We start from the raw sequence: 243,793 nt of genomic DNA on the forward strand, positions 1-243,793 counted from the left end.
GGGTATTGGACAGATTCAGACAGCACAGCCTCAAACTAAAAAAAGAAAAATGCACCATAGCCACTAAGCAGGTGGACTTTCTCGGGTACCGAATAGATGCCTCTGGCATCCACCCGGTAGAATCAAAGGTTAAAGCCATTCACGAGGCACCCACGCCGTCGTCCAAACCAGAACTACAAGCCTTCCTAGGCCTGCTGAATTTCTATGCGTCATTTCTGCCGCACAAGGCATCAGTGGCAGAACCACTGCATAGACTCTTAGATAAAAATGTTCCATGGCACTGGGGACCCAAAGAGGAATACGCCTTCAGGGCGGTCAAGTCACTCCTCACTTCAGACGCTGTACTGATCCAATTCAACCAGAACCTACCGCTAGTTTTGGCAGCAGATGCCTCACCTTTCGGGATTGGGGTCGTATTAAGTCATAGACTACCCAACGGGTCCGAAGCTCCCATTGCGTTCTTCTCTAGAACATTTTCAACGACAGAACGCAACTATAGCCAAATCGACAAAGAGGCCCTAGCTGCCGTAGTCGCTGTTAAAAATTTCATGAATTTCTGTTTGGGCACAACTTCGAACTGGTTACAGATCACAAACCGCTGTTGGGACTTCTCTCCAGAGAGAAGCAAACACCACAAGTCTTGTCTCCCCGAATGACAAGATGGACCTTATTCCCGGCAGCGTATTCATACAAGTTAGTTCACTGTCCAGGAAAAAATCTCAGCCATGCAGACGCCCTCAGCCGGTGCCCGCTACCAACGCCCGTGGAGGATCCGGCCCCAGTCCACACCATCTTTGACACCAGTGAGTTCAGAATTCCAGTCACTGCGAGAGACATTGCCTTCCAATCCAGGAAGGACAGACTGATCGCCCAGGTCCTGGACTGGGTACGGAGGGGGTGGCCGGGTAGTAACCCTTCTAACGAATTTTCACCCTTTAAAGTCCGCCAACAGGAACTTTCCAGTTTACAAGGTTGTCTGCTATGGGGGACCAGAGTTGTCATTCCGGAATCACTACGCAGACCCGTCCTGAAGGCATTACACGAGGGCACCCCGGCATTGTACGAATGAAGGCATTGGCACGGAGCTATGTATGGTGGCCGGGCATGGACGACGAAATTGCGAAATGGGTAAGCTCCTGCCGTCCCTGTCAAGAATCCCGGCCAGCGCCCCAGTCACCCCTCCCACCAAATGGGAGAGCGCCAACGCACCATGGTCTCGTCTACATGTTGACCTGGCTGGCCCATTCCATGGCAAGACATTCCTAATAGTAGTAGATTCATTTTCTAAATGGATCGATGTGGCACTCCTACTCTCAACCACCACACGAGCAATCGCCCAAGCACTGACAAGTTTGTTCGTCACACACGGTCTCCCGGACACTATCGTGTCGGATAACGGTCCTCAATTTACGTCCACAGACTTCAGCCGGTATGTCGCCAACCTAGGCATCCGGCACATCCTAACGGCTCCCTTTCACCCCTCGAGCAATGGGTTGGCTGAAAGAGCAGTCAGAACAACCAAAGAGACCCTCACCAGGTTCACCCAAGATGACTGGCATTCCAGACTCTCTAGATTCCTTATAAGCCAACACTCGACCCCGTGCACGGTCACAAACAAGTCGCCGGCAGAGCTACTGATGGGCAGACGCTTAAGGACAATACTAGACAGGCTGCACCCTCACTATTGCCCAGACACACCCATTGGGTCTAACAGTAGGGTCAGGAGTTTTGTCTTACAGGATCAAGTCTTCACCAGAAATTACGCGGGAGACCCGTTGTGGGTACCTGGCAGGATCGTGGCTATCACGGGGCCCAGGTTGTACCACGTCCAGTTAGAAGACGGGTGCATTTGGCGGAGACACCTGGATCAATTGAGGAGCCGGCAGAACGAGCACGCCACCGACCCAGAGACCACAGCAACATTCCAGGCACCGCATCCGGCACCTAGCTGGGACACTCAGAGTAACCTGCCTCCACCAACCAAACCGAGGGAGCAGACGGCTGACCGTGACCATCCTACAGAACCAGCAACCATCCCCAGCAGTTCCTCTACCGCACCGGGAGACCGAAGCGACTCGACAACCCGGCCGGCAACTGGCAAGCAAGGTCGGGTGGCTGGACAACTACCAAGGGACCAAATCCCCGCTGTCCCGAACTCTGTGCCACCTGCTTCTACACCCGAACTAAGACGATCAGAGCGGCAACACAAACCGCCTTCATACCTTAAAGACTACTCATGTTCGTATCTGGGGGGAAGGGGTGTTATATCCTTGGGGCTGACACCAGTTCCCCATCAGGTCCGCAATTCCTGCGGGGGCGTTCTTAGTCCCCATTGGCTGGCTCCCTTCGACAGTCAGCTATAAAAGCCGGCTGCTAGGTTGAGCCAGCTGCTGTTCGCTGGTAGGTCTGCTGTTAGCTGCAGACGCGACAGCCCCCTTTATTCCCACGAATAAAGTGTGTTATGACTGAAGCTCTGGTGTGGCCTCCCTCCTTTCCGAACTTAACAACATACATAATTCCTAAGCAGAGGTGGGCAACTTTTCTTGATCCATGACTGCATTCTAAAAAGTAGACATAAACTGAAGGCAAGAGTGAGGCCAAAATAAAAGCTATCTTTTGTTTGAATTATATTTCATCACAATGAAGTAGATAGACCTAAAATGAGTATTCCCAATATATTTAATGTATTTCTGCTGTGGGACAGTTTGTGGTGATTCAGCAGTTAAGAAGCTGGGTGTATCAGCTGGAAAGCCACAGCTCAGGTTTGAGACCTGAGTGCCATGCAACAGTTGAGCTCCCATCCTCCCCCCAGCTCCTGCCAACACAACACTCCGAAAGCATGCAAATGCAAGTTGATAAATAGGTACCACTTCAGTGGGAAGATAAGAGTGATCCATGATATCATGCTGGCCATATGACCATGAAAACCTCTTCATACAGAACTGGCTCAATGGTCTGAGCCAGTTCTTATCTCAGCCACTATCCTCTGACAGGGATTGTGGGGAAGAGCTCAGAGCAGAAGAAGCTTCTTGGATGAGAAGCAAAATGTCTTCAAAAGGAAAAAAACACGAAAAACCAGTTGCCTTCTGAAAAAGCATCTTTGGAACAACTACGACCTCTGGGTGATTGAGAATCTCTACAGACTTTTAACTACTTGCATCATTAAAGACAGACTCTGAGAATTGCTTGGGAGGTACCACCTTAACACACTTTCTCCCAACCAACCTATCTAAATTTCCCTGCCCCTTGGCCCTCTGGAATGTAGCCCCTCCTTCCTGGGAATTCAGGCTTCATTCCACCACAGTTTGGCATCTACCAAGGAGATTTGAAACCACCTACGGGAATTAATAAAGGAAGACAGAAGGAATGAAGGCATTGCAGCCCTGTTCTCTCCCCCCGCCCCGCCCCTGCATCCACAAGGCCAGTAATTTAAGCCAAGCAGCCCATATGCAGACTCAGGCATTTGCCGTTTGTCAAAAAAGCTGTGAGCCAACCAAGGTTTTGCAGAACTGGTGTGATTGATGAGCCTGTTGTAATTGAATTAGTTGAGAGGCATTGACCTTTCTGATGTATGAGGCCCTGGAAAGCAAACAACAAACCCAAAATAATGCTTTTATGAATGTGTTGGGTAAAATGGTCATCAATTGGCTCCTGATAAATAAGACAGAAGACATTTGCAAAAAACAAAGCAGAGCATTCAGGGGCATAGACTCTCCACATTGGGGACAAAAAGAAAACCAGCCACAGCTCGTTTGATTTGGAAAAGTGGATGTTTTCAGTCTTTTTTTTTTTTTTAACAATGCAGTGGTACTGGTCTGGACCAAAAATCTAGCTGAACCCCTGATGTTCTACTTCCTCCTCGCCATCGCAATATTTTTTAAAAAATACTACTTAAATTCCATTCACGTAATGACACTATATTTCTGACCTGTAGTTTAGGAGGATCTTGAGAAAAAACTAAGTGATAGATATTTGAAATGTGTGCTTTCACATTATGGATGGAAAAGAGTCTTTGGTGATCTCTGAGCTTGGTTGTTTTCTTGCAGACACTTCATTACCCAATTAGGTAACATCATCCTTGCTAGAAGGGCGCATGGTTTACTCTTTGTTTATATACAGTGGCTGGTTCTATCAGTGTTGGTAGGAATGTTGTTTTCTGCTTTAGAAGAGATTAATACCAGGATTAATACCAGACCAACAATCAAACAGTGAAGGAACTACCAAGGAGTAAACAACACTCCCGCCAAGACTGACTTGGCAAGCCACTGTTTTTAAACATTCCACTCCCTTCTAGCACTGAGGATATTACCTAGTTCAGTAATGAAATGTCTGCAGAAAACAACCAAGCTCAGAGAGCATGAGGAACTCCACAGTTAAACTAAAGTTACAAAGATTCTCTTCTATTGGCCAGAAATGATGCATCTATCTAGCAAGATTGGAATGAATGGGGTTGAATCTGCAGTATAACAGATCTCAGCTAAATATTGGAAGAGTTATCTTAACTCTGCAAGCTGTTTGATAGTAAACAGCTATCAAAACAGAAAATAATTGCCAGGGCTGTTATAATTATCAGATTTGTATACTGAGTCCAGGGTTGGAGTCAATGTCTCCCATGATTTTCCAACTTTCAAAATTCTAGACCTGTTTCTTTTTCCAATATCTGAAAAAGAATATGCTTTTTCTCTGCATGCAAGGCTGCTATGCAGTCAAAAGGCAGAGTCAGTTAAAAAAAACTTGTTCTCTCACACAGCTTTTTTGGTTTCTTGGCCTGAACTCAGTGATCAATGCAGCTTGCTAAAGAAACTTGACAGTTCATGAGAAAGTAAATGTCCAGAAATCAGCGTTAATCATTTTCCCATGATGGCCTGGCCATATGCTATATTACTTGGGGAATCAGTGAGCCCCTTCATTGGCTCAAGTAGCTTTCTTTGTGTGAAAGAAAGCATACATCAATAGGTGTTACCTCTGCAGGCAACATACAAATTATAATTAGAGGAAGATGTAATTAAAGCAAATGACAATGGTCTAGCTGTTATTGTTGTCAAAGTCTCCAATTTGGTTGCTTGGCAGCCAGGGGAAATCATCTCTGCTTTGTGATGAGCTTAGAAAAGGATTGCTCCGACATGCTGTAAGATTTGTATTCTCCTCTTCCTCTTAAGCTCAATAGCAAGCCTTGCTGAATGAGATTCATTATCTGATAATCTCTAGATCCCAAAGGTGCTTTTTTCCCTCCCCAAAAGGCAACTGGACTTTGTTTTTCCTTGAAGACATTTCGCTTCTCATCCAAGAAGCTTCTTCCATCTGTTCCATTCTTCAGAACTGAAGAAGCTCTTTGGATGAGAAATAAAATGCCTTCAAGGAAAAACAAAGTCCAGTTGCCTTTTAACAACCATGGTCTGGATGATTGAGAATCTCCATAGATGGATTATTTCTAGGTTTGCAGTCTCAGGAATACAAGGCATTGAATTCAAGTTGCCATATTCACATTGAATTCAAATTCAGTTAGCTCTCCCCATTTCAGCTATGTACATGCATGCTAACTCGTGCCATCTCTAAATTATAACCACACACATTTTTTGCTAGGTTCCATCACTGGAGGTTCTCAAAAATAGATTGGACAACCATTTGACTGGAATAGTATAAGGCTTCTGTCTTGATCAGAAGGTTGAACTAAAAGACTTTCAAGGTTCCTTCTAGCTCTATGATTCAATGTTTTGTGAGTTCTTGAAACCAGGAAGAATAGAATTGAATAGAATAACAGAGTTGGAAGGGACCTTGGAGGTCTTCTAGTCCAACCTCTGCCTAGGCAGGAAACCCTACACCACTTCAGACAAATGGTTATCCAACATTTTCTTAAAAACTTCCAGTGTTGGAGCATTTACAACTTCTGGAGGCAACTTGTTCCACTGATTAATTGTTGTAACTGTCAGGAAATTTCTCCTTAGTTCTAAATTGCTTCTCTCCTTGATTAGTTTTCATCCATTGCTTCTTTTCCTGCCTCCTGGTGCTTTGGAGAGCAGCTTGACTTCCTCTTCTTTGTGGCAGCCCCTGAGATATTGGAACACTGCTATCATATCATCCTTAGTCCTTCTTTTCATCAAACTAGACATACCCAATTCCAGCAATGGTTCTTTACATGTTTCAGCCTCCAATCCCCTAATCATCTTTGTTGCTCTTCTCTGCACTCTTTCTAGAGTCTCAACCTCTTTTTTTACATCATGGTGACCAAAACTGGATGCAGTACTCCAAGTGTGGCCATGATAAAGTGGTATTAACACTTCATGTGATCTTGACTCTGTCCCTCTGTTTATGCAGCCTAGAACTGTGTTGGCTTTTTTGGAAGCCGATGCACAAGAGATGCACAAAAGATGGCCATATGTTTAGAAACTTCTACTCAGATTTTTTTTTTTTTGGAAGAGAATCAACACTTGAGAATTAATATGAGTAGGGAGGGTTTTTTTTACAGAAGGGACACGTGGGCTCCTATAATACTTGGAATGGGTTTACAAGTAAGAAGTACAGTAGACAGGGATTCTAAGGTGATTCCAGGAAGTGGCTATTTTCATAAATAATTTAGAAGGACTTTATGCCTTTAATAGGTTTCAGATTTTTCTTGCTGACTACCAAGCTTTTTAAAACTACTTAACTCCACTATGGGGTAGGTTATTATTTAAAAAAAGAGAGAGAGAGAGATCACAAAGAGGAAAGTTGAATTACAGTTGGATTACTCATGTATTTGTGCAGGTATTTAAATCAAATACAATGTTTGTACATAGTATTAGCCCCACCCTCACAAATGGACAGGAAAATGGCATGACATTTTATCACAGGCAGCCTGTAGACTGTATTTCTTGCTGTGCTACATGTGCTTTTTAGATGATATGGGCCTGATCTGACTTCCCAAAATGCTGTGTAGCAAGTAACTGTGTTATATGGATGAATTTCTGTCAGCTTCAGATTATTATTTTTTTAGTGCCTCGTTTTTAATTCCAATTCAGTTCCTCAAACTTGAGAGAATATTTTTATTTAAAAATGCACTAAAATGCGTGCACGTCTGGTGCATATGTCTCCAAACCTGTGAATGTTTGATTTGCAATTTGGCCTCATCTATATGCTCTTCACAATCTTTTTCTTTAGGAGTGTACATTTGCATGCCTACTGAATAACTTAAGTCTTCATTCTTGCATTGGTTAAAGAGGAGAAAAAGAGAAGAGAGGGGGAGAGGGAGAGGGAGAGGAAAGGAAGAGGGAAAGGGAAGATTCCTTTTAAATATAAGCTGCACAACATGTTTCTTTCACATTTACTTGGTGCAAGGATCAGAGATAACCTGTCTGGACAAAACATTCTATCTGTACCAGGGGCATAGTTATAAACTAATTCATATTCATACCAAGTTCATTCATATGTGTGTGTGTGTGTGTATACATATAAAAATAATATAATGTACATTGTATATTAAATATAACGTAGTATAATAGGGAACTGGAGGCTGAAACATATGAAGAATGGGTGCCAGAACTGGGTTTGTCTAGTGAGGTGAAAAGAGATGTGGTGGATCAGTGGCTAAGATGCTGAGTTTGTCAATCAGAAAGGTCAGCAGTTTGGCGGTTCAAATCCCTAGCATAATGGAGTGAGCTCCCATTACTTATCCCAGCTTCTGCCAACCTAGCAGTTCAAAAGCATGTAAAAATGCAAGTAGAAAAACAGGCACCACTTTGGTGGGAAGGTAATAGCATTCCGTGCGCCTTCAGCGTTTAGTCATGCCGGCCACATGACCACAGAGACGTCTTTGGACGGCGCTGGCTCTTCAGCTTAGACCCTGAGATGAGCAATGCCCCCTAAAGCCAGAAATGATTAGCACATATGTGTGAGGGGAATCTTTACCTTTACTTTTAGTGAGGTGAAAAGGACTAAAAGTGACATGATAGCAGTGTTCCAATATTTGAGGGGTGCCACAAAGAAGAGGGGGTGTCAACCTATTCTCCAAAGCACCAGAAGGCAGGACAAGAAGCAATGTATGGAAACTAATCAAGAAGAGAAGCAACCTAGAACTAAGGATAAATTTTTCTAACAAATTAATCAGTGGAATGAATTGCCTACAGAAGTTGTGGGGGTTCCATCACTGGGGGCTTTAGAGAAGAGACAGGATCATCTTGGGGGGTGGGACTAGAAGATCTCCAAGATCCCTTCCAATGTTGTTATTCTGTTATTCCTCTCCTGGGCCACACTAGGAAGTGAGCACAAAACCCGGGCCATGAAAAGCACATGCAACCCACAAAGCACAAGCCAACCTTCTCAGGCGAATGAGTTGTTTTCCCTCTTCTCCATGTTACCTGCTCCAGCAGACACCCAGCTCCCCCATTATTCATCAATCAAGCTCAGAAGGCTCATTTGTTTCAGCCCAGCTCTGGCAACCTGTCTGATACCTTTCATTAATTTGGTGTATTTTTTCATCAGCGCATCTGGTAAGGATGGATTGATTTCTCCCAGGCAGCCTCGGTGCCAAAAAGCCTTTAGCTGAACAAGAATTGGTGCCTGTCATCAGTCATTTGCTGCTTGCTACCACCAGCTCGCAGACACAACTTTGTAGGCACAAAACTTGTGTACCCTGGCTGCGAGCAAGCAAGGAAAGAAGCAAATAAATTACTTAATTATATTGATATGCAAGAGGGGAAGTTGTTTTTAAAAATGGGCAGAGAACAAGAAGAGGAGCTGACTAAAGGAGATTGGATGCAGTTATCTTATCCTTTAGTCAGCTAAAGGAAAAGATAACTGCATCTTATCTCCTTTATCCAGTCTTTTTACTGCTCAGTGAGTTTGCTCTGCTCATTCTACCCTATCTTGATCACTGCTTGGCAAAGAGGTGGCATAGAACAGTGGTCGCCAACCAGTGGGCCGGAGACCACTGGTGGTCTGTGAGAAAATGTTGGTGGTCCGCAGAGAAATGTCACCCCAAAGCATTCCCCCAAAGCAATTAATCCAGGCTTTGTGGGAAGATAAAGCTGAGCCACCCACATGGCCCGTGGGATCACAAGGCTTGCGTTGCTTGCATTGCGAACAACATGAGGTAGTGAGGGGAGGGGGGGAAAGGGTGGAGGGAGGGAACTTGCCCCACTCACCCCACACACCTCACCTGGTCATCGGGATGCTTCTTTCTTCTTCTGCTTTTGGCTGCACACAAGGAAAGCAGCAAAAGTCTTTCTTTCTCTCCCCCAAACTCCACCAGAAATGAGTCTTTGGGACCCTGCAAGGCATCTTGCTCCAAGAGGCTGTGCTGGCATGACAAGTCTCACAAAGACTCATTTCTGGTGGAGTTTGGGGGAGAGAAAGAAAGATTTCTGCTGCTTCTGCTGTTTTCCTTGCATGAAGCCAAAAGTCTCTCTCTCCCTGAGAATGTAGCTAGAGATGGTATCCTGCGATCCCAAATAAAAAATGATCGATCTGTAGGAAAATGGGGTGGGGAATTTTCCTGCAGACTTTTGGGGGGATTTTCCCAGGGTCTCTGGTCCACAGGATTTAAAATTATGAGTTTGGTGGTCCCTGAGGTCCAAAAGATTGAAGACCCCTGGCATTGCACCCCAGTCACTCACCGTGGCCAGCTCACCACAGCCAACTTGCCATGGCCAACTCACTGTGGGACAAAGGTTACATAATATCGAAGCAATGGTGGAACAGAATCATTAAAGAAAATGCAAAAGGAGGGACAAAACAAAATGTGAATGTCAAAAATTAAGAATATTTAAAATAAATAAAACTCTTGAATTGCCCAGCAGCAACCTGTCCTGTAACAAATTGGCCATGGCAAGTTATCCCATGGCGAGTTGGCTGGCTGCAGCGAGTTGGCTGTGGTGAATTGGCAATGGTGAATTGGCCACGGCAAAATTGACTGCAATGGGTTGTCCCGTTCTGGCATAGAAATTCACAAGAAATGTCAAGAACATGACCTGAAATCCCAAAATGGAAATCCTTTGTCAATAGTTTCTCACTCCTGCTCCATACTATACCTCACGTTTGTGAATTATGGTGCTATGTTGGTCTAAATATTGAGCTAAAGCCTGGTTTGTTTGAATAAGGGTTGATTACACCTATTATCAGGCATATAAAGAAAAGTTGCAGAACACCATGGAAAAACATGCTAAGTTCAAACCTACCATGAGTTTGTAGGATATGCCAGACAAATTAGTATGAACTATATAATCTCTGCCAGCTACAGGCAATGGTGTGGGGATCAACCCTAAACCAAGAATGGCACACAGTGATTCTCTCAATCTTATATCTCTATTTTTTCACACCTATAGACAAAATTTTGCCAGATTGAGGGCTCTACTAGGTGCATCTACAATATACTCTATAAACTGTTGAGGAGGGGCTGTCCTTACCCTCATCCTCCCACACATAATATCCAAACTGAGTTGCTTCTTAGTCCCCTGAAATACACCCCGTGTCCCTCCAGGGAAGTGACCTTCTCACTACATTCTATCACAGTACCTTCTATCACAGTGAAGCAGGGATGGTAAATACATGTTGAAATTAGAATATTCTGAAATTGCCATTACAGAGAAGAAATGGCCATTTTTATTGGACTAGGTTCAACTTCTTACTTAGCCATGGAAATCCACTGGCCAATTTGAAGCTCGTCCCTTGGACACATATATTCTGAAATAGTTTTCTGCAAAGTAGTTCACTCCAACTGCCATAATTTCCAGGTTACCTTCTCCTACAAATCCTCAAATCCTCTAGATAGTAGAGATAACAAGACGGGGTTCACAAGTCACACTAAATCAATACAAGCCAACGTGGCTGGATTTGCTCAGCCCATTAAACCAGAAACAAACACACAAGGTGGCTTAATGTGTTCCATGAAAGAAGTCCAGCTTTTTGCATCAGCTCCCACTTTGTTGCCCCGCTGGCTGGGGATTATAGGCATGGGAATCCAGGACATAAAGTGGATGATGAGCTACTGTGGCAGGTTGTTCTTATCTGAAATGTCACTTTTGCCATCTGATTAGGACATGGTATCTCTTTGGTGTACCAAGAGAAGATCTGTCCATCATAGAAGGGATAGATCTATGAGGAAGACACATTCAAGCAATGTTTGTTTTGTATTGTGTGCTATATTTTCTGCCAGTGGGGAAGTGGAAGCAGAGAGCTATCAGTTACTCCAAAACCCACTGAAAAATGTAAATAAATAAATAGGGAGAATCACAGTGATGTACTGTACAGATAGGGCTTGTTCATCTGTCCACAATACGAAGCTCAAAGCCTGAGGGAAAGTTGATTCACCTTTGATCTCAAGATGGTGCTTCTAAAATCTTGATTAATTAATTTCTCAGCAAATTTCTGTTACAAGTGCATTGTGACATTGTGAATTCTGAATACTGCACTGAACACTGCTGCCCCATGTTATAAATAGAAAGACGCTTACATTAGCATTCATTTACTGCACAGGATGATATTAAAAACTAGAGGGTCAATGCTGAAAACAGAAGCCTTTTAATCAATTGTCACATATAATTACAGTGTAGATAACAACACAAAAGTTAGGATTTACAGAGAAAGAACACCATATCTAATCCTCTCCTTAAAACCAATTATTAATGTAATATTATTACCTGCGTGTTGTTCGTTATTGTGAAAATATCTATCATGTACTTCGATAGCGTGTATTTTGCAAACATCTCAAGAATAGAATTTTGCACATCTAAAGCTAGGAATTCCATGTTTTCTGGGTTTTGTGGAGTGAGGCCCACTGGATTTTGTGAAACAAAAGCTGATTTTGCTCATATAGCCAGTAGGCCAAATACAATATACCTGGATCCAAGACTTGTGGAAGATTGCAAAATAAAATTAGCTGTTTAATGTGCTCTAAACCCTCGCATTATATGTGTTCCATATGAGCCGGCTTGAAGACCTGCATTCCTGTTGGTCCAGAAAAGCCGGACCGTGATTGGACGTCTTAAACACCCCTGATTGGCTTGTATAGGGTTTGCTGCGATTGGCTAAAACCAAGCACGGCAAACTCAAAGAACTGTCATCGGCTGCATAGCCACGGCCAGCTCTATAAGAAGAGCTGCCGCGTGCTAGGGTAACAAGACTAACCAGCACGTGGCAAACAGTGCAGAGACGACCAGCGACATGGCCAGCAGCGCCGCGTCACCCGCTCCATTCAACCCAGCCAGTGAGGACTGAGAGTCCTATATTGATCGATTCCAAATGTTTTTGGAATCCAACAACTTAAAAGACGCCAAAGGCAGCAAGAAGCGAGTGGTATTTTTAACGCACTGCGGACCCACCGTCTTCAAAATGGCCAAGGCACTAGCGAAGCCCGCAGATGTCAAGACGATGGATTGGGACAACCTAGCTCCCATCCTCCGAAACCACCATGCTCCGGCTGTACCAACTCTTATCCGAAGGCATGATTTCTATCAACGAGACCAGCACGAGGACGAGAGCATCGGTGAGTTTGTAGCCAACCTGAGGGACCTGGGAGGTTTGTGCAGATTCGCCAACCTAGACGAGGCCATGCGAGACCAGGTTGTTCTCGGCCTAAAAGACCCAGCGCTCCAAAACAGGCTAATGGCCAAGGGTGATATTTCCCTCACCATAGCCAAAGCCACCGCGGCCGAAGCTACCTGCAAATCAGCGGCCCGAATGTGGCGTTCAAATGGAACTGATCGCCAATCAACCAGCGAGGCAACTACCACACCAGAAAAACTCGCAGCCACCACCCACCATGGCGACATCAAATCCCTTTCTGACAGCGAAGAAGAAATTCACAGACTTCAGTCAGAACGCGATCGGTGAGACCGGTGAGGTCGTAAGTCGGGGTACCGGTGTGCTGGCTGCGGAGGAAACCACCCGTGCTCTGAATGCAAATTCCTGGTCACTGTTTGCCGTTACTGCAAGAAGTGAGGGCATATCGCCAAAGTGTGCCGCAATAAAAGAAATCTCAGTCCCCAGCGTCGAGGAAACAGCCCGAGAAGGCAAAATGGCACCCCGACCAAAAACCGGGACTGCCAGACAGCCGATGGAGCCGTGACAGCTGCAACAAAAGATTCAATGAAGCACCACGAAGAGAAGAAACACATCAAACCGTTATCATCGCTCACTCTTCACCGATTGATGCACGGAAGATACACATCAAAGTCGGTATCGAAAACCAACCGTGCATCATGGAGGTAGATTCTGGCTCCTACCTCTCCATGGTCTCCTGGCGGACCATAAAGCATTTAATACCCAGCATACACCCTCCAAGAACTAAGTGACCAGAAATTGATTCTGAGGGACTATCAGGGGAACCGTATCCCAGTGGCTGGCATCGGACACTTCAAAATCTCCTTCAAAAACCGCACCAATATTTTACCACTTACAATTGTTGATAAGGACCGCCCCAGCCTACTCGGGTTGCAATGGTTCACGCCGCTAGGAATCGAGATGGCAGGCATCAATCACACAGATGATGAAGATTGGGAAGTGACGCTCGTACGGGACTTCCAAGAGGTCTTCGACGACACTTTAGGCAAGTACAAGGGGTCCCCAATCTCCTTCAATCTTAGCCCTGACATCGCTCCCATCCGCCTCAAGCCGCGCCGAGTGCCATTTGCACTCAAGCCTAAGATAGATGAGCAATTAAATAAGCTCATAGCACAAGGCGTATTAGAACCTATCGACCATGCCCAATGGGAAACACCCATTGTCACTCCCATCAAACCAGATGGCTCCCTGAGGATTTGTGGAGACTACAAGGCCACCCTCAAACATGCCCTGCAGCAGAGTGCCTACCCCGTGCCAGTAGTCCAGCATCTCCTACACTCACTGGGGGGTGGCAGAATCTTTGCAAAGCTCAACCTGGCACAAGCCTATCAACAACTGCCGGTCGATGCTGAAACCGCTGAGGCTCAAACAATCGTGACACATCGAGGGGCATTTAAATGCAACCGACTCCAATTTGGAGTCAGCGTCGCACCTAGGGTTTTCCAAAGCCTAATGGAAAGACTGCTGCAAGGAATTAAAGGAGTCATACTCTATTTCGATGACGTGTTAGTAGCAGCCCCCAATAAAAAACAATTGGAGAAAAGATTGAGAGCAGTCCAAAAAAAATTTAAAGACTCCGGCCTCTAAGTAAAAAAAGAGAAGTGCCAATAATGTACTGAAAGGGTTGAATTCCTGGGATACCTTCTAGACAAACATGGAATTCACCCTACTGACAAAAAATTAAAAGCCATCAAAGAAGCCCCCAGGCCGAAAAATAAAACGGAACTCCAAGCATTCTTTGGACTCATTAATTTCTATAATATTTTCCTACCCCAGAAGGTGACTGTTGTGGAACCTTTTCATAGGCTCCTGGATAAAAAGGCATCCTGGATCTGGGGACGGCGAGAGGAACACGCTTTTCAACAAATAAAAAACCTTTTGACTTCCGAAGCAGTCCTCATTCAGTATAACGAAACCCTGCCGCTGACTGTTACATGCGATGCATCACCCTTTGGGGTTGGGGCAATCCTTAGCCACACCTTGCCGAATGGAACAGAAGCTCCCATTGCATTCTTCTCCAGAACCCTGTCCAAGCTGGAGAGGAACTACAGCCAGCTGGACGAAGAAGCCCTAGCCATCGTCTCTGCAGTAAAAAGATTCCACAAATACATTTATGGTAGGACATTTTCAATTATTACGGACCATAAACCCCTACTTGGCATTTTGGCTGGAAACAAGCCCACTCCACACATCCTGTCACCTAGGATGACAAGATGGTTTGAATTTCTTTTTTTAAAAAAAAAAGTTTTTTATTTTAACAACAAAACAACATAGACATACAACATAAAACATAAAAACATCATCCTTCTTCATAAATTTACAAACAGTGCATCGGTTGGTTTACCACTTTTTTTTTGTGCATCCATTTCCTAAACGCTAATATAATTATATTACATAATAGCTCATATTATCAATCAATAATTGTATAACCTAATGTCATCACTAAAAAATAATTTATCTATAATTTTATTAATTCATACTTTAATGAGATAACTATAATTTACTTAATTTATTTTGCAATGAATCGTAAGATCATACCAAATCTATCTTAATAAAGTTTTATAAAAGTAATATATAAAAAAAATTATATCCTAAGTCTAAATGTTCTATTATTATGTTTTATTATCTAACCATTGATAAAAAAGACCCCAAACTTCATAAAATTGTTTATCTTCTTGTTCTCTAATTTCAAATGTCAATTTACTCATTTCAGCACAATCCAATATTTTCTTAATAATTTCTTCCTCTTGTGGAGTTTTCTCACTCTTCCAGTTTTTAGCAAATACAATCCTAGCCGCTGTTAATACATTTACAATCAAATACTTCAAATTTTTATTATATATATCAGGTAAGATTCCCAATAAAAAAATCTCTGGTTTCAAGTCTATATGTGTCTTTATCATTTTTTCCATCCATATGCAAATTTTAGTCCAATGTTTTCTAGCATCCTCACAAGTCCACCACATATGGTAGTATGAGCCAGGTATCTGATGACATTTCCAGCACTTTTCGGATTTGTTCTTGAACATTCTTGCAATTCTTGTCAGGGGAAAATGCCACCTGTAAAACATCTTATACAAGTTTTCTTTATAAGCTGTTGACATTGTCATTTTATAATTTTGAGACCACAGTTTTTCCCATTTCTCCAAATCAATCCCATATCCAAAATTCTTTCCCCAATCATCGTTTCTTTAACTTGTTCCTCCTCTAATATAATTTTCAACAAATAACTGTATAGTTTTTTAATCACTTTTTCATCAGTACCTGTCAAGATCCTGTCTAAATCAGTCAATTTATCATAAAATCCCTCTGTTTTAGAATCTATAAGATACCTTGAATGTATTTGCACATATGAAAACCAATTCATCTTTATGCCTTGTTCTTCTAGTTTTTGCATTGTTTTAAATTCACTCTTTTCATCCAATATTTCACCATATCTAACTGTTTGTTCCTTCTCATATATTATAGGATAAGAAAAGGCTTCACTAGTTGATAACCAGACTGGGATTTTCAAATAACATTTTCTCTTAATTTTCTCCCAATTCAACCATAAAGAATCCCTTATATAGTGCCTTCTAAAATAGTCCTGCGATTTAGTTCCCTTATACCACAGAAAAGCATGCCATCCCAGTAGTAAATCATGTCCTTCTAATGTCAACAATCTAGTCTTTCTTAATGTTATCCATTCTTTAACCCACATTAAATTTGCAGCTTGGTAATATAACTCCCAATTCAGAAGGCCAAATCCTCCTCTAATTCTAGCATCTTGTAGAAGTTTTAATTTTATTCTGGCTTTCTTACCTTGCCATATAAACTTCAACACAATTTTATTTAATTCTTCAAAGTAATCTTTACCAAGCCTAATTGGTATGGTTTGAAACAAATATAAAATTCTGGGTAAAATATTCATCTTGATTGTTGAAATTCTACCTATCAATGACAATTGTAGGTTTTCCCATTTCTTCAAATCAGATGCTATCTGTTGTTTAAGTTTAATATAGTTATTCCCTTTCAATGTAGTACATCTTGACGTCAAATGTATCCCCAAATATTTAACCTTATTCGTAACTTTAATTTTCAGTAAGTCTGCCAGTTCATCTCTTTGTTTTAGTAACATATTCTTTGTCAAGATCTTTGTTTTATCTTTGTTTATTTTCAGACCCGCCATCTCACCATACATCTCTATCTTTTCCAATAGTTTTAAAGCTGTTTCTAGAGGATCTTCCAGAATAAAAACCAAATCATCTGCAAAGGCTTGCAATTTAAATTCCTCCTTCTTAATTTTCATTCCTTTTATATTTGGATCCTCTCTAATATTTCTATTCAACACTTCCAAAGTCAATACAAATAACAAAGATGATAATGGGCATCCTTGTCTTGTGCCTTTTCTCATATTAATAGAGTCTGTAAAATCTCCCTCTATCATTACTTTTGCCATTTGATTATCATATATGGCTTCTATTGCTTGAGTAAATTTTCTAGCAAAGCCCATCTGTTCCAATAACAAAAACATGAATCTCCAGTTCACATTATCAAATGCCTTTTGGGCAACTAAAAATATCAAAGCCATTTGTTTTTCAGGATGCACCTCATAGTACTCCAAAGTGTCCAGAATTACCCTCATATTATCCCTAATTTGTCTCTTTGGCAAGAATCCATTCTGATCAGGATGAATAAAGTTATTTAGGTATCTTTTGAGCCTTTCTGCCAAGATGGAGGCAAAAATTTTATAGTCTGCATTCAGTAAAGAAATAGGTCTATAGTTCTTAATTTGTAATGGATCGGCCCCTTCTTTTGGAATAAGTGTAATATAAGCTTCTGACCATGTTTTGGGTATTTTCTTATTTAACATGACTTCATTCATAACTTCTAACAGTGGAGCGCTCAACAATTCTTGTAATGTTTTATAAAATTCTGCTGGGAGCCCATCTGAGCCTGGTGCTTTTCTGTTATTCTGCCTATTGAATGCTTCAGTTAGTTCCATCATTGTTATAGTACTTTCTAACATCTTTTCAGTCTCTTCAGATATCTTAGGTAGGTTAGCATTTTGTAGATAAAGTTTAATTCTTTCCTCATCAAAATCCTCCTGTTTATATAATTGTCCATAAAACTCTCAGATAATTATCTTTTTCTCCTTATTACCATAACACATTTGGCCTTGATCATCTATTAGCTGTAATATTTTCCTAGGTTCTTTCTCCTTTCTCAATTTGTATACTAGCCATCTACCTGGTTTGTTTGCATCTTCAAAATAGTTCTGTTTAGCACTTCTAATTTTTTGTGCCAGTTCTTCTTTCTCTGCCTGGCCCATCTTATGTTTAATTATATCCATTTTGAATTTAATATCTTTTTTCTGTGGCATATTCTGCAGTCCTTTTTCCAGTTTTTAATAATCATCTTCTAAAGCTTTAATAGTTTGCGTCTTCCTAATATTCTTTTTCTTTGTATAGTCCATTATTAATCCTCTCGCATATGCCTTCATTGTATCCCAAACATTCTGCATTGAAGTATCTTCTTTTTTATTTTCACTGAAAAAGAAAGCCAATTCTTTGCCCATCCATTGTGTGAAATCTTTTTCCTTTAAAATAGTATTGTTTAATGTCCATCTAGATCTTCTTCTTTGTCCTTTCCATTTAATTGTCATTGGGTTATGGTCTGCCCATATACCCCTTTCAATATTTATTTCTTGAATATTAGATATTAATTCTGATGAAGTCCAAATCATATCTATTCTGGACCATGATAAATGTCTATTTGAATAAAAAGTATATTGTTGGGTTTTACCATTTCTTTCTCTCCATATATCTTTTAAATTTAATTCATCTATCATTTTAAAAAAGGATTTAGGGAAAGTCTTTCTATTTTGTTTTGATGCTGTTGCTGTATAGTCCAGTTTATTATCTACAAGTCCATTGAAATCTCCCATCATAACTATATTGATATAGTCCAGTCCAATTATTTTCATATGTAACTTTTTATAAAATTCTTCTTGTTTATCGTTCGGAGCATAAATTGCAACCAGGAGTGTTTTTATATTGTTATCCACTATTTCAACCATTAATACTCTTCCGTGTTCATCAGTATAAATCAATTTTGCTGCAATAGTTTCTTTAATGTACAGGACCACTCCTCTTTTCTTACAGTTAGTCAAGGAGGTAAAAATTTTCCCCAGTTTTGGTTGTACCAATAATCGTTGATGTTGTTTTTTAATATGTACTTCTTGTAGGCAAATTATATCAAATTTTAACTTCTCTAATTTATGAAAGATTTTTCTTCTTTTAATAGCTGAGTTCAATCCATTTATATTCATAGAAATCAATTTTTTTTCCTCCATGGTTATGTTTTGTATTTAGGTCTAACAGTTCTCGTAGATCTTACTTCACTTTGTTCTTTGGTCTCCATTTGTCCACCTACCATACCTTCTTCTTTTCCCATTCCCATCTGGTCTTCTTGAGGTTCAGTTGAGATGGTCTCTTTTTCTGTCTCTATTTCTCTTCCAAAAAATTCATTGTAGAATGTTTCTGCTTTCTCAATTGAGTCGATTCTGTGTCCCTGTTCTTGCCATATAAACATTAATCCTTCTGGAATCAACCATCTATAATTCACCTCTTTTTCCAATAACTTTTTGGTCAAAAATCGATATTCTCTTCTCATCTCTCTCATTCTTCTTGGCACTTGTTTTAGAACCACAATCTCTTTGTCTTTGTATTTCAACACCTTATCTCTTGCCACTTGTAGTATTTGTGTTTTAATAGTCTTTTTAGTAAATCTGACATGAACCTCTCTTGGTAGCTTATTCCTCATAGCATATCTTGTGAAGACATGGTATATCTCATCTACTCCATCCATCATCTTTTCCTCTGTTATCTCCAAAGCTCCAGCCAAAATTTCTATCATTACAGACGCCAAATCTTGTCCTTTTTCTTCCTCTATATTTTGAAATCTGAGATAAAATTCTGACCTATCCATCTCCCACTTCAACATCCCAGTTATATCTTGTTCAACCACTGTTAATTTGCTAACGATATTTCCAATTGTCTCAACTCTTTGTTTGTCTTTCTCTTCAATTTTTTGGAGTCTCTCCTCATGTTTCGCCATCATTTGTTGAAAATTTTCAATTTTTTTGTCAGTCTTCGCAATACTCGTTTTGAGTTCTTGTATTCCTTGTATAATTGTTGTTAGGTCCATTTGTACTTTATCTTGCTTCACCATTATTGATAGTCATCCTCCAGTTGATGGAGAAGCAGGAGCAGAAGTTGAACTGCCAGAAGGTAAAGTTTTCTTACTCATTTGAGTAATTAAAAAGAGAAGGAGAAAAAGAAGATTAAAAAGAAAAAGGAGGAGATTCTTCAGGTTCTTCTAAACCTTAATCCTATTGTGGGATAGTCAATTATAATTGAAAAATAAAAATTAAGAATAATAAATAAAAAAAAGAAAAAGAGAGTAAAACCCAATAATATTAAAAAGCAATGATAAAAAAGAAGAAGAAAAAAGGGATTCTTCAGGTTCTTCACACCTTAATCCAAGTATAAGGTCTCAAAAAATAAAAATAAAAAAAATAACCATAGAAGTAGATAAAAGATGGCAATAGAAAAGGCAAAAATCCCAATGAGCAAAAAGAAAAAAGAAAAGTATTCTGAGGCTTTCCCTTTAAGGGGAAAAAAATAAATAAAAATAAAGTCAAACAAGAATATATATATATATATATATATATATATATATATATATATATATATATATATATATATATATATATATGAGTTCAATCATATATACACACACACACACACACACACACAAATATTACAAGATACTGTGGGGTTGAAGAGGAGGGATGGAACAGCTAAGAAAAGATAAAAAAGAAAGCACACTGCATCTTATTTAGTTATCCAAGGCACTTATTATGGCTTCTCCACAAATTCCAAAGCCAAGCTTCAAGTACTCAATTAATAATAGAAGTTCCAAAGAACACCTGTTAAAACATTCTCCAGTGTTCTTCCCTCTATCTTATCAGGTTCCAGTGTCCTTGAAAAGGATTTCTTCACAGTCCTCTCAACTTCCAATAAAGTATTTTCAAGCCTCTAGTTGGCAATGTTACAAAGTTTCTTTAATCCACTCCCCTTCTCTCCCATAAAAAGTCTAATAAAGAAAGGAAATATACGTGTGTGTGTGTGTGTGTGTGTGTGTGTGTGTGTGTGTGTTTATATATATATATATATATATATATATATATATATATATATATATATATAAAGATATATATATATATATATATATATATATATATATAAAAGATTTACTAAAGGGAGCCTCTGTTCTAAAAAAAACTATTAACAGTCAAAAGGGAGAAAAAAAGAAAGAAAAATTAGATAAATATAAGAGAAAAAACCAGTCTAGTTACAGTTACTAGATCACAATAAAAGTTCAATGAAAACAAAAGTAAAAGTAAAAAGCCAAGCCTCAGTTTGACATTCTCTTTAAAAAATCGCCGCTAAATCAATTTCATCAGTTTTGGTCCAAAGTCTTACAGAGTTCTTCTCATTTTAAAGTGTCCTTAAGTCCCCCCACCCCCCAAAAAAATTCTCACCAGCTGATACACTTTCTCTTTCTGCCTCTTCCTTCCAGAGCTGTCACAGCTTCAGCAGCTTAATGGCTGCCTCTCCGCCGATGGTAAAGGGGCTTCTTCTGGATCAACCAGGGACTTTGCGGTGTCCCTGGGATCAGCAGAACGCACCCCTTGCTATCACCGTCTCTACGGGACGGTTTAAGTCCGTTAGGACCGACCAGGGGCGAAGATATCAGCTGCAATCTCGGAGCCCCGAGATTGCAGCTGTATCGCAGCGACGTGGCTCCGCCTTCTCCGATGGTCTGAATTTCTTGCCGCTTATAATTATCAGTGAATACATTGACCTGGCAAGACCATCTCACACGCCGATGCTTTAAGCAGATCCCCACTCCCTGACGTGCAAGACGACCCAGCACCCACATTATCAATTTTACAAATAGAAACCGTATCCACGTCACCATTGACCACGCAAGACATTGCCCGCGAAACAAGAAGGGACAAACACTTGGTGCGAGTCCTCAGCTGGGTGGAGAGGGGTTGGCCAGAAACCGAGAAAAATGAACTTTTTAAACAGTTTAAAAACCGGCAAACTGAACTTTTTTCACAAAGGGGGTGTATACTTTGGGGAGACTGGGTGGTTATACCAGAAACGTTACAAAAAAAAGTTTTAAACATGCTGCACAATGGTCACCTGGGTATTGTACGAATGAAAGCCCTGGCCAGAAGCTACGCTTGGTAGCCGGACATGGACAAACAAATTGAAACTTGGGTCACTGCTTGCAGCAGATGCCAAGGGACTCGCTTGGCTCCCCCAACAGCTCCTCCGCTAGAATGGGAAACCCCCAGAGGCCCCTGGTCACGCATCCATATTGACTTCGCAGGGCCAACCAAAGGGCAATCCTTTTTGATCACTGTTGATGCTTACTCAAATTGGCTCGAAGTAAGCAAAATGAAAACAACCACCACGGAAGCTGTCATCAAGAAATTAAACAAACTTTTCGCCATGCATGGTCTGCCAGATGTGATAGTATCTGACAATGGACCCCAATTTACCACAGTGGCCTTCAAGCAGTATTTGGCAGACCATGGCATCCAACACGCATTGACATCGCCCGCTCACCCGGTGGCGAATGGGTGAGCTGAACGCATGTTCAATTCACCAAAAAAACTCTCCAAAAGATTGAACATGGCGACATCCACGAGAAAATCAACAAAATGCTTCTAATACAACACATCACGCCCAACACCACTACCAACAAAAGCCCAGCTGAATTACTCATGGGCAGAAGGCTCCGGTCACCCCTAGATCATCTGCACCCTAATTACACTCCAGAGAAACCCCTGGGATCTAGTAGCCGATACCGCTCCTTCAACGTAGGAGACACTGTCTTCGTCAAAAACTTTACCGGGGACCCACTATGGCTTCCTGCAAAAATCACCCAAATCACCGGCCCTTGTTCCTACCAACTCGAGACCACCAACAGGAGGAGTTGGAAATGGCATATTGACCAGCTAAGATCCAGGCTGGCCACCCTTCCCCTCACAGATTCTAACCAAGGAATCAGAGGGGGGACCTCAAACTTAGAAAAAGAACTGGTACCTGCGCAAGCAGAACACCCCCCCACATTAAATAAAAATCAAACATTAAACCAACAATACTTACCTGCAAACAGGGAACCGTGGCAGACGGGTGCTTCGCCTGGAAGCAGCAGCCGGACAAGCTCAACCAGCCCAGAGAATCCAGGCAGGACCAACAGAGCAAACGACTCGACCGACCTGGATACACCAGGCGGGAGTCGCAGCTTTAGGCCCAGCTCACCCTTCCAGGCGGTTCCATCGAGAAGCTTGAGAGTGACATGGAGCCTGTCCGAACCTGACGACGACCAGAGACATTATGAACCGCGCAAGAGTCAAGTAGGCAGGTCTGTAGACCCGCCTACGTAAGTGACTACGTCACCCCGCCTCTTGGACGGAACCAAGAGGGGGGGGTGTTCCATATTAGCCAGCTTGAAGACCTGCATTCCTATTGGTCCAGAAAAGCCGGACCGTGATGGACGTCTTAAACACCCCTGATTGGCTCATATAGGGTTTGCCGCGATTGGCTAAAACCAAGCGCAGCAAACTCAAAGAACTGTCATTGGCTGCCTAGCTGCGGCCAGCTCTATAAGAAGAGCTGCCGCGCGCTAGGGTTTTTGTCTCAGAATTCTTCCTGTTAAATAAAGAGCTGTTTGTTCACTACTCAAGCCTCGTTCTTATGGGACCCACTGACCATACTTAACAATATGCAGTTCATTTGATTTGGGCTTAGTGCAATCTATGAGTCCAACCATGGTGATTCGGAAATCATGATTCATAGCTTGGCCTATTGCACCTACCTGGCCAAAAGCAGTTTATTTATGTCAGTCTTCCCAGGTAAATAAGAAACATGCCTAGATGAACTAATCTACTTTATTGTATGCCTACATTAATAGAATCTTGCACATCTGAAGGTAAAACTTCCTGCCATCCCCTTTGACTGCTTTGTCCATGGAATAGCTTGCTTCCATACATTTTGGGTGTTCCATCACTGGAAGGTTTTAAGAAGAAGTTGCACATTCATTTGTCTGAAATGGTACAGGATCTCCTCAAACACAAGGTTGGACTAGAAGACCTCCAAAGTCCCCTTCAACTCTGTTATTCTTCATAAATTTCTTCTTTTGGCCATTAAGGCCACGGGGACTCCTGCCTCTCTTATCTGGTATATTCAAACCCACTCTGTGAATGTGATGACCTCTGGCTTGGTTCAAGACCTTCTATTTTTTAATTCTCATTCAGGAAAGTTTAGTTCATGAATAAATGAAATGATATGGGGGCATTCCAAGGATTTTCAGATTAGTTTATTTCCCATTCAAGGTCTTGGTCTTTTCCTGGGGTGAGCTGACTCGTATTGAATTAATTCATTTGCTTGGGTTCACAGAACATGCTTGGTTGTTCAGCCACTAAGTCATGCCTGGCTCTTTGCAATCCCATGCACCATAACATGCAAACTCAGTCTCCCCCCGCCCCTCAGTGCCTTCACTGTCTCCCAGAGTTTGCCCAAATTCATTGCATCAATGACACCATCTAACCATCTCCTCCTCTGCCGTCCCCTTCTCCTTTTGCCTTCCATCTTTCCCAACATCAAGGGCTTTTCCAAGGAGTCTTCTCTGCTCATTTGATGGCCAAAGTATTTGAGCTTCAGCTTCAGGATATACCCTTTCAAAGAACACTCAGGGTTGGTTTTCTTTAGTTCCTTTCGTTTCCTGACTGATTTCATCTCCGTGTAGTCCAAAGGACTCTTTAGAATAGAGTAGAGTAGAGTAGAGTAGAGTAGATAAGAGAAGAGAAGAGAAGAGAAGAGAAGAGAAGAGAAGAGAAGAGAAGAGAAGAGAAGAGAAGAGAAGAGAAGAGAATGCAACAAGGTCACATAATGTAATAAGATTGGGACTGGGTTGGGGACTTCTGTCCTCACTGTGAGTTGTGTTGGGGTTGGTGCACAAAGGAGGCTCAGCCAATCTCATTGTACACATGTTGTACTCTGACAATAAAGGTAATAATAAGAATAGAATAGAATAGAATAGAATAGAATAGAATAGAATAGAGCTGGAAGGGACCCTGGAGGTCTTCTAGTCCAGCCCCCTGCTCAAGCAGGAAAACCTATACCATGTCAGATGAGTGACTGTGCAGTCTCTTCTTAAAAACCTCCAATGATGAAGCAACCACAATTTCTGAAGGCAAGAATCTTCTCCAACACCACAATTCGAAAGCAACATAAACATGCTGGCCTAGGTTAAACTGGACTTTGATAACCCTCTGGTTAACTCAAGTCATTTTCCTGTGAGAACGAGGTCATCATATTAAGCCACATGACATATTTCTTTGGGTAGGTTGTGTTTTGTGAAGATAAAACATTGTGTTTTGTCCACTCAGGTAGGGGTTTAGTAAGTTCTATGAACTCAGCCACTGAATGCTAAACTAACCACCCTGAGAAAAACTATTGGCTGGGTTTATATAGCTTAGAAGCCAAAGCTAAACCACTACATTTTAGGCTAGCGTGCTGTGTATATATATATATAAGTTTGTTATTTTTTTTTACTTGAACATACCATCTTCCATTAAACAGTGTGCTGACTGGGTACAAATGTCTCTGTGCTATTACAGTCAAAATTTACAATATTCATTACATTGATAATAATTTTCTAATCTTACAATATTAATAATCTGCATTATAACTCTATTCATTTCTCTCTCAGCGTATCTTCTAATGAAAATATATTATATTAGGTATGGTCATCTTAACAATTGTTTACATTTCTATCTTAACATATATTCTTTATTTCACTAATCTCCATTTTTCTCATTTCTATTTTTATTCTCCAACCATCCATAAAATAGTTTCCTGGGTCATATAACATTTAGTTTGTTTTTTCTCCTTTATAGCAAGTGTTAATCTGTTCATTTCTGCACATTGTAATACTTTCCTAACCACATTCTCATCTGTAGGGATCTCATCACTTTTCCAATTTTGTGCAAATACAATTCCAGCTGCAGTTAATACATGTATAATTAAATATACATTTCCTTTACTGTAAGTTTCAGGCAAAATCCCCAACAAAAATATGTCTGGTTTTAAATCAAACTAAATGTTCTCTACTGAAAGTCTATATACAATTGGTGTGGAATAAATGGGTGTCAGAATACAGTTTTTTGCATATCCTCAGAGAAAGTCTTGCAGAGGAAGTTGAAGATAATTGGAAATGTTTAACCCAGAGTAAAAAAATACTGTTCATCCTTCAAATCCTTGAAGAGTTGTCCCAGGAGACAAGACAAAATAGGAAGACTAAGGAGAAGAATTTTGTTTTTCCCTTCCTGTTAAAAAAAAGCATAGCTAGGAAAGAATTTTGTAAAGCTGCGTAAAATTGACTGAGAATTTTCAAAGCAACATTACATTAGTACTGCATGCAAAAAATGATCTTACATCAATGCTGACTTTAAATCAATCATTTTGAAAATCAATATTCAGTAATTAACAAAGGCAGCCAGTATGATTAAAAACATCAGGCAGAATAAATTAGAAGTTTCTATGTGATCTGGGAAAGTCTATCCTTATGATAAAAAATCAAACAAACATTTGCCAGAACATAATATTTTAAAGTCTAGGTCAAAACCTGAGTTTGGATGTGGTTCAAATCAATGTGCAGGATTATAATCCACGAAACTTGTTTCCAAGTTAAATTACAGTGTCAGACTAATACGAGTTTATTGCTGATATGGATCGAAACTCTCACAGCACATTCTTTCATTCTTCTCAAGAAAGAATTAGGCGTAATTTCAGTAAGCTTAACATGTTCTAGCAGTTGTTATCGTATACAGGCCTGATTCTGCATATTTCTGTAGGAATGTAAGGTTTAGTTAAGGCTTAATAAACAAGCCAAAAGAACTGGCAAGAAAGGAAAGCATATATTTACATTTTATTTTATCCATCCTTTTTAACGACCCTATAATCCCTTGCGGGGTGGAGTCTGGGCAATTGAATGGAGGTGAGTGCTTACTGGCCGGATGCCCTTCCTCTTGCCAGTGTGGAGTTTTGTTCAGCAGATACGTTCTCATCATGCCCAAAGAGAGAAATATCTGCCTCTACCTAGGATCGAACTCACAGCCTCCTGATTGTGAGGCAAGAGCTCTACCTCTAGGTCACCGCACCACTTATTTACATTTTATTTTATACTGTGATGAATAATCTTCCAGAATTGTTGAGCTTTGTAACACTGCCATCCAGTGAGGATAATCTAACCTGATTATTGAATTTCAAACAATTTCCTAAATATGAATGATCTAGTTTGGCAATCAACACTGGAATAGTACACTAATGATGGCTTGTGAGATCCTTTATGAACTGAACTGCCTGGGTTCATGAGTGCGCTAATTTAGCATGGGCTTTGTCTAAGTTTGACTATATATGATGCCTGAACCCAGACGCTGAATTGCAAACCACGAGGATGTTATATGAGCCCACACAATTGTGGCCTCATCCAGGAAGCATGGCTTGACAAGGTGTATGCACCCAGTCTGTGAACCCAGAGCCCTGGTGGCACAGTTGTTAGAATGCAATATTGCAAGCTAATTCTGCCCACAGTCTGGAGTTCGATTCCGATAGGGTCAAGGTTGACTTAGCCTTCCATCCTTCCGAGGTTGGTAAAATGAGAATCCAGATTTTTGGGGGCAATATGCTGACTCTGTAAACTGCTTTAGAGAGGGCTGTAAGCACTGTGAAGCAGTATATAAGTCTAAGTGCTCTTCCTTCCTTCCTTCCTTCCCAGTGGTTACAATGCAGTATTGCAGGCTAACTCTGCTCACATTGCCAGGAGTTTGATCCCCGACTAGTTCAAGATTGACTCAGCCTTCCATCCTTCCGAGGTGGGTAAAACGAGGGCCCAGATTGTTGGGGGCAGGAGGCTGACTTAGAGAGGACGGTAAAAGCACTGTGAAGCGACATATAAGTCTAATCCCAGTAATTCCAGAGCACTGCAACTGTTGGAAATACATACAAGTTGCCAAGTGCCTGAATTTTGATCACAGGACCATGAGGCCTACAGCAATGGTCATTAGTATGAGGACCAGTCATAAATCACATATTTTCAGTGCTGTTGCAACTTTGAACAGTCACAATGAATGGTTGTGATTGAGGACTACCTGTATTTAAAAAAATGGTCTGTTCTTTCTGCTTGCTTTTCTTCCTTGTCTTGGAATCAGAATCTTTGAATCATGCTAGAGTTGAAAGGGACCTTGGAGGTCTTCTAGTCCAACCCACTGCTCAAGCAGGAGACCCTATACCGTTCATCTTCTGTCCCTTCCCATCTTCATGTATGGATTATGGTTTTGATGCGGGCTGAGTACCACTTTATAATCTTCCTGCTTCCCAGCCCCTCTCTCTCTAGAGAGAGCAAGAAGCATTTTCTTTTTTTCCAACTTCATAATATGCTCAGTTCAATCCTTACCGAAAGCCTACAAGAGAAGCTGCTTGTTAAATGCAAATTCCCCCACCTTGAAGATTGAGAAGTGTGTGTGAGAGAGAGAGGGAAGGGAGGGAGAGAGAAAGAGAGAGAGAGAGAGAGAGATGAGCCAAGATTAAAGGAAAGGCTGAAATCAATCAAAACGAATTCTTCCTATGTATCTGCGCTGGTTTAGGATTTAACAAGAATCCCTATCTTGCAGTTGGGAGGGGAGGAGAAAAGAGGCATTAATTCGCAGCAGCGCTTTCCACTTGCGCGGTTTTAGGATCAGATCCGTACCAAGGCTGTTTCATCCAAACTGGAGATAGGAAGAAAAGGAGGCGCCGAGAAAGGAAGAATCCTTCACAGCCACAGAAGGAACCGGCCATTCTGCAGTTCCCACTTCGCTGGGTTTTAGGATCGAAATACATAAACCAGGCTCCCCATCCTGGGAGCTCGAGCGGCCGGCTGGCCGGCTTTGGCTCTCCCTCCCTGAAGCCAAGCTGGGCCGATTGATGGACGAGCAGGCGCTTCGGAGGGGAGAGCGAGAGGGGAAGGGGCCTTGGCTGCGAGAACGCGCGCCGCCACCGTGGTGTGCGCGTTCCCCGGAGCTTGGCTCTGTTTGCTTCCGAGCCTGAGCAGAGGAGCGTCCCCGGCTCACCCATCGCCTGGCCCGAGGAGGGTCCGGAGCTGAGCCGTTGACGTCTTCGTGGCCCCCGAGGGATGCTCCTGAAGGAAGGCGAGGGGCTGAGCGGTTGGATCGGCGCAAACCATTCCCAGCGACCTCCGCAGTGTGCTGGGTTGGCGGATTTGGGCATCCCGTTTGCATCTGGTTTTCTTCCCGGTGGCTTCTTATTCCCGCCGCCCTTTTTCTTCTTCTTCTTCTTCTTCCTCCTCCTCTTCCCTCCTCTCTTTTTCTTGCAACTCAAATCTTGGCGCCATGGGGAGACGGTACTGGGAGCTCTTTTCCTTCTGCTTTCTCTTCTTCCTCCTGGCAAAGTCCCGGCTGCAGGATAAGCAGTGGCGGGAGAAGAGCCTGACGTGAGGGGTCAAGAGGAAGCCGAAAGAAGCCCGCAAAACGGGTGGGGTGGGGTGGGGGGAAACAACGCCCCCAATAATAATCCACCAACCCCAGATCTGCAGGCTCTCTTCGTTTCCTCCCTTGCTCCTTCAAAGGAAAGTTGGAGGTAAGAGGGACTGGGCGGGATGGGCTTTGGATCGGGGCGATCCGCGTTGGCTTTTCCATCAAAGGCGCCTTGGGACTGACGGTCCCTCCCGGGAAATCTTGGCAAAGGGAGAGGAAAAAAAGCCGGGGGGGGGTTGGAGGGGGGAAAGGGTCATTTTCCTTCTAATCTAGGAAAACGCCGTTAAGGAGTTGGGAGAATTTGGCCAGGTTGGCGGGGGTGCTGCGTGTTGAAGGAAGCTGGCCAGGTTCGTCCTAGCAAAGTACGGATTCTGGTTTTTTGTTTTTGTTTCAATCCTTCAGCCTTGCCACTCTTCGGGTTTCCGAAGCTGGTCAGATCCTTGGGCAACAGCATGGTGCAGCTGGACGCTGGTCTCTGAGGAACCAACCTGGTTTTATATGAATGAAACTGCGAGTGGGGGATCATAAGGCATAGCTGTAAATCATGGGGCATGTGTGTGTGAGAGTGGGGGGAGGATGGGAGGAAGGGAGAGGGAGTCAGTCCTATCTTGCTTCTAGCCCATTTCCCTGGATTTCTTACCAGCCAGTAGCACTGAATTTGGCTTTCACCTTTTTTCCCCTTGTTTCCTTAAAGGAGAGAGAGGGGAGGGGGGAGGAGGAGAGAGAGGCACACTGGATAGAGCAAATTGAATGCAATGAAGAGAGGTTTGGGTCTGCTTGTACTCTCTTTAGCCCCCATGGGGACAAGTGATAAATTGATGGGGGGGACACTGCTTATAGCCTGCTGTTTCTTTGCTTTTTGTTTTTAGGACAATAGATAGAGGTGTGTGTCTGTGTGTGTCTGTGTGTGTAGAGCTCCTCAGAATTTGGAAAAGGCAGAAGTGGAGGCAATCTCACAAATTTATTACCAAGAAAACTGTGCTGAATATAATTCACAATTCCAACAAAGTCCAGGGTTTTGTTTAGCCCTGCGAAAACAGAGCATCCTTTGTCCAAAAGGGCTCTTGAGTTCTTTTGCAATTGTTCCCTTGCTAAAGGTCCTCCATTTTTATTAACCATAAGGTGGGCTTGTTTGAATATCTGAACCTGCAGACCATTCTGTTGTGAAGCTGTGTTTGGGGGGGGGGGTCCCCCCCGCCCGCCAGTGATCTTGGATGGATAGTTGCAAGCATCTGTGCTACAGTCATAAATTTGGATGCTTCTTCCTCTTCCTCTCTCCCTTTTTGTTGGGTTAATTTGGGGTTCCTTCTTCCCACCCAATATTTTTCTCTTCTTCACCTCTACTTACCTGATGCTGTGATTGCATAATAACCATTACCCAAGGTGTTCTGGGAAAGTGATGATTTGCTAGGGGAAGTGTTATGGTGGCTAACCATGACTGCCTTTGAAACTTGGCTGAAACTCAGCAGTGAGCCAATATGGTCTCAGTGGAAAGCAGTTCGTTCTCCTTGGAAGTTGGACACCCCTTCAAGCTGGTGTGTGGCCAGGCCTGTCAACCTGGCCTAATTTTCTCCTTCTGGAAAGTTAGGTCTAGATTAAGTTTATTAGCCACACTTTCTAAGCTAAAGAAGCAACTTCTGCCACCATCCTTTCCCCACGCCCCGTGAATTGGATTTGTGCTGTTGCTTGGAGAAGACAAGATGCCTGTGCCAAGATCGCTTCCTAAGGTTTCTCTCCCCCCACCCAAATGCAGGGAATGGCATGGTTGCAGTAAATGCTTGACTTGACCTGACGAGTAAGCCCCTAGCAAATTATGTTGTGCCCCCTTCCTTCTGTTCCCCAATGGCTTGAGAAGAGTGAATAAAAATCGCATTAAGACAGCTGCCAGCAGAAGATCTCATACCTGCCCTGGGATTTACAGAAATGCAGAGATATTTTTTTTAAAAAAACCGCAACAACCAAGTATTTACATTCCTGTGAAGCACACTGGTAGGAACAAAAACTCCAGTTTCTCTCCACTCCTACCCTGTAAGATCAGAGGAGGAAGAAGAGGAGTCCTTAGAAAAATCAGTTTGGATACTGTACAACATTCCCCTCCCACCCTTCCAAGAAAATGTCTGTTTTCTGCTTGATCTAAATTTTAAACTGAATGTATATATGTATGTATATGTGTGTGTGTATGTGTATATAAATATTTATATGTGTGTGTGTATACACACATAAATATTTATACACACACACACACACACACACACACATTCTTTCTCCTCCCTCCATATCCAGGCAAGCAAAGCATGTTTATCTGAGAATTACCTTTCAGCCTCATTCTAGGAACGAGCTTCGTGGAACAATTTTGAGCCAGGACATATAAGCTGTTTTTATTGCCTTAGGGAGAATGGCAGAAGGACAGAGGGGTACTTCTTGTTATTACCTAAAAGGTAATATGACTCCTGTACAGGTGTGGTGACAGCCATGGAGCATTCAGTATAGTTAGCTAAAAGATCTATGTTGAATGCAGTGGTAAGGAGGGGAATGTAAACAGTGAGGCAGAATGGTACAGTGAGAATGGCTGAGTCTTCCTCAATGCTTATATTTTTTTTTTCCTGCGTACCTGTATATCTGTGTGTTTCTAGCAGGAAACCATGTATGGATTGGACATAGCATGGGATGGCTCACAAAAGAATTCACATTTAGCTTGCTCAGTTGAATTCTTGTGTACCTTTGGGTGTGTGTGTGTGTGCTGTGAGCATTGCTTCTTAGTAAAAGTGTTGAAAACTACACCACCAATCTTTGCCCTGTTGTAACCCCAAGCATGACAACAAATACAGTTTCAATCATGTTGAATAAGGACAGAGAGTAAGCTATTCTTCCCTCTCCTGCAGCCCTGCCTGGAAAATAAAAAACCTTAGTCAAAAATATAGGATCGAATTTATAAAATTGAGCATGGGGATAAAGTGTTTGAAAGCATAAGATGCTGAATTGTAGCATTGGTAGTAGTAATAATACTGACAGTAAATTACCTGCATTATGAATCTAGGAAAACCAGGACTTCTCCTCTGACAAATTCAGTAGCAAAACCTGGTGGTTTTGTATACATATGGTAAAATTTCTTTTTCACATATATGTCACCAGGCAATTTTATAAAGTCTGCAAAGAAGTAAAGCTTGCTTGGTCAGTTTTGGAAGGGAAGTTAGATATTTGTTTTTATTTCTTTTCTTTTTCAAAGGGTAACTGCAAGCAAATTAATTTCACTGTGGATATAACCTTGCAAAGTAAAATGTGATTAAAGCTTAACCCTAAAGTAGGGTTACCATATCCGGGCTGCCTAAATTGAGAAGACTCCTAGGTGGCAGCAAAGAGCTTCCTTTCTCTTATCTCTTGTCTGCCATCTAATGGTCTGGATTTTTGCAGCCCTCTTACAATCGTAAAGTTGTTTTATTTATTATTTCCTGATGGGGAATCTGGACATAATCAACAGGACATATTTGGAGGGTTGAAATGATGAATTTACACAAATTTGTAGCTTGACCCAATAGGAGCAATTTGAGAGGGGGAAAAATCACTCTCACAAAATGGTACCATAATAGATTGTGTCTATTAACAAAAGACCGATTTGTCAGAAGGCAGATCCTTAAGTTGAGCTCTACTCCGTGGAAGGGTTGCCATTAAGATGATCTTGAGTGAAGAAGACCTCTAGCTCTGGTCTTGCTAGCAGCCATACTCAAAGAGTTGTTTACTTTTTTTAAAAAAAAAATGACATGGTAGCCTTGTGAAAAGCTAGCCTTGTGATCTGTGTGTACAAGGATCCATTCTGGGAGATGTTGGATGGATGGATAAGTGGATGGATGAGTTAATGGATGGATGGGTGGGTGGATGGAGAGATAGAGATGGATGGATGGAGAGATGGAGGGTGGGAGGGAGAAAGAAAGAGAGAAAGCTATAGATGTTGCTCTAAACTCTTCAGAAGAGACATAGAACATGTTAAATTCTATTTTGATTTGTTGCCTTACCATCCTTCAGAGCCCCTTCATGCTAAAAGACAAATTTTGAATAGTTTGGAAGAGGCAGTTTTCCTGCCTGCAACAATCTCTCTTCATCTGCCAACTAGTAGATCATTGAGATGCAATGGCTTATGATAACTACATTTTTGTTTTGTTTTTGTTTTATAAATTGGTATAGAACTGGAGCAAAACATTCCAGGTGAACTGCAGCACTTTCTACCTACCATGGAGGCCCATCAGGAGTCTTCTGTGTTCCTGGTGAACATCTTGGAGGAACTGGATACTCAACAGAACTCCGTTTCCTATCAGGATCTTTGCAAATCACTATGTGCTCGATTTGACTTGTCCCAGCTGGCCAAATTAAGGAGTGTGCTTTTCTATACAGCCTGCCTGGATCCCAATTTCCCAGCCACTTTGTTCAAAGACAAAATGAGATGCAATGTCAACAATCAGCAGTCAAAGAAGATCATGGTCGCAGCTGATATTGTGACGATCTTCAACCTCATACAGATGAATGGGGGCATGGCTAAGGAGAAGCTGCCCACCACCCGAGAGAAAGTGAGAAAAAAAGAGTCGCTGGACTCCTGCCGATCAGACAATGAGGTGTGTAATATGGTGGACTGTGTGGTTCACTGTGAATTGCAAGATGGAGAATTCAGCAGGGGTTATTCCAGCAAGAGGGCATCCAAATGTAGAAAGGGGGATTGCAAAGACTGTCCTCCATTTGTACCCACTTCAGAGATGAATATTCTGCTGGGGGTAAATAAAGATGTCAAAGGCCAAACAGCTTCTCTTGATCGGTTGCAAGCATTGGCAACTTACACCATTGCCAATTCCCCCCCCTGTGAAATGCAGAGTACTTATTTCCCCATGAACATTGAAACTGACTCCATTTCAGACCAGGAATCACTGCCTCCCAGTTCAAGCATTAAGGAATCATTCATTCCAAGCGACGAGACCTTTTTGATGCAGTCATGCATACAGAAGCGCAACATCTTCAAGGAAGATTTCCATAACCTCATCACCATTTCGCCCAGCTTGATGTCACCGCCAGGCAAAGTGGATGATAAGCTTGGGGAACCCACAAGCCAAAAGGAGACCTCCAAGCAGACATTCTTCAACCACAGTTTTGAAATACCTTACAGTAACCAGTATTTGAACCCAATTTATTCTCCTGTTCCGGAGAAGAGACGAGCCAAGCATGAAAGCTTAGATGATCTCCAAGCTTCTACATATTTTGGCCCAACAACTATTCTTGGGCCTCAAGAAACAAAACGATGGTTGGGAAAGCCAAGCAAATCAACTCCATGGCCAGTCAAGAGTTGGAGTTTGAACACAGAGGAAGTACCTGATTTTGAAAGATCCTTTTTTAACAGGAAACAGCCAGAAGAAAAGATGCAATATCAAAGCTCAAAGAGCCAGCCAGGCAATTTTTCTGCTTCTGAGAGGCATCAACAATATCTCAGCTCTCAAGAACAGCAATCCATGATGCAGCCCAATTACGGGATCAAATCAAATGGGCATAAATCCAAAGACATCCCCTCCATCTTAGAAGTGGACAAGCGTGACCCCATCAAAAAATTTAAAGACAAAAGTATTAATTGCACTGCTGTTCAGCTTCAGAGCATCGATAAAACCAGTAGTGTTGGGACACAGACAGATCGCCAAGGACTGGAACACAAAAAATTCAAGGAGATGGCCCACCCAAACCAAAGTAAGTATGGCGAGAGACACTCCTTGAAGCAATCAGATGATGACTCTGAAATTGTCAGTGATGACATTAGTGATATTTTCAGATTTCTGGATGATATGAGTGTCTCTGGGTCTACAGGAGTGATCCAATCTTCTTGTTATAACAGCACTGGCTCACTTTCTCAGATCCACAAATCTGACTGTGAAAGCTCCCCTGAACACCATTTAGCTAAAATTTCCAATGGAAATGCTGGCAGCAACCTAGACAAAGCATCTCGGTTGGAGATCAGCAGCACCGATGACGAGCTGAAAACCAGCGTTTGCAAGCTAGTCCTCAGGATTGGGGAAATTGAAAAGAAGCTGGAATCCCTCTCTGGTGTCAGGGATGAAATTTCTCAGGTCCTGGGGAAGCTGAACAAATTGGACCAAAAGATCCAGCAGCCAGAGAGTGTGAGTGTCCAGCTTGATCTTAATTCCTTGACCAGTGAGATTCCATCAGAAGACAGCACCTCCCCCAGGATTTTTTCATGCCACAATTCGTCACATGGGGGGAAACTGGAGAATAACCCAGACTGGTGCTGCTCTGATGCCAGCGGCAGTAATAGCGAAAGCCTTCGCATCAAAGCCTTGAAAAAGAGCTTATTCACTAGGAGATCCTCAAGATCTTTAACCGAGGAAAACAGTGCCACCGAATCTAAGATTGCAAGTATTTCCAACTCTCCTAGAGACTGGCGTGCAATCACCTATACCAACCAAGCTGGCATCACAGAGGAAGAAATGAAAGACCGAAGTGGGAATGAAAACAAGGACTGGCACCGGAAATCCAAAGAGGTAATTCCCCCACTCCCCAGTTTCAATCGGTAATATATTCATGTCTTTGCATAGAGGTAGAGTTGAGATGTTCTCATAAGCTCCTAGTAGTAATACTCCTGTGTCTGAAGCACTGAAGAGGTGAAAGGATTTGTCAGTGACATCACCAATGCCCAACTGGGGACTCCTTTCACATCTCCATGAAGGTGGCCAGCAAAGTAGTGCCCATTTATCTACTTCTGGTCACCTACTTTCAAACCGCTGGGTTGGAAGGAGCTGGAGTGTGTGATGGGAGCTCACTCTCTCTCCCACAGCAATGGGTCTCAAATACTTTTCTAGATAATGAGGTTACTCCTTTTTTTAAATTATTATGTCTGTTTAATGAAGCAGACATTTAAAACAATGAAAGGTTGGCTATTCTTTTTATGCATGTTTGCAAGTCGTGACTCCTAGCAGCTAAACATTGTCGTTTTCATGGCAAGATTTTGGAAGTGGTTTGCCATTGTCTCCTTGCTAGGGCTGAGAAAGGCTGGCCAAAAATCACCCAGCTGGTTTGTGCATAAAGGAAAGTTAGAACTCACCATCTCCTGTTTGTAGCCTGATGCCTTATCCTCTACTCCAAACTCTTTGGGCATAAATGGGCATGTTTAAAATTGTGAAAAAGTGTGAAGGTGTATGCAAGATCTCTTTTGCATGGCAAACCCTTAATGTGACACCCTTCAGAACCAGCATGCCTGCATGTTTTCCATTGTTGTCTGATCAGAATCCACTTTGGGCCTTCTAAGGAGATACCCACCCAACTTTCGCACCTTGTTGCAGGCCAATCGGCAGTACGAAATCCCTCAGCCATACCACCATTCCAAACCACCCAAAGACGGTTTCCTGATAGAGCAAGTCTTTAGCCCTCACCCTTATCCAGCGTCACTCAAATCCCATATGAAGACCAACCCTCTTTACACAGACATGCGCTTGACAGAGCTGGCTGAAGTGAAACGAGTCCAGCCTTCGTGGACTGTTGAGGAATACACAAGGAATTCGGGAGAGAAAGGGAAGCTGGCTTCTTTAGACCTACAGGTGAGACATTTCTTTCCTCTTTCTGGGGATGCACTTCGCCTACAGGCCAGCGGCCCTCAACCTTTTGGGCACTAGGGACCGATTCTATGGAGGAAAGTTTTTCCATGGACCGGAGAGGGTATGATTTCATGTGCTGCCCACATCCTGTGGATGGGGGTGACAGTGTTCCGAGTAATGCACCCATTGAAAGCAGAACTCAGAGGCAGGTAGATTCCTCAATCAGCATGTTTATTGGGTACATTATATCAGCACAGGTGGTAAAAATCAACTCTGACAGTTCCCCGCGGTTTCCCCCTAATTAAAAGAATAAAACTCCCCCCCTCCTAAGTGTCACCGGTCACATTGTCCAATGAAGATGGAAGGCAGGCTCCTCTCCTCTTTCAATAGCCACCTGTTCCAATGACTTTGGTTCCCACAGGCAAACTTTTTGTTTTGACTGGAGCCGGACTGTCTATTTCCCCTCTCCTGTCCGCCTCTCAGGCTTTGTGGCAACTATGAGGCAGCACAAGATGCCTTCAGCCAGGTTTGCTTCAGAGTCGACAGGGGACTCTGCGTGGACCAGTTTCTGGCATGCCGCGCACCAGAGCTAGTGTCAGCATTCCAGCAACTTTCCATTCTGCCCAATAACTCCGAGACAGACATCCCCTCAAAAGATTCCTTTGTATTTGGATAGTAACTGGCACAACTGGGGAATCCTGAATCTGAAAGTTCCAGGCTTCCTTGCAATAAGTAAAAACTACAAATCCATCTCCTGCACTCATCATCACATCACATGGCCCAATCACCATCTGTCCCAAGTTAAGACTTCCTTTCACTATGCACAACACCACTTGACCTTGAATCAGAAAAAGAATGTTATTATGTCTAACTAGATATATTCCAATATATTCCCCCCTCCCGCTTTCCCAGGCTCAATTGTGGCAATGTGGGAGCATCGGATCTCAATATGGCTTCCAAAGCTGACAGCCAGTCCACAGACCAGGGAATGGGTTTAGAGTTAAGGTTGGGGACCCCTGGCCTAGGCAGATCCTATTGAAAATGATGTGTAACTATACATGAGCAGTAAACAATTGTGGGCTGGGTATTAAATTTATTTAATTGATTGTCACCCATTGCTATGCTACTAAGAGGGTCATCCAGTGTGATGGGGCTACCCAAACCCAGCAATAGGTCTATTCTATGCTACATTAATCAGAAGCCACTTCAGAGCTTCGCCTTCTTGGAAAAGGAGTTGGCAAACAGAAACAGGTTCAGAGGAGGACAAATAGTATAATTGCTGGAGTGGAAGCTAAGCCTGGTGAAGAGAATCAGAAAGAATGGAAAATGTTTAGCCTTCAGAAGAGGTGATAGAGTAGCACTCTTCAAGCATCAAAATAGGGTCACCCAGAAGAAGTCTCTTCTATCATCCTAGAAGAATGGTCTTGTTATGGTTGCTCTAAAAAGGCAATGCCCAACCAGAAAGAATAAGAGCAGATACAACCATAGAACCAGGGTTGGGCTGCTGAGGGTTTGCAGGGGTTCGGGAAAGTTTCTAGCTAAGATTCTGTGCAGTTTGAGGAACCCCAAATACCACTCCTGGCTGGCTCCACCCATCCTGCTCCTCCCAGGAGTCCCCACGCAGCCCGTTTTGGATGCAGGTAAGTGCAAGGCACATACAGAGGTTTAGGGAGAGCAAAAAAGGAGCCTCCTGGCAGTTCGGAAAAGCCAGAAATGGGCCTGTTTCTGGCTTCCAGAGAGCCTCCAGAGCCTGGGGAGGGCAAAAATGCACCGCCTGCTCTGGTACAGGAGGCTGACTAGGCCAGGACCTCCATGACCACGCCCACCAAGCAACTGGGCAGAGAACTAGGGGAGGTGTTTTTGCCCTCCCCAGGTTGCGGAAACTGTCTTTGACCCTCCGGAAGGACGAAAACAGCCAGGAATAGGATTTGGGGGATTCTCCAAATGGCACAGAATCTTAGCTAGGGGCTCTCCCGAACCCCCAAAAGCCCACCCCTGCCTTTCTCGCAATGTTGCTTTTCTCTTGGATTTTATGGGGATTTAAAATGGCTACTCCTAGCCACCTGGCTTCTGGAGGCTACCTAAGCTTCCTTGGACTGATGGTAAGCCTTGCTACCACCTACAGCTGATGAGCTGGATTGCATATTTGGTGGCTTGCCCGTTCTACCTGTTTGCTGTCATCCCAAATTCTAAGAGGGGATTTTGTCTGTGTGTGTGAAACTGCAGTTATCTTCCTTCTGATCTCCCTATAGACAAGATACTTCTTGCAGCTTCTGTTGCTCAGATGTCAAGATTCAGAATTAATCAGCCACTTGGAGCCCCAACAGACTTGAGTGGTGGAAAGGTTTAGTCACAAGGTGTTGCTCTGATTTGACTCGAGGGCATCTTGTCAGCTGTTTTTAGCAAGGCTGCCAAATTAAAAGCAAAGAAGCATTGCAACAAGGGAGTGTGTGAGATTGCAGCTTCAGAAGGAGACTTACCTGCCCTCCTTGGTAAATTTGCGGGCAGGAGAGTCAAGGGAACTGTCATGGTAGAGCTACCTACCTCTGCGCTGCCAGGTCCAGCCTGAGTTTTTCTTTTTCCTTTGAATAAATCAGAAAGTCTTCAAATATAATCATTCTCCTTTCCATCCTGTTACCTGTCATCTTTCCCTTGGGACCGGCCCACGATGCTGCTATCAATATCACAACAGTATAATAGCCTTCAGATCTGTGGTGACCCATCTGCCCCTTTTGATTTTCCCAGGGCTCTGTCTACTTGGGGTGGAAATTAAACAACGCAGGCGTGTTTTGCCTCTTATAGGTGTATCTCAAAAGGAAAAGCAAACCCAACATTTAATCTTTAAAGTTGAAATTGCACCAAATGTTTAAAATTGGGGACAAATACAATAAGTTCATGCTGCCTATGATTGTAAATCAGGTTAATTATAACTGAATTTTAATTTATTGGAATTATTTGCTGGGAATCTCTGGAAATAGAGGGCAAAAAGATAGACAGATCTTCATTCCCTCTGATGTTTTTTTTAAAATCAGTCCTTTGATTACCAAAACACAACAACATCATGCAGAATAAATTATTTTCACTTTTGTAGGGGGGCTTTGAAGTCCTATTTTCTCTCAGGCACTGAGCCAGGATGCTACCTGAACTACATCTGCACTTTTGGAGTTAATTGTCTCTGGTGCTATGTGTTTTTATTGATATCTTATTTTGCAATTTGATATTTTTAACCCTAGTTGGTTAGAATTACTTGGAAAATTGGGGGGGGGGGGTTAAAAACTGAATAAATAAATAAATAGTTCGATTTTTCTCTCCTGCCCCCTCCCCTCTCATTGTACTGATTGAAAATGAATATGTTTTTATACTTCTTTCAGTAAAGAGGAATTTTGGAGACTGTGATATCTCTCCACTTATTTAGTGGCAAGGAGACCAAAGAGCAATGGGAAAATCAGGTCTTTTACAATTTTATTTAATTCATATATAAGCCACCTCAACAGCCAAACAATTCTAGATGACATTCAATAAATTAATACATTTTAATAACAAAAGAAAAGAAAACTAACAAACCAGTAAAAAAAAAAAACCAAGAGAATATTTGTTGCTTAGGGTTGGAGGGTGGTGTCCTTGGTGCTCTTTGAGTGTGGTCACCTTTATGGAGATATTTCATTACCCAACTAGGTAATATCATCAGCAAATGTCCCTGTCAACTGCCACCTGATGCTTGCTTGTGTGCTTCATTACCATGTGGTGACAGTCTGCCATGAACTCTGGGGAGGGGAGGGGAGAATGCTTGGGGGAAAGCAAAAGTAATAACTGCTGTATCTCCCTGAGATGCTGTTTCAAGGTCACCCAACTGGGAGAAGAATGCAGCTACATATTAAGTACATTTGAAGTGTCGGTTCTGAAAATATCTTGCTTGAACCTGATTGGTCATGGGGGGGTAGGGGGAAGAGTCAGTAATGGGTGGCAGTTAAGGGAGGGGATAGTTGAATTTAGGGATTTTGCCACGTGATTCTCAGTTCTGGCTATGCATTACTGCAATACACTTGTATTCTAATAAAATTATACTTTCTCAATAAATGGAGCCAAGGATTGTTTCTATTTAGTGACAGCCACTCCCTTCCAGCATTGATAGAATAACAGAGTTGGAGGGGACCTTGGAGATCATCTAGTCTAACTCCTTTCTCAGGCAAGAAACCCTATACTGTACCATTTCAGACAAATGGTTGTCCTTAAAACTTTCAGTGTTGGAACATTTACAACTTCTGGAGGCAAGTTGTTCCACTGATTAATTGTTCTAACTGTCAGAAAATGATGGTGTTACTTAGTTGGGTAATGAAAAAAGAAAGAAAAAGAAACAACCAAGCTCAGAGAGACCAAGGACCACGCAAACTATATTTTAGTCTAGCAAGCAGGATCAAATCTACCCAGATTGTGAAGTTAGCATATTTTGCTCAGCCAGCTAATGAAGAATGCAATGAATGACTTATGGAGAGACAGGAGGAAATCTAACAGATGGAGAAACTATTTTTTTTAATGCCCTCTCCCCTTTTTGTTTGTTTTTAATTTCAGACTCAAGAATCTTTGAATCCCAACAACTTAGAATACTGGATGGAGGATATCTATACACCAGGATATGATTCGTTAATAAAGCGTAAGGAGGCTGAATTCCGAAGAGTGAAAGTTTGCAAAATATCTGCTCTAATTGCAGCAGCTGCCTGTACAGTTATTTTGGTCATTGTGGTTCCAATATGTACTATGAAATCGTGAATCCTATAATGGTCGAATTGACACCTGCCTTGTATAGAACTTTGCTTTGGATATCCCATTGATATTTAACATACCACTGTATGGCAAAAAATAATTTTAAAAAAATGTCTCCACTAGTTGGGAAGGATACGTTGGACGATCCCAACAAGCAGGCATGCAAAGAATTTTGTGTGTTTTTTTAATGTATTTATTTTAAAGAAAAAAAAGTACAACATCCTTTTCAACCAGCAACATGCCTAGCAGACTTAAAGGCACCTCATTTTAAATTTTTACAAGTGGATTTTCCCTGCGCCCTCTGAAGACAAGAGAAAATATCTTCCTGTAACTGGAAATGGATGAAGAGCAAAAGTGTTTTCCCCCTCTTCCTGTACTTTTATACTGAATTATATATAGATGACTATTAATTCTTGTACAATATGCATTTACCAGACAGAGAGCAACACTTAAGCGTTTCCCGAAATGTAAACTATCTGAATGTATTGTGCATCCCATTTTGTTACACATCCCTTATGGGTTAAGTTTCGAAAACAGATTGTGTGACCTTGGAGAGAGTGTGTGTTCCTACCCTTGGAATTAATAAGGGCTGTTTGTATTCTGGTCTTGCCCTACAAGTTCCTTTGAGATCATCCCAGGGTATGGAGGTCAAGTGCCATCTGCTATAGACCAAAAAAGGTTGTGTTGGACAAGCCCTTTCTGAAAGGGGACATTTGCATAAATGTCGCATTTCCAAAAGAACCTGGCATGTGCTTCACAGTCCTTTTGACTTTTTTTTTCACCTTTGCAAATGGTACCTAAATGTCTTCCTTTCATCCTGCTTTGGCTACCTGAAATAAGATGACTTCCAAGAAGTGCTTCTTGGCTTTGATACATTCTTGGAACTATAAGCAAAACAGTGAAAATGTTACAAAAATCCACCCTGGTTCCTTTTATGTGTTGAAGGAGGCTATTTAAAGTAGCACCCTTGTGAAGGCAAATATACATGAACCAGGATAATGTCCAGGATCCAATCTGAGAGGTTTTCTCTTCCAAGTCAGACTTGTGCTGGAGTCTGACTCGGGGAATTTCTCTCTAGCAGAGAGACCAGCACATACCCTGCTAGAGTGAAGTTCCCTGAAAATGGGCTCCAGCATGAGTTCAAAAGTTCAGGAGACAAAATCTCTGGTCCCAGTGACTGACCCAGATTGAATCCTGTAGCACCACTGTGGATGTACACAATGGAAACAAACAGTCATCATTCACACACATTAATGCAGAGGAGCAAGTCATCTGTCATAAGATTCCTCTTTTGGGACCATTTTTGGCAAAATGTATATTAAGCCCTGATTCAGATATTTATCGAGGATGCAGTGGCTCAATGGCTAAGATGCTGAGCTTGTCGATCAGAAAGGTTGGCAGTTTGGCAATTTGAATCCCTAGTGCTGCGTAATGGAGTGAGCTCCCGTTACTTGTCCCAGCTTTTGCCAACCTGGCAGTTCAAAAGTACGTAAAAAAATGCAAATAGAAAAACAGGGACCACTTTTGGTGGGAAGGTAATAGCATTCCGTGTGCCTTTGGCATTTAGTCATGCCGGCCACATGACCATAGAGGCATCTTCTGGTAGTGCTGGCTCTTCGGCTTTGTAATGGAGATGAGCACTGCCCCCTAGAGCCAGAAATGAATAGCATGTATGTGCGAGGGGAACCTTTACCTTTACTTTACAGATATGTATCACACCTGGCTATGCATGGATTGGCAAGGTATTCTGCAGCTGGGCATAAAGTGGTTCTTCTCCAATGCATTTTTTGACAATGTTCATTTGAATCCCTCTTCTGTAAGAAACATCTTGTGCCTTTTGAAATGAGTACTAATAGGATTGTAATGGTATCTGCCTGCATTTGGCTACCAGATTTTCATTTTTTTTTAAATAACCAAACTTGGGTATTTACACAATGCAGCTAACCAAGTTCACCATAACCAAACTGGCTAAGGTACTGTGTCAGTCTCAAAAATGGGTGAAGCCACTCACCTGGTTAATCATGTTAGGCAAATGCAGGCCAGGATCAGATCAGGAATATGATACCCTTGGGAACCAACTAGCGTATTTTGTATTCTTTATATATGTCTTGAATTTTTTTTTAAATGTCCACCTTAGTAGACTATTTTGGAAAGATGAATCTGGAGAGAGAGCTTGTTAGATTCTTTGCATTTTTCTTTCTTTCTTTATTGTAAACTTGATGGCTAACCAGGATTAATTCCAAACAATTTGTGAAGTGGTTGCCAGTTCAGCTCACTTAGTTATGGATCAATGGAAATTTGGGCAATGCAACTGCTGTCTTCAGTGTGTAAACAGAAGGTGTTCATACTCACTTACTCTCTAGTTCTCAACTTTTCCTTGCTCCATTCCAGCTAAATTAGGAATGAGATGTTCTATTGTTTCAATTAGGATTTGAGGCAAGGCTAGTTTTTTAGCTCACTTTGAAACCCTGAACCAGGTTCAGAGTAGAGCAACACCAAGCATTGTAGCCTGCTGGTTGTGCAAATTGTTCAGATTGGACGGAGGTATGATAGAAACCATAAAGACATTGTGTGCATTATGGAGTCATCAACCAACCACACAAATTATGTCATTTGTGTTAGCCAAATCATTATGCAAAAGACCTACTACTCACCATGATGTCATAATACATATAGTGTCATCTACTACTACTTCTTATAGATGCCCGTGGAAATGGTAATCAAAGGGAATAAAGTGAATTAGAATGCATGTCAGCATCCAATTCATCGTTCATGTATTCCAGCCTCTAGCTCAGTTCCAATATTCCAGTGCAGCCACCACCTAAGTTCTTTCATACCTGTGTGAACCATTAATGATCAAAGTACTATATGTGAGGGCAGACTAAATTCCAGAGGCCAAGACTGTCCTTCTTAGTGGCAATGTTCACACCATACATTTGACCAAGTAGAAACACCTGATGGATAGCTCTTGCAACAATCAACAACTGGATCCAAACCCATCATCTGTGAATAGAGTCCCCAACATTTTCTTCAGGAACTGCCCAGTATTCCATGAGCCCTGGCTATTGGTCATGCCAAGACACCAGATCTAGCTGCAAAACTCCAGATAAACTCTAAATCACAGCAAAGAGAAACAGAAATGGCTATTGTCACCTAGAAGTTTTCTTGATTTTTGTGGCCCAGTTCTTTTAGCACTAGGAAAGGCTTAAGAATATGGCCTCCCACAGTGGAAGCAGCTTCAATCTATAGCTGTTATGATGGAATTTATGTCGTCTGCTAGATGGCTATGAAATTTGTAGTGGACAGCTTGGCAGTTGTGCAGAAGAAGGCTTGGAACAGTGGTATGTTTTTCCAGGATCTCCAAAAGAAAATTTTTGTCTGAAATAATAGGACATTTCTGCCAAGTGATATATTTTTGTTGTTCATATGGTTCCTTGCCAAAATATTGAAAGCCTGATTCCAGAGGCCACTGTATATTAATTCAAGAATTATGTATAATAAACCAAGAATAAACCAACCCAACGCTCAGTGGATCTCAACAGTATCCAAATACGATGTTCTCCAAGGCTGTTCCTGAATGAACTCAAATCAGTGGACCACACTTTCTGCCCTCTTGGTTATTCATTGTTTATTTCTTTTGATTGCACCAGTGTGCAGTACCAATATTTTTATTTGGTGGCAGATTCCAAACATGCTTGAGGGCACCAATGAAAACAGCTGTGATGACATCAAAGGGACAACAGGTGCATGTGTTGTCATCCCCACCTCCCGGGTGGATGCCCATGAGTCAGAACCAGAATTGGAGATCATGCACCACATTTCTTAACTGAAAATTTTCCTTAATTTTTATGACCCTGATTCTTCAAAGTCCAGCTGAAGTATTTAAAACATGCTGTAGTTGGCATCAAGCTCTTCTTATGTGCAAGGTATGCCTTCCCATTTATGGCTGAGTTTCTATGTTGTGGGAAATACTTTTGTTTACTTTGGCCTTAGAGCCTTATGCAGACTGGAAGTAGCTCCAAAAATATGGTTCATGGCTTAGTGTTTGGGGAAGACATCAAGGCTTCTGTTCCACTGGTTCATTGTTCTCATGGTTAGGAAACTTCTCCTTAATTCCAGGTTGCTTCTCTCCTTGTTTAGTTTCCATCCATTGTTTCTTGTCCTGCCTTCAGGGGTTTTGGAAAGTCATTGGTAGCAAACTGGGATTAAGTTGTGGAAATACAGCTAACAATCGACCTCCTTTTCATCCCAGGCATAGTGATGGTAGCATGGAAAAGTTTGCACAGGTGGATTTAACAGATTACATTTCCTGCGTACTAGAAAACAACATAACCTGCAGTCTAGCCACCATTTTTTGGTTTCATTCCAGCTTTAGCTCGAGTCTTTTCCATTGAATCAAAATAGGGATTGGGATGTCTTACAGCTGTAACTATACACAGCAGAGAAAGAGTTACAAGACTCTAAAATGCTGAAGAGGGAACAGGGAAGAAGAGATTTGCTTTTATTCTACCATTGTTGCATATGCCGCTCAGTGTTTCTATTTCTGCTATGTGTTCCCACCAAAATGCATAAGTTGCTGGGTGCTTATATTAATGACCCAAGTTTCAAGCACAAATGGGAAATGTTGATATTCATGCAGTACACACTTCATTAGGAATTAATGCTGTGCAGGAAAGATCTGCATATTATTAGTTTTTGCTGAGTGTTATTTTTTTTAAAAGAGTTATTTTCCTTTGCCTCTTCTAAAGAGAAGAAAATGTTGTCATCTGCGAATTCTTAATGCTTTTATCAAAATGACCAAAGCAGCAGGGCACCATCACATCATAAGCTCTGCCTGTTTGGGAGGTGTGCGATGCCCTGACATCTAAACAAAAAAGGGGGGTCCCACAATTCTGTGGGGATATTTTCAGATTGACCTGATTTCTTTTCAGGTTTTCCACAATTCCCAGCAAAATGCAATCCATATTCTTGTCGTCTCAACAACTTTTTAAAAATGTTCTTAGTTCAGAGAAGCTGTCCCACTCAGTCCCTGCTACTCGGTTGATGACAATTTTAATTTTAATTTAATTTTGGTTTTTGCATAGTAAAAGAATCAGGCAGCAGTAGCTCGCCTTTCATACATTGTATTTAGTATTGTGTACCATTTGTGATATATATATATATATATATATATATATATATATATATATATATATATATATGTGTGTGTGTGTGTGTGTGTGTGTGTGTGTGTGTGTGTGTATACACACATATACATATACATTATAATTAATATATATATATATATATATATATATATATATATATATATATGTGATCTTTGGTTGTTCGGGTTTCTCCCGCGTAAGATTCGAAGTATCTAGGCAACGTTTCGATGAAGTCTCATTCATCATCTTCAGGCTTCTGTCTCCGGCTCTGTGCTTTTCAGAGTAATGTGAGATTGCAGCTGCTTCCTCCTTTTAACTGCCAGTGGGGTGGGACTTGATTGGGTGGGGGCTTGGCTGTGTTCTGATTGGGTGGGGTGTGTTCTCATTGGTAGGGGTTTGGTTGTGTTCTGATTGGTTGGGGGTTAGCCGTGTTCTGATTGGTTGGAGGCGTGTTCTGTTCAGGTGGGGGCTTGGCTGTGCTCCGGTTAGTCTTAGTTGCTGGGGGATTTGAGCTGGTGAGTTGTGATCTTGCTGTTTGGCTTCGAGTTCGTGGTCCTGTTGCATCTTCATAGTGGGTGTCGGTTTGCTTCATGTATGGCTCGGAGGGGTTTGAAGTGGGTAGTGATGCAGCTGTAGTGCAGCTTCTGGTCCATGGTCGTGTCTCATCTTCTGAGTGGGTGAGAGTCTGTTTTCTGCATGGAAGTGTGGTGGTGGCATCTTGTGTGGCTCTCATGGGTGTGGGTCTGGTGTCCTTCTTCATGTTAGGTACTCGCCTCTGTTCATGAGGGCGGGTTTCCAAATGGCTGGAAGGCGGGAAGTGTCATCTCGCTTTGTTCATGCTGTGTGGGCGTTTTTCTATCTCTATGGCTTCTCTGATTATTCTGCTGTTGAAGTGTTCGGTTTTGGCGATAGTTCTGGTGTTTTTAAAATCAATTTCATGTCCTGTGGCTTTGAGGTGTTGGACCAGGGAAGAGGTCGTTTCTTCTTTTTGATTGAGTTCTTATGTTCTTCAATGCGTGCATTTATTCTTCTGTTAGTTTGTCCAATGTATGTGGTAGGGCAGGCAGTGCAGGGGATTTCGTATACTCCTTGGTTTTCTAATTCGATTTTGTCTTTGGGGTTTCTTAGGATGGTGGATATTTTCTGTTTGTGCAGAATGCTGTTTTGATGTTGTGTTTTTGGAGGATCTTGCTGATTTTGTCTGTAGTGCCTTTTATATATGGGAGGAGGGCTTTGCCGTTTTCTTGTTCTCTGTCTTGGATTTTGGTTGGGGTTTCTTTTTGGATTAGGTGGGTAATCTTCTTTCTTTGGAATCCATTGGCTGTAAGTACGTTGGTGAGAGTGTGTAGTTCGGTTTTTTGGTGTTGTTCATCGCTAAGCATTTTGTTCTGGAGATGAGTGTCTTGGCTACGGAATTGATCTGTGCTGGGTGGTGGTGTGAGAGTGCATGTAGATAGCGGTTAGTGTGTGTTTTCTTCTGGTAGATGGTGTGTCCTAGGGAGCCATTGGATCTTTTGTATACCAAGACATCTAGGAAGGGAAGTTGGTTGTTGGCTTCTGTTTCCATGGTGAATTGTATTTTGGGGTGTAGGCTGTTGAGGTGTGTGAGGAAGTTGTTCAGTTTTTCTTTCCCATGTGGCCAGATTATGAAGGTGTCATCTACGTATCTGAGCCAGAGTTTGGGTTGTGGTCGTATTTTTCTAGAGCTTGTGTTTCAAAGTGTTCCATGTAGAGGTTAGCGATGACAGGTGAGAGGGTGATCCCATGGGTGCTCCTTCTATTTGTTTGTATTTTTGTCCATTGTAGGTGAAGTATGTATTGGATAGGCAGTGGTTGGTTAGATCTAGGATGTGCTTGGGGGTTGTATTTGTTTTGGATGGCTGTCAAGGCTTCTTTTATTGGCACTTGGGTGAAGAGGGATATGACATCGAAGCTTACTAGTAGGTCGCTAGGTTGTAAGTTTTGTTTCTTTATGATCTCGATGAACTGGAATGAGTTTCTTACGTGTGAGTTGATGGATTCTGCATAAGGTTGTAGTTGTTTGGCGAGAAATTTGGCTAGGTTTTGTAGAGGTGAGCCTATGGAGCTGACTATTGGTCTGAGTGGGGTTCCTTCTTTGTGTATTTTGGGGAGACCATAAAGCTTGGGGCATCTGGATGATTTTTCTCTGGGTATGATTCGTTGCTGGATTTCTTCACTGATGGGGAGGCTTTTATTTTGGATTTGGTAGTTTTTTCTAGGTAGGTGGTGGGGTCTGTCTTTAGGGGTTTGTATGTGGGGTCTTGGAGTAGGTTGGTTAGCTTGGTTTGGTAGTCAGATGTGTTCATAACCACTGTCGCATTGCCCTTGTCTGCTGGTAGGATTATTATGCTGGTGTCTTCTTTCAGGTTAAGTAGTGCAGTTTGTTCTTCTTTGGATAAGTTGCTTTTGGGTGGTTTGCTAGTGCAGAGGATGTTGGTGATATCGAGTCTGATTTTGTTAGCATCATCAGGGTTGGTTTTGGTCAGGCTGGTTTCAACTCCACATATGATGGTTTCTGTGGGGATGTGTTTGGGAGCGACAGCAAAGTTGAATCCTTTTGAAAGGACCTTGGTTTCAGCTTCAGTGAGGATCTTGTCTGAGATGTTGTGCAATGTTTGTTTCATGTGTGGCTGTGGGGGAGGGGAGTTGGTTTCTGGCATTGTTGTAGTTTCCTGAGTTTGTTGGTGTGAGTATCTGTCTTGAGGGTGGTCTGTGTTTCGGCTCTCCAGACAGCAAGTTGTTTGGATTTGTCCCAAAGTAGAGGGTGAATCTTGTTGCTGAGTCTGAGGTGGAGTGTGAGGAGATCTTTGTTGATTTGGTCTAGGAGAAACCTTTTCGTGTGAAGTTCATTTCTAATTAGGGCCAGTTCTGTTCTTTTAAGGATGCGTTTGGTGGCTGCTGTGTTGGTGTGGAATTTCAATTGGAAATTGAAACGAAAAGGTTTCTCCTAGACCAAATCAACAAAGATCTCCTCACACTCCACCTCAGACTCAGCAACAAGATTCACCCTCTACTTTGGGACAAATCCAAACAACTTGCTGTCTGGAGAGCCGAAACACAGACCACCCTCAAGACAGATACTCACACCAACAAACTCAGGAAACTACAACAATGCCAGAAACCAACTCCCCCTCCCCCACAGCCACACATGAAACAAACATTGCACAACATCTCAGACAAGATCCTCACTGAAGCTGAAACCAAGGTCCTTTCAAAAGGATTCAACTTTGCTGTCGCTCCCAAACACATCCCCACAGAAACCATCATATGTGGAGTTGAAACCAGCCTGACCAAAACCAACCCTGATGATGCTAACAAAATCAGACTCGATATCACCAACATCCTCTGCACTAGCAAACCACCCAAAAGCAACTTATCCAAAGAAGAACAAACTGCACTACTTAACCTGAAAGAAGACACCAGCATAATAATCCTACCAGCAGACAAGGGCAATGCGACAGTGGTTATGAACACATCTGACTACCAAACCAAGCTAACCAACCTACTCCAAGACCCCACATACAAACCCCTAAAGACAGACCCCACCACCTACCTAGAAAAAACTACCAAATCCAAAATAAAAGCCTCCCCATCAGTGAAGAAATCCAGCAACGAATCATACCCAGAGAAAAATCATCCAGATGCCCCAAGCTTTATGGTCTCCCAAAATACACAAAGAAGGAACCCCACTCAGACCAATAGTCAGCTCCATAGGCTCACCTCTACAAAACCTAGCCAAATTTCTCGCCAAACAACTACAACCTTATGCAGAATCCATCAACTCACACGTAAGAAACTCATTCCAGTTCATCGAGATCATAAAGAAACAAAACTTACAACCTAGCGACCTACTAGTAAGCTTCGATGTCATATCCCTCTTCACCCAAGTGCCAATAAAAGAAGCCTTGACAGCCATCCAAAACAAATACAACCCCCAAGCACATCCTAGATCTAACCAACCACTGCCTATCCAATACATACTTCACCTACAATGGACAAAAATACAAACAAATAGAAGGAGCACCCATGGGATCACCCTCTCACCTGTCATCGCTAACCTCTACATGGAACACTTTGAAACACAAGCTCTAGAAAAATACGACCACAAACCCAAACTCTGGCTCAGATACGTAGATGACACCTTCATAATCTGGCCACATGGGAAAGAAAAACTGAACAACTTCCTCACACACCTCAACAGCCTACACCCCAAAATACAATTCACCATGGAAACAGAAGCCAACAACCAACTTCCCTTCCTAGATGTCTTGGTATACAAAAGATCCAATGGCTCCTAGGACACACCATCTACCAGAAGAAAACACACACTAACCGCTATCTACATGCACTCTCACACCACCACCCAGCACAGATCAATTCCGTAGCCAAGACACTCATCTCCAGAACAAAATGCTTAGCGATGAACAACACCAAAAACCGAACTACACACTCTCACCAACGTACTTACAGCCAATGGATTCCAAAGAAAGAAGATTACCCACCTAATCCAAAAAGAAACCCCAACCAAAATCCAAGACAGAGAACAAGAAAACGGCAAAGCCCTCCTCCCATATATAAAAGGCACTACAGACAAAATCAGCAAGATCCTCCAAAAACACAACATCAAAACAGCATTCTGCACAAACAGAAAAATATCCACCATCCTAAGAAACCCCAAAGACAAAATCGAATTAGAAAACCAAGGAGTATACGAAATCCCCTGCACTGCCTGCCCTACCACATACATTGGACAAACTAACAGAAGAATAAATGCACGCATTGAAGAACATAAGAACTCAATCAAAAAGAAGAAACGACCTCTTCCCTGGTCCAACACCTCAAAGCCACAGGACATGAAATTGATTTTAAAAACACCAGAACTATCGCCAAAACCGAACACTTCAACAGCAGAATAATCAGAGAAGCCATAGAGATAGAAAAACGCCCACACAGCATGAACAAACGAGATGACACTTCCCGCCTTCCAGCCATTTGGAAACCCGCCCTCATGAACAGACGAGTACCTAACATGAAGAAGGACACCAGACCCACACCCATGAGAGCCACACAAGATGCCACCACCACACTTCCATGCAGAAAACAGACTCTCACCCACTCAGAAGATGAGACACGACCATGGACCAGAAGCTGCACTACAGCTGCATCACTACCCACTTCAAACCCTCCGAGCCATACATGAAGCAAACCGACACCCACTATGAAGATGCAACAGGACCACGAACTCAAGCCAAACAGCAAGATCACAACTCACCAGCTCAAATCCCCAGCAACTAAGACTAACCGGAGCACAGCCAAGCCCCCACCTGAACAGAACACGCCTCCAACCAATCAGAACACGGCTAACCCCCAACCAATCAGAACACAACCAAACCCCCTACCAATGAGAACACACCCCCACCCAATCAGAACACAGCCAAGCCCCCACCCAATCAAGTCCCACCCCACTGGCAGTTAAAAGGAGGAAGCAGCTGCAATCTCACATTACTCTGAAAAGCACAGAGCCGGAGACAGAAGCCTGAAGATGATGAATGAGACTTCATCGAAACGTTGCCTAGATACTTCGAATCTTACGCGGAGAAAACCCGAACAACCAAAGATCCACACATAAATACCCTGAGAACCTCAGAAAACAAATATATATATATATATATATATATATTCTATAAAAAGACTTTTGTGTGGCGTGAATAACAATAATATCTGCAACAACAGTAATAATACAGCTATAGATACTTTATAGTCCATAGTGTAATTGGAGAAAAAAAATGTAGTAGACAATATTACTCAAGACAATAATGCAAAGCATATTAATATTTTCTTTCCTTTTTTGTATATATGCCTTATGAATAAAACACAGAATAAAAGGGTAACATGAAAATGTTAATCAAGTCATATCAAAAAATTTGGGACTCTTGCCACTTCTGGAACTATGTGCTATTGACCTGAAGAGGACTTACTTCCAAGTAAATCGATATAGCAGCCTTTTCTAACCCAATGACCTCCAAATATAGTGGGTGCCCATTATCCCAGCTGGCATAACTTTGGTGACTGGGCATTATGGAATTTTTAGTCCAAGCTGTGAAAGACTGACATACTGTATAAGATCCTCCTTTTTGGTCAAAGTCACAATTAATGCATGTCAACCCAGTGAAGTTCAGTAGAAAACCCATTGCAATCACCTCTGTTCATTTCGTTCAATGGGACTATGGCATCAAAGTCTCGCTGGGTTCATTTGTTCACTTTACTTGTGAGAGCCAGGAAACAGGAATATGTTGAGTCCGCCCCTCCCCCAAGTTTGATATTATTTTATTTGTTTGTTTGTTTGTTGGACTGGGGCATTTGGTTACTTGTCAGATGCAATGATGCCTTTGTTTTATAAAGCTACTGTACTACGTGGCCTTTCAGTTTATGAAAAATACAGTATCAAATAAACTTGAAGAATTGTATGCGTCCTTTGAAGTCCACCTGATGAAACAGAATACATCATTTATCACCCTGTCACCTGATAATGTTTCCAGAGGCATTGAGACACAAAGCTGCAGGTGTGAATGGTAGGGAGGTTGGATAAAGGCTGTTGTGGCTTGGCAGGATTTTTTTTTAATGGGACTTGCATCAAGGAGATAATAAGAAAGCTGAAGCTGATGAAAGATGAATTAATATAATAGGGGCTTGTAAGGGATTCACGTAGCCTCCTGGAGAGGCTGCTGAACAGCATGAGAATATTTCAGTAGACTGATTATTTTAAGGCTGTTGGTTTCAAGAGTTATCCAGGAATCTCTTGGTCTAAATATAAATGGATAAGCCAAAAGAAATCATTCTCAAATTCATGACATTAAAAACTAGCACAATGGCCCTCTTTCTTTAATGTTTTAAGCTACCTCAACTCCTCATTTGAACTGCGTTCAGATGCTTCTGTGGTTCAGTTCATGAGATCCAGAATCAGTAATTCTTCTGGTAGATGTTTGAACTAGGTTTCCTTCAGATATCCTAGACTGCAGCTCCTCAGTTAATCAGCTAGGGATTGTCCAGAAGAAAGAAGATCATTCATGTACATTACAGCATAAATGGTTTGTTGAAGTCTATGCACAACTAATCAACTAGTCAACTAATATCCAGCACTAAATTGGCACTATGTAAAAGACAATGGAATTCAAAGGAGTCTGGACTTTGATTAATTGTGGCAATGCAAAGATTCTAAACTGATGACATGTTTAACTCCACCCCTCCAGCTTTGCCTGCTTGTCTCCTACGGGGATTGTTGGAATTGGAATAGGCATAGTGGAAGGTAACACACTGGAGAAAGTTGGTCCATAGGGACATCAAAGACTGGATGCAATTTGAAGGCTATGAGATTTGCCCATGTGATTATCTCAGTTATAGTAAATAAATCAGTTGAATATTAGAGTAATGCTTCATGAATTAACCATGAGGGTGATCTACACTCGCTATTGAGGAATCACTCAATATTAATACTCTCTAAGTGCAGTCTCCCTACATCTAAAAGATCTTATGGGAGCTCCATTCACCATAGATGATTACCTGTCTTCAGCCATTACCTCTAAATGGATAAAATCAACTCAGCCATATATCATCACCATCCACTTATTAGGCTAAGTAAAATCCTGGACACCTGCACCTAACTCCCATTCTCAAGTTCTGAAAATGGGCATATTATCTGTTAGTTTTGTAATCACATTTTGGTAACCACAAAGGCATTTGGAATTATTTCTATTTATTTCAGAAATGATTTACTCATTGTAAAAGAACTGGTGCACCCCTCCTAGTATATTTTGAGTCTTTGTCTCATATACAATATAGAAAAAGGTAAGAGTTTCCTCAATCCAATCATGTCTGACTCAGGGACCACTGCTCACCTCTGTCTCTTAGCCAAGGGAGTTAGCATTCTCCAAAAACATTTCTGTGGTCATGTGGCCAGCATAATATCACACCATGACACAAAGTGTTCAGCAAAACACAGAGCACTGTTACTTTCCCACTGAAGTACCTTTTTATCTACTCACATGCACATGTTTCAAACTAGAGAATCTCACCCCATCATATAGTGCTTGGGTCTCAAACCCAGCTTCTTAATTTGTTGAGCCATTGTGTCCCCACTCATATATAAACACAAAAAACTACCTTCCTCACTCACCCAGATTCCAGGGTTTGAATACTTTCCACAGCTCAGAGCTGTGGATACAAACCGTTAGATCTGGGAGGAGGGTTCAAGAACGGAGGCAAGACTCAGATAGCAACAACAGCTCTTTATTAGTGACTTCAGATCTGAGCGAACTATCCCAGCCGCAGCAGCTCCTTATATAGGGCTGGCTGCAGCTAGGCAGCCAATGAAAGCGATTTGAGTTTGCCGCTCTTGGCAGGGCCAATCGCAGCAGCCTGTTTACTAGCCAATCACATCAGTCTGTGGCGACCAATCACGATCTGCTATTCGCGGGCCAATCAGATTTGCAGGCTTTCGAGCCTGCTAGTCTGGAACACAAACCACAGCTCAGCTATTGCCATAATATTTTGGGGGACACATCTGATTTCTGATGGAATGGTCCCCAGTGAGCTAACCAAGGACTAGGCTTCAATCATACACCTGTATGGAGGTGTTTCCAATTGATATCCAGGTTCTTGACATTATAGGAACTACTTTTTCTTTTTCTGTGCTCAGCTTTTTATTGCATGGAGGCAACATTTTCAATGGTTCTTTTCAGTTCTCTTCTTTCTTTCTTTCTTTCTCTCTCTCTCTCTCTCTCTTTCTTTCTTTCTTTCTTTCTTTCTTTCTTTCTTTCTTTCTTTCTTTCCTTCCTTCCTTCCTTCCTTCCTTCCTTCCTTCCTTCTTTCTTTCTTTCTTTCTTTTATTTCCTTCCTCCCTTCCTTCCTTCCTTCCTTCCTTCCTTCCTTCCTTCCTTCCTTCTTGCATGCTCTTTTTTTACTTCAGAAATTAAGTCTGTGAACATATTATCATAGTAACATGGTTTGATTCACTGGAAATAAAAATAGAAATAGATAGACATAGATATTAAACATTTTCTTAGAAGAAGGATTGCACCGTGCTTAAGATTCAGTGTCTGTTTTTTTGTCTCTGTCTCTTTCAAAAAATTGTCTCAATAGATTTTGTGGCCAGGGAATTATCTCTATTTCTGAAAAGTAGTTAAATAGTTATTCCTTCTTTCTAAAGAATGGAAAATGTGATATACAAGAAGTAATGATTGAACAAGCTAGGATTTTTCAATGTCTCCCACAAACTAATTTCCAGAATGATTTAGCTGCAATATATCAGTTAGATGAATGCAAGAGAGAGAAAGAGAGAGAGATTCTCCATTGATTTGGAAATTTGGAAATAGTGATTGGATTAGATTTGGATCGATTTGAAAACAGTCTTAGAATTTCCTCCAAAATTATTCTATATTACAGTGAAGGCTAACAAAAGCAGTGCACAATTACATTAATATAATAAAGAATATATGTAGCCCAGGATTAAGAATTTTGGGGTTCTTGTTTCTCTGAGTTTTGTTGTTTTTTTGCAGATGTTTTATCATCAGATTAGATAACATCATCAATGGCTTAACTATGCCCTTCTAGAAAGGATCTCTGTAAGGTTTATCCTGACAACCTTTGCCAAGGAAAGGTTTTCTTTTGACTGGGTTTGGCCTTAGGCCAAAGATACTTACACACTCATACTAACACAACCCCATCAATTAACAAATGAGCTATTATCTTCTAGCTGTTTCAAAGAGTCTGCCAAGTCCATCTCAAAATGACAGACAGGTATCTTTGCTGTTAGTGTGTCTGGGTGTAATTAAAAAATAGGAGACAGTTGGCTTTGGAAATTATCCCACAGATCTTTTGTTCATGATAATGGAATAATTCATGGCCAGCATTTCCAGTTGCTATGAGACTGGAATTGTCCTGCTTTCTTTCTTTCTTTTTCTTTTTTCTTTATTACAAAAATAGCAAATAGCCCTGTGCAGGAAAGGTCAAATGAGTGCAAACTAGGGGGTATTACTATTAGATGGATTGCAAAAATCTGCAATACAATGAGGCCAACAAAATAATTCAATTCTCGTTCAATTATTTTCATATGTAATTTTTTGTAGAATTCTTCTTGTTTGTCATTCGGGGCATAGATTGCAATCAGGAGTGTTTTCGTATTATTGTCCATTATTTCCACCATTAGTATTCTTCTGTCATCATCGGTATAAATCAATTTTGCTGGAATGGTCTCCTTAATATATAAAACCACTCCTCTTTTCTTACATTGTGTCAAGGAAGTAAATATTTTCCCTAGTTTTGGCTGTATCAACAATTGTTCATATTGTTTTTAATATGTACTTCTTGTAGACAAATTATATCAAATTTTAATTTCTCTAATTTATGAAAGGTTTTCCTTCTTTTAACGGCTGAGTTAAGTCCATTTATATTAATTGTAATCAGTTTTTTCTCTTCCATGGTTATATTTTGTAGTTAGGTTTAGCAGCTCTCATTGTTGTTCTTTGGCTTCCACCTTTCCACCTACTGCAGCTTCTTCTTTTTCAATCGCCATTTGGCAGTCCTCTTGGAATTCAATTCGTGAGATTTCTTTTTCTGCCTCTTCCTCTTTCCCTCCAAAAAATTCTGTATAAAATAATTCTGCTTTCTCAATTGAGTCAATTCTAGGTCTCTGTTCTTGCCATGTGAACATTAAACCTTCTGGAATCAGCCATCTATAATTCACCTCTTTTTTAAGTAGCATTTTAGTCATGAATTGGTATTCTCTTCTCATCTCTCTCACTCTTCTGGGTATTTGTTTCAAGACCACAATCTCCTTGTCTTTATATTTCAATGTTTTCTCTTTTTCCACTTGCAATATTTGTGTTTTAATGGCTTTCTTTGTAAATCTAATGTGAACTTCTCTTGGTAAGCTATTTCTCATTGCATACCTTGTGAAAACTCGATAAACCTAATCTATTCCATCCATCATCTTCTCTTCAGTTATTTCCAAAGCTTCAGCCAGTATTTCTATCATTATCTCAGCTAAGTTTTGTCCTTTTTCTTCCTCTACATTTTGGAATCTAAGATAGAATTCTGATCTATCCATCTCCCATCTCAACATACCACTTTTATCTTGTTCAACCACCGTTAATCTATTATCACTATCTCCAATCTTCTTCTCTTTGTTTATCTTCTTCAATTTTTTGGAATCTCTCATCATACTTCAACATCATTTGTTGGATGTTCTCCACTTTTTCATCGGTCTTCCCTGTTCTTTGTTCAATGTTCTCTGTTCTTTGTTCAATGTTCTTTATTCTCTTTTCAATATTCTCTGATCTTGCTTGAATATTTTGAATTCCTTGCATAATCATCTGCAGAGTCACTTTTTCTTGTTCTTTTTCTTGCTTTAACATTGTCTGTATTGAACGTTGTCCTCCAGATGGCGGAGAGGAAGAAGTAGAAGTTGAAGAACCAGGAGCTGTAAGTTTCCTACTCATTTTAAGCAATTCAAAATCTTCAGGTTCTTCTAAACTTTAATCCAATTGTGAAATAACCAATTGTAGTTCAAAATAAAAATAGTAGAAAAAAGAAGCCAAATAGTAATGATAAAAAAAGAAGAAAAAAAGGGAGGACAAAATTTCTTCAGGTACTTGTATACCTTAATCCAATCAGTAGTTAGATGAAGAAAAAGGCTTGGAAAAAAAAAGAAAGAAAAGAAAAGAAAAAATTCTTCAGGTTCTTCAACACCTTAATCCAATTGAGAGGTCTCAAATAGAAAAGAGTGCATAAAAATAAACCAGAAAGGTAGATGAAAAAACAAAAAATACCAGGAAAGGAGAAAAAAGGCTATTCCCTTAAAAAAAGGGAAACATTAATATTAAAGCTTTCCCTTTAAAATAAAAAGCAAGCATAGAGATTGGACTTCCAAAGAAAAAAAAAGAAAAACAAAGACAAGCTCCAACAAAGCCAAAGATCCAAATATTGAAGCAAAGATTTTATAATCTGCATTAAGTAGAGAAATAGGAGTCATTCAAGTGATGGCGCAGTGGTTAGAATGAAGTATTGCAGGCTAATTCTGCCAACTACCAGCAATTCAATCCTGACCGGCTCATGGTTAACTCAGCCTTCCATCCTTCCGAGGTCAGTAAAATGAGGACCCAGATTATTGAAGGCAATAGGCTGACTCTAGTCTAAACCACTTAGGGCTGTAAAAGCAGTGTGAAGAGGTATATAAGTCTAAGTGCTATTGCTATTATATTCAAGAAGTCCCACCGTTAAAACTAGGGGCTGCCAACCTTTTGGATCTCAGGGACCACCAAACTCTTAATTTTAAATCCCATGGACCACTAATATGAATTTTGACTGATGGTGGCTTGCTGACAACGGTGGGAAAGTTGGTCCCATATTCCAGAGCTGCAGTAGGTACAGGACTGACCCTTTGGTCATCCTGGAGCAGCTGCTCCTTCACTTGGGTGCACCAGCCTGCCGTGGATGTGAGAAGCTGCTCCAGGATGACCAAAAGGCCAGTCTTGTGACTACTGCAGCTCTGGAATATGGGACTGATTTTCCCACCAACATCAGCAAGCCATGCCAGAGTGGATTTATCTCCCCCGCCGTTGGTCTTACCTTCCAGTTCTAGCTTGTGTGTCTCTACTCAAGGTAAGATTTCTGCTTGGCTGAAGGGTGGGAGCCAGCGGGTGGGTGGCCCATGTGGGAGGTGCAGCCTTGTGTTTCCACACAGCCTGGATTAATTGCTTTGGGAGGAGTGCTTTGGGGGGGACATTTCTCTGCGGACCACCAAAATTTTCTCGCAGATCACCAATGGTCCCAGGCCCACTAGTTGGCGACCACTGATTAAAACAATTTAGATTGGATAGTCATGTATTCTCAGGATAGTAGCAATAATCTATATGTTTCGTGGATGTTTTCAAAAGTTCAAAAGTTACTTGTCTAAAGTTCTTCAGGGATGACTTTTGAAGATCCAGAGACACTCTGAATAAATGGGGCTATCCGGTTGTTTCTGCTCTTTGCAACTATGGTGACATGCAGACAACAACACATATGTATACCTGCCCCAGTGTACATTTGAGTACCTCACAGCAGCACAAAAGAACACAGTTAATGTTGTTAGTTTCTGGGCAAGGTCTGTTTATTCTATATATATTTTAATCTTGTATTTTATATTTTAAATTCTATGTCACATAGCATGCCTTATTTTAATGGTGATGTTTCTGACATGAATAAATCAACATCACCCCATCATCATTATTTTAATGTTTATATTGCTCTGTCTCCTGGGGAAGCCAGAAGTTTTTATGAAGATTTATATCTTGCATTTCCTCCAGGGGGTGGGAAGCAGTATATAGACCATTCCATTTATTTTTACTATAATTATTAAATTGATACTCTGCTTTTCTATTTGTGTAAACACTCCATTTATGTTAGAATCATGTCAAAGAAATCCTTCTACCTTTTGAAGGAGAAACTCACTAGCAAGAGATGTCAAGAATATTCTGAAGTGAACCTAACAATCTTCTGGAAGATGTGAAGATCAGTAGACCATACGGCCCTTCCCTTCTACTTGCTTCTTCTTTTGAAGGCTCTGCAGCTTACTTTTGGACATTTTCTCCTTGGTTGGCTGTTCCCAAGGCTTTTTTCAGGTAAATGTAACTCCAAGTTTCTGCAGCTGTGATGAAGATAGGGTTTTGAGCTTTAAAAACTTGGGGTTCTCCTCTGAAAACTTTCTGACGGAGAGTGGAATGAGTTCATTCACCTCTACTAAAACTCAAAAATAGAACAGACAAAGTCACTGGCCAGAATTATCAACAGAAACTTGTTACAAATAAAAATAAAGTCAAAACAAAACACAATAAAAAATTACAATTGGTGGAAGATTCACCGATTGACAATTGTTTGTCTGCCTAATTTTACAAACAGTAAAAAAATATATATTTTTTTGCTGTGTTCAGAGACTAAATCACATAGATCTGATACCAATAACTGTACATTAAAAAAATCAGGTAAGGGGTTATCAGGCAGATCCTTGACTCTTATAGAGTTTGAAATGCAGGATTACAGCAGACAGAATGGCTTTTCCAATGGGATTGGGCTTTGGAGGGCTGATGTTACCCAGTTGTGTAATGAGACATCTGCAAGAAGACAGCCAAGCTCAGAGAGCACTAAGGACTCTGTGTCAAACTTTCTTCAAGCTCACCCCACATTGGTTTTATTTTTTCTGTCTCTTGCATCCAAGTCATTGATGATTTCCCAGCCAGGAAAAATGGTAGTTGTACAACTGTAAGCTGAGAGAGAAAAGGAAAGGAGAAGGGGAAGGAGAAGAAGGAGTAGGAGGAAGAGGAGGAGGAGATATAGAAAAAGATTATTCTTCCATTTTCATTCTCATTTCAGAGATAACTCTAACAAACCTAACCTAATGTCATATTGCATCATTCTTTCACCTCCAACTCCCAGTCCTCCACCCTATCTATTAACTTATTTTACATGTTTTATAGCTCACCAGTTCAAAAAAAAAACTGGGCAGGTCACAACAAGTTATAACTACAAAATGAAGGACAGTGCAAGCATTTAATGACAAAAATAGCAAAATAATGTCCGTTATTTTAGCTACTGTCTGGGTCACCTCTTATTATATAAATTTCTAGTTTGTCCTTCTCATGAGGACATTGAATCCTTGTGTTTATTCACACAAAGAACTTAACCTGTCTGCTGATTTTTCCATTTTCTGAAGTACCACAATCCATTGAGTCATCAACTAGCTGAATGTACTAAAATATAGGAGAAAAAAGAGTTTTAATGCAAACCATCCTGATCATTGTATGTGAATGCTCTTTTTTTAACCTGATCTGATTAGTAGTATTGTACAAATATTGCTATTTTTGTAAAATGAGTCATTTCAATCAATTTAATCCAATTACTAGCTCAGTTTAAGCGTTTAGGTTGTATCATTTGAGATGAGAATTGTAGGAATTAGATCCCATTCAGCTCAATGTAGGAGTGAGATTAAAACATTATATAGGTTTCCAACTCATTCTTGGATCCATTCCAACCTCCTCTGTTGAGTAGCAATAGCACTTGGACTTATATACCGCTTCACAGAGTTTTACAGCCCTAAGTGGTTTACAGAGTCAGCATCTTGCCCCCAACAATCTGGGTCCTCATTTTACTGACTTTGGAAGGATGGAAGGCTGAGCCAACTTGAGCTGGTCAGGATCGAACTCCTGGCAAGGAGCAGAGTCAGCCTGCAATGGTTAAAATACAAATTCTAACCACTGCACCACTATGGCTCCAGTGGCGCAGCAAGCTGACCACCTCCAAGAGAGGAATCCCTAGATGCATAGTTGCCTGAGTACAACGTTGCCTAGCCTTGTTTCAGACCTTATTTAAGGACTTGCTTGCAATTAGACTATTGTTGAAGACATAGCTATCTCTCCTGGGAAATTATACTGGGAACTGTCCAAGTTACTGCTTAAGCCAATGTTCGCTGATCTGACGTGACACACTTGCTAATTGCTTGTAGCCTCTTCCCACCAGTCTCTCACCTTCTGGCTTGTTCAGCAGGAGCTCACAGTTTTGCATATCCACACATATCCACCCACATGCAAACCAAAAAAGAGAGTAAAATAAGCTGACTTGCATAGGAAACATAACAGTTCTCATTTGCAGTCCATTAATGAAGATTTCCCTCTCAGGGTCTTAGTATTAATATCAATATTGTATATTGTAACATTTTGATCACTAATTTAATCTGTCTGGTTATTATTTTCATGTGTCTCCTCTGGATTTCATTTTGCATTTTTATTGTGCTGTATGAAGAAGTCATAACATAAATTCCTATTAATTGCTTGAACCTATTATTTTTTAATTACAACTAGACAACCTGTGCCACATGACTCATCATTTCAGAGATATTTTCTTGCCAGATTCCTCAGTACCTTTAACAATGACAAAGGCTTCAAATGTATTGCTTTCACTGGAAAAGCTGGGATATATATATATATATATATATATATATATATATATATATATATATATGTGGATCTTTGGTTGTTCGGGTTTTCGGGATCCACATACAAATACCATGAGAACCTCAGAAAACAAATATATATATATATATATATATATATATATATATATATATATATATATATATATATATATTCATATATATATATATCATATATATATATATATAGCCCAATCATATATATATATATATATATATATATATATATATATATATATATATATATATATATATTTTCAGAGATTATCTGCCTTGAAATATAGCCCATGTTGAACTGTATAACACAGTCAAATATCAGCAGATGAAATAGTTTATGACATTTCTCTCTAGACAGGAGGAGTGGTGCGGTGGTCTAAAGGTGGAATTCTCATTTCACAATCAGGAGGCTGTGAGTTCAATCCTAGGTAGATGCAGATATTTCTCTCTCTGGGCACAATGAGAATATATCTGCTAAACAAAACTCTGCATTGGTGACAGGAAGGGCATCCGGCCAGTAAACACTCTGCTAGCTCCATTCAGTTGCTCAGACTCCATCCTGCAAGGGATTATGGGTCATTAAAAGTAGATTATGATTTCTATCTAGACGGAATGCAGGTGGAACTTGGGTTGTACCTGTTATGCACATCTCCAGGTCCCAAGAGCCATTCATATTCAATCCAATGTCTGAGCTCACATGGGTTGAGATCTCGGCCTTCGAGCATCTGACCTTGCTTGCCCCTGATGCATTCCATTGTAGACCTTGTGAATGACCTTAGATTGTTACTCCTCAATTCTAAGGTGTCTTTTTTTAATGCATTCCCTGGGCATCCCTACAGTAGGGCCCTCTTTTCTGGTTCTTGCTTTGTTTTGCGATGAAAGGGAGAAATCAAGAGGATTTATTGTGGACTCTTCAAAACTCTTGGCCTTGGATGAGAAGATATGAACTTGCCTCTTTCTCAAATGGGCATGAGAGGCCTTTACATGAATCTGCACCTGTTAGATTTTCAAAAAGGGTGATCCTTGCTTGGTTGAAAACTACAGACCAATCTCATTGTGTTGTGTCACGTGCAAAGTTATGGGATCAATTATTAATCAATGCATTACCTTCCACCTAGAGTCTAACAACTTACTATCCAATAAATAATTTGGTTTCAGGAAAAAATTGTCCTGCAATTTGCAACTTCCACACTGCAAAAACATATGGAGTACACTTCTCGACCAGGGTAATTACTGCCTTCCTGACGAACAGGCAACAAATAGTAAAAATAGGAAATGCCTTATCAAACCCTGCACCAGTTATCAGTGGTATCCCACAAGGGAGCTTTCAAGGACCCACACTCTTTATACTCTATATAAATGACCTTTATGATCACATTATTAGCAACTGCGCCCTCTTCACTGATGATGTAAAACTATTCAACATCACCATTAGTGCTGCCGTCCTTCAGAAAGACCTTGATTATGTGTCTGAATGGTCTAACAATTGGCAACTCCAAATTTCTACCAACAAATACTCTGTCCTATACATTGGTAAAAAAAAATCTATATACCAAATATAACCTAGGAGGATATGACCTTATTGATGACCCTCATTTTGTCAAGGGCCTTGGAGTTCTCATATCGAATGATCTAAACGCCAAAGCTCACTGCAACAGTATTGCCAAAAAGGCTTTAAGAGTTGTAAATGTAATTTTACAAAGCTTCTCCTCTGGTAATACTGTTTTGCTAACTAGGGCATTCAAAACCTTTGCTAGACCAATACTTGAATTCAGCTCTGCTGCCTGGAATCCGCACTATATATCAGGCATAAATACAATTGAGCGAGTCCAGAAGTATTTTACCAGAAGAGCACTACATTCCTCTGTTCGCAACCGATACCCTACAGTACCAGACTTGAGATTCTTGGCTTAGACAACCTTGAACTATGCTGGCTGAGATTGGACTTAAGCATAGTACATAAAATCATATGTTACAACATCTTACCAGTTAATGAATATTTCAGCTTTAACAACAACAACACTAGAGCGCACAACAGATATAAACTAAATGTAAACCTCTCCAAACTTGATTGCAGAAAGTATGATTTCAGCAACAGAGTGGTCAATGTTTGGAACTCACTACCTGATTCTGTTGCCACCTGCTCAAACTAGCCTCTATTGACCTCACCCCATTCCCAAGAGGTCCATAAGGGGCATGCATAAGCACACAATCGTGCCTACCATCCCTGTCCTATTGTTCTCAATTATTAGTTCCTATTTCTTTTATTTAAACTTATGTTTATTCTTGTTTCTGTTATATTGTAAACTTTTGTCAAATAAATACATAAAATAAAATAAATAAAATAGATGATTGAAGACTGAAGACCTAAGCATGCCAACTAAGGAATATTTGGTGCATCTGACATCTTAGTTGTGATAGACATAGTGCTCTGAATGATGGGATAGCTGATGTTAGGAACATTGACAAACACATCCAAATTCATTTACTGATCCTTCAACTTGTTTCCATAAAGCCTTCATTCACCATTGGCCATGCTGCACATGCTTTATTAAGTAACACCTCTTGCTAATACACTTTCTTGGCAGCCCAGCAAAATGTCAGCAGGCAAAATGATTCTTGCTTCTGCCTTTTGCTGCAATCAACACCTACTCCAGTATAAAATAATCCCATTTTCCCAATAGTACAGAGCTCTTCTACTGCCAAAAGTTGATCTTTCAATTCCACTTTTTAGGATTATTCATGCCCACATTTTGATGCCCTTAGATTTTCACCTTTCATTAGGCATTTGCTCTGCTGAAAGCCAAACGGAAGTGTTATTAAGCTCATAAATAATCACAGGAGTGATGCAGTAGCAGTTAAGTTTTAGAGACCTGTCTTTTTAAGCAAGGAAACTGAACTGTTTTTCTATAGGCATTGTCTCTCCTGCTGAATTGAAGCTTTTTTTTTTTAAAAAAACTAACTAACTAATAAGTAATAAGATATTCTCACAAATGTTCCAAATCCAACCCCTCCTAAATTCCATTGACCTTTATCTGGTGCCAATTTAGTGCTGAGCTTTAGTTGACCAGATTCTTATGTATAGACTTGAATAAATCTTCAATGCTGCAATCTTATGAATGGTCCTGATTCTTTGGGCCTGACATAGGCACTATCATTGAGATCATTTGTCATCTCCCCATCATTGATAGCAATAGCACTAGCACTTATATATTGTTCCATAGTGCTTTACAGCAGTTTACAATGTCAGCATTATTTGCATATTGCCCCCAACAATCTGGGACTCATTTTACCAACCTCGGAAGGAGGAGTCAACCATGACCCCATTAAGATCAAACTCCAGACTGTGGACAGAGTTAGCCTGCAATACTGCCTTCTAACCATTCTGTGCCACCAAGGCTCTTTAAACTATTAAAGACCTTCCATTCATTCCATTCATTAATCACATGCATTAATTGCTATTATAGTTCTAATTTTAATTTTACATCTCCTGTGAACTTTTGTTCATCCAAGCTTAGTGTGTTGGGTGAACCTGGTATAAGACTAGGCCAGTAGCCTCTCCTTGTCTGATATTGCTGGACTCCAAGGTTTGCTTTTGGAAAGGTAGAAGTACAGTTTTATGTTCTCCACATCCCCGAACTGATGAGTGATCAGTCTCATAGAGAAAAGAGAAAAATTAAAGAGAAAGATATTGGAGATGTACCTGTAACTTGCTAATAATATTAAATATGTCTTTGTTTCAATGGATAGGTTTGCACATTGCTCCAAACCACATATTTAAAAACATGCTGAGGATTGGATGTATATGGAAAGGGACTATTTCTCCTGGTTCTTCCTATTTAAGACGAATTCCTCTTAAGCAGCCTTTCAAAAATAGTGAGAGTAGCAAAATGTTTGGTTCAGTGAACCCATTAGAAACGTGGAGCGCGTGGAGCGAAAGCTCTCACTGAACAGCTGTCATGGTAGGGAGCTCATCTATATATCAGTATCTGACACAATGGCCACAGCCGGTCACAGAACACTCAACAAAAGCCAAAGGCAGTGCGGGAAATTGGTTTGCCACAATCCCTTGTAGCTCCCTATGTGGTTTTTCTACCTCATCTGTGCAGGACCTATGCTCCAAGGGAAAGCTCTGGGCTCTGATCATCTGGTCTTTTATGATCGAAGAATACCGATGTGAGTTACAGAAGCATTCTTGGAATTTAAAAAAAAAACAAAAAACAGTGCAAGAAGCCAGGGCTCAGCTTTTCATGTCAACTTCCTGTTTACCCTCTTTAATTAAGATCACTTTAAATGTGGTTAAATAATTTAATGTCTTAAAAGCAACTTTGGCAGGGGCAGGAACTTAAAATGGAAGTAGGGTGGCAGTTCTTGAAACAGAATGCTTTTTACAGATCTGATTTCTGCAAAGCAGGTAGAAAAAGAAGGACCTCAAGTTCTGCTCTCCAAGGGATTTAGCCCTTTTAACCACTCCTCCTCCTTCTCCTCCTCCCCCTCCCCCTCCCCCTCCCTCTCCCTAAAGGTAAAGGTTCCCCTCGCACATACATGCTAGTTGTTTCCGGCTCTAGGGGGTGGTGCTCATCTCCATTACAAAGCTGAAGAGCCAGCCCTGTCCGAAGCTGTTTCCTTGGCCTTGTGGCCAGCAGAACTAAACGCAGAAAGCGCACGAAACACTGTTACCTTCCCACCAAAGGTGGTCCCTATTTTTCTACTTGCATTTTTTACATGCTTTCAAACTGCTAGGTTGGCAGAAGCTGGGACAAGTAACCGGAGCTCACTCACTCACATTACACGGTGCTAGGGATTCGAACCCCCGAACTGCCGACCTTTCTGATTGACAAGCTCAGCATCTTAGCCACTGGGCCACCATGTTCTTATCCTTATCCTTATCCTTCTTCTCCGCTGTTGAGGGAAGTACAAAGTTCTGGTTCTTCTGCTCTTCCAGCAGCCTGAACCAGTGTTATTTGATGCTGTTGTAGTATGTCTTTTGTGCTATCTAGTGGACAAAGTATGGCATGGCCTTGTGCTGCAGGACTGTTGCAACAGATGTGAAAGCCATCCTGGATTTAACTCTTTCAACATTTCCTTACATGCCGCAGAAAGTTCCCTTTATGGAGGGAACGGAATCTTGAAGGAAAACAATTTACATACTATTCTAATCCACATAAGACTTGGACTAGAATAGATATGGCTTGGATGGATTTGGATTTGGCTAATGAAATAAAAGAAATTAAAATACTACCGAATGAATGGGCTGACCATAACCCAATACAGCTAATTTGGAGAGATAGGAGACGAATAAAAAAAAGACGGACACTAAACAACCAAATTGTAAATGAAGGAGAGTATATTAATAAGCTGAAAGAGGAGCTAAACTATTTTCTAAAAGATAATAATAATGAAACAACTTCAAAACAGAACATTTGGGATACTATGAAAGCAATTATAAGAGGCACAACAATTTCCTATAATGCTATGAGAAACAAGAGAATTTATGCCCGACAAAACGTATTACAACAACAAATCCAAGACTTAGAAATACAATTACAAAAAACCCCTAAGATCCAAGGACTACAAAACCAGTTAATATTAGCCAAACATAAGCTGAATTTAATTGAACAAGATAAAATAGAAGTTAGCTTGAGAAGGTCCAAACAAAATTATTTTGAACACGCCAATAAACCAGGAAGATGGCTATCTTATAAACTTAAAAAAGAAAAAGAAAAGAGACTGATACACCAACTAATAGACGAGAAAGGCATCCCACAACATGAGATTGAGAAGAAAAAAGATATTATTTTAAACTATTTTCAAAGATTATATAAAAAAGAAGAAATCAATGAAGACAAAATAAGAACTTATCTGGAGAATACGAATGATAAAACAATAGGGGAAGGAGACAAAGAATTACTAAATAAGGATATTACATGGTCTGAGTTAAAATCCGCAATGGAAAATCAAAGTAATAATAAATCCCCTGGTCCAGATGGGATTCCAGTAGAATTGTATAAAGCCACAATAGATTTAGTAGGGCCACTGATGCTGGAAGTGTTTAACGAAGTACTTTTGGCTGCCAAAATGCCAGACTCATGGAGGGGGGCGTTGATTGCGTTAATTCCGAAGGAGGATGTAGATGTCAGATATATCAACAATTATAGACCAATCTCACTTTTAAACGCTGATTATAAATTATTTACCTCAATTATAGCGAATAGAGTAAAACAAGTTTTAAATTTATACATTCATGAAGACCAAAATGGTTTCTTCCATTCCGCCAAATTAAAAACAATTTAAGAACCGTTATTGACGTCTTAGAATATTATGAAGCTCATCCAGAGAAACAATTTGCACTCATGTTTTTAGATGCGGAGAAAGCATTCGATAACTTACATTGGCACTTTTTAATACAAAAAATCTATAACATGAGTCTGGGCACTAAATTCGAGAACATTATCACAACAATTTACAATACCCAACAAGCCAATATACTAATTAATGGCGAACAAACAGGCCCATTAAGCATTGAAAAGGGCGTTAGACAGGGTTGCCCTCTCTCACCCCTCTTATTTATATTTGCTTTAGAATCACTGTTAACACGGATAAGACAAAACTTTGAAATCCAAGGAGTTAGGGTCAAAGCAGAGGAATATAAACTACAGGCGTTTGCAGACGATATGGTTTTTTTTCCTAGAGGAACCCATGGAAAAAGGACATAACCTAATAAAAGAACTAGAACAATTTGGTTCAGTAGCAGGATTAAAGATTAACAGAAATAAGACGAAATTACTGACTAAAAATCTAACAGAGAACCAGAGGAAAGAATTAGAAAAAACCATGGGGATACAGGCAACAAAAAAGGTCAAATATTTAGGCATATGGTTAACACCACATAGTAAATCGCTCAAAGAGAATAATTATGATAAACTGTTACAGCAAATTAAGAAAGATCTAGAATCTTGGAATAAGTTGCAGCTTTCTCTACTGGGCAGGATTGCCATGATCAAAATGAACATCTTACCAAAACTCCTTTACTTATTCCAGACAATCCCAATAAAATTACCAAAAAATTTTTTTGAAGATATAAATAAGGTAACTCTTAAATTTTTTTGGCAAGGGAAAAAAGCTAGAATCAGTATTAAGGCTTTACAAGATGCAAAAAGTAGAGGTGGGCTAGCGCTCCCAAACTGGGAATTATATTATTGGGCAGCCAACTTATTATGGTTAAAAGACTGGGTCAATTTACTGAATAAAAGAACTTTAGTCTTGGAAGGGCACGACCTTCAGAGAGGATGGCACGCATTTCTATGGGATGTGGGGAAAACTAAACAGTCGTATTTTCATAGACATCTTATTAGAGATTCACTATTAACTAATTGGAAAAAAATATGCAAAAAACATTATTTAAAAATTCCGATTTGGCTTTCAACAATGGAGGCAATGGTTCATCCCAACAATTTGGATATAACAAAAACGACTAAATATAAAGATTTATTAGACCCTTTAGGAAAATTAAGAACTCGACAGGACTTACAGGAACAGGGATTTAAAATTGACCAGTGGTTTTATATATACAAATCCATAGCAGATACAAACAAGATATCAAAGAGTTTGGAATCTATAGCAAATTACAATATTTAGATAAAATCTTATTAGGATCAAATAAAAAGAATATCTCCAAATTTTATAAATATTTATTGGAGGTAGAATTAGAGCAAGAGATAGTGAAAGGGAACATGATAATGTGGAGTAGGAATATTGGAAGAAGCATTACATTAACAGAATGGGAAAAGATCTGGAATAGAAACATTAAGATTACAAAATCTGCGGCATACAAAGAAAATATGTATAAAATGTTATATAGATGGCACTTACCCCCTTCGAGGTTAGCGAAAATGAACCCAAACTCTAGTCCAAAATGTTGGAAATGTAAAAACATAGAAGGAACCTACTTTCATATGTAGTGGTCCTGTAAGGAAGCCCAGAAATACTGGCAAAAAATTAGAAAATGGTTGGAGGAGATAACCAAAGAACAAATTGAATACAAACCAGAGTTCTTCCTACTAGGGATCTCTGATAAACATTTACCTAAAAAGATGAAATATATAACAATTCATATTCTAACTGCGGCCAGATTAGCATTTGCCCAATGCTGGAAATCATCCTATATACCTACAGAACAAATGGTCATCCAGAAAATATGTGACTGTACAGAAATGGACAATTTAACCATAGCACTTAAAAATAAAGAGTCTTCAGCATTTTATGATAATTGGAATGCGTGGTATAATTGGTTATCTCAGAGATAAACTGTTCAATGAACAATGGGTAATTTAAGCATAGATAGTGATAAGATGTGTATATTTAAAGTAAGGTAGGAGAATTGGATCTTGCAGACTGTCAAAAAGGATATCTGTCTGTTTTTAAATGTATTTTCTTTTTTCTTCCGTTTCTTTGTTTTCTTCTTTCTTTTATACCTCTTTTTCTCCTTTTTCGGTTCGCAAGACCGAGCGTTTTTTTTTCCTTTTTTTCTTTTTTCTTTTTCTCCCCCTGTTGTATATGTAATGTTGATATGTTTTTAATTGTAAATTCAATAAAATTTATTCAAAAAAAAAAAAGAAAGCCATCCTGGGTCACCCTGAAATGGTCTGGCTAAAGGTGAAGTTGCAACAGGCCCAGCAAGCTGGCAATGGAGAATATATTCCTACTGGGGGGTGGGGGGAGGAACACAAAATGTAAAGAGTTCAACCATCCCTACTTTCTAAAAAAAATAATAATCTGCAGCTATTTAGTAGATCAGTCTGATCACAGGTTCTTCTTGTACCTTTAAGAACAGCCACGTCTAAGTGTTTCTTCATAATAGCCTTTTTCCCACTCCATTTATTTTTTTTACCTTCCTCTGGGCTTGTGCACACCTTTCTCCCTTTTCTTCTGCACATCCATTCACCTGCCCTTTGCATTCGGCCTTGCCCTGCAAAATATGGTTTCTGCAAGGGCACAGAAGGAGGTCAAGGTGACAGGCTGTTTTTAGGAAAGGAATAGCTGAGTTTTGGCAACAGGCTGTCACTTAGCTCCCACTGCTGAAGCATATTTTGCGTAAGCCTTGGGAAAGGAAGGATTTATTTGGCCACTGAGCCAGTGAACTCTGGAGCAAACATAGCCAATAAAAAGACCCCCTCCCAGAGGTGGTATTCAGCAGGTTCTGACCATTTCTGGAGAACTGGTATTAGAAATTTTGAGTAGTTCGGAGAACCAGCAAATAGCACCTCTGACTGGCCCCACCCCCATCTATTCTTTGCCTCCCATTGAATCCCAGCTGATCTGCTGGCTCTTCTTTGGTTGCCCTGCACAGGAAAACGGAGCTGGAAAGCAAGTTAGTGGGGTGGGGAGGGAATGGGATTTTGCAGTAACCATCCCCTGCCATCACCACCAAGCCAAGCCATACCCACCAAACCACACCCTCACAACCGGTAGCAAAAAAAATGAATCCCACCACTGCCCCTCCCCATTTGTCTGCCAATAATGGAGAATTCTAAGACACCATTTCAGAATAAAGCTCTCAATCAGTGGTGGGATTCAAAAAAATGTTTACTACAAGTTCTGTGAGTGTGGCTTGGTGGGCGTGGCATGGCATGGCTTGGTGGGTGTGGCTTAGTAGGCATGACAGGGGAGGATACTGTAAAATCCCCATTCCCTCCCCATCCCACTAACCTGCTTTCCAGCTCTGTTCTCCTGGGCAGGGCAACCAAAGAAGACCCAGCCTGTTGTGGAACGGTGGAAGGAAGAGGCAAGAGCCAGAGTGAACAACGAACAGGCTTTATTACAGGGAATAAAGGGTTGCCGCGTCTGCCTTCTAACTAGCAGGTTAGCTGGCGGCAACAGGCTGGCTCTGCTCGACAGCTGGCTTTTATAGCCGGCTGTCAAACGGAGCCAGCCAATGGGAGCGGCTGGTGCTCCCGCTCAAACAGCGGACCTGGTTGGGAACTCCAACCAGTTCTAAAGACATAACACTCCTTTCCCCCAGCTGGGCACATGCGTAGTCCTTTAGGTAAGTCGGTTGTCTGCGCTGGCGACAAGAACGTCGCAACCCGGGTAAACTGCTGGCTGGTGTCAAGTCCTTGCCCCCGGGAATTGCCTCGGAGGTTGTTGGGGAATGGGCTAGGTCAGGTGTGGTGTTCTGCGAGTTCAGTAAGTCCCCCTGTTCGGGCTGACCATGGCGAGTCGTTAGGTCCGGCTGGTAAACAGGTTCGCTTGGCTGTTGGTTCGGTGTCTCTAGTTGGAAGCTCGGGTCCTCCAGCAAACTTTCCTGGTCGACGGGGTAGACCGGGTCCTGCAGGGAGCTTCCGTCTGAGCAGACTGGTACCGGCAGGGAGTCCTTGGTGCTGGAAGGTTGGGCTGGGTCGGCATCAGTCGCACTTCTCCATCGCCTTCTGAGTTGGTCTACGTGTCTCCGCCACAAGCGTCCATCTTCCAGGAGGACCCTGTAGGATCTAGGACCTGTGACTGACACAACTTGACCTGGTACCCACAAAGGATCCCCTGCATAATTCCTGGCGTACACCAGGTCATGCAGGACAAAGTCCCTGACCAGACTGTCAGACCCTAAAGGGGCGTCTGGGCAGTAGTGGGGATGCAACCTGTCCAGGGTGGTCCTAAGGCATCTCCCCATCAAGAGTTCGGCAGGGGATTTATTAGTAGTGGTGCAAGGTGTCGTATGTTGGCTCAGAAGGTAACGTGACAGTTTAGTGTGCCAGTTTTCCTGGCCAAATCTGGCGAGTGCCTCCTTGGCTGACCTGACTGCCCTCTCAGCCATCCCGTTGCTAGCGGGGTGAAAGGGGGCTGTAAGTATGTGTCTGATGCCCAAGTTAGCAACGTACATACTGAACTCACATGATGTGAACTGCGGGCCATTGTCAGACACCAGCGTGTCAGGGAGTCCATGGGTAGCGAATAAGCAGGTCAGAGCCTTAACTATTGCTTGAGTGGTAGTCGAGGGTAGCAGGGCCACATCTATCCATTTGGAGTAGGCGTCCACTACCACCAAGAAGGTCCTGCCATGCACCGGTCCAGCCAGGTCGATGTGCAGGCGAGACCAGGGGGCACTAGCACTCTCCCACTTGGTGGGCGTGGCAGCTGGTGGGGCAGCCCTGGTTTCTTGGCAAGGTTGGCATGAGCTTACCCAGCTGGCGATTTGGGCATCCATGCCGGGCCACCAAACGTAGCTGCGGGCCAGAGCCTTCATCCTTACGATGCCCGGGTGGCCCTTGTGAAGCACCTTCAGGATGGGTACACGAAGAGTGGCTGGAATGACTACCCTTGTACCCCACAACAGACATCCTTGTAGCTTCGATAGTTCCTGCTTACGGGTTTTAAAAGGAGCAAAGTCAACAGTACATTGAGTTTCCGGCCACCCCCTTCCCACCCAGTCCAGTACCTGGGCAATTATCTTGTCTTTTTTTGAGTGCGCAGCAATGTCCTCAGCTGTAACCGGTAATTTAAGTTCATTAACTTCAAAAATGGCGTGAACCGGTGCTGGGTCTTCGACTGGGACTGGTAGGGGGCAGTGACTAAGGCCATCGGCGTGACTCAAGTTTTTGCCAGGTCGATGCACCAACTTGAATGAGTAAGCGGCCAGGAACAAAGTCCATCTGGTCATTCTAGGTGATAGTACCTGCGGGGTTTGCTTATCCCCTGATAAGAGTCCCAGGAGAGGTTTATGGTCAGTTACAAGTTCAAAATGGTGCCCAAACAAAAATTCGTGAAACTTTTTAACTGCAGCCACCGCAGCCAGGGCCTCTTTATCAATTTGACTGTAGTTCCTTTCTGCCGTAGAGAAGGTCCTAGAGAAGAAGGCAATTGGTGCCTCGGAACCGTTGGGAAGTCTGTGGCTTAGGACAGCCCCAATCCCAAAAGGGGATGCATCAGCCGCTAGGACCAGGGGAAGTCGTTGATCAAATTGAATTAAAACTGCATCCGATGTGAGTAAGGATTTGACTGACTTGAAAGCATGGGCTTCTTTGGGTCCCCAATGCCAGGGGGATTCTTTGTCTAACAGCCTGTGTAAGGGTTCAGCGATAGATGCTTTGTGCAGGAGAAATGAAGCGTAAAAGTTTAGTAGCCCCAGAAAAGCTTGGAGCTCCGTCTTGTTAGTTGGTGTGGGTGCCTCATGGATGGCTTTTACCTTGGATTCGATTGGGTGGATGCCAGAGGTGTCTATCCTATATCCCAGAAAGTCCACTTGCCTAGTGGCGATGGCGCACTTCTCCCTTTTAAGTTTGAGGCCATGCTGCCTAAACTTCTCTAGAACCGCTCTGACCCTCTGTATGAGCTGAGGTCTGTCAATTGCTGAGACTAAGATGTCATCGAAATAAGGGACAACCCCTGGGAGACCTTGGAGAATCCTTTCCATGAGTGATTGGAATATACCCGGGGCTACACTTACACCGAATTGGAGGTGTTTACACTTGAATGCCCCTCTATGTGTGACTATGGTTTGTAATTCAGCTGTCTGATCATCAACAGGGAACTGTTGGTATGCCTGGGACATATCTAACTTGGCGAAAATGGTGCCGGGTTCGAAGGTGTGTAACAGGTGCTGAATAACAGGGACAGGGTATGCGCTGACCTGCAGGTAACGGTTGAGGGTGGTTTTATAGTCTGCGCAGATTCTTAAACTGCCATCTTTCTTGAGTGGGGTGACTATGGGGGTCTCCCATTTGGCAAAATCAGTTGGTTCTAACACCCCTGCTTTAGTAATTTATCTAATTCTGCGTCTAACTTGGGACGGATGGCGAAAGGCACCCTGCGCGGCTTAAGGCGCAGAGGAATTGCCTGGGGGTCCACAGAGAAGGAGATGGGGGTGCCAGAATAGCAACCCAGCTCGCTGCTAAACACGTCAGAGTAATCTGAAAATAGTGTATCTACGTCAGAAGTTGAGACAGCATGGATCCCAGTTACACTAAGGCCGAGGGAGGGGAACCAATCTAGCCCCAACAGACTGGGGAGGGCACCATTAACAACCACTAAAGGCAAATGGCCTTTAAAGGCTTGGAATTGAACTAAAAACTTGCCTTTCCCGAGGACAGGGATGTTCTTGCCCTGGTAGTCCCGCAGTGTCAGGTGGCATCTCTGTAGCTGCTTCTTTGACAGTCTGGGCTGGATCTTCTTTAAGGTTTCCCAGGAGATGATTGAAAGTGCAGATCCCGTGTCTACCTCCATCCTGCAGGGTTTACCTTCTAGGGAAACAGAAAGTTTGATTTTATTTGGAGTCTGGGAAGTATGGTTAGCGTGGTAGCAGGTATAGCAGTCCTCCACTTGCCTTTGGGAATTAGAAGGTGGTGGAGGTCTTTGAGGCAAAGTACGCCCTGCTTGGCAGACTCTAGCAAGGTGACCCTTCTTTTGGCAGTTCAGACAGATGGCATTCCTAAACCTGCAGGATGCCCTAGAGTGGGAGCCTCCGCAGGTTAGGCAAATGGGGGGGTTGTTTGGGGGCGAAGTTGTTTCTCTGCCCCGCTCCTACCTGTGAAGGCTTCTGTTGCTTTAGGCGGTTAATGTCTGATGAGTCTGTGGGGTCTTCTTCATTGAGCACTTCCTCTGAATGGATGGTGGAACTGCTGGGTTTTAACGGAGTACCTTGAATTTCAGCTGCTGATTGGGCAGAGAGCTCAGCAGCTTGGGCTTCCTCCATGGCTAAGGCTAGGTTCAAGTCCTTTTTTGCTAAAAAACGTCTTTGGAGCCTCAGGTCTCTAACCCCACAGACGATCTGGTCCAATAACATGTCTTCTAAGTAGTCTTTGAACCCACACTGCAAGGCAGCTGTCCTCAGAGCTGCCATATACTCGTTGATTGACTCTCCCTCCGCCTGTTTTCTAATTCTGAAGGCGTATCTCCTGGCTATCTGAGATGGTTTTGGCGAGTAGTGGTTGGAGAGGATTTCTTGGAGTTCATCCCACGGTACGCTTCTGATAGCGCGAGGGGCGACTAGTGCTGTAGCGGTGTCAAAAACTGCAGCTCCACAATAGCTGAGGAAGTAGGATTTCTTCCTGTGTTCAGCAGCGTCTGCTAAACCGATGGCATCAAGGAAATAGCTGAAACGATTTTTGTATGAGTCCCACGTTTCCTCGGTTGGTTTGAACAGTGGGAATGCTGGATTAGCATTCATTTTGAAGATGCAGGGTTCGTCCTCTTCAGTCGCATTTCGAAATTCGCACTCTTAGAAGAACGCTGACGGTTTGCGCTGACAGGCGGTGACTGTCTCTCTAGGCTACGGAGGCTTTTTGAATTTCGCGCTCTTTGTGAGCGCTGGCGGCTGCGGCTACAGCGCCCGTGGCTTCGCTTTCAGTGACTACAGCTCAAAAAGCTACGGAGGCTTTTTAAATTTCGCGCTCTTTGTGAGCGTCGGCGGCTGCGGCTTCAGCGCCCGTGGCTTCGCTCTTCAGTGACCACAGCTCTTTTTGAAAAACACGTCTGGCTAGCCTTCAACCACATCCCACCTTCGTCGCCAGTGTTGTGGAACGGTGGAAGGAAGAGGCAAGAGCCAGAGTGAACAACGAACAGGCTTTATTACAGGGAACTAGCAGGTTAGCTGGCGGCAACAGGCTGGCTCTGCTCGACAGCCGGCTTTTATAGCCGGCTGTCAAACGGAGCCAGCCAATGGGAGCGGCTGGTGCTCCCGCTCAAACAGCGGACCTGGTTGGGAACTCCAACCAGTTCTAAAGACATAACACAGCCGATCAGCTGGGACTCAATGGGAGGCAGAGAAGAGATGGGGGCGGGGCCAGTCAGAAGTGGGCTTTGCCGGTTCTCTGAACTACTCAAAATTTCCACTACTGGATCTCCAGAACTGGTCAGAACCTGCTGAATACCACCTCTGTTCTCAATGTTACAAAATCTAAATATGGAGACTTGATTTGGAAGCAGTTCAATCAAGTCTTTGAATGTTGCCTACTCTCTGACTTGGACCGATGATTTGGTTCAAATTATTGAATCACATACTCCTGCCTCAATGTGATGATTCAGAGCAGTACGTGTGTGTGCATGTGTGTGTGCTCACGTAAATCGACTTCCCAAGTTGAGTCACTTCTATCATTTCACTTGAAGTTTCTGATTTATGCTCCAAACCAACAATTCAGATGAGAGATTATTCATGCACCCTTATTAAATATACACTAGGACAGGATGATTCCTACAAATTTCTCAGTGGGGCTTTTTATGTAGTGATAGAGCAAACCAGCTGTTTTCCCTGAAAATAATTCAGTTGCTTCATTGAGGATTCCAGTTTGGGTTTTTCCTCTTCCTCTGCTTTCTTTCTTCAGTAGACTAATATGCTTGTCTGTTTACTTTAGTCTTGGTTTGCTACTGTTAAGCAATTGTTGGGGAATCTGAAAGTATATTGTTGATTTATGCATTAAAAGTGCCTCTATTCCACTTCTCATTACTGAAAGCCCCAAAGCAGTTTTCAATAACCATCATCTTTCTCCAGGTGAAAATAGAGTAAAAAACAACCCATTAAAATAGGGTGTTTTTTAAAAAGAGCATTAATAACTATAGAAGAGCAACATAAAACAAAACAAATGAAAAAAGCAGATGTAAAAGAGTGGTTTGAAATACTGCTCTCTAACCTTGGAGCATCTGCAGATTTATCAGAAAACTTGATTCCCTGTCCATTTTCAGTCAGTAAACAAACTTCAGGTTTTTTTTTAATCTTGCTCATCTGCACTTTCTGTCTTTCATTCCAATATCCTTTAAGGCCTTTGACTTTCTCAAAGCTTTTATCACCTCCCAAATTTCCTGTCCCAGAAATATAGAGAACATGATTTTTTTAAAAAGAAGCCTGTCTTTTATAAGGGATAGGCTCTGTCTTTGGATAGTGCCAAGAGGTATCCATTTGTTTTTCTCTGTTTAGTAAAAGATCATCCTCAAATTTCTCTTTCTCATATGAATGCCAGCTTGGGAGCTAAGAGTTGGAGTTAAGCATCGTATTAAGATTTTATGGGATTTATGGGATTTAGTCAGTGGTGGGGTTCAAACATTTTTACTACTGGTTCTGTGGGTGTGGCTTGGTGGGTTTGGCTTGGCTTGATGGGTGTGGCAGGGGAAAAGATACTGTAAAATCTCCATTCCCTCCCCACCCCACTAACTTGCTTTCCAGTTCTGTTCTCCTGTGCAGGACAGCCAAAGAAGACCCAGCCGATCAGCTGGGACTCAATGGGAGGCAGAGAATAGATGGGGTTAGTGGGGCCAGTCAGAGGTGGGATTTGCTGGTTCTTCGAACCACTCAAAGTTTCCACTACTGGTTCTCCAGAACTGGTCAGAACCTGCTGAATACCACCTCTGATTCTGGACCTACTTATGTCAAGGACTAACTGTACAAGGAGCATCTAAGGAGACATGGCAGACCTCCAATGGATTTCTCAAAGTCTGCTTGTATTTCCCTCTTCCCTGAATTCTCCTTTCCTGCCTTAAGGAATGGCATAATTTAAGATGTGTGAGTGTGTTCCTCTTTTCTTTTTTTAGTGACAACCTTATTCCGTTTTTGCCTCTTCTTATCTTGGATCATTAACCAGCTTCCTAAAATAAAATGGGATTGGCAAAGCCTGTTGGAATATGACGCAGTGTAAGATTGTATCTCAACTGCTATATTTAGGGATATATTATTTTCTTTTTGTTGCAACTTTATTTTTTTCCCCCTCCCTAGTATTTTCTATAACACAAAGTCACATATGTATAACTGGCAAGAAATTAAAACACAAAAAGGCTGTTTCATGCACAGAGAACAGATGCCTCGACAGCTATAAATCTGTCTGTCTGTCTGTCTGTCTATATCTACAGTATCTATCTATACCTATCTATCTCTATCTATCTATCTATATCTATCTCCATCTATCTCTGTCTCTGTCTCTATCTCTTTCTCTGTCTCTGTCTCTGTCTCTGTCTCTGTCTCTGACTCTGTCTCTCTCTCGGTGAAATACCACTCACGCAGCACCACAAAATCTCCAGAACCATAAAATCTACAAACTTGAAATTTGGCACATGTGTTCCCCTTGGCTTCTAGATGCTCACTAAGAAAGGATTTTTCAAAATGATCATCAAAGCATTAGTATTTTGTATATTATTATTAACACGCTCTGATGCTAAGGAGTTCTACTCCCCCTCCCCACCTGAAAAGAAATCTCTTCCAAATGCAAAACACAAGCAGAGAAGAGTTTCAGTTTCAGTTTTAGCCAAGGTTTATAAACCCCTAGTTCACTGTAACATGACCTGCTGCTTCTGTTCAGACTCAGAGGCATTGCCTGGCAGGCACCTTCTCCCCAATTAGTGGCAGCCCTCTCATGCTTTATGTAGAAAAATAGTCACGGATGCACCAAGTATTTATCAAGGCTTGAGTGTAACAAAGGGTGGGCAGGCCCATGATTATCCCAGCATTCTAGCATTTTGCCTGTTGTTGGGTGATGTGTGAGAAACTACCCAGAAAGACTATGTGAAATTCACAGAAAAGGTTGGGGAATTAAAACAGACAAAAAGCAATACAGGTAGTCTTTGACTTACGTAATTGAGCCCAAAATTTAAGCAAGACCGTTGTTAAGTGAGTTTTGCACCATTTTATGACCTAGATTTTTTTATTTATCGATTGATTTGATTTGATTTTTCAATCGCTTACAAGATAATAGGAATAAGTATAAACTGTTCTGACCAAGGCTTCCGAGACCATAATTACGCACATGCTTATTTTAAAAACAAGTCTTGTTTTATTGCAATGCTGGGAATTATTTTCATTCCCAGCCAGTAATGAAACTCAAACAATCCCTCAAGATAAGCACCCACCTTTCTTTCCTGTGGAGTGCTGCCAATAACAGAAGTGTCAAATAAACTAGAACAAAAACCAACCGAAGTACAAAGAACTTCAAGAATGACTCTGAACCGAATGAATGACTTTGCTTCCTGCAAAGGTTTCATCATCTTGGCCTGTCCTTTATACCTTATGGGAGGGCCAATCATCTCCCAGTCTTACTCCTGAGTTGCCCCTTTTGTTTCAGCTGCTCTCACCTTCTAGCAACTCTGTGCTCACACACACACTGGGAACAGGCTCCCCTGGGTCCTCTGCCTTGCTGCTGCCAGACTCCAAAGGCTCCAGAGTCAGCACCCCACTCCCAGATGGTCCTGGTCTCATCTCTGCATCAGACGCAGGACCCTTGTCAGAGTCCACTTCAGACTCCTGAACTGATCCCCTTTCTCCCCCACTGTCCGATTCCACTGCCATCTGCACAGGCTGCTAGCGAATCATGAAACATGAGTAAGAATACAGGAAATAGGTACGAATAAATGGGGACAATAGGACAGGGACAGTAGGCATGATTGTACACTTACGCACGCCCCTTACAAACCTCTTAGGAAGGAGGTGAGGTCAATAGCAGATTGTTTAAGGTTAAAGGAGTGAGGGTTAGAGGATGTAACAACAGAGTCAGGTAGTGCATTCCAGGCATTGACCACTCTGTTGCTGAAGTCATACTTTCTGCAATCAAGTTTAAAGTGGTTTGCATTGAGTTTGTATCTGTTGTGTGCTCTTGTATTGTTGCGGTTGAAGCTGAAGTAGTCATTGACCAGGACATTGTAGGAGATAATTTTGTGTACTACTGTTAAGTCCAACCATAGGCGGCGTAGTTCAAGGTTGTCCAAGCCCAAAATTTCAAGCCTGGTGATGTAGGGTATTCTGTTGTGAGCAGCGGAGTGTAGTACTCTTCTTGTGAAATACTTCTGGACTTGATCGATTATATTAATGTCTGATATGCAGTGCGAATTCCAGGCAGATGAGCTGCATTTGAGTATTGGTTATATAGATTACCACCTTTGTTAAGTGAATCGTGGCAGTTGTTAGATTAGTAACATGGAATCTGGCTTTCCCATTGACTTTGATCATCAGGAGATTGCAAAAGGGGATCACAGGATATCGGGATTTTGCAACTGTCATAAATATGAGTCAGTTGCCAAGTGTCTGAATTTTGATCACGTGTGAAAAACGTTCATAAACTGCTTTTTCCCATGCCTTTGTGACTTTGAATGCTCCCTAAAGAAACTGTTGCAAGGCTATGTGTAGATGCTGTGCTCTTGAAGGAACAATACTTTAGTGATAGCGTACAATCTTTATTGCAGAAGCCAAAGTACTTTACTGGGGTGTGGGTTCAATGTGCACATTGCATGCAGACACCACGCCCTTCCAAATGCTAATGTTCTCATTTTACTAAATTCATGTGAGCCAGATATTCAAGGATTAACAGCAGCTTCTGACTCTCCCATCAAAAAATAGAATTGGGGACGGGGGAGAGCGTGGCCCATCATGGCGTCTCATGGGCCCTCAGGATGTTAATTTGTTGCAGAAAGGCAATTTACTATTCACTGCAGATCCTTGCTATCTCCACTTTGTGTCACAAAACACCCAGGGCTGTCAACTATGTTGTGCCCTTGACAGCTGGCATCTATGGAGCGAAGGTTTGCGAGCCAACAGCTGACCCTGAAATCCCAATGGAGAATTAAAGTTCTTTCCATCTTTGAATTTTGAGACGATGAGGAAATGAAAAGTTAGGGGGTACGTTTGGGGAATAGCTGGTGAAAAAGCAAGAGAGAAATTAAAATGGGGGGGAGAACACTGTTCTTGATGTGTGTCACTACACCACAAGTGGGTCCATTGCTGTAGAAGGAGGAGAAGAGCAGAGGGAAGGGGGCAGAATTTAATCTTGGAGACTTGGTGGGAAGGAATTTATTATTTTTAGAGGTCTACTAGCCAGAACTAGGGGGACGAATGAGAGACTAGAAGTCTGCCAAGAATTGAACATAATTGCAGGTGTCAGTAAGAGCAAGAGCCTTCTGATCTTATATACTGTAGGAATGAATGAATGAATGAATGAATGAATGAATGAATGAATGAATGAATGAATTGGCCAAGTGTGATTAGACACAAGGAATTTGTCTTGGTGCAAATGCTCTCAGTGTACATAAAAAGAAAAGATACATTTGTCAAGAATCAAAATCATACTAGGAAACAGTCAATATAAATTGTAAGGATACAAGCAACAAAGTTACAGTCATAAGTAAGAGGGTATGAGTAATAGGAATGATGAGAGGATTGATAGTAATAGTAATTACAGGTAAGAAATTACAGGTAGTTTTCAATTTACAACCCTTTGTTCAGTGACCATTCAAAGTTACAACAGCACTGGAAAAAAGTGACTTATGACCATTTGTCACACTTATGACTGGGGCGGCATCTTCATGGTCACGTGATCAAAATGCAGATGCTTGGCAATGGAGATGTATTTATGACATTTGCCTAGTTAATTCATCCAGCCAAAGTTTGAGTGCTATTAACCCAATTCAAAAGGTTCTAGTTAGTGTTACTAATAGTAAATTATACATTAAAAATGTAGGGGGGGGGAGCAGGCAAGCATTTGGGCTCCTTATGATCTGATCTATCAAACATAATTCATTGAGGAAAGCTTGCATGTAACTATTGGCTACATAAATGATGTATCAAAAGGGAGCTTAGAGAGTTGAATCAAAAACTATAGAATTAATTAAAGACCCTAAAGAAAATTGCATGGGGTAAAACTCCTTAGCTGCGCTTGAATGGCCTACCTTTGTTTATTTTTAATAATCAAGACATAGCAAGCAATAAACCAACTTTCTAGCAAAGGGCACCTGCCATAAAAAACAGAATACCAAAAGGATCCAATCTTATCAAGCTGTATTTATGATTGTTTTGATAGGAAAAGTAGGACAACGGTCATAGAGCAAAGTCAGAAGCATGGCAATTCAGATTTAAACCCTCATGATGATGTTGTTGCAGTTTATTCTTCCTCCTTTTTTTAGTGGTGTTTAATAAAAGTTTCAATTTCCTTTATAATTCTGTCTCAGTTGCTTTAGGAAGTCATGTCGGTCTAAATCATAAGCTTTCTGTACCATGAAATGGATGTGAAGTTCCTGCAGTAGAATTGGTGGGGTGTGTGGTTGGGTGGGTGACTTGCTTGACTGTTTTCCCCTGGAGAAAATCAGACCTCATGCTTCCTCCTAGAAATGTAGAAAAAGACCAGATCAGATATTCTTTCTTATTATTTGCAATGATGTAGGTAGTTATGACATATAACTTCCATGTAACATAGGACCCTCCCTGAACCACTACTGGCTGACAATAAGCTTCTGGATGTGATTCAGTGTGCCATGGCACATGAGTAGACTATTTATAGAACTGCCAGCATTGAACAAACCTATCCCACCTAATGTTCCAGTCAATAGAGTAGAGTAGGAATAGGAATAGGAATAGGAATAGGAATAGAACAGATCAGAACAGAACAGAACAGAACAGAACAGAACAGAACAGAATAGAATAGAATAACAGAGTTGGAAGGGACCTTGGAGGTCTTCTAGTCCATCCTTCTGCTCAGGCAAAAACCCTATACCAGTTCAGATAAATGGTTGCCTGGGCATTCTCCATCTCCTTTTCTTGCATCCTACTTAGTGCTAAGCTAATGTGTCCATTGTGAAATCCTTCCTGGAGGATTAATTATTCCTACTCATGACAGATCAAAGTCATAGAGTTGCCTTATGAAATTTTCACAAACTCATAACTACCTGGAAGTGGAGGTGAAAATGGTCCAAAAGTTTACTGCCTCCGAAGTTCCTCTCCCTTTCAAAAAAAACCCCAAACCCTATGTGTAAGAATTGTGCTATTGATGCAAACGCAATCAGCTCTCAAAATTTTTGCAGGCACATCCTTGGAAAATTAGGTGCTTTCTTAGGTGAGAAGGGGACCACTTGGCACAGCCAACTGGCTGCAGCCAACTTGCCATAACCAGCTGACTATGGTCAAGTCACCACAGGACAACTCATCATGGCCAACTCGCCACGGAACAACTGGCTGCAGAACAATTTAACAATTCTATTTAATTATTTAAAATAAATAAAAAAGTATTTCAATTTTTGCCATTCACATTTCATTCTCTCCCTTCTTTTGCATCCTTTCTTTCATGATTCTATTCTGCCATTTCTTTGATATTAGTGTAACTCCCATCCTGCAGCAAGTTGTCCTGTGATGAGATGGCCATGGTGAGTTGGCCGTGGCAAATTGTCATTGACCCTTCTTGTGCACATCCCATTCCCTGGACATCAGCACTTTCTCTCTTGGACAGCTCCCAACCATCATTTCTTTAACCAAGGGTCTTCAAACTTGGCAAGTTTAAGACTTGTGGACTTCAACTCCCAGAATTCTTGAGCTAACATGACTGAAGGAGGAATTCTGGGAGTTGAAGTCGACAAGTCTTCAAGCTGTCAAGTTTGAAGACCCCTGCCTTAAACTACCCATATAAAACTACATTCCTGTGTTTATTCTGCAAAGGAAAGGATTAAGAAAGTGATGGCTATTTCTTTTTCTTTTAGAATAGAATAGAATAGAATAGAATAGAATAGAATAGAATAGAATAGAATAGAATAGAATAGAATAGAATAGAATAGAATGGAATGGAATGGAATGGAATGGAATGGAGTGGAGTGGAGTGGAGTGGAGTGGAGTGGAGTGGAGTGGAATGGAATGGAATGGAATGGAATGGAATGGAGTGGAGTGGAGTGGAGTGGAGTGGAGTGGAGTGGAGTGGAGTGGAGTGGAGTGGAGTGGAGTGGAATGGAATGGAATAGAATAGAATAGAATAGAATAGAATAGAATAGAATAGAATAGAATAGAATAGAATAGAATAGGAATTCTTTTAATTTCGCATATCAGGACTGAAGGGTTGTTTGGCCATGGATGTTCAGTTCAATGGTAATTCTAAGCAAGCCCCCAGGCCAAATGGACAAATCCCTTTTTAGCCAGCTCCAATAGAGACGTCATTGCAAAATTCCAAATCATTCAACTATAAAAGAGGAAATATTTGCTTAATTTCCCAATGTCTCCCTTCCCACCAACATAGGTCATACATTGCAATTATCACAATAGTAGGAATAAGGCAACTTTGATTCTAGCCAGAGCAATTATTTCAGCAAGTTTAACACACACAAAAATCGGATCCTTCTGGGTCTGCAAATAAAATCACAGCTATAAGTTGCTGAGTTTGTCAGTGTCTGAAGCTCAGAACTTGAGTGTATGCTACTAAAATAAGTCCTACCAAGTCACAAAATTGTGGGCTTTACATCCCATCTTTGGAAGGTTGCAAAATTCAAGCTGACACAATCTATTTCACAGGAAAACTTAAAATCCAAAAAATCAGATTAAAATATTGAAGATTCTTCCCATCCATTGGTAGGGTTATACCATTCTGCATAGTACATAATCTTCCTCTTTCTTTCTTTCTTTCTTTCTTTCTTTCTTTCTTTCTTTCTTTCTTTCTTTCTTTCTTTCTTTCTTTCTTTCTTTCTCTCTCTTGCTCTTTCTCTCTCCCCCTCTCCTTCTCTCTCATCTATCTGTGGCAGGGGTCTTCAAACTTGACAACTTTAAGACTTGTGGATTTCAATTCCCAGAATTCCTCCTCCAGTCATGTTAGCTCAGGAATTCTGGGAGTTGAAGTCCACAAGTCTTAACTTGCCAAGTTTGAAGACTGTTGATCTGTGGTTATCTATCTATCTATCTATCTATCTATCTATCTATCTATCTATCTATCTATCTATCTATCATCTATCTATAGATATCTATCTATATCTATCTGTCTATATCTATCTATCTATCTATCTATCTATCTATCTATCTATCTATCTATCTATCTATCATCTATCTATAGATAGATATCTATATCTATCTGTCTATCTATATCTATCTATCTATCTATCTATCTATCTATCTATCATCTATCTATAGATATCTATCTATATCTATCTGTCTATCTATATCTATCTATCTATCTATCTATCTATCTATCTATCTATCTATCTATCTATCTATCTGTATCAGAATTTTGTTGTGGTCTGAACAATCTAGAGAGAGACAACCAGCTGTTAAGATTATTATAGTCTTCTGCATCCTTTTAACAGTTCAGAGCAAATCAAGCTGCTGTTACAGAGTATTCCAATCAAAGTAATTTTCTTTCCTCTTTTGCCACAATTTGCATAATTTGGAATGTTGAGGGAGAGAGGAGAAAGGAGCAAGGTGGCACATGTTTTAACTCTCTTTTTTGAGATTCCGTGTCATCTGGAGATGGAAAGCACTGCCAAAACCTTCTGTAAGGAGGAAAAAAGAGAAAACCACAGCCTTGTCCACTATGATTGGTCTGCCAACGATGCTTATTGGCTTTTCAAGAAATCTTGAGTAGGTATCTCAGCAACCTAGGGTTGCCCATCTTTGAGTTAGAGGAAACCTACTGTCTCTTTTGAGAGAACAAAAGAGACAGTCCACAAGCCAAAACACCACCACCTCACCAGCAATCAACACCCATACGAGCAGAGATTAATACCAAGATTAACACTACATCAACAATCAAGTAAACCATATGTCAGGTTTCCAGCTATCACCCTAATTAAATCATCAGCTTTGAGCCAAGCTTCAAAAATCTTCAAAAGTTTTATTAGGAGCAACATGCTGGCATAACTTGTATGAAGCCAACTCTGAGACACGTAATTTACAATCACCTATGACCCTGTCTCTCCCCCCCCCACCCCCCAGTGTATCATAATTCAGCTGCTCCAACAAAACACATTCATGGGCTGGGTGTCATCACTCACTTTCTCCAATAAAGGCAGAATACTCGGATGCCTAAGTTACAATCTTTGTGAGATAAAATTGGAATATGCGTCTGCTTTTATTTGCCGTATGCTCCTTCAGGTCTTTCTCCCCTCCCTCTTTCTCATGGCAACTTGGAAATAGGCATAGGAATGTTTTACAAATTGGCACCATACCTTAATCAAGTAACTATCAACACAGACAAGCTAATAATAAATAATAGCATAATTAAGGAACCAGCAAGAACATTCCCACCAACATTGGCAGGGCAAGCCACGAATATATAAAAATAAGAGCAAACCCCATTCCCTTCTAGCACTGATGATATTACTTAGTTGGCTAATGAAACATCTGCAAGAAAACAACCAAGCTCAGAGATCACCAAGGAGTTCTTTTCCCCTCTCCCTCCCTTTCTCCTTTCGTGTTTTCCTTAGGCTATATCTTATGGTCTGAGGCATGGTTTATTCTGTAACCTGTTCTGGAAAACTTTTCAGCCGAAAAGCAGCATTAACAATACTTCATCAAATAACATTTGTTTGTTTGTACCCAAGGCAGGGAACATTTGATTTTTTTATGTTCTTTCCAGTTGTTCAGCTTTTGAATCCCTTCATTTAACTGCGTTTGTAACCCGTTTCATGATTTTGATGTGCAATTTGCATGCCTGATCTACTTACTCCTCTCATTTAAGATGATACATTTGCATGCCAGGAGCTGTACATCTGTATTTAAAATTGCCATGTGAAGTGCAGATTTCAACGGTAGCGCAAATGGTTAAATAAATAGCCTAGGACAGCCCTCCACTCTTGATAATTATGCATCAACTTCGCTAAAAATCTGCCAATACTGGTGTGGACACACAACTTTTCTTACAAGCATGAAGGGAAAGGCTCTTGTAAACCTGATGCAGCAATTCTTCAAGGAGGCTTCCTTTTGTAACTCTGAATGAGTCACTGCTTTGGCCAGACATTCTCTTAATCCACCTCCATTACCAAGAGATCATTTTCAAAACTTTATACTGATAGTTCCGTTATTGGCTTTTTTTAGAAAGAACAGCAAAAATAAAACATATTTCACCTAGGGATATTGTCATGTTAGGAAAATGAAACAATGCTTAATGGAATATTATGGACATTCAAGTCTATGATGTGCCTTCCCTTCCTTCCATATAATTGTTACCTATTTGTTTTGATCATCTTTCTCTGATTCACAAAAGGCTTGATTAATGAGAGTAATTATATAGCAATCCCAGTCTCCCAAGGAGACAGATTTTCTGGAGAAATATATCTTTTTCCAGGAAAATGTACTGCTAATTTTGTCATGATCAATAATAACTTGGTAAGTCTGCCCTAAACTAAAGCTAAAACCATCCAAAATTTCCATTACATTGCAGGATTTAAAATGCAATTTTTGAAAATGCAAAGATCATTTCAATTACACACTTGTGATAAAATGTGATATTCTTGCACTTTTAGTGATAAGATGGTCCAGGTGCCTTTATGCAATTATGCATCCATTCTCTATTCAATCCTTTTTCCAAGGGCTTTGCACATTTCCATTCAATCAGGAAGGAAGATCATGTAATAACATTTTCCCCCATGCCACATTTTCGGTACTGGCAATTCCCTTTGCACTTTCCCTGTCCCATTGTGTCTGACTGTAGAATGTGGTGCTGATCTCCGTTTCTTGGCCAAAGGAGCCAGCATTCTCCAAAGACATTTTCTGCGGTCATGTGGCCAGCATGGTTATAACTAAAGATGCACAGAATACTGTTACCTTCCCACAGAAGTGGTACCTATTTATCTACTCGCATTTGCATGCTTCCAAACTGCGAGGTGGGCAGGAGCTGGAGCAAAGAACAGGAGCTCACTCCATTGCGCAGTGCTGGGGTCTCGAACCTGAGCTCTCAGTTTTCCAGCTGACAAGCTCAGTGTCCTTATCAAATCCTTGATAAATAAATGGATCATTTCTCCTTCCCCTGGAGAATTTGGAAAGAATGATCCACTACCCCATTCTTAACATTCAGAAGAGAAAGTCATTTTTTTCCTGCCTCTAATGCACACACACACATACACACAAGGGTGCAGGGTGTATTTGGGAGTGGGTTATTCCTCCCCAAGGGAAACGTGCACATTTCCTGTGGCAACAGGATGGGATGAATTGGAGAATAAACATTTGTGAAGTGTGTGAATCAGAAGAAGGCTGATCCTATCATCCGTTCAGCTCCACTCTCAAAGCAATTTAGAGATTATGGCCCTCTCACTGGGAGCTTTCAATGTGCCGGCTGCTATACAGAAATCTATTGGTCTCTCCAAAAAATCCTGACTGTTATGTTCCAGCAGTGGCAGTTCAAGAAAATATTGACCTTGCTGTCAAGTTCTGTTCACACCGGCATGCCAATTTTTCTGAACCCAGCCAACACACGAAGCTGCAAGGCTTTGAGCTTTGATAATGAAGTGTGTGTTTATTCAGCACAGATCTGAAGGTTCCCTGCCACATTGTGTATTAGAGTACAGTACACACATTCATATTCAACAACCCACAAAGCAAACAATCGGGTCAAGGCTCCCTGTGCTAGCTGTGAGGCAGGGAAAATGGGCTTGCGAGGCTATGTATATTGCACATTGGCGCAATGCCAAATGAGAGTAAAATTGGGCTGGAAGGAAAGAGCTGGCTGGATTTTTCAGCCTGCAGATGGGATTAGCGGTGCAAAGGGAGGGGGGGGGGCGAAAAACATTCCATTCTCCCCTGTGTGCATTCGCACTCAGTTTGATTCAGTGTGTTTGCTTTCAAAAGTATTCCTGAAGGAAGAAAAGAATTTTGGTGCTGAAGTAGTCATGGCTAAAGTGCAAGTGGCACTTGCATGCCTGCAGGCATGTAATTAAATCCATGCTCTTAAAAAAAACAACTAAATTTGTTTTCTGTTTAGATGGACAATTTAAGTCTAAACAACATTCGGTTGTATCATCCCCACAATACTCTCTAGAATAAAATGAAACTAAGAAAGAAAAGGTGATTAGTTTTAAGACTTTCCAGCCTTTGGTATGGCTTTGAGCCATGTATTCCAAATTAGAAAATAGCTGCACCACTGCTGTTTTGTAGCTAAATCTCCCAATTGCTAGTGGAAAAGGCTGGCCTGCAAGATGGGGAATGTATAATGAACATCAGGAGAAAAATCTCTGGAGCACTACTCTTTCATTACCTCAAATGCTGAGCAGCTGGGAATGCTGTATTTATCAGACTTTATGATGTACAGCACCTTAGAAATTGAATTGGGACCTCTCGGTGGTTTACAACGGCTATTTCAGAATGATTTACCTCCGTAGAGTTCTTGGTGCTCCCTGAGCTTGGTTGCTTGCTTGCAGACATTTTATTACCTGGCTAGGTGACATCATCAGTGCTAATCAGTGGTGGGATTCTAACAGTTTCCCTACCGGTTCGGTGATCGCGCACTTCACATGTGTGTGTATGCACACACCTAATACATACATGTACACAGTTTTCCAAACACCAGCTGAGGCTCTGCTGTGCCAATCAACCGAGGGGATAAAGAACAGAAAAGCTCTTTTTTCTCCTCTCAGCTGATCATCAGAGCTTTGTTTACTACTGGTTCAGGTGAACCGGGCCGAACTGGTAGCATTTCACCACTGGTGCTAGTGAGTGTGGGGTTTATTCACTAGCTCTGATGATGTTACCTATTGTCAGATAATAGAACATCAGCAAGCAAATAATCAACATCAGAGAGCACAACAGACTCCACAGTTCAATCCTAAACTGTGTATATTCTCCTCTTTGTCTATGGAGATTCTCGGTCATCGAGGTCATAGTTGTCCCAATGGTGCTCTTTCAAAAGGCAACTGGACTTAGTTTATCCTTGAAAGGAAAAGAAAAAAAAGTCCAGTTTGCCTTTTGAAAAAGCATCTTTGGGATATATTCTCCTCTACAGATTTCCATCGATTGCCATCCTCCTCCTTTGAAAGTCTGTGGAAATGTATGATTTCTAGGTTTGAATCCCTTTTCATTTGAAGTTTATAATGAAAACAATGGGCTTTTAAAATTTTTGCTTTTCAAGGGGACTAAATAGGAAACTTAATGATTTCTTTTTCCTTCAAAATAAGGGAGATATGGGGCTCATTTCATGGGGTTGGCACTCAGGGTTAGGAATACCATTGACATATTTCCTTCACCTTCCTTTGATTTCCACAGCCATAAAAATATTCCCATAACTACGTTTTCAGGAAAGTTCACATTTTGCACTAAGCTATGGAAACATTTCTTCAGGTGAATGGGCCCATATATCACATAGTGTCTTAGTATGTTGTGTGTCTCCACTCCATTTCTCACACAGATTCACCCTGTTGAGAAATTAACGGTAGAGTCAAAATTCTTTTTAAACTTTATGGGTGGATTGATATTGATATATGGCCTTTATCCATCCCATAAAAAAAGGATTTGACTGGAATTTGTTGTTGGTCCCATAATTGCCAGGGATAGATAGATAGATAGATAGATAGATAGATAGATAGATAGATAGATAGATAGATAGATGATAGATAGATAGATAGATAGATAGATAGATAGATAGATAGATAGATAGATAGATAGATATGGATTTTGGTTGTATTTGGCAAGCCAAAAGATCCACTAAGACTGGCCTTCCGGCCAATCTCATCATCACCATCATCTTCAAGTCTTGGCATCTATACCAGAGTCCTGGCTTTTTCTAAAATGAGATTTTAAAAAAGGCATTATGATACAGAACTTAGGAACATGGACCTAGTTTCTCCCAACTGGACTGTAACACACAGCCACTTGTTCCATGTCAGTCCTGGGACAACTTGAATTTGGGATTTTGCCCTCAAGGTCTTCAACCTTATGCAGATATCTCTCTTCTAGATGCTGAATCTGGGTTCTCGTGTTTCCATTATTCTGCTAGGTCATATATGTGGCCCGAGCATCATCTATGTGAAAATATGATTTGGGTGAAGTCAAGGAGAATGTAAGGAATCTGTTGACTTCAGTTTGACATCCATTTGTCTGAAATGAATTAGGATCTTTTACTTGAGGAGCAGGTTGGATAAGAAGACCTCCGCGGTCCCATCCAGTTCTGTTATTCTCTTATTTTTGCTATACATCAAGGACTGCAGAAAAAACAATTACTACCAACCTGCCTTCCATCGAAGACCTGTATACCACACCAGTAAAAAAGAGTGCTGTGAAAATATTTACAGACCCCTCACATCCCAGACATAAATTGTTCCAACTCCTTCCCTCAAAATGACACTCTAGAGCACTGCACAGCAGAACAACTAGACACAAGGAGAGTTTTTCTCCCAAACACCATCACTCTGCTAAACAAATAATTCCCTCAACACTGTCCAACTATTTACAAAGTCTGCACTACTATTACTATTAACCTTCTCATCACTCCTTATCGCTCATCCCCTCCCACTTATAACTATATGACTGTAACTTTGTGGCTTGTATCCTTACAATTTATATTGACTGTTTCCTAATATGATTTGGTTGTTTATTGTCCCCTATGACTATTATTAACCTTATGATTCTTGACTCTTGATGAATGTATCTTTTCTTTTATATACACTGAGGGCATTTGCACCAAGACAAATTCCTTGTGTGTCCAATCACACTTGGCCAATAAAGAATTCTATTCTATTCTATCTACATCATCTAGGGAATGGAAATTTGCTCCTCTCTAACTGTGACATCCAACTGTGACTTCCATTTTGGACTTCCAAAATGTAGTTCATTTTGAAGGACAAAACAAATCATCCCTATTAATTATATGGCCTAGGTACAGAAGACAGCTGCCTTCACTTAAAAAGATGCTGTAAATTATATAATGCAAATATCCCTGAAAGAAGAAGAAAAAATGCCCTGGGATATTATGACTTTTTTTAAAAAAAAACATGTAGCTACCTTATCTTTGTTCACTGGGTTTTTCAGTTCTCTTCACTTCTTTGACAGTTTGATCTTAAAATGCAAAAGAAGTTCTCATCATGGCCATCTGGAGACCAGCCGAAGAGTTCAGCTTTTCTCATTTTGGTGCTAAATAGAGCAGCGAGAAACAGAATGGCCTCAAGAAAATGTGGATTTTGGGCCATTCTGAAAATAATGCAAGTTTCATCTCTAAGGCATCTCTGTGCAGTTGTGGACAATGAAGACCCTGAAGAGAAGCTAACAAAGCCCCCTCCCATTTGTTCATTTGAAGCAGGCTAGGGGTGGGTTTTGGAATTCTCCATCATGAAGGTACTCTGATGTCCCAGGATTTGATAGCAGACTTCAGTGTAGAAGGGAGCGTTTTGATGTGCTAGGACAGGAGTGTCAAACTCCTGCGGGCCAGATCCAACCTGAGGGGTGCTGAGATCTGGCCTGCAAGGCCACCCTGGAAATAGCAAAGGACTGGCCCGTGGTGCCTCTGCCAGCAAAAATGGAGCTCATGACGGCCACGTGCAATCTGCCAGAGCTCTGTTTCTGCTGGCAGAGGGCTGCAGGAGGCCGTCACAGCTGGAAACAGAGCTTGGGAGGGCTCCGTTTTAGCAGGCAGAGCCAGAAATGGAGCTTGGGACCACTCCGTTTTAGCTGGCAGAGGGCTGCAGGAGGATGTCCCAGCTGAAAACGGAGCTCACGAGCCGGTTTTCGCTGGCAAAGCTCTCGGGCCACCACGAGTGATGGCAAGCTGGCCACACTCACCCTGCCACACCCACCACAGAATTGTCAAGCACAATTCTGATGTGGCTCTCAATGGAATTGAGTTTGATACCCCTGTGTTAGAAGATATAAATTTGCCCTTTTATTTTGCCGTAGTTAGCTTCTATGGCTGAATGGAGACTTGAGCCCAATATCTTCTGCATCCAGCTTTAATACCTAACCACTATCCCATGCTAGCATTAAAACTAGGACTTCATCAGGTGTCACTTCCTCCTCTCCTTGACAGACATGTGCATTGGAAATCAAACCCAAAACATCTAAGGGAGTCATCCAAGGAACTGCAGCTTTTAAAAATATTTTTCTAACTCCGCTCTTATTTATTTTTTATATGTTTAGGTTTAAAGTTGACATGTGTGGTGTTTTTTTTCTCCTCCCCAGCAGAGCGCCAAGTTGATAATGTCTGCCTCATATCAATAACAACTGCTGATTTTTCTCTTTTGGGGGAGCACAGTAATCAATCCTTCCAAGCAAGCTGTTTCAGAGAAGTGCAAGCTTGCAAGCTGAGATCACCATCTGTGTTTTCCTCTAGCCAGATTTGTGGCAAAAATTCCCCAGAAGAAGAAGAAAAGAATTGAATGAGTTCCATCCACTCCAGTTCTATTATTATTATTATTATTATTATTATTATTATTATTATTATTATTATTATTGTTGTTGTTGTTGTTGTTGTTATTATTATTATTATTATTATTATTATTATTATTATTATTATTATTATACATGCAAGAACTGGAAACAAGAGGTTTGGGCACTTGATTCACATCTTAGAACCAGAAATCTTCAGAAACACAGTGCTAAAATTATCATAAACCTCCAACCAATATGCATCCATTTGAAGAACTCCACATTAGAAATGATCTTGATGTGGAGGCCCAATCAGTCCATTGCACTGATGATATTATATAGTTTGTCAATGAAATGTCTTCAAGAAAACTGCCAAGCCCAAAGAGCACCAAGGATTCCAGAATTCAGCTGTTCTGTCCTCATTACACATTAGTCTGTGTGCAGCTCAACATTTATTTATTTCCTCCAATAAAACAGACCGTGTGTGTAGATTTGTGTGCTTTATTGAAAGAACAGGGTATGGTGAAACTAGGGAAAATAGGGATACATACAATGAGAGCCAAATATGAGATAGACAGTACTGAGTTACTGCTGAACATAACAATGAATAACAAGCAATTTAAATCTCACCAGTGATGTTCTGTGTGTGGGGTGTAGGTTTGTCCTTGGATGACCATGTGCCACAGATTAAGATTTTTCTTTGTGTTTCTGCCTTTTCTAAATGCTAAAGGAAATGGAGTCTGGCTTCCCAGCATGCACTTGTTTTGAGAGTAGGGGCTGATGGGTAATGAGGTGGGGTCAACTTCAAACAATATATTTGGTATTTGTCTCTCCGACCACTAGATGGGGCTAGAGAGCAACAACAGTATATAAAGGTTATATGCTGGGGCATGACATCACCCCTGATACATTGCATAAAGTAATCAGGTTCTTTGCCTAGTTTTGGATTAAAGCAACATATGAATCCAGCTAATTGTAGGTAACTCAGTGAACCATAGATAAGCCAACCAAAGTTTTATGTAACATATGAACCCAGTCTTCATTTTGATCCACAAAGCAGAGTGAAAAGCATTCTAATTGTATATGAAGGCAGCTATGTTATCTTTTCATTGATTTGATGCTTAGCAAAATAAGCCGGACAGATCTGGGCATATGAAATCAACTTAGTTTTTCATCAGAACTTCAAATATAAAAATGAGATCCTGGTGCAGATCAGATTCTTATTGGGGAGACAAGAGAAAAACAAGCTGTGAGGGTCTATTCAACTCAAGAATCCACTTCTAGTTGGCACATTTTTTCATACATACAGTAGGCATGTTTCCCAGTCTTCCTTGAGTTTAGCAGCCTGCTTTAGGAGGCAAAATTAAGAGGTTTTTCGATTATAAGGGACTGAAAATGTTCACTGGCTGATCTGAAAGCATGACAGGTTCTCTCAAAAGGTTTAAAAAAAAATATGGAACTCCTTGTGGCATTCCATTCCTTTAAAATCAGTTTCAGTCGACAGGAACTGACGGTGAAGATGATCAGTGATGCTATACACTCCATTAAAATTATACCATGTTGATTTTGACTTCTCTATTTTGGGTTGGTGGTCCTGTGAGCAAATTGGTGCATATTACTCCAATTTTAGTGGTAGAAAGTAACTAATCCTTTGGGTCAGAGGTTTGGTGGAACTAACCTCACTTTTTTTCCCCACAGTGATGCCTGCTATGGCTTAGAGTTCCCGGGTATAGGTTTAACATGTCTGGTTTTTTCCTCAAACATAGGCATTTGGTAAGTGTGAATGTGGAACCTGTTTCTCCTTAAGGCAAAGGTTGCATTTGGCAAGGCATCTTCCCTTTGGGAGTGGTCTACTGAGAATGGATGGGCGGTAAGGATCAACGTTCAAAGATGTTAAGATGGCAGCCACGATTTCATGAGGTCCCACATATTACTTGGATCCTCCTCCTCCTCCTCCTCCTTCCTACTACTACTACACTTCTTCTTCTTCCTATTCCTACTCCTGCTTCAGATGTCAAGGGAGATACAAAGTTCTGGTTCTTGCTCTTCTGTCAGGCTTAACCATTGTTATTTGATGCTGTGTTTGTTGGTCTTTGATGTCATCTTTTCATCTTCTTCTGGGTCTGCCTTGTGTTCTTAGGCCTTCTCCTCTTTTTGTATATAACTTGTATGGTACGGTATCCCAAGACGTCCTCTCCAGGTGGGCAAACCACTCCATTTGTTGTTGTTATTTTTATATGTAGTTTAAGATTGGTTCTATGACAATTCATGATCTCAGTGGCATGTGCAATGCACACACCCACAAAAAAACAGTACAACTTCGATTGCACAATTGATTATACCTGTCTTGAATTGTTTTTCTCCCCTACAGAGGGAAAAACATCAAGACAGCTATCATTGTGCTATCAAACTCTTGCTCCTTTGTGCGTGTGTGTGTGTGTGTGTGTGTGTGTGTATCACAAATACCTTAAGGTCCCTTTTTCTATGTTTCCAACTCAAAACTTTCTGATGTTGTTTACCTTGGGTGAACCTTTTCTCCCCTCTATCTCCTTCCGGCTCTCAGTATTCCCCATCTTGGGGTGCTTGGTCAAGACCCAGAATTTGTCAGCTTGCTTGAAAGATTCCAAGGGAGAAGCAGATGCCCAAGACTTCAGCTTGTGCTTTCCCAAATATGCTGGTGGTACAAATGAGTTCAAATGATAGGCTTGCTCTTAGGGGTGTTGCTTGGAGGGGTAACCTTCACTGACATTTTAAAATGACATTGAGAAAATTGATTTTTCTTTTCCTTTTGCAAGTCAAGCAAAAAAAAAAAAAAAGCAATTGCCACTCTCTCCATGAACACCCTTCCTGTTACGAACTGCATCTAAAAAAAAAAATAAAACAAAAAAAATCATCCTGTACCTAAATTTTCATTCCCTGATTCAAAGCAAAGGGTTCCTTAATTTTGTCACATGTCATAGGGGTGTGGAGATTATATACACAGATAGTCCTCGACTTGCAACAATTCATTTAGTGACCATTCAAAATTACACTGAAAAAAGCGACTTATGACCTTTTTTCACACTTTTTTTCAGCTTTGGAAACCATATTAGAGTCTCCCGCTTCCTCACTGCCACATTCTTGAGCCTGGGAAAATGGGATGGAGGAAGTTCTTGGAGTGTATGTGGTTAGACATAATAGCATTCTTCTTCTAAGTCAAGGTCATGTTATTTCTGCACCTGTGTGAGGGGATGTCTCAAGTTGGGACGGATGGTGATTGGGGCATGTGATGCAGGGGGTGGATTTGTAGTTTTTACTACAAGGGCCCAGCAGAGATTACACTACCTTAGACTTCTCAGGAAACAACAACTAGATGGAAAACTGCTGGTGACCTTCTACCGCTGCACCATAGAGAGAATCCTAACTTATCGCACCTCTGTGCAAGATGCCAGATTTCATTTAACAACCGTGTTACTAATTTAACAACTGTAGTGTTTCACTTAACAACTGTGGCAAGAAAGGTCATAAAAGGGGGCAAAACTCACTTAACAATCATCTGGCTTAGCAGTGGAAATTTGGGGCTCACTTGTGGCCGTAAGTGAAGGACTATCTGCGCTTCATGGAATCAAAGAGTTCGAAGCCACCTCCAAAGTAATTGAGGCCAACTTTCACATATTTTACAACTGGCAGGAAGCCAGACCTACACTCAACAACGAAATATTTAATTCATGCAGAATTGCATTTATAGTATAAAATATTTATTTTTTAATATTTTTGGCTTTATTAAACAGAACAGAAAAAATAAGAATAAGAATTTTAAAAAAAGAGAGAGAAAAGGGGAAAGAAAGAGGAAACACAACAAATTAGACCCCTGAGGTCTTCTTATATAAGTTTATACATGTATGTTATTGTACATGTATATTTCTCTGTGTGTATACTGTACATAGAGGAAAAAATATATAGTTGGACCTACATACCCCCTACAAACACAGACTCTCTCACACATACAGGGCATATCAAAGACAGGCCCTACAGATTAAACACAATATGTTTCATTAATTTTTCAGAAAAAAACATTACTGATCCTTGATGTCATTGCAGAGTTTGTCCTGTCTTTTAACCAACTCTCTCTCTCCCCTTCTCCCTCTTCTTCTCCCTCCCTCTCCCTTTCCTCCCTCTCTCCCTCTCTCCCCCTCTCCTTCTCCCTCCCTCTCTTTTTCTCCCATTCCTCCCTGTCTCCCTGTCCTTCTCCCTCCCTTTCTCTCTCCCTCTATCTCTTTACATCTCCCTCTCTCCCCTCTCCCTGTCCTTCTGCCTCCCACTTTCTATTTTTCTCTCTCTCCCTCTCTCTTTCCTTCTTCCTCTCTTCCCCCCTCCTTCTCCCTCCCTTGCCCTCCCCTTTCTTCTTCCCCTTGTTCTCTCCCTCCTTCCCCCTCTCTTTCTTTTGCAAAAGCGCTCCCTAAATGGCTCTTTGTGGGGTAGATAACATGGGACAGTTTCCCCCCAAGTTCAAGACCAAAAACAGAGAGAAATGGACTCCTGTGACAGCCTCTTCAAATGGCAGTTAAAAACCATGGTGGGTTCTTTGTCGCTCAGGAAATATCAGCCTCAATCTGAATGGAAGGAGGGAGGGCTGGGTTGCTGACAGTTCAAAATTGCCTATTTTTCATTTCAGTTAGTCTGGCAGGATTTGAGTGGCTTGATTCAAGGTTCCCCTCTAATACTGTGTCGAAAGCTCTCCTCCAATTCTCCCTGTCTTCGCCTACTGTTTTCCTCCACCATTCTCAGAGCCTGGCAATTTATTTAGCTGATTTAAAACAACAACAATCATTGTTGGGAAGTGGTGGGAGGTGCTATTGTGGTCTCTATCTCCCCACTGCCCTCCTTAATTCATTTCTCCATTGCCCTGCAGCCCCACGGCTGGCGTAGGTTTCTGCTCTGAAAAGCCCCATAGGAGGAGTTCTCTCTTGGTCTGGTGGGAACCTAATTAAGACAACCTTCAGAACGATCATTCTACAACAAACGACAAAACACATCCCATCTCCCTTGTCAACTTGACTGTCAAGATCATGACAAGAGTATCCTCCTCCATTCTTGAGAACTTTTTCTAAACCATCTTTTCCTCCTTTAAAGCAAAAACAAAGCATTGTTTATTTTCCATCAGCTTGGGGGTGGGGGTGGTGATGGAAAGTAAACATTTTTAGCATGACACTAATTTATTCTGGCTTTGTTTAAGGAGCCCAAGATGGCATATACAGCATTCCTACCTTCAATTATTCCTCCCAGACCAATAACTTGGTTCTAACCCAGCTCTTGGGTGACAACTTAGACAAAGTTCAAGAGATCTTTTTAAAATAAAGCTTTTTCTCTTCTAGGGTCTTCACAAGCAGCTGGATGCCTTCTGTTGAATCCAACATATAGCATTCCTCTGAGTCGGTCCGTTGCATCCCCTTGTGATGTTAGGAAATGCAGCCGCCCCCGAAAAATATGGCTGAGAGCCCACAATATGATTTAGGTGCTCCAGAACAAACGGTAACACGTGTAGTGCAAAAATATCTCCTCAGGAAATTTCAAGGCATCTGGGATGATCTCACTGCATAGTATATTATCTCCTATATTGTATTATATGCAAATTTTACACACACACATCCACATATCCATATCCATAGATGCTTTATTAAACTAAATTTGTATATCAGTGATAGCATGGTTGCCATATGATAGATAGATAGATAGATAGATGGATGGATGGATGGATGGATGGATGGATGGATAGATGGATGGATGGATGGATGGATGGATGGATGGATGGATGGATGGATGGATGGATGGATGGATGGATGGATGGATGGATGGATGGATGGATGGATGGATGGATGGATGGATGGATGGATAGCAATATCAATATCAATAGCACTTAGACTTCTATACTGCTTCACGGTGCTTTCCAACCCTCTCTAAGCGGTTTACAGAGTCAGCCTCTTGTCCCCAACAATTTGGGTCCTCATTTTACCCACCTTGGAAGGCTGGAAAGCTGAGTCAACCTTGACCCTGGTGAAATTTGAACTGTCAAATTACAGGCAGCTGGCAGGCAGCAGAAGTAGTCTCTAACCATTGCACCACTGTGGCTCAAAAGATAGATAGATAGATAGATAGATAGATAGATAGATAGATAGATAGATAGATATAGATAGATGATAGATAGATAGATACCCTCAAGTCAGACAGCGTTGGTGCACATTATGAGTGTTATGGACTGAAATCTTATTACATTTTCCACCAACATGTATGAAATCAATGGCCCCAAATCAATTCCTCTGATGCAACTGCAATTCGTTTGACGCCACCCCATGGCCACGGAATGCGGAAATCTGAAGTCCACCTTCATCTTGGAGCACAAATGGCTGCTAAATTCTAGTTCCCATCTCTGGCTCGAATCTTAGTATGTATTCCTTGCTTCCTGTACAATCTTTAGCTGTCTGTCCAGTGTTAGGGCTTAAGATGCAGAGAAGACAGTGGACCGAGAAACAGTTCCTCATCAAAAATTTGTGAAGGGTAATTTTTAAAAAAGAATTCGTGGCTACAGGCAAAGGAAGAAGATTATAGGCGGGGAAAGGATATTAAGAAGAAGATATTACCATTCTGCCTTACATGGTGATAAAATAAGAGGCAGCAGTTATGATTATAGATAGGATTCTTCCTTTAGCTGAGAAAAAAAGAAAAACTGGCTAGGAATGCAGGGCCAACAGTTTGCACACTACCAAGAATGTTAATGGAGTTATTTATAAAATTCATGCTATAATAAAAATGATTATAACAGCAATTAATTCCTGTTAATGTTAAGCAGAGCTAATGACATACCTCTGGCAAAATATTAAGCTCGCTTATATTACTTCGTTTCCTATGCAGCTTGGCTGAGTAGCCATACTTACTGCTGTTGTTATTCGTATTATTGTTTCTTTGTAATAATGCAGTAAGAAAGGCCTGTCTCTAGAGAGGGAAGGGGATCTCTCTAGATCCGTCAGTACCAGTGGTGGGATTCAAAAATTTTTACTACTGGTTCTGTGGGCATGGCTTTGTATGTGTGTCATGGCTTGGTGGGCGTGGCAGGGGAAGGATACTGCAAAATCCCATTCCCTCCCCACCCCACTAACCTGCTTTCCAGCTCCATTCTCCTGTGCAGGGCAACCAAAGGAGACCCAGCCGATCAGCTGGGACTCAATGGGAGGCAGAGAAGGGATGGGGACGGGGCCAGTCGGAGGTGGGATTTGCCAGTTTTCCAAACTACTCAAAATTTCCACTACCAGTTCTCCAGAACTGATCAGAACCTGCCGAATATACCAGCTCTGGTGGGTACCTTAATTTATGTCACTTCTGAAGTTTTAGAATAGATTGTGCAGCAGCTAATTAGCTGGCCTGTTAATCTTCTGAAAAAGATAAGAATGTGAGTCCCTTGATTAGACACCTACTGGGAGTCCTTGACGTAAGAGCACAATTGAGTCCAACATTTCTGTTGCTAAGCGAAACATTTTTTAAGTGAATTCACCCTATTTTATGACTTATCGAGCCACTGTCATTAAGTGAATCCTTGCAGTTGTTAATAACATAGTTGTTTATAGCCAATCTGGTTTCCCCAAAGTTTTTGCTTGCCAGAAGGTCGTGAAAGGAGAATCACATGACCCCAGGACACTGCAACTGTCATAAATATGAGTCAGTCACCAAGGGTCTGAATTTGGACCATGGGGATATTGCAATGGTCGTAAGTCTGGAAAATGGTCATAAGTAACTTTTTTTCACTGTCATCGTAACCTCGAACGAGCTGTTGTAAGTTGAGCGTCAGGATTCCATAAATCGCTCTAATTAAATCATGATTCTCCAGCCAAACCTCAATAAACTTCAAAGGATTCATTAGAGGCGACATACTGGCACTACCCTGTAGGAAGCCAACTTTGGCATATGTAATTTACAGTCACCTGTGACCCTGTTTCCCCCCTCCCCCCTGGGTGTCTCATAAACCAGATTCTCCATTGAGCACATTCATGGGCTGGGTGTCATCAATCACATTCTCCAATTAAATATATTCGCAGGCAAAAACTCTGGTATTTTAGTTACAATCTTTGAAAGATAAGGGTTGGAATGTACTTTCGCTTTCCCGCCTTTTTTATGGCAACTACTAAAATAGGAATAGGAGGAAAGGAAAAATATAAGCTAAATAGTCCCTATTTAAAAAAGTAATCCCTTCTTTTATTAACCTGGTTACTCTCATATTATAATGCCTTCTGGCCAATGAAAATTTCAATGGGTGCCTTATTTTCTGTGTTCTTGGACAGGTCATAGGGGAGAATATAGTTAAAAGTTGCATTCCTCTAAAGCAGCATATCCCAAACTTTTAAGACTGGACTTCAACTACCAATTACTGGGATATGAAGTCCACACTTCTTAAATTTGCTGAGAAATGCTTCTCTAGAACTTTTTAAAAAATTAAACATAAATAAAAATGAAAGCTGTCCTGTTGTCATTTGGACCTATGCATCATCCATGTTTTTTTTTAAACAAATTTTATTAATTTTAAAGACAAACAAACATCATTAAACATTAAAAACATAAAACCTCTTTCCATTGTAAATCTTTACAAGGCAGATAAAACATTATTTTATACCGCATAATTCTAATTTACCCCATTTCCATATGGACACATAAATATCTTTTAACAAATTTCTCATTATTTCTCTTTACTCTTATTCAATTGCATTTCTTTTCTATATTTATCTATTATATAGTCATCATATTTATATTTCCCTCTGACTTGTTTACAATTATTCTCATCTGACTTTCCTCCAAGGTTTTATTAATTCTCAGTCAAACATAAACACACAAAACAAAAAAACATAAAACTTCTTTTTAAAAAGTGGCTTGGCCCCAGATTACCTCTCTTTGTATGGACTTCAATTAAATTCATGCTCATCTTATATACCATTACCTATCTTATTTACCATTCTATATCTTCTATATAACTCCTCCCCGCTTTTCAATCTTCTTAATTCTATTTTATTTATTTCATCTTATTTTAAATCATTATACTTGTATCTTTTGTCCATTCTTTTCCAATTAACCATTTATCTCATTCTCAATAATAAAAAAAAGAAAATTTCTCCTGAAATCACTAATCGGAGTATGATGCCTTTCTATCGTTCCCCTAGATTAACATTTAAAATAACACCTAGATCCCAGTCTGATTCTGCTTAGTACATTCTACCTACTAAATTTTAAGAAAAAAAAAGAATAAGTCTATAAAATAGTTAAGTACATAATTAAATATTAAAATCTATCATTAAATCTTAACCATTTTAATATTTTAATTTATTAAATCTTATAACATTCCAATTGTCTATTTCAAAAACAAATGCTACAATAATAAATCTATAATAACATCAACACAATACCCCATTAAACTCTATAATTAAACTAAATATTTTAAACATTTCCTTTAATATTTTATTAAATCTTAGAATCTATCATTATTAAACATTTTAATATTTTAATCTTTAAAATTCTAATATTCTATTTCTAATACAAATACTACAATACTATCATATGTACTTTGCAGAATCTTTTTTTTTTTTAATTATGCATTACCCTTTATCCCTAAAAAAAATTTGCTTTTTCCCATCTTGTTTTATACCTTTGTGGCTTTTCCCCCCCTTTTCCCTTTCTTTCTTAACCCACCTAAGCCTTTTTACCCCCTCCTCTCCTAATCTCCGCGTTTTTAGCTTCCCCTCTCTGTTGTATTCCTCTTTTCTTTTGCTTTCTAGCATTGTATTGATTTTGCATCTTATTTTTTTCTTTCTTGGGTGTCTTTTTAGGTCTTAAGTCCTTCATTTTCCTTCCTCTCTTTCTCTTTTCTTTCTTGATCAAACTTTTTGATTCATTAAAAATGGCTTCTTCTTCTTCTTCTTCTTCTTCTTCTTCTTCTTCTTCTTCTTCTTCTTCTTCTTCTTCTTCTTCTTCTTCTTCCTCCTCCTCCTCCTCCTCCTCCTCCACCTGTTGTTGAGTTTGCTGGTAAATAGCAAGCGCCATTTCTAAAAAGCAAAAGGCTTCTCCCACAGCGTCCTTGCCTTCTTTCCTTGTTTTTCCATATTCTTTTCTTAGTTCATCAAGAGGTAAAGCCATTATAAACCTTTTCTTCTTCTTTTTCTTTTTCCTCTTCTTCTTGTTAAATCAATCAAGATATTTCAAAACTTAAAACAGTTCCCCAAAGTCCCAGAGTCATCAAGCAGTCCAAACAGAGCACAAAGTTCTTCCCTTTGCAATTTCTCTTCCTGGGGTAATATCAATTAGAAAAAAGACCCAATCTGTATTTTAAAGCCTTATTGCAGTTAACTTCTAGTCTCTAGATCTTCAAGGCATCTCCTCCAACAAAATCTTAATATAAGTTTTTTTTTTCAGTCCTCTCCCTTCCCACTTATAACAAAGAGCTTTAAATTTTTACCTTCCATAAAAAAGCAGTTTTTTCAGTGTCCATTTGTTAACTCCGTAAGGGAGGGAGAGTAAACTTTCCCTTTCAGCACTTCCATTCGCTGCTTTAAAAACCTCCACTGGAAACAATGTATCATCCAAAAGATCATGGTTTTCAGGATATTAAATGTATCTTAAAAGTCCCAGTTCAGCCAAGGAACTTTCACTTTACAACTTTCTCCTTCTTCCTCCTGCACAGTCTTGTCCAGCTGCCGGCTTCTTTGTGGCGGCCATTACAGACCGCCGCTCCACCGCCTTGAGAAAAGGGGGTTTTGCCAGCTGGGGAGGGGGTCTGTGATACCCCCAAACCCCTATCCGGATCCCCCCTGTCTTCGGCTGTCTTTATGGGGCAGCCTTATCCTCCAGACCCATCGGGATTGGAGGCACCAAGACGGCTAGCATGGCAGGGATTGCGCAGGACCACGAATCCCTGCCGTCGCCGAAGCCTGGCAAACTGGAAGCCGGTACATCATTCATGTTTTTTGTGTGCGTGCTTTCCTTGCTGAATTTCTAAATGTATTAAAGGCACCAGATCTCTGTCACAAAAGAAGTGTAATGATCTTGCATATAAAGATACACTAGTTCACTTGTCTAGTTCTTGATTTCAATTTGTGTTTTTTTATATTTTCAATTAGCAGCTATTAAGAGACCAAATTCAGTTCAGGACCAGGGCACTTAAAGAATAGAGACTGATTCTGTTCTCCTGTATTGTTTCTCAGCCCCAAAACATTTTCATTCCCATGAGTGATTGGGAATAATAATTGCAGGAGAAAAGTATCACACAACAGTTGAATGCATTTCTCTCTCTCTCCATCTCTGTAGCCTTAATGCCATATCTTATTTGGCTTTGATATACCTGAATAGCCTGATCCAAGATTGCAACCTTCTCTGGGTAGAATTTTGCCCTGTGTTTAGTTCCATAAATAGAAAGAGTTAGATACTTAAATCTGTAGCACTGGCTCTATGGAACATCCTTCCTCCAGAGGTAGCCATGAATCAGACCCTTTGTAAGCCCCCAAAGTACTGGCTCTGGATTAAGGTCCCAAAGTGTGTGTGTGTGTGTGTATCCATTTCTTGATAATAATGGTGATTATGAGATATGATATTCTATTGGCTGCTATGTACTTTGACTTTCGAATAGTTATAATTGAGTTGAATTTTGTGTACAACCTAGAGTCACTTGTTGAGATGAGTGGTTATGCAAATTGAATTAAAGAATAATAGATAGATCAAGAATGCAATACAATGCATAGGTAGAGGAAGAAGAAGGGAGAAGGGAGAAGGGAAAAGAAGAGAAAAGAAGGGGAAAAGGGAGAAGGGGAGGAGGAGGAGGAGGAGGAGAAGAAGAAGAAGAAGAAGAAGAAGAAGAAGAAGAAGAAGAAGAAGAAGAAGAAGAAGAAGAAGAAGAAGAAGAAGAAGAAGAAGAAGAAGAAGAAGAAGAAGAAGAAGAAAGATTTATTTCATTGAATTGTAAATCAAAGAATATAAGACTCAAAGTTCAATGAACCGTTAATGTTCACAGTAGTAGAAATTATGGGGCCTCAGCCACAGAGCAGCCTCCCATTTTCCTCTTCACCTGCAGGTGTTTATTGACATCTCCCTACTGTGCAAGTTTCATGGGCACCAAACATAGCTTCCGGCAGCCTAATGATTATTAATTTTATAGATTAGCAGCTGACGATAACCCTGACCCTGCAGAGAGCACAGTATGACAGAATCCTGGCTGGCTGGAATGCCATCAACTCAATTCTTTGAAAGGGAAATCATTCTGATGTGTGCAAGCTGTATCTTTTGAAGCAGCTCCTGCCGGTTTTCTTTTGCACAGGGAAAGATGCAAGATGCCATTTGGAAAAGGTGGCCAGCAGTTCCCAGGGATATTCAGAAATGGAGGTATATGCGAATGTGGGCAGGTTGTAACCAAAAGGATTAGAATCAGAGGTGGTATTCAGCAAGTTCTGACCCGTTCTAGAGAACCGGTAGTGGAAATATTGAATAGTTCAGAAAACCGGCAAATCCCACCTCTGACTGGCCCCGCCAACCCCATCTATTCTCTGCCTCCCGAGTCCCAACTGATTGGCTGGGTCTTCTTTTGTTGCCCTACATAGGAGAACGGAGCTGGAAAGCAGGTTAGTGGGGTGGGGAGGGAATGGGATTTTGCAGTATCCTTCCCCTGTCATGCCTACCAAACCACGCCCACCAAGCCACGCCCACAAAACCATTAGTAAATGTTTTTTGAATGTTACCATTGATTAGATGCCATGGGCAACCACCAGTGAATATACTGAGAAAACTCATTCATCCAGTCTATTTTTTAACCCTGTTTCAAACCAAAGGAACAAAAGAACTCCTGGCTTTGATTAGCAATGAACTTACCAACCAATATCTATTTCCAACTATTCTTTTAGTGCCACCTATGCCCTGCACCATGCTTCCCAAGCAAACTGGCTGGGTAGTAAATTTCTATCCATCTCTTTCATCTCTCTTGGTTTTCTCATAAACTCCTACAACTAAATGGTGTCAGCGTTCCAACTAACCAACTCCGAACCAATAAACTCCAAGACAAACATTTCCTCAAAATTCCTTTTATTGGAGTTGTCATATTGGCATATCTGGGAAAACCTGAATCTGAGAGTTCTGTGTTTTCCCTCCCCAAAAGAAAATCAAAGATCCATTCCCTGCATCCATCAATCCATCACATGGCCCAATCAAATATTCATCCCAACTGGAGACATCCCTCCAGTCACTCCCCTCTAGGTGCAGGGCAACATGTCCTTGACTCTCTGAGAAAGAATGTTGTTGTGTCTAATCTACCTCACTATGAAATCCTCCCTCCCAAATCCCCAGGCACTGAATGTGGCAGCCTCAAAGCTTCCAAGTAAAAAATGGCTTCCAAGGCTGACAAATGGAGCCATTTCAACCACTGAGACCAATCCATACAAGAAATCCAAACAAAAGCATTCCTGGCAAATAGTGATGGTTGGGAAGGGGTGGGGCACCATTTTCTCCTTGAAACATCTGACAAAAAAAGTCCATTGCTTCCTTCGGTAGCTGGTTCCACTATCAAACAGCTTTTGCTGTTTGGAAGTTGTGTATTGTGATGGAAAGTAAAACAATCAAAGAAGTAACAGAATAGGAGAATAGAAAGGAATCTTGGAGGTCTTCTAGTAGTCCAATTCCCTGCTCAAGCAGGAGATCTATACCAATTTAGATAAATGGTTGTCCAATCTCTTCTTAAAAACCTCCAGTGATGGAGCATCCACAACTTCTGAAGGAAGATGAGAAAGATGGGTCCATTTGCCCATGTATCTCTGTCTACTTTTGTTGATGGATCTCCCAAGATGCTTCCTTCCACTAGTCTGTTTTGAATTTATCAAATTGAGATGTTTCTACATTAAATTCCAACCCATAGCATTGAATGTTGGTCTTTTCCATCCTTGCCACCTGCTTTATTTCCAGCTCAAACATAATAGAATAGAATAGAATAGAATAGAATAGAATAGAATAGAATAGAATAGAATAGAATTCTTTATTGGCCAAGTGTGATTGGACACACAAGCAATTTGCCTTGGTGCACATGCGCTCAGTGTACATAAAAGAAAAGATACATTCATCAACAGTCAAGAATCATTAGGTACAGCACTTAATAATAGTCATAGGGTACAATAAGCAATCAAATCATACTAGGAAACAGTCAATATAATTCTTAAGGATACAAGCGACAAAGTTAGTCATACAGTCACAAGTGGACAGAGATGGGTGATAAGGAGTGATAACATGTTCTGTATTGTCTCATCCTTGCTAGTTATTGAGACATCCAACTGCATAAGTTGGAGAAAAGGGGGGGAGGAAAAAAAGGTTGCTCTGCTTCCCCTAATAAGACATCTTAAATGTTCTTGAATTCAGCCTGTGGACAACCTTGAGCAGAGGAATTAAAATAACTTTTTTTCTTCCGTCTTGACTTTCTCTAACTTTCCCTGTGTCAATTTTACGTGATAAATTCTTTGGATTGGAAATCTGTCCTTTCCAACGTGGGTGAGATTTAATTCTTTGGCATGTAAATTTTCCTAATGTTTAAATTATCCTATCCTTTGGGTCAAGCTTGACTGCTCATGATTGCATTTACACGTCGATACAGTTTTCTTGGCAGCATTATAGGGGGTTTGACATTTCCCTCTAGATTACTTTTTTCTTTTTTCCACTTTCCAAGCTAGCCTATAGCCCTGGCATTCTTTGAGCATTTTTCATTTAAATACTAGCCCAGATCAACCCTTCTGAGTTTCCAAGCTTAGACTCAGTTAGCCAACTATTTTTAAATGCAATACTAATCTCTCTTTTTTTAAAAGATTACTAGTGGAATTGTACATAGCTTTCAGTAGGGTCTTGTAGGTGGTGACCAGGCTGAGCCTGAGGGAGGGGTCAAATATGTCATAGGTCTTGAGTCTCTGCACACCCACAAGAGATCTGAGTCCAACCCACTTTGAATTCCTTTGACTCTTTTGTCTACTGCCAATTTGTAGGTTCAGATTCTTGTAGAAAGGTTAAGCTTGCACTAAATCTTTATACCAATTTGAACTGTCTGGATCTCCTGGTTTCCCTGGCACTCTTTAATTTCACACACTCTTTTTGCAGAATTGTGATCAAGGAAAGACACCAGTGGTGGGATTCAAAAAAAATTACTATCGGTTCTGTGGGCATGGCTTGGTGGGCATGGCAGGGAAAGGATACTGCAACATCTCCATTCCCATCCCACTCCTGGGGGAAGGTTACTGCAAAATCCCCATTTCCTCCCCACGCCAGCTAACCTGCTTTCCAGCTCCGTTCTCCTGTGTGGGGCAGCAAGAGAAGACCCAGCCAATCAGCTGGGACTCAATGGGAGGCAGCGAATATATGGGGTGGGGCCAGTCAGAGGTGGGGTTGCAGGTTCTTTGAACTACTCAAAATTTCCACTACCGGTTCTCCAGAACTGGTCAGAACCTGCTGAATACCATCGCTCAAAGACCCAATTGTTAGTGGATCACAGTGGAAATCAACTAGCTCAATCCACATTGGGTAGAGTCCATTTACAATCTTGTTTTCAAATTCCATACAAAGCAAATTGCATTGATGGCACTCTTATCACTCATGAAGATAACTCCAAACTTTCCCTACTGCATTACTTCCAGTTCAGAGCGACTGGTTCCATTTTGGAGTCAGGGGATGGGGAGAGAAACAAGCCTGTCTTTCAAAAGTACTTCTAATTTTAAATTAATTCCTAGCCATGTCGGTGTGAGGAGAACATTTTGTCAGTGACAAATATAATGAAAATAAAGGCTCAGAGATCAAAACATTATGGGATGGGCATAATCCTCTTTGGCTGTTGGCACTGGAATGGAGAGTTCCATTCAATCACTTTAAATTATATTGATTTCCCTAGCCCCCTCTCTCAGATTTCTGTCTTAAATGGATTTTTCATCTCTGGAAATCGATAGTATGGATCTCTTGATGTGGAAAGGTGGGGAGACAGGCTTGCTGAAATGTGGAGCAGATGACAAAAGAAACTGAGTTTGTTTCACTTGGGCTTTTTTGAGGGTCCTAAAAACTGACCTGACATTTTCAGCTAGCTTTAGCCAGGAGTTTTGCAAAAGAAAGAGAACCAAGCCAGAGGCAGATGTCAGAAGAACCAGCATCAACAGGGCTGTAATTGAAATGATAGATTCATCCCCACATATGTACAGCTTTTAGTTTCAAAGCTTAACATTCTAAGGAGGAAATGGCCTACTCAAAGTATTAAGTATTCTAAGCTTGCTCTGAATGACTTCAATTGAGTTTGGAACACAACACTGTTGTTTTTTTCCAGAGCTTCAAATTCCAAATGTATCTGTTTGAATTACATTCTTTGAGAGTTTGGTGCTGTTCTAGAGCTTGTGACTGGTTGTTTCATTATTTGTAACTGAGGCACAGAGACCAATAGCAATAGCACTTAGACTTATATACCGCTTCATAGTGCTTTATACCGGTAACACTCTTTAAATGGTTTACAGAATCAGCCTATTGCCTTCAACAAACTGGGTCCCCATTTTACTGACCCTGGAAGGATGGAAGGCTAAGTCAGCCTTGAGCTGGCCAGGATCAAACACCTGGCTGTGGGCAGAATCTTCCTGCAATACTACATTCTAATCCCTGCCGCCACCAGTTTTGTCTATATAGCTACTCATTTGGACTGGACAGTATATTAGGGAGATACAGTATGATATTGCAGTGCTGGCACAAGGCATCATTCACCAAGCACATGGCCTAGGTCTAAAGTAGCTTTGGACTAGGCTATGGGGTTGCATTTCAGCAGATGGAGGGAAGACCTTTTGTAACTATATGCCAGCCTCCCTGATAGGAAGATTACAATGGATGGTTTGTAGGTACTGTGTGTAGCTTGCAAAAGGTACGTTTTGGTGAGAAAGTGTGATGACCCAGGGCATGGCACAAAGGCAACATAGTCAGATAATCAATAAGAGTCCCTTTATTAGTTCCAACTTTGCCCCCAATGTCCAGGTTACCTTCTGGCTGGAGAAAAACTCTCCCTGGAACACCCTTTGACTGCAGAGAATAAAGTCCAAAACATGGTTAACACAAACTGTAACTATAAATCCAATAAAGCCAAACTAAGATAATTAGTTTGGCAAGGCAGGAGCAAGAATTCCAGACATGGAGGCACGGTAAACCTCACATGGTTGGGAGATGCCAGTAACACAGATAAGCAAAGGCAGCACAGGATAAAGTCACATTTGCTCCCAGCAGATGCCGCAGTCAGCAGTCAGTTCTTTTAAACTTTCATTCCCAGGTATGGCTAATGAAGGGAATCAGGGCCCTTTCCTCCCCCGTAAGCCATGCAACCCACGTTGCTCTCTTCTCCATTCCTCCCTGCTTGCCCTAGGATGAAGCGGTGGTGGGACGAGTCTTCCTCTGAACTCCCTCTCTGTTGTTCTATCTCTTCCCTGCTCTGCCCAGCCAGACTTTGCCCTTCCCCAGCCTCCTCCACAGCTAATAGAGCCACACTTCCATTCCCTGTCAGCTGTTCATCTTCCTCCTCGGATTCAGACTCTGACAGAGGCATGACAGAAAGAGAAAAGACTGCAGAGAATGTAAAAGGCTTACATGTTTCTCTGCATTGTCTGCAAAGTATTGCTAATGATGCAAGATTTAAGAGCTAAATGCAAAGACCACAGTTTGGGGCACATTGTTTGATGGACTTGGTTTGACATGTTTTCACCCTATACATTCTTAGATGACAATGAACCTGCATCAACATTTAGTACATTTAGAATTATAGTAGGTTTAGAATTATAGAAACATCTGGGTGATGTCAGACCCCCAAGAACTAAGAAAAACACATGAAGTTACTTCTGGGTAGTCTCTATAATTGTACACCTACAGACAGAATCTTGCCAGACTAAAGCAGCTATCTGCATAACTATAGATATACTCTGTGAAATGGTAGGGAGGGGCCCTCTTAGCCCTTTTCTGGCCTACCAGACCTTCCAAGCTCCATTGCCTCTTTGCCCTTTGGGAAGCAGCTCCTCTGTTCTGGGGCTCCAGACTACATTCCACCACAGGAATAAGTTGGGTCAGTTGATCCTTAATGTATTTTGACATCTGTCCATGCTCTTTTGCTCTGTTAATGGATTATTATCATTGCTAAAAGGTTGCATGTCCTCATATTATTTCCGTAAAAAGTCGGGGAGAGAAAGGTAGAAGAAACTCTATACTTTAATGGGGGATATGTGGCTTCAAAACCATTATCTGATGCCATGGATTTGTGGCTTCCATTATAAAGCCCTTCAATAGTGACTGAAAAGAAAATGAGAATATACTACACCTTTGTACAGATGTTAGCAGGTATAAAATGACTCCAGTGAGCATTCAACACTTATTTAATTCACCAACAAAATAAACTGATGTTAGCAGTCACCACACAGCTCAAAACTGTAGGGTAGACAAAGAAAAAAGACCAGATTTGAGATTGATCTCCTCTTTCCCCTTTAGATTTGTTATCTTAGGAATGCATGAGTGGAATACAAATTGATGTGATTCCTCCCTTCCAGCACAAGAAAGCTTTGGGAATGACAAGCAGGAATTTGCAAGAGCTTTTGCTGTTCCTTGAAAGAAGTGAAAAATCCCTGGAAGCTGGAAAGCCAAAGTACTAGTAGATAATAACCACTGAAAAAATCTTGAGCTAAATCCAAATTAAGTCAATTCGATCTTTAGAGTGGAGCAAGTTGGGAACTAAATCAATTGGCAAGTGTACCAAAACCGAGCTTAGAGTTTCATATGTGTTTGGAGCAACTTTATGCAACGTTGGCAACTTTAAGATAGGTGAACTTCAACTCCCAGAATGCTGGCTGGGGAATTTTGGGAGTTGAAATCCACCTGGGAGTTGAAGTCCACCTATTTTAAAGTTGCCAAGATTGAGAATCATTGGTTTGGAGTTGTTGTTGGTGGTGTGTGTGTGTGTGTGTGTGTGTGTGTGTGTGTGTCTGTCTGTCTGTCTGTCTATTGCAGAAAAAAAACTATAGAGCAATTCTAATTGCAAAACTGGAACGCTCCAACCTTGTTCATTGCCACCTGACTTGTCCTCTCCATCAATTTGAAAGCTTTCTTTGCACCTAACCCTGCCCACCCCAAAACAATTAAGCTTAAGAGAGAGATCTGATATCTATTTCCTCCCTCCAGTCTTAGAAAGAAGAAACCAACGTATCATCTGCCATTGAGATGCCACCCCCTGGAGCATAGAATCCTTCTTTAATCTTTATGACAGGTTCTATTGATTCTGGAGATTTTTTTAAAAAAGTCTCTTTCTGCGTTGGTGGAAAGCTGAAATAAAAATGGATGAATGAAAACTTGCTTTCCATTAATGTGCTGGAAAACACTTTTCAATCTGAGCAAGAGGCCATTTTTTTTCCGAGAAAAGTCAAAGGGAAAAAGGACTTACTTGGAAGCAACATTACTGAACAGTTCACATACTAAAAATATTATGAACACCGTAAAGAATGTTCCAACAAAAGAGAGAAAGCTGTCAGTTGAACAGGGGGGTGAAATGGACAATGGATTCTCAAGGTTTGCTTTTGTGGTCTGTTGGTTTCTTTTGTCCCAGCCTGGAATGCTGTTTATTGTAGAGGTTCTTTGGAGGTAGCATCTATAAGTGCATAAAAAAACCCAAAATCAAACCAATATGGACTTGATGGTTGAGTTCAGATGATGTTTGTAACCCAATTATGTTGCTCTTGGGGTGTACACAAGCTCTGAATTATAAAGTATCAGATGCTTATCTCCCCACCCCAAAGAAAAACCTGATAAGTTGCATAAAATGTTTTTTTTTTTTGTTACCCCTTCTTCCTTCAGACTCAAATTACATTTATCAGACTGTTGTTTAGGCTGCAGCTCTTTCTCCAGTTCCCCACGCTCATTCCTTGTTGGACACCAAAGCAAGAATGACATGTGGTGATTCCCCCAAGCTGAGATCCTTATTGTTTTCACACCTATAGACAGAATCTTGCCAGACTGAAGGCTCAAGAATCTAAATCTACAATATGTTGACTGTTGTGGCTCCGGGCTTGGATTCAGCTCCTGTGACTGATATGAGTTCAAGTGAGGAGGTCATGGCAGAAAAATATGAGCCGGCCTGGCTTACTGATTGGACTGATAACCAGGATGAGGAGATGGACGTGACAAAGGACGACAGACCTGATGTATTAGAATTGTCAGGACCTTTGGCCTCCTCTGGTTCCTTATCTGATCAACAGCTGGGAATGGCTGACAGGGAAGTTTTGAGAGAGTCTTCTAGTGGAGATGAGAACTTGGAAAATTTGTGGTTAAATGTAAAAAATAGAAGACGTTGAGAAGGCAAAATCAGCTGGAGCGAATGAGGAGAGCGAGTCAGTAAATTAGCATGTTGCCTCAATGAGTATAAAAGGACACAGCTGGGCTGGTACATTTTGCCAGGAACAAAATGACTATTTGAGTGAGGATGTTACAGCAAGAAGCTCTGAGACTGGAGATTTATTGCCAGGACTGGTTTGCCAGACAGAGTAAAGATTTATGCTGTGGTTTCTGCCAGCTGTTATCTTGTAAGACTTCTTTTCATTTGATTTAATTGTGAAACGGCTGCTTTCTGTTTTGTTCGTTTGAATTTTGAAGGGGAGTCATAACAGTTGACCATCTCAAGGTTGACTCAGCCTTCCATCCTTCCGAGGTTGGTATATTGAGGATCAAGATTGTTGGGGGCAGTATGCTGACTCTGTAAGCTGCTCAGAGATGTAAAGCGGTACATAAATGCTAGTGCTAGTTTGATACTCTGTAAACTGTTAGGAAGGAGCTGTCTTCACCCCCTTTCTCTGAAACATAGGCTGAGTTGCCTCTTACTGCTCTGGAATGCACCCCTTCCCTCCTGGGAATCCACTGCCTTACTACGTCCCATCACATTCCTACATGTGGTTGCATGGTATGGTTTGTGGTCTTTCACTTTTTATGTCCATTGTGCCTATGACACCAGGTGGCTCTTCATGGCCATTACCTCCATATTTTTGACTTCCCAACCCAAGGATATCTCTAATTCTGCAGGATCCAATCTGGCTGGTTACCAGCCCAGAGATTTTTTCTTTTGAGGTTTCAGGCTTGTGCTGGAGCCCATTCTCAGGGAATTCCTCTGTAAGGAATTCTGTAAGAGTGCATGCTTTGGGCTATTCTGTGTGTGGTATTCAGAGGTGGTATTCAGCAGATTCTGACCAGTTCTGGAGAACCAGTAGCAGAAATTTTGAGTAGTTCAGAGAACCGGCAAATACCAGCAATGACTGGGCCCACCTCCATCTATTCTGTGCCTCCCACTGAATCCCAGCTGATCAGCTGGCTCTTCTTTTGTTGCCCTGGACAGGAGAACGGAGCTAGAAAGCAGGTTAGTGGGATGGGGAGGGAATGGAGATTTTACAGTATCCTCCACCTGCTACGCGCACCAAGCCACACCAACCAAGCCACGCCCACAGAACTGCTAGTAAAAAAAATTGAATCCCACCACTGGTGGTATTTATATGGCGCCTGGTGTGTGTGTTGCTTTTTAGTTGTTGAATGGGGTGTTGATGGTGGACTATTAAGTTGTTGACTGGTTTCCTTGTCCTTGTTAAGCTTTTGCCTCCTAAATACTTTATAAGCTAGGGGTAAATCAGCACCCCTGTTAACTGACAAGGGGCCTGTTTCCCAGGCTTCAATCATTATATTCCGGTAGAGAGAAATCCCCTGAGGATGGGCTCCAGCATGACTCCAAAAGCTCAGAAGACTAAACCTCTGGTCCCACTGATCAACCCAGATTTGATCTTGTAACATTATCCCAGGACATGTAACATTTGCTAGAACTATACTTGAATACAGCTCATCAGTCTGGAACCCATATCATGTATCTGATATTAACACAATTGAAAAAGTCCAGAAATATTTCACAAGAAGAGTTCTCCACTCCTCTACTCGTTGCAGAATACCTTATGCCACCAGACTCGAAACTCTAGACCTAGAAAACCTGGAACTACGCCACTTCCGGTCCAATCTAAATATAGTATATTAAAATAATACATTGCAATGTCCTACCTGCAAATGAATACTTCAGCTTTAAACATAACAATACAAGAGCACATAATAGATACAAACTCAAGGTTAACTGCACCAAACTTGATTGCAGGAAATACGACTTCAGCAACAGAGTGGTCAATGTCTGGAATACTCAACCTGACTCTGTGGTTTCTTCCCCAAACCCCAAAAACTTTAATCTTAGACTGTCTACTATTAACCCCACCCTCTTCCTAAGAGGCCTGTAGGGGGCGTGCATAAGCGCACCAATCGTGCATACCATCCCTGTCCTACTGTTTCTTTTATTTTTCTTATATGTATCTATCTCATTCCTGTACCTGTATCTTGTAAATGATTGACAAATAAAATAAATAAAATAAATAAAATAAATAAAATAAATAAAATAAATAAAATAAATAAAATAAATAAAATAAATAAAATAAATAAAATAAATAAAATAAATAAATATTTGCCTTTGTTCATACCTCTATACTCCACATTGTCCTAAGGCAGTGATGGCAAATCTTTCTGGCACTGAGTGCCAAAAGGGTCATGCAGAAATGTTGCATGTGCATGCACTTATCGGGGCCACGCTTTGGAAAAGCTGAACTTCTGGGTTCTATTGTGCAGGTGTGCCCAACAATCAGCTGGCTGGTGCACATGTGCAGGCCAGTTTTTGGCACCGCCGTGTGCACAAAGGGATCACACTCCGGAAGCGGAACTTCTGGGTTCTGGTGCACATGCGCACCCGACAATCAGCTAGCCGGCATGCATGTGCACACTGGTTTTTGACACTGGCACACATGCAAAGGACAGCTGATCATTGTGTGCACATGCATGCCAGAAACCCCGAAGACAAAAAGGCAAGGTCACACATGCCAGACGACACGGCTTCATGTGCCACTTTGGGCATGCATGCCATAGGTTCACCATCACGGTCCTAAGGCGTTAAATCTTCACTGCCGCTGGGGTGTGATGCTAATTTGCCTCCTTGTGGTGCACCCTGGATAGCACGGTAGTGTGAACCAAACGACTAGCAACAATTGGCAGCCAGACTACATTGAAGAACTGGCAGTTAATGACAGTCTTTGTAGAACTCCTGGCTCTCTAACTACATGGCAATGGATTAACATAGTCAATGAATCAACATAGGGTGGACTGAATAGTAGCACTTGAGCCACCATAAGTCCATGTATTTGCCATACGCTAATTAAATAAACAATTTGCTGCCGCTTTTCAAAAATAGCACCCCTTCTTTCTGCACTACTTTTGAAGTATTTTGCCTGGAAAGCCACAGATCCAAGATGAAAGCAATAAAATCCATTGGGGGGTATATTGTACTTGAAGGAAGACTGTGTATGAATTTTTTTGACAAGCCGCTTATTTGCTTAATGCGATGGCTACACGATTCTCAGGGTCTTTGCTTTCTTAGGTGGCTTTAAATCTAAGAGGATGATATTTAATTATGTGTCTTGTGAAAAAACCCAAAATTTGCGAAGGAAATTAAAAAAGCAACTTATTTCTATACGCCTTGATTGAGCAATGGGCGAAGCAAACCCAGAGGCTCGAAGTTCATTACAAAAATGGAAAATGTAATCTCTGGTTTCTTTTTACATGGTCCAGTGGGAAATGAAGAAAAGAACAACTTGTCTGAGAACTCATTGATTTCTCCCATATTATCAGAAAAGGAGCATCTGGGTTTTCCTCCAGAGTGGCGGGGAGGAAGCGGGAGGAAATCTTAGTGGAGGAAAAACTAGTCCATGAAGTCACCAAGAAGTCAATTCAATAGCATAGGTTTGATTTCCGTTGTCAGATGATAAATGAGTTATAATGGCACCAGAAGGCCAAATAAGAAGCAATGGATGGAAACTAATCAAGGAGAGAAGCAATTTGGAACTAAGGAGAATTTTCCTTATAGTGAGAATAATTAATTAGTGGAAGTACTTACCTTCAGAAGTTGTGGGAGCTCCATCATTGGAGGCTTTTAAGAAGAGACTAGACAGCCACTTGTCAGAAATGGTGTAGGATCTCCTCCTTGAGCAGGGGGTTGGACTAGAAGACCTCCCAAGTCCCTCCCAACTCTATTATTTTGTTATTCTGACCCACCTGGTACAGTATTAACTGTGGCTCTCCTTTGTCTGGTAGGGTAGAGTAATCATTAAAGATCCTAAGTAACTCATCAATGTCTTTGGATGATATGGGTTTGTTGGAAGAAATGTCCCTCTGGGTTCAGTTCTAAGTGGGAAGAAAGACACTGGAAACATGGAAGCTGTTTGGAAAGATGGTTTAATGGTGGATAGGACATCATGGTTTGAGGTCCTGGGCAATCGAGCACATGGGTAAGTGAGAGAGAAAGAGAGATTTATACCCTCTCTTGGACTTTGAACTTGCTTCCTGTTCCTGTGAAAAATAATGTATTCTGATTGATTGTCGGACTCCCATGAGGCCACACAGGGATAACTTTGTAGGTTGTCTTGAGTCCCAGGCTTGGTTGAATCTTGCTGGGTGATGCAATCTTCCCGGGTGCCATGTGGTGAGATGGGCAGAGGGCTAATCCTATTATGTCCTGAGAGTGAAGATCATTTGTTTTATAGATAAGCTGGCCTAGCCTTTTGTTTTGTAGCGAGGGTGGCCCAGTCTTTCTGGGGCTATTAACAAGGACGGGCGCTGCTTTCCAAGAGCATGCATCTCCTTTTCTCATCCAGGGAAGTATAATATTCTGCCTTTTTTGGGGGGGAAGTTGGGAGGAGCTGGCACCGTGACAATACGCCTTGCAATCGAGCTCCTCGGTTGCAGCCGATATCTTCGTTTCCGGCCGGTCCAAATGGACCTAAGTTGTCCCGTAGGGACAGCTATTGTGAAGAGCGTATCCTGTGGACTCCGGGGACATCGCAAAATCCCTGGATGACCCGGGAGAAGCTCTTTTTGCTGGCAGCGGAGAGGCAGCCCCCATGCTGCTGAAGTCGGGGCAGCTCCAGAAAGAATGGGTCTGAAAGAGAGTCTGTCGGTTGGGTGAGAAACCTTTTTTTATCTAATTTTTTGAGTTTTGAAAGTTCACTCTGACTACTAGAAGAAACCTGTGTGATTTTTTTTGACAAAACTGACTAAGCGGCGTTTTTTCCAAGGGAGACGTCAAAGCGAGGCTTTATTTGCTTTTTTTTTTTCTTTGCTACCGGACTTCATTGTTACTTACTGGATAACTGGACTGTTTCGTTTTATATTTATATATTTTATTCTCCCTTTGGATTTTTCATATTTTAATTTTTTTTTAAGGCTAGAGGCTCCCTTTGGTTACTTTTTCTTCTTTTTTGCCTTTTATATATGCTTATATATTTCCTGCGGGTTTTTATTTTATTTTATTTATGCTGTCCTGAGAGGAGGGGGGAAAGTGAGAACTAAGAAACTTTGTAACACTGCCAACTAGAGGCTTGGAAATATTTTACTTGAACTGGAGAGAGATGTGAAAGACTCCTTCTCAAGGACATTTCCTGATAAGATAGAGGAAAGAGCCCTGTAGAATATTATTACAGGTGCCTTTCTGGATTCTTGTTTATAATTAAATATCTATGGTTTAGCTTTGAAGCTTGTGGGAAAGAGAAGGGAGTCATAATTAGAGCCTTGGATAACTAAGCAGAGGGCAGTGTATTGTTTCCTACTTTCTTTTTCTAATTTTTTTTTTTTAGTTCCGCCACCCCCTCCACCAGCATTACCCGATATTTTTATTTTAGTAAGGTTTCTATTCTTAACCTTTATTTATTTGCAAGGGGAAGCCTTTGAATTTTTCATTTTTATTTTATTTTTATTTTTCTTTTTTTTTTTCCTTTCCATTGGGACTTTTGCTTTTCTTTTTAATGTATATCAGTGGACTATCTTTTTTCTTTTCTCAATTGAGATCTTTCTGGTTGGATTAAGGTGTGGAATTTGAAGAAACTTATTCCTTTTGTTCTTTTTTTCTTTTTTCTTTTTCTTCTTTTTGGCCTTAGTCTTGTTTATTATTATTATTACTGGGTTTTTATTTTTATTTTTATTTTTTCTTGTGGATTACTTTTTAATTGGATTAAGGTCAGGAAGAACTTGAAGAATTTTTTTATTTCATCTTTTTTTTCTTTCTCTTTTTTCTTCTTTTTCCCTTATTATTGGGTTTTTTATTATTGGCTTTTTTCATTTTGGATTATAATTGGCTACTCTTTTTTTTAATTGGATTAAAATTTGAAAGAACTTGAAGAGCTGGAATCATCTAAAATGAGTAAGAAACTTATACCTTTGGGTGCCTCTGTGTCTACCTCTGCCTCCCCACCATCTGGACAGCGTTCAATCCAGGCAATGTTAAAGCAAGATAAAGAAAAAGAACAAGAAAGAGTAACCTTACAGATGATTATGCAAGGAATTCAAGATCTTAAGATAAAAACAGATACCATTGAACAAAGAACAGGGAGGACGGAGGAAAAAGTGGAAAATATTCAACAGATGATGGCAAAGTATGAGGAGAGACTTCAAAAAGTCTAAGAAGGGGGTAAACGAAGAGAGGAGAAGATTGGAAATATTGACAATAGACTAACAGTGATTGAACAAGAAAAAAGTGGGATGTTGAAGTGGGAGGTGGATAGGTCAGAATTTTACCTTAGATTTCAAAATATAGAAGAAGAAAAAGGACAAGATTTGGCTGCGATAATGATAGGAATTTTGGCGGATGCCTTGGAAATAACAGAAGAGAAGATGATGGATGGAGTAGATGAGATATATCGAGTCTTTACAAGATATGCGATGAGAAATAATCTGCCCAGAGAAGTCCATATTAGATTTACCAAAAAATCCATGAAGACACAAATTTTACAAGTGGCAAGAGAGAAGACATTGAAATATAAAGGTAAAGAAATTTTGGTCTTAAAACAAATACCTAGAAGAGTGAGAGAGATGAGAAGAGAATATCGATTCTTGACCAAAATGTTATTGAAAAAGGAGGTGACTTACAGATGGCTGATCCCAGAAGGACTGATGTTCACGTGGCAGGAACAGAGACATAGAATTGATTCAATTGAGAAAGCAGAACTGTTCTACGCAGAATTTTTTGGAGGGAGAGAAGGAGAGGCAGAAAAGGAGGTTTTATTAATTGAACCTCAAGAGGAACAAATGGAGATTGGAAAAGAAGAAGGTGCAGTAGGGGGACAGGTGGATATTAAAGATCAGCGTGAATCAAGACCCACGAGAGTGGTTAAATCTAAATATAAAATATAACCATGGAAGAGAAAAAACTGATTACAATGAATATAAATGGACTGAATTCAGCTGCTAAGAGAAGGAAGATTTTTCATAAATTAGGGAAATTAAAGTTTGATATAATTTGTTTACAAGAAGTACACATTAAAAAGCAACGTGAACAATTGTTAGTACAACCAAAATTAGGGAAATTGTTTACCTCTTTGACTCAATGTAAGAAAAGAGGGGTGGTTTTATATATCAAAGAGGCTATTCCAGCAAAACTGATTTATGCAGATGAAGATGGGAGAATATTAATGGTGGAAATAATGGACAACAATAGAAAGATACTTTTGACTGCAATTTATGCCCCGAATGATAAACAGGAAGAATTTTATAAAAAATTACATACCAAGATGGCTGGACTGGACTATGTTAATATAATTATGATGGGAGACTTCAATGGAATCATGGACAATAAACTTGATTATATTGCAACAACAGCAAAGTATAATAGAAAAACTCTTCCTAAATCTTTTTTTAAAATGATAGATGAATTAACCCTAAAAGACTTATGGAGAGAAAGAAATGTTAAACTTAAGCAATATACTTTCTATTCAAATAGACATTTATCATGGTCCAGACTTGATATGATTTGGATCTCAACAGACTTAATATCTAGCGTTCAAGAAGTAAATATTGAAACAAGTACTTGGGCGGATCATAACCCATTGACAATTAAATGGAAGGGACAAAAAAAAAGATCGAGATGGACGTTAAATAATACTATTTTAAAGGAGAAAGAATTTACACAATGGATGGAGAAAGAACTGGCCTTTTTCTTTAAAGAAAATAGAAAAGAAGACACTTCAATACAGAATGTTTGGGATACAATGAAGGCTTATGCCAGAGGCTTGATAATAGACTATGCAAGAAAAAAGAATATTAGGAAAAGGCAAGCTTTCAAAGCCTTGGAGGATGAATATAAAAGACTCGAAAAAGAACTGCAGAAAATGCCACAGAAAAAAGACGTTAAACTGAAACTGGATATAACTAAACATAAAATGGACTTAATAGAGAAAGAAGAACTGGCACAGAAAATTAGGAATGCTAAACAGAATTATTTTGAAGATGCAAATAAGCCAGGTAGATGGCTAGCATACAAGTTGAGAAAGGAGAAAGAGTCGAGGAAAATATTGCAGTTAATAGATGACCAAGGTCAAACTTGTCATGGCAGCAAAGAGAAAAAAGAAATTATTCATGATTTTTACAAACATTTATATAAGAAAGAAGACATTGATGAGGAGAAAGTTAAACAGTACCTGCAGAATGCAAATGTACCTAAGATACCTAAAGAGATTGAAGAAATGCTAGAAAGTAATATAACAATGATGGAGTTAAGCCAAGCACTTAAGAAACAAAATAACGGAAAAGCACCAGGTCCAGACGGGCTTCCTGTAGAATTTTATAAAACCTTTCAAGAATCAAGAATAGAAGTTATGAATGAAGTTATGTTAAAAAAGATGATACCTAAAACATGGTCAGAGGCCTATATTACACTTATTCCAAAAGAGGAGGCGGATCCACTTCAAATTAAGAATTACAGACCGATTTCTTTATTAAATGCAGATTATAAAATCTTTGCTTCAATACTAGCAGAAAGACTTAAAAAATATTTGAATAATTTTATTCATCCAGACCAAAATGGGTTTTTGCCAAAGCGACAAATTAGAGACAACATGAGAGTAATTCTGGATACCTTGGAATATTATGAGGCGCATCCTGAAAAGCAAATGGCTTTGATATTTTTAGACGCCCAAAAGACATTCGACAACGTGAATTGGAGATTTATGTTACTTTTAATGGAACAGATGGGCTTTGCTAGAAGATTTATCCAGGCAATAGAAGCAATTTACAATGAACAAACAGCTAAGGTAATGATGGAGGGAGAATTTACAGATCCTATTAATATAAGAAAAGGCACAAGACAAGGTTGTCCTCTTTCTCCCTTGCTATTTGTATTGACTTTGGAAGTGTTGAACAGAAATATCAGAGAAGATAAAACTATAAAAGGAATGAAAATTAAAAAGGAAGAATTTAAACTACAAGCTTTTGCAGATGACCTAGTCTTTATCTTGGAAGATCCTATAGAAACAGCCTTGAAGCTGTTGGAAAAGATAGAGGCATATGGGGAGGTGGCCGGTCTGAAAATAAATAAAGATAAAACAAAGATCTTGTCAAAGAATATGTTGCTAAGACAAAGAAGAATTGGCAGAAATGTTAAAAATCCAAGTTACAAACAAGGTTAAGTATTTGGGGATATATTTGACGCCAAGATGTAGTACATTAAAAGAGAACAATTATATTAAACTTAAACAACAGATAGCCCAAGACCTGAAGAAATGGGAAAACCTACAATTGTCATTAATAGGGAGGATTTCAACAATTAAGATGAATATTCTACCCAGAATTTTATTTTTGTTTCAAACAATACCAATTAGGCTTGGAAAAGACTATTTTGAGGACTTAAATAAAATTGTTTTGAAGTATATATGGCAAGGCAAGAAAGCAAGGTTAAAGCTAAAGCTTTTACAGGATGCCAGAACTAGAGGAGGGTTTGGCTTGCCTAATTGGGAGTTGTACTATCAAGCTGCAAATTTGATGTGGGTTAAAGAATGGATAACATTAAGGAAGACTAGATTGTTGACATTAGAAGGTCATGATTTGTTGTTGGGTTGGCATGCTTTTTTATGGTATAAGGGAACCAAAACACAGGGTTATTTTAGAAGACATTATATACGGGAGTCTTTGTGGTTAAACTGGGAGAAGACAAAAAAACAATGTTATTTGAAAATTCCAGTTTGGTTATCGACGATAGAAGCGTTTTCTTACCCTATAATTTATAAAAAGGAACAAACAGTTAGCTATGGGGAATTACTAGATGAAAAGGGTGAACTTAAATCGATACAAAAATTAGAGGAACAAGGTATACAGATGAATTGGTTTTCATATTTGCAAATACACTCAAGGTATGATGAGGATTCCAAAACAGAGGGATTTTATGATAAACAGACTGATTTAGATAAGATTTTGATGGGTACTGATGAAAAGGTGATTAAAAAATTATATGGTTACTTATTGGAAATTAAGCTAGAGGAAGAACAAGTTAAAGAAACTATGATTGCCTGGGGAGGAATTTTGGATATGGGATTGACTTAGAGAAATGGCAGAAATTATGGTTGCAAAACTATAAAATGACAATGTCTACAGCCTATAAAGAAAACTTGTATAAGATGTTTTACAGGTGGCATTTCCCCCGACAAGGATAGCAAGAATGTTCAAGAACAAATCGGAAAAATGTTGGAAATGTCATCAGAAACCTGGTTCATACTACCATATGTGGTGGACTTGTGAGGATGCTAGAAAATATTGGACTAAAATCCGCATGTGGTTGGAAAAAATGACAAAGAAGCATATAGACTTGAAACCGGAGCTTTTCTTATTGGGAATCTTACCAGATGTTTATAGTAAAGAGTTGAAATATTTGATTGTAAATGTATTAACTGCGGCTAGGATTGTATTTGCAAAAAATTGGAAAAATGAGAAAATTCCATTGCAGGAAGAAGTTATAAAGAAAATATTGGAATGTGCTGAGATGAGCAGATTGACTTTTGAAATTAGAGAGCAAGAAGATAAACAATTTTATATAATTTGGGATCTTTTCTATCAATGGCTGAATGATGAAATACAAAAATAGAATATTTAGAATGTTAGACAATAAGGAATAATATTGATTTCACTTTTCTTTTTTCTTTTTCGGTATTTGATATTATATTTATATAATGGTTTTTTTTTTTCTTTTTTTCTTTTATTTAGGATAGAACTGGTACGACTATATGATTTGTTATAGAATAAATTAATTAAAATATAGTTATCTCATAAGGCATGATTGAATAAAAGTATAGTCAAATTTCTTTTTCTTTAATAATGATATGATGATATATAAGTTTGCATTGACAATACGAGTTATTATATAAGGTAATTGCAATTGTGACTACGAAGTGAATGCACAAAACTGATGAACCAACCGACTCACTGTTTGTATATAAATACGGGAGAGCTGATGCTTTTATGTTTTGTCTGTTTGTTTGTGTGTTAAAAACAATAAAAAATTTTATAAAAAAAAAATATTCTGCCTTTTTAATAGTTCCTAGAATATTTCATTTTTCTAGAAGGGTGGGTGCTAACTTTCTACAGGTTCTTATTTTTTTTCCCCTATTGGAAAGCTCCTGTTGAGGACCGAGTTGTAAATCTGCCTTTACTTTCAAGTGGAAAAATTATCTGAAACCCCAAATTGAAACAGGGGGTAGGCAGCCTGCAATGCAAATTGCTATTTCCCTAACTCTTGGAACCCTTTCTCACCTTATTGCTGGAAATCAGTGAAAGTTTCCTGCATTAAAAGAAACTGCAGTGTAATCCTAAAAATAGGCATAACAGATTTTTTTTTAAGAAAACAGAAATTAACACTTTTTCCCACCCTACGTCAGGCCAAATGGAAAATGTAGCTTCTGCCAATGTGTGTGATGATACAACTCCTCCTACTTTATGACTTTGCCCTGCCCCCTTGCACCCACCCTATGTCAAGGGCGGTTCTTGCCCACCAAAATGATTCTGTTTTGTGAGATAGTGCAGCAATAATGTGATATGTATATACAACAGCAGCCTGGCAAGAACTTAAGATCTGACACTTCATCTGACATGCATACACAGCTTTCTGAGCTCTGTTGTTAATTAACGGATTGCCTTCCTAATTAATAAAAGAATGTATCTGGTCTAAGGAAAGCTACACTTCATTCTTGAGAAGTTTCTTCAAAGTCCTGTTAATTGTCATCCGTGTCCTTGGGGAACCTCAAATGTTAAGGCTGCTTTAAAATAAAACAGCTCTCTCTCTTTTCTTTTTCCCCCCTCCGAGAATGCAAATCATGTAAAGGAGATATGAGAAAGGAATGTGAAAAGCTTTGTTTGGAATGGGTGGTGCATTCTAAAAAAAAAAAAAAACCTCCTTGTTAATCAGAGCAATTACTAGAGGCAACAGCAATAGAGAAGGTGGTTCTGGGGCTGGCCCTCTGTGATGCATCTGTCAAAATTATTTAGCAGGTTCCACTTCACACAAAGTGACACCTTTCTTGGGAATTGAACAATAATGAGCAGTCAGTTGGCAGCAGATTAACGTGTTCGACTGTAGGGGACAATAGCAGAAGCCAGCATTCCAACCCTGAAAATGTTTCTGTCTTTGTGAACACTTAATGCTGGTGGACAAATGTTTTTAGTTGCAAAAACTGACAACCTGAGATTTCCCTTCCCAACCAAAGAGCTTGGGTGAGTATCACTCTTGAATTCCCTTACTCCCCAGCTTTGTCTCATTTTTCATTCTTGGATAGTCTCCATGATATCCCAGATCGTCCCCCATTAAGATGTTGGTGAGAGTTTAAGGGCAGATTGTTTTGTGTAGCTTTCAGGATGTTTCATGTTTGACTTCCGGCAGAATAACAGTTGGAAGGGACCTTGGAGGGCTTCTAGTCCAAGCCATTGCCCAAGCGGGAAACCTTATACTATTTCAAACAAATAGTGGTCCAATCTCTTCTTAAAAACTCCAGTGTTGAACCACCTACAACTTCTGGAGTCAAGTCATTCCACTGATTGTTTCAACTGTCAGGAAAATTCTCCTTGGTTCTAGGTTGGATCTCTCCTTGATTAGTTTCTATCCATTGCTCCTTGTTCTGCTTTCAGATGCTTTGGAGAATAGCCTGTTCCCTTCTTCTTTGTAGCAGCCCTTTAGATACTGGAGCATTGCTATCATGTCAACCCTAGCCCTAGACATACTCAATTTCTAGAAGAGGCTCAGAAAAACCTCCTTGCTAGAAGTCAGCATCAAAGAATGATCAACATGTCTTGCTTTATGAGAGTCTTGGGACAATGGTTAGAAGACACAAAATTACTTGTGTTGCTCACTCAATTCTCCCATTTCCTCTGATAAGTATACATATAATTTCCTTCCTTCCTTCCCTTCCTCCTTTCCTTCCTTCCTTCCTTCCTTCCTTCCTTCCTTCCTTCCTTCCTTCCTTCCTTCCTTCCTCCCTCCTCCTTCCTTCCTTCCCTCCCTAAAAGCATAATCATTGTTCCTTCCTTCCATTCCCTTCCTTCCTTCCTTCCTTCCTTCCTTCCCAGCCAAGCCTTTTTCTCTGCCATTTTGCAATTAACAGCAGGAAAAATAGAAAATCTGAAAATTGCTTCTTGTGCTTTCTTGTTCTTCCCTATTGTCCAGTTGATTAGCTGATAAGATAATTATCTGGGAAGAAGCAGATTAAAATGTATAATGCATGCTGAACCTTCAGTGGAATGCTTAGATGCAGGATTTAATAGACTTGCAGGGAATCTCATTCGGAAAGCAATGCATATTATTAAGTGGTAGGCAGAAAAATGCCATGCATACCAGGTCCCCATTGAAGCTGATGAAAGAGAATTTGCTTTTAATTTATTTTTCCATAGAAGAACTTCAATGAAACTCTCATAAGCAGATGAATGTTATAGCATTTAGGGATAAGACAACCTAGGAAAATTATTTTTTCTAGCTGTCTAAAGCTGCCTGGCCTGTGCTGCTTCTATTAAATCCCAAAGGATTTAAGATATCGTTTCCTTCCATGGGACTTGTTAAATCGAAATGAATGAAAAGCCAAGGAGGCTTCAATTTGATGGTAAGAGAAGTGGCAAGAAACAGAGGTGGTATTCAGCAGGTTCTGACCAGTTCTGGGGAACCATTAGTGGAAATTTTGAGTAGTTCAGAGAACCGGCAAACACCACCTGTAACTAGCCCCATCCCCATCTATTCCCTGCCTCCTGAGTCCCAGCTGATTGTCTGGGTCTTCTTTTGTTGCCCTGCATAGGAGAACGGAGCTGGAAAGCAGGTTAGTGGGGTGGGGAGGGAATGGGATTTTGGAGTATGCTTCCCCTGCCACGCCCACCAAGCCATGCCCACAGAACTGATAGTAAAATTTTTTGAATCCCGTCACTGGCAAGAAGCAATAATCACAACAGTAGTAGCCCTATCCACCGTGTCCAATATTTAAGGAAACTCAAAGATGCCCTCAAGAGAATTGAGAAGACATTCTTAAGCCCCTGAAGAATTAGGTAGAAAAACAGGCACTTCTGTTGCTGAAAAGGCACAATATTAGCATTCGCTGGTTTACTTCAATATGTTGTGCGGCAGCTCTGCTATATTTCGGGGACATCTGGCTCATTGTGTCCTTGAAGAACTGCCAAGATTTGTTTTATTCTGCAGCCCAGCTCTGGGTTTGGGGCATTCCTCTTCTGTCTTCTACTCTAATCACCTGGGCAGTAGTAGGAAGAGGGGTAAGAATCAGCCAGGAATAGAGATTGGATCCACAGTCATCAAGGACCTGGGCTACAGTTGGCTTTGGCTGTGTTCTCAAAACAAGGACTCCCAGGAGTAAGTTACATTTATCTTATGGCTTATGCATTCATGGAAATCCAGAAGTTACCCACCTAAGCTGAGTTTGTACAATACCTGATCTTAGGCTACGTAAGTAACACCAGCGGTCTGACCCAAGAGCTGAATTCGCACTTTGTGCTAACCATACTTAGCTAGTACATTGTGTGAACTCATCCAATTCAGGCTGTCACGAAATCATAAATAAAGAAAACCTGGTTTAACATCAACATGTAATATCTTTAAGATAAGACCACCCTAATATTTCCTTTCCTGTTTCTTGTATTCAACCTCTAGAACAGGGATCTCCAAACTTAGCATTATTAAGACTTGTGGATTTCAACTCCCAGAATTCCTCAGGCAGTTCAACAAGTCCACAAGTGTTAAAATTGCTAAGTTTGGAGACCCCTGCTCTAGAACAATGGCCCAAAATATCTGTAGGAAGGCACTATTCAGGTGAGAAAGTCCTATTCTCTTAATCCCACTGGCTAATATTTCAGGAAGGATTTTTGGCAGGGGAAGGGCAGGCTTCATTAATCTGGGCACCTGCAGATGTGTGATCTTGGACTTCCAGCCTGTTCAGCAATGGTCATGTTTACTGGAAAATTCTGGAAATCCATACGTCTGGAGGATAAAACCATTGGGGATAACCGAAGCCATCTTGCTCAACGAATTTCTAAAATAGTAGCTACATGGTGGCTACACAATATTTCTTTTTTTCTCCTTAAAAACCCCTTAGTATTCTTGCTGGTGGTTCACTCACCATCTGGATCATGTATTTCTCATGAGTTTCCATCAAAAGAAACTCTGCCCAAATCACACCAATTGTTTAGGAAAGATAAATAGGTAATCCACACATGTGTTATGTGCATAATCTAGACATGTAAACTCTTGGTGCTGTAAAGGCAGAAGAAATTGGTGGTAATAGCATCCTCAACAGAGTTACAGAGTTGAGATAACAAAGATATTGGCAGAAGTTCACCACAGAACCTCCCCATCATGAATAGGTGTCCAGAAATTCCATGAAAAGCTGTCATGCCCCTGGTGGAGACTGACTCTGAGGGAGAGTAGGAACAGCCGACAGGGAGTGGAGGTGTGGCTCTGGAAGTTGTGGAGGAGGCTGGGGAAGGGCAGAGGCCGGCTGGGCAGTCAGAGGAAGAACCAGGCCCATCCCCTCTTCATCCTAGGGGCACGCAGAGAGGAAAGGAGAAGGAAATAACTTGGCTTATGAAAGAGGAAGCGGCCATGATCCCTCTCATTAGTTGCAGCTGGGGAGAACAGTATATAAGAGGGACGGTTACAACACAGCGTTGCCAGAAGCAAAGCGTGTTTTATTTTGGGCTGAAGTTATCTTGGTTGGTGTCCTTGCAACAGACTGTGCCTTGTTATTTCCTTGAATTTGGTATTTACTTATCCTGGTCCATTGTAGAAATTCCTTCACTGTAGTTTGTTGTAGTTTTTTATTTCATCTCTATCTGCTCATTAAGTTTGGTCTGTATTGCTTTCTTTTGAAGACTATTTTTGAGTAATTTTTATTTCCAACTGAGAATTATTGAACAGTGGCGCCAAGTTGGAAGCGTTAAAGGACATTTATTTACATTTTGGATTTTGTTACGTTTGTGTTACACTCCGGGTCATCACAAAAGCAATGGTCAGTCACTCATCAAAGTTCTTGCTTGGAGTTTTCAAATCCTTCAAAGAGGATTTCATCCACTTTCATATCCGTTTCAGACACAGGGACCATACCGCATACTTGTTCTTGGAAAGCTAAGGCAATTGTGTACGGTTTTCCTTTTGGATGCTGCAGGCATCGTTGGAGGTAGGTATCATAATAACCTTTTCCTCTTCCCAGCCTGTTTCCCGTTTTGTCAAAACCAAGTCCTGGCATCAGGATGAGATCCAGACCATCTGTAGAAGAGAAAGGAAATATCTCGGGTAAAATGACATCAAACTAACTTTTCATTTCTCAATTTTGTTTTCTTCCTGATCTGTCCAAGAATTGTGATGTGTGTGTGTGTTTTTCCCCAGTTTTGATTTTAAAAAGCTGGTTAAGTTGGATGTTCACACCAATGCAACCTGTCAAAGACAAGGGGCTGTGCTTGATATTGTGGGGAGATGTAAAAGTTGCAGTGGTAGGAAGGAATATGAATAAGATTGGGATTTGGACAGTTTCTTTTGGTCTGGGAGGAGGCAGAGGGAGAGTGGGGAGAGAGAGATAGACAGAAGGAGAGGGAGAGAGATGTGGGAGAGTGACCGAGAGAAAGAGGGGGGAGACAGAGACAGAGAGAGACAGACAGGCAGAGAGAGGCAAAGAAAGAGAATGAGAGTGTGTTGTTTCAGGCTGTCAACTCTACACAGTTGTTAGCCTCACTCTACTGACCTTCACCTTAGCCTAAATCATCCAGAAATCTTCTTGATGAGGAAAAGACAAATAAATTAGGCACATCATTGTTCCATCTCTAAAAGTATTTTAGAATGCTGGATATCACAATTTGAGCCTGTCATTCTCTCTCACAAAGTTACAGGGGCATGATGGAAATGTGTGCGTATGAGTCTGTGTGTTTGTTTGTGCCTTTGAGTTAGTGTAGACTCCCTGGACTAATCCCTGCAGTCTTTATCAGTAGTTTGCCATTGCCTCCTCCCTAGGGCTGAGACAAAGTGACTGGCCCAAGGTCACCCAGGTGATTTTGTACTTAAAGTAGGACTAGAACTCACAGCCTCCTGTTTCTAGCTCAGGGCCTTAACTTACTGCACCAAACGGAATCTCATGTGCGTAGTAACCATTTCTCTATCCTTATCATTTAAAAGTATTTAACACATTTCTTATCACCCTAATCATTTCAATTTCCTGGAGCAGCACACACCTATGTATTAAACAGCTCCCTCAAGAATAGAAAGTAAAATTAACATGGGGACTTATGAAAAGCAGAAAGCATAATAATATTTTTTTTGGTGTGGGGGGGAATACTCAGTATATTGAGATCACTTTGCTAAAAAGCCTCTGTACACACAGTAAGATTGAGCAGGCATTAGAAAAACTCCTAAGCAATTTTCTCTGGGAAGACCTTCTACAAAAGAAATGGAAGCTGTGAAAAGCTCCTTTTCTTTCTGATGCTTACTTTTAGTGTATTAAAACTCACATACCAAAGATTATTAAGGCAACTGGCTAAATATATGCAGGCGTATTTGTATACGAGGCATGCTGATAGCTGCAATAAACAAACAGCAACAGATTTCTTAAAAAGAAAAAAGAAAAAGGCACAAAAACAACTAAACACCCCTGGCAGACTTGCACATAGTAACAGCTAAATATCATCATAAAACTATTTTTTTTCCACATTTTGCTCTAATTTTTTTTGTCTTTTGATTTTTGTACTCCATTGCACAAAGAAGATGTTCCTCTTGTTTTCACTTTTTTAAAATTCCTCTAAATAAATTTCTCATCTCTAAGGGTTTTTTTTTAAAGGGGAGAAGTTGGCTAAGTAAGGACAGCTGCAACAGCAAGCCATTTATCTCCACCTCCAAGTTTTTTTCACGGTAATAATTCTGTCATTGATCTCTTGCATGTTCCATAAGATAAAATCTCGGTTTGTGCACTTAATATATATTTTCTTTTTCCTGGGGGCAGAGAGAGGCGGTTGGCAAAGAGAAAGGAAACAACTACAATTATTGAAGCATTTGTTTGGATGTCAGATAAAAATGGAATAAAGATTTAATTGCAGATCAGACCCCTGGTTGAGAAACATCAAGCTCTCAGCATGGACCTGTCGGTATTATCAAGAGCCTTCTGGATGGAACCCTGAAATTGCAATTTAAACTGGTGAATATTTTTTTCCAGTTCATAGAAGTGGTTTCTTCTCCCCACTTTCACACTTGAAAGTAGATAGCTTGTTAAAAGATTGTTTTTGTATGTAGTTAGTTATGAGGAGGCCAGAGAACATACTGTATGTAAAAGTTTATCTCCCAATAACCTGCAAATTCTTTGGTTTCTACTTCCTTCCATGTAATACCAATGGGAAAAAAATTAAACGCGATGCCTTCAATGGAAGAGGAATTTTAGGCAGCCAAGGAAAGGTCAGTGTAGGAAATGATGAGGTTAAGCCCGACCGAAGGGTCAAACATGTCATAAGTCTCGAGTCCCTTTGAGCCCAAGAGATCTAAGTCCAACCCACCTTGAATTTGGTTGACTCTTATCTACTCTTATCTGCTTTGATTGTTAGTAGTTCAGATTCTTGTAGAGAGTATTAGCACACAATAAACCTATATTCACTGCGTGGCACAGTGGTTAGAATGCAGTATTGCAGGCAAATTCTGCCGACTGCCAGGAGTTTGATTCTGACTGTCTCCATGCAGACTCAGCCTTCCATCCTTCCATGATCAGTACAATGAAGACCTAGATTGTTGGGGGCAATATGCTGACAATGTAAACCATTCAGAGAGTGCTGTAAAGCACTATGGAGCAGCATATAATTGCTATTGCCATTGCTCTTCATTTGAACTGCCGGGACTCCTGATTCCCAACAGTTATAGTAAACATTGCCACTAGATCAAGCCCCCTCCAGCATTTTCAATAAGGAAATTTCAAAGAAATTCTCTAGCTTCCCAAGCAAAGGTGATATTCAGCAGGTTCTGACCAGTTCTGGAGAACAGGTAGCAGAAATTTTGAGTAGTTCGGAGAACCGGCAAATACAGCCTCTGACTGGCCCCTCCCCACTCTCTTCTCTGCCTCCCATTGAGTCCCAGCTGATCGGCTGGGTCTTCTTTGGTTGCCCTGCACAGGAGAACGGAGCTGGAAAGCAGGTTAGGGGGGTGGGGAGGGAATAGGGATTTTGCAGTATCCTTCCCTTGCCACGCCCACCAAGCCACGCCCACAGAACCGGTAATAAAAAAATGAATCCCACCACTGACCCTGAGAATAAGGTAGGAAACTCTTCATGAGAAGAGAAATCTGGAAAAATTTCAGCCCAGTAGTGATGTTTCTGCCATTCTGCCCTCAAACCACAACGGGACCCAGCTTTTGCTGCTGTTCCATCTGCTTTCAGAATTGATGCAGTTGTCTCTGCCGGGTAGAGCAAAGGAAGGGGCTAGCATTTCTGAGCCTTTTATGCATTTAAAGGCAACTATATGTAGGTCTGGTTTTTTTGTCACTATGGAGGAGGATTTGCCAAGGGAACATTTGAAACAAATGAGGCAGCACAAGTTAAAGCAGCCCATTGGAACAAACTTATGATCTTGCTTGGTTTTTTCTTTAAAAAAAAATTTTCAGCAGAGGAAAACTTTTGGAGCAAGAAAACAGAAAAAAAGTCCAAACGATACGGCCATCAGGGAGGTAGAAATGCAAGGCTGAATGTATCAAAAATAATACCGAATGTAGGAAAGGATGTGGCCATCTGGTCTGAAGAGGATGAGGGAGAACCTGAGCTTATATTTTGGGAGGGAGGAGAAAGAGAGAGAGGGAGGGAGGGGGTGGATTTACAGGAGAAGGGTTGAATACTTTACTGAAGAAGTACTGGAAAAGTTTGCTATTTGCTTCTTGTGTTTCGAATTTGAAAGAAGTATTGGCAGAATTTGCTAATTTCTTATGTTTTTAATCTGGGTTAAAGTTATTTTAGAAATACACTGTTTTTGTTTTGTTTTTTCAACTTCAGAATGGCAAGAAATGATTCTGTTTATTTATTTATAGTCCAATCTTGCAGTTTGGTTTGGAGGTTTCAAATAAAACAACAAAGCGTGAATTGAAAATAAATACGGAGTAATATCTATAAAAATAGGAAGACTGAAATATAAATAAAGTAATGGTCTTGGCCAGTGGTGGAATTCAAACAGTTTTACTACCGGTTCTGTGGGTGTGGCTTATTTGGTGGGCGTAGCTTGTGGTCATGTGACTGGGTAGGTGTGGCTTAGTGGTCATGTGACTGGTGGGCATGGCTTGGTGGTCATGTGACTGGATGGACGTGGCCAACTCAATGTCACTCACATCAAGAGGTGCCTCACCCTGGCCCCTGAACTCCCCTCTATTCCTTGTCACTCTGCCTCAACTTATCTATAGTTCTGTAAAAATGTTGTTCACCTTTTTTGACTTTACTATACTATAGGTGTACTTTCATGGACCACTGAAAGGAGGAAATGGCTCACATGCTTTACTCAAGAATGCAATAGGCAACAGGTTTTTAACGGGCTGCCACAAAGAAAGGAGGAACAATGTATTTTCCAAAGAAGCAGAACGCAAACAAGAATCAATGGATGGAAACTGAACAGAGAGAAGCAACCTAAAACTATGGAGAAACTTCCTAACAGTGAGAACAATTAACCAGTGGAACTGCCTGTCTCCAGAAGTTCTGGGTGCTCAATCACTGGAAGTTTTTAAGAAAAGTCTGGACAGCCATTTCTCTGAAATGGTATAGGGTTCGCCCCAAGGTCCCTTTTAAGTATTATTCTGACACCTTTCCCAGGATTTCTACTCAGAGTTTGGCATCCTCAGTTTTCTTGCCTAAGCTGGAGGTGGGACTAGAAGACCTCCAAGGTCCCTTTCAACTCCTGTTAAACACATGTGTATTTTATGGTCTGGACTATTGACATTGAATGCATGTATAACCTGAAAAATATGTGGTAGCCCTGGGCAAAAGAAAGGCAGAAAAATCACTCTAGGTGTAGGGACAGTGTAAAATATTAACACATGATAAATAATGGAACAATTAAAAATAATAGCACAGAGTTTTATCTCTCTCTCTCTCTTCCTATTTTTTTCTTTCTTTCTCTACCCTCCTCTTTCTTTCTTTCTTTCTTTCTTTCTTTCTTTCTTTCTTTCTTTCTTTCTTTCTTTCTTTCTTTCTTTCTTTCTTTCTTTCTTTCCTTCCTTCCTTCCTTCCTTCCTTCCTTCCTTCCTTCCTTCCTTCCTTTCTTACACACACACACATACACACACACAGCACTTAACAGACAAGCATTTTGGAAGCAGCTCCTTTAAATTTCTCCAAGGCTTGAGTGGATTCCCCCACCCCCTCTGTCAGACCGCACTCCTTCTCACTCCAGCACTTTAACTCACAAGGGGAAAGTGATACTTGCAGCATCCATGGGGAATCCTTGGAGAAGTTTTTAAAAGACCTGCTTCCAAAATGCATTTCTTTTAGGTTGCAAAAGGGCTCCAAGGCTCGATTCACCCCCACCCCCTCTGTCAGACCGCACTCTTTCTCACTCCCGACACTTTAACTCACACGAGGAAAGCGATACTTGCAGCGTCCATGCCTTTCTTCCTTTTCCCCAGGGAGAAAGAGAACGTGGGGAGTGGAAAGCTAGGAGAGCGATCACAAGTGAGTGACCAGGCGACCGGGTTGAGGGCGTGGCCAGCCAGGGGTTGCCACCGGTTCGGCGACCCATGCCAAATAACCGCTACCAGTTTGCCCGAATAAGTGTGAACCGGTTGAGCACCTCTGGTCTTGGCAGTAGCATTCTTTAAAGTTCAATTCAATCCAGATTCCTGTGGATTTCAGTGGTTTCCCACTATGTATCTTTTTTTGTATATGTTTTTCTCCCATAACAGCATTTTCAATATTGAAAAATATTTCAAAATCACACTTTAAAACGAAAGACAAGTTTCTTGCTCCTTGCAATTGCAATGGGAAGGAAAAGTACAGCTAATACATGTCCAAGACAGCAAAAACTAAAGGAACTCTTTAAATATTGGAATACAAATGTATTTATTTAATACAACCAGGTCTGTGGTGACAGAGTCATTACAATGCAGTATTGCAGGCTGCCCACTGCCAGCAGTTCAATCCTGACTGGCTCAAGATTGACTCAGCCTTCCATCCTTCCAAGATCGATAAAATGTAGACCCAGATTGTTGGGGGAAATATGCTGACTCTTTAAACCACTTAAGAGAATGTTGTAAAGCACTGTGAAGTGGTATATAAGTCTAAGTGCCCTTACTATTGAATGCAGGTGCAAAGATGGAATTGATAACAAATTTTTACTGCATGCTCATCCAACCACGGTAAATAATTCATACAACAGCTCAGTGCAAGTGATTAAAACTCTGAAAAATTATGGTTGCACCTGAATGGCTTCTTTTAATGCTCACATTGATGAGAAGTGGTCCCTGGATGTGCTTTCCATCAACTCAGCACATGATTTGACACCATCATAAAGAGGAGTCAGCAGGGGGCATAAGTTTTTTTTTACCCGCATCTCTTTCCTTATTACGCAACCTTTTTAGCTTAACATCTCCAGCCTGGAACTAAATTGCTTCCTCTCCCTTAATTATTTCTGTTTCTGGCTGGGAGCTGCAATTTATTTGTATATTGGTATCAATGCACTTGGATGGGTACTCTATATGTAATTACTGTCAGGGCGTTTTCACAGCTTCTGCCAGGGCTGTTCTGTTGAATTGATTAACAAACAAAAAAGCGAAATGAATTATTTGTGAGAAAAAAAGAACAGCCAATCCACTCCTCCTTTGACTATTAGGGACTAAAGCATCCCAAAGTATTGGGTGCTGGTCTTTTCTGAAAGAGAGGAATCCTGACTATTCAGTTCAGAGATTTGACTTGAAGGCAATTTGACTGAATCCACAAATTAAGTCAGATTTCCAAATCGCAGCATCAAAGTGTTGGAACTATTGAATCAAATATGACGGATGAATTAGAGAGTTTTGCACACAGAATCATAGAGCCGCAGGACTGGAAAAGACCTTGGAGGTCTTCTGTTCCAACCTTCCGGGTGCAGTGGTGGTATTCAATTTTTTTTTAACTACTGGTTCTGTGGGCGTGGCTTGGTGGGCGTGGCTTGGTGGGCGTGGCAGGGGAAGGATACTGTAAAATCTCCATTCCCTCCCCACCCCACTAACCTGATTTCCAGCTCCGTTCTCCTGTGCAGGACAACCAAAGAAGACCCAGCCGATCAGCTGGGACTCAATGGGAGGCAGAGAAGAGAGGGAGGAGGGGCCAGTCAGAGGTAGCATCTGCCAGTTCTCCGAACTACTCAAAATTTCTGCTACCAGTTCTCCAGAACTGGTCAGAACCAGCTGAATTCACCACCTCTGCGCAGCAGTGATATGCAGACATATTTTTTCCTTCCCCTGGATTGATCCTCTAAATTACAATTCAAATCTAAATCAGATTGCAAATCTAGATTCATTGATTTAAATCAGATTGTGGTGCTCCATCACTGGAGGCTTTTAAGAAGAGACTGTGGACAGCCATTTGTCTGACATGGTATAGGGTCTCCTACATGAACAAGGAGTTGGACTAGAAGAACTTTAAGGTTCCTTCCAACTCAGTTATTCTTGGTTTCTTGTTGGTAGTTGATCAGGGGTGACTATTTGAGTGACATATCTCCAGTCCAGGAAAGGCTTAACAATGTAACACTGGGTAGAATTTTTGTAATGAAGATAAGCCAAGCCATTGTAGTGATTTCTCAGAAACTGGATGGTTTAGAAAAATCTTGGAGCTTAAAAGAGGAATACTGTAGATCAGTTGCTCTGGGCATGTCTGTCCAGTTCTGAAGCAGACCATTTTTGTGTCTCTATATGCTATATCAATATATTTAAACTAGATTTATCAATGAGATACCGTAATTCTAATAGAATTATGCAATAACCTTCCCCATTATTATAGTTTTTTGGTGCCAAAGTACAGCTAGTATTAGTTCAGAAAACTTCAAGTAATTCTCAAGACAGCAACATTTTGTGTTGTTGAGTTGTGGCCTGGCTTTGCAAAGGAACACTCCCACTAGCTTGCAAATAACTTGACAGACACACAATGCAGTTACTATTAAGGAAAACTCCACTGGCTTTAGTGGAGCTTATTCCCAGGTAATTATGTGTGGCGTCGCATTCTGATTTAACTGTGTTTTGCACAGAAGCTCCTCCACTGAGCTCCAACCTACTTTCAACTACAAAGAGTATAAATAGATAATAACTAATCAAGGGGATAGCCTTATTTGACGAGTTTCTGAAATAAGGGCTGAGAAATGCTCTTGCAATTTTTCCCCCCCTTTTATGATGTCATTTATTTTCAAAAGGTCTTTTAGCCTTTCAGAGGAATTCCTGTGGATAAGGGCGGTGTTGGGAGCACAGGGTGGCTCATGTAGTTAGGACACTGGGATGGAGCTTAGCCAGACCATGTTTGAGTCCCGAATGCTGCCTTGGGGTGAGGTTGAACTCCCGTCCTTCACTCCAGCTCCTGTCTAGGACATCAAAGGAGCCCCCAACTGCATGTTCTCTGGGCAACGGTGATATCACCAGCTAATTCTTTCAACCTAGAAGTGCCTCGTTGCTTCTGACATGAGTGCAAATACAAGGGTGGTGTCCTTGCAGCTTCACTCGGAATGTCTCTAAGCATCTCATCTTTGATTGTTCAATCATCTCTCTGATGATCTGCCAGCTTCCTGACTTCTCCTGCTCCTATGAGCCATGGTGGTGCAGTGGTTAGAGTGCAGTACTGAAGGCTACTTCTGCTGACTGCTGGCTGCCTCCAATTTGACAGTTCGAATCTCACTTGGCTCAAGGTTAACTCAGCCTTCCATTCTTCTGAGGTGGGTCGAATGAAGACCCAGATTGTTGGGAGGCAAGAGGCTGGCTCTGTAAACTGCTTAGAGAGGGCTGTAAAGCACCATAAAGCGGCATATAAGTGGAAGTGCTATTGCTATTGCTATTAAGCCCCACAAAAGAACACAGGACTTGAGAAAGTATAACAGATTTAACAGATAATCAGAGTTGGAAGGAACCTTGTAGGTCATCTAGTCCAACCCCCAACCCAAGTGGGAGACCCTACATCATTTCTGACAAATGGCAGTCCAATCTCTTCTTGAAAGTCTCAAGTGATGGCGCTCCCACAACTTCTGAAGGCAACTTCTGTTCCATGGGTTGATTGTTCTCACTGTCAGAAAGTTTTTCCTTATTTCCAGATTGAATCTCTCCTTGTTCAGTTTCCATCCATTATCCCTTGTCTGGCCTTTGGGGGCTTTAGAAAATAGCTTGGCCCCTTCCTCCTCTCTATGGCAGCCCCTCAAATATTGGAAGACTGCTATCATGTCTCCCCTGGTCCTTCTCTTCACTAGACTAGTCAAGCCCAGTTCCTGCAACCATTCTTCATATGTTTCAGCCTCCAGTCCCCTAATCATCCTGGTTGCTCTTCTCTGCTTTCTTCTAGAGTCTCAACCTCTGTTTTATAGTGTGGTGACCAAAACTGTACTCTAGGTGTGGTCTTACTAAGGCTTTATAGAATGGTATTAGTACCTCCCTTGATCTTGATTGTATCCCTCTGTATTGATAGTCCTCAACTTACAATTAGTCATTTAGTGATGTTCAAAGTTACAACAGCACTGAAAAAAGTTAATTAGGACCGTTTTTTTCACACATACAACCATTGCAAGATCCCCACAGTCATGTGATCAAAATCTGGACAGCATTAGCAATAGCAATAGTGCTTAGACTTATATACCACCTCACAGTGCTTTTCCAGCCCTCTCTGAGTGGTTTTACAGAGTCAGCCTCTTGCCCCCAACAATCGGGGTCTTCATTTTACCCACCTTGGAAGGATGGAAGGCTGAGTCAACCTTGAGGCAATGAGGATCGAACTGCCGAACTGCTGGCAAATGAAAATCAGCAGAATTAGCTTGCGGTACTGCATTCTAGCCACTGTACCACCATGGTTGTTGGGCAACTGGTTGCAGAGTCCCTGTGTCACGTGATCCCCTTTTGCAACCTTCTGACCAGCACAGTCAATGGGGAAGCCAGTTTCACTAAACAACCATGTTACTAACTTAACAACTGCAGTGGCAAGAAAGGTTGTGGGGTAAAACTTACTGAACAACTACCAGCAGAAATTTTAAGCTCAATTATGGTTTTAAGTCAAGGACTACCTGTATTGGCAACCTTCCCTTCTCTCTAGAGAAATTTGAAGAAATTCTGCAGACTTTTTGGTGGAGATGTTCAAAAAAAGGCCATTTGTACCCAGCTCTGGTTATGACTTTTTGTTAATCAAGTAAAAGCAAAATCCTATGTCTGTCCCTTCAGGAATAATACCAGTTTTGTGACATGGTACATATGGAGCAGCTGCCAAAAGCCAAAATGTAACTATCAAGCCAAACTAGATTTAAACAGAGTCCTCTGTTTAATAAACATAGGGATATAGCTTTTAGTAAACATCACTCTGAATATTTTGGAAAAGGAATTGGAGCAAACCAAAACCAAACCAAACACACAACCCCTGCTCAGCTCTCCCAGGTTTTGCAAATCATAAAGCACAGCTTCCACACAAATTTGTCTCATCAGTTCTGCATTTCAAACCTCCAATTCGGATAGATGTTTAAGAACCAGTTTGGTGTTGCGGTTAAGGCATCAGGCTAGAAACTGGGAGGTTGTGAGTTCTTAGCTACAAAGTCAGCTGGGTGGTTTTGGGCCAGTCACTTTCTCTCAGCCCTAGGTAGGAGGCAATGGGTTACTACTGCTGAAAAACCATGCCAAGAAAACTGCAGGGCCTTTTTCCAGGCAGTGTTCAAGAATTGGACAGGACTGAACAGAAGAAAAAAAGAAAGAAATTCAAAATGTTTCTACAGAGAGATGTTGTGGTTGTTGTGGAGAGATATGTAGTGGTCTAGGTGAGAAGTTGCTGGTTACTTTTTACTGTTCTACCATCGAGAGCATTTTGGCATACTGTGTAACGGTGTGGTAGACTGGATGCTCTGCAGTGGATAAGAAGATGCTCCAGGGAGTTATAAACACAGCACAAAAAAATAATCACTTTCTTCTCTGGAAGAGATTGCAAAGATCAGACTCCTCTCTAGAGCACAAAAAGTCTCCACAGACCGTTCTCATCTTGGACATTCATATTTCGAACTGTTACTATCAGGGAGACGTTATAGGTGTCTTAAAATGAGGACTAATAGACTGAGAAACAGTTTCTTTTCCAAGGCAATAATTGTCTTGAATCAAACAGTGCATTTGTGATTTAGTCCTATGTATATAGTGGCATTTTTAAACTATTTAACTTACTAAAAGTTTTAGATAGGTTTTAGACTAGGTTTATTATTATTATTATTATTATTATTATTGTTGTTGTTGTTGTTGTTGTTGTTGTTGTTGTATACAAAAATGACAGTATACACAGCAGACGAGATAACCATGCTAGGTTTCATATCACAAATCACTAGTCGAACACTTCCCAAGTGTTTAGGATTGCGTGATGTATTGGTGGATTATACGAGCAGATCCCAGTAAGGTGGCTTTCTGCAGCTGACCAATGGTGATCTTGTCAGCGCCAATTGTTTTTAAGTGCTTGCCTAGGTCTTCGGGCACAGCACCCAGTGTGCCAAGTACCACTGGAACCACCTGCACTGGTTTATGCCAGAGTCTCTGCAGTTTGATTCTCAAGTCTTGATATCTGGTATTTTTTCAAGTTGTTTCTTGTCGATTCTGCTGTCACCAGGTATGGCAATGTCGACGATCCACACTTTTTCTCTCTCAATAATCGTGATATCTGGGGTATTGTGTTCCAGAACTTTGTCAGTCTGTATTCGGCAGTCCCACAGAAGTTTTGCATGCTCATTTTTGACCACTTTTTCAGTCTTATGATCCCACCAGTTCTTTGCAGGCAGATGGTAGTTGTGACACAAGTTCCAGTGGACCATCTGAATGACTGTGTTGTGATGTTGTTTGTGGTCAGTCTGAACTATTGTCTTGCAACAGCTCAGTATGTGATCAATGGTTTCATCTGCTTCTTTGCAGAGTCTGCATTTGGAGTCATCAGCCGATTTTTCTATTCTGGCTTTGATTACATTCATTCTGATGGCTTGTTCTTGGGCTGCAAGAATCAGGCCATCTCTTTCTTTCTTCAGTGTTCTGTTGGTCAGCCATAACCAGGTCTTTTCCTTATCTACTTTTCCTTGGATCTTTTATATTATTATTATTATTATTATTATTATTATTATTATTATTATTATTATTATTATTATTATTATTATTATTATTCTCTTTATTTTAATTGTGATGTGGTGTTTGGGGCACTGTGCTGGAGTAACTTTCAAATTTCATTGTATTCGTGGAATGCAATGACAATAAAGGTATTCTCTCTTTATTCCAGAACATTACGGAAGCTCACTCTGTAGCTTACCACAGAGTTACCCTGTGATAAAATGGGCAGCCAGTACATTTTATAAATGATTTTTGATTGAATGAATGAATCCAATCAATCAATCTTATTTTGTGCTCATCTTACTGGCATTCATGGTAGTTCCATGAGCTTTCAGCACCTGTCCAAAGAAAAAACCCAGGTGGACATAAGTGCCTTTACTAACTGCAATATTGATAATAACAAAGTTTTGTTTAGTTCAGAAGGCAGGAGGGATAAAAACAACACAATAGATTAATGGAGTGGAATAAGAATGGAACAAAATATTCTTTATCGGTCAAGTGGGATTGGATACACAAGGAATTTGTCTCTGGTGCATAAGCTCTCAGTATACATACAAACAACAAAGTAATGTAATCATAAGATACCATTAGGAGAAGGTAATATTTAGAGACATTTAGGGCATGGGAGTTTTTTCTTAAAATGTGAGATGCCCCCCTTCCCCAGCTTGCTTTTCAGGGCCGGAGACAAATTCTTCCACAGGGAGAAAGGTTGTATCATACCTGGGCAGTAATGGGAAGGGGGGGTGGAATCTCATTCTGTCTCATTTCTTAATGCATTCTATCCTGCCATCTGCTGGTCCTAGGATGCATTTACTCAACTATTTCTGAAAGGAGGGGGAAACTGCAAATGGTTTGCAAAGTTCAGTTAAGTTGCCTATGTCCCAATAAAAACAGGCCAATTTTACTCTGCCATTTATTCCTTAATATTCCACCAACTTTGCAGATTTTAATCTCCAAGTCAGAATCTCCACAATATAACCACACAATTCATTACTCACAAAGCAGCTTATCCCATTTTAGCCTGGTACGAAAATAACATTTAACAGATTAACATAGTTGGAATGGACCTTGTAGGTCATCTAGTCCAACCCCAGAAGCCAAAGCAGTGCCTTTGCTGCATCAGACCACTCTCTCCCATTCTTTGATAATTCAGCATGTCAAATGAATCTAGAAACTAGATAACTGAATAAACTATGGCTCTGTTTGAATTAGGATGGTTATTAAGTGTTTACTGCAGGGGGGAAAATTGGCTCCACTAAGAATCACTGGATTGGTCCAATTGGACTATTTGACTCTCCAAAGCATCTTCAAATCATCAAATTGATCTAAACACTACTCATTCCATTTGATTTTTTTTAAAAAAGCACAGATTATATACAGCTGGTCCTCAACTTACAACCACAACTGAACCTCAAAACGTCTGCTGCTAAGTGAGACACTGGTTAAGTGAATTTTACTTTTCTTGCCACATATTTTAAGTGAATCGCGGCTGTTGTTAAGTTAGTAACACAAGTATTCCAGCAAACCTCCACTCCAACCAATTAATTCTGAGACAGACATCTTCTCAAAAGTTCTTTTTATTTTGGATAGTAAACTGGCACAACTGGGGAATCCTGCATCTGAAAGTTCCAGGCTTCCTTGCAATAAGTAAAAACTACAAATCCACACCCTGCACCCATCATCACATCGCATGCCCAATCACCATCCATCCCAAACTGAGACTTCCTCTCACTTATGTGCCAAATAACATGACCTTGAATTAGAAAAAGAATGTTGTTATGTCTAACTACATACACTCCAAGAAATTCCCCCCCTCCCACTTTCCCAGGCTCAAAATGTGGCAGCGTGGGAGCATCTGGTCTCAATATGGCTTCTAAAGCTGACACTAGAAACAAGCCCAGCATTGATTATGAGGGAATGCTGAACTGCTACAGACAGGAATTCTTGCTTTTCTCTGCCAAGTATTTGCTAAGGAGTTTGCCAAGGTTTGTAATCCCCTAGTTCATTGTAACATGACCTGCTGCTTTTGTTCAGACTCAGAGGCATTGCCTGGCAGGCACCTTCTCCCCAATTAGTGGCAGCCCTCTCATGCTTTATGTAGAAAAATAGTCATGGACGCAACAAGTATTTACCAAGGCTTGAGTGTAACAAGGGGTGGGCAGGCCCATGATTATCCCAGCATTCTAGCATTTTGCCTGTTGTTGGGTGATGTGTAAGAAACCACCCCAAAAGACTATGTGAAATTCACAGAAAAGGTTGGGGAATTAAAACAGACAAAAAGCAATACAGGTAGTCTTTGACTTACGTAATTGAGCCCAAAATTTAAGCAAGACCATTATTAAGTGAGTTTCGCACCATTTTATCACCTAGATTTTATTTATGTATTTATTTATTTGATTTGTCAGTCGCTTACAAGATAATAGGAATAAGTATAAACATGAGTAAGAATACAGGAAATAGGTATGAATAAATGGGGACAATAGGACAGGGGTGGTAGGCACGATTGTGCACTTATGCATGCCCCCTTACACATCACATCACATGCCCCAATCATCATCTGTCCCAACTTGAGACTTCCCCTCACTTATGTGCACAATAACATGACCTTGAATTAGAAAAATAATGTTGTTATGTCTAACTACATTTACACTCCAAGAAATTCCCCCCTCCCACTTTCCCAGGCTCAAAATGTGGCAGCGTGGGAGCATCTGGCCTCAATATGGTTTCCAAAGCTGACACTGGCTTCCCGTTGACTTGGCTTGTCCGAAGTTTGCAAAAAGGGATCGAATGATCCTAAGACACTGCAACCATCATGAGTCAGTCAACAAGTGTTTGAGTTTTGATCATGTGACTGTGAGAATTCTGCAACAGTCGTAAGTGTGGGGAAATGGTCGTAAGTATTTTTCAGTGCCGTTGTCTATGGAGATTCTCCGTCCTCCAGGGCATGGTTGTCCCAAAGGTGCTTCCCCACCCCCAAGATGCAACTGGATTTTCTGGTTTTTCTTCGAAGACGTTTTCACTTCTCATCCAAGAAGCTTCTTCAGCTCTGACTGCCAGGAAGATTAATCCTTCCATTCCCCACCATCCAGTCAGAGCTGAAGAAGCTTCTTGGATGAGAAGCGAAAACGTCTTCGAAGGAAAACCAGAAAGTCCAGTTACCTCTTGGGGGAAAAAAAAGTACTTTTGGGACAATTCAGCGCCATTGTAACTTCAAATGGTTACTAAATGAGTTGAGGTATTGCTAAGAGGGTGAAGACTTAGTGCATGCAAATGGATGGCTGCTTTTGTCCCACTTGTATCAAGATATTAGCTTCATACCTGTGCTTCGCTACAAAACTATGTGGTTGGGCTTAGTTTTTGGGGAGGAAAATAAGGAGGGGAGGAATTATGCCTCTGCCTACCAGCATCCATTGGTATTCATCTGGCTAGCATCCTGTCAGTATGAGAGAGAGATGAGGGCTGTTTGGAAACTGAAGCAGTATTTGCTATGAGAGGAGACAGCAAGGAGCCTGGGCATGGCCTAGCTCAACTGTTCTGGACTAAAGCTGGTTGCTGCTGTGAAACTAAAACTGGAACTAAAACTCCTCTCCTCTGCCTGTGTTTTGGATTTGGAACAGATTTCTTTTCAGGTGGTGAGTGGGAGTAGAACTCCTTAGCATCAGAGCGTGTTAATAATAATAATAGCATATGAAATACTAATGCTCTGATGGTCATTTTGAAAAATCTTTCCTTAGTGAGCACCTAGAAGAGCAGCAAGAGGAACATATGTGCCAAATTTCAAGTTTGTAGGCTTTATGGTTCTGGAGATTTTGTAATGATGTGTGAGTGGTCTTTTGCTTTTATATAGATAGATAAGCCACATCCTACTGGTATCACAATTCCATGTCACAATTCCAAACTTACCTGCTGTTGCCAATGCATCTTCCCGCCTATCGTCTTCAGCTGGTTGATGGATATTCCAGGATGTCAGAGGAAGCGAGGCAATTTCTTCATAGGAAGCTAGCTTGACCATGTCCATGTGGCTGCTTTGGGGCTTGTACCATGGAATAAAACACTCCTTGCCTTTTTGAAAAATGTCTTTAATGATTTCGTTGGTCTGGACCTCATCTGGCATGCTCAGAAAGACTGCAATGCGCCGGGAAGACAGGTAGCAAGGATGCACCATCACCTGTTTGGGGGAAAGGAGAATCCGCAATCAGATTTAGGAATGAATCTCAAGTCAAGTCAATTTTTATTACAGCCAAAGACCAGGACAAGTTAAAAACACTCAAGAGACAGGCTGTCCTCCACTTATGAGCATAATTGAGCCCAAAATTTCTATTGCTTAAGTGAGACATTAAGTGAGGTTGTCCCCATTCTACGAACTTTCTTGCCATAAGGGAATCACTGCAGTGGTTAAGTTAATAACATGGTTGTTGTTGTGGTTAGCCGGCAGCAGGTGCAGGAGAGTGAGGACTCAGATGAGGGGCCAGGACCATTAGGGAGTGGGCTGCTGCCTTCAAAGATTGCGGGGGCTGGCAGCAGCGATGAGGAGGTTCCCAAGGAGCCTGTGCCAAGTGCGTGTGTGCACAGGATTGCTCGTAGGAAAGAACAATTACAGCAGCACAGGCGACTCAGGAGTAAGGCTGGAAGGTAATGCCCCTTATTTAAGAAGATAAAAGACAGCTGTGAAATGAATGCTCTTTGCAGAAGACAAAGACGTTTTGAAACTCCAGCCTCATGGACATTCTAGTATACTGAGTTTGTATTTGAAGATTCTTGTATTGCAAATTATTTCTTGTCTGTTATCTTTTGGCAAGTCTCGCACAGTTTGGCAAGGCTTGTGCTTATCACAGCGAATTTTTTTGCAGAAGCATTAAAAGGTTTCTGATCCCTTTGGATTGTGCTTGATTTGTTGGAAAAGGGTGTGGGTCAGAACAGTTGTTAAATGAATCTGGCTTCTCCATTGACTCTGCTTGTCGTAAAAGAGGATCACATGACACTCCAATTGTCATAAACGTGAGTCAGTTGCCAAGCGTTTGATTTTTGATCCTGTGGGCCAATGGTCATAAGCGTGAAAAACAGTCATGTCACTTTTTTTCAGTGCTGTTGTAACTTTTGAACAGTTGCTAAATGAACTGTTGCAAGTTGAGGACTCCCTGTACCCAGTTAAAATTCCCAGAATAAAATAATAATAACAAATCAAATCTACACTAAATAATAACTTGGCATCCAGTCTGCAGCACATAAACAAAACACAACACAGCCTAAATTACAATATAATATCAGTTCTTAAACTGTGAAAGCCTATAGTCATTAGATATTAAAAGGCAACAGAGTGATAATATCAAAAGATTTGCTGCTTTCATTGTGTAAAACAGCTATGATGGATTAATAGCAATAGCGCTTAGGGTTCTATTACTATTGTTATTGTTATTATTATTTCAATGTATTATGGCATTTTCAAAGAGTGTAACAGATTCAGGGCAGATTACAACATCCAGGTATACCATTAAAATAATTGAAAACGTTTTTTAAAATGTGATGCTGATTCTAAGGTGCCCTTATTCTTGTAACTCCAAAGAATCACAACTCAGGAAAGATCTTGAAATTCTAGAAAGATTGCAAAGAAGAACAACAAAGATGATTACCTGATTAGAGACTAAAACATGTACGAATGGTTGTTGGAATTGAGTATGTTTAATGAAAAGAAGTACTAGAGGAGACATGAGGAGACATGTTCCAATATCTCAAAGGCTGCCACAAAGAAGAGGGAGTCAAGCTATTCTCCAAAGCACCTGAGGGCAGGACAAGGAGAGAAGCAACCAAGAACTAAGGAGAAATTTCCTCAGTTAGAACAATTAACCAGTGGAACAACTTGCCTCCAGAAGTTGTAAATGCTCCAACACTGGAAGTTTTTTAAGAAGAGATTGGATAACCATTTGTCTGAAATGGTATAGGGTTTTCTGCCAGAGCAGGGGGTTGGACTAGAAGACCTCCAAGGTCCCAGCTAACTCTGGTATTGTACTTTTTCAAATAGCAATAACAACCAATTACATTCCTGCAAGGTCTTTATCTAGCCCCCATTCTCCTAACATTCATGAAATCTCTAAATTCTTCTTCAATGAATTCTTGGCATTGAGTTTGTTAAGTTTTGGTATGCTTTTAATTTTCTGAGCTACTTTGAAAGTTGGTTTGAGCAGGACAGTGGGGAGTAAATCAAATGATTTACATTCCTCATTGTGAGGAAAGTCAACATTCGTAAGATTTCTTATAATGCATACTATTTTCCAAGTGCACTTGGCCCTCGGATTTCTTTTTTTTTTGAACAAATTTTATTGATTTTCCAAAACAATACACAGACAAACAAAACATAAAATATAATGACATAAGAATTTTTTTTCTTAAAAAGCCAATACAACATCTTATTTAAAGACAGAATTATTCCAAGTTATCACATTTCCAAACAAGCACAATTTGATATATATATTTACCTTATCTGTTCATCTTCATATCTTATCCCAAACTTCTCTTTATTACTTCCTTTCCTTCTATTTATTCAAATTATATCTCTTTAACTTTAGATTGTATACATTTTTTTATATCCATCTGTCTTATACATTTTCATTATTCTCTTCCAATACAAAAACAAACAAGACATAAAACATAAAAACATAAAACATCTTTTCTGAAAGTTGCTTGATCCCGGGTTAAAACTCATCGTACAGACACCTCTTCAAAAATCATGTTCCTTTTATATATCATTCCATATCTTATTACCATTTTCCATTTTCTATATAGCTTCTTCCTTTTTTTAACTCTCTTAGTTTTATTCTACTTATCTCAGTTCAAGTCATAATACTTAACATTCTTTGTCTGTTCTCAACTATCCATTCATTTTTTCTCTTTAAACAAAACCTCTCCTGTATACTAATTAGAGTATGACGCCTTTAACTCTTTCCCCTAACCTAATAATACTTAATATCACACATAACTTGTATTGGGATTCTGTTTAGCACATCCTAAAGTCACACAATATATTATATAAAGAGAGAAAGAAAAAAGAAAGAACGACAATAACAAACAAATTTATAGATATATAATATAGGTAGTACCCCTGTCAAAACCATTTTAATCATACCTATTGATACTTATTTATATATTTATATCTTATTCTATAAATGCCTATAATAACACAATCTTATGTACCTTACAGAATCCCTTTTTCAATTAAATTTACCCATTGTCTCTAAATAAATTTTGTTTCTTCAAATCTTGCTTCCCATCGTTGAGACTTCTCACCCCTTCTTTTCTCCCTTGCTTATTCTTTTCCTTACCCTGTTTACCCCTTTGTCTTTCCACCTCCCTTTTCTTCTTGTGCTTTCCCCCTTCCTGTTGTTTTCTAACCTCATATCCACCCTTCAACTCATTTTTATCTTTTTTGGTTGTTTTTTTAGGTTTTAAAATCCCTTTTTCCTTTTCCTCTTCCTCCTTCTTCTCCCCCAATAGAGTCACATGCTCATCAAAAATAGTTCCTTCTTTGTCCCAATTATCCTGCTGCGCAATCAATTCTCCATAGGAATGCACTGCCATTTCTAAAGATTGAAAAAGAATGTCCAAGGTATCTTTCCAGTTTTGTTCTTCCTTTTTATATTTTAGATATTCAGTTTTAAATTCATCCAAAAGTGGTGCCATTATAAAGAGGAAAAAATTTTCCCAAAACAACCACCTGAGTGTTTTTAAACAAAGAAAAAAAGTTTCCCAAAAGATGCAAAGTCACCAAACAATCCAGATAGACTATTTCATTTAGCACTTTTTCCCTTCTTCCATTTCTTTTTCTGGGGTTGCTATTAAATCACAAAATTCCAATTATAATATGTCTTTTGAAGTCTTATTAATGTTCAAATGGCTCTTTAAAATTCTAGGCAGTCTGCTCCTTATTTTCAACTTCTACTTCAATTTTTTTCCTCTCCCTTCCCACTCACAGCAGAAGAAAAAATTTTCTTTAAATATTTAGAAATCCATATCCCTTTGGCATTAGCATAGTCTTTAGCATTTAGCATACCTTCAATGCGGGTTTCCGATTTCTCTCAAAGCTGTTCCGTTTGGAAGGAGAGTGAAAAGAAAAAAAGTTTTCCCTTTGATATCCATTTGCTGCTTACTCAGCCTGGGAACAATGTGTCTTTAGTAGGTGTTAAATACCAGGATACTTTCACTGTTCCTTTGTCCCGGTCAGCAAAATCACTTTCATTATTTCACAAACCCCTCCAGCACTTCCTTTTCCCGGCTGAGCTCTTCTAAATGGCGGCCATTAGAGACCGCCATTCAGCTGCCATCGGAGAGGGAGATTTAGCCGACTAGGGAAGAGAGATGCGATGTCTCTCGTCCCTGCCAGAACCCCCCAGTCTTCACCACCTTCTACAAAGGTGGCTTAGCCCCGAAGCCAAATGGCTCGAGGCACTCAGGCAGTGAACACAGGCAGAAACCCTGCACAGTCACGGATTCCTGCCTGCACCGAAGCACCACAAGCCGGAAGTCCCGGCTCTCGGATTTCTACTGGGTGCTTCAATGCTGCAACATACCCGAGAGATGTTTATACGTACGATAGAGCTATCAATCATTATGATAAAATAGATTAAAACATGCTGGGAAATTATCCAACCACTCAAATGGTAGGCAATTGAAAGGTTCAAGGAAGAAGAGAGAGCATTTATTTTGCTGGTATTTTTCTCCTTGAAATATTCATTTTTTTCAGATATTCAGCAGAATAATCATGCTGGATTGACTTTCCTGCTGCCGTTGAATTAATGATCGGCTACTTTTATTTGATGAATGTTTGTTTTGATGACTGAAGTCCTACTTATTTGCATGCTCTGATTATTCATTAATTCTGTTGATCTGTAATGATGAGAGTATTTTAAGTTTTGACAATACACTTTCCAGTATGATTTTCAGGGCTTCAGTGGTATAGAAGTGGCCATTTTTAAATAATTCACCAAGGGCGATAATACGGAATACAGAATATCCTGTACCTAAATAACACTGATTTAACTGGAAATATATTAGAATATAGCCTCATCTTCAATCAATCAATCAATCAATCAGAATAGAGCTGGAGGGAACCTTGGAGGTCTTCTAGTCCAACCATTTACATAAGCAGGAGACCTTACTACTCTTCTTTAAAACCTCCAACCATAACTTCTGAAGGCAAGCTGTTCCATGGGTTTAATTGTTTCTCCTTAATTCCAGGTTGCTTCTCTCCTTGATTAGTTTTCATCCATTGTTCCTTGTCTTGTCTTCTGGTGCTTTGGAAAATAAGTTGACCCCCTCTTCTTTGTGGCAGCCCCTTAAATATTGGAATATTGCTATCACTTCACCCCTAGTCCTTCTTTTCGCTAGACTAGCCAAACCCAAATCCAGTGTTCTTCATACATTTTTGTCTCCAGAACTTTAATCATCTTAGTTGCTCTTCTCCGAACTTTTTCCAGAGTCTCAACATCTTTTTTTGCAATGTGATGACCAAAACTGGATGCAGTATTCCAGGTGTGGCCTTACTAAGTCTTTATAAAATGGTACTAATACTTCAGGGTGATTTTGATTCTATGCCTCTGTTAGTACAACCAAGGATTGTATTAGCTTTTGGGGCTGCTTCTATACACTGCTGGCTCTCTCATGTTTATTTGTTTCTCCACTGGGACTCCAAGGTCCCTCTCACAGTTACTATGTTTGAGCCAGGTTTTGCCTAATCCATATTTCTACCTTTGCATGTATCTTCATATGGGCGTTGTGCGCCATTCCATTTTATTAGCAGGCAGGGTGAGCCAGATGTTCAAGAAAACATAATTTAAAATTAGAAATTACCCAGTATAAAAATCATTCCTGCTGTCGGCATGCTAACAGTTTGTAAGTGTACAAGCCTGTTTCAGGAAGTTCACTGTTGATTCTGATTTTTGTGAAGCTGCCGAATATAATCGATGGTTGATTTGGGAGGGATGTCATTTTTCTACTCACAAATGTATACACTTCAGATTATTGTTCCTTCATTCCCACACATTATATAGTTTTTGTTATTGTTTGAAGCAGAACAATCTTTCCTGATCTGTGATTCCTTGCACGAAAATAAGCTGGGTGAACTGGCTCTTCCCACTAGCAGGGTCTGCTTACCACTTGCCTATTTGAGTCAATTTCACATCTAGTCTTACAGGAAAGCCAAAGCTTCTCAATTTCATATCCCCTTTGTCACTTTCTCAATGAAAACAGAAAAAAAAAAATTCCCGGACTTTCATTTTCAGAATGAAGGATAAATTTTTCCCTTAGCATCATTTCTCAGATGGAACTAATTGCATGACAAGTATAAAACAAACTGAATTCAGCCATACGCAGAATCATAGGGCTGGAAGGAGGTCTTCTATCTAACTCTAGTCCAGTGGAATTCTTGTCTAGTTCAAAGCAGGAGACTTTATACCATTCCAGTAAAATATTGTTCGATCTATCATTGAAAACTTCCAGTGCTGAAGCACCCACAACTCCAGGAGGCAAATTGTTCCACTGAATAACTGTTCTCACTGTCAGAAAATTTCTCCTTAGTTCTAGGTTGGATCTCTCTTTAATGGTCTTCCACCAGAGGTGGTATTCAGCAGGTTCTGACCAGTTCCAGAGAACCGGTAGTGGAAATTTTGAGTAGTTCGGGGAACCAGCAAATCCCACCTCTGACTGGTCCCGCCAACCCCATCTCTTCTCTGCCTCCCATTGAGTCTCAGCTGATTGGCTGGGTCTCCTTTCGTTGCCCTGCACAGGAGAACGGAGCTAGAAAGCAGGTTAGTGGGGTGGGGAGGGAATGGGATTTTACAGTATCCTTCCCCTGCCACGCCCACCAAGCCACACCCACCAAGCCACGCCACGCCCCCACCATGCCCACAGAACCAGTAGTTAAAAAAATTGAATCCACCACTGTCTTCCACCCATTATTTCTTGTCAGGTCATGCCCTCTGGAGCTTTGGAGAATGAGTCAATCCCCTCTGTGACAGTCCTGCAAGCACTGAAAGACCAGGTCTCACGCCCCCCTAATCCTTCTCTTCAATAGGCTAAATAAACCCAACTCCCCCAATCACTCATAAGCTAAATGTCTATGGAGATTCTCAGTCATCCATCAGGTCATGATTGTCCCAAAGGTGCTTTTTCAAGAGGCAACTGGACTTCCTTAATATTCTTTGAAGACGCTTCATTTCTCATCCAAGAAGTTTCCAAGAAGCAAAGCGTCTTCAAAGAAAAGCCAGAAAGTCCAAGTTGCCTCTTGAAAAAGCAGCTTTGAGATACTCATAGGCTAAAACACATCTAGTTCCCTCAATCGCTCGTCATATAATTTAGCCTCCGGACCCCTTATCACCTCTGACTTTCATCCGTTAGGGCCCCCAAGACCCATTATAAAAGAAGTTGAGAAGACAACTCGAAGCTCATGTTAAGAGTTCTGCAAAGCAATGGTCACACAGGTGAAACAGAACACAACCCCCCTACAGAAAGAGGTGACACTTGACTTGGTCAATGCTGTGTTGTTTCACCCTCCCCCGCAAACGCAGACAGTGACAGCATGTGCTAGATTCCTCTCAATCAGGGGTCTTCAAACGTGACAGCTTTAAGACTTGTGGACTTCAACTCCCAGAATTCCTCCTCCAGTCATGTTAGCTCAGGAATTCTGGGAATTGAAGTTCTCAAGTCTTAAACTTGCCAAGTTTGAACACCCTTGATATAGATGATTATATTGATTAGAGAGACAGATGATAGATAGGATAGATAGATAATAGATACAGATAGACAGAGCTATAGATGTTATAGAGACAGGATATATAGATAGATATAGATAGATGATTAACAGATAGATATTGATTAGAGATGATGATGATGATGATGAAGATAGATAGATAGATAGATAGATAGATAGATAGATAGATAGATAGATAGATAGATAGATAGATAGATAGATAGATAGAAAGAAATCAGGGGGTCTTTAGCTTTAAGACTTGTGGACTTCAACTCCCAGAATTCCTCCTCCAGTCATGTTAGCTCAGGAATTCTGGGAGTTGAAGTCCACAAGTCTTAAAACTTGCCAAGTTTGAAGACCCTTGCTCTCAATGCTCAGAGCTACAGTGTGGTTTGCTCAGTGGCGGATTAAGGCTCACTGGTGCCCTAAGCACTGACAAATCTTGGTGTCCCCTCTCCTTTGTACATACAAGATCTTTTTCTTTTCTTTTTTTACAAATCTTCATTGGTTTTTCTTTCTTTCTCAACTTTGTGTGGTGCCCCCTTTGGGCCTGATCCCTAAGCACGTGCTCCGTCTGCTTAATGGTTACTGTACCACGGGGTTTGCTTGCCGTGGGCGTTGGGGACACCACCGAAAGCGACCAACTTCCAGCCTGTGATTTCCCGGGCCAGTTTCGGCTTCCTTCTTTCCCTCGCTGAATGCGAAACACCTTGGCTGCAAGCCGAGCCTTGCTTCAGAGTAGGAGCTGGCAACCGCTGCAGAGCGCCAGAATTCTTTGCCCTGAATTTCCGCTCTGGGAGAAAGCTTCAGTCCGTCCCCCCCAGACCCGCGAGCGCAGCACCGGCTGCTGCCTCTTCTCCCGTTGCCAAAGCCCCTCCGCGCCCACCGGCTGCTGCCCTGTTTTCCTCGGCAGGCCAGGCCCTCGGGGCGGAATGGGGCGGTGGAAGTGTGTGGGGGGGGGAGGGGGGGGAACGAGGGTTCTCAGTCGGGAGGGGGAAATCCGCGGCTCTGCCAAGTCCTTCGGGCGCCGCTTCGAGGCGCGCGTGGGCGCACGGGCTTTCCGCTTTTGGAGAGGTCCGCGGTGCGAGCGCCGGGGACTTCCTCGCGTTCTCCGGGCTGGGCTACAAGGCCACTGGAGGGGACCGACCGTCCGGAGAAAGCGTCCCACCGACTCACCCACCCACCTTGCCGGCCAGCAGGCGCGACTGGCGCAGCTTCTCGGCTTCGCTCAGCCCTTCCAGGCGGCGCTTCAGCTCCGCTCGCAGGGCGCGTTTGGCTGCGTGTAGATTGGCTGCCATGTCTGCCGGGCTCGCGGCGGCTCCTCCTTCCTCCTCCTCCTCCTCCGAGCTCTCCATGGGACTGCGAGAGCAGCAGACGCCGCCGCCGCGCCTCGGCCGACCTCGGGGAGGCGCCCCGAACCCGGAGGAAGGTCTGAGCGGACCCCGGAGGTCTTTTCTCCTAGGTCCCTGAGCGCCGGGAGGCGGAGAGCGAAGGGACCGCTGGCTCCCCTCGGCTTGGAGAGGTGCCAAAGCAAAGAGACAGCCAGCCTCGAAGTCCAAAGATGAGGCAGTCATTGATTTGTCACGTAGGAGTGGGTTGGGTGGGGGTTCTTTTTTTTCTTACAAATAGGGCTGCAGGTAGTCCTCGACTTACAACATTTGTTCATTTAGTGACCGTTCAAAGTTACAACGGCACTGTAAAAAGTAGCTTACAGCCGTTAGGACCCTTGCAGCATCCTCATGGCCACCTGATCAAAATTCAGTGGTTTGGCAAGTGGTTTGTATTTATGACATGTCCCGGATCCGCTTTTTGGTGAGCTTCTGACTAGCCAAGTCACTGGGGAAACCAGATTCACTTATAACCGTCTTACTAACTGAACAACTGGAGTGATTCACTTAATAACCCATGGCAAGAAAGGTCGTAAAAAGGGGCAAAATCAGTGGTGGAATTCAATATTTTTTTACTATCGGTTCTGAGGGCGTGGCTTGGTGGGCATGGCAGGGGAAGGATACTGCAAAATCCCCCTTCCCTCCCCATCCCAGTAACCTGCTTTCTAGCTCTGTTCTCCTGTGCAGGCAACCAAAGACGACCCAGCCAATCAGGTGGGACTCGGGAGGCAGAGAATAGATGGAGGCAGGGCCAGTCAGAGGTGGTATTTGCCAATTCTACGAACTACTCATAATTTCTGCTACTGGTTCTCCAGAACTGGTCAGAACCTGCTGAATATACCACCTCTGGGCAAAACTCCCTTAACAAATGTTTCCCTTAGCAACAGAAATGTGGAGCTGAATTGTTGTAACTCAAGGACTACCTGCATTTATTAAGCCGACATCTATTTTGGTGCCCTTGTTCAGACAAGATAAATCTGGGCAGATTTGCATAGATTGCAAAAGAGCCCGCGCATGCAGTTCTAAATGTGAAGAACAAAAAGAAAAGAAAAGAAAATGTTTCAAAGATGATGCAATTCCTGCAAGAATCGTCCTGTGCAGGGAAAAAAATGTTTTTTGCATCCCTCTTCTGCTGCTTTCACTGTGGGCGGAAGGCAGCTCGGTGCAGTTCTTGGGTGATAACCATCAATCTTGTTGATAACATGATCTCCCTTCCTAGCCAATGATGATTGATGCCACTTAATTTGTAAAAGAGGGCCATTTTTGTAGATTGTTTAATTGATATGGTTTAGTGTATTGTGTGCACCCATCCTTTGTGGGTTGTAAGTCATAGTTTATGATAGGGTGGTCCACTTTTTCACAGCTGGAGGTTATATATAAGATTTTGGGGTGGGGGGTGGGGTAGGGACTGGTAGGTAAAATAATTGTGCAAAAAAAATGTTGGAGAAGGAGGTGCATACTATTTTCCCCCAAAACATTCCATTTTCCCTCCAGAACAGGGTGATCCAGTTGCTCAGGGATCAGGCTGTTCCCATCTGAAACATGGCAAGCAATTTGCTATTCAGGGAGATTTACTTTAGATTTTCAGGAACGGCCAGAATGCCCTGTTTAGAGAAAAATACAGAATGTTCCATGTGTGTAGAATGAAGCGGATCAAAAGAGGCTCCTGGACTATGGAAATGAGTTTTGCTCAACCCTAGCTTCTAGTTTTATAAAACCAGTTCCATTGTATTCTGCATCCCTATTTACTGAACAAATTATCGCTGTGTTATGATTTAATCTCCTAATTCAAGATTATGTATTCAGTTAGCCATAATTAAGCAAGCAATAGCCTAGCATATGTAGGCTATGTTTAATAGCAGGGTTGGCTACCATTAGCGAGTATAATGCCTATAGTCCACATGGTGAAGATTGAAGGAGCTGTGGTTGAATGCAGCTGGCTCTAAGCAACACACTTAAGTTGTAATATTGGTTTGCTGGTACTTTGTCATGTCCTGTGAGTCAAGCCATTGTGCTTTATGGCTTATTTTGTGGCTAAACAAATAATGATTTACCGTGTCAGGTGTAATGGTATGTGAGAAAGACCTTGAGAGTCAGTGAAGAAATGCTTCCTAGGGAATAATCAGAAAAGGAAGAGCTTATCCCTCAGCTGCATAACGGGTAGAGAAAAAAGCTAAAAAGGACCTTCCCTAGCTTCTCAGACTGTATAGGAGATGGTGGGAGATATGTACTTTCAGACTTGTCATATTGATGTCAGTCTTTTAAGGTAGACTAGACAGAAAACACAACCAGGTGAGCTAATTCTACTTCATTGTAAGTAGGCTACATGAACAGAATCTTGCAGATGTGAAAGTACAAATCTCCTCTTATCTGTCCTTTCCCTAAACAGCATTTCTTCACCTATCTCTCAAGGCCTTTCTCACATACCAGCACATTAGGTGAACTCAGAATACAGAATAATAAGAGTTGGAAGAAATCTTGGAGGTCTTCTAGTCCCATCCCCTACTCAAGCAGGAGATCCTAGACCAAGGGGGTCAAACTCATGGCCCGCAGCCCAGATGCATCACGTGCTGCCCCCTCCCAGTTTAGCAAAGGGGGAAAAGTGCCAATATGTCATGTGATGATGCAGTGACGATGTAAGTTTGACGCCCCTGCCTTAGACCATTTCAGACAAGTGGCTGTGCAGTCTCTTCTTGAAAGCCTTCAGCAATTAAACACCCACAATTTCTGAAGGTGAGCCATTCCACTGGCTAATTGTTCTCACTGTTAGGAAGTTTTTCCTTAGTCTTAGCTTGATTCTGCCCTTGATTAGTTTCCATCCATTGCTTCTTGTCCTGCCTTCAGGTGCTTTGGGGAATAGTTTGACTCCCTCTTCTTTAGGGCAGCCCCTCAGGTATTGGAACACTGCTATCATGTCAACCTTAATCGTTCTTTTCTCTAGACTAGCCATAGCCATTTCCTGCAACCGTTTTTTGTATGTTTTTAGCCTCCAGGTCCTAAAAAATCTAAGTTGCTCTTCTCTACTCAAGCCACATGTGATTATTTTCTTCTCCAGACTGTTTCTGGGACTGAGTTTGGCTGAGATTTCCTACCCAAGGGGTCTGTCACAAAGCAGTGAGCCAGTTTGCAGGAAAGAAGGACCTTTCTCTGGGTACTTTTGTGTAACACACTGACTTAGCACTGCACTGTGCAGCTTGTGGTTCCCCACCATTCTCAGGAATTTTGAGCAACACCCTTGAACGAGATAGAAATCATTTCTATGCTGAGTAGCTGAACCATTTGTTTAGTAATATCTGCAAGCATTTCCACAAAAGAAATATATATAAAGAAATATATATATCTCATAAATAACATATAAATAAAAGTTTGAAATATAGTATTCTTCCCTCTTGAGGTGGTGTTCTCAGTCTTCTACTAAGAGGGAAATGTTTCTGGAAGTCATCCCAGGGTAGCATCCTCAAGAAAAGCTTTGACCAGGTTTATGAGTGATATTGATTGAAGATTGAAAAAACAGCCAAGATCTTTGTCTTCAGAGTAGATAAGGATACCCAGGAGTTTCTATCCTCAAATTTTGTTATAAAGCCATTGTCCTGCAAGCAAAGAGAAGAAGATCATGAGAACCACTCTGGTCTAATGGTTAAGGTACCTAGCCAGAAACCAGGAGGCAGTAAATTCTAAAGGTAAAGGTTCCCCTCGCACATACATGCTAGTCATTTCTGGCTCTAGGGTGAAGTGCTCATCTCTGTTACAAAGCCGAAGAGCCAGCGCTGTCCGAAGACGTCTCCGTGGTCATGTGGCTGGCATGAGTAAACGCCAAAGGCACACAGAACGGTGTTCCCTTCCCACCAAAGTGGTCCCTATTTTTCTACTTGCATTTTTAACATGCTTTCTAACTGCTAGGTTGGCAGAAGCTGGGACAAGTAACAGGAGCTCACTGTTACACAGTGCTAAGGATTCAAACCACCAAACTGCCGACCTTTCTGATCAACAAGCTCAAGCATCTTAGCCACCAAGCCATCGTGTCCCTTATTTTTATTTAATTTTACTTATAAATTCTAGTCGGGCATAAAAACCAACTGGGTGACTTTGAGCCAGTCCCTTTCTCTCAGCCCAACCCACCTCACAGGGTTGTTGTGGGGAAAAGAGGAAGAAGAAGGAGTACAAGTAGTCCTCAACAATAGTTCATTTAGTGACCGTGCAAAGTTAACAACGGCACTGAAAAATGTGACTTCGGACCATTTTTCACAGTTGAGACCTTTGCAGCATCCACTTGATCATGGAATCCAGATTCAGATGCTTGGCAACTGCTTCATAATTATGACCTTCCCTGTGTCCCAGGGTCATGTGATCCGCTTTTGTGACCTTCTGATTAGCAAAGTCAATATGGGGAAACCAGATTCACTTAACAACCAGGTTACTAACTTATCCACTGCAGTGATTCACTTAGCAACTGTGGTAAGAGTGGTCGTAAAATGGGGCAAAACTCATTTAACAAATGTCTCCTCAACAGAAATTTTGGCTCAATTTTGATAGTAAGTTGAGGACTACCTGTATTAGGCATGCTCATCACCTTGAGTTAGTTATAAAAGATAATAAAGGTAGGATGAAAATAAATAAATAAATAAAAATACATTACACGCAACTTGCAGTGAATAAAATCACTCCCTGGGGGGAAAAATGTCTGATTATCCTGGGTGCACTCAAAGTATTGGATATGTTCACTGCCTTGAGTTATTTGTACAAAAAATAAAGGTGAGATATAAATAGTGGCACAGTTGTTGAGATCTTAAGTGGAGTTCATAGTGCATAAAACCATGCTTGGCCTTCACCTACTGTTTGGGTGAACCCAGGTGTTTTGGCTTGCAAATCACACAACATTTGGATCTCCTTGCTAAGTGTCATGTCATGAGCTATGGTGCTGGGGCCAAGCTTCCTGTGAAAATAATAACTTTAAAATTTTCAAATTAGCTGTAAAAAATGAGCCTCATCAGATGAGATCTCTTCTCACAAGGGTTCAAGCCACTGTTTGTTACATGTTAATGCATGCCTTTTCATTTTTTACAAAATTGCAGTGTTATTTTGATTTTGGAGATTTCTTGCTGCCATCTGGTGGATTTGGAGGTATAACACTGCCCTCAAGAGTGAACGGAAATGTTTGAACGTGTAAAAAAAAACCCACCAAGCTTGCAATTGTTAAAAAACCATACATGCATTATATATATATCTTCTTGCTGGAGTAGATAGAGAGATAGAGATAGAGATGATATAGATAAAGATAAATAAATATATTTATAGAGATAGAGATATAGAGATGGATATATATTTACTCCAGCAAGAAGAATCTGAAAGAGCCACAGAAATTGCTGGCAGAATCAGAAAACAGGCAACTGCCTAAGTTCATAAAACATAGAATAACAAGAGTTGGAAGGGACCTTGGAAGTCTTCTAGTCCAATCCTCTGCTTGAACAAAAGACCCTATACCATTTCAAACAAGTGGCTGTCCAATCCCTCCAGTGATGAAGCATCCACAACTTCTGGAGAGAGAAAGAGCCATTTCACTGATTGATCATTCTCCCTAAGGAAGAAAATTTCTCCTTAGTTCTAAGTTGCTTCTCTCTTTGATTAGTTTCCACCCATTGTCTCTTGCCTTGCCCTCAGGTGCTTTGGAGAATAGCTTGACACCCTCTTCTCTGGGGCAGTCCCTCAAATATTGGAACACTGCTATCAAGTCTCTCCTAGTCCTTCTTTCATAGACATAACCAATTCCTATAATTGTCTTAGCCTCCAGCTCCCTAATCATTTTTGTTGCTGTTCTCTGCACTGAGTCTCAACATCTTTTTTTATATCATGGTGACCAGAAGTGAATACAATATTCCAAGTGTGGTCTTACTTTGTAAGGTCTTACTTACCATACTAGAACGTCACTGAACATATAGCGTTGGCTTTTTTTGGCATACTGTTCACACAATACTCTGTCCAGATCAACTAAAAACCCAGCTGATGTGACATTGCACATTAAATTTTGTTAAGTACTGAATGTGGTTAAGTCTTATTTGGACCTTAATAGTATAACATAAGGCCAGTTCTTTTGGTTATTAGTTTGGCTCAGTATATTGCCTGAAGCCAAGCTGACCACAATAAATGAGGTGCAATGTATTGCAGTCTGGCTCAAATAATTTGGGAGAAATATGCCCTCAGTTGCCATTTCTAATTTTGTAGAAATGGAATGGAAACTCCAGTGGAAAAACACAGTATGCTTTAGATGTAAATGTGGCTCTCAGAAACACCCACCAAGAAATCTCCCTGCAGATCAAGATTAATAGGGGAACAGTCATATACAGGAATAGAGAATTGTTAAAATTCCCCGAAAGGAAGATTAGGGGTTTTCCCCAAACATCAAAGGGAAAAAGCCACCTTAGATTTGCAAAGAATACAGAAAGGAGCCCTTTTTCTGTTTGATTTAGCCTTGGGGAATTCTGATTTCTTAAATGCAGGATCATTTTTCTTTTCCTTGAGTACAGTGTGTGTCCTTGAAATAATGGGGGAGGAGTCCTTTTCTGAAAGATCCCAGCAAGGCTGCAGTTAATTGAGAATCAATATTTTCAAGATTACATTGTAGGTTGCCAATATCATACTTGTTGCCACGTTTCATAGGAACACAAACAAACCAGGCATTTTGCAAGTTCCTGTTCCCCTAAAGAAAGGGAATATGCTACTGCCCTCTTTCTTCTGCTATGGAAAGTTGCTTTTGCTGTGTTTCAAGGCAAATAATTAGCAAACATAAAAACTCAAAGCAGGCAGGCCAGAGTTTGATTTAATATATAACTTGTTTCCTGTTAACTGCCTGGAAGACTGTATTAAAACTAAAAGAAATGAGGGATAGATATTGCAGATAGATAGTATTTTAATAAATGCCAATTTACCCATCCAAAAATAAAATTCCACTGAATTCCATAGTATTATTACCACACTATTGGATTTTTCTGATCTTTAGGAATAATCTTCCCCCAATTGCATAAAAATAAACTTTTTGAACTCTTTGAGATTGAAAGTTCTACTGGGTTATACTATTGAGTTGTACTTTATAAGACAACATTTACTAGAATATTCATTCAAATCCTCATCACTAATGTGAGTTTTCCATTTCAACATGCAAGTAGATTTACATATGTCTTTTATATTTATTCTGAGTTTATTTATGGATACAATATACAACACTACTGATGTAAGGTTTAAGCAAACAACCTTAGACGTTGAAAGCACAAAGATTTAGTATTGTTAAATCAATAAAAGATGTGTTGCATTATTGTGAGCTGTTAAATTAATATCCAGTTCTGTGAGCTTTTGGTCTTGTGTTTTGCATGAACAATTAGTGAAGCTAAAAGGCAAACACTGAAGGCAAAAGAAGAGGACAGCAGAGGATGAGATGTTAGATAATGTTATTGATGCAATAAGTTTGAGCTTGGGCAGATTCAGAGAGACAGCAGAGGATGGGGAGGGGGGCTTGGCTGGCATGTTGTGGCCCATGGAGTCACAAAGAGTCAGACACAACTTAGTGACTGAACAACAAAAAGACAAACTCAAGAACTTACCCATCCTCCATTCTCACTGATCCACTTTCCTTTGGTGCTCACAATATAGTCTGTGATGAAATAGGAGATCTGTTTCAAGTTTTCTTTTGCCAAAGGTCCTTGGAGTTTTTTGGCCAGGATTCCACCGAATAGGAATATCGTCAGAATGCGTCCCCAGTTAATTTTCCCATCCGCAAATTCATTTTCCATCACTTGATGGAAAATGTTGCCAGCTTCTTCTATGGAATGAATCCCCAGTGAGTCCACGTAAGGCCTCAGGTTGCCTTCAACTTCTTTCTGAGCAGAAGATCCGGCTTTACGAAGGACTTCAGCCACTTTGTTTGGGGCCGCTGCCAGCTGAGCCTCTTGACAAATGTATTTCAGGTAATCTTGCACCAAGGTGTTCACATAAAGGAAATTGTAGCTTTCCATTTGAAGAAAAATAACTCTGCAGGGAACAAGAAAAGAAGGACTCGATTCTCAGCAGGGCTTTCAAGAATGTGCCGTCTGTCGCTGGCTAATTCATGAAACTTCAACTTTTTCCATCTGAGGGTGGAATTTTCCTTTTTTCAAAGCTTTGTCAATAACCATCATTGTGCATGTAAAACATCCCTATGTAAATCAACATGGCACATGTGATTAGGAAGTGAAACTTTTGTGATCTGAGGGAGGGAAAAATACAGCAGCTATGCAGCTGAGCCTTCTAACATGGTTCTCAAAATGCAATTAGAGGAAGTGTTGAAAACCCTACTATAGCAAATAAAATATAAAATAAAGCCTGGCTTAAGGTTACCAAATCTAGGAGGCTTATACTGATACAATACCGTGTGTTGGATAATATTTCAGCATTTCACTAACATACTTGGAACATGCAAACCCTCACTGTTGGGTTTTTTGCTTCTTGTTATGTCAAGATTTTAGCGTCAGGACTTCTTTGATCTTTTTAGATGTCATTTAGTTTCTATGAGATATGGATTTTTTTCTATGCCAAGCATAGCTGAGAACATATGTGACTCTTGTAAGTATTGCTATTAATCGTACATATCCATGTGATAGTTATTTAAGAATGGAAAATGGGTAGTTCTCCCAAATCAAGGAATATCAACTCAGACAGTCAAACAATAAACAACAGCCTAATCCAGGAAACATCAAGAATTCTCCAATCAACACTGGCAGGGCAAGCCATGAGTATATAAACAGAGAGCATACTTCTTCTAGCACTGATGATAGTACCTAGTTGGGTAATGAAATGTCTGCAAGATATCTAAAGATCATCATTCTAGAACAGTGGTTGCCAACCAGTGGGCCGGGGACCACTGGTGGTCCGTGAGAAAATTTTGGTGGTCTGCAGAGAAATGTCACCCCCACAGAGACTCATTTCTGGCAGAGTTGGGGGGAGAGAAAGAAAGTTTTCTGCTGCTTTCCTTGCATGAAGCCAAAAGTCAGTCTGTCAGTCTGTCAGTCTCTCTCTCTCCCCATGAGAATGGAGCTGGAGACGGTATTCTGTGATCTCAAAGAATGATCGATTGGTAGGAAAACAGGGTGGTGAATTTTCCTGCAGATTGTTTTTGGATTTTCCCAGGGTCTCTGCTGCTTTCTGCAGAGACCCTGGGAAAACGCCAGCAAGCCACCATCAATCAAAATTCATATTAGTGGTCCGCAGGATTTAAAATTATGTGTTTGGTGGTCCCTGACGACTAAAAGGTTGGCAACCCCTGTTCTAGAATATCAGTAGCCCTATTTCTAATCCCCTTTTTACTTTCTTCTTTATAGGGAGAGTTAGAGAGCTCTCACCCAAGGCTGGGATAACTTTGTTGAAGGCCTTTAAAAATTTGTGGAAAGGCTGCCAGTTTCCCTGCCTGGCTTGCAGCTCTCTGGAACAAAGTTGGGCTAAGCCCCAGAAATAATGCACCTCCGTTTTTTGTGAAAAAGGAATAAATGTGCACGTATATAAAGGATTGCCCCTTTAAAAACCTTTCCAGCATCTTTAACTTTTGCCCAAAAGGCAATGGAACTTTTTGTTCTTTCTCACTTTGACACGATCAAACCAAAACACCCTTTCTAGTACATATAATTTGATGATTTAATGCCACCGGGGAAGTCCTGGCTTGTCAGAGAGGTAATAGAATAAATTTATGACAATAGTTCTGTATTCATTAGATAAGTGGGTTGCATCCTGTGCTGGAAAAAAGCTGAAATAACAAGAAGTTGGAATTTCCCAATCTTCCCATTTCATAGCTGCTGTTCCCTTAGCAGTCCCATCCTCTGTTTGCTGAAACATCTACTGGAGACTTTGTGTCAATTGAATCAATAAGCTGTTGCTCCTGCTGAATTAAGACACACACACACACACACACCAGAAACCATTACAGAGGAACAAAGTCCAAGAACCATGTTCAGAGACGGTTATGACGTTACCCAGATGGTGATGTCAGTAATGTAGGAGCTTGCAAGAGCCCTGGTGACGCAGTGGTTAGAATGCAGCATTGCAGACTGACTCTGCCCACAGCCAGGAGTTTGATTCTGACTGGCTCAAGGTTGACTCATCCTTCCAAGTGAGGATCCAGGTTGTTGGGGGCAAATAGGCTGACACTGTAAACCACTTAGAGATGGCTGTAAAAGCACTGTGAAGCGATATATAAGTCTAAGGGCTATTGCTAAGTGGGAAGGAAGGAGGGAAAATAGGAAGAGGAAGGAAGGAAGGAAGGAAGGAAGGAAGGAAGGAAGGAAGGAAGGAAGGAAGGAAGGAAGGAAGGAAGGGAGGGAGGGAGGGACGTGGTGGTGCAGTGGTTAGAATGCAGTACTGCAGAATAAACCCACCGACTACCAGCAGCTCGATTCTGAACGGCTTAAGGTTGACTCAGCCTTCCATCCTTCCAAGGTCAGTAAAATGAGGACCCAGGTTGTTGGGGGCAAGAGGCTGACTCTGTAAACCACTTAGAGAGGGCTGTGAAGCATGGTGAAGTGCTACATACATCTAAGTCCTATTGCTAAATGTGAAGGGAAGGGAGGGAGGGAGGGAGGGAAGGAGGAAGGAAGGAAGGAAGGAAGGAAGGAAGGAAGGAAGGAAGGAAGGAAGGAAGGAAGGAAAGAAAGAAAAAGAAAGAAAGAAAGAAAGAAAGAAAGAAAGAAAGAAAGAAAGAAAGAAAGAAAGAAAGAAAGAAAGAAAGAAAGAAAGAAAGAAAGAAGGAAGGAAGTAAGTTGAAGGAAGAGCCATGGTGGTGCAGTGGTTGGAATGTAGAACTACAGGATAACTCTGCCAACTACCAGCAGTTCGATTCTGAACAGCTCAAGGTCGACTCAGCCTTCCATTTTTCAGAGGTCGGTAAAATGAAGAGCCAGATTATTGGGGGCAAGATGCTGATTCTGTAAATTGCTTAGAGAGGGCTGTAAAGCACTATGGAACTATACATAAGTCTAAGTGCTATTGCTATTGCATCACAAACCTGGGGGTCATCGAGTAAATGCAAAATAATAAATATTCCTAATTAAAGAAGGGACCCTAAAGGACCATTAAGCTCAGAGCTTAGACTTATTAACTGCCTTTCCAGTTATGCTCATACCTTCAAGTTTAGTCACCTACCCTTAAGGTTTACAAAGTGCAATCAGCCATTACACCGAGGTGTAATATTTATTATTTGTTTGTTTGTTTGTTTGTCAAACATGTACAAGATAACAAGTATAGGCAAGAACATAAACAGGAACAAAGGAAGTAAATACAGATAAATGGGGACAATAAAACAGGGACGGTAGGCACGCTGATGAGCTTATGCATGCCCCCTTTAAGGACCTCTTAGGAACTGGGTGAGGTCTATGGTAAACAGTCTGAGGTTGAAGTTGTGAGGGTTTGAGGCTGTAAATATTATGGTGCTGCTTTGTTTGTTTGTTTTGTTTTGTTTTTGGGGTTGGGACATAATCATTACTGTCTTGTTATAGAACATTGTACATTTTCAGCCATTGTGGGTATGGCACTGTTTACAGCTTAAATAAAGTTGTGCTTTAGTCTACAAACCACAATTAAGCAAAACCAGGTTATTGAATATTGCATTTGTGATTGAGATAAGTTTTGGTTCAGGCATACTTTTACCATAATAATAATGGTATTGGAGGGAAGCATCTGTAATTACTAGCATATGTGCCTGGTTCATCTGCCTGACTTTGCAAGATCTAGGCTGTTCTTGCATTTGCAGAATATACAGTATATCTGATAGATATTTCAAGCAAATAAGGATTTTGGCAGCTCTATTCTGGTTATGCTGCAGGAGACTGCCACCTAGCAGAAAATGATAAATTTTCAAGCCAGCGAGAGACACTGCCTCTAAGAGTAACAAATGTCATTTTTAAAAACAGGGTACGATGGGGTGATGAACCAAAACATAAGGAGAAGGGAAACACAGTTTTGCAAGGGAAGTACTAACACCACTCTATAAAGCCTTAGTAAGACCACACCTAGAGTACTGCATCCAGTTTTGTTCACCACATTATAAAAAAGATGCTAAAACTCTAGAAAAAGTACAGAGAAGAGCAACCAGGATGATTAGGGGACTGGAGGCTAAAACATACAATGAAAGATTGCAGGAACTGGGCTTGGCTAGTCTAGTGAAGAGAAGGACCAGGAGAGACATGATAGAGGTCTTCCAATATTTGAGGGGCTGCCACAGAGAGGAAGGGGTCAATCTATTCTCCAAGGCACCTGAAGGCCAGACAAGGAACAATGGATGGAAACTGAACAAGGAGAGATTCAACCTGGAAATAAGGAGAAACTTTCTGACAGTGAGAACAATCAACCAATGGAACAGAAGTTGCCCTTGAAAGTTGTGGAAACTTCATCACTTGAGACTTTCAAGAAAAGACTGGGGCTACCATTTGGTCCCAGCTGATCGGCTGGGTCTTCTTTTGTTGCCCTGCACAGGAGAACAGAGCTGAAAAGCAGGTTAGTGGGGTGGGGAGGGAATGGGATCTTACAATAACCTTCCCCTGCCACACGCACCAAGCCCACATAACTGGTAGTAAATTTTTTTGAATCCCACCACTGCAAGGAGGCCTATCTCCAGTGTCCCCTCCCCAGTCTCTTCAGTCAGTTTACATGAGAAATGAGGACTGAGAATCATCAGCTACCAAAATGGTTTAAGCTCAGTGGCCATGAAGATGAAGAAATGGTGGGTTCATTTTAATTTCATTGTTTCCATACAGATTAAACCTACCGTTTAAGGGGAATCAGGAACGAAGCATCCTATTAACTTCTGCATGTTGGAATGTAGAGACATATATTCTGGCAACGTTAATGGACTCTCCATTGCTAGCTCTGCTGGGTCTCGTGCACACAACATTTCACTTAATGATCCCATCTGGATTCCATTTTTTTTCCAATAAAAAGAAGAAACAATGATCATTTAAAGCAGACTCTGTACTGGGATTCTCATTTAACAGTCAAACAAACTAATAACAATTGGGTACACCAAGTCTCCTCCATTCAGACAAGCATTTCACAAAAATTTCTGGAGAGGTGAGATCAGCAAATGGAGAACAGAACAGGCTGAGTTCAGGCAAAGTGTCAAACCGTAGTTAAACCAACTACTGAATAAATGTTATGGTCTTTAACAGGGATGGGCTTCAAACATTTTAGCAAAGGGTTCTCTGCCCAGTTGCTGGGTGGGTGTGCCCATGGTGGGTGTGGCCTAGTTGGCCTCCTGCACCATGGTGGGGTGGGGCTGTTTTTGCCCTCCCCAAGATCTCGAGCCTCTGGGAAGGACAAAAACGGCCTCCCTGGGCTCCGTAAGCTCTCTGGAAGCCGGAAACGGGCCCATTTCTGGCCCATTGTTTGCCCTCCCTGAGCCTCCGTGTGCACCCTGCACTTACGTGCATCCAAAACGGGCCACATGGGGACTCCTGGGAGGGGGGAGGGGGTGGAGCCAGCCAGGAGTGGGATTTGGGGGTTCTCCAAACTGCACAGAATCTTAGCTAGGAGCTCTCCCGAACCCCTGCCAACCCCCAGCAGCCCAACCCTGGTCTTTAAACCTCTGTAGGGCACCAGATCAAGCTGCTTGTGGGACCATCAGGCCTAATAGGGAGGGTGTATTCTGGATCTCGTCCAGTGGTGGGGTTCAAATTTTTTTACTACTGGTTCTGTGGGCGTGGCTTGGTGGGCGTGGCAGGGGAAGGATAGTGTAAAATCTCCAGTCAGAGGTGGTATTTGCCGGTTCTCCGAACTACTCAAATTTTCTGCTACCAGTTCTCCAGAACTGGTCAGAACCTGCTGAATACCACCTCTGTTGCCCTGGGGCAGGAGATGAACTTGGTGGCCTAAACGTCCCCTTTCCATTCTATATTACGTTTTATTTTATTGCAACACCAATGGCTGATGTATTGTTCCTTTTCTGGAACAATATGCTTCCTTCTCTATTTCCCAATATTGTTAGCGATCAACATCATTCTACAGATGCCAATGCAATCAAAGGCACACTGACTCACCTTCCCGCAGACTTAAGCAAGATCAGGGCTTACAACTTGTACAACACCTTTAAGTGACTAGCCGGGGTGACTCTCTTTTTGCATTTTTGGGAGAGCAGGTGGATCTGCTGTTTCTCAATTCACTTTGAGCCATGCAACTGTCTTGTGGGCATCATGATTCTTCCAAAAGCTCAGGAAGTGGACAGAAACCAATTCTTTCTTCACTGCTGGATGCTTTGTTGTTATTTTTTTTTTTTCTTTTAAGGAAGAAGGATGAAATCCTATCTTTTGGGTTGTTGTTGTTTACAATGTCCTTTGTTGGAAGAAATATCCATCTGGTTCAGTTCCAAGCTGGGTGACAACTCTAAAAAGACCGGCATGTTAACGCTCAATAAATCCTTTTAAAGTTTTGGAAGTATGGCTCGAGAGTCATGATTTAAATGGGGGTAACTGCCAGAATCCTGACACTGAGAGAAAGACACTGGAAACATGGAGGCTGATTGGAAAGATGGTTTAATGATGAAGCAGAATGGGCGTTGGTCCTTACCTAATACGCCCTTTCTCGTTGAGCTGCGTAGAGCATCCAGAGTGGGAGGTGCTCCAGTCTTCGCTCTCACAGGCTGAGCTATAATTGAGGAACGCTCCTCCTCCTCCTCCACGTGACTCCTCCATAGCGTTCCCCAGTTTTACGAAGATGAGAAGACAGAATTGCATCCCCCCCATCTTAACGTTTGAACAACTCTCAACTATAAACTGCTTGAATCATTGGCCGAAACAGGATTCCCCACCAGATGGACAAATTAGGGTGGGGCTGGATGCTCTACGCAGCTCAACGAGAAAGGGCGTATCAGGTAAGGACCAACGCCCATTCTCCATAGAGCTGCTGCGAGCATCCAGAGTGGGACATACCTGTCCTACGGGAGGGACTCAATCTGGGCCGGAATCTCCTCTGGGTCTCTAACCACTTGTTGAAGGACTCGCCTGCCAAAGGACGCTTCTGCTGAAGCAAAGACATCAATTTTATAATGGTGGATAAAGGGAGATGGAGACGCCCATGTAGCTGCTCGGCAGATATCAATTATCGGAGCCTGGGTAGCCCAGGCTGCTGAGGTAGCCACACTCCTTGTAGAATGTGCGGTAATTCCACTAGGAACAGGAAGTGCCTGTGCTAAATAGGCCTTGGAGATTGTAGCTCCGATCCAACGGCCTACAGTAGACGGGGATACTCTGAAACCCAGCGTCTTTGGTTGAAATGACAGAACAATGACTCTGACTTCCTGAAAGGAAGAGTATGATGAATATATATACGAAGCGCCCGTCGGACATCAAGAGTGTGGCACTGCCTTTCCCTTTCTCGAGAAGGTCTGGGGCAAAAATTAGGCAAAATAAGTTCCAGTGACCTGTGGAAAGCAGAGTTGACCTTAGGTAAAAAGGAAGGATCTGGTCGTAAGACCACCCGATCCGCATGGAAAATGCAGAGATCCTTTCTAACGGATAGAGCTGCTATTTCAGATATCCGTCTTGCTGATGTGACAGCTACAAGGAACACCACTTTAAACATAAGGAATTGCAGAGACGCCTCCCTCAGGGGCTCAAAGGGAGGCTTGGTCAGAGCCGTGAGCACCTTATTAAGATCCCAAGTCGGGTATCTGTGGATCACAGGAGGGTGCAGATTGGTGGCACCTCTAAGAAATGCTCAGATATGTGGGTGGTGCGAGAGCGAGCCAGAAGAATTGCCAGAGACAACAGTTGATAGCGCTGCCACCTGCCTTCTCAAGGTATTGGGGGAGAGGCCCCTGTCCAGCCCATCCTGCAGAAAAGCCAAAATTTGTGCAATTGATGGGGAAAGTGGATTGATGAGCAACTTTTGGCACCATTTACAAAAACTGTTCCAGGTGGCATTGTAAATGCGGGTGGTCGAAGGCCGTCTTGCTGCCAGAATGGTACTGATGACCTGATTGGACAAGCCTTCCTTTTTTAGACGGTCCTGCTCAACCTCCAGACAGTTAGCTGAAGCCACTGCAGGTCTGGATGCTGAAGAGGACCCTGGGATAGAGAGATCCTGTCTGGTGGAATCCTCCAAGGAGGGGCCACTGACAGACTGCGAAGGTCCGCAAACCACGGTCTCCTGGGCCAGTACGGGTGACCAGGAGAACTTCCACCCTCTTGAGGATCAATTTCTGGATCACTTTGGGGATTAGCGGAAGGGGGGGAAGGCATGTAAGAGCCCTGTGGGCCATGGGCAACATAGGGCATCGTGATTCTCCACTTCCTGGGTGGGGTAGCGTGAGAAGAATCTGGGAGTCTGGGCGTTGAGTGGTGACGTTAACAGATCCAGCAGTGGATGACTGAAAATCGCTGAGGCTTCCCTGAACAGTGAGGGGTGCAGGCGCCATTCTGACTGGTCTAGGGTGGCCCTGCTCAACCACTCTGCCTGAACATTTGAGACCCCCGAGATATGGTCTGCCTTGATGGATAGGAGGTGGGACTCTGCCCAGCGACAGAGCCGCTCGGCCTCTTTCATGAGTTGGATGGAGTGAGTGCCCCCTTGACAGTTGATGTGAGCTTTGGTCGTAATGTTGTCCGTCAGGACCAGTACATGGCGCCCGCGTACCTGGGGGTGAAAGGTGCATAGAGCTAGGTATACTGCATGGAGCTCCAGCCAGTTGATACTGCAACGTTGCTCGAGTGCTGACCAAGTGCCCTGGGCTGAAAATGAATGGATGTGAGCCCCCCAACCGGATAGGCTGGTGTCTGTCGTGAGAACGACTCTTTGGGGCTCCTTGAAGAGATGACCCTTGTTAGTAGCAGGCCTGGTCCACCAGAGGAGCGAAGCGAGGACCTTTGGAGGAACCTTCACCACGGCTCTTGAGGTGCTTCTTCCGGAGCGTTGATAAGGTAGCAGGAACCATTGCAGAGACCTGGTATGAAGCCGAGCCCAGGGAATAATGGATATGCATGAGACCAGTTTGCCAAGCAACTTTGACAGACTCAGTAAGGATGCTTTCTTTGCGCGTCTAACCTCCCTGACGGAGTTCCGGATGCTGAGGAGCCTCTCAGGGGAAAGGAAGACCTTACCCTTAACTGAGTCAATAACTGTACCTAAGTGAGCTATCCGGGTGGAGGGTGAGAGTTGGCTCTTCTCCCAATTTACGAGAAGACCATGAGACTGAAGAACCGTGAGCGTGGTTCTAGTGTCCCTCTCAGATTGGGCTTTGGAGGGGGAGAGGATGAGGATGTCATCCAGGTAGCAGTGGATGCGGATGGGGAAATTCCTGAGGTGAGCCGCGAGGGCTGCCAGAACCTTGGTAAAGGTCCTCGGGGCAGAGGCTAGGCCAAAAGGAAGTGCCACGTACTGAAAATGCTGGCCATTGTAGCAAAATCGCAGAAACTGAAAAAACGAGGGATGAATAGGAATGTGGAGGTACGCTTCTGAAAGGTCAATGGAGGTAAGCCAATCTCCCTGCCTGGTGCCCTGAAGGATAGACTGAAGAGTGTGCATTTTGAACTTATGACGAACAATGTAACGGTTGAGACTCTTTAAATCTAGAATGGGTCTCCAGCTTCTGGAGTGCTTAGGAACCAGGAAAAGGTGGGAGTAAAACCCCTTTCCCCGCTGCGAAGATGGCGCAGGCTGAATGGCCCTGATCTCAGAAAGGTGTTTAATAGCGGCTTCTACAAGAGCACGCTTGGTGCGATCTCTGGAAAGGGGGGAAACCATAAAGCGCTCCGGAGGAGGGGACTGAAACTCAAGGGAGAGGCCGAATTTGACAGTGTTCCTAACCCAATTATCGGAAGTGGATGATTCCCATTGGTCAGCAAAAAATTTGAGGCGGCCGCCAATGGGATGGATAGTGGTGGAATTATCTGGGGCGCTGGGACGATTTACTTCCAGCGCCCCGGAAGGGTCTCCTGTAACTGGCCCCTCTCCTATTTCTGTCACCTGGGTCGCCCCGGTCCTGGTAAGCCGAGCGAAAGGACAGAGATCTCTGGAATCTAGGGGAGAAGGTTGATTGATATGGGGTGCGAAAGGAGCCCCTTCCAAAGGGCTGGGACACTCTGGACTCCTGCCTGAGAAAAAGAGAAGGGAGGAATTTCTTTTTATTCCTGCTTTCCAAGAGAAGTGGTTCCAGAGCCGGGCCAAATAATTTGCCTCCTGAAATGGGAGCAGAAGCCAATTTAGTTTTATTCTTGATGTCCGCTTGCCAGTGTCTAAGCCAGAGCAGACGGCGGGCTGTAACGTGTGACGAAATGGCCCGGGAGGAAAACTTCACAGAGTGAAAGGTGGCATAGGCTGCAAATTCTGCCGCAGCTGTAAGCTTGGCAATGTCGTGGTGGGCCCTGGTGTTAGAGAGGGGGACATGCTGCTTCAACTGGCAGAACCATCTGATGGAAGATCGAGTGAAAAAGGATGCGGCCGTGGCAGACCGAATGGCCCAGGCATCGGAGATGTGAGTTCGGCGTAGTGCCATCTTGGCCCATTTGTCCTCTGGTTTTAAGGCTTCCAGGGCGTCAGTTGGAGTAGAGGATGATGCTAATCTAACTATGGGTCATCCACTTCAGGCGTGTCCAACAGTGAAGAGAAATCCAAATCGAGATTAAAAAATCTCTTGTCCTGACTGGAGGGGGCGGGGGGGGGCGATGACGACAACTGTTTTGTAACCAAGTCGGTGAAGATGGGTGGAGTGGGAATAACCTCGGCCTCTACGACCGGCTGTTTGAAGATAGAGTCCTCTGGGTCTCCGGGTGTTGCTGAGGAAGAGCCAGAGGGTGACTGGGATATTAAGCCCGAAATATTCTTTGCCTTGAATAGCAAGGACTTGAACAGGTGGGGTTTGAATAGGCCTACGAAGGAGGGTTGATCCGGAGAAATCCCCTCGTCCTCAGACATCTCTCCCTCCATCGGATCCACCTCTGACAAGGGTTCAGAGTAGTGTAAGGACCCCCTATCCGATCCTTCCTCTTCCCCGAAGTATTGAAGACCCATATCCTCTTCCTCCTCCTCCGCTCCTTCTGGAAAAGGGATGTCTCCTTGAGAAAGTACCTGCCCAGGGTGATACTCCGATCCGGGAAGGGATCTGCCAGAAACAGATTCGACCTCGCGTGCCATCAACTGGGAACCTGGTCTGGACAACTGCTGGATACCCTCCGCAATTCCCTGGCGGATGGCCAGTTGCATCCACTCCTTGATACTGTCTGGAATGATGCTTGTGGAGGGTTCCTCTGGGTGCAGACCAGCAGTGGTAGGTGTGAATGTAGCCTCAGGTGCCCGAGCGGCTTGCGGGCTACGAGTGGGAGAACTGCATCTGGAAAGAGAAATCTGATCTGGCAGAATATGAGGTTGGGCGGAGGTGGAAGCGGTGGGAATATTAGAGGCTGAGGGTACAGAATGAGAGTCCTTTGAACGCCTATCAAATTCCTTCTCCAAGGCTTTGTGGCGCCTTAAGGTGTCCCTCTGAGAAGCCTTGGAGGACTCCTTGGCGGGCCTACGCAGATGGTGTGTCTTAGCCTTGGCCTTCAAGGAAGGTTCTCTGGGATTATCCTCTGCCATAACAAGGAAGTTGAACAATACAGAGAGCAGACACAAAGAGGCGGTTGGCACGCCTAGGAGTATGACCTACAACGAGGCCGGATTTCCTATAGTTGGACCGTGTCCCCCTTTTGGAAAAAATTTTGTCGAAAAAATATAATAACTGTTTTCTGGGTCTATTGCGAATATTAATTATATTTATGTTATTTTATTTTAATTTTATTTTAAATTATTATTATTATTATTTTAAATTTTGAAGGTGGGATCAAATGGGCTTGCCAAATCCTATGATTATAAAGACCAGAAACACAGATATACAAAAAAGAGTCAATGAGTCGAATGAACGCTGAGGCCACAAAAAAACACTGAGAAAAAATCAGACAAAAAAACCAAACAGGGCCTCCTGAGGCAGCCTCCCAACAAAATGGGAGGAACTACTAAGGCCTCAAACCTCGCCTCTGTAAAAAGCTGCGGGAAAAGCCAACAATACAGTATAAATAGGGTAGCAGGGCTAAGAGTCACAGTACCCAGTTATAAAGGCACTAGCAGGCCTTCCGGTCCGGCTCTGTGCCTTAAAAGTCACCACAGCTGAGGAAATAAGCAAAACAAAATGGCGGCCATCACAAGACACACCCAAAATGGCCACCGGCCATGAGACACGTCTAAAATGGCATCCAGAGACACACTCAAAATGGCAGTCGTCCACAAGGCACACCCAAAATGGCGTCCGGCTATGAGCCACACTCAAAATGGCGGCCGTCTACAAGGCACACCCAAAATGGCGTCTGGCCACGAGGCGTGCCCAAAATGGCGGCTGGGCCCGGCACGAACTACAGAGACGGAAGAAAAAACGCCACCTTGTAACAAGAAGCAGGAGGGGCGAAAGGGAGCAAGCTCACCTTGAAAAAAGCGTTCTTGGGGGGAAGGAACAACTTAAAGGGCTCTATAAATAGCACGAACAGTAAGCCGCTGCCTAAGAGCAGCCCGGCTTATAACGGCAGGCAGAGAGAGGAGGGGGGGGCGAAAGGCTGCTAAGCTCCCCTTTTATCCCCCCAAAGGGGCAAAAGAAGTCCCACTAGGCTAGATATCAGGCACACCAACTGCAAGGGACCAAAGGAGAGGAAGAAAAAGCAAGCCTGACTAATTTCTAGAAGGATCCTGGATCGGCCAAGGAAGAGTTGTAAATTGCTGCCTGTCTCTTACGAGGCTGAGCTAAAACTGGGGAACGCTACGGAGGAGTCATGTGGAGGAGGAGGAGCGTTCCTCAATTATAGCTCAGCCTGTGAGAGCGAAGACTGGAGCACCTCCCACTCTGGATGCTCGCAGCAGCTCTATGGAGAACCACCAAGCACGTGTGATTCTGGACAGCTGACCACATGCAGTTGAGAATGAGGGGTACTTATACCTTCTCTTGGGTTTTGCACTTGAACTTCCTGCTCCTGTGCAAGAACATGTATTCTATTGGCTGTTGTAGGGGTCATAGCTGGCTCTGTAGGTTGTCTGGGCTCTCAGGTTTGGTTGAAATTTGGACTCTGATGCAATGTCCTTAGGAGATTCTGCAATGGAGTGAGATCTGCTACTAGTGGGTTAATCCTATTATGTCCTAGAGCAGGTGTCTCCAACCTTGGCAACTTTAAGACTTGTGGATGTCAACTCCCAGAGTTCTTCAGCCAGCTAAACTGTCTGGGGAACTCTAGGAGTTGATGTCCACAAGTCTTAAAGTTGCCAAGGTCCTAGAGGTTCATGTCTTAATCCCATTGTCCTGGAGCTGAAGATCTTTTGTTTTGTAGATAGGATGGCCCAGTCATTCTTCCTGGGCAAAAAGTATCTGCTGGGGGCCGTTAAGAAAGGTGGGGGCTGTCTCTTTCTGTCTCCAAGAGTACATTTCTCCATTCCTCCCTTGAGGAAATATAATATTCTGCCTTTTTAATATTTCTCAAAATATTTCATTCTTCCAGGAGATTGGGGTCTTCCCTCATCTTTAGAGAAATGTCTTTTTCAAGCTTGGTATAGCAAACCATGGTGGACTTCCAAAATCTTCAGCAGAGATACCTGGGATTCAATTTATGAGCGCAACTGCTCATTCAAAAGGGGAACAAGAGAAGTTTAGGTGTGGTATGGGGAGGGGTGATGATGAGAGGGTCCATCAAATATGATCCAATGAACTGGGGTGATACAGTGCGAGTTTTCCATGCTCAGGAGTTTACTGGGAGGAATAGACTGCTGATGAATTGTTATTTCTTTGTAGGCCTGAGAGATCTACAAGCAGTCAAAGCCCATGAATTCTGGCCATGCTTTCAAGCAGAACTGGAAGAGCTGCATGACCAAAAGCCTTGCTCTCTAAAAATACCCATGGAGACCGCTTCTCCCAGGACCCATTTTATGCCACTTTCCAAAGAACTAGATGCCCTTGTGTTGTGGTTCACCAGCAACAGGTGCGGCCGGCCGAGGTCTCGGAGAGCGAAGGGCCTGCGTGGGATGCAGGGATGGGGCCAGGACCATCAGAGAGTGGAGTGTTGCCTTTGGGGCTTATGGAGGCTGGCAGCAGTGATGCAAAGGATCCCAAGGAGCCTGTGCCCAGTGCGCATGCGCGCAGGGCTGCTCAAAGGAAAGAGCAGCTGTAGCAGCATGGGCGACTTGGGAGTAAGGCTGCAAGGTGATGGCCCCTCCCTTAAGGGATAAAAGCCAGCCCTCAAAGGTGGGATTCTTTGCAGGAAGCAAAGAAGTTCTTGCACTTCAAGTCTTGTGGAAGTTCAGACTAATCTGATTTGGGTTTGGAGACTCTTTCTGTTTGAAATATTTCTTAGATAACACTACTAAGAAATATTTCAATCTAGTATTCTGGCAGCCTTGCACAACCTTAGCAAGGCTTGTTCTTATCTAGGACAATTAGTTTTAATAGAGTTTTTAATGTGAATGAATGGAATTCACAGAGAAGCATTAAAAGGTTTTGCTTTTATCTCTGTTTGGTTTTTGTTTGCTTGGAATGAGGCTTAGGTCAGAACACCTTGTGGGTTTCAGAGCTCTGTTGGACAGGCTTCGTTGTGCAACCATCTGTTTGATAGTCTTAACTGAGCTTCCAATAACAAACAGTCAGGTCTCAGGAAAGCTGGCCCATTGCCATCTACGAAATCAACAGCCTGCATGGGTGTGTGAGTGTGCATGAAGTCACTGTTGTGTGGCCATTCCAAGTGCAAATGACTAGATATAAGGGTATGTACTGAGATCGTATCTGAGATATAAGAGAACCCACCCAGAATGTAAAAGTATTCAGATTGCTAACCAGGTTGCTCTTGCAGGTGTGATGTAATAATAATTGTAGAAGATAACAAAACACAGACCTGTAAATAGAAATAGAATGACTGTGACAAAACCAAACCAAGGTAGCACTAATAGTAATAGGCACCCTGGGTCCAAACCCAAAACAACTGGAGCATCATTTGAATACCATCGGCATTGACAAATTCAACATCGGTCAATTGCAAAAGGCAGCTTTGCTTGGAAGAGTTTACATCCTGCAATAATATCTGTAACACCATTGTTGGGAAAAAAAATCCGGTCCGGTTCCAATCTGGAGGGAAAGCGTTGGAAATAAAATGGAGGCCGACAGGCTACAAGGAAAGGTTTCTTTGGATTCCAGAAACTTCATTGAGAGAAGCCATGTTTCTGGGGTGGCTGACCCCTTGACTTAGGAAGGGATGGATTTTTATACGGTTTTATACGGAGATGCTCCTAGGGCAGGGGTCTCCAACCTTGGCAACTTTACAACTAGTGGACTTCAACACTGGAAGTTTTTAAAAAGATGTTGATAAACCTTTGTCTGAAGTGGTGTAGGGTTTCCTGGCTAAGCAGGGGGCTGGACTAGAAGACCTCCAAGGTCTCTTCCAACTCTGATATTCTATATTTCTATTTCTAACTCCCAGAATTCCTCAGCCAGCATATTGAACAGGAGGTTGGACTGGACAACTTACAAGGTCCCTTCCAACTCCGTTATTCTTATTCCAAGGGCCTTCAAACTTGGCAAGTTTAAGACTTGTAGACTTCGGCTCCCAAAATACCTGAGCTGGCATGACTGGAGGAGGAATTCTGGGAGTTGAAGTCCACAAGTCTTAAAGCTGTCAAGTTCGAAGCCCCCTGTTCTATTCTATTCAAACATCTGAAAAGGGTTTCTGGAGAAGAAGCATTCCCCTTTCCTTTTGTGAAGAGAGGAGGAGGAGAATAAAGAGGATGAGCTCACGCTGACATCATAAAGCTCTTGCTGACATCAACCCCCCCCCCCTGCTGCTTAAAAGGACATTAGTTCACAAGGCAGCCACAAGAAAGCAAAGAACGTGAAGCTGTCGTGAGGGTAGAAAGATGAAGAGGGAGAAGAGGCGAGGTTATAAGAGGGGGCGTTCTAAAGATTTGATGTCCTCAGATGCCTGACAAACACTTTCTGCCGTCAGCTGTACCATTTGCTCTTAAGGTTTATTTCCCCACCAGGCCCCCCTCACATTTCTTCGGCAAGTGTGATGTTAAGGATCAACAAGGCCATCTCCATCCATCTAAGTCCTCTCCTCTATGTTCCCTGTATGTTTACCTACGAAGTCCTGCCTGCCATGTCTTGTGAATGGTTGATGTGAGAAAGGTGAGTTTTCTCCTATGGAGATCATCAGCAGATCATCGGTAGAGGAGAAGACAGGTTAAGCTCAGGGAGTGGTCTGCTAGCTCGGGGCCTCACATGTCTCAGTCGTTACGGATTGTGAAGCAGAGTCAAAGGTTTCATCAAGAACGTTTGTAGCTCAGGGTTGATCTGAGGGCACCTTGGTGCTCTCTGAGCTTGCTTGTTTTCTTGTGGACGTTTCGTTACCCAATCTAGGTAACATCATTAGTGCTAGTTGCCAGAGTTGAGCTGCCGGGGGTTTGTGGGGGTTCAGGAGAACCCCTAGCTAAGATTCTGTGCAATTTGGAGAACCCCCAAATCCCACTCCTGGCTGGCCCTGCCCACCCTGCCCCACCCCTCTCAGGCGTCCCCATGCAGCCCGTTTTGGAGGCAGGTAAGTGCAGGGCGTGTGTGGAGGCTCGGGGGGGGAGGGGGCAAGAAAACAGGCCTCCTGGAAGTTTGGGAAGTCTGGAAACGGGCCAGTTTCCAGCTTCCAGAGAGCCTCCGGAGCCCAGGGAGGCTGTTTTCGCCCTCCTGGAGCCTCTGGAGCCAGGGAAGGGCAAAAACACCTCCTCTGCCGTGATGCAGGAGGTCGACTAGGCCACGCCCACCCAGCAACTGGGCACAGAACCCCTTGCTAAAAATTTTTGAAGCCCATCCCTGCTAGTTTGGGTAACGAAACCTCTGTCAGAAAACAAGCAAGCTCAGAGAGCACCAAGCACCCCTCAAGAGTTAAAGGTTTAACATGTCATGTGAACTTAGCCAATGATGGTTTGTTTAAGAAATTATGCTTAAATCAACCCCTACCTCAACGTGCTACGACAATGCTCAAAGGTCAAATAAGGCAGTCTAAGATAGATCTCTAAATATCCATGAAAGTATGGAATATGCTTAGAATGATTTAGAGTTTCTAGTAATTGAATATCTGGATATCCTGCAGTCTGTATATCCTATAATTTAAGAAAATGGCAGAGTTGTAGCTTTCCTCTATATCCTATTGGTTAAGTATGGCAAGCAGCAAAAAGTATTAGTATTTGCAGATGTTAATTTATAGATTAAGTTTCAGATTTAAACATATATTTCAAACAAGCATTTGTGACCAGGTAATCTAGATGTTTAATAAATGAGGTGACTTAAATTTTTAAGTAACTGAATATGTGGATCCTGGTCTGAATATCCTATTATTTGAAAAAATGGCAAAGTTGTGGATTTCCTTCTTCTATAAATTATTGATTATGTATGGCAAATAGCAAAAAAAGTTGCAGGTGTTAATTTATAGTTTTAGTTTCAGGTTTAAACAAATCAAAGAAAACTTTGTGACATAGGTATTTACTAACTTAGGTGACTTAAAAAGCTTGCTCTCTGTCTCTCTCTGTATCTCTCTTTTAAACTCCAAAACTGTACATGACTTGGATAATTCTGCCAAAAGAAGAAATGTTTTTGGTTTTCTGACAGCAACCGAACTAAGTTTATCCCCATTAAACAGCAATACATTTTCTCATCCTTGATCTTGTGTTGCCTGATTTTGGCATGGTGAAAATATTGTGACGCTGAAAGAAGTTAAAGCGTATTTAATTTAGGAGGAAAAAAAAATCTCCAACCAATTTCAGGATGTAATACGAGAGTTGCTTGACAACGAGATCGGCAGCATATAAATTTAATAAATAATACATATACACAATGCACAGTATACCCCGCTTTAAAAGGCAAGCCTGCTTCTTGCTAATGCAGGCAGGTGAACCAACCTTCTGAAACCACGTGAAAATCTTATGCAATAACTATTACTAATGTATGCAGAGAGAGACCAGGCTGATAAAATTGCATATATAGGGCAATTTTTCAAAGCGATGCTGTAAAAATCCTGTCTCTTCTGCACTGTTTATGTTTGATGACTTCTACAAAACTCAGCAGTGATGAAAGACCTGAGCCTCAAATTAGCATAGGAAAAAGCATTACATAAAGCCAGTCAGCTTGGCCTTCTCTGCTTGAGAATTTCTCTTCAAAATCTCAACCACTGAAAACTTGAGGAACCCTACTGATTTTTTTCCCCTACAGGTAGTCCTGATTTAGTGACTCTTCACACTTATGAAGGCAATGAAAAAAGTAACTTTGCGACCAATTTTTGCACTAACCACCTTTGCAGGTCTATAAAACAAAGGAAAGCTGAAATAAGACAACAAACACACTTGCGGTTTCTTTTCATTTAATGACCAAATGGCTGGTTTCAGTGGTGGTTACCAAACGAGGAAAGCAGGCAGTCCTCAACTTATGACCACAATTGAGCCCAGTATTTATGTTGCTAAGTGAGAAATTTTGTTAAGTGAGTTTTGCCCCGTTTGTGACATCTCTTGTTTTTGTTTAAAAAATCACTGTGGTTGTAAAATTAGTAAGACGGTCATTAAGTGAATCTGGCTGCCCCATTGTCAGAAGGTCGCAAAAGGGGAATCACAGGATAATGCAACCATCATAAATATGAGCCAGTTGTCAAGCATTTGAATATCAATCATGTGACCTTGGGATTCTGCAAGGGAGAGAAGTGTGGAAAACGGACATAAGTCACTTTTTTCAGTGCCCTTGTAACTTTGGCCACTAAATGAACTGTTGTAAATCAAGGACTACCTGTAATTGTAGGGAGAAATGCACATGGAACTGTGTCTAAAAACCCAGAGACCTCCAGCTCTCCTCCCTCAAGGGACCCGTGGTTGAAGCAGGTAAAACACCTCTGTGGAAAAAAAAAAGAGTGCCTTGTTTAGAAAGAGGTGGCCAACTATTAAACCACAATCATAAATAGTAATTTGCAAGGGATTACACCGTAATCCTGTACATCTCTATTCAGAAGTAGGCCGCATCAAATTCAAGGACTCTTTCGCCAGCAAGTTAAAAGACATTATGAACTGAATCCAATCCAAATGCTTAAAGACGAGTATCTCAAGGATTTGCAATTCTCTGGCAAGTACCATCATCAGCGAAGGCAGCTTCAATTGCTTGATCACTGAGGTTATATAAACGGCAGAAAACACCCATCAATATTCTGAAGTGCTTGGGTTGCCTTAATTGCACAGCTACCAGCCTGAGTTTAGAAAGTTTTGTTTGTTGATAAACAAGACATCTTAAAAACAACTTGGCAAGCAGAGTCTAACTTTGGCCAACTTTGTCTGCAAATGCATTTAAGCTCTTTGTTTGGGCTGTATTGGCTGTGTTGTGTGAACCAAGCCATTTGTGATTTGTAAACCGTGTGATGAATAGCTTTGTGCATTGTGGGGTTTGTCATTGTCATTGACTCGATAAATCATGGTTGGTTTAACCAGGGTGTGAGATGCCACTTGGAACTGCATCAGATCAAATGCATGAAGCAGATTGTGCTTCATGAAAGTCTACGCCTCGGAAACACTTTCTGGGCTTACAAGAAAGTGCAAGAATTCATACCTTAATTCAGTCACCCTCTCTTCTGTTCGAGTTCGGTTCCCAGCCAGAAGAGGCTTATTCGGTCTCATCCCAGATTCCTTCTTCCCGGCTGCAATGCTCAGTCAATTCCCAGACTGGGTAGGACTACAACTCTCATTTGTTTACACAAGCAGAATGCTGGCGGTACAGCCCAACCCAAACTTCTGGGCTACCTCGCAGGGTGGGTGTGCACCAGAGGTGGTATTCAGCAGGTTCTGACCAGTTCTGGAGAACCGGTTGTGGAAATTTCGAGTAGTTCAGAGAACTGGCAAATCCCACCTCTGACTGGAGATTTTACGGTATCCTTCTCCTGCCACACCCACCAAGCCACGCCCACAGAACTGGTAGTAAAAAAATTTGAATCCTACCACTGGTGTGCACAGACTTCCCACCCTTGCAACGTCTCTGAAGCATCCTTTTTCCTCCAGCAAGTTTGAAAGGGCATCTGATGCTTCCCGCCCTCCTCCCTCCAGAGGTTCGCCCTCACATCCTTCCAATCCCCATTTTGGAATTCGGTATCAATAGGGGAGAAAGAAGAAAGAAAGCGAGAGAGACAGAGAACAAGAGAAAGAGAGAGAGAAAGAGAAAGAATAAGACAGAAAGAAAGGAAGAAAGGAGGGAAGAATGAGAGAAAGAGAGAACAAGACAAAAAAGACGAGAAAGAACAAGAAAGAGAGAAAAAGAGAAAGAGAGAGGAGAAAGAACGAGAAAGAGAGAAAAAGAAAGAGTAAGAAAAAGAAGACAGAAAGAAAGGAAGAAAGGAGGGAAGAATGAGAGAAAGAAAGAGAGAGAGAGAACAAGAGAAAGAGAGAGGAGAAAGAATGAGAAAGAGAGAGAAAGAGAAAGAAGACAGAAAGAAAGGAAGAATGAGAGAAAGAAAGAGAGAACAAGAGAAAGAGAGAAAGAGAGAGAAAGAATAAGACAGAAAGAAAGGACGAAAGGAGGGAAGAACAAGAGAAAGAGAACAAGAGAAAGAGAGGAGAAAGAACGAGAAAGAGAGAGAAAGAATAAGACAGAAAGAAAGGACGAAAGGAGGGAAGAACAAGAGAAAGAGAACAAGAGAGAGGAGAAAGAACGAGAAAGAGAGAAAAAGAGAATGAGAGAAAGAGAAAGAATAAGACAGAAAGAAAGGAAGAAAGGAGGGAAGAACGAGAGAAAGAGAAAGAGAGAACAAGAGAGAGAGGAGAAAGAATGAGAGAGAGAAAGAAAGAGAGAGAAAGAGAAAGAAGACAGAAAGAAAGGAAGAAAGGAGGGAAGAATGAGAGAAAGAGAGAAAGAACAAGAGAAAGAGGAGAAAGAATGAGAGAGAAAAAGAGAAAAAGAAAAAGAGAGAGAAAAATGAGAGAGAAAAAGAGAAAGAAGACAGAAAGAAAGGAAGGAGGGAAGAATGAGAGAAAGAGAGAAAAAGAGGAAGAGAGAGAAAGAGAAAGAATAAGAGAAAGGAGGGAAGAACGAGAGAGAGAGAGAACAAGAGAAAGAGAGAGGAGAAGAGAGAAGAAAGAAAGAGAGAAAAAGAGAGAGAAAGAATAAGACAGAAAGAAGGGAAGAAAGGAGGGAAGAATGAGAAAGAGAAAGAACAAGAGAAAGAAAGAAAGAACAAGAAAAAAAGAAGGAAAGAAAGAGACCATAAAGCGACGGCACCGCCTTCTCCCGGGCGGCACGTGTCCGCTTTCGCCCGCCCGCTCGATTCTCGCCAATCAGCGCCCGCCCGCGTTGCTGCTTTCGGCAGGGGCGGGGCTTGAGGAGGCAGGAAGGAAAATAGGAAGAGCTGCGCGGCGGGAGGGGGGGCAGTCAGAGCGGAGACGCGGATAAAAGCGGCGGCTTGCGCGGCGCGAGACCACCAAGCCCTTCCTACCTCCTTCCCTCCCTCCCTCCCTCCGCGGCGGCAGTCAGGTGAGCGGAGTGCGCCTGCGCGGAGCCAGGTCTTCCTTGCTAGTTTGCTGTCTTGCCCCCCCTTCCCCCAGTCATTCCAAGAAGGGCCTGGGGAACCTCTCCATTTCCTTTCACTTTCTCCTTTCCACCCTCCCCACTTTTCCAACACGCCCCTCCTCCCGCACGCTTCTACACCCTCCCCGTTGCATGCACGAGCCTAGACAAGCCTACATTCGCGGTTTGTCCTACACATGCATGCCGAAACATTGACCCAACTCTCTTTCCCTTCCTGTACCCCGTTCGTTAAGAGTTAAGGAAGGTTGGGATGGGTAGTTGAGTGGTCTGCACTGCCCTCTCCAGAGAAAAGTGGGACACACACACACACAAAACCTAAGGAGGGAAGCCCCAGGCTCTTCTTCCCCTCTTGTACCCCATAAATGCAATTAAATCTGGAGGTGGGTAGCAGCGTTATTAGGATCCGCCTAAAATCGTGCTGAGCCTCTTGGCTAGAAATGATGTTTTCGGCGCAAGCAAGAGTGAGTGAAACGGTTTGGGCTGGGAGTGGGGAGTAGAAATATTTTTTTTAACAGCGCAGTCAATTATTTGTAGCTGATGGACCCTCGGTGTGTTTTTCGGTTTTGTGCATTCAGAAGGGAGCAAGAATGCAACGGTTGGGGTTGGTTAGTTGGGGAGGGTTGTGTGAAGCCAGGCCCGGTTGGGTGTAGTAAATACAGCTTATGACATAGTAAAGCGGCTCCCCGGCTTGAGAAAGTTTTGTGAGTTGTTGACCTTTAGAAACTTGTGCAAGGAGAAGGCAATGGCTTACAGAGATGTCAGATTCCAGGAAAAAGATAAGGGGATATATAGATTGTTGTTTTTTTGGTCTGCACACATCACAAATATTTTATTTTTTATTTATTTTGTTTGTCAAGCATGTATGAGAAAACAAGTGTAAGTATGAACATAACATATAGAACATATAACTATAAAGAGGTATAAGTATATACATAATAAATGAGTACAAATAAATGGATAAATGGGAACAGTAGGACGGATGGTAGGCAAATGTGTATAGTATATAATATTTAATAGGGAAAGTGTGTATATGGGGTGGGGAGCTGTTTTTGGATTGAGCTGTTTAAAAGAGTGGTCTTGGAAGGAAGAGCAGAGGAGAAAGGAGGGCTGTGGCAAGGTCACTTTTGAAACATTTAAGGCCAAGTGTGGGGTTTTTCTCTTTGTGTGTTTCCTGACCAAAACCTGAGTCTGAAGGAAGTGGGAAGGAGAGAGGGGTGGAGTTGCATCTGTGAAGTTCACCCACTCCATGGGATGAGTTGGTTTTGCCAACTTGGTTTCCACTGGACGAAGTTATTCTCAGCGTTCAGTACTGATAAATACCCCGCTTTAAGAAGCTGGAAGAAAAGACAGGGAAGTTGAAGGCGAAATGGGAAAACATGCAAAGAAGCAAACTCTTCCCATCCCATAATAGCTTCCTCTAGGGCTGGGAAGAAACATCTCTCAACTTTGAAGGTGGGGAAAACCCAGCCAGGGAGCAAGAAGAAGCAGAACCATTCTTTTTTTCTCCTCTTTTGCAACCAGAAAAATGACATGCATGTTTAGAGAGGCGTAAGAGCATCACACACATCTGTAAAGGATGCTTCAGATGGATGGGGAAAAATGGTACTAGAGAGGGGACAGGGTAATTTGCACAGAGAAGATTCCCTTAGCTTAGAGCTTAGACCAGGGGTCTTCAAACTCAACAGCTTTAGACAGATGATTAACAGATAGGTATTGATTAGAGACAAATGATAGATAGATAGATAGATAGATAGATAGATAGATAGATAGATAGATAGATAGATAGATAGATAGATAGATATCAGGGGTCTTCAAACTTGACAGCTTTAAGACTTGTGGACACCAACTCACAGAATTCCTCCTCTAGTCATGTTAGCTCAGGAATTCTGGGAGTTGAAATCCACAAAAACTTGAGAAAGTTTGAAAACCCTTGCCTTAGACCCAGCAAAGGTCTAAGTAGAGAGTAAATTTGGGTACAAGGACCAGGTTCTAAAATCCTGGAACAAAGTGATAATCCAAAACAAAATCCCTTTATTTATTTATTTTTCAAGTTCCTAAGCCCTTTGTGCTCAGATTTTTAAGATTGGCCTTTCAGTTTTTATGTTTTGTATGAGAAATAGCTCCATTGTTTTCAGAGGGGTCCTGCAAACAGCATTGAGGCTGCAGGGTCTCTATAATAAGGGACGGTCGCTTTCATAAGGTTGAAAAGAAGTGAGGGATGGCAGCCTGAAGCCCGATGAGGAAGGCAGCTGGTTGCCCATCCCTGGCTTCTCCTTTCAACCTTACGAAAGTGGCCATCCCTTGTTACAGAGGTAGAGAAGGAAGGAAAAGGGTTTTGGGTTTTTTTTTAAAGGCAATAATTCAGATGTGATCTTGGAAGGGACAGAGCCAACACTCGGTCCCCATCTAATAAACAAGATGACGGAAGTGAATTGAATCTTAAATAAGTTGTTGTTGTCCTTAGGTGCCCTGCCCTGAGAGCGGATGAGTCAGTCAGGTGACTAACATCCGTGGAGCACTTAGCCATGGTTCTGCTGGGGAGTTTTGTTTGCAACAAGCAACCTCAGCTCTCCAGGCAGGGCGAGCGATTCCTAAGAGCAGCTTTTTTAGGCCCCGCTGTAGTTTCTGTCCGTCCTCTTTCATAGAAGTCTAGAACTGGAAGAGGCCATTGGAGGTAGAGTTCTCATCTCACAATCAGGAGGCTGTCAGTTCGATCCTAGGAATAGACTCTCCTGCTAGAGTTGGACTAGATGACCTCCAAAGTCCCTTCCAACTCTGTTATTCTGTATTCTACACCCATGACACAGAGGTGGCATTCAGCAGGTTCTGACCAGTTCTGGAGAACCGGTAGTGGAAATTTTGAGTAGTTCAGAGAACCAGCAAATACCACCTCTGATTGGCCCCACTAGCCCCATCTATTCTCCGCCTCCCGAGTCCCAACTGATTGGCTGGGTCTTTTTTGGTTGCCCTGCACAGGAGAATGGAGCTGGAAAGCAGGTTAGTGGGGTGGGGAGGGATTTGGGGGACTTTGCAGTATCCTTCCCCTGCCACACCCTCCAAGCCTCGCCCACCAAGCCACGCCCACAGAACCGGTAGTAAAAAAAAATGAATCCCACCACTGGTTTTCTAAGTCTGAGATTCTAACCTCAATTTCTGGGCGGTCTCTTCTTCTAATCCAGCATTTGGAACCTTGATAACCCTGATGATGATTATAGGTAGTCCTCAACCTACGGCATCCATTGGAACCAGAATGTCCGTAGCTAAGAAGCAGGTGGTTAAGTGAATCACATCCCATTTTATGACCTTTTTTCCCCCAAACAGTTCAGGAAATCTCTGCAGTTGTTAATTGAAGCATGGATTTCTTAAGCAAATCTCGCTGCCTCCCCATTGACTTTTCTTGTTGGAAGCCAGCTGAGAAGGTTGCAGATGGCAATCCTGTGACCCTGGCATGCTGCATTTGTCATAAAGAGATGGCCAGTTACCAGTGCCTGAAGTTTTGTGCACCTGACTGTGGAGATGCTGCAATAGTTGTTAATAGAATAGAAATAGAATACCTTTATTGTCACTGTATTCCACAAATACAACAAAATTTGAAAGCTACTCCAGCACAGTTCCCCAAATACCACATCACAATTACACTACAGAGTTTTAAAAATTAAAATAATTATAATAATAATAGGACTAAATCACAAATGCACTGTTTGATTCAAGACAATTATTGCCTTGGAAAAGAAACTGTTTCTCAGTCTATTAGTCCTCATTTTAAGACACCTATAACGTCTCCCTGATAGTAACAGTTCGAAATATGAATGTCTAGGATGAGAACGGACTGTGGAGACTTTTTGTGCTCTAGAGAGGAGTCTGCTCTTCGCAATCTCTTCCAGAGAAGAAAGAGATGATTTTTTTTGTGCTGTGTTTATAACTCTCTGGAGCATCCTATCCACTGCAGAGCATCCAGTCTACCACACCGTTACACAGTATGCCAAAATGTTCTCGAAGGTAGAACGGTAAAAAGTAACCAGCAACTTCTCACCCAAACCACTCTTTAAGCAACCTTAGAAAGTGCAGGCACTGTTGGGCCTTCTTTGCAGTGGCTATAATTAAGTGTGAGAACTGCTTATAAGTTTTTTCAGGCTCTTGCAATTTTGAACAGTCGCTAAACAAATAATTGGTAAGCCGAGAGCTACTTATACAGTATTTATAATCTATTAAACTTGATTATGCCCATCTCAGTGGGACTGCTTCTTTATGTTTGCTCCAGGTTTTCTGCTATCAAAAAAGATGTTGAGACATGTTTGGAAAAAGTGCAGAAAAGAGCAACTAAGTTGATTAAAGGCTTGATGAAGAATGGTTGCAGGATTTGGGTTTGGCTAATCTAGAGGGGAAAAAATGACTAGGGGAGACACGATAGCAGTATTCCAGTATTTGAGGAGTTGCCACAAAGAAGGGGGGATCAATTTATTTCCCAAAGCACCAGAAGGCAGGACAAGAAACAATGGATGGAAACTAATCAATGAAAGAAGCAACCTAGAATTAAGGTGAAACTTCCTAACAATTAACCAGTGGAACAACTTGCCTTCAGAATTTGTGGGTGTTTCATCAACTTGTCTGAAATGGTATAGGTCTCCTGCTTGAGCAGGGGGCTGGACTAGAAGACCTCCAAGGTCCCTTCCAGCTCTACTCTGATTCCTATATATATATGTGTGTGTGTGTGTGTGTGTGTGTGTGTGTGTGTTTATTTATTTATTTATTTTTAGGTAGGTTTGGGATTGCAGACTTCATGTTGAGAATTATGTCTATGTTATTTTTTTGAATGATGTCTTGAGAAATTTATTTTTGACTATGCTGTTGGAAGCCTCTGGAGGTGTTTATGATAGTCTTCTGGGACAATAAGGTTTTGAGGTACCTTAGAAATACTCCAGTTTATATTTACATAAGCATTGGTAGGCCATCAGGTAACAGGCAAATATCTATATTTGTTGTTATTTTCTCTGCAGCCCCAGTGTTCACAGTAGACAATGTCTCAATTCACACATTGCACTAAGCCTGTAATGAGTTTGATTTAGGCTTAGCATATTATATGAATCCAGCCATTGTGGGTGGCGAAGTATAATTTATAGCTTGAGCAAAGTAGCCAATTGTGTCTTATCAACAAAGCATCAATACATTTGTACTTTGAGCATTGCTATTTTAGTGTCAAAAATGATTATTGTTTGCTATTTTGCCCTCAAGCTGAAAGGCTGGGTATATATAATACTTTGGATTTTATTCTGGAACGTTGCATCAAAGCGTATAGAAGTTTTCCAGGATCCCAATAAAACAATGCATTTTTTAAAAAAAAGTTACAGAGAGGTCCTCATGTTCTTCTACAATTGCTTGTTCGGAATCGCTTCTGAAGTGCTATGCACTGGTTATTTCACAACTTTGTGTGCTGCATTAAATATAAAAGACTGGAGGATTCAACAGCGGGTGGGAACTCAAAGCAACCTGCATTGCTGACTTTCTGACATTTCTTTTTTTCTTTCTTTAAATGAATGTATTAATGATTATAACTGCAACTGTTAACAACGAATGCAAAGTAAATGAGATGAGTAAAACGTGCAAAGGAAACAAGAAAGTAAGAATATAGTAAAGAGAAAAAAAACCAGTTGGCATAGTAAGAAATCTCTTTAATTTTTCCCCTAAGCATTTGCTCTTGTCTCTCTCTATTTCTGCAGTGGAACCTTAATTGGAATATCCAAACATAGATAAGATTCTTTGTCCCAAGTGACAGACTAAAATTATGGCAGGCTAGAAAAGTTGCTTTTAGATTGGGATTGCCACACTTCTTTCTTTCTTTCTTTCTTTCTTTCTTTCTTTCTTTCTTTCTTTCTTTCTTTCTTTCTTTCTTTCTTTCTTTCTTTTCTCTTCTTTTCTTTTAAAGTGCCCCGGATGAGGGGTGGGGGAGAGTAGAAGGAGAAGTGGATATGCCATTTCCCTTCACTTGCTAGATATCCCAACACAAAAGTATTACAAGAGATTTGCTGAAGAGGCTGATGGCTGGGGCACTTAACTGTGTTCTGCTACTGAGCACAACACCTGCCTTTATTATTATTATTATTAATTTTTATTAAACAATTTTTCTCATATACAACATCATTTCCATTCATTGCAATGCTTCTGTGACGATATACATACTTTTACATAAAATCTTAACTATCTGTACATTTATCTATATTCCTTAATCTATCTCTGTCCACTATAACATTTACCTTAATTATCCTATGGTCATATTCTCTATTCATCTCTATATCTGTTATTTAGCCAGTCATACAATGCATTCCACATCAAGTAATAATCCATTTCTTCTCTGTCTTTTATCTCCATGGTCAGCTTGTCCATCTTGGCACATTCTAATATCTTTTTTATCACATTTTCCTCTAGTGGCATACTATTCTTTTTTCAATTTTGCACATAACGTTATTCTTGCCAGTTAGTAAATGTAGCATTAAATATTCTGTTTTCTTACCATATCTGCCATTTTTGCAGACTTGAAAAATGGCTCATTGAGGGGTTGTTGTTGTTGTCTTGGAGTTGTTATTGTTCCTGGACACCTAACTGGATGTGTTAAAAATTCTCAGATACTTTTAGACTGTTTGTTCCCATGTCTTTGTTGACAAAAGCACGGGTGGTTGGCAACTATCTCTATAAAATTCACAAGTATGCCAGGCCTTTTTCCTATGGTCTATGCCTGGACTTGTTTTTGACAATATCCTTACCCTGAGGTGTGTAAGCTGATTAAAAAACAACAACAATCCAGGGCTGGGTATTCTAGGTGGTCCTCAATTTACGACCACAATTGAGCCCAAGGTTTCTGTCATTAAGTGAGATGCTCGTTAAGTGTGTTTTGCCCCACTTTATGACCTTTCTTACCACCCTTGTTAAGCGAATCACTGCAGTCGTTAAGTTAGGGACACTGTTGTTAAGTGAATCTGGATTTCCCCCTTGACTTTGCTTATCAGAAGGTCCCAAAAAGGGAACATGTGACTCCAGGACACTGCAACTGTCATAAGTATGAACAAGTTGCCAAGCGCACTGAATTCTGATCACCTGGCCACGGGGATGCTGCAAAGGTCGTAACTGTGAAAAATGGTCATAAGTCACATTTTTTCAGTGCCATTGTAAGATTGAACGGTCACTAAATAAACTGTTGTAAATCAAGGACTACCTGTATTAAGATCGTGTGTAGCAAAGCAGACCTGTTATATATAACTAGCTCTATACCCATGTTTCGCTACAAAACTGTGTGATCAGGCTTAGTTTTTGAGGAGGAAAATAAGGGGAAAAAATTCTGCCTCTGTCTATCCATCAGTATTCATCCGGCTAGTGTCCTGTCAGTGTGTGAGAGAGTTGAGGGCTGTTTGGAAATTGAAACAGTATTTGCTGTATGAGCAAGGAGACAGCAAGGAGCCTGGGCGTGGCTTACCTCAACTGTTCTGTACTAAAGTTGGTTGCTACTCTGAAACTGAAACTCCTCTCTCCCCTCTGCTTAGTGTTTTGCATTTGGAAGAGATTTCTTTTCGGGTGGGGAGGGGGAATAGAACTCCTTAGCATCAGAGCGTGTTAATAATAATATAGGAAATACTAACGCTGTTGATGGTCATTTCAAAAAATCCTTTCTTAGTGAGCACCTAAAAGCCAAGAGGAACATACGTGCCAAATTTCAACTTTGTAGGCTTTACGGTTCTGGAGATTTTGCAATGATACATGAGTGGTATTTCGCTTTTATACATATAGAATATTTGGGTTCTGACTGCAGAGGAGATATGTTGTTTTAATGTATGGATCCCAGTAAGCTGCTCATCTAATGTGCGGTCCAAATGGGATCCACATTGATTGTATTTTCAGGTGTGTGTGTTTTTTTAAAGAATTATCTTTAAAGACTATTCTCGGGTCATCTGTGTCAGGAGGCATTGTAGATATATTGCTCCACTGGTTTGTTTTTTTAAAGAAATGTTTACTTGGATTTTTGCCATCTCTTTTCTTAGTTTGGCAAAGGAACACATGTTTATGGAAAAGGAACACTTCAAAAATCTCATGTGGAGATGCCACATCAGTAGTCTATGAACCATCACTTAATTAAAAGAATCGGCTGGATTTAGATATCAGTTACTCCTGTGTTGACAAAATAACAACATAATGAGATAATTTTTTTTATTATTATTCCGAGGTGGCGTAATAAGCTGCTTTGTTATTTGATAGCTTGGTTTGTGCATCTTGGGGGAAACAATTTTATTTTTATTCTATTTTATGGGTCACAGGGATCTTGCTTGTTATAGCTGCTCTCTCAGTGATGAAAACTAGGAAACTGGAAGTCAAAGGGAACAACAAAGGAGATGTACAATTTCATTTCTGGGTTTTTATTTAATGCAGTTTGTTGAGGAAGCAGGTAAATGTTTGCCTTCCATTTATTTTTCTTCCTGGGCAAGCCACCGATTTAGGGAAGAGAAAATGGGACGATGGGAATAGTTTAGCACTGTTTTCCGCCAAATGATGTTGATGCCTTCTTTTTTAAAATTAGAAAAACAAAAAATAATTCTGACTTGTTTTTGGTTGGTTGATCATATATATCTACAGTACTTGTGCTGTCATGTATGGATAACCTGAAGCCTGGAGTGTAATAATAACTGCTTCCAGCTTGTATATTAAAAAAATTGAAATCTTCTGAACTGAGACTGCTTAATATTCATTCGACATGTAAATTTGATTTTTTTAAGCCAGTGCCTGTCTGTTAGGGTTAAAATTCAGCTTTTAATACTGGAAACTAATGAAGGATAGAAGCAATCTAGAACTAAGGAGAAATTTCCTGGCAGAACAATTAATCCATGGAAATTGGAAGATTTTAAGAAGAGAAATTTCCTGACAGTTAGAACCATTGGAACAGCTTGTCTCCAGAAGTTGTGGGTGCTCCGACACTGGAAGTTTTTAAAGAAAAGATTGGACAATCATTTGTCTGAAATGGTTTCCTGCTTGCATAGGGGGGTTGGACTAGAAGACCTTCAAAGACCCTTCCAACTCTGCTATTCTGTTAAATGACGTGTATCATGCTAGATCTGCATTTACAAGATGATTGATATTTCTTGCCTTGAACTTTTTAAAGTGATTAAAAAGGTCACAGTTCCCCAGAACATTCTTCAAAGTACTAAGTATTTTACAGATCAAGAAATACTTCGGAATAGTTTGAGTTTCTTGAGTATTGTATTTGAATGGTATTGGCTAGCATATGTCTTACTCTCAGGCTGCTGGGTTGGATAAAATCTTTTGAAATTTCATGATACCCAAGGACTGAGAACATTGCCCTGATGTGGCATTGAGACCTGTTTAACTTTGTTTTTAATTTTTTTCCCTTGCCTTATTGTGTGAGATTTCAAAAAAAAATTCTGTCTCTTTATTAAACTGTGGTGCCTGAAAAATTATCTTGAACTTCCAAGGACTTTATGAATGCCATTTAAAATGACCATGTTTCTTAAATGACCAAAGTTAAGAATGAAATATATACATTGTATAAGTCATAATGTATGTTTTTCCTTGCATTCCTATAATGACAAGGAGCAGCTGTAAATTGACTCTAAAACTAAAGATGTTTTCTGTTTTCAGATTGCTCTGTTGTAAGACCAGTTAATATTTGCAATGGCCCAAATTTCAGTAACATTGACTCTGAGGTGGAGATCTAATCTAATCTAATCTTGACCCTTACTTCAAATCAAGCCTTTATTATGATCATGCGGACAACACTCTGATAGAAACAAGCTAGTAAAAATGAACATATGTAAGGATAAAAGTGTATAACAAATATTCAGAGCAGATGGTACATAGAGAGAGACAGAGAATAGGGCAAGCCAGATATGTGAGAGAAGTGACAGATAGAGCTCATGCTATCCACCTAGATATTTTTTTAGGATAGAGTAAATATCTAGAAGCCGTCCAGGATTTCCTGTAGTATGAGAGCAGTGAAAAAGCATATGACCCAAGGCTTCTTTTGAGCTGATGGATATGGAGGACTGGTTTTGTCATCTTTCAACAGAATGGCAGCCGGCAATGCATCCAACCTGACTCAAAAGTCAAGACAATTTCAGGAGGAATGGTATCTACAGTAAAAAAAAGACCCAAGTGTTGGTGAGGCTGGAAACCAAGAGATCTAGATTTGAAAATAAATCTCCCAGACAGACTGTCAAAGAACATTTCAAACGCTTTTTGGAGAGAGTCCTAAGAAGTTATGTTCAGATGTTCCTTTGACCATCTTATTTGCAGCCGGGGAGGGCAGAATGAAGAATGATGTCTAGTTTAATGAAAAAAAGGAATGGGGTGACATGAGAGCAGTGTTCCAATATCTGAGGGGCTGACACAAAGAAGAGGGAGTCAAGCTATTCTCCAAAGCAGTGGTCGCCAACCAGTTGGCCGGGGACCACTGGTGGGCCGTGAGAAAATTTTGATGGTCCGCAGAGAAATGTCACCCCCAAAGCAATTAATCCAGGCTGTGTGGGAACACAAGGCTGAGCTGCCCACATGGCCTGCGGGAACACAAGGCTTCGGTCACTTGCATTGAGAACAACACGAGGTAGTGAGGGGAAGGGCAGAAAGGGTGGAGGGGGGAACTTGTCCCATGCGTCTCGCCTGGCCACCAGACTGCTTCTTTCTGCTTCTTTCTTCTTCTGCTTTTGGCTGCACACAAGGAAAGCAGCAAAAGTCTTTCTTTCGCTCCCCCAAAGTCCACCAGAAATGAGTCTTTGGGACCCTGCAAGGCATCCTGCTTCAAAAGGTTGCACCAGCAAAGACTCATTTCTGGTGGAGTTTGTGGGAGAGAAAGAAAGACTTCTGCTGCTTTCCTTTGCATGAAGCCAAAAGTCAGTCAGTCTGTCTGTCTGTCTCTCTCTCTCTCTCTCTCCTCCCCCTGAGAATGGAGCTGGAGATAGTATCCTACGATCCCAAATAAAGAACAAATGATCGGTAGAAAAACAGGGTGGGGGATTTTCCTGCAGACTTTTTGGAGGATTTTCCCAGGGTCTCTGGTCCACAGGATTTAAAATGATGAGTTTGGTGGTCCCTGAGGTCCAAAAGGTTGGCGACCCCTGCTCCAAAGCACCTGAAGGCAGGACATGAAGCAATGCATGGAAACTAATCAAGAAGAGACCCAACTTAGAACTAAGGAGAAATTTCCTGACAGGTAGAACAATTAACCAGTGGAACAACTTGCCTCCAGAGGTTGTAGGTGGTTCAACATTGGAGGTTTTTAAGAAGATTGGACAGCCGTTTGTCAAGAATGGTATAAGGTCTACTACTCTTAAGATCTCCCAAGGCCCCTTCCAACTCTGTTATTCTGTTACTGTGAAGCTACCTGAACAGAATTGTGTAAGTCTGAAAGTACATCTCTCCCTCCACCATCTCCTTTACCGCCAAAGAAACTAGGGAGAGTCACTTCCAGGCCTGTTGCTCTTCCCATAATCTCTGGGCTCCGTTGCCTTTCATTTCATGATTCCCTTTTAATGACTTGACTCCAGAGTTGTAAAAACACTGGAGTTTTTGAGAAGAGATTGGACAACTATGTTTCTGAAATGGTATAGAGTTTCCTACTTGAGCAGGGGATTGGACTAGAAGATCTCGCAAGGTCCCTTCCAACCTTGTTTTTCTATGTTCTATGATGCTTGCCATTAACTGGTTTTTGAATAGCTAGATTGGCTTAAAGTGGCCCTTTAGAACAATAGGAACACATTCTACTTTTGTCTTGATGCTGTACTTTTTATCAGCTGTGCACTTGTGGGTGGTTGTTTATTTGTGGAGAAAAAGGAGCTACCTTTCTGATGCAGTAGGCGGTTACGGCCGTTTTATTCCTCGTAAATTTAGGTGTAGAAAACAGTCTATTCAGTTTACACTCCAGCCAGTATGTCAGGGTGTTATTTACCAGCCAGATTTTGGCATGGCCTTCTTAAATCTCCTTTTCCTTTGTCTGTACTGTACCAGAGGTCAGTTTTGGAAACATCCCTTCATTTGTCACTCAGCTGCCAAAAACCACTTGGGGCATCTTCATTCTTGAGTCAAGCAAAGGAGCAGCTGACTTGAGCAAAAGGAGAGATTCTCAAACTGCAGCTGAGGAAGGGAATAAAGATATCTGTGTCACAATTTGGGAGAAGGCAGCTGCTGTTGCTGCTTGTCATACTTCTGAGAATTCACTAGCTAATGAAGTTAAAAGAGCAGAGTCATTCTTTTGCTTGGCTGATTTCTGTTAACTGACAAGAGTTTTAGTTAATGTTTTGAAAACAAACTTAGAGCTTTGGTACCAAGCAGTCTGGTATTTCTCCAGAGCAGAGGAACTAACCTGCAAAAGTGCTCTCTGAGCTTGGTTGTTTTCTTGCAGATGTTTCATTACCCAAACTAGGTAACATCCTCAATGCAAATGCTATTTCCCTTCTAGCACTGATGATGTTACCTAGTTATGGTAATGAAACATCTGCAAGAAAACAACCAAGCTCAGAAAGCACCCAGGACCCCAATTAAAATTATTTTTTAAAAAAGTCAAGCATTCAAAAGTTAAGTTTTAAAAGCTGCTGGGCCAAAGTAAGATTTTTTTCCCCATGTGACCTAGCTATTCTTAAGACTCTACATAGAATAATCTTTTACTGAAATCTGGGACAGATGAGAAACTTGTCATCTGGGAGTGTAGCCTAGTCCCATGATGGTGAACCTATGGACGCATGCTGGAAGTGGCACACAGAGCCATCTTTCCAGGCATGCCAGCCATTGTCCGTTGTTCTTCCGTGTTCATGCGCCAGCCAGCTGGCCTTCATGTGAGTGGGAGCACTGGAAACTGGAAGAACAGCTCCCCAGTGCGCCAGCTAGTCTTCGCGCATGCATATATGTTAAAAACCAGAAGACCAGGTGGCCGACGCGCATGCATGCACTGGGAAACTGAGCTTCCAGTTTTTGGCACTCCCGCATGGTGCCTCAGAGAGCTACTCTTTTGGTTTCTGGCACATGCATGTGCTCTCGTTTTGGCACTGGGTGCCAAAAAGGTTCACCACCACTGGCCTATTCCACTAGATGTCTAACTCTTGCTTCCCTCCCAAATCACAGCATAGGAGGGAAAATGTCCTATTCCTAGTGCTTCCTTATCAGGCACACCTTTCCCAAATGGAAGAAAAAAGCCAGATTAACTGTTTTTGTGTGACCTGCATGAAAGATAAAAGATATAATAACACGGTGTGGCATGCAAAAGGACATTGCCCTCTGATACTATTCAACCCACCAGGACAGGTCTAAGGGGTTGATCCCAACCTCCACCAGATCCAGTTCACCCTTCTACTTTAATTTTTTACGCAGTTGAAAAATAAGGAATTCACTGCAAAAGAAGAATCGAGCCAAATTATTGTTCCCAGAGCAGTAAGAACAAAATTGGCAAATGCATAAAAGGAAACATTTGAATAAATAAACTGTCCTTAATTTACAACATCAGAAATCTTTGGCTACCGGAATTGTGCAATGAATGCCAGATTTCTGGATATTTTTAGTGTACAGTACGGCAAAATTTCCTGAAAGAGCAGTCATCTTTTCCTATAAAAATATAATGACTGTTTCTGAAGAGATGACCCTGAATTTAAGACAAACCCATGGTAGTGGAGGCCAATGCAAAACAAAAAAAATTATGCCTGCATTAATGGAGTTTCAGTCAATTTAAGATGAGTGTGTTAAAGGTAAATTATGTACAAGAGAAATTGGATCATTTTCAGATAAACTCAGTATCTCCATAGAAATATGGTAAAGCGTGTTAAAAATACCATCACTGAAGAAATCTAACCCATTTAAATGTTTATCTTCCCATACTGTCAAATGGATCTTTTTAACTCAAATTGTCTCATTTTTTGGTCATTCTCCCAATTTTTGCTGCCAAACTTCCAAGCTTAATTTTAGGCATTTACCACCAAAAACTTTGGATGCAATTCATCATGTCCTAAGCAATAAAAGTAGACATTGAGGTCCATTAAGGAAGCTGTTTTGTTATTTGATGCTGGAGATCTTTTTTTTAATGTGTCGATGATGTAGTAACATTTAAGCTTTCTCTTCAGACAGAAGATGCTAACAAAAGTCGATATTTCTGAAAGCTGCACAAATAAAGCATTGGGTTGTGTTTTTTTTTTAGAAAAGCAAGAGTGCATGTGGAGGCAATTAGAATATTGCTGTACATTTGTAGAAATTTTTTTTACTGAAATATGAAAATGAAAAAGTGCTGAGATTAAAAGGCAGTTTATTTTGTTTTCACACTTTCCTCAGGAAGTAATTTTTAATAGAATACAATGCTTTTAATAGAATAGAATACAGTGCTTTTAAATAGAATTAAAAAGTACCTGAAGGTGGAAAACATCCAAGTGGTTTAAAAAGCTGCGAACTAATCCTTAATTTTTGGCTTTGCCTGTCTTATGAATGATTATGTCTTAAGAATGATTGCTTTAAATAAGAATATTTCTTTTCTCTATGGTCTTTGTTGGTATAATTCCTACTTGTTTCTTCCTTACAAGAATCCTGGGAGGATAGTCAGTCTTCAAAGTGGGACTGGATCAAGATCACTTGAGATACGATTAAATTGAAATTTCATCTTGGATTTCCCTGATTCAGGTTCACAGCTGTGAAAACAAAGATCCCAATTATTTTGTAAAAACATGCAACTTTGTTCTGCAATAAAACGTTGCAATGGGTTCAAGAATCCAAACATTCTTTTTCTGGGCTGTTTTCCCTCCTTAAGATGAAGTCTTTCTAAAGTTTGGCAAACTTCAGCTTCTTTGAAGCCTGCAGAAAGCAGCTCTGCCTTGTGTAAGACAAAGTGTGAATGCTGCATTTGTGTATTTTGTGATCTTTTATTTATTTATTCATCCATCACATTTCTTTTACCACCCATTTCACCTAACTGACTTTTCTTTGTTGGCTCGGAAAAAGAATTTTCCCAAGATAAACTCAGTTTGCTAGAATTATGGGTGAATTTGAGCAGATCTGGTAATCTGTGCAGGACAGATCCCTAACGGTCAACTAAAACAGGCAGTGAAAGGGTAAAGAAATTGAATCTGGATCACTCTTCCAATTTTCTGCACGTGTGCTTCTTCACCTAAGGCCATAATTAAGCCCCACAGTTCTGTTGCTAAGTGAAACATTTGTTAAGTGAGTTTTGCCCCGTTTTTGCCACCTTTCTTGCCGCCATCATAAAGTGAAACACTACCATTGTTAATTAGTCACATGGTTGTTAAATGACTCTGGCTTCCCCACTGACTTTGCTTGTCAGAAGGTCACAAAAAGGGGATCCTGTGACCCCAGGATACTGCGACCATCATAAATGTGAGTCTGTTGGAAGCAGAGGTGGCATTCAGCCGGTTCTGACCAGTTCCGGAGAACCGGTAGCGGACATTTTGAGTAGCTCAGAGAACTGGCAAATACCCCCTCTGACTGGCCCCGCCCCCATCTATTCTCCACCTCCCGAGTCCCAGCTGCCGAGTCCCAGCTGATTGGCTGGGTCTTTTGTTGCCCTGCACAGGAGAACAGAGCTGGAAAGCAGGTTAGTGGGGTGGGGAGGGAATGGGATTTTTTTAGTAACCACCTCCTGCCATGCCTACCAATCCACGCCATGCCCACCAATCCACGCCATGCCCACCAAGCCATGCCATGCCCACAGAACCGGTAGTAAAAAAATTTTGAATCCCACCACTGGCTGGAAGGAGTCAGAATTTGGATCACATGACCATGGGGATGCCACAACGGTTGTAAGTGTGAAAAAGAGCTATAAGTCACTTTTTTCAGTGCTGTTTTAACTTTGGTCTGTAAATGAACTGTTGTAAGTCAAGGTTTAGCTGTACCCAAACACAGCAATAAAAACCTTGGAACAGCTTCTCTCCCCAGAATTTTTTTGCAGTGTCTAGTTTTCCACCAAATCTGAGGACTTAAAGACTATATACAAGAGTCTGTGCAATGACTGAAGTTACAACGTCACTGAAAAAAAGTGACTTACGACCGTGATCACACTTAAAACCATTGCAAGCAGGGGCGTGATTCAACTGGTGTTACTACCGGTTTGGTGACTACGTTTTACACACGCGTGTGTAAAATAACCTTAGGCTGTGCTACCCAGACAGCTGAAAGCACTGTGCACAGGTGTGCAGCGTTTGAAAAGCCTCTTTTTCCCTGCTTTTTCAACCTAAGCTGTGCCGCGCAAAGTAGCTGAGGTTGAAAAGGCAAGAAATAAAGGTCAGGTAAGAGCCCAGGTGGGCCAAACAGCAGCAAATGCAGAACCGGTTCTGTGTCTGCTGCTCTTCAGAGCTACCGGCTCTATAGAACTGGGCAGAACTGGCAGCATCCCACCCCTGATTGCAAGGGATCAAAAGTCAGGCACTTAGCAACTGACTCTTACTTATGATGGCTGCAGTGTCCCTGGGAGGTCACGTGATTTCCTTTTGCAACCATCTGACCAGCAAAGTGAATGGGAAGCCATATAACAACTGTGGTACTCACTTAACAAATGCAGTGATTCACTTAACAACTGCAGCAAGGAAAGCCGTAAAATGGGGCAAAATTCACTCCACAGCTGTCTCACTTAGCAACAGAAATTTTGGAACTCCATTGTGATCATATGTCCAGGTCTGTCTGTGCTTGTTTTACAGCCTGATGCATGTGTGAGATCCTGATGGGACTGTATTGTTGTTTTCTCAGCTGTATGGAAAATAACAACTTGAAATAGTGTCTTTTTTTTAGTAGGAGGGAACTATCACCTTGCTGGTTGAACCCCCCCCGGGGGGGGGGATGCAGAGACGTTGAAAACAGCGTGGGTGGCACTTAACAATTTTGCAAATAGGAAAAGGTTGATCTTGTCTTTTAAAATAAAACAATATTTAAAAAGAAATATGGGAGAAATATAAATATATAATATTACATATTTTGACTGCAGCCAGAATTGCTTATGCCCAATGTTGGAAACATGCGTGTATACCAGCAGATGAGTTGATTATTAACAAAATAATGACTTGTGCCGATATGGATACATTAACTCTGTTGTTACAAGAGAGAGAGAGAGAGAGAGAGAGAGAGAGAGAGAGAGAGAGAGAGAGAGAGAGAGAGAGAGAGAGAGGAGACCGAATATTATAAGATTTGGGAAAAATGGTATGACTGGATTGAGCAAAGATAGATAAATGGATGATGAAAAAATTTATGATAAGCAACATATAAGTTAAATATTTACATTTGCAGAAATTGTATATATTTGTAAATAATGCACAAAATAGTAGTATAAGATATATGTTACAATCTGTTGAAGTTAAGATAGTTACATTCTTTGTGTTAAAGGTATAAAAGATTAAGAAAGTTTATTTAAAAAATAAAAAATAAACAAAGAGCAGGGGAGGTGTTGGAAGAATTATCTTCTGGGTTCAGTTCCAAGTGGGAAGAAAGAAACTGGAAACATGGAGGCTGTTTGGAAAGAATGGTGGACAGGACTACATGGCTTGGAGCTCCAATGTAAAAAGCAAGATCACATGCTTCAGGATGTTGGGTGAAGGAAAAGAAGAAAAGGGCTTTGGGCAATTCCTATTATAGTTCTACTGGAGTTCCCTGGAGTAGATCTTTGTTATGTAAAATAGACTGGCCTAGGCCAGAGTAATGGTCCATTAGCAAAGGTGTGGGGTGGAGCTGAGTTTCTGCTTCTCTGAGTTTCTACTTTTCTTTTTAGGGGAAATCTGCCTTTTTAGTATATCCTAAAATATTTCATTTTCTTAGGAGACGGGTGGTTTTAACTTCCAACAGAGGTAAATCAATTGCCTTCCAATGATGTGGGTTTTTTTTTTTTGCAATTTGCAAAGTTTTGCTTCACAACCAGCTTAATCATAACAGGCTGACCTCAATCTCACACACGTTTATTTCAAGTGACTTCACCTTGCTCGTGCTGTGCTTCTTGACAGGCACCTTACAACTACCCGAAAGTTCCCCAAAACATAACTAACTTGTTTTCCTTTTTGTTTACCTCTCCACCCAGCCTTGCTCTGCCTTGTGGGTGTCGCATTTGTGGCGTTTTTGGACTGCCCGTTTCCCTATCAAAGTTGCCTTTTTTCTTTTTTTTCCTGCTGGGTTGCCGTGCTGTACCTTTAAGAAACCAGCCTGCTCAGCAGTGCCTTAACCTGCTGAACCTATCTTGCTAGCGAGGAAAAAGTTCTTTAAATAATAGATATTAGCCTTTACCAATTAGGATTATAAGCTTTGCAAACAGGGTGGAGTTTTCCCAGTTTGGCCAGTCATGTTGCAGAAAGGTGGGGCTTGAATGCAAAAGGATAGGCTGCACTGGAGTACCAGCTTCCAGTGAAGTTAATCTGGGGTGAAGCAAACAGGAAAAAAAAATTGTGCAGAATTTGTGGGTAGGCTTGGTTTTTTTGTTGTTCTTGTTGTTGTTCGAGTGCTTGATTGCGTTCCACTCGGGGTCTAAGGCAACCCTTCTGAGGAACCAGAGTAGTGTTGTTTTTCCGAGGCTGGCAGGCTGTTATAACAGGGAGAAGCCAAACAAAAGGGATCTTTTGGAGCAGGAAATCAGGTGTCCAGAAACAAACTTTGTTTTCCCGTGGAAACTTCCTTAAAAAGAAAAAAGGGAAAAAAGAAAGTTGGGTAAGGGAGAGGAAAGATGGTTTTACAGTGCTGTAAACTAACAGGTCTGTTTCTGGATGACAGGGCAGCTTCTGGCTGTGTGCTCTTTTTTTTAAGCTTTTCACTTTTGGGGTTTTGGGGGGGTGAATTTGGGTGGGATGAGGGCTTTCTTTTCCAGAGGGGCTGAAGTTGTGAAGTGAAATGCTTCCTTGGGGCCAGGGGCTGTTTGTTTGTTGTTTCAGCGGGCCTGGGGAATCTCTTGGGCAAAGACTTGAAATAACAGAATTTGTGGAGGCTTTTTTTGGGGGGGGGGGGGGTGTAAACAGCCCAAGTGGTGAAACCCAGCTGGGGTGATGTGTCAGTTCGCCTTTTGCAGCTGATTTTGTTGTAACGGAGTGAATAAGAGACCTTCCTTTCTTCAGTTGTATATAATTTGGGGTGTTGCTTTGAAACCTGTGCAGGAGTGAGTGGGCTCCCAAGAATAGCAGAAAACTGCAAGGAAAAAAAAATATAGTCTCTTACTTGGGAATTGGGGATGTGCAGCTTGGTGGTTGATAAATACCGTATCTTTTGCTGTCCCTTCTAGGTAGCCCTTGACTTATAATCCTTTTCATTTAGTGACCCTTCAAAATTACCAAAAAAGTGATTTTTAATTGGTTTTCATGCTTACAACCTTGGCAACATCCCCATGGTCATGTGGTCAAAATTCAGGCAAGTATTTATGGCATTTTCCCAGGGTCACATGATTCTTGCCTAAGCAGGGAGTTGGACTAGAAGATCTTCAAGGTCCCTTCCAACTCTGTTATTTTATTCCCATTCCATTCTATTCTATTCTTCATTCCATTCTAATCCTATCCTATCCTGCCCAGCTGGCTTCCAACAGGTCAGATCAATGGAGTTGGGTGGAGCCAGATTCAATTAATGGCCACACAATTCACTGAACAACTGTTGCGATTCACTTCACCATGGCAAAAAAAAGGTTGCAAAGCTCCCTTTAATGACTGCTTTGTTTAGCAACTGTCATGTTCAGTAAGTCAAGGACTAACTGTACTCTTCGGAGTAAAGCTGCCTATTTTGGAGGCGACGGGAGTGTGTACCTCTGAGCGTTAAGAGGATCTGCCACCGTGTGAGAAGGAAGTTGTCAAATTGCCGGCTTTTTCATTCCTGAACAAATGTGCGGTCACGTTTTTTCACGGATTGGCCTATGCTTCAGCTTGCCTCAGCCTTGACTTCTCTGGGATGAAAGTCAGGGATTTGGGCAAGGAAGGGAGGTGTCAGCTGTTCGGAGCAAATGTTTTTATATCTGGGACGGTTTCTGGAGGCCATGAAAAGGACCAGCTGTCTTTCGGTTGCCTACCCCAAGGTAAGGAAGTGTTGGTGGCAACGGGGACATGTTGACAATCAGATCTGAAGAGGGTGGGACCCTAGGCCAGTGCTTTCCAGTATCTTAAGAAGCCTCCCAGTTAAGTCAGTGGAACCGACCGTGGAATTAATTGACGTGACTTATGATTTTGACAGATTGGACGGGAGGAAAAATCCCTTTGCTATGTGTGGTCGAGTTCTCCCTTGCTTGGAAGGTGTCATGCCCCTGGTGGGGACTGACTCTGAAGGAGAGGAGGAACAGCCGAAGGGGAGTGGAAGTGTGGTTCCGGAGGTTGTGGAGGAGGCTGGGGAAGGGCAGAGGCTGGCTGGGCAGTCAGAGAAGAACCCAGGCCCATCCCCTCTCCATCCTAGGACATGCAGGGAGGAGAAGATAAGGAAGAAACATGGTCTACTGGAGAGGAGAGGGCCTTGATCCTCTTCATGGGCTGCAGCTGTGACAACTGGATAAGAGAACGGACATGTGTACAGGCGAGCGCTGGAAACAAAGCGTGGAAATATCTCTAGTTTATTGTTCCTCTCTGAGTTTGGTGTCCTTCCCAGTGTATGTTCTGATGTCTGTGGATGTCTTCAAGCCCTTTTCTTGCCTGGTTTGTGTTGTTTTTTACTCTTTATAATTTAAACAGCATTTCCTCCTTCTTGTAACTGGTTGTGTGGGAGTTTTTTGTCTCCAGTCAAGGATATTTGGAGCTTGGAAGCAAAGTGAAGGAATAAAAGGGGCTTCATCTGTTTTTTGTGTTTATTTTGTATCCCACCCTGGATCATCAAATGCTCGAAAAACTTCCTTCCAGGTGCTGTTGACTCTCCCAACAAATTGGACAGAATAGAAATGGGCTGACTTCTTCCATTCCATCATACCTTTTCTTTTTCTTTCTTTTTAGAAAGCAACGTTTCAAATCTCCAATGCCTTGCCTGGCGAAATGTTCTTTTGTATTCAGATAAGGAATTTCTCTGTATGTTTTAATGCACATGTTTGAACAATTCAGGTTTTAGTGCTGGGGATGCTACATGCCAGCTGTATGTGCTGCATGCAGGGAAAGCAGATGTCTTACAGTTGCATTTTTTTTTAAAGTGGATTTCAACTTGCTGTTTTGTTAATATTTTTATATGCAGCTGGGGAATTCTGGGAGTTGAAGTCCACACATCTTTAAAAGTTCCTGAGGTTGAAAAACAGTGTTGTATTTCATTATTAGAGGAGTTGTCTCCCAATCCCCCTTCCATCTAATATAATGATGTTTGGCTTTGCTTATTCAACTCTTGAGAGATATACAGGTAGTCCTCAATATACAACTGTTCATTTAGCGGCCGTTCAAAGTTACAATGGCATGAAATAAATTACTTAGGATTGGTCTTCACAGTTACGACTGTTGCAGCATCCTTGCATGAGCGAAATTTGAATACTTGGCAACCAGTATGCATTAACAATGATAGCAGCATCCCGGCGTCAGAAAAGGATTGTAAAATTAGGTACAACTCGCTTCACAGCCTACTTGCTTAGCAATAGAAATGGTGGCCCCAGGTGTCACAAGTTGAGGACCAACTGTAATATATAGCATGTGGTGAAGGAGTCAGAGTCAATCCTTTCCTCTCTTCAATGAAGTTTCTTGAAGCGGTTGATATTGCTCTCATCCTAATCTAATTCGTGGTGGTTATGAAGCTGAGAGAAGAAGGAAGGGGATCCACAGATGATTATTTGAGTTCTTTGGAAGAATGGAAGGATAGATGGAATCTAAGAACAGTGTTGGGCAGCTTCTGTGAACTGTTCACACAACCTTCCTCTTCTCACTTGGCAAACCACTTACAAAGCAGAATAACAGATTTGGTGATGGGACCTTGGAGTTCTTCTAGTCCAGGGTTCGGCAACCTTAAACACTCAAAAGAGCCACAAAGTTCATAACCAGAAGCCCCCCATTCAATTCTGGAGCTGACCGGATGTCCGATTCCCCCCACCATAGAGTCTCCTCCTAGCGCAACATCCTTTTTTTTCTCCTCTGCTGACTGGAAGTCCGGTTCCCCCACCATAGAGTCTCCTCTGAGTGCAGCGTCCTTTTTTCCTTTACCTGTCCTAACCAAATGCCCTGTCAATTGTGGAGCCGACTGGAAAACCTGCCCCTTGCCATAGAGTCTCTTCCTGGTGCCACGTGCTTCTTCCTCACCCAGAAGCTCTTCTCAAAATTGTGGCGGCGACCGGTGACAGGGAGCTGCAGCAGAGGGATGAAAGAGCCACATGCGGCTCCAGAGCCATGGGTTGCCGACCCCTGTTCTAGTCCAACCCCCTGCTCAGGCAAGAGACCCTATACCCATGATGGCGAACCTATGGCAGCCCTCCTGGAAGTGGCTTGCAGAGCCATTTCTGCTGGCACGTGAGAGGTCACCCGGAAAAGCACCACTGCGCATGCAACATGGTTGTCTAATCTCTTCTTAAAAACTTCCAATATTGGAGCATCCACAACTTCTAGAGGTAATACATCCCACTGGTGAATTGTTCTCACTGTCAGGAAATTCCTCCTTAGTTCTAGGTTCCATCCAGTTTTAGCTTATAAGGTGGGTTGCGCAAGAAGTATGACAAGTCCATTTTTTAAAAAGGTATGTAAGTTGGCAAATTCATCAGATTTATAGATGGACAGTTGAGGAAGGAAAAATAGAAATAAAACAAAATAGAGCAAGCAAAGACGGTAATGCATTTAGCCTTGGGCTTTTATTTGCCGAAGAAGAAGAGAGATTCAAATGACTTAAACCGCTGCAAGTTTTCAAGAGTAATTTAGACCTGGCCAAACAGTTAAGAATTGGAGAAGAAAAATGCAAATAGGCTTTGCTATCTTATCCCAGCCATTCAGAGGCATGCATGGGCTGTGGAGATTGCTTTACGCGGGGTTCAAAAAAGCATTGGCGTGCTTGAATTTAGTCATTGTGGTTTTCAAACCGTAGCTTATAGCTTAGGCTTTCATCAAACTGATTTGTGCTTTGTGCAGAAACACGTGAAACCCAGTTCAATTTGTGTACCCGGTAAACCACAATTAAATGGTGGCTTAGAATAGTGTATGAAGCTTGTTATTTTTCTGTGTTCTTGTTGTTCAAAATACAAAATTTAAGACATCTACAAAACTGGGCGAAGCTACCATCAGCTCATTTTCTGGGGCTTGTTCCAGCCCTCCATCTGTGAAACTAATAGAATCTTGATGCGATCCTCTGCTCCACATTGGTCAGACCTGACCATATTCCAGTTCCTTTTAATAACTACAAAACAGTTAGTAGTGGCAGGGAAACAATCTCAACAAGGCCATTGCTTCCTTTTTAGTCCCTTTAAAACAAGCTGCCCTTGTGTGCCCTCTGTTTCAATTTTCCCAAACTTTCAGTTGTGTAAAGTGGAGGGAAACTGTCCCTGTAATCCAGGCATATCACAAAGCTTATTTTATACTCCAGAGATGGTATTCAGCAGGGTTTTGACCAGTTCTGGAGAACCCATAGTGGAAATTTGGAGTAGTTCAGAGAACCAGCAAATACCGCCTCTGACTGGCCACACCCCCATCTATTCTATTCCTCCCATTGAGTCCCAGATGATCAGCTGGGTCTTCTTTGGTTGCCCTACATAGGAGAACGGAGCTGGAAAGCAGGTTAGTGGGATGGGGAGGGAATGGAGATTTTGCAATAAGCTTCCCCTGCCACGCCCATCATGCCACGCCCACCAAGCCACGCCCACAGAACCAGTAGTAAAAATGTTGAATCCCACCACTGTTATACTTGGAAGAACAGAAAAGAATAACAGAGTTGAAAGGGACCTTGGAGGTCTTCTAGTCTAAGCCCATGCTCAAGCAGGAAACCCTATACCATTTCAGAGAAATGGTTGTCCAATTTCTTCATGAAAACTTCCAGTGTTGGAGCATTCACAATTTCTGGAAGCAAGTCATTCCACTGATTAATTGTTCTCACTGTTAGGAAATTTATCGTTAGTTCTAAATTGCTTCTCTCCTTGATTAGTCTCCATCCATTGCTTCTTGTCTCAGGTGCTTTAGAGAATAGCGTGACTCCCTCTTCTTTGGGGCAGCCCCTGAGATATTGGAAGACTGCTATCATGTCCCCCCAGCCTTTCTTTTCACTAGACTAGACATGCCCAATTCCTGGAATTGTTCTTCATATGTCTTCACCTCCAGCCCTCTCAATTGTCTTTGTTGCTCTTTTCTGCAGTTTTCCCCGAATCTCAACAATGTTTTTTACACTAAGGTGACCAAAATTGGATGCGGTTTTATCCAAAACTGGATACAAATAGTCCTCAACTTATGACAGTTCATTTAGTGGCCATTCAGAGTTAATGGCAGTTAACGGTTCATTCAGTGACCATTCAAAATTAATGGCAAAATGTGACTTATGACCATTTTTCACACTTAATGACCCTTGCAGCATCCTCATGGTCCCGCGTTCAAAATTCAGACACTTGACTCATATTTATGATGGTATTGCAGTGTCCTGGGCCGCACGATCCCCATTTGCAACCTTCTGACAAAGTCAATGGGAGGAAGGCAGATTCACTTAACGGCCGTGTGACTAACTTAACTGTAGTGCTTCACTTAAGAAAAGCAAGGCATCGTAAAACGGGGCAAAACTCACTTAACAGATGCTTTCGTGGTGTGGAGACAGTAACTTGGTCCTCAACACCAATAAGACCAAGGAGCTTATAGTGGACTATAGAAGGAACAGATCAGACAACCAGCCCTTGCTTATCAAGGGAGACCGAGTGGAGCAAGTGGCCAGTTTTAAGTTTCTGTGTGTTACCATAAAAGAGGACCTGATCTGGGGGGCCCACATTGCAGCCCTGGTCAAAAGGGCCCAGCAGAGATTATTCTACCTGAGACTTCTCAGGAAACAACAGCTGAATGAAAAACTGCTGGTGACCTTCTACTGCTGCACCGAAGAGAGTATCTTAACTTCCTGCACCTCTGTATGGGTTGCCAATTGCATAGTGGCAGATAGGACAGCACTCCAGAGGATTAATGTCATTGCCCAGGAGATCATTGGTTGCCCTCTCCCCTCTTTGGAAGCGCTTTATAGCTCCCGCTGCCTTAAGAAAGTTCAAAACATCCTCAAAGATTCATCTCATCCTGGGCACCCCTTTTTTTAAACTATTTTTTTAAACTATTACCATCTGGCAGACAGTACAGGATAATAAAAACAAGGACAAATAGGCTGAAAAACAGCTTCTATCCCAGGGCAGTAGCTCTTTTGAATTCTGCTGTATAGTGCAGTGTTGGTGAGGTGTTGGGGGTTTTCGGTTCAATGTGTAGAGGGTGAAGGATGTGTGTTTGTATTTATTTTCATGGTCATGATATGTATTGAAGATGGTGTTTGATTTTGTTGTACAAGGTGCAATGACAATAAAGTAAACTAAATCTCCCTTAGCAGCAGAAATATTGGGCCCAAATGTGGTCATAAGTCAAGGATGACCCATACCCTTTTATCTTGGTATTGCAATAGAATCGACAAAGTAGCACAAGAGCTAAAAAATTTTCCATATTCATCATTAGACATTAATTATGTTGGGGACAGTTTCCAGAGGGGTGACTATAACTGCCTGTTGCAAAAATACAACAAAGAGTCTTCTGGCTGTTTAAAAAGCCAGCACGCTGATGGTAGCATGTGCTTTCATTGTTACATCCTGGGAAAACAGAGTCCCTCTTCTAAGCTTAGTATTGTAGAAATCAACAGCTAATTGAAATTCCCAGGGGATCATTGCAGTTCGCATATGCCAGAAAGTAGGAGTTGATTTTGACTAAAACTGGTCTACAAATTAAGGATTTTTCTTCCTGGGGGAGATATTGGGAGAGTTGATCCAAAATTACACAAGCTCAGCACCAAGGATACAGTAGTTAAACAAATTAAGCCAGTATGTAGACATAATCTTATAGACAAACAGTCTTCAAAGAGCTAAGATTTTTTTTCTATTGAAATTTCATATCCCGGTGCACCCCACGGGCCCGGAGCAACTGATGGCAGTTTTCTAAATATTGACAGATGGTCCTTTGGGGGCTTGCAGTAGCCAAATAAAATAGTCCAAGAGCATAAAAGAGTGCAATGCTAAACCTGTAAAATGTAGAATCTGTTAAGAAATTGTATGTCCAGGTAGCCTTCAGAGACAGGGAAAATCTTTTGTTAGTGAAATATGCTTTTCTTTTAAAAAATGTTAAAGAATTGAGTGAGGATTACAGCTCAGTTCCAAATAACAATTGCATTTAGACTTATATGCCGCTTTACAGCCCTCACTAAGCAGTTTACAGATTCAGTATATTGACCGCAACAATCTCATTTTACCCACCTGGGAAGGATGGAAGGCTGAGTCAACCTTGAGTCAATCAGGATCGAACTCCTGACAGTGGGCAGAGATAGCTTGCAATATGACTTTCTAACCACTGTGCTACCAGGAAGGAGAATGAGAAAGGGAATAAGAGAGGGAGGGAAGAAGGAAGAAAGGAATAGCTATAGCATGTATATACTGCTTCATAGTGTTTTACAGCCCTCTCTAAGCAGTTTTACAGAGTCAACTTCTGGCCCCCAATCTGGGTCCTCATTTTACCCACCTTGGAAGGACGGAAGGCTGAGTCAACCTTGAGTCCTTCGGGATCAAACTCCAGACTGCTCAGAGTTAGCCTCGCAATACTGCATTCTTATCACTGAATCACATGGCAGATGCGCTAATGATGATTTGTTTAGCTGAAACCACAGACTCCCATTGGGATACAGTGTAGAGCACAGTTCCACTTTCTAGTTAAATCTCAATGTGTTTGCGCTTAGATCAGCTACTGTTTTTTTTTTTCAGCCTCACTTCTCACATGTGAAATGGGGATGGTCATTACAGGATGGTAGGAGAAGGAAATAATGGTTTGAGAGTCACTTCGCCAGTGGAGACGGCTGGAGATGGTGTTGGAAGATTTGCAAAAACGCTGCTACCCGTAAGCAGAATAATGAGTCGGGCAGCTGCAGTTCAGAATGTCCAAGAATATTGCCCAGGGGTGAGTGGGAGGTCACAGTGCCCTGCATTGAAATTATTTCCTTTAACATCTAGAGAGATTACCATCTAGAGATCTGCCACTGAGGTGGTTTTTTTTTTCTTTGCTCATCAAAGGACCACATTCTTAATAAAGGAACCCCAACTTTTCAGGACAGGGCCTTCCAAACCTTGTTATAGGAATTTATCAGGGAGACTTATATGTCTGCTTAATTGAAGGTGATTATAGCTTTTTGAAGCAGGGGTTTTCAAACTTGACAAGTTTAAGACTTGTGGACTTCAACTCCCAGAATTCCTCCTCTAGTCATGTTAGCTCAGGGATTCTGCAAGTCCACAAGCCTTAAACTTGCCAAGTTTGAAGACCCTTGTTTTACAGCCGTAAAACAAGGGTCTTCAAACTTGGCAAGTTTAAGGCTTGCCATCCCTCCCCAAACCTTATCACAGCATGCAATAAAAGTTTCATAAACAGCAGGCAGTAAGAAATAAAACAGAGCTGGACTCCACCATTCCTTCAGAAACATCCTGTTCGGTAGCCTTAAAAACATTTTCTGCTCGAAGTCCGTGATGGCTTTGGCCTTCCAAAACTGAGAGTAACATCAAGGTTCTGTCTCTTTAAGAATCTCAAACCTGCTTTTAATGCATCCAGTGTGAGCAGCCCCCCCTCTTTTTTTCTTACAACGTGTGGATGCAGAAAGGTGGCGGGTGTGCAGTTTCGTTTGCTTCTCCTATTGGCAGGCCTTGCTTATCTTGTTTTTCCAGAATTTTTGCATGTTTAGAAATGCAGAAGCAAACGTCTCTTTGGCAGGTGCCTTGCAAAACAGGAGTGGATTCTTCCTCCACTCCCTTTGGCTTCCTTAAGCCAGTTTTGGACCGTTTTTTTTTTGTTTGTTTGTTTGTGCTCAGCATTTGAAATCTTGAACTTCGTGTACAGATCAAAGCACAGGGATTCTTGGAGTTGCTAGGAGAACGACCAGGCCCCTTGAACAGTGGCTGTGCTTTGCCAAAACAAATGCACAGGCTATATTAAGCATTCCTTTGCTAGAACAAGATGATGTCTAGATGGCTTTAAATAGTGAGAACTGAGCTACAGGAAGGGCACAGTAGCCTAGCAGTTAAGATGCTGGGCTTGTCCACTGTAAGGTGTGCGGTTCGAGACCCAAGCACCATGTGATGGAGTGAGCTCCCATTCTTGCCTCAGCTCCTGCCCACCTAGTAGGTTGAAAACATGCAAATGTAAGTAGATAATTAGGTACCACTTTGGTGGGAAGACAACAGTGTTCTGTGTGCCTTGGCATATGGTCATGCTTGCCACATGACCACAGAAAGGATCTTTGGACAATGCTGGCTACTTCAGCTAAGAAACAGAGATAAGTATCACCTTATAGTGTTGGACACAACTGGACAAGGGAAACATTTATCTTTTTGAACCAAACTATATACTGGAGGATGATCTTTTAAAAATCAAGGATTGGTCTGTTGGTTGGCTTGAAGAAGTTCTCTGATTTAGTTCAAGCAGAAAGTCTCCTTGGTCTGGGTGTCGTCTAGTCCTTCATTGTCACCACCCATGATGACAAGTCCTCTTCTGCTACACTGCAACAGAAAAATAGAATAAATGAGCTGGAAGGGACCTTGGAGGTCTTCTAGTCCAGCCCCCTGCTCAAGCAGGAGAACCTATATAAATGACTGTTCAATCTCTTATTTAAAACCTCCAGTGATGGAGGCCCACAATTTCTGGAGGCAAACTATTTCACTGATTAATTGTCCTCACTGTTAGGAAATTTCTCCTTAATTCTAGGTTGCTTCTTTCTTTGATTAGTTTCCAACCATTGTTTCTCGTCCTGCCCTCTGGTGCATTGGAGAATAATTTGACCCCCTCTTCTTTTGTGGCAGCCCTTCCAATACTGGAATACTGCTATCCTGTCACCCCTAATTCTTCTTTTCTTTAGAGGTATCCTATTTCTGAATTGAGAGTGTCCATGGAACTATTGCTCTACCGTTAATGCATTTCTCTAATTCTCATCTTGGATTCTATGTGACTTGATGACCAACAGTATATCTTGTAGTAGATGAATGATGGGCGTTCATTATGAGAACAAGGCAAGGTGTGTTTGTGAACAGCCAGTAGAGAGACCTATAAGGAGGTAACAGGAAATAAACAGTCTCTTAAAATTGTACTGATGGTAGCTGGTAAAAAACCAGGGAATCCTGCCTCAAGCTGCACTCATCGTGAGCCAATGAGTCATTGGGAAAGATTTGATTTCTTCTATCCTGCAGTGGCATAAAGGATCTCTGCCAACTGATTCCATCTTAAATTCAGAAAGTTAATCTTCCCTTGGGGATCAAAGTCTTCAGATGGCCTGGTTTAAGGTTGTTCCCCGCCCCCCATTGGTATTCCTATGGCTGCATAAACTGGTCCTTTTGCATTGATGTGTCAAATAGTCTGGCCTTGATTTGGAAAGAATAACATGAGCGAAAGGTGGGTTCTACTCTACATAGTGTCAGGCCGGTCTAAAACTGATGTCTTTGATCTTCAAAATCGCAAGATCTAATCTTAGAGCATATGGGCTGATTTTCCTGGGCTGAGCTATTCTAGGCTGCAGATAGATAGAAGGTATGAGTCTCTGCTCTTTCAATAATATTTTCCCAGGGATGATCAGCCACCTGAATGAGGATTATTTGGCTATGAATCATCCTGCATAAATAGAAAGCTATAAACGAGTCTAGCAAAAGTGTTTAGCATGATGAATGTGGATAAACTGTTATTTCTCTTTTCCTCCCTCCCTCCCTCTCCCCCTTTCCATCTTTCTCTCCCCCCGTTTCTTTCTCTCTCCCTGTCTCTCTCTCTTTCTCTCTCCCCGTCTCTCTTTCCATCTCTTTTTCTCCCTGCCTCTCTCTCTTTCTATCTCTCTCTTTCTCTTCCCGTTTCTTTCCATCTCTTTCTCTCCCCATGTCTCTCTCTCTCTTTCCATCTCTTTCTCCCTCTCTCTCTACCCCCCTCCCTCCTATCTCTATCTCTCCTTCCCTAGAAGCTTGTATCAAACCAGAAAAGAGAAGCGCTGGAGCAGGGTAAAAACATTTGCTTTAGTGTTTAGCGAAGAGTGGTTTTATCTTCATTGCAATTCTCAAGCCCCAGGTTCCAGGTATGACAATTATTAGAACACAGAATAACAGAGTTGGAAGGGACCTTGGAGGTCTTCTAGTCCAACCCGTACTCAAGCAGGAAACCCCATACCATGACAGACAGATGGTTGTCCAATCTGTTTGTCAGTGTTCCAAGTAATGCGCCCATAGAAAGCAGAACTCCGAGGCAGGTAGATTCCTCAAAGAGCAATTTATTTGGATACATCATTCAGGGCTCAAGGTTGACACACTGTTCTTGGAATCCTCCAGTGTTGGAGCACTTCTGGAGGCAAGTCGTCCCATTGATTAATTGTTCGAACTGCCTGGAAATTTCTCCTGAGTTCTGGATTGCATCTCTCCTTGATTAGTTTCCATCCATTGCTTCTTGTCCTGCCTTTTAGTGTGATAGAGGAGGAATTTGCACACAAAAGATGGCTTTAACAAGAAAAGTTGCAGTCGGTTCTACACATAAGCATTTTTTTTCTCGAAAGATAGTCAAGGGTGGCCTTTTGAAATGCTACGGGCATGGTAAGCTATCACATTGAAGGCTTAGTGATTCTGAAAATAGACACAAAAAGAACTACTCGGATATTATGCAATGTAACCTCTGTCTGGACGCATCGCTAGGCAGAGCAAGTTTGTTCTCTAACTTTTAACAATTTGAAGCATTCGGATCAACAGTGGCAAGCTCTCCATTAAAATTCAAGGATTCTGATTTGATTTAGCCAAAGGACAGGTGTTTTTTTAATAATAGGGCTAAAAATGAAAGATTTATGGGAAAGTCCATTCATTCCAGCTTAATTTTCTAAATTAAGTAGTTTCCTATTTCAGGATTTTGACTTGGGGGTAAATAAAAAGTTGCTCATATAATTAGAGGCAGTTCCTGAATTTAAAGAATATCCATCAAAAATCACATTTTGGATGGTAAATTTAAAATGTCACTCTCTGGCTTGGAGTGATGTTTTTCAGGAAGTTTGTTTTAGCTGCTTAAGGAGCAGAAAAAGAAAGAAAAAAACAATTGCTGAATTTTTCTTTTGTGGTCATTGTTTTTTTTTTTTGAACTATGTAATGTGATTAACAAACATTAGATATCTGTCTGCATTAACCCAAATCCAAGATGCATAGGGGGAAATATAATTACTACAAAAAAATTCACTAAACAATTAATAAAGAGACAACTACTGTACATATTTTTATCACGGATGTAAAATATTGTTATTGAGGTAAATCATAAAATCCATCCATATTTGATATAATTGTGCTTCGCCTTTGATGTCTCATTATTTAATTTTTTTCCCCCTTAATGTGGCAATTGAAGAGGTAGTAACATTGTTCAGTGACCAAAGTTTCTTTTTTCAGTAAAAACATAGATGGAAACAATCTTTACAATGTATAAGGAGATGAAATAAATCACTAAAGTTTGTTCCAGGTTTTTTTTTTGTGCTTTTTTTTGGTCTGAGGGTTGTAAAGTTTCCAAGATAGCTTTCTGTATTGCAAGTTCACGTAACACTACTCTCTTTTTGGTGAGTAGCCCTTTTAATTTGTTACACTTTATAAATATGTTCCATGTAACTACAAATGTATGCATGGTTGCTTTGTTGGCTGCCCAATTGCCAAGACAGCTTACAGAAACAGTGCAACACACATTGTGAGAATGAGCTACATAAATAAAATAACGAAGCAGCCATGCTGAGGAGGACAGAATTCAAAACACACAATGCTATGATGGGTTCATAAATACTCCTAACCCAGTGTCTTTTCCCAAAAAACAGGTTCCTAAAGCACTATCTGTGTCTCTGTATCTTATCTACCATTATCTATTTATCTTTATCTATTTATCTTTATCTATCTATCTATCTATCTATCTATCTATCTATCTATCTATCTATCTCTGTCTGTCTGTCTGTCTATCCATCCATCCTCTGTCCCTAATTTATATCCTCTAGAACTCTGTCTATCTATCATATCTGTCTAAAATCTATCAATCATCTATCCTATCTATCACCTATCATCTCTCTAATCAATATCTATAGCTATCTGTTAATCATCTATATCTAGATAATCTGTCTCTATATCATCTATAGCAGTCTGTCTATCTTTCTATGTTATATATCATCTATCAATCATCTCTCTACTCTATCTATCTATCTATCTATCTATCTATCTATCTATCTATCTATCATTATAATCTCTCTCTATTCAATAGCTGTCTGTCTGTCTACTTACCTATCTATCTACCTAGTCAGGATGATAGACAGCCAGCTATAGATTCATAGACATATATGGGGGCGGGGATATGCATGCTATTCCAAAAGTTAGTTGTGCAAAGATTTCCTGTGATGCCTCTTTTGAGGTAGCCTCTTAAAGCTTTATTAAAACTTTAGCTTAGGGACAAACCACGCATTATGGCAACTATGGTGAGGACTCTTGATTAGGCTGAGTTTTTCTTTGCAAGGTTCAGCTTGCTCAAAGTTGCTCCTTCTGTGCTATAGGCTGCGTGAAGTTCGGTTTCTAGAATGGGTTCTAGCATGGGTTTGTTCCGCATATTTATGGTGAGGCAACTCACCATGGTTGGTTAATTTTAATCATCTTTTTTTCCCCTTTCCCTTTTGTGTGTGTGTGGTTTGCCACGTTGGACAAGCCCAGTGAGTTGGGTGAGTTTATAATTCTGTATTTTGGCTGAGCCTAATTTCTACAATTGTTCAGTGCACAGCTCAAATGCAGCTATGGCATTGGATCATAGAGGAGTGAATGATGTTTTAGAGAAAATCATTTGGGGGGCATTTGGGTTAAATTTTGGTCTGAAGCCTGTTTTGCTGCAACTTTAGTTAAGAAGCTGTGCAAAACTTCAGTGTGCGACAGAAACTTCGCTGGGTTTTTAAGATACCATTTGGGGTAGTGGTTAAGGTGCTGGCCTAGAAATCAGGAGGCTGTGAATTCTAGTCCTGCCTTTGCATGAATGATGGTTAGATGACTTTGAGCCATTCACTCTCTTTCAGCCCAACTCACTTTGTTGCAGGGTTGTTGTTGTGGGGAAAATAGGAGGATATATGTTCATTGCCTTGAGTTACCTATAAAATAATAAAGGTGGGATAAAAAAAATCCAATGAATCAAATAAATAAGAGAGTTGAACAGAAATGTGTAGATACGTCTTCTGGAGAGTACTGAAAAAGTACTGGATTCAACAGGATTGTGTGTGTGTGTGTGTGTGTGTGTGTGTCTTAGACTTCTCCAACCATGGCAAGTATTGTTGTGATTGCACCTCTCAGCATGAAACCCAAATGTTTCTGGAAAACCTCATTTTCAAAGCATAAAATTGCACTCAATTTCATTCCCTGTGCTCTCAGATTCTTATGCAAATGGTTATTTGATCCTGGATGAATCCAAAACGAAGAACATCTGAGCAGAAACTGAGGTTACTAAATTAGTTTGCCCCTAAAAGGTTGAATTAAATTACTCCTTAACCACAAAGTAGCAAGCAAATTTTACATTTTTCCAGTTTTACAGTATCAGGAAGCGATTTTTCCCCCCTCTGTTCCTAACTGTCCCTTTTACTACAGTAGTAACTTCTCTGCTTCCTTTTAGTCTGACGTGGCATCTTGCCGGGTATTTTTTCTTTCTGCCGATGACTAATTTGACGTTCTGCCGACTCATGTGAAACCTTTGACCTAGTTGGACTGTGTCTTAGTTGGTGTCACCAAGTTATTGTAGAACTTCCTCTTCCCTGCTTATCTTGTTTTTGTTTTTAGAGGTGCTATCTTTCTTCATCATTAAGTAGTCTATGTGTCGGTCCAAGTCTTGTCAATATCTATAATTAAGTATCTGTTGGATCCTGTTTACCAGATGATTGATCTTGGAGTAAATCCATATTGCATGATTTAAATGATTTAAATGATTTAAAACCTTTGGATTTTTATACGATGCTTTAAATGCTAATATTAAATTTAGCCTTATGGAAATAAATCTACTTACTTGGGATGATTGCTAGCACGAAGCTTGAACTTAGAATGACTTGAAACAAACTAATTTTCAATCACGATGACTAGGTGATGTTTAAAGAATCTTTTTCACTTTAGAAGAAAATTATAGATTCATTTAATTGGGGGGAAAATCACTTCTTTTTCCTTGTACTGGCTTGATCCATATTGAAAGCTTGGTTTTGTTTTTGTTTTAATCTTACAAGGTCAGGGAGAAAGTTTTTTATTTGTTTTTAATGTATCTTCTTGGGTCATTTTTTTTCCTTTTTGCAAACTGTGTTTGTTTTTGTTTTATGTTAACCTTACTTTTGCTTGAAAACGTGTCAATGAGAACCATCTGTTAAAAACAAATCGTGATTTATGCAGTTGATTTGGTGCAGGGTGGTTATTTGATCTTCATTTGTTTGCTTGTTTCTCCATTAATAAGCATTATTTTAACCTAGCTGTAAACTCAAATAGCTGTCAATTTTTCTCCCCAGAATGTTTCTCCACAAACACTTCCATGTCAGGAAGCCTTTTTCTCACTCTTGTTAAAGGAGAATGTGAAAATCAAGAACTTCTAGCCAACTGGATGCTTCAGACTTCCATATGTTCTTGTTTTGCTCTCTAGAACAGCGGTTGTCAACTGGTGGGCCGCAAGAAAATTTTGGTGGGCTGCAGAGAAATCTCAGCCCCAGAGCACCCCCACAAAGCAATTAATCCAGGCTGCGCAGAAACATAAGGCTGCGCCACCCACATGGCCCGCGGGAACCCTCCCCGCCCACTCACTCCTTACCCGGTAAACCTGCCTGCTAAATTGCCATTTTTCCTTTTTCCGACCATCAGCTGTTCTGCTGTGCTGAGAGATTTAGATTAGCTAGGAAGCAGGAAATGGTTGGATTTCTTGTTTTCTAGCTAGTCTTTAGATCTTTGGCTCAGCACAGCCGAACCTCCCTTAGGACTGAAGGTTTGCTTGCAAGCAAATTCATTGCAGACTCACGGCAAGCAAATTTGAGAGACTGAGATAGCCAATGGCAGATAGATAGATCTCTGAATGAATCTGTGATTCTGTGAGCAACTCAATCTGCCTGCCTGCTTTGCCTGATTTTGGATAAAAGTTGCCCTTTTTTAATAAAAAAAAACCAATATTTATATAAATATTTATATTTACATACAAGCCATGCCCAGCCAGTCACATAACCACCAAGCCACAGCAACAAATTAGGCCATGCCCACAGAACCAGTTGGTGGTTCCTGGGATCTAAAATTATGAGTTTGGTGCTCCCTGAGGTCCAAAAGGTTGACAACCCCTGCTCTAGAATATTGTAGAGGGGAGGATGCAGATCAATTGAACATTGAAACATACTGCTTTCTTAATTGGTAAAGGTTTTTTTTTTTTTTACAAAGGATGTGTTGCAACTTTTGGATATCTTAGAATAATGTCACAGAGGTGATACAGAGGCACATGCTATCCATAATTGTGAGCTGTATTATACTTCCCTTGATATTCACCAAGTTTCCTCACCCAACTGGAATTTTAAGAAGAATTTATTTCTTATCAACTCTTGCTCACTGCGTGGACATGTTCCTGCTACTGATATGGAAGTGGCTTGTTGTTTCTTTCAGATTTTATTAACTCCCAGGCTGTCCCTAGGTCAGTGATGGTGAACCTTTTTGTTGTGGTGTGCCAAAAGCACGCACATGCCGGTACCCACAATGCAATGTGCCCCTCCCCACATGTGTTGCAATCCCCCCTTACCTGCACTACACAAGCGCATGCCTCGGAGCTGATTTTTGGGCCGTTTGAGGCCATTTTCACCCACCTGGGGGCTCAAGGGAAGCCTCTGCAGCCTTTGGAGGCTGAAAAACCGGCCCGTTTCGGCACTTCTGGGAGGGCAAAAAAGGCCTCAAATGGGCCAAAAATCAACTGGGAGGCATGCGCATGTGCAGTGCAGGTAAGTTTAGCTGGGGCTCGTGTGCCCATACCAATGGCTCTGCATGCCACCTGTGGCACATGTGCCATAATTATGCCATCCCGGCCCTAGGTTAAAAATGTGGAGATTCTCAGTCATCCAGGTCATGGTGCTTTTTCAAGAGGCAACTGGACTTAGTTTTTCCTTGAAGACATTTCACTTCTCATCCAAGAAGCTTCTTCAGTTTCTGAAGAAGGATTTTTACCTCATGTTTTACCCAAGGATTAAGGGCTTGTCCAGATTAAGGACAACCTTTAGATGTGGGTGGACTCCCTATTATTGAAAGTGGTGGACAGGATTGTCCTTCCTCAAGCCTATGAACTACTGAAGCTCCACAATGCCTTCAGGAACCTCAGAAGATGAGCAATTTTAATATTCAGTGATCCCTTGGTGCTGAACAAAGTGATTTATGACCATTTTCAGACTTACAACCATTGTAGCATCCCCATGATCATGATCAAAATTCCATTCTTTGGCAAATAACTCATAACCATGTCCATGTCCCGGGGGTCATGTGACCCCCTTTTGCAACCTTCTGACAAGCAAAGTCAACGGGGAAGCTAGATTCACTTAACAACTGGATTACTAGTTTAACAAATGCAGCGATTCACTTAATGGTGGCAAGAAAGGTCGTGAAATGGAGCGAAATTAACAACTGTCTCACTTAGCAACAGGAATTTGGGGCTCTGCTGTGGTCATAAGTTGAGGATTATTTGTATCTTAACGTTCAAGCCTAGTTACTAGATATGTACAGTACATCCAGAATTTTCCAAGTGGTTATCTATTCTTTCTTCAGTAATGCTGTTCCAGCTTCCCAGACTTGGTTCCACACAGCTTCTCTGGAATTTTCTATTGGAGTCTCCCATCCAAGTGCTGATTAGGTCTTTTACAGATTAACAGAGTTGGAAGGAACCTTGTAGATCATCTAGTCCAACCTCTTGCCCAAGCAGGAGACCCTACACCATTTCTGACAGATGGGAGTCCAATTTCTTCTTGAAAGTCTCAAGTGATGGTGCTCCCACAACTTCCAAGGGCAACTTCTGTTCCATTGGTGGATTGCTCTCACTGTCAGAAAATTTCTCCTTATTTAAATCTCTCCTTGTTCAGTTTCCATCCATTATTTCTTGTTGGGCCTTCAGATACTTTGGAAAATAGCTTGACCCCTTCCTCCTCTCTGTGGCAGCCCCTCAAATATTGGAAGACTGCTATCCTGTCTCCCCTGGTCCCTTTCTTCACTAGATTAGCCATACCCAGTTCCTGTAACTGTTCTTCCTAATCTAGTATATGTCCAAGTCCAAACAAGGTCAATTAGATAGATGTGAGGTTACTATTATAGCGATTCTGTATAATAAGTTAGGCCAAAAGAACATTTAAGTCAGAATTATCACCAACGATTTGAGCAAGGATTTGACCCAGTTCTCACAGAGTCTGTGACAGGTAGACCTTGCCTCCACAACAATAGAGGCCAAGATTTCTGTGGCCAAGCAAGGTGAATTAAGTGAATTCTGCTCTATTTTACAGCCATTCTTGCCATAGTTGTGAAGCGAATCACCGCACTCATTAAGTTAATAACCCACGGTTGTTAAGTGAATCTGGCTTCTCCATTGACTTTGCTTGTCAGAAGGTTGCAAAAGGGGACCAGACCAACACTGCTGGAACACTGCAACTATCATAAATATGAGCCAGTTGCAAAGTGTCTGAATTTCGATCACATGATTGTGGGGATGCTGCAATGGTCATAAGTGTGAAAAACTGTCAGAAATCACTTTTTTAAATGATGGGCAAAACAGCATCTGAGCAGATGAACAGCCATCAGAAATTTGAAATAACTTTTCTATCTCCATTCCACCAAAGGCTGTTTTTCCTTACAACAAGAAACAAATCCAGAATACTGTTGCTATCTATCTAACCACATCAAGTTCTTCAGTTAGTGAAACTGTCTCTTGATTGACTTTTCATTACCGCTAAATTCAAAGAATAGAACGAAAATAATCTTTTAACACCTCAGAAAGGGCAGATTAATGTCTTTGGAGCCATTAGTCTGATTGATGAGTCTCAAGATTCATCCTCCAGCTAGGAGAAATTGAGATCTAGTTGACCCTGTACTGAATCCAGTTTTTCTTGCTTCTCGTTCTGCTCTTTCTTCCTGTTTTGGTACATTTGGTAAGATGGAAACCCATTTCTTCTGTGGTTCTTACTGGTTTTGCACCAGTTACTCCAGTCTCAGAATGTTGATCTTCAGGGTATGCTTTTGATATGTAAGATGAGATTCAGAGGTATCCTGTGAGTCTTGCTTACCTACCTTTAGATGAAGAGTTGGAGACAGATAACCCCTGGTTTATAAATCCATGCCAAGGCTGGTTGTATAAACTTTTTGTCAATAAGGAAGGAACATGTCATTCTAACCTCTTGGTATAAAAATATGGCCAATTTGTTGAATACAGACAGAGTTGGGCTATTTGGAGTTCTATGCAGCAGCTTGAAAAGACTGAAGTTGACCTGCGCTTGCTGAAATCATTTGTCCTATATTTCTCAGGTCACGAGAAAATATTATGGCTCAAGAAACTAACCATAGCCAAGTGCCTATGCTATGTTCTACTGGATGTGGATTTTATGGAAACCCTCGTACAAATGGCATGTGTTCGGTATGCTACAAAGAACACCTTCAACGGCAGAATGGTAGTAATGGTAGAATTAGCCCATCAGGTAAGTGTGACACAACCCATGGATCTGAATTAATGTGTCGTTTCCTTCCTAGAGACAGAATCTGTGGGCAAAGTGGAATAATACAGACCAGACTAATCAACCAACATTTGTTGGACAAAGTGAGATGGTGTCCTTAGAGGCTAGAAGGGGGACATGTTAGGGATAAAGGCTCTCCAATTTAAGCTCAGCTTTCCCTTGATGGAAAAGTTCGGCCAGATTGATTAGGGGAGTAGAATAATTGGCTTATATGCCTTTTGGGTTGTCTTCAGTTTCCATGAAAACTCAGTACTGGCCATTGTGGAATTCTGGAAGTGAGGTCTTTCCATCAAGACATGGAATTCAGCTGTGGAATTCTAGAGGACATTGTCTTTGCATTGGGACATTGCTGTCTATATCAAAGCGGGGGTAAGCAATGAGACAGAATGATATCACGGACTTACCGTAGAGAAATCTATGGATGACAATGGATAAAAGATAAATAATTGTTTCCCCTTCTGTTGTGACATTAGAGCCCTATTGGAATTAAGTTTGGCGAGATTCAATTCTATTAAAGAGATGCCATGTTTTTTTTAAATCCTCATACATCTATGAAAACCACTGTCTTTTAGTGGATATGTGTTGGCATTGGAGCAGAAGATCCAGATTCAAATCCATCCTCAGCCATAGAATATTTTGCTTGATGACCTTTTCATGGAAACTGAAGACACCCACCCCCACAGGGAGACATATAGGTGGAAACCAATGACTCTGCAGGTGTGCTGTGGGAAACGGGAGAAAGGGAAGGTTTCGTGCCACCTTGAATTCTTGGAAGAACTTGTTAAAACTAATAAATGAAATCATTGATTTCTGGAACTGTTTGGATGGCCACTAGCCTGGATGGCTTTGAAAGGGAGTAGAGATATTAATGGAAGAAAGTTGGCCAGTGTACATCCTCCTATGGGCAACATCCTTGGAAAATAGTTGCAGGGAAGCAATTTGGAGTCATCACATTATTCTACTCTCCCCAAATACATCTGGTGGGTTGCCCTATGCTACAAAATATGCTAGAGCTGATGGTCTTTTGGATTGATCCACTTGACCTCTTAGGTTCTTAGATGTCTCTTCTACTAGTCTGTTGTCATTACCATGTAAGCAAGGTTGAAGCACCTGATTCAGTTGCTGGTTGGTTAGCTTCTGTAAATGAAGGGAAGGCACCATCTCACCCATCGACAGCTGTCTAATTTCTTAGAGCTAGTTGGGGTTTGCACTTCACTGTAAGTAGAAAATGGAACTGATGGGCAGCCTGCTCCCTCCTTTTATCAGAAGCCATGGAAAGGAGGAAGGAAGAGAATCTGCCACCGTGATTAATTGTGTGGTCCTCCAGTCTTACATTTAGGATATGATTCAGCTTTAAATGTAGCCTTCTGTAGAAATCACATTACCAGGGCCTTTTCAGTATAATTGAAGCCGGCTTTCGGTGGCTTGTTTATGTTAACCCAACTCTGATCAATGTGCCTTTGTCAGCAGAAGCTTGCACAATGTAGCTGGAAAAGGGAGGCATAAATAACTTGAGGAAAGGAAAAACCGGTGATCCTCAGTTGACAGCTGCAGTGGAGTCAACACAGAATTGCAGATGTTCTCATTAGAGCGGTAGTTGACTTGCCAAGTTCTGTGTTGTTGCTTAAGTTAAACAACAGCATAGGAGTCTAGCATGGCAGAGCAACTAATGTATTTCAGCTATTTGTTTTTCGTCAAGACAAATTGAGGGGGGCCTATGGCTGAATGACGGTGGCTCATCTTCCTATCCTAAAGGGGTGAACAACCTCCTTTCCTCCCCAAAACCAAAAAACCCAAAACAAAAACAAAATCTTGCACCTTCTAGCTACCTCTGCCTCCAGCCTAGATTGGCCTGCTGCTAATCAGAATAGATTTGTCTTGCCAAAAATATTGGCATCTTAATTTGATTAATTCAGAATGGGTAACACTGGCCTATTTGCTACAGTTTGAAACCTTTGCAAGCCATTCCACTGGCCCCAAGGAGAGAGATAACTGTTCTGACCTAGGCTTCCCAAGATCATAAAGCAGACTCCTCATCCCGATAAAACCCCTTTTATTTAGGTTAAAGTGAATTCCTCTCCAGCAAAGTCCCGGCAAACAGCCTTTCATGAGATTTCACAATTACAGACCTTCATCAGGCTTGGAGAGTAGCCAGGCTGATACCTTCCAAATGCTACGTTGTAGCAGCAATTACTTGGCAAGAAGTCAGGAACAGATCTTCACTCTAATGAATTGAACTTATTGTCTCCTGCAAACACCACTCCCCTTTTGCTTCTCTTTATTCCCTATGGGAGGAGCCATTCAACGGCCACCTGAGCCCTTACTCCCGAGTTGACCCTTAACTGTTCCCTTCTCCTGGCAGCTCTGTGCATGCGCACATTGGGAACAGGCTCCAGCTGTTCTTCTGCCCCACTGATTCCAGACTCTGAAAACAGCTGATAACTGTCAGATGGCCCTGGCCCCATCTCTGCCTCCAAAGCAGAGCCCTCGTCAGAGCCTTCCCCAGACTCCAGGACTGGCCCAGGTTCCTCCACAACCTCTTCTCTGTCTGCTGGCAGGCCACAACAGTAACATTGACAGTGAGCAGAATTCTGACACAATGAAAAGCTGCTGGTATTTTGACATGATTTGAAATGCAGCTTAGGTTGGCCCATTGCTAATCAGAATAGATTTGTCTTGCCAAAAATATTGGCGTCTTAATTGGATGAATTTGGAATGGATTACATTATCCAATCCTACTACATTTTGAAACCTTTGCAAGCCACTGCACCAACCCCAAGGAGAGAGGTAAGGTTGACAGTGAGCAGAATCCTGACATAATGCAAGGCTGTTTTGACACATGTGTCTCTTCTTCTAGCAACTTCAGTTAATAGCCTAACTGAATCTTTACCAGTTCAATGCACTGACGGCAGCATTCAGGACGTTCCTTCAACTCTAGATTCTACGCCTATACCAGCTACACAGCAAAGGTAATATAACTGTGGTGGCGCTAGAAATGTGTTAAATGTTTTTTTGTTGGAGGCCTGATCTGCAAACCACATGGTCCAGGATGATCTTCTATTTATTAATTGGTCCCGATAGACTCTGGCTTCTCTATATAATTTTAGGATGTCTGCTGTCTAGAATCACGTGTTGAGATGGATGGCTATAGAAATCAGATGGCAATAGCACTTAGACTTATATACTGCTTCACAGTGCTTTACAGGCCTCTCTAAGTGGTTTACAAAGTCAGCCTCTTGCCCCCAACAATCTGGGTCCTCATTTTATCAACCTTGGAAGGATGGAAGGCTGAGTCCACCTTGAGCCTGGTGAAATTTGAACTACCAAATTGCAGGCAGCCGGCAGGCAACAGAAGTAGCCTGCAGTACTTTTACACTACCACTGCACCACCATGGCTCACCATATAAATATTATTAACATAGTAGTATTATTAAATGAGGAGTGGGGTAGTTCTTACTCCACCTGCCCATAATGTTTAATAAGGAGTAAGCACTTGGGCAGTATAATGCTTTGAACTTTAGTCAGGATGATTTGCTTTGCAAAGCCAGTTTATGGTAGGAATTAAGATACTGGATAGAAACTGGGAGGCCATGACTTCTAGGTCTCCCTTAGGCATGAAAGCCAGCTGGGTAACTTTAGACAAGCCAACCTAACCCACTCACAGGGAGGTTATAGGGAAATGAAGAAGGAAAGACATGTGTTATGTATACCTCCTTGAGTGCTAGGAAATAAAAGGCGGGATATAAATCTAGTGATTTATATGCACAGCCTCTCTCCCAGGGAAGCAGCCAGAACTGTTCCCTCTTAAATAAATAAATGTAGCAAATTTACAAACCATCCAACTCTCAGCAACTCTGGACATCTTCACCCAAGTATTTTGCTGATCCTAGGAAGGATCAGGTGAAGCTTTGCACCTAAAAATCTTTGTGGTTGATATCTTAGCTTTATATCCTTTTAATAAGCACTGTAGCAATAGCAATAGCACTTAGTCTTATATACCACTTCATAGTTCTTTATAGCCCTCTCTAAGGGGTATACAAAGTCAATATATTGACCCCAACAATCTGGGTCCTCATTTTACCGATCTCAGAAGGATGGAAGGCTGACTTGAGTCAGTCTCCAGGCTGTGGGCAGAGTTTGCCTGCAATACTGCATTATAACCACTGCGCCAAGTGGGACACATTTAATTTGTCTTGCATCGCTTAGTGTTTATGGCGTTCTCTTCCTTCTGCCCCATTTTGATTATCCTGCCATTCTTCCATCTACCGATCCTGGCAGTGGTCCTCCTCCTGTCTTCACAATCACAACTGCAACCTTCTGTGAAGGAAGGTAAGCTAAAACACTAGCTGGCTTGGTGAACTTCATGGTTGAGGAGGGGTTTGAATTGCAATCTCTGTGATGTACAACCTCAACACCCCCTACACACACTTTTAATAAACCGTTGAAATTATAGATCTTAGTAGATTTCTCTGGGTGTTTTCCTATGAAATGGGACAATGTGCCACAGCCAACTCACTCCAGAACAATTTGCCGTGGCCAACTTGCCATGGCCAAGTCATCATGGCCAATTCGCTGCAGGGCAACTCACCATGTGACAATTTAATAATTCTATTTAATTATTTAAAATAAATAAAATAATATTTTAATTGTTGCCGTTCACATTTTGTTCTCTCCCTCCTTTTGCATCCTTCCTTTAATACTGGAAACTAATCAAGGAGAGAAGCAACTTAGAATTAAGGAGAAATTTCCTGACAGTCAGAACAATCAATCAGTGGAACAACTTACGTCCAGAAGTTGTGAATTCTCCAACACTGGAAGTTTTTAAGAAGAGATTGGATAACCATTTGTCTGAAGTGCTGTAGGGTTTCCTGCCTAAGCAGGGGATTGGACTAGTAGACTCCCAAGGTCCCTTCCAACTCTGCTATTCTATTCTATTCTAATAATTTTATTTCACTATTTCTTTGATATTAGTGTAATTGTTGTTCCGCAGCAAGTTGTCCTGAAGCAAATTGGCCATGGTGAATTGTCACAGACCTTTTTCCTACATAGCGGAAAATGGTCTCAGTTTCTAAAGCAACCTTTTCTTCTCTCCCAGCCCTGTATCCAGCCCTTCGTCCCTTTTAGCAGAATCTGTGGCAACATGTGAAGTGGAAAGTTCAGACATCATGGATAAACCTCAAGAAGAAGACATACAAGGTTAGCACAAAGGGGGCCTTGGAATGCCTTTGCCTTCTCTCTTCATTTTTTTTGCCTTGTTTAAATCGCACATTTTGTTCAAGGAAAAGTTTGTTCACTTGCTTTATGAACTGGGGAGTGGATCATTCTGCAATGCTGCTTGGTCAAAAGCTGTGTTCTGACCCAAATCTGTGACACTGGTTATCTATGGAGGAGTTATAGAAACAAAAAGTAAATTGCAGCATCTGAACCAGTTTGGTCTAGTGATTAAGTGACCAGTCTAGAAAGTGTGGAAACTGTGAGTTCTAGTCTCGCTTTAGCCATGGAAGCCAGCTGGGTTGCTTTGGGCCAGTCATTCTCTCTCAGTCCAACCAATCTCATAGAGATTGTGTTACTGTGGGGAAAATAGTAGGAGGAAGGTGTGTTGGATATTGGAGGGAGGGAGGGAGGAAGGAAGGAAGGAGGGAAGGAAGGAAGGAATTTGGATGAACAAGCAAACGTATGTTTAGATTTTGCCAAAGTTAATAGTTGGACAACTACTTCTGGTCAGGGGTTGATGTCTTAGAGTTGGTAGGGCCCCAGTTTTCAATCTTCTGATGGCTTAGAAGTATGATGACCATATATCCTTCATTGCCATATGTCCATCATTGAGGCATTTATTCCCGAAAGCTGTTCTTTAGATTTATTTACTTTTCAAAAACTCATTTTTATCCCTTATTTTTGTCCTTTAACTTTTAAGAGTACAAATGCTGTCACTTCATGTGCAATCTCTCTGCAGAAATTTGCTGCTTATAACTTTATAGCTTTTCTTATGCTTTTCAAATATTTTTATTGGAATGTGGGTTTCTCTAATGTTTTTTCTTGGTTTCATTCTTGAATTTTCCTTTGTAAAAGCCAAGTTATAAATATAAACTACAGATAGATAAGGTAGGTAGACAGACAGACAGACAGACAGACAGATAGACAGATAGATAGAGACAGGCAGGCAGGCAGAGTTCTGACAATGTAATCTGTTAGCATGATGTGACAAGATGTGAAACAGAGATGGTATAGAACAGGGTCTTCAAACTTGACAGCTTTAAGACAAGTCTTAAACTCCCAGAATTCCTCTTCCAGTCATATTAACTCAGGAATTCTGGGTTGAAGTCTGCAAGTCTTAAACTTGCCAAGTTTGAAGACCCTTGGTATAGAATTTTGTTTTCAGTTCAGATGTTCGGAATTCATGGAAACCGATTTAGGAAAACAGGAAGGAGGGAATGCTTGGAGCTCTCTGCCTTCCCATTGGATGCGGTATTCATGTACAGTCATGAGGGTTTGGTAATGTCAAAGGGAAATGATCACTTTCCGTCTCAAATGAATCCATGATTCTCTGTGCCAATAAGAAAAGGGGAGGATGGAAATATGCAAATTAGAGGGTTCCCAACATCTGTAGGGAACAGCTAACCAGGAATGACCTCATACATAAGACAGAGAGAGAAATCTTTGACATCTTTGACTCTTCCAAGCTTTCTTTTGGCCACCTTGGATTCTTACGAAAGGAGGTGCACATTCATTTAGGCAGCAAACAGCGTATGTAAGCATCCCAATGAAGTGATGGAGAGCATGTGGAATATTTGCTACATGGAGCCCCTTTGGAAAACATATGTTAGTTTAAACATTGATCAATAGAAAGGGTCTTCAAACTTGGCAAGTTTGTGGACTTCAGCTCCCAGAATTCCTGAGCTAACATGACTATAGGAGGAGTTCTGGGAGTTGAAGTCCACAAGTCTTAAATCTGTGGAGTTTGAAGACCCCTGATGAACAGGATCAGATCTGAACAATTCTTGGATGGGACACAGCCATAGAAAACCTTAGGAGTGTAAGTTAGATTGGACAGTTGATAAAGATGGTAGAAGACAGATAAACATGGTAGAAGAAAACAATGCCCAACCACATGTACATGGTTACGTACTTTGGGATCAGTTGGGGCTAATAAATTCAAATAAATAATCTCTAGGAGTTGGCCTTGACTCAAAGGAATCCTTATCTTGTATATCTTGTTAGCAGTTTCAGTCTAGCTTTGATGTGCTGAGTATGCAGCTTTGTTATCTTATGCAGTTTTATCTTCCAAGAGAATTCCAGATCTTCAAAGCACCTGTCCTGTCAGTCAGAGGCATTCTGCTACAGTCCTTGATTTATAACAGTTCATTTAGTGACCATTAGATGCACTCACCAGCACTCATAAAAGTTGACTTATGACCATTTTTTTTAATACCTAACAACCATTGTAGCATCCCTATGATCATGGGATTAGAATTTGGACAGTTGGCAACTGACTTGTTCATATGACAGTTGCAATATCCCGCGGTCATGGATCCCCTTTTGTGACCTTCTGACAAACCAAGTCAATGGGGGGGAAGCCAGATTCACTTAATACTAGCTTAACCAACTGCAGCAATTCACTTAACAATGATGGCAAGTAAGTCATAAAATGGGGGAAAGTTTACTTAACAACGGTCTTGTTTGGCAATGCAAAATTCTGGGCTCTGTTGTCATAAGTTGAAGACCCACTTGTACTTCCTCGCTCAGTTCAACACAGTTGAAAGCATTCTTTCAATTGTGTTGAGTTTTGCCTGTGTTGGACGAATTCTGAATTTCCCAATGTTTGGCAAAGCAAGGGAATTAATCCGGTAGAGTTAAGGAAGTGATGGTTGGGTGGGGTGTTATGGAAAAATGTGACTACACGGAGGGATAACACCTTTGGATGAACTTTTCTTCTTCTTTGTTACAAATACTGTTATTATCTTCCTTCTAACCACAGCAGGGCTAAAATTGCATCCCATTGCTAAACAGTCCATCCTTACTACCAATTTACCTACCCTGTTATCTGATGTCTCTCTAGAACTAATTAACTTTTATGTTTCACAGACCTTGAATCCAATTATTTGGGAGCTAGGGATGTTAACAATAAACAAATTGTTTTTAAAACTGTGCATGTAGCATGTTCTTTTTTTAATCTAAAGAAAACAAAAAAAAAACATAACACAAAACACATACCTAAAATACATATCCCGTTGAATAACTAGAACCAACATCAGTGGAGCTTGCCGAGACAATTTCAATAGACAGTACCGGAGACGAATTTTCGATGGATAACTCAGATTTACCTGACACTACCAGGGGCTCAGAAACAGAATGCGATTATGACGTGAACCTAGACAATAATGTAGATGGCCCTGATTTCCTGGTGGAGAGCTCAAGAGCCAAAACGAAGAGCTGTGATTCAGATTTAACACTAACCACAGTAGGTAAGTGGGTTTCCTTGTTAAGTTTGCAGGCACTAACCACGCTTCCCAAACAGTGTGCGGAGTTGCACTAATTTGTCACACAAAAATGGTTGAAATGTGTCTGGAAATGTGTGTTCCAGGGCCCCATTTTTGTGTCCTCTTTCTCCACCCACCCCACAGATGTTCACATCGATAACCAAATCCAGCAGCAAAGTCTTAATTTTGGAGTGGTGCATTTTGTTGAGCTCATTCAGTAAAGCAAAGGCTAAAATAAGCCTCCATTAGTGGTTTATCTCTATGTACCTTCCTCTTGCCTTAGAAGGTGCCTGAAATGTCGCCCCCCCCTCCCTTGTGAAAGTGGCCACCCAAAATGTTATCTTCCCCGCTCAAATGAGGTCACTAGGTTAGTCGTCCTCTGAATTCTTGAAACTGGATTGTTGTTTAAATGTGGCTTTTACACTTTACCAGTTAAGAGTTTCCATGAGCAGAGTTGGTCTTCAAGAAGCATTCTGGAGGACATGTTCCAAAAAGTAGACAGGTTCAGGCCAAAATTAAGTGTAATTTAGTTTAAATGTAATTAAAATTTAATACAATTACTGTTACCAGTATTATAGATAGCGACATTTGACTGACCTTGGCTAATCTCCAAAAAACACGCACACAGGGTTGTACGTGGCTAGTATTTTAGTGAGAGACCCATCATAGAATCGCTAAGCAGGAGACATGACTAGATTAAACGAAATGCAAAGGAGTCCCTGTGGATTTTATTCTGCTAGTTGTTGCTGACTATAAGGGGGCAGTGCTTATTTCCATTTCCGCCATTGAGCCAGCGCTGCCTGAAGATATTTCTGCAGTCATGTGGTCAGGCCTGATGTCATGGAGCATGACCTCACAGAATGCTGTTACTTTCCCACCGAAGTGGTACCTATTTATCTGGTCATATTTGCATGCTTTTGAACTGCTAGCTTGGCAGGAACTGAGGCAAGGATGGAAACTCACCCCATCATATGGCGCTCGGGTCTCGAACCTAAGCTGCCGGTTTTCCAACCAACAAATCCAGCATCTTAAAAACTGAGCCACTGTGCTGTCTCAGCACAATTAAGAAGTCAATACTTATTCCAGTCATGCTCCCTTTGTATCATTGCCAAAATAACAAAGTAGATGATCCACCCAGCTACCAGAAGTTGGGCTCAACTCAAAGGAAACATTATCTTTGCTTTGATTACTCCCTACGTCATTTCTCAATTTCCCCTTCCCTTACAATTAAAAATAACACCATTTTGGAAGGGGGTTTATAAACCCAGAGGGCCTCAGTTGCAACACTCCTATCCTAGAGCTGCTGAAGAATTGGTTCGCCTAATTGTGATTAAAATATCTATTCTGTTCCATCTGGGGGGGTTGGATAGAGTAGTTGTGCTCCAGATTTCACAAGTTTGGGAAGCCCTGGTTGATAACATTTGATAAAATGGAGCTCAGGAATATCTCACAGTAAGAGTGAGGAGAACATGGAATCTCCTCTTACATCAAGGCAGAAAGCATTCATTTGTTAAGTCTTCTGGAGCCAATTTGAGAAAATCAGAAAGGGTAAAACTTACCTAAGTGGTGCCCATTCTTATCAAGTGATATCAGACCTAGACATAAACTATTTTATCACCTCTTTTCCTTTCTTTTCCACCTTCTTGTGCCAAACTAATTCTCTGCTTGCAAACATCTCTTCTTAAAACGGCGTCTGCCGCCATTTTATTCTTGCATGCAGTTTGTACAGGTAGTCCTAAGCTTACAACAATTTCGCTTAGTGATGGTTCAAAGTTATAACGGCACTGGGAAGAAAGGGTCTTGTGACCATTTTTCCCACTTGTGACCATTTTTCTCATCTGCAGCCTCCTCATGGTCATGGGATTTACATTTTGGATGCTTGACAACTGACTCATATTTATGACCAGGTGGCCGTATACCCGGGGAAGTCATGCGATCCCCTTTTGCGACCTTCTGACTCCATGGGGAAGCCAGATTCACTTAACAACCGTGTTACTAATTTAATGACTTGCAGGTGATTCCTTTAGCAGATGTGGCAAGAAATGTCGTAAAATGGAGCAAAACTCACTTAAAAAATTTCTCACTTAGTCACATACATGTTGGACTTAATTGTGGTCGTAAGTGGAGGACTACCTGTAGTTTACTAATGGCTGTCCTGAACTATGTGTTGCCAATAACTGTGTGCCAATTTCGTTTTTCACCTTTTCTGCACCATTGCTTGTATATTCCTCGTGTCATAATTCTCCTCTAATCTCCTTTTTTTTCATGTTTCTACTTGCAGCCTTTCAACTTCATGCGGTTTTCGTAAAGAACAAAAAGGGTTTACAGGCAAAATTAACAATAAGCGTGACCTTAAATGAACACTTATTCCTACATAGTCTTTCATTGTCAACTAAGATGTTTGCTGTCAGTTGCATAGTTGTATGAGCATGTGAGAGAAAGCTATTGTCTCTTCTTGTCATAATTCAAGACCTACTTTGGACTGTTAATTTTATGAACACATGAGGAGCACTGGAGTCATTGCTCGGCATCCAGGGAACTATGTGATAACATAACCAAATATTAGCCTGCCATTATGAGATTTAGCAATAACACTTAGACTTTATATACTGCTTTACAGTGCTTTCCAGCCCTCTCTAAGCAGTTTACAAAGTCAGCCTCTTGCCCCCAACAATCTGGGTCCTCATTTTAGCAACCTTGAAAAGATGGAAGGCTGAATCAACCTTGAGCCAGTCAGGATCGAACTGCCAGCAGTAGGCAGATTTAGCTTGCAATAGCAATAGGCTTAGCCATTAGAATTATATACAGCTTCATTCTGTTTTACATAGCAATAGCACTTAGACTTAATTTACCACTTCATAGTGCTTTACAACCCTCTCTAAGCGGTTTACAGAGTTGGCATATTGCCCCCAACAGTTTGGGTTCTCATTTTACCTACCTCAGAAGGACGTTAGGCTGAGTCAACCTTGAGCCTGGTGAGACTTGAACAGCTAAATTGCAGGTAGATGTCAGGCAGCAGAAGTAGTTTGCAGAATTGCACTCTAACCACTGTGCTACCATAGCTCATTTAATCTCATTTTGGGGGAGAGCTGTCTTCCATTCCTCATATCACAATGTTTCAAAGGTCTCCAGTTTGGTCAGCCAGCAGGGGACTAAGGCAGATACCCACCAAACCATGGAAGGAATAACCAGGAAAGACTTTGGGATTGTCTAATCCACACTCCAATCCAGGTTGGACTGTCAACTCTAAGATTCCAAGCAGGAATCTTGCAACCATAGCAGATCCTTTGGGCAGTGGCACTTCCACCATATTGCTAAATCCAGGCCAGAGGTCTATCTTCTCACCCCTTCTAATTCAGGTTGCTACTAATTGAATCAGGAGCCTTCTGGAGGTTTCTCAGTTATAACGGGTTTATTTTGTGTGTGTGTTTTTAAATGCTCCCTCGTTTTGCTCTCATTCTAGGCATTTTTTCTTCAGACTCTTAGCTAATATATCAAATGTCACGAATGTTGTTTACTGTTACCTGGGCTAACCTGAAGCTACCTTACACAGATCTATGAAATCAGTTTTTATTTTTCTCTGTCGGTCAAGAAGTTACTCTCACAGTGGCCCTCAACCCTTTTGGCATTTCATGGAGAGAGGTTTTTCTGTGGACTGGAGCGGGTGTGGTTTTGCATGCTGCCTGCATCCAGTGAATGGGGCTTCGCTTGTTTGCGCGGACAGGTTTCTGCCATGCTGCAAATCATGTTGGTTCACCCACCAGGGGTAGGGGACCCCTGCTGTAACATGCCTGTCACTTGCACAATCTGATTAAAAGGTAAAGGTTCCCCTCGCACATACATGCTAGTCGTTTCTGGCTCTAGGGGGCGGTGCTCATCTCTGTTACAAAGCCGAAGAGCCAGCGCTGTCCAAAGACATCTCCGTGGTCATATGGCTGGCATGATTAATGCCGAAGGCACACAGAACGCTGTTCCCTTCCCACCAAAGTGGTCCCTATTTTTCTACTTGCATTTTTACATGCTTTCGAACTGCTAGGTTGGCAGAAGCTGGGACAAGTAGCAGGAGCTCACTCTGTTACACGGCGCTGGGGATTCAAACTGCCAAACTGCCAACCTTTCTGATGGACAGGCTCAGTCTTAGCCACTGAGCCATCACGTCCCCCTCTGATTATGTTTATAATTATATAATATCTGATTGTGATTATAATCTGATTATGAGCCTTCCGTTAGTCTATTGTATTGAGATGGTCAACGGGATATTATTTGTAACTATTCTATCTAAACTAGTTAATAGGATTTCTCTGCATGTGTTAGTTCCTCTGGAACATATTCTTGTTTTTGTGCTTTAATATCTCTTCCCTCCCCCCCTCCCCCCCAGTAGAATGATTTACAGTTTGGATCTACACATGGCATTGATCCATCATGGGTAAACCTGGTCATTTTTGTCTCTTATGTTGCTTACTAATCATTGGTATAATTAGGTGTTGGATACAGGGTTTCCAATTAAGCAGTCAACGAGTTGCCCGTTTAGCTTTTCAGTTAGTTCTTAGCTCTTTTGCATACTGTGTCAGCTTGTCTGGAACTGTTGGTTTATGCGTATAACCGTATGAATCCATATTGGAGCAACAACTCTTTCTTGGAATCCTTTCCCATAGCAATGAGAGCCATTAGAGAAAATATGATGGGTCACCTTGTGAAGCCATGATGAGATTGGGTTGGGTTGGGTTGGGTTGGGTTGGCCTTTTCTTATCCTTCAAAAGTGAGGGCAGGGTTCTTTCTGAGAAAAGATGTCAAGAATTCCTGAGGGATGAAATGAACATCTTAAACTTATATGCAAGAAAGGGAGAAAGGGATAAAAATTTAAGAAGCAATCTCCAGGGACTCAGAAGCCGACAGAGCCTCCAGAGAGCAAAAATTAGACCTTCTAATTTGTTCTAATAATTTCAGCTATTGGTTCACCCCCCAAAAAAAAGAGTTCTATTTTATTTTGAAGAGCTACCCTGAGTATCTCGTGCATAGCAAGGTAGACTAAACTGATGAGGATAATGAATATTTGTTTTTTCTGGCAATGTCATGGATATATTTTCTAGTAAAATATGGGTTTTTTCATTTAGCCCCAATGCTTTTGGAGATGGGCTTTTATCCCCAAAAATCCTGGGTGCTTTGTGCAGAAACCTTTGCTGTGAGAAGGAAAGTAACATATTTTTTAGGGGGATGGCTTTGCAACCTTGGCCAGCAACCAGTGCTCGGAATACCTAATTTTGTTCATTTGCGGGTTACACACAGCTTGCTACTGGTTTGGATTTAGGTTTCTTTTTTGGATTTGGGTTCCTTTTTTGGATTTGGGTAGCAAAACAAGGATATTTATATATCTATCTATATAAAAGTGAAAGACCACTCACGCATCATCACAAAATCTCCAAAACCGTAAAGCCTACAGACTTGAAATTTGGCACATATGTTCCTCTTGGCTTCTAGGTGCTCACTAAGGAAGAATTTTTCAAGATGACCATCAGAGCATTAGTAGTTTGTATATTATTATTATTAACGCTCTCTGATGCTAAGGAGTTTTACTCCCCCTCCCCATCTGAAAAGAAATCAGTTCCAAATGCAAAACACAAGCAGAGGAGAGGAGTTCCAGTTTTAATTTCACAGCACCAAGCAGCTTTAGTAACAGAACAGTTGAGCTAAGCCACGCCTAGGCTCCTTGCTGTCTCCTACTTGCTCACACAGCAAATACTGTTTCAGTTTCCAAACAGCCTTCAATTCTCTCACACGTTGACAGGACACTAGCCAGAGGAATACTGATGGATGCTGGTAGTCAGAGGCAGATCCCCCCTTATTTTCCTCCCCCAAACTAAGCCTGACCACATAGTTTCGTAGAGCTGTTTAATCTGAAAAGTTGAGTGAAGAAGACTTGGTATCGAGTCAATCCTCCGCAGGAATTTTCACTGGAGCATCATAAAGTTTCTGTTTCAATTCTTCATTCTCAATGTTTCCTTTATTTGAGATGTCCTGGGACCAGCAGGAGGCCTTCCATTTCTGAAGAAACTGGACAGCCCCCATTCACAAAAAAAATTAAATTGGTTTTCTTGCATGTTGCAGAGGATTAAATTAGATGATTCCAGCTCTGCAGTTCTAAAACAGGATGTTGAATTGTCCGTAGAGAAAAATAGGAGTAGATGGGTATGATTGAATGGTGGAGGATCTGAGGTCCATTTCTTGGAGTTCAAGGCTTTGCATTTGAACTGTGCTGAGTTGGCTTCCAATGTCCTGGCTGTATCCTGATCTTTCTCCATCTTTTCTCTTCAGCTTCAGCATCAGATAGTGCAGAACCTTCCTTGGAAGAACAAGGCAAATCATTTGACAAACCCAAACAGAAAAAAACTCGTTGTTTTATGTGCAGAAAGAAGGTTGGTCTTACTGGTAAGTTCTCTTGGATCCAATCATTGGGAAGTTTGAATTGAACAGTAAGCCTAAAACTGGGGTGATAATTCACAGAATAGAATAGAATACATGATTGATCTATCTATGATCATGATTTATCACTGATTTATCGCCTTTGGGGGGAACTCCAGACCTTATGCATTCCAAAGACCATAAGCCACGGTGGCGCAGTGCTTAGAGTGTAGTACTGCTGACTGCTGGCTGACTGCAATTTGGCAGTTCAAATTTCACCAGGCTCAAGGTTGACTCAGCCTTGCATCCTTCCAAGGTTAGTAAAATGGGGACCCAGATTGTTGGGGGCAATAGGCTGACTGTAAACTTCTTAGAGAGGGCTGTAAAGCATTGTAAAGTGGTATTTAAGTCTGAGTGCTATTGCTAAGTGGGAGGGAAGGGAGGGAGGAAGGAAGGAAGGAAGGAAGGAAGGAAGGAAGGAAGGGCCAGCTGGCCATGATGGCCCAGTGATTACAATGCAGCATTGTAGGCTAACTCTGCCAACTGCCAGCAGTTCGATCCTAAATGGCTCAAGGTTGACTCAGCCTTCCATCCTTCTGAGGTGGGTGAAATGAGGACCCAAATTGTTTGGGGGCAGTAGGCTGACTCTGTAAACCACTTATAAATCATTGTGAAGTGGTATATAAAGTCTAAGCGCTATTGCTATTTCATCTTTTGTTCTTTCTTTGCAGGGTTTGAGTGCAGATGTGGAAACGTTTACTGTGCTGTACACCGTTACTCAGATGTCCACAGTTGCTCTTACAATTACAAAGCTGATGCAGCTGAGAAGATCAGAAAAGAGAATCCGGTAGTTGTTGGGGAAAAGATTCAGAAGATTTGAACTGCTCCTGTAGCTGGAATATTAAAATGTTTGACCACCTGCAGATGAAAATTGACTTCAGCTTTTTCCTTCCCCTTTCACAAAGCCCGCCCGCCCCCCCCGCCCCCCCACACAAGTCTTTTGTTTTTCTGGCCCACCCCCTGTAGACTTCAAGAAGACAAGGGTCCCAAATCATGCATGTCATGCAAAAACATAGAATTTCCCCTCTCCCCTTTCTTTTAGCACACGGCAAAACTCCTTTCTTTTATGGTCCTTTGTTTTTAGTTTCTACGGATGAAGATATAAACTGTTCACAACTCATCCACTAGGAAAGTGGGCCTATTGGAAACTGATGAACGGACACCATGGCTATAAAAAGTATTATCATCATTTTAAAAAAAAAATTAAGTGCAGAGGGCTTTTTCAAAGTTATATTGGAGGGCATCCGTGCTTTTCCCACTTCTCGTATCAAACATGCATGCATTAATCCAAGACACTTCATTTTCATTTTGTATATAGCTTTCCCCTCTTTCTCTCCCTCCCTCCTTCCCTCCCTCTCTCTGCAGCACAATTTCCCGCCTCTTTTTTTCATTTCCTCTTTGGTAATGCCTTGTATGGCACAACTAGCAATCAATAACTGAATGTATTTAATCATTAAGGCTGCTTGGTTTCCCCTCCCCCTTAACAAAAATTTATACACACGTTATCATAATAGCTTGTTTACACCCAGCTATCTATTTATGTATGCATCCTTCATTTTCTGAGCGTGTCAGAGTGCTGAGGTTTTAAAGCGTGCGTGACTTTTGCTCTTCGAGGTTCTTTTCTTGGTTTGTTTTTCTTTTCTTTCCCCATCTCCCCTCTTTTGTTTATTTTATTTTTTCTTCATTTTCTCCAGCGTGCATGTTGAGAGTTTGCCTGCTTGCGGGTCTTCTCGGGAATTGTGCTAATGGGTTCTTTTCCGTGCACCAATACAAAGAATGAAGAACTTTTAAGTGTATTGTATTTATGTTCACCCACATCTTTAACTTTGATTAAAATAAAAATTTTAAAAATTTGGGACGGAGGAGAGGCAGTTGGTGCCTTTTCGATTTTTTTTTGTAAGATGTTTAAAGAGGGGGATGCATCCATTTGGGCCCTGGAAAAAGAAGGATGTGATAAGGAGAAATTGCATGCAGGTCATCACACTATAGAAAAAGCAAATTTGATTTGATTAGCAATATCGGTTTTGATTGAACCCGCCGTGAGGAAAGCCTATTTCAATATTGGACTGAGACAGGTGAGTCTGGGTTCAGATGACAGACACTGGTTAACCTGCAACAGTTTACAGCCTTTTAATGAGTTGACTTCCTTTTATCAGAAAAGAAAAGGGAAAGGAAAGGAGAAGAAAGGAAAGGAAAGGGGGAATTTAGAATGGATATGATAACCTGCCCTCCCATTGGAAACCAATAGATGTTCACCATACTAAAAACTTATACAAGTAGTCCTTGACTTAAAACAATTCGTTTAATGACCAAAGTTACTGAAAAAAAGTGACTTATTATCATTTTTCACACGACCATTGTAACATCCCTGTTGTCATGCCCCTGTTAGAATCTGACTCCGACAGGGAGTGGGAGTGTGGCTCCAGAGGTTGTGGAGGAAACTGGGGAAGGGCACAGGCCGGCTGGGCATTCAGAGAAAGACCCAGGCCCATCCCCTCTTCATCCTAGAGCATGCAGAGAGGAGCCGATAAGGGAGAAACGTGAATGGCGTGGTCTGTGGGGGAGGAAAGGGCCTTGATCCCCTTCATGGGCTGCAGCTATGAGGACTGTTTAAAAGGACAAACTGTGCATGGACCAGGGCTGGAAGCAAAGTGTGAAAATATTTCTAGTCTGTCAGTTCTTATCTTGAGTTCTGGCATCCTTCCCAATGTGTGTATTTCCATATCTGTGGACGTCTTCCAGCCCTTATCCTGCCTTGTCTCATTAATTCTTCAGTGTGGTTTGTGTTATATTTTTTCTATTTATTATTTATATGTATTTTGAGTTTGAATGGAAGTTCTTCCTTTTCGCAACTGTTGGTGGGGGAGTTTTTTCTCCAGTCAATGATAATTGGACCTTTAAAGCCAAGTTGAAGGAATTAAAGGGACTTCACCTGTTTTTGTGACTTCGTTGCTTTTGTATCCCACCCTGGGTCATCACACCCGGGGTCACATGGTCCAAATTCAGACACTTGGCAACCGACTCGTATTTACAACAGTGGCAGTGTCCCAGAGTCGTGTCATGATTTTTTGCCACCTTCCTGCAAGCAAAGTCAACAAGGAAGCCAGATTCCCTTAACATGTACTTCTTATAAGTAATGAATTACGATTTGCTTTGTTCCATTTCTAGAAATGCATATTTTTGTAAGGAAATTATAGCCCTTCGACTAACAGGAATTCAAGAATGACACAGGATTGACTATTTGTGTACTACTTTGAAAGAAACATTTTTGAGAATGGATGACAAAATCCTTACTTGTGGATAATACCTGCTTTTGCCTGCTCTTTCATTTTTACCAGCTGTTTTTGATAGGTTCTGACTATTTGTGTATGCCTCTGGGTGTATTCCATTATACATTGCAAAAATGCTGTTTATTCATCAACATTTCTAACCAACTCAATCCGAGAGGATCCTGTATAATATGCCACAAGGAAAGCCATGTGCATGTACCAAAAAAAGTTGCCTATCACAGCAAGTCATCATATAGTGGGTTTGTTTCTAGCTTAGGTTAGGCTGGGTAAACCGAACCAGTTCTTGTTTGTAAAGTTTTATTAATGGCTTTGCATTATTTATTTAAAATGTTAAACCGCCCAATAGCTGAACAGCTCTGAGATTAGAAAACACAATCAGCCAAACCTCCCTCTATGTTCTGGACTTTGGTAACAATGATGGAGCAAACAACAACTTAGAGCAAGCCATCCCTAACAGATAACAGGTAATCAGAATTGGAAAGGACCTTATAGGTCATCTAGTCCAAACAACACCCCTCTAGGATGGTAGGGCATTACTCAGCTGGACTGACTCTTCCTCTAGAAACACGGGATTGAGTCTTGTTTTATTAGCCAGCATTCAGTCCATTACACTACCAAGCAGTGGATCCAGGGGTTCAACCACCTCACCTGCATTAGATGAAAAGATA

The 243,793-nt window shown here is 41.4% G+C and overlaps 4 protein-coding genes across 13 annotated transcripts; 2 read left to right on the forward strand and 2 right to left on the reverse strand.

The window, feature by feature from the left end:
* The first annotated feature begins 28,722 nt into the window (after positions 1-28,722).
* MINAR1 (membrane integral NOTCH2 associated receptor 1) lies at positions 28,723-43,434 on the forward strand. Its single transcript, XM_026709900.2, has 4 exons — positions 28,723-29,297; positions 33,374-35,718; positions 36,517-36,771; positions 41,338-43,434. Exons 2-4 carry the CDS (start codon positions 33,421-33,423, stop codon positions 41,533-41,535), a joined length of 2,751 nt encoding a protein of 916 aa, XP_026565685.1. The 5' UTR covers positions 28,723-29,297; positions 33,374-33,420; the 3' UTR covers positions 41,536-43,434.
* A 39,998-nt stretch (positions 43,435-83,432) lies between these two features.
* Positions 83,433-156,652, reverse strand: MTHFS (methenyltetrahydrofolate synthetase). Of its 3 annotated transcripts, none has more exons than XM_087941375.1 (3): positions 156,310-156,652; positions 147,292-147,556; positions 83,433-83,772 (listed from the first exon to the last, which is right to left on the reverse strand). In XM_087941375.1, the coding sequence occupies exons 1-3, from the start codon at positions 156,478-156,480 to the stop codon at positions 83,648-83,650; spliced, it is 561 nt and encodes a 186-aa protein (XP_087797501.1). In that variant the 5' UTR covers positions 156,481-156,652; the 3' UTR covers positions 83,433-83,647. The 3 variants fall into 3 exon arrangements, with proteins under 3 accessions (XP_087797501.1, XP_026565672.2, XP_087797502.1); XM_026709887.2 differs by lacking the exon at positions 83,433-83,772 and adding an exon at positions 131,047-131,384 and having other exon boundaries at positions 156,310-156,644; XM_087941376.1 differs by lacking the exon at positions 83,433-83,772 and adding an exon at positions 131,047-131,384 and having other exon boundaries at positions 155,595-156,451.
* Positions 156,653-159,780: 3,128 nt separating this feature from the next.
* Positions 159,781-184,777, reverse strand: BCL2A1 (BCL2 related protein A1). The gene is made up of 3 exons (XM_087941379.1): positions 184,519-184,777; positions 164,106-164,532; positions 159,781-160,103 (listed from the first exon to the last, which is right to left on the reverse strand). The coding sequence occupies exons 2-3, from the start codon at positions 164,514-164,516 to the stop codon at positions 159,993-159,995; spliced, it is 522 nt and encodes a 173-aa protein (XP_087797505.1). The 5' UTR covers positions 164,517-164,532; positions 184,519-184,777; the 3' UTR covers positions 159,781-159,992.
* Positions 184,778-185,939: 1,162 nt separating this feature from the next.
* ZFAND6 (zinc finger AN1-type containing 6) lies at positions 185,940-241,695 on the forward strand. 8 transcript variants are annotated; one of them, XM_026709576.2, is made up of 7 exons: positions 185,940-186,558; positions 224,694-224,863; positions 227,757-227,868; positions 229,995-230,095; positions 233,140-233,361; positions 239,689-239,802; positions 240,507-241,695. In XM_026709576.2, the coding sequence occupies exons 2-7, from the start codon at positions 224,710-224,712 to the stop codon at positions 240,653-240,655; spliced, it is 852 nt and encodes a 283-aa protein (XP_026565361.1). In that variant the 5' UTR covers positions 185,940-186,558; positions 224,694-224,709; the 3' UTR covers positions 240,656-241,695. The 8 variants fall into 8 exon arrangements, with proteins under 8 accessions (XP_026565361.1, XP_026565363.1, XP_087797494.1 ...); XM_026709578.2 differs by having other exon boundaries at positions 185,940-186,043; XM_087941368.1 differs by having other exon boundaries at positions 185,940-186,043; positions 233,140-233,357.
* Positions 241,696-243,793: the final 2,098 nt, after the last annotated feature.

The sequence above is a fragment of the Pseudonaja textilis genome, chromosome 13 (assembly GCF_049901715.1).
Source record: "Pseudonaja textilis isolate UNSWEBS1 chromosome 13, rPseTex1.2, whole genome shotgun sequence".
NCBI lineage: Eukaryota > Metazoa > Chordata > Lepidosauria > Squamata > Elapidae > Pseudonaja > Pseudonaja textilis.

What these genes read in the sequence shown, in the direction of transcription:
- MTHFS (XM_026709887.2), bottom strand. Translation starts at nt 156,480, where the DNA reads ATGGAGAGCTCGGAGGAGGAGGAGGAGGAAGGAGGAGCCGCCGCGAGC. An exon ending in CGCGCCTGCTGGCCGGCAAG is followed by an intron (nt 147,557 to 156,309) that starts GTGGGTGGGTGA and finishes TCCCCCAAACAG; the next exon opens with GTGATGGTGCATCCTTGCTA. An exon ending in AGATGCATTGGCAACAGCAG is followed by an intron (nt 131,385 to 147,291) that starts GTAAGTTTGGAA and finishes TCTCTTCTACAG; the next exon opens with ATGGTCTGGATCTCATCCTG.
- MINAR1 (XM_026709900.2), top strand. Translation starts at nt 33,421, where the DNA reads ATGGAGGCCCATCAGGAGTCTTCTGTGTTCCTGGTGAACATCTTGGAG. An exon ending in GGCACCGGAAATCCAAAGAG is followed by an intron (nt 35,719 to 36,516) that starts GTAATTCCCCCA and finishes ACCTTGTTGCAG; the next exon opens with GCCAATCGGCAGTACGAAAT. An exon ending in TGGCTTCTTTAGACCTACAG is followed by an intron (nt 36,772 to 41,337) that starts GTGAGACATTTC and finishes TTTTAATTTCAG; the next exon opens with ACTCAAGAATCTTTGAATCC.
- ZFAND6 (XM_026709576.2), top strand. Translation starts at nt 224,710, where the DNA reads ATGGCTCAAGAAACTAACCATAGCCAAGTGCCTATGCTATGTTCTACT. An exon ending in TGGTAGAATTAGCCCATCAG is followed by an intron (nt 224,864 to 227,756) that starts GTAAGTGTGACA and finishes CTCTTCTTCTAG; the next exon opens with CAACTTCAGTTAATAGCCTA. An exon ending in TTTAACACTAACCACAGTAG is followed by an intron (nt 233,362 to 239,688) that starts GTAAGTGGGTTT and finishes TTTTCTCTTCAG; the next exon opens with CTTCAGCATCAGATAGTGCA.
- BCL2A1 (XM_087941379.1), bottom strand. Translation starts at nt 164,516, where the DNA reads ATGGAAAGCTACAATTTCCTTTATGTGAACACCTTGGTGCAAGATTAC. An exon ending in TCAGTGAGAATGGAGGATGG is followed by an intron (nt 160,104 to 164,105) that starts GTAAGTTCTTGA and finishes CTTTGCTTGCAG; the next exon opens with GACAATGGCTTTATAACAAA.